At 41.9% G+C, this 205,059-nt stretch overlaps 1 protein-coding gene and 1 non-coding gene across 4 annotated transcripts; both read left to right on the forward strand.

Moving 5' to 3' along the window:
* The first annotated feature begins 65,168 nt into the window (after positions 1-65,168).
* Positions 65,169-203,263, forward strand: RNF130 (ring finger protein 130). 3 transcript variants are annotated; one of them, XM_038551733.1, is made up of 9 exons: positions 65,169-65,451; positions 98,924-99,118; positions 126,358-126,608; positions 151,475-151,546; positions 153,457-153,539; positions 160,459-160,555; positions 162,876-163,080; positions 166,290-166,383; positions 173,193-173,379. In XM_038551733.1, the coding sequence occupies exons 1-9, from the start codon at positions 65,205-65,207 to the stop codon at positions 173,206-173,208; spliced, it is 1,260 nt and encodes a 419-aa protein (XP_038407661.1). In that variant the 5' UTR covers positions 65,169-65,204; the 3' UTR covers positions 173,209-173,379. The 3 variants fall into 3 exon arrangements, with proteins under 3 accessions (XP_038407661.1, XP_038407663.1, XP_038407664.1); XM_038551735.1 differs by lacking the exons at positions 166,290-166,383; positions 173,193-173,379 and adding an exon at positions 201,485-203,263; XM_038551736.1 differs by lacking the exon at positions 166,290-166,383 and having other exon boundaries at positions 173,193-173,381.
* MIR340 (microRNA mir-340) lies at positions 124,522-124,613 on the forward strand. The gene has a single exon (NR_049481.1). It is a non-coding gene; the product is annotated as a microRNA mir-340 (primary transcript).
* Positions 203,264-205,059: the final 1,796 nt, after the last annotated feature.

A 205,059-nucleotide genomic window follows, 5' to 3' on the forward strand; every position in this document is an offset into this window, starting at 1 on the left:
TTATCATAACATCGTGTGGACAAAGCTGAAGAAATAGGCATACCTACCTTGCCGTTTGGGGTGTAAATTGATAACACCCCTACAAAAATGAGCCTGGCAGTTTCCATCAAAATTACGAGTATGTGCACGCTGTGGTGCAGCAATCTGACCACTAGCAGTTGTTCTTCCCATCATGCTTGCATACCACCAAGTGAACAAGCCCGCAAAAGGCTATTCATTGTGGCACTGTGTGACAGCAAAAGATTGGAGAACACCCAAGTGTCAATAAATAGGAAACTGGTGAAGAAATCAAGCACCGCACAGCCCAAGCATAGAACACTGTGCAGCTGTAATGAGGATGCTGCTCATGTATTGATATGAAAAGGACCCATGAGATGATACAGGTAGAATGCACCCTGTAGAGTAGGTTAGCATTTGCATAAAAAGAAATGAGCAGGAAGACATATTTACATTCATTTATGTTACATTAAAAATCTCTTTAAGATAAATAAATAAATAAATAAATAAATAATCTCTTTAAAACTTAACAAACATTTAAAAGTACCCAAAAGGGCACCTGGGTGGTTCAGTGATTGAGCATCTGCCTTTGGTTCAGGGCTTGATTCCAGGGTCCTGGGATCCAGTTCCGCGTCAGCCTCACTGCAGGGAGCCTGCTTCTCCCTCTGCCTGTGTCTCTGCCTTTCTCTGTGTCTCTCATTAATAAATAAATAAAATCTTTAAAAAATAAAAATACCCACAAACTTAATAATAATAGTTAATTGGGTGAACAGAGAGACTTTCTGCTTCGGTGCCATGCATGTATGTTACCTATTCAAGAATGAAATTAATTTTCAAAATTTAACACACATAGTGAGGGAGCCTCTAGCTGAGAATCTGAGGGGAGAGGGCTTCCAATTTCTAGCTATCAGAGATTCCCTGTAGGTAGGATTGCTAGACAGGATCCATAAATTCTCAATTTCACAGAATATAGTAATAGTGGTTTCTAGAATGATGGTACCAGAGTGTGCTCCCACAACAGAGCTCCCCAAATTCTTGCCAACACTTAGCATCATTAGGATATGGTCTGCTACAAAGTACGTGCCCCAAAATGAAGAAATAAATCAAGAAAGATGATGAAGGTCAGCAATCACAGGATCCAATGCAGGGCAAGAACAAGGAAAGTCCTAGGAGACAAAGGGACAGTCTTAAGAGAGCACCCAGGACCCACTGGAGTGAACAGGCGGATCCGGGCTCCAGGAAAAGCCTGGCACTGAAAGAAGGCTGGCAGGGGTGACCAGAGTGCCTCCGTGAGGTGGAAAAAGACTCCCAGGCTCTGGGCTGGGCTGGAGAGCTAAATCCACCTGCTCTTTGCCCCTGCAACAGGACTAACGACTGGTTTCTGTTACAAAGGCTTTAACACTGTGAATTATTTTCAAGTCAAACTTTGATTTTAAATTTTAATTCTAGAAATAATTTCTAAAGCCAAATTATAAAGTCCCATTCAAGCATTTTCAAACAAAGAATCACAGTAATTCACTGTGGGAGGTAGGGTCCGGTTTCCAAATCTGGGATGGCATGTGACCTTGCAAGGGAGTTCTGCCCTCAGACCATGGGGAAGTATAGGAACAGCAAAAGATGGATTTCTCTCCCAAAGGCTATCTCCTTCCAAAAGACTATGATCCCAAACACACAGGGCTACCAGGAGAAACACCTGGGGACATAGGATGGGGAGAGGTGGCTATACAGATGCTCTGCTCCAGGTGGGTACAACCAAAAACACATGGCTCCCTCTCCCCATCCCCTGCCCAGATTAAAGTCAGGAGTTACCATATCTCCTCAAGAGGAGCAAACTGCCTTCCCGCTACATGCTGCAAAAGGTAAGGTTAAGTGAGTGCAGCTGAGTGGTTGGGGTCCACTTTCCTCCACCTGGTCCCTGTCATAAATTGGAAACTCTACGCCAGGTGCTTTCATCAGGGAATACTGGGGCCCTGATCACCCTTACCTAATGTCGTGTGTAGGGTGTTCTACGGTAGGAGAGGCAAGTCAAAAAGACCAGAAGTTACATCCAGTGCTCTGCTCATGAAGCAAGGGTATCACTCTGAGAAAGTGGGCCACTGTCAACTCTGGAGCACGGCTCAGAGGTTTTTTCAGTAGGGAGAGGCAAGCTATAAGAACAGAGAACTCCCAAGCTCTACCCAAAGAAAATTACTTGACGTAAAATAGAGTGTAGGGAAGCTCCAACTTAAGGGGCTCCTAAAAACAAATTTTGGTGGCAAGCAATTCATAGGAGACTGGTAGCTTCTTGAGACCAATCTAAACCGTAAATCAGCTAGTTTATCAGAGAGAATCATGGGAAAGGACAGCCATGAGGAACCCAGTCTTTTCTCGAGAATCCAATAGTAGCAAGGACTTCACTGTCCTTTGGGTGCTGGTGACCATATCTCTTCAAGCCCCTTCAAATTGCCACCACCAACCACTCCCAAAGCCAATGTCACATAGTTCAGGCTTCCACTGAGACAGTGACCCACTTCCAGATACTGACATTTGTTCCAGTTAGCTATTGCTGCATAAGAAACCACCCCAAAATTAGTGCCTTCCTAAAAATGATCACTTTGTTTTATCTCACAATTTTGTTGTTGATGGTAAATTTAGGGGCTCAGCTGAAGATTCTCCTGCTCCATGCAGCATCAACAGAGGTCACTTGGCAGTATTCAACTAATAGATGGGTTGGTCTAAGAGAATCCCACTGTAAAAGAAAACCCAATATTTTTTTCTTCCTATGTAGGGAAAAAAAACAGTTCTTCCCTAATATGAGTTTCTTACATGTGAGCCTCCTTCCCTACTCACACAAAACACTTGACTTCTGACATTTCTGGTCATCAAATGTCTGGAGGTTTTTCTCCCATGATAAACAATTCTCTGTGACACAACCTGGGTGTCCTACAAATTAATCCAGTTCTGACACATCTCTCAGGAGATAGTGCAGGAGATAGTGTCAGGTGACACAGGTTAAGGGCTTGGTCCCATAAGACTGTTCCTACCATCACCATTTGAGGTGCCAAATTACAAGACCAGGTTGTCACCTATGCTCCTGGCCAACCAGATACAGACTGAAGATTCCAGAAACCACCTTCCTTGGGTTCTATTAATTTGCTGGAGTAGTTCATAGAATTCAGAGAAATATTTTCATCTACCAGTTTATTAAAGGATACAATAAAGCATGCAGAAGAACAGCTAGATGAAGAGATACATAGGGTGAATTGGAGGGCCCCGAGCATGGGACCTTCTTCTGCCCCATGAAGTAGGCATGTGTCATCCTCCCAAAGTGGATGCACTCATCAACCTGGAAGCTCTCTGAACTCCTTGATATTAAAATTTTATGCAGTCTTCTTCATGTAAGCATGATCAATTATTACATCCATTTCTACCTCTTCTCCTCTCTGCAGAATAGTGGAAGTGGGGGATGCTGAAAATTCCAAGCTTCTGATCAGGGCTTGGTCTTTCTGGTGAGCAGCCCTGAGCTGGGAGCCATCCAGGAGCCCCTGTAATCATCTAAATAGTACAATAGAGGGATCCCTGGGTGGCGCAGCGGTTTAGCGCCTGCCTTTGGCCCAGGGCACGATCCTGGAGACCCGGGATCAAATCCCACGTCGGGCTCCCGGTGCGTGGAGCCTGCTTCTCCTCTGCCTGTGTCTCCACCTCTCTCTCTCTCTCTCTCTCTCTCTGTGACTATCATAAATAAATAAAAATTAAAAAATAAATAAATAAATAAATAAATAAATAAATAAATAAATAGTACAATAGATGCTCCTAGAGCTCTTATCACTTAGGAATTTACAAGGGTTTTAGAAGCTCCGTGTCAGGGATGGGGTCAAAGGCCAATACTAAAACAAGAGATATTCCCATTATTCTTATTCCTGAGGAAATTACAAATATTTCAGGAGCTTTGTTCCAGGAAACAGAAGTAGAGACCAATATCTATTTTCTGTCATTCATTCATATGACTAGCACATTGGTGCAGGGAATGATGGTAAAGTTGAACTCAGTTGAGACTATTAAGTAAAGCACCTATGGTCGTCCTCTATGTATGATAAGCTCAAAACTTTTCAGACAGGGCAATCTCAGGGTGATCAGGCTTTTTGCATGGTGGCTGGATTGCTCCACAGTGAGAATTCCAAGAGGATAAGTGAAAAGTGCCTGATTTCTTATGACCTAGACCTAGTCCCTGATTATTACTTCCACTGCATTCTCTTGGGTTCTTTTTTTTTAAGATTTTATTTATTTATTCATAGAGACAGAGAGAGAGAGAGAGAGGCAGAGGGAGAAGCAGGCTCCATGCAGGGAGCCTGATGCGGGACTCGATCCCAGGTCTCCAGGATCACACCCCAGGCTGCAGGCGGCGCCAAACTGCTGCGCCACCGGGGCTGCCCGTTCAGTTGGGTTCTAAACCCAGCCCAGATGCAAGAAAGAAAGAGGAATAGATTTTACTTTTTTTTTTTTTTTTGAGAGAGAGAGAGAAGGGGAGTGGGGACACAAGGAGAGGGAGAGAGAGAAAATCTTAAGCAGGCTCCATGCCCAGCACAGAGCCCAATGCAGTGCTGAATTTCACGACCTGAGATCATGACCTGAGCCGAAATCAAGAGCCAAATGCTGAACTGACTGAGCCACCCAGGTGCCCCAGATTTTACTTCTTAATGGAGAAATACCTTAGTATTCAGGGCAGAAAATAATTAATGATGGACATCATGGAGACAAGTCACCACAAATAGAAAATATCCAAATTAAAGTAGAGATTTTTTTTAAAATAAGAGAATATACAGAAAAGAGTGTAAGAGACATGTAGAACACAGGAATGAAAGTAAAACAGGAGAATTGGAGCCCTAGAAAGTGAGAAGAAGAAATTCAGCAGAAGCAATATTTGAAGAGAAAATTGCTGAGAATTTTCTGAAATTAAAGACATCAGAGCACAGATTCAAGTGACAAATTCCAGCAAGATAAATACAAAGAAAACCACACTTAGGCATTTTAGTATAAGAATGTTAAAATCAAAGGGGGGGGGGGGAGTAAAAATCTTAAAAACACCCAAATAAAAAGAATATGCTACCTTCAAAGAAACAAAAATAAGATTAATAACTGACTACTCAGCAGAGATTATGCAAACCAGAGCACAAAGAAACATCTTTAAAGCATTGAAACAAAATAATTATTAACCTAGAATTTTAGAGCCAGCGAAAATATCCTTCAAAAATGGAGGGAAATAAGGGTGCCTGGGTGGCTCAGTCATTTAATCATCCAACTATTGATTTCGGCCCAGGTCATGATCTCAGGTCATGAGATCCAGCCCTGAGACAGGCTCCACACTCAGCAGGGAGTCTTCTTGAGGTTCTCTCTGCTCTCCCCTCTCTCTTCTCTCTCTCTCCCCCAATCAAACAAACAAACAAATTCTTTTTTTTTAATGGAGGGAAATAACAACTTTTCAAACATACAAAACCAGAAAGAATTAATTGTCAGCAAACTTATAAAACCTAAACCTCAAAAAAGTTAAGACAGGAGAAAAATGATTCCAGAGAGAATTACATAATTGAAGAAAGGAATGAAAAGTACAAATAGGGTAAGTATATGGGTTAAAATTAATGAGTACTGATTGAGTAGTGACTATACAAAGCAATAATAGCAATGTCATGTGGCATTTAAAAATACATGTAAAAATAAAACACATACCAACAGTACTGCAAAATCCAGGAAAAGTCTATGTGATGGAAATATTTTGTTTATTTTGTTTTAAATATTTATTTATTTACCTTAAGAGAGAGAAAGATAGTGGGGAGGGGCAGAGGAAGAGAATCTTTCAAGCAGTCTCCCTGCTGAGCAAGGAGGCTGACTCAGGACTCAATCCCATGATTGATGAGAGCATGACCTGAGCCGAAGCCTAGAGTTGTACATAACCAACTAAGTAAGCCACCTGGGCACCCCTGGAATTGAAATGTTTTAAGCATCTAGCATTAATAGGGAAATGGTAAAAGTAGTAATTTGTTGCATTTGTAAGAAGAATATTTGTTATACTCTCTAGGTTAAAAGAATGATAAAAGAAATATAGCAGGGCAGCCCAGGTAGCTCAGTGGCTTAGCGCCACCTTCAGCCCAGGGCATGATCTTGGAGACCCAGGATTGAGTCCTAGGTCAAGTTCCCTGCATGGAGCCTGCTTCTCCCTCTGCCTGTGTCTCTGCCTCTCGCTCTGTGTGTGTGTGTGTGTGTCTCTATGAATGGATAAATAAAATCTTAAAAAAAAAAGAGCTGTCTTTAAAAAAATAAGACCAAACATTCCAGCAGAAAAATGGACAAAGAGTGAACAATTCATATTGGCCCTTAAATATATGAAACAGTGCACATTCTCATTCATGATAAGAAAACTGCAAATTAAAGTCACAACAACATATTTTTCACCCATAATATTGGCAACACACTCTTGACAACTTGTCAAGTTTGCAGGGAATAGCCACTTACAGGTTGCCATAACACAAAAGAAAACAGATTGAGTGGTTTAAACAGTAAAATTTATGTTCTCACAATTCTGGAGGCTAGGAATCTAAAACCAAGGTGCCAGTTGATTCTGTTTTTGGTAGGATTCTATTCTTAGGTTGCAGGCAGACACCTGCCATCTTCCTGTGTTCTCACAGACCTCTTTTTTGTGCACGTGTGAAAAAATAGAAAGCAAGTTCTCTGGCGTCTCTTCTTATAAGGCACTAATTCTATCTGACTAAGGCCTCAGCCTCATAACCTTATCTAACTCTGATTACCTCCCCAGAGTCCCATCTCCAAATACCATCATATTGTGGTTTAGGGCTTCAATATATAACTAGGGAGGGGTGTCACAAAAATTCAGGCCATTATAGCACCCCATTAAGGACAATGTGGTAATAATATACATCAAATTTATATTGCATTTACCCTTTGACCCAGTTATCCCACTGCCGCTGATACAGCAATTGTCACAGGCTGCCTTGTGTCCACCCTTCAAATGCACATGTTAAAGTCCTAACCCCAGGTAACTCAGAATGTGACTATATTTGGAGATAGGACCTCTCAAAAAAGCAGTTGAGATAAAATGAGGTCCGAAGAGTTAAGATGGCCAAGGAGCAAGGGGGCTGTTTGTCTCCACTGTGGAACACATTTAGATGGTTATCAAATCATTCTGAACACCCAAGAAATCACTTGGAGATCTCAGAGAGCCAAACTACAAGTCTACAAGTAAGAAAGCAACCACCTTCTGGAAGATAGGAGGTGCAGGTTGATTTGGGGGAGATATAACTGTGGGTAGTGGGGTGGGAAGGGAGCCTGCTTAAGGAGGCTACCCAGAAGTATTATCATCAGTGGAGTGCAAAACCTGAACTTTTAGAAGTCCACTGCAGTGGGGGTGATGTGCCTGACTTAGAGGTGCTCGGGTGGGAAAGTAAGGCAGAGTCCCAAGAGCAACAGCATCGTCTGAGGATCCTCTGGGTTGCAAGAAGAACAGGTGGCACCAAGGGCTACACTGTTCCTGGCATAGGAGCCGGGATGCCAGCTGAAGGCAATGCATCCTGCTGCAGCTTTCTCCTCTTTTTGGCCATAAACTCTGAATTGCTGTACAGTCGTGTAACCACTTTTCTGAGACAGGCCAGCAAATGGCAAAAGTGTGACAAGACCCTCCCCCAGAGGATCAGCGCATTGTGGGAGCCTCAAAATTTGGAGTACTGAAACTCAGTCACATTCCAGAGATTAAAAAAAAAAAAAAAAAGCTTGGGCACAGGCAGGATGAATGCAGAGTTCTGTTCTGATGGGAACGGGCAACACAAGAGGGCGATTGGTTGCTCCTCTGTGAGGGTTCCCTGAAGAGCAGGAGGCACGGAGGCTACAGAAGGGGAGGGTGGCCTTCATTCTGCCCATCAGCGCTGAAAGCCTTAGGGAGCAAAAGAGCGCCTCCTAGTGGAAAGGGAGTCGCTTACAGCGGAGCCGGCCTCCCCGTGCCCTGGTTGGGCATTTCCACTAGGGCAAGTCCACCTGAGAATCAGCGCAACAGGCCCCTTTCCCAGAAGACCAGCACAAACAACTCCCTTGCACCAAGTCTACTGATCACAGAGTGCTGCAAAACCCCAGCTCCAGGGAAAATGTGATCTAGCTTCCTTTTCACTTTTTTAAAAATTATTTCTTCATTTATTTTCTTATTGTTTTCAATTCCCTTTTAAATTATTTAAAAATTTTGTTTATATATATTTTATGTATTTTCGTTTATTTTCTTTTTTTAAGATTTATTTATTTATTTATTTATTTATTTATTTATGATAGACATAGAGAATGAGAGAGAGGCAGAGACACAGGAGGAGGGAAAAGCAGGCTCCATGCCGGGGCCCGACATGGGACTCGATCCCAGGACTCCAGGATCGCACCCTGGGCCAAAGGCAGGCGCTAAACCGCTGAGCCACCCAGGGATCCCCATTTATTTTCTTTTTAAAAAACTTTTGGATCTAGATTTTTTTAACAAGCCAACCAAAACACATCCAGGATCTAGATTTTTGTTTGCTTTGTTTTTTTGTTTGTTTGTTTGTTTGTTTTTTCTATTCTTTTCTTTTCTGGGCAAAACAATGAAATGGAGAAATTCACCCTAAAAGAAAGAACAGGAAGTAGAATTCAGCCAGTGATTTAATCAGTACAAATATAAGTAAGATGTCTTGAACTAGAATTTAAAACAATTATAGAACACCTGGAGTTTCAGTCAGTTAAGCATCCAACTTTTGATTTTGGCTCGGGTTATGATCTCAGGGTCGTGAGATCAAGCCCTACATCAGGCTCCACACTCAGCACAGAGTTGGACTGAGATTCCCTCCTTCTCCCTCTGCCCCTCCCCCTACTTGTAGTCATGGACGCACTCTCTCCCTTTCAAATAAATAAATAAATGTTTTAAAAAAATAAAACCTAAAACAACGATTATCAGGATACTAACTGGGGCTGAAAAAAGCATAGAAGACACTAGGAAATCCCTTACTACAGAGATAAAAGAACTAAAATTTAGTCAGCCAGAAATTTAAAATGCCATAACCAAGATGTAAACCCAAAGGGAGGCCATAAAAAAGAGGATGGACAAAGCAGAGGAACGAATCAATGATATAGAAGACAAAATGTTGAGAAATAATGAAGCTAAAAAGAAGAGAGAAAGAAAGGTAATGAGTCATGAACATAGACTTAGGGAACTCAGTGACTTATTAAGACACAATAACATTCATACCAGAGGAGTCTTAGAAGATGAAGAGAAAGAAAAGGGGGAAGAAGGTTTATCTGAACACAGCACGACAAATTTAAAACAACAGAAATCATAATGTTTGTTCTCAGACCACAGTGAAACTAAACGAGGAATCAAGAACAAATAAATAGCTAGAAAATCCCCCAAATACTTGGGAGATTAAACAACACACTTCTACTTCTAAATAATGCATAGGTCAAAAAAAATCTCAAGAGAACTTTTAAAATATTTTGAACAAAATGAAAATGAGAACAGACCAAAACTTGTGGGATGCTGCAAAAACTGAGCATAGGGGGAAATTTATAGCATTGGATGTGTAATTAGAAAAGAAGAATATCTAAAATCAATCACCTAAGCTTCTACCTTAAGAAACTAGGAAAAGAAGATCAAATATAATCCAAAGTAAGCAGAAAAAAAGAAACAGTAAAAATCAGAGAAATTAAAAACAGAAAATTGGGACACCTGGGTGGCTTAGCAGTTGAGCGTCTGCTTTTGGCTCAGGGCATGATCCCAGGGTCCAGGATCCAGTCCCACATCAGGCTCCCTGCGGGGAGTCTGCTTCTCCCGCTGCCTATGTCTCTGCCCCTCTCTCTCTGTGTCTCTCATGAATAAATAAATAAATCTTTAAAAAAATAAAAATAGAAATATAAAATCAACAAACTCAACAAAACCAAAATCTGATTCTTTGAAAACAAAATTTAAAAGGTTCTAGTCAGATCAATGATAGAGAGAGAGAGAGAAAGAGAGGACCAACTATTGATATCAGAAATGGAGGACAGGATACCATCAATGCATATCCCATGGACATTAGAAGGATAGCAAAGGAATACTATGAGCAACTCTATGCCTACACAGTTGAGAAGAATCTGGATGAAACAGACCAATTCCTGGAAAGACAATCTCTGAAAACTCACACAAAGAGAAATAGATAATCTGAATAAGCCTATATTTACTTTTAAAATTGAATCAATAATTAATAACTCTCAAAACAGAAAACACCAGGCCCAGATGTGTTTACCGATTAACTCAATTTCTTTAAGGAAGAAATTATACCAATTCTCCACAATATCTTTTAGAAGATTAAAGCCGGGGGAATACTTCCTAACTCATTCTATGAGGCCAGCATTACGCTAACATCACACTTAACGGTGAGAAACTAAAATCTTTTCTGCTAAGGTTAGGAACAAGATAGGTTTCCACTCAAGACTCCCTTTCTTTTTTTTTAAATTTTTTTTTTTATTCATTTATGATAGTCACAGAGAGAGAGCGAGAGAGAGAGGCAGAGAGAGAAGCAGGCTCCATGCACCGGGAGCCTGATGTGGGATTCGATCCCGGATCTCCAGGATCGCGCCCTGGGCCAAAGGCAGGCGCCAAACCGCTGCGCCACCCAGGGATCCCTCAATACTCCCTTTCAACATTTCCCAGAAATTCTAGCTGATGCAATGAGCCAAGAAAAGGAAATAAAATGAGTACAGATGGAAAAGGAGAAACTAAAACTGTCTTCGTTTTTGCAGATGACATGACTAATATGTGAAAAAAAAAACAGAAAAATATCCAAAAACTTCTGAAACTAATAAGTGATCAGAGGAAGGTTGTCCACACCTATTAGAAAGGCCAGCCTCCAGAACACTGACAACATCAAATGCTGACTCGTGACAACAATGTAGAGCAACACGAAGTCTTGTTCATTATTAGTTGGAGTGCGAAATGGTGCAGCTACTTTGGAAGATAGTTTGGTGATTTTATATAAAGTAAACATACTGTTAAATGAATAAATGAACAAACAAAAAGCAGAATCCTATAAATACAGAGAACAAACTATGGTTGCCAGAGGGAAGGGGGGTGTGCAGATGGACAGAATGTGTGAAGAGGAGTGGGAGATATAGGCTTCTAGTTATGGAATGAATGAAGTCACAGGAATTAAAGGTAGAACATAGAAAATACAGTCAATGATATTGTATGGTGACAGATGGTAGCCACACTTAAGGTGAGCACAGCATAATCTATAGAGATATTGAATCACCCTATGTTATACACCTGATACTAATGTAATCTTGTGTGTCAACCTCACTCAAATAAAAAAAATTAAAAAGCAAACAAGAAAAACTAAACATTTTCTTGCCATACAACCTAGCAATTGCTCTCCTTGGTATTTACCCAAAGAAGTTGAAAAGTCCATATAAAAAGCTGCATACGGATGTACACAGTAGCTTTAATTGCCAACACTTGTTATCAACCAAGGTATACTTCAATGCGTAAATGGATGAATATCTGTGGTACATCCAGACACTGGAATACTATTCAGTTCTAAAATACAATGGGCTCTCAAGCCATGAAAAGGCATGGAAGAAACTTAAATGCATATTACTGAACCAAAGAAGACAATCTGAAAGACTACACATTATATGATTTCTACTCTATGACATATTAGATTACATAAAAGTATGGAGATGGTAAAAAGGTCAATAGTTCTCCAGGGATTAGGGTCAGGAAAGGGATGAAAAGGCAGAGCAGAGAGGATTTGGGGGCCAGGGAAACTATACTACAGAGGTAGATATATGTCATTATACATATGTCCAAACTCATAGAATATAGGCTCATCAATTATAACAAATATGCCACTCTGGTGTGGGAAGTTGATACTGCGCTTACATGGGGCAGAAGAGATATGTGAACTCCCTACTTTCTGCTCAGTTTTGCTATGAACCTGAAACCACTCTAAAAAATAAAGTCTAATTTTAAAGGAGAAAAGAAAAGACTTATATCAAGGCTATTTTGCACAGTGCTTGCCCTCCTCCTGCCGTGTAGCTGACAATAAAGAGCAAGAATCTCTTCCATGCCTTGGCAAAGTCTCATACTCCATTCTGAGTCTGGTATCCACTTCTGACATTTTATCCTTTGTGCTTTTAATGTTCCTTTAATGTGAAGCTTTTGGCTGACATCATTTACTCTCTGACATCTTCATCCTTTTGTCCTGACCCCTTTCCACAGGTACTGATTGTGCCTTTACTAAGTAGCTTTAGTTGCATATTTACTCTCACTTTGCCTGCAGATTCAACATTCAGAGGCAGCTATTCTGTAGTGGTTCCTTCATATTCTGTGAGAATTGCATTTCCAAAGAATCGCTTTCTGTTCCCTTGTGACACATGTGCCTTTGTTGTCTCTCACTCCCACTCAAGATTATCCAGTTTTGTGATCTGTGATGTGGATGTTCAAGAGGAGGACAAAGATGCAGCAGAATGACATGTTTGCTGTCTGGGTATCTGTGTGTGAACTGAATAACGTGCACGGGGACCAAGCACTGCCTGACTGAGAAGGAAGTGACGGCTGATCATGACGCACATCTGTTATCTGTATGGTAATTTGAGTTCTGAGGAATTAGCTATGAAGTTTGTACTTCATGTATTTTCTCGCCCTTAATATATGGTGGTAACTAAAATGTGAATTGTGTTGCCCTGGGACCGAGATTATTTAACTAAATAGTGGTAACTGAAATTTGTGCAAAGGTGTGCAATGCAGAGCAAAAACTGCCTGTATAGCATGCATTTGGTAATATTGTAAGAAAAGGATAATGTAGAGGAACGTAAGGTAGGATGAGAAATACTGTTCTTATTATAATGAAGTCTTTGTGAAAGCAAAACATGAAAGTGAGATGTCAGAAAGAACCAGGCAGTGGATTGGACATTGTGTAACTTAAAAAATTCTACATGGCAAAAAGTAATCTAAACAGAGTTACATACAGATACAGTGAAACGCAGGAACACCTGCACCCCAATGTTTATAGCAGCAGTGTCCACAATAGCCAAACTGTGGAAGGAGCCTCGGTGTCCATCGAAGGATGAATGGATGAAGATGAAGATGTGGTCTATGTATACAATAGAATATTACTCAGCCATTAGAAACAACGAATACCCACCATTTGCTTCAACGTGGATGGAACTGGAGGGTATTATGCTGAGTGAAATGAGTCAATCAGAGAAGAACAAACATTATATGGTCTCATTCATTTGGGGAATATAAAAAATAGTGAAAGGGATAAAGGGAAGGGAGAGAAAGTGAGTGAAAATATCAGTGAGGGTGATAGAACATGAGAGACTCCTAACTCTGAGAAATGAACGAGGGGTAGTAGAAGGGGAGGTGAGTGGGGAAGTGGGGGGTGACTAGGTGACCGGCACTGAGGGGGGCACTTGATGGGATGAGCACTGGGTATTATGCTATATGTTGGCAAATTGAAATATATATATATATATATATATATATATATATATATATATATATATATATTGCATTTCTCAACGGATTCAGGTGCTACCTGAAATTAACATTTCAACCAGATTATTATTTCTAGGTCTTACTACCAGCAATTTCTGAAACTTAACTCCCCTCAGTTTCTGCGCACATTCATTTCCTCGTCCTCATTCATTTCTCTTCTGCTTTGAGTTCATGCTTGTCAACTTAGTCCTTTTCCTAAACACAGTTTATGATAAGGCAACACAGCAAAGTGATTAAAGTCTAGATGGTCTGTTTTTGTTTTTTGTTTTTTTTATTTTATTTTGTCTTTTTTTTTTTTTTTTTTTGATGGTCTGGTTTTAAATCCTGGGTTTTGCTACCAACTTACTGTGTGACTTGGACAAGCTATATAACCTTTCTGGTTTCCCCCAAAAAGTGGATATTATGAATAATACCTATAGGGTTGCTATTATGAGGATTAAGTGAGTTAATATTTGCTAAGTACTTGTCATAGTGTAAGCACTACACATATTTTTTTTTTTATGATAGTCACAGAGAGAGAGAGAGAGAGGCAGAGACACAGGCAGAGGGAGAAGCATGCCCCATGCACTGGGAGCCCGACGTGGGATTCGATCCCAGGTCTCCAGGATCGCGCCCTGGGCCAAAGGCAGGCGCCAAACCGCTGAGCCACCCAGGGATCCCTACACATATGTTTGATAACAATGATAAATGCAAAATCCAAGCATATAACTTTCTCAACATTCTGTCATAACTTTTTCAAGGGGAACAGAAAGATATTTCTTTTTTTTAAATAAATTTATTTTTATTGGTGTTCAATTTACCAACATACAGAATAACACCAAGTGCTCATCCCGTCAAGTGCCCCCCTCAGTGCCCGTCACCCATTCACCCCCATCCCCTGCCCTCCTCCCCTTCCACCACCCCGAGTTCATTTCCCAGAGTTAGGAGTCTCTATGTTCTGTCTCCCTTTCCGATATTTCCCACACATTTCTTCTCCCTTCCCTTCTATTCTCTTTCACTATTATTTATATTCCCCAAATGAATGAGAACATATAATGTTTGTCCTTCTCTGATTGACTCATTTCACTCAGCATAATAGCCTCCAGTTCCATTCACGTCGAAGCAAATGGTGAGTATTTGTCGTTTCTAAAGGCTGAGTAATATTCCATTGTATACATAAACCCCATCTTCTCTATCCATTCATCTTTCGATGGACACCGAGGCTCCTTCCACAGTTTGGCTGTTGTGGACATTCTGCTAGAAACATCGGGGTGCAGGTGTCCCGGCATTTCATTGCATCTGTATCTTTGGGGTAAATCCCCAACAGTGCAATTGCTGGGCCGTAGGGCAGGTCTATTTTTAACTCTTTGAGGAACCTCCACACAGTTTTCCAGAGTGGCTGCACCAGTTCACATTCCCACCAACAGTGTAAGAGGGTTTCCCTTTCTCCATGTCCTCTCCAACATTTGTGGTTTCCTGCCTTGTTAACTTGCCCCATTCTAATCGGTGTGAGGTGGTATCTCATTGTGGTTTTGATTTGTATTGCCCTGATGGTCAGTGATGCAGAGCATTTTCTCATGTGCTTGGTGGCCATGTCTATGTCTTCCTCTGTGAGATTTCTCTTCATGTCTTTTGCCCATTTCATGATTGGATTGTTTGTTTCTTTGCTGTTGAGTTTAAGAAGTTCTTTATAGATCTTGGAAACTAGCCCTTTATCTGATACGTCATTTGCAAATATCTTCTCCCATTCTGTAGGTTGTCTTTTAGTTTTGTTGACTGTATCCTTTGCTGTGCAAAAGCTTATCTGGATGAAGTCCCAATAGTTCATTTTAGCTTTTGTTTCTTTTGCCTTCGTGGATGTATCTTGCAAGAAGTTGCTGTGGCCAAGTTCAAAAAGGGTGTTGCCTGTGTTCTCCTCTAGGATTTTGATGGAATCTTGTCTCACATTTAGATCTTTCATCCATTTTGAGTTTATCTTTGTGTATGATGAAAGAGAGTGGTCTAGTTTCATTCTTCTGCATGTGGATGTCCAATTTTCCCAGCACCATTTATTGAAGAGACTGTCTTTCTTCCAATGGATAGTCTTTCCTCCTTTATCGAATATTAGTTGACCATAAAGTTCAGGGTCCACTTCTGGGTTCTCTATTCTGTTCCATTGATCTATGTGTCTGTTTTTGTGCCAGTACCACACTGTCTTGATGACCACAGCTTTGTAGTACAACCTGAAATCTGGCATTGTGATGCCCCCAGATATGGTTTTCTTTTTTAAAATTCCCCTGGCTATTCGGGGTCTTTTCTGATTCCACACAAATCTTAAAATAATTTGTTCCAACTCTCTGAAGAAAGTCCATGGTATTTTGATAGGGATTGCATTAAACGTGTACATTGCCCTGGGTAACGTTGACATTTTCACAATATTAATTCTGCCAATCCATGAGCATGGAATATTTTTCCATCTCTTTGTGTCTTCTTCAATTTCTTTCAGAAGTGTTCTATAGTTTTTAGGGTATAGATCCTTTACCTCTTTGGTTAGGTTTATTCCTAGGTATCTTATGCTTTTGGGTGCAATTGTAAATGGGATTGACTCCTTAATTTCTCTTTCTTCAGTCTCATTGTTAGTGTATAGAAATGCCACTGATTTCTGGGCATTGATTTTGTATCCTGCCACGCTACCAAATTGCTGTATGAGTTCTAGCAATCTTGGGGTGGAGGCGTTTGGTTTTTCTAGGTAGAGTATCATGTCATCGGTGAAGAGGGAGAGTTTGACTTCTTCTTTGCCAATTTGAATGCCTTTAATGTCTTTTTGTTGTCTGATTGCTGAGGCTAGGACTTCCAGTACTATGTTGAATAGCAGTGGTGAGAGTGGACATCCCTGTCTTGTTCCTGATCTTAGGGAAAAGGCTCCCAGTGCTTCCCCATTGAGAATGATATTTGCTGTGGGCTTTTCGTAGATGGCTTTTAAGATGTCGAGGAATGTTCCCTCTATCCCTACACTCTGAAGAGTTTTGATCAGGAATGGATACTGTATTTTGTCAAATGCTTTCTCTGCATCTAATGAGAGGATCATATGGTTCTTGGTTTTTCTCTTGCTGATATGATCAATCACAATGATTGTTTTACGAGTGTTGAACCAGCCTTGTGTCCCGGAGATAAATCCTACTTGGTTATGGTGAATAATTTTCTTAATGTACTTTTGGATCCTAGTGGCTAGTATCTTGTTGAGAATTTTTGCATCCATGTTCATCAGGGATATTGGTCTGTAATTCTCCTCTCTGGTGGGGTCTTTGTCTGGTTTTGGAATTAAGGTGATGCTGGCCTCATAGAACGAATTTGAAAGTACTCCATCTCTTTCTATCTTTCCTAACAGTTTTAGTAGCATAGGTATGATTTCTTCTTTAAACGTTTGATAGAATTCCCCTGGGAAGCCATCTGGCCCTGGACTTTTGTGTCTTGGGAGGTTTTTGATGACTGCTTCAATTTCCTCCCTGGTTATTGGCCTGTTAAGGTTTTCTATTTCTTCCTGTTCCAGTTTTGGTAGTTTGTGGCTTTCCAGGAATGCGTCCATTTCTTCTAGATTGCCTAATTTATTGGCGTATAGCTGTTCATAATATGTTTTTAAAATCGTTTGTATTTCCTTGGTGTTGGTAGTGATCTCTCCTTTCTCATTCATGATTTTATTAATTTGAGTCTTCTCTCTCTTCTTTTTAATAAGGCTGGCTAATGGTTTATCTATCTTGTTAATTCTTTCAAAGAACAAACTCCTGGTTTTGTTGATCTGTTCCACAGTTCTTCTGGTCTCGATTTCGTTGAGTTCTGCTCGAATCTTAATTAACTCTCTTCTTCTGCTGGGCGTGGGGTCCATCTGCTGTTTTTTCTCTAGCTCCTTTATGTGTAAGGTTAGCTTTTGTATTTGAGTTCTTTCCAGTTTTTGAATGGATGCTTGTATTGCGATGTATTTCCCCCTTAGGACTGCTTTTGCTGCATCCCAAAGATTTTGAACAGTTGTATCTTCATTCTCATTAGTTTCCATGAATCTTTTCAATTCTTCCTTAATTTCCTGGGTGACCCTTTCATCTTTTAGCAGGATGGTCCTTAACCTCCACGTGTTTGAGGTCCTTCCAAACTTCTTGTTGTGATTTAGTTCTAATTTCAAGGCATTATGGTCTGAGAATATGCAGGGGACGATCCCAATCTTTTGGTATCGGTTCAGACCCGATTTGTGACCCAGTATGTGGTCTATTCTGGAGAAAGTTCCATGTGCACTTGAGAAGAATGTGTATTCAGTTGAGTTTGGATGTAAAGTTCTGTAGATATCTGTGAAATCCATCTGGTCCAGTGTATCATTTAAAGCTCTCGTTTCTTTGGAGATGTTGTGCTTAGAAGACCTATCGAGTATAGAAAGAGCTAGATTGAAGTCACCAAGTATAAGTGTATTATTATCTAAGTATTTCTTCACTTTGGTTATTAATTGATTTAAATATTTGGCAGTTCCCACATTCGGGGCATATATATTGAGGATTGTTAAGTCCTCTTGTTGGATAGATCCTTTAAGTATGAGATAGTGTCCCTCTTCATCTCTCACTACAGTCTTCGGGGTAAATTTTAGTTTATTTGATATGAGGATGGCTACCCCTGCTTTCTTTTGAGGACCATTTGAATGATAAATGGTTCTCCAACCTTTTGCTTTCAGGCTGTAGGTGTCCTTCTGTCTAAAATGAGTCTCTTGTAGACAGCAAATAGATGGGTCCTGCTTTTTTATCCAGTCTGAAACCCTGCGCCTTTTGATGGGGTCATTAAGCCCGTTCACATTCAGAGTTACTATTGACAGATATGAGTCTAGGGTCATCATGATATCTATTCAGTCCTTGTTTTTGTGGATTGTTCCACTGCACTTCTTCTTACAGGGGAATTTTAAGAGTCCCCCTTAAAATTTCTTGCAGAGCTGGCTTGTTGGTCACATATTCTTTCAGTTCCTGCCTGTCTTGGAAGCTCTTTATCTCTCCTTCCATTTTTTTTTTTAATTTATTTTTTTATTGGTGTTCAATCTCCTTCCATTTTGAATGAGAGCCTTGCGGATAAAGTATTCTTGGCTGCATGGTCTTCTCATTTAGGACCCTGAATATACCCTGCCAGCCCTTCCTGGCCTGCCAGGTCTCTGTGGAGAGGTCTGCTGTTACCCTAATACTCCTCCCCATAAAAGTCAGGAATTTCTTGTCTCTTGCTCCATTAAGGATCTTCTCTTTATCTTTGGAATTCGCAAGCTTAACTATTAAATGTCGAGGTGTTGAACGGTTTTTATTGATTTGGGGGGGGTGGATCTATTTCCTGGATCTGAATGCCTGTTTCCCTTCCCAGATTAGGAAAGTTTTCAGCTAGGATTTGTTCAAATACATATTCTGGCCCTCTGTCCCTTTTGGCACCCTCGGGAACCCCAATTAAACGTAGGTTTTTCTTCCTCAGCCTGTCGTTTATTTCCCTTAATTTAACCTCATGGTCTTTTCATTGCTTTCCTCAGTTTCCCTCTTTGCCATCAAGTTGTCTTCTATGTCACTCACTCGTTCTTCCACCTCGTTAACCCTCGTCGTTAGGACTTCTAGTTTGGATTGCATCTCATTCCATTGATTTTTAATTTCTGCCTGATTAGATCTAAATTCTGCAGTCATGAAGTCTCTTGAGTGCTTTATGCTTTTTTCTAGAGCCACCAGTAGCTGTATAATAGTGCTTCTGAATTGGCTTTCTGACATTGAATTGTAATCCAGATTTTGTAACTCTGTGGGAGAGAGGACTGTTTCTGATTCTTTCTTTTGAGGTGAGGTTTTCCTTCTAGTCATTTTGCTCAGTGCAGAGTGGCCAAAAACAAGTTGTATTGGGAAAAGGAGTAAAAGAGAGGAGAGAAAGAAGGAAAGAAAAGAGAAAAATAAAAAAGAAAAAAGGAAGAAAAAAGGAAAAAAGAAGAAAAAGAGAAAGAAAAAGAAAGAAAGGGAAAAAAAGGGGGGTGGGGGAAGCAAACAAATCAAAAAGCAAAAAAAAAAAAAAAAACACGGGGGAGTATCTTCTGTTTCTGTATACTTTTTTTTTTTTTTAATTTATGATAGTCACACACACAGAGAGAGAGAGAGAGAGGCAGAGACACAGGCAGAGGGAGAAGCAGGCTCTATGCACCGGGAGCCCGATGTGGGATTCGATCCCGGGTCTCCAGGATCGCGCCCTGGGCCAAAGGCAGGCGTTAAATCGCTGCGCCACCCAGGGATCCCCTGTTTCTGTATACTTTAAGTCCCTTGACTTCCCCTGGAACTTGTCCGTCTAGCTGGTCTTCTGGGGGAGGGGCCTGTTGTGCTGATTTTCAGGTGTTAGCACTTGGGGGAGCTGTTCTGCCCCTGCCTGGTGCAGGGCTCAGTGGGGGTTGTTTACCCCGTGAGGCCCCAGGAGGAACAACCCCAGTGGCGGGGCAGCTCTGGAGCCCTGGAGTCAGCTCCCGCAGTAACTCCAGAGCTCTCGGTCTGCAGGGCCTGGAGGCTCCGGGGCGGGGCCGCTGATCTGCTCAGCTCGGGGCAGGAGCGTCCTCGCTGTCCTGGGCCCTCCCGGCTTCTGCCTGTCCCGGGGGAGGCCGGATCCTGGGCTGCGTCCCGGTGCCCTGTGCTCCGGGGCCTGAGCTGTTGGATTCGCGCTCCCGCCCCGCAGCCCCCTCCGCGGAGCCGCCCCCGAGCCCCCCGAGCTGCTCCCGCCCCGCAGCCCCCTCCGCGGAGCCGCCCCCGAGCCCCTCCGAGCTGCTCCGGGTCCCGCCGTGCGCGCTGCAGCCCTTAGGGAGCTCGGCGCACTCTCCCGGGGCGCAGGTGCCTGTTAGTGTCCCGGGGAGCCCGAGGGCATCCCCGCCCTCCTGGGTCCTGCTCCAACTCCCCGCGAGCCCCTTTCCCCCGGGAAGGTCGGTGCATCTCCTGCTCCTCCGGGACGGGGCTCTCCTGTCCTGGGGACACTCGCCCCGGCCTCAGCCCGGCTCCTCGCGGGCCCCTCCCCCTTGGAGGCCTTTTGTTTCTTTATTTCTTTTTCCCCGTCTTCCTACCTGATAGGAGCGCGAACTCTTCTCACTGTAGCATTCCAGCTGTTCTCTCTTTAAATCTCAGGCCGAATTCGTAGATTTTCAGGATGATTTGAAGGTTATCTAGGTAATTTGGTGGGGACAGGTGATTTGGGGACCCTGCTCTTCCGCCATCCTGCCCCTCCTCTCCAGAAAGATATTTCTATCCAGAAAAAAATTTTTGAGTGATTGTCCATGTGGCTAACTTAGGTATTAGCCAGTGTTTCCAAATTTCTGTATGACAGCCTTGGTTAGTCTAATGGAAAACTGGAAACTGAACTTCTGTTTTAAAGCCTTTACCTCAAGGCCCTTCACTGCCATCTCTTTATGCATAAACTTTCATTCGTCCTCCACGTTATGAAAATCTACTTCTAAGTCTCTGATGTCAAGCTCAGCATGGATTTAACAAAAAGACACTACATCAGAGAGAGAGTTTTTCAGGCCTGGTTTTGTCTTGTTTTTTTTTGGTTGCCCTCCTCACACCTGTAGCCTCAGACAAAATCAGGAGATCCACATCATGGCTCTAATTGTTAACACCTGTTTGATTCTGCCAGCCTCAGTTTTCCTAATCTGGAAGGGATATCTTCCAGAGGACAACACGGTCTTGGGACTGCTAAAATGAACATTTCCAGCTCTGTCTCAGGTGAGGTGTGAACTGCTGGTGGGAAGCCTGGTTACATCACATGACCCTGGGATCTTAGCAGTGATTGGGTCAGGAAGGGCCTGCGCAGGCTCATCACACTCAGGTAGTTTCTAGATCTCTAAAATGAATATATCTAGGGCAAGAAGATATGCATACATGAGTCTGAACCACTGAAATTTTTCACAAGCTACCTTTTAGTTCTTGAGAAATATATGTAGGGAAAATGTCCTGCTTATTACTAACTGGAGTTGTAGCCCAACATGCCATATAAAATGTTTAATCTTGTAAAATGTATGGGCCCTTTGGTGAACCCTTACTTAAGGCCCAAATCAGTATTTGGTATAATATGGAAAGTGGACTATTTGGATCATAATTACCTGCAGTGCTGGTTGAAATCAAGATTGTTGTTTCTCCCACAGAACTACAAACTTAGGATAGTAGGGCCAGAATTATGCATTTTTCATAATTAGTGATTAGTGAGCATTTCTGGCCTAGCCTAAAAGCAGTTTGAATGGCCCCTTTGGCTCCGTTTCTCTTAGAATCATGCCTTACTTTGATCATGTGTCTTCCAAACTGAGAAGGGGAGGGGCAAAGGGTTCTAGGAAAGGAAGGGATCTGGCCAAGTGAACACTACTGAGTTTGAAAATAAAATAGTTTAGGGCGCCCGAGTGGCTCAGTCCATGAAGCATCTGCCTTCAGTTCAGATCATGATCTTGGGGTCCTGGGATTGAGCCCCGAACCAGGCTCCTTGCTCAGCAGGGAGCCTTCTTCTCCCTTTCCCTCTACCTACCATGTTCTCTCTCTCTCTGTCAAATAAATAAATCTTAAAAAAAAGAAAAGAAAATTACTAATGAGCAAGTGAGCAGTGCAAGGATTTATAAAAGAGGGAAACAATTCAAATTTTAGGAAAAATTATTTAAAATGTATGAGAAAATAGTAGATGAAATATCAAGCAAACTAAAATAGAGCTTGATTTTAAACAAGGAATGGTAAGTAGGAGTGCTATACTGACAGAGTAGAAAATATAATCCTACCGCATTATTTTCCCCAGGACTAAGCAATACTTAGTCAATACAGGCTGTTGGTTTTCAGCCCTTAGAGCCAAGCTGTGGATAAAACACAGAACACGTTGCTACAATTGTATGGAAACATGTAAATACTAACAGCACAAACAAAAGCAAACATGTTATTGATAGAAAGTGAGTTAAGTGAGTTAGTTATGCAAGGGGAAAGGCAAGGCAGAGGAGCCATGGCACACAGGCTCATGCATAGAGAAAAATCACGAGATTAGGGTGAAGGTAGGTAACACAAGAAATAAATAATTGTTAATATTTCTTGAGCTGTCCTGTGTGTTAGACACTAAAGTCTGCAAATACGTTACTATTTGCATCATCATAAGCAACCCCATAAGGTAGGTTGTGATTCTAATTCAAGTAGCGCATCATCAGAACCACAGCTTTTAGCCCTTTGCTACCCCTTCCTTCACCAATAAACCCAGCGCAGTTACATGAAGGTACAACAGGGAAACAGCAAAATTAATTGAATATGATGTTTGGAAAGGAAGAGGGAGGGAAAATAGTGGGAATGGAATTTATATTCCTCCATCATGTTAGACTGGTAAAAACATTGTCTAAAATGACTATGTCATGATACAGCAGGATAAGCATAACGTTTAGAATTATGGGGGTGACATCAAAGTAGCAAGAAACTGACTCTGGAGAGGGGACCTTGACGGAGAAGGGCTGCATTTCACTATCATTCAAGTTGCTATCAGGTTTATGTATTATTTTCATAAAAATAAAATATCTACTTAGAAATTGCTTCTACTGTGTAAGTGCATCAAAACATGATATTCAAAATCATCTTTACCTCTACCACATATTTGTTAAATATTTTCCTTATTCAGGGTATTGCTTTTAGCTTGAAGGCTTAAAAAAAAAGTCAAGAAGTACAAATTTTTAAAAGTTGTCCCTGGTAACATTAGCAGACAGGGCTGAGAGAGGGTGCAGGACTATTAGAAGCAAACTGGATTTCAACCCTGCTTCTGAGAGGCAGTTCTGACTACAAAGGGTAAGCAGTTTTTTGCAGCCAGGGAACAGGAGCTTTGATCCTCTGGAACTGTAATAAACAACTTAAGAGTAAATGAATCAGGCAGCAGGGTGCCCAGAGGGGTCCAGCAGCCTCTGTGCCTGGTGTTCTTTGTTTTTACAGGGCTGATGTCAGCCCTGTAAAATGGGATCTCCAATTTGAATGGCCTGCTGAAGGCAAGTGCTTAGGCACTACTGGCCTAAGGAGCTCATTAGCATGCATATATATGTATATGCCCTATCTCCATCCTCCCTCTCTCTGTATATCTACTTACTTATCTACCTACCTACCTACCCACCTATCATCTATCCTTATTTATAGAATAACAACATGGTTTATAAGTTACTTCCTTATTTTAGCCTTCCAAAAATCTTGCAATGTTAAATAGGCCACGGAAAAAGCACTGATTCCACGGAGACTCCTGAAGGTTGGTCTACCATTTGTCATCGCACAGCCAATAAATGGTGCAGAGTATTCAGCCCACATCTTCTCTTTCCTCCCTGTGCTGACCCTATGCCAGCCACCCACATTAGTTTGTAACTGCTCCCTGAGGGTATCCGGTACCCTTCTTATGGGTCTTTGCAGTGATTATTCCAATTATTTACAACGCTTTTCCCTCAGATATTTGATTCGTTCCCTCCCTCCAGCCTGTTCAAATCCCACTTTCTAGTGAGGCTTATCCTGTCCACTGTTAAAATTGAAAGCTGTGCTTCCCTCTGCCTACAGCCTCAATGCTCCATATGCTACTTTGTTTTCCACAGGACTCGTAACTGACTAACCCACCAGATAGTTTACAGGTATGTATTTTTCTCCCCTCCAACTAGAATGTAAGCCCCATAAAGTCAGCAATTTTGCCTTTATTAAGTCTAGTGGAGATCCAGAAAAGTTTAGGGTCAGCCAGAACTGGGCACAATTGTAACACAGGTGATTTGATATTTTAGTGATTTAGATCAGAGCTGGGCTGATTATTGAAAAGGATCTGTTCCACTGCGCTTAAGCAGCACAATAAATTCTAAATAAACTGACATTTCTAACACTTACAGAGCAGGCATGTATGTGCCCTTTTTCCATTTGTTTCTCCGGGCTCAAATCTGTCTTCTCTGGGTGAAGTGGGAATGTGTAAGAATGATTGGCCTAAGTCTAAACTAAGAAGGCACCGAAGAAAACATTTAAACATTTTGAGGGTGGTTTCCTTTCACTCATCACGGGTTATTCAACCTCTATTGAGGTCAGAGTCAGGGGAGAGGAGAGCAAAGCACAGAGGGTAGAGGCAAGGATGAGTCACCTCATCTCTCCCTCCTTTGGACCTTCCTTCCTCCTGGATGCCCATCCCTTACACTCAAAATGCAGATTTCAGGGGTCTGTGCGTGCAGCCAGAACCTGTGGCTACTTCCACATTCCAGTCACTGAGACACAGAAAATTTGGCATAAAGTCTGGTTCAACCCACCACCCTCACATAGGTTCATTCTTTCTCTACTGCCGAGACAAAAAGACACACGAGCAAAAGCAGATTAGTAAGAACAAAGTTTTATAGATATATATCTACGTAATCTGGGAAAGATAAGAGCCCATTGAGGCTCTGATACAGCAAAATCCATTTACTATTACATAAAATATGTGGAGGAGTATCTGTTCCATAGATGTTGAGATTCATGACAAAAGGAAGGAACCAGTGGGTGGTGGCTCCTAGACAGGTTATGAAGGTACCTAGCCACGCCCAGAGCACAGAACAGTGGACCAAGAACTTGCACACACAGTGCTGGCTCACCAAAGTCAGAGGGGTGCCCTGACTAGGGGCAGGTCCACGTGTTCCAAGAGCAGAGAGTTCTAAGATGCATGGTGGTATCCCCCATTGCACCACTAGTGCTGTGGCTTGGGGGGGTTCTGTGTGCTCTGTAGGAATGGGAGACCACTATTTTGTCCAGTCACAGTAGGTATGGTGCTGTTCCCCGTAGCACCAGTTGCCTTAGAGACAGGTAGGCCCCCAGGGTTCTGAGGGCAGTTGCTGATACAGAGGGCTTCCATCATAGAGACGATGAGGTTTTCATCTGTGTTTGCATCAGGTGGGCCCCCATTATGCCGACATAAAGCGGGAATTCCAGGTCTTCCAGTCTTGGGAGTGACGTTGTTCCCTTCCTCCGCACCACTTACACGCTGGGCAGGTGGGCCCCAGGTGCCTGGATTTAAAGTCCCTGCAGTGGTAGCAGGGACTGCAGGCCCCACAGACGTCTGTGGGCCTGCAGTGGTAGCAGGGACTGCAAGCCCCACAAAGGTCTGTGGGACAGTAGTGTTAGCCATGAGGGGTGGGCCAATGGGGACTACAGACCACACAAAGGTCTGTGGGACAGTAGTGTTAGCCATGAGGGGTGGGCCAATGGGGACTACAGACCACACAAAGGTCTGTGGGCCTGTAGTGTTTGCCATGAGTGGAGGGCCACTGGGGACCGCAGGCCCCACAAAGGTCTGTGTGCCAGTACTGTTAGCCATGAGTGGTGGGCCACTGGGGACCGCAGGCCCCACAAAGGTCTGTCGGGCTGTAGTATTAGCCAGGAGTGGTGGGCCACTGGGGACCGCAGACCACACAAAGGTCTGTGGGACAGTAGTGTTAGCCATGAGGGGTGGGCCAATGGGGACTACAGACCACACAAAGGTCTGTGGGACAGTAGTGTTAGCCATGAGGGGTGGGCCAATGGGGACTACAGACCACACAAAGGTCTGTGGGCCTGTAGTGTTTGCCATGAGTGGAGGGCCACTGGGGACCGCAGGCCCCACAAAGGTCTGTGTGCCAGTACTGTTAGCCATGAGTGGTGGGCCACTGGGGACCGCAGGCCCCACAAAGGTCTGTCGGGCTGTAGTATTAGCCAGGAGTGGTGGGCCACTGGGGACCGCAGGCCCCACAAAGGTCTGTCGGGCTGTAGTATTAGCCAGGAGTGGTGGGCCACTGGGGACCGCAGACCACACAAAGGTCTGTGGGACAGTAGTGTTAGCCATGAGGGGTGGGCCAATGGGGACTACAGACCACACAAAGGTCTGTGGGCCTGTAGTGTTTGCCATGAGTGGAGGGCCACTGGGGACCGCAGGCCCCACAAAGGTCTGTGTGCCAGTACTGTTAGCCATGAGTGGTGGGCCACTGGGGACCGCAGGCCCCACAAAGGTCTGTGGGCCTGTAGCGTTCACCATGAGGCGTGGGCCACTGGGGACCGCAAGCCCCACCATGGTCTGTGGGTCCGTAGTAGTAGCTGAGAGTGACGAGCTAGTGTTCCCAGTGGGACCTCCAAAGCCAGTCGCGGTAGAATGAGGCGTGTGGAGAATACCTGGCTGGTTACCAAAGGCCGTCTGCTTGTTGACTGTGGGGCCAAAAGGAGAGCCCGTGAAAGCTGCCTGCACCGTGCTGCCTCCGGGTGGGTGAGCTATAGGCGTGGTCAGGCCGACAGCCTGTGGTGGGGCTACTGTTTTTCCCAACAGGTAGGAATTGTTAGGCTGTTGCCCACTGTGACCTCCAGTGTGGGCTGAGAGGCGATTCCTGCGTTAGAACGCTTGGAAACGGGGGTCTGTGTGCTGGCTGGCTTTTGAGGTAAAGTGGTAGAGCCGTGGGCCCAGGCAGTGCTGCCCGTAGGTGGTGTGTTGCCAGAACCAGGAAGTGCCCTGTAAAATGACAAATGGTTCTTCCGCGACCCAGGGGGAACCTGAAAGATGACAGCCCGGGAGGGCGATGTGGTATCCATGGCATCGGGGTCACAGTGAGCGTCGGGGTTTGCAGAGGCGCTGCCTACTGGAGTGCCGGTGGCTCCAGAACTGAGGTTGGGCAAGCCAGTGGCCATAGCAGCACCGGGAAGAGAAGCTGTTGGCTGCCTCCCAGCAAGAGTCCCGTGTGTGGGCTGAGGGGTGGTGTGGAGGCCGAAGAGTAGTTGAAGAAGTGGGGTGGGGCCGGGGCCATCGACGTCGGTGGATTGGTGGATGCTGCGACTTTCGCAGGACATCGCTGCGTCATGCTGCAACGGCCCCGGGCAAACGGAGGACAGCTCATCCCGGAGCGTGGGGGCGTGGAGGTGACAGCCCGCGAGGGAGGCGTCGTGTCCATGTCCACGACAGCAGGATCTGAAATAGGCTTGGAGGTCAAAGTGGATGACTTTGCTGCGATGGTAGAAGAAGTCGGCTTAGAGGTGCCGGGCTGGACGACGACGGAGCTGTCCGTGGAGCCGCCTGGACGCGGGGTTGTTAGGAAAAGCGGGGGAGAATCCACACACACAGGGGTTGGGGATTCTTTTGTGCAGGGGGTGGGGGTAAGGTGTGGGGCGGTCGGGGGTGGGTGCTGCAGCGCGGCCTGGGGGAAGAGGGCCTCCCTGAAGTGGGGTTTCCCCAAAGGGACAGGAACTAGGGGGAGGAAGAGAATCAGCAGGAGCAGCAAGAGGAGGAGATTCAGGAACGACACGTCCTGTTTCCCGACCACCATGTTGTGTTGGGGAAGACGGAGGGACAGAGAGGGTCGGGGACCTGGGCAGCGGGAGCGGCCGCGGCGGGGAGCCTGCAGCCTCCGAGGCAAGTGGGGGCGAGGAAGGGGCAGGCGGGGCGGCCCAGCAGTCGGCCGAGGTGTCTGTTCTGTCCTTCGGGATCTTGTCCCTCGGACGCTCGGCGTCCTGCGAGGTGCCCAGGTTCTTGTCAGGAGCAAGGCGAGGAAGCTTCGGGGTGGGGGCCAGTCCCCCCGATCCCACAGCAGTGGTAGAGGCGGCGGCACTGGCAGGCGGGGGGCAGGCCTAGTTTCCTTCTGTGTGGCCCGCTGCTGGCCGACGCCGGCGGGAGAGGGCTCCGTGGCGAGACGCCCGGGGCCCCCAGCCTGTGTGTCCCTCCTCCCCGCGGCCCGCACGCTCCCGGGCGGATGGTTTTCAGCCGCCGCCCCCTCTGCGGAGGGCCCCTGCGGCCCGGGGCAGCCTGGGCGTGGGCGCGAGAGCACCGCGCGTCCCTGTCGGGGTCCCGAGGACCTCTCCCACGGGACCGCCTGAAGAGGTGGCCACGCGGCCTGCAGAGGACGACATGGGAGACATCTGGGTGCTGGCCCACGAGCCCTCTCCGGAGGGGGCGAGACGTCGGTCCAGGGCTGCAGGGCTGGCTTGGTGGAGGCTGAGAGCGCCGCTGGTGTCCGGGGCTCGGATGTCCACTGCGTGCCCCGCGGCTGTGGGGGCGGCCACTGCCACCACCCGGCCCTTTGGTCTCTCCGAGAGCCTGCGTCTGTCCTCCGGGGTGCTCCGGGACCTCCTCCTCCGTGCCCCGTGGGCTCGAAAGGGGGAGGGGACGGGTCGGTACCTGACCCGCGGCCCTGGCTCCCTGTGCAGGTAGTGAATGCAGGAGCGTGACCTCGCGCCCCGGGGGAGGGATCCTCACAGTCCTCGAGGGCCGGACCAGCGGGCAACTGCGCAGACAGCTCACGCCCCCCGGAGGGCTCCCCCAGCTCCCCGCGGGGAGGAGGCCCAGAGGGGGGCCCGCGGCCTGAGGGAGCGGGAGCCGCCTCCTGGGCTCCCCGTGGCAGCGAGCCGGTACAGGCTCCCCCTCCGCCCCCGCTGGGATGGCCTGCGCCCAGAGCAGGGGGCGGGTGCAGGAGCCGCAGGGTGGTCCGGCCAGGACGGGCGGTGTCACGGGCGGGCGTGGCCAGCGGGCAACTCCGGCGGGGCAGGGGCCGGCGGGGGGGGGCGAAGAAACTTAGAAAATAAACGGCCCATTTAGGGCTAGCTGGGCGCCAGGGTGGGAGGTTGGGGCATAAGGCCTTGGAGAGGGTCTCCACGGCTCTGACTCCTCTCCAGGACCAGCACACCAAGCCTCTGAGCGTGCACCCACGTGCTAAGGCGTCACAAAGCCGCCCACGCGGGCCGTGCAGCCCCGCCCACCAGCGGGGGGAGGGGGGAGGGGGCGGGGCCCACCTTCCAGCTGCTGAGGCCATAGAGCACCTGCATGGTTGCCCCCGCGTGGGGGAGGGGCGGGGCCTGGGACTGCGGAGGGGGGGGGCCTCAGACCCCAGGGTGTGCCTGGCCAGCCCTTCCCCGGGGAAGCCCTGAGGGGGAGCAGGAGCCTCCCGAGGCTTAGAGGGCGAGGGTGGCCTGCTTCGCCGAGGGCCGGCCCTGCTGCCCTGCGAGGCCTGCTGCCCTGCTTCCATGTGAGGCTTCTGCCCTGCTGCCCTGCAAGGCCTACAGTCCTGCTGCCCTGCTACCCTGCAAGGCCTGCAGCTCTGTGGCCCTGACAGGCCTGCTGCCCTGCTTTCCTGCAAGGCCTGCAGCCCTGCTGCCCTGACAGGCTTGCTGCCCTGCTGCCCTGAAACGCCTGCTGCCCTGCTGCCCTGCGAGGCCTGCAGCCCTGCTGCCCTGCAACGCCTGCTGCCCTGCTGCCCTGTGAGGCCTGCAGCCCTGCTGCCCTGAGACGCCTGCTGCCCTGCTGCCCTGCGAGGCCTGCAGCCCTGCTGCCCTGCTGCCCTGCGAGGCCTGGAGCCCTACTGTCCTGCGAGGCCTACAGCCCTGCTGCCCTGCTGCCCTCCTGCCCTGCGAGGCCTGCAGCCCTACTGCCCTGCAAGGCCTACAGCCCTGCTGCCCTGCTGCCCTGCGAGGCCTGGAGCCCTACTGTCCTGCGAGGCCTACAGCCCTGCTGCCCTGCTGCCCTGAGAGGCCTGCTGCACTGCTGCCCTGCGAGGCCTGCAGTCCCGCCACCAGTGTCACCTGCCCAGCCGTTGAGGTTTCTGAGCAGACACTGGACCCTGACCTGACTGGATGCTGCCTCCTGTGACCCCCCCCTCACTGGCTGGCAAGTTCTTTTCTTTATGGGAATTTGCCAAAACAACATTTACAATGTATACCACTCCTTGGGTCATGGACATGGTAGTGGCATAGCCGGGTCGAACCCAGCCTGACTGCTCCCAGAGCTCTTAGGAGTGTGTGTTACCATTTTCTTAAAATTAATTTTTATTTTTCATAGTTCTTAGGGTACTTAGCACGGTGCTATACTTACTCAAGCACTGCCCAATATTAGGTATTCTTTTGTTTGATTCGTAAATTGATCAGAGACCACACTGGGCTCTGATCTTAGAAGACAGAGGTCATGGACCAGCAGTCGTCAGCATAGCATCATCCCACATTCGTAATTCAGCCTTGCAGCTCCGATGTGGTCTTTGGTCTCCTTTGGAGGATCCAAATGTGTAAGATTCTATGTAAAGATTTTATGTAAATCTATAAAGATTATATTGTAGATAAATTGTAATCTACCTGAAAGGAATGCACCAGTGGATTGTTGCATATGGATTAGAAGCTGGTTTCTCTGGCCTCTAGGACTATGTCTAGTAAGGCATCTCGTTCATGTCTAGAAAGCAAATACAGCATTTATTGTAAGTTAATAGTGGAGCAATGTAATGAATGGATTAAAGTAAGATCCTTATCGGTCATTATGAGTATGCCAACCAGGTTCACCCTTCACCTCACATTGTTGGCACCCATATGTAATTCGAGAAATTCTTATGCCCAAGAGAGGAGACATACCCTTGGGCATCTGACAAGGGAAACATGTATTATTGCCTAGGAGCTGGAAGCTTCAGCACGTGAGGAAGATTTTAAAAATCCTGGCCAAACACGTGGCTTTACCTAGTTTGAATCTTGTTTCTTTGGCTTACATCATTGAAGTGTTTTCTCTCTCACGGGGCTGATGTTGCATTTTAGGAATATGACATGCAGAAGTTTCAGAACCAAGAATCCTACCAACCAGTAAGAAGCATATATGTACATTTTAAAATGTCATATATTTATTTTTTATATTTAAAATAGCACTGGACATAATTCATATGTACAAAGTTAGTTTTAGCGTTCTGCTGAACAGATTCCTTTTATGCATGTTAGAGCGAATTTGACTTCCATCCCCAACACATTTTGAGGTTGGTAGGACACAGAAGGTTTCAACCAGACTCACGTTCTGTTTGAAAAAAAGGAGAAATGTTATGAGCCCTTTCTAACCTCTCTAGGAGCAGAAATGATTTACAGCTATGACATTTAGCCATAATTCTTTGATATCATTTGGGAAGAGTTCAATAAGGAACAATTTCTTGGTTTTGTTTGTTTGAACAAAAATAGCAAGCTTGCACAAATTTTGGGCCAAGATTTCTTATAGGAACTCTGAAAAAGGTGATCATGTCAGACGTATGTGAAAACAATAAACTACAGTCATATTATTTCCATTTTTTTTCTCAAGGAGGGAAATTTAAACATATAAGAGTTATTAGTACTTCAGGACAATAAAAGGAAATTTGGACAAGGATATCCCAGAAAAATCTACCTCTTCATTTTTCTTGTCAAATGAGAGAGGAGGGACAAGGTGCTTTGTTGAAATAAAGACCATTCTCTTATATGTCCTTGTAAGTCAAAATAATAGTAGGTGACAAGTGGTAATTCTGAGGTAATTTGGCTTGGCAGAAGCAAACATGTTGAGACAGAATTTGTCAAGGCAAAATATTTTTTTAAATGATTAATTTAGTCATTAATAAAAATATTTTAATAAGAACAGCAATTTATAGTTGCCAGGAAGATTACCTCTCGTCTGACAGTTTATAAAGCACAATCTCTGATTACAGCAAAGGAAGCCATGGGCGGGCAGCCTTGATGGAATTTATAGTAGTGACAGTGAACCATAGCTAACAACCTGTGTTTGACCACGCATCCCCTGTTCCCTTCTCTTCCTCACCAACAATCCATTGTAATTCATACAGAGTTAACACGGAGGGCAGACTGAAGGATCCATGGAGCTCGTTAAATGAACTTTTATTCCCTAAAATACCTTTTGTCCCCTTGTTTACAGCCCCTCTTCTCTCTTCTCTTTATTATAACCAAGGCTCAGCAGAAGCAAACTGGCTTTGTGCAGCCCCTTCTTAGGTGGTCTTTTCTTGATCATTTTATCACTCCTACATTTCACTTTTGCCATCTAGAAATGTATCAAAACCTTTCTGTGGTGGATGACTTCTCCAGTGTCTTGGCGTTGATTGCTTTAATTTTGGAATTTCTACACTTTGTTAAATATGCTGTTAAAAGGAACAGAAAGTAAATATGTTTTTCTGGTCTGCCATCTTGAACTGAAAATATGTGTTGATTTTAGCACTCAGCATTCCCATAGGGGAAAAAAAAACACCTCAGAATTCACAGACGTAACATTCAAGACTTCAACTTTTCTTGAGAAATCACTTAGGATTTAGCATGTAGTAATTTCTTCTTTTTTTTCTTTTTCTTTTTTCTTTTTTTTTTAAAGATTACTTACTCATTCATGAGAGACATAGAAAGAGAGGCAGGGACACAGGCAGTGGGAGGAGAAGCAGGCTCCATGCAAGGAGCCCAATGTGGGACTTGATCCCGGGAATCTGGGATCACGCCCTGAGCCAAAGCCAAACACTCAACTGCTGCGCCACCCAGTCGTCCCAGGATGTAGTAATTTCTAATGAGAAATTACCTGTTTTCATGATAAAATGAGATAATGAACATGAAAATCCTTTGTAAAGTTTAAAGCCCTATAAAAATGTTTTTTATTATTTTTTGCTATTTCACTGTGCCTGATGTTGTTTAGGCGAGAAAATGCCTTCTGGTTTTACCGTTTCAAAAAATAGACCGTATTTTTCAGTAGCTCAATGAAAATGACATTGTTCTTCAAGGGTAGGAGTAAAGACACAAATGTTCCTTGACACGTATCACTTTATAATATTTTCAGCAACTAAGTTACTCATGTATTCCCCCTTCCAGGTTTATTGAGGACCTACCACTAGCCAGATGCTTTATATTAGGTGTTGGAAACATTTTCCAGGTTTTAAATATTTTAGGCTCTTTGGGCCATGTACAGTTTCTGTAGCTTCTTCTCTTTCTTCAACAACTTCTCAAAATTTAAGAACCATTATTATCTCATAGATCCTACAAGAACAGGCTGAGAACCCAGTTTGACCAGGGGACCGTTATTTGCTAACCCCTGCCCTACTGATTAGAAGGCACATCTTTTATTATTATTATTATTATTATTATTATTATTATTATTTATTCATGAGAGACACAGAGAGAGAGGCAGAGACATAGGCAGAGGGATAAGCAGAGGGATACCTCTGCTATCATAACAGAAGTATAAATGCTAAAAGTCAGGCAAACCTCAAATTTTTTTTCTTGTCAAAGAACAAAGATGTTTTAACAGGCAAAAAACATTTATGATTAATATCATTTTTCCCTAGACAAAAGTAAGAAGTCATCAAAAAATAGTCAAACATGGCTATTTACAATGTATTCCTTCTGCTCTCCAAAGGAAAGCATTAGCTTCCATATGGCTCATACGTCAGCCTCAACATGACCAAGAACCAGAGTTTGGAAAATATAGGGCATCATAAATGACACAGTGGCTGAGACACCAGAAGTGGTCATATTTTATTATGGTTCAAAACAACTCCAGTCCCATGCCTTGAAGGGGACAGAGGTTAGAAAAACATTGGCAGTCGTTTTATGATCTTTCCAGCTTTGGAAATGGAGGTCCCTTAGGACAAGCAAAGCCCCTTTATCTGCCTGAATTGAGGACCGACAGTATTTTATCATGGTGCAAGAGGTTGATTCCAGTTGTGTGATAGCATACATCCTCTCTGCTGGAGTTGAACACTGTGGTTCACAAGGGCCAGGATTCCTTCTCCTCCTTTTTCTTTTTTTTTTAAGATTTTATTTATTTTATTTATTCATGAGTGACACACAGAGAGAGAGGCAGAGACATAGGCAGATGGAAAAGCAGGCTCCTTCCGGGGAGTCTGATGCAGGCCTCGATCCCAGGACCCTGGGATCATGACCTGAGCCAAAGGCAGACGCTCAACCACTGTGCCACCCAGGAGCCCCACTCCTTCTCCTTCTTTTTTTTTTTTTCCCTTCTCCTTCTTACCCCGAGCCTGAAGTGGCTCAGTACCTTTCCCTCAAGTGACTGTTCTCTGCAAGCCATAATTCATCGTTTCTTTTTCTCTTAACACTTCATCTTAAAAGCTGCCTAGTGGCGTGTGTGAATCTCTAGCATCAGAATGAAAGGAGCAAGAAGAACCTCAAAGGATCCTAAAGAAGAGATATTACCAAGGAATCAAGACTCCCATAGTAGATTCCCCCACTACCACCACTAGAAATAAGGAGCAGGCCCAGACAAGGAATAAGTATTTCTTACTGGCCACAGGAGTGAGCCTACAAGATTCATAGGAAAGATGGTAAAGAACTTACAGTCCTGGCCTTACAGAGAGAAGAGGCCACAAGGAGCTTGAGAGGTCAAAGGTGATTGGGATCACTCAATGGGCAGCTAGGAGAGTGTTGGTGGCACAGCAGGCCTATGTAGATAGCAGCCGCAGGACATGTTTTACACAGCATCCTGGAGGAGATGGTAGGGAGCAGAACCACACAGTAGAAGCACATAGAATGGCATAAATTGTATGTAAAATAACCTTCCTATGGGGTCTCCCAGAAAGACTGGAAAGGAGAAAGCTAAGGTCCAAGTGAAGGCACCTGCTGAGCCCCCTTGAGCTCGCTGCTGTCTCAGTACTACTGGAGGTGATAGGAAGGACCTATCATCCTTTTGGATCTGAGTTCTATAATTTTTGCACAATGAGCTTTCAGACTTTTTTCAAGTATTCCTTTTTCCAGGCCAGGTCTGACTTAAAAGTTGGACTGTGTCCAGGGTCAGAATGGGTCCAATGTAGAAACCAGGCTGGGTCTGACTTAGAAACCAGATACCAGGTCCAGTGTGAAGCCTTAGGTGAATAAAATTTTGTCATTAGGCTGAACAACGGTTAACCTTACCAAAGATAATCTTAGATTACAATTGGCCACAGTAGAGACAATTTAACCCACCTAAGTTTAGCCCTGTGCAAGAAGCCCTAAAGACAAAGGGGTCTTAGCCAAGTGCTCATCATGAGGGGTAGAGGGAACGTTTTTTTTTCCTCCTCTACAGTTTCTAGTGATAATGATGGGACCTGCTGGGACACCTCACTGTCTCTAGAGCCTACAGGCAGGATTCTGGGAAAACTGGCTGAAGTCAGCAAAGAGTGAGAATTCTTACCAAAATCAGCTCTCCCAGGTCTCTGTGAGTGGTGCCTGGTCAAGAGGGGAAGGTAAAATTTTACTTAGTCCCTTTCTTTCCAAATACAATTGGCAGGCAAAAACATTGGTAAGAGTTACAGCTCTCAAGTGTGCCTTGTGAATTTGCTTTTGGGTACCATTTGTCGTCGATCCATTCTCTCCCGGGACAGCCATGGCCTTCTTATTTGTCACACTTTGTATCCTAAGGACTTGACTTGCCAACCGTCGGGTTGGGGGCTGCAAATATACAGCTGGGCTGAAAGGGGGATTGCATCCCAACTGGGGTTCTACTGACTGTTGCCAGCTAGCGTAACAGAAAATTCACAACCGCCTAACTGCTTCGTTTTCACTAGGAATGAAGGAATTCTAAGGGTTAAAAATTCTGTCTAGTCTATGCAACTGAAACGACGAGAAATAATAAGAGGAATAATCTTTGTCGGGGAAAGAGGACACATTTGGCGAAGAAAAGGTCTGAGCAACAGAGATACATTTTTGCTAAAGGAGATGAAAGTAATTGTGTCCTGAAGTCTGAGTGGTTGTTTCAGAATGGAAAGAGGAGGTAAAGGGCAAACAAATGAGATGCAGGAAGTTGAGCAGGGAGGATGGGGAAGAAAGGCACCCGAGAGAGACAGAATTTCACCTGTGTGGCCAAGTCAGCTAAAAACGCAATGAATTCATGATAGTGGGTTTTTAGTATATGTGCTGCCGAAGCGAGCACTTGATAGTGGGTTTTTAAAATAAGCTTCAATAAATAGTTTACTTATGTGAAACTAAGAATTTCCTTTCATCTGCTTAAAGGACAAAGTTCTCTGGATCTATTGGTCTGCTATTAATAAGACCTATGAAATGTTCTTCTTTACCTTTTAAGTGATCTGTCTAGAAGAGAGATTCTGTGTTTTATCAGAATTCAACTCCTTGGGCTTCTTGTCTTTACCAGATCTTTGATTACTTCATAAAACTCAGTCTTCTCGATATTGAAAGAGTTCAAGTCTCACAACTATGTAACTATTTGTATTTGCCTTTTAAGTTTTTTAATTATTGCTTGGGTTAGGTGGATATTTGGGGGACATACTTCTCAAAAATAAAATTCTAAATCAAGTTTTCTTTTTTTGACTTTGAAGTAACTTTGGGGTTTGCAGAGGGTCCCTGATTCATCTCAAAAGATTTTTTTTTTTTTTTGGTCTCTTCTTATAAAAACAGAGATGTTAAACTATTTGGGTTTGTTTTATACATTAAACTACAGGGGAAACATCATCAAACAAGAAGTAATGCTAAACCTTCTTTAGTTTATAATATATGGATATATGTTACTAAACATAAATATTCCAGAAATTGTATAAAATTCCTGAACATCTAGGATACCTGGGTGACTCAGCGGCTGAGCATCTGCCTTCGGCTCAGGTCGTGATCCTGAGGTCCTGGGATCAAGTCCCGAATTGGGCTCCCCTTGGGGAGCCTGCTTCTCCTTCTGACTGTGTCTCTCATGAATAAATAAAATCTTTTTTAAAAAAATTCCTGAACATCTGATATGTCCTAGTACAATAATGTTTGTAGTTGTAATTCCAGTTATTATCTTAAAACCATGCATGTCAAAGAAATAACCAAATTCCCTTGTCATTGTCATTAGAACAAACTCTCCCCTCAGATTTTTAGCCATGGCCATTTTTAAGTCTTTTGTCTTCTGGACAGTTACCGTTTTACTCTGATGCCTTTGCCAAAGTGCTTCATCTTCAAGAAAACTCATGGAAAGGACTCTGATGAGTACAACTTTGTGCTAACTTTCAGGTCATACTACTGAACAGGGTCAGAATTTCAGAACTTGAACAGAGAAAGTGACGGCTTCACAAAATCGTAACAAAAAAATCAAGATCAGTAAGAATTAATTACATGGGACTCAGTGAACTGATGAGGATGATTGCACTTTTTATGACTTGTGTGGGACCTTTAAAGTTTTGCTTTTCCAGATTTAAGGAAACCGTTTATCTCTTTTCTCTAACTATCAGCGATTTGGAAAATACACTTTTGTGAGCAAGGATGAAACATTTATCTTTTTCTTCCTACCTGATGCCACCGGAATTCAGAAGCCCTCTTCTTAATTTGATGGCAATAATAGTTATTTGCAGAAGTTCAGTAAGAATCCGTTCTTGTAACAGGAAACAATCAGAAACGTTGGTTATACTACCAACATTGGAAAACATTCGAAAAACCCATCCTGGTACCTTACTTACTTACAGAACAAGGAGATGAACAGCAAAAAACAATTCTTCCACAGATTTGACATCATAACTTAAGAGTTTCACATTGGGACAAAAGCAAGAAAATGATCAAAAGCCAGGAATTGTTAATTAAACAAGGAGGTCGTTAGACCGATATAGCTCTAATGCCATGGCAGCCTAATTAAGCAAATCAAAATCTAAGCCTGCAAATACCTCAAGAGCATGAAATCAAGACACTTATAAGAACTAGGGACATCTGGGTGGCTCAATTAAGCATCTGCCTTTGGCTCAGGTCATGCTCTCAGGGTCCTGGAAGCGAGTTCTACATCCGGCTCTCAGCCAGGAGCCTGCCTCTCCCTCTCTCTCTACCCCTCCCCTGCTCATGCTCTCTCTCTCTCTCTCTCTCTCTCTCTCTCACGCACATGCGTGCTTAAATAAATAAATAAAATATTTTAAAAAATGACATTAACAACAACTAATCACAAACAGCCAACCAGGCTTTCACTGTAGCCAATCAAGAGCTTCCTTAGTTTGTTTGGACCTTTTCTCTATGCAAGTGTCTCACCAAGCTCCTGTCGACGGAGCGTTCCTGACCACTTCTGGCTTGGTGCTGCCTGATGTGAATAGATTTTTGCTCAGATAAACTCAGGCTATCTTTTACTAGCATGAACGCTCTGCACAATGTCCTGCGCAATCCCTACCACTCCTACATGTCCTTTAGCAGCTATATTTCATATTTTTGTGCTTCGGTGACATTTGAGCTTGAGGGCCTATCCTATGTAAGTGAGTGCTGGCTGGGTCCAGGGGTAAGTGGTTCAAGCACAGGCCAACTAAGCTCTTAGGCCACTGCTGCTGCTACCTCAGCTCACATATTTAATAACTGGCAATATTATATTTCTGCTTTCCTAGGCTTTCCATTCAGGATGCCAAAGTTCAATTTAAAATTTTTTTTAATGATTTTCTTTATTTATTTGAGAGAAAGGGAACTCATGAGAAGGAGGGAGGGGCAGAGGAAGAAGGAGAAGCAGAATCCTCAGTGAGCAGGGAGCCTGATGGGAGGCTCAATCCCAGGACTCCAGGATCATGACCTGAGCCGAAGGCAGAGGCTTAACCAACTGAGCCACCCAGGTGCCCCAGGATACCAAAGTTCATTACCAGAAGAATACATAGTCATGATACATACTCTTTTCTTCTAGGGTACATACATTCACAGAATCTTTGCTGGTGTGATTCAGAGAATCACAGCACACATACATCTTTTTTGCAATTTATTTGTTTAATTTGAAGTATCTTCCTTCAGTGTAGAACAAAGGATGAAGTAGTATAAATCCTGACACAAAAGTATCTAGTATTTTTCCTTCAGCTTAGCGGTGTACAGTAAAGCAACAAACAGAAGGCATTAAGAGCTGAATTATTTTGAAATTGCTTACACAGAACCCCAAACTACTTGTCAAAGATTTTAAGAAATGGATGTTAGGAAGACAATGCATATATTTACATGAATCTAAGAACATTTTGTAGCCCCCTACAGTTGAAATATACTAGGCCATAATAAGCCTCTAGACAACATTCAGATCATTTCTGTAATTTAAATCTCTTTTGTACTAATTTCATAGAACAGCATAGACATCAAAACATCCAATTTGTGTTGGCACAAAAAGATTCCATTATTCATTCATTCATTCATTCATTCATTCATTCATTTTGAGATTCTTAGTTGCAAACCAAAGAAACTGTTCTAGCTCACTAAAGCATTTATTAAATGACATAAGCCTCAGAATTTCTGGAAAAGTCACAGAGACAGGCTTGATGACCATTCTTCCCAGGAAAACTCTTCAAAATAGGATGCGAATTGGTGCCAGCATCACAGCTAGCATGAGGCACAAGGCCATAGTTTGCACTGGTGATTCCAGGTACCGAAGACAATTTCTGGCGTCTTCTAGACTGTGCCTGTGAAAAGCTGAATGCCACTGTCTGTGCATGGCTACAAAGTAGGATGGCTAGGGAAGGAAGTTTCTGGGCTCTGCCACTGTGAGTCGTGGACTCAGAAAGTGAAGAATCCCCCCAAACAAAAGAAAGGTACAAAGGTGCCAAAAAGTCAAAATAAATAACCAGTGCTTCCAACAAGCAAGAGAGCACTAGACACAAACTGATGAAACAATAAGGTGAAAGAAAACACCTTAAGCAACAAATTGTGCAGCATCTATAGTTTTTTTGGGGGAAGGTAGAATAAAAATCAAGTTATCACATTAATGAAGATACCATCATAAACCCTACAAGTGATGCAAAGGAGAGAGATCCAGGTCTCCGAGAGCTGTTATCAACGGGACCCAACTCGAACTGGGGATCCAGGAGACTTCTTGAGGAAATTATTTTGAACTGAGTCTGAGGAAGGAATGAAGTAAGCAGATGAAAGGAGCTGAAGAACATTCCAGTCAGGGGAAGCACATATGCAGAAGGCCTGTGGTGGAAGGGATCACGGCAAGTTGAGAAGGTGGAACAAGTGTCATTGATTCTAGATTAAGGTTGATGAGGGAGAAGAGTGTTGGAAGTAAGATAGAATTAGGGCAGCCCTGGTGGCCCAGAGGTTTAGCGCCACCTTCCGCCCAGGGTGTGATCCTAGAGACCCAGGATCAAGTCCCACGTCAGGCTCCCTGCGAAGAGCCTGCTTATCCCTCTGCCTGTCTCTCTCTCTCTCTCTTTGTCATAAATAAATAAATTTTAAAAAATTTTAAAAAAGGAAGTAAGATAGAACTAGATGAGGCCATATATCTTTCTTTATTATGAAAGCAAATGTGGAAGTCTTGTGCTGGAGGACTCTAAAATAATCAGATCACCCTGACTGTTGTGTGCCAAATGAGCACTGGGAGGCAGTGGACATTGTGTGGTTCAAGAGAGAGGTGACAGTAGTCTTGTTTCATAGAAGACACAAGGAGAAAGCCCACAGGCCCCGTGGCAGTAGACTACTGTCACGCTCACTTCAACATTTATGCTCCATTTTAATCAGTTTTCCCATATCTGTTATTTTGCAAAAATTTTTCTGAATTTGAGAAGTTTAATGCCATAAATATTCCTTTTTTTTTTTTTGAAACTCCATCTGGGATGACACTACAGAATATCTGCAATTCATAGCCTAATGCATTTGGACAAATTGAGATTCTTTGAAATTCAGAATTTATTATAAAATGCATTATGAAAAAAAAGAAAAAAGAAAAAAATGCATTTTGGTTTCCAAACAGTACTGGGTGACCAAGGAATTAATTACAGTACTTATCACTGCTTTTTAGACTTCACTGGAAAGTTTTCTTACCCTGGTTCTCTTCTTTACTAACTCTTCCCAATTAATTCTTAGCTAATTTCTGCATAAATAGCAATAGAACCCTCTGTAAGAATTCCATTAATTTTTTCTTCGATTTCTTAAATTTCAATTAGGACTAAAGATTTTTTTGCATTAAAACAGCCTAAAGCATTAGATTCTAAAAAGTGGAATTTGGAGCCAAAAGTCCTGACATTAAAATCTGTTTCCATCACTTCCCAGATATTTGGCATCTTGCAAGTTGTTTGGTTTTTCTCGGCCTTTGCCTTCTTAGCTGCAAAAGTACCGTGATAGGGTCTCCAAATGATCCGTAGCAAACACGAATCATTGTTTCATCAAAGTGACTTGTATATTGTAAAACCACAGAAGCATGAGTTGTTACTAAACATGAAGGTAATATACTAAACAGATAGGGGAGGAGATGCAGAAACATTGGAATTCTTGCTAGCAAAGATAATATTCAAATTTTTTGCAGCATTTTAACAACATGTACGAAAGAGATCACAACCATTTTGGTGGTGCATGTGCTCCTTCCTTCTGATTTCTCTTGCTGGTCTCTAACCTCAGACCATGTGAAAACCCCAGATGAGCCCACAGCAGCCTCCCGGGTGGGCTATCCCCCAGAAGGCAATCATGGTGGTAAATTTAAAGAGGCAAGGAGTAGGCAAGTCATAATTCCTCTATAACAATGAACAATGAACACTTAGGATCGATCCTCCGGTACTCTGTTTTTTCTTATTTTTTTGATTTATTCATCAGATATTAATTACACTCCTCAGTTCAAGGCACACTGATCCATATGAGGCTCTCTAGTTTTAATATTTATCTATTCCATTTTATCCCCATCTCCAAAGTAACCATTCTGTTGTGTTTATTCCTTTTTATTTTTAAATGCTTAAAAATTGGATGTGTAATTTTGTTGGCATTTATGTTAAACTATGAAAATCTTTATAGATCTCAATCAGCTTCTATTTTTCTGAATGAAGTTCTTTTTTTTTTTTTTTTAAAGTTCTGATCTTATTTCTATGTACGTATCAGATGTGTTCTTTCTAATGCTTCCTAAGAACCCACGGTGGTATTCTCCAAGTCTGTTCTGTGTACCCTAAGTGCCACCAACTTTAACCACTATAAACAACACTGCAATAAATATCTTTATATTTGTCATGCCATAAATGTTTGAATTTGGGGGGGGCATAAATTCTCAGGAGCAGAATTGCCAGGTCATAGCATATACATATATTTAATTTGCATACATCATGACAGATTGTTCAGAGTGACTGTGCCAGTCTACTTCCCCAGGAAGCTTCCTGTGCACTTGCTTCCCTGACAACACTCAGCATTATCCAGCTTTCTGATTTTTGCCAATTTAATATTGTTCATTTAACCTGCATCTGATTATTATCTCTAGCATGGCTTCTGGTACATGTTGGTTTTGAGAGTTTTCTGTAAATTCCTTGTTTATATCCTTTGCTTCCCTGCTACAGAAACTGACATCAATTTACAGAATCTCTGCTAATTATTCATCCCTTGCCAGTTTTAGATGCTGACAACACCTCCTCCTAGTTAGTCATGGAGTAATCTGGCCCGTGGTAGTCTTCATGAATGGAAAGCTTTAATTTTGATCTACCTATGGTTATCAACCTTTTGCTTTACTTTGTTTTTGAATTTTTTGAACTGTTTCGCTATTCCTAGGTTACAAGACATTCCCTTCTATCAGCTCTATGTTTTTCCCTTTCCAATTTAGATCTTTAATCTACCTGGTGATCAATATTTATTTGGGGTTAGGTAGGGATCCAACTTAATTTTTCTGCATATAGTGAGCCAGCTTTCCAAAAAAAACTTCAACTAAACAACTTTCATTGATTTGTGGTAATTTCTTTAAAGTTTATTAAATTTCCATGGATACATGTGTCTCTTCTGAGTGTATTATTTTCTTCCACTTATCTGTTTATCTGATCTTACACCAATAGCATATTGCTTTTTATCACTTTGGCCCTGTAGTAGGTCTTAATACCTGACAGGGCAAGGTCTCCAACTTTATGACTTCTCTTTAAGTAACAGGCAGCCATGAGCTTTTATTTGCCTCTACAAATTTTACTGCAAAATATTTAACTGTACTTTGGATTGAAATTGGATTGCATTTATATACTGAATTGAAGAAAATCTACATTTTAGTAATATACATTCATCCCATCCAGGAGCATGAAATGTTGCTCCATTTATTTAGATCATCTTTTATATCTTTCACTAGAATCTTTTTTTAAAAAAAATATTATATTTATTTATTCATGTGAGAGAGAGAAAGAGAGAGAGAGAGAGAGAGAGGCAGAGACACAGGCTGAGGGAGAAGCAGGCTCCTTGCAAGGAGCCGGATGGGAGACTCGATCCCAGGTCCCCAGGATCACGCCCTGGATCAAAGGCTGGCGCTGAGCCGCCCGGGCTGCCCTCTTTCACTAGAATCTTAAAGCATCAGGAAATTCATGTGAAACTTGGAAATAAGGCCCAAAAGATGCATGGAACATGCTTTCAATATTCATTTTGAAATATTCAATATTCAATTTCAATATCATTTGGGGATAAATGCCACAAAAGGAAAGGATTGCCATGAAATGTATCTGGTTTATCTCACCATTTACTATTACTGAAAGGTTTCAGACTTAGTGAGGTTACATTTTAATTTCTCGAGTTTCATCCAGTAGATACAAATAATTTTGTGACTGATCAAACAACTCCCAAGATTTAAGGTCGGTGGTACATTTACGTTATAGTCAATTCAATAATTTTATCTTCATATTTCTCTATTAAATTGCCTATAAATCCCTGGCTGCTGCTGCTGCTGCTGCTGCTTCTTCTTCTTGTTAATGAAAATAAGCTGTATTACATCAAGTAATAAATACATACAAAGATGCAAACAGTTTTAGTCATTTTCTTCCAGATGTTTGGATCAACTTACAGGTAAAGCAGAACTGAAATCCACAGAGTCTTAGTAGGAAAATTTTGGTGGGGGAAGGGGAGTTCTTGTTAGGTTAGGTTTGGTAGGTTGCGCTTTCTCCGGTATTTATAGCTTGTGCATTTTGTAAATTGACCTCAAAGCACTAATAGTCATGCAAGCAAATGCTTAATTAAGCTCAAAAGAAGTTACATTAAGCAGAATCCACACCACGTGGCAAACGGATGCACTCAAAACAGAACCCTCAGAGTAGTATTAGCTTATGAAAGAGAATGTAAAACAATCTGAGTAACTTACGTGTACTCCAAAAAGAGGATGAAAGGGGCTGGGATATCTGCTGTGAGATAGGGATCTGTTACGTGCATCTTTTTTTTTTTTTATTAGCAGGCTCCATGCACCGGGAGCCCGACGTGGGATTCGACCCCGAGTCTCCAGCATCGCGCCCTGGGCCAAAGGCAGGCGCCAAACCGCTGCGCCACCCAGGGATCCCTGTTACGTGCATCTTTTAAAAACAGAAAACGAAAAACCGAAAAATAAAAACAAAGAACCCTGGGTAGTTCCTATTTAAAATGTAAATCCTAGTCACCTGCAAAGTATTTCTCAGTCTCAGAGCCTCATGACCCATGGGAGGGACACGGGAAGGAGAAACCAAACCGTTACCATTTTGAAAACGAGAGTTTCATCTGAACAGGGGAGACGAGCTGTGTCTTCTGGTCTTGGGAGAAGACGGAGAACCTCGCACGCTGCTGGGCAGCTAGGACCCGGCGGTCCTTTCCGGCCGAGCCCAGCACTCTGGAGCCAGGCCTCAGTCCCCGGCGGAGGAGGCCTCGGCGCGGCCCCCCGCGGCGCTCTCGCTCCCCGCCTGGGTGGGTCGGATCTCCTCCCCCAGCTCTTCAGCGACGCCCAGCAGCTCAGCAGATTTGCTTTGGGGTACCCGGCTGTTCCCGGCTCCCCGGACTCACGCAGCGGCGGGCGGCACTGGGGGGTGGCCGTACTGGTGGAGGGCGGGGGACGCTCCAGCGGCGCTGAGCGAGGGCCACGGCCGCCTGGGAAGACCAGCCCGCGGGCGGCGGGGGCGCGGGGGGCGCGGGGGGCGCGGGGGGCGCGGGGGCGGGGGCGGGGAGGCGGCCCCTCGCTCCGGTCACTTGCTGCTGACGGCGCGGCCGCACCCTGGCTCCGTAAGGGCTCTTCGACCTGACCCCGACAGGATCAGTTCCCTCATTAATTAACTAATTAAAAACCTTTGACACCGGTCCATTTTCCATTTACGTGGACACCGTGATGTTATCTTTTTGAAGATTTCATTTTGGCAACTTCCTCCACAAAGGTCTTCTATATTCTAGGTTACATTACCTCCTGAATACTGCACAGTTTCATTGCAATTAGAAATGGAATATAACTTTTCTGATTGGTTATTGCTGGCATAGAGAAATGTTTTCTTCATTTGACGGTTAATGGTATATCTAGCAACCCTGCTAAACTCTTGTTGGTTTAGTAGCTTCTGTCTGGATCCTATCAGTTCTTTCAGGCAGGTAATCATACCAGCAGTTAGTGAACAGTTAGATGCTATACATTACTAATTTTTTAAAAGATTTTATTTATTTATTTGAGAGTGAGAGAGGGCACACAAGTGGGCGTAGGGAGGGGCAGAGGGAGAAGCAGACTCTCCCCTGAGCAGGGAGCGCAAGTCAGGGCTGGATCCCAAAAACCCAGGATCATGACCTGAGCTGAAGGCAGATGCTTAACCAACTGAGCCACCCAGGTGCCCCTACACGACTAAATTTTTAAAAGTAGATAAAACAGATAAATTCCTAGAAAATTATTAAATGCCAAAACCAGACCTAAATTTGCACATACCTCTATCCAGTTCAATCCTAATTTTAGCTTCTGACTCTTAACAAAAATGCATATTTATGGTGTGATTGCACACGAATGCCGTTTTCCTATGAGGGAAACATCATGCCCATTATACTCTGAAGAAAATAAGTATATACAGGATAAATGCATTGTGAAAAGTCAAAGCCCTAGTTGTAGTGGATCCTTGTCAATACCTTGCTCTTGTGCTTTGAAATCAGGTGTAATTTCTGCAGCAGATACTCTTATGTGTCCCTCTACTCTCCAGGTCATTTTACTACCTGGGAAGTTCACCGAAAAATAGGGTTGATCACAAAAGCAGTTCTAAGAATTAAGTTTAGAGCTATACAGCTCTACCTCAAGAAGCAGGAAAATTCTCAAGTAGACAACCTAAGTTTACACATAAAGGAGCTAGAAATGGAACAGCAAATGAAGCCTAAATCCAGCAGAAAGAAGACAATAGGATATAGTAGAGCAAAATAAATGAAATAGAAATTACAAAACCAATCATACAGATCATTGAAACCTGGAGGTAGTGCTATATAAGGTCCACAAAATTGATAACCCCTTAGCCATACTCATCAAAGAACAGCCAAATAAAAAAGGCAGGAGGGGAAATCACACAAAAAATATGAGAAATGAAAGAGAAGGAACAGCAAATGACACCACAAGAATACGGAGGATTGTAAGAGAATATTATGAAAAATTAGATTCCAATAAATTGGATAAAGTTCTAGAAACATGTAACTTTTCAAAACTGAAACAGGAATAGAAAATTTGAAGAGATAAATTACCAGCAAGGAAATAAAAAATCAGTAACCAAAAACTCCCAACAAACTGAAGCCTAGGAGCAGACAGCTTCATAGGTGAATTTGAGCAAACATTGAAAGGACAGTTAGTACTTGTTTTTCTCAAATGATTTCAAAAAATGAGAAAGGAAAATTTCCAAACTCATTCTATGAAGCCAGCATTACCCTGTTACCAAAACAAGACAAAGGTGTTATAAAACAAGAGAACTATAAGCCAATATCTCTGATGTAATGCACCTCATCAATAAGAGAAAGGATGATACTGGGGGTATGTGTGTGATGAGAATACTTAATATTTGCTCTCTTAGCAACTATCCAGAATATAATACAGTATCGTGAACTATCATCATCATATTATACATTAGGTCCCTAAAACTTGTTCATCTTATAACTGAAAGTTGTACCCTTTGACCAGCATCTTCCCATTTCTCTCCACCTCTGGTAACCACCATTCTACTGTTTTTATGAGTTCAGCTTTTTGCGACTCCACATATGATTTTTGTGTAACATATGGTTTTTTACTTTCTCTATCTGACTTATTTCACTTAGCACAATGTGTTCAGGGTCCACCCATGTTGTCAAAAAAAAAAAAAAAAAAAACAAGATTGGGGCACCTGGGTGGCTTATTTGTTTAAGTGTCCGACTTTTAATCTCAGCTCAAGTCTTTTTTTTTAATTTTTATTTATTTATGATAGTCACACAGAGAGAGAGAGAGAGAGAGAGGCAGAGAGAGAAGCAGGTTCCATGCACCGGGAGCCCGATGTGGGATTCGATCCCGGGTCTCCAGAATCACACCCTGGGCCAAAGGCAGGCGCCAAACCGCTGCGCCACCCAGGGATCCCCTCAGCTCAAGTCTTGATCTCAGAGTCATGAGTTCAAGCCCCACTAAACAAACAAAAAAGGCAAGATTCCTTTTTGGCTGAATAATATTGTCATATATATATATATTACATAACGTGGTGGTGAGCAATGCAAATATCTCTCCAAGATACTGATTTCAGAAATGGGATTTCTGGATCATATGGTAGTGCTAATTTGGAATTTAATTAAATTTTTTGAAAAACTTCCATACCGTTTTCCATAGTGGCTGAACCAATTCACAGTCCCACCAAACATGCTCCGTATCCTCACCCACACTTATCTCTTGCCTTTTTTTTTTCTTAACAATAGCCATTCTAATAGGTGTGAAGTGAGATCACTTTGTGGTTTTTATTTGCATTTCCCTGATGATTGTAATAGTGAGTACTTTTTCATGTACCTGTTGGTCACTTGTATGTTTTTGGGAAAATGTCTATTCAGGTCCTCTGCCCATTTTAAAATTTGAGTATTTGGGATTTTTTTGTTTTGTTTTTGTTGAGTTATATGAATTACTTATATATTTTGGATATATATTATATATGTGGATATATTTTTAATATCCTTGTTTGCTGTTGAATTGTATGAGTTCCTTGAATATTTTGATATTAACCTCTTATCAAGATGTATGGTTTGCAAATATCTTCTCTCATTCCATAGGATGCATTTTCATTTGTTGAGTGTTCCTTTTGCTGTGCAGAAGCGTTTTAGTTTGATGTAGTCCCACTTACTTATTTTTGCTTTTGTTGTTTATACTTTTGGTGTCATATCCAAAAAACGGTTCTGGAGACCAATGTTGAGAAGGTTTTCCCCTGTTTTCTTCCAGTAGTTGTGCAGTTTCAAGTCTTATAGTTGGGTCCATTTCAAGTTAATTTTTGTAGGTTGTGTAGTACAGGGGTCCAGTTTCATTCTTGCATAGGAATATCCAATTTGCCCAGCACCATTTATCGAAGAGATTATCTTTCCCCATTGAATATAATTGGCTCCCTTATCAAATATTAGTTGACCATGTATGAGGGAGTTTGTTTCTGGATTCTTGATTCTGTTCCATTGGTCTATGTGTCTGTTTTTATGCCACTAACATATTGTTTTGATTACTATAGCTTTGTAATATGGTTTGAAATCAGAAAGTGTGATGCCTCTGGCTTTGTTCTTTCTCAGAAATGCTTTGATTAGTCAGGGTCTTTTGTGGGTCCACACAAATTTTCAGATTGCTTTTCTGTTTCTGTGAAAAAATGCCATTGGAATTTTAATAGGGAATGCATTGAATCTGTAGATGGTCTTGGATAGTATAGACATTTTAGCAATATTAGTTCTTCTAATCCATTAATACAGCATTCAAGATTTACTCCTTATCTTTAGTTTTCATCAGCTTGATTATGATGTATTTGAGCATAGTTTTCTTTGAGTTTTATCCTATTGATATTTGCTGAGCTTCTTGAGTCTGTAAATGTTGCCTTTCATCAAATTCCGGAAATTTTCAGCCATTATTTCTTTAATTTTTTTCTTCCTCTCTTTCTGGGACTCCAACAGCATGAATAATAAACCTTTTGATATTATCCCATGATCCCTCAGGATTCTGTTTTCTTGCATTTTTTACTTCTCTTATTGTTCAAATTGGATCATTTCCAGTGGCCCACCAAGAATGACTATTTCCTCAGTCATCTCTCTTTTGCCACATACCACATTGAGTGAATTTTTAATTCAGATACTGTAATTTTTTCACTCTAAAATTTCCATTTGGCTGCTTTCATTTCTCTTCTGAGAGTATCTATCTTTTTAATTTTTTTCCAAGAGTTTACTTTTACCTCCTGGAGCATAGTTCTAATAGCTGCTTGAACATCTGGGTTATCTGAGGGTTGGCATCTTTCATTGGTTGCCTTTTTACTTGAGAATTGGTCACATTTTTCCTTGCTATAGGTACTTGAACTAATTTTGGATTGTGTTCTGGACATTTTGAATATCATTTTGTTGCAATGCTGGGTTCTATTGAAGTCCTTTAGAGAATGAATTTTGTTACAGTGTTTTAGCAATCAAGCAATCCTGGTTAGATTCAGACCACAAGTTCTGTCTCATCTTCTGTCACTGGTAAATCCAAAGTCACCTTACTTTTCAAAGGCTTTGCTTGGTGGGAATGTGAAATGGTAAAGCTGCTCTGGAAAATAGCTTACTAGTATTTTTTGTTTTGTTTTGTTTTGTTTGTTTTTTGTTTTTGTTTTGTTTTTTTAGCTAACTAGTTTTTTAGAAAACTAAAAATGCCCTTCCCATATGACCCAGTAATTGCACTCTTGGTCATTTATCTAAAGGAAATGAAAACTTATGTTCACACAAAAACCTTTGCATGAATGTTCTTAGCAGCTTTATTTAGAATAGCCCCAAACTGGAAACAATCCAAATGCCTTCCCTCAGGTAAATTTTAAATAAACTCTGGCACAACCATTTGATAGAATATTACTCAATGATAAAAAGAAACAGGCTATTGATACATGACACAACTTGGATGGATCTCATAGGAATTACACTTAGCAGAAAAAGCCAATCTTAGAAGATTCTGTACTCTATGATTCTATTTATACAACATTCTCAAAATGACAAAACTACAAAAACAGAGGCAAGGTTAGTGATTGCCAGAGGACAGGGAAGGAGATGGGGGTGGGCACAACAGTTAAGGAGCAGCAGGAGGAGGTCTGTTTGTGGCAATGGAGCCATTCTGTGTGTTTGTGTGATTTTGGTTTCAGTTACACAAATCTATACATAGGATAAAATTTCATAGAATTACACACAGGGCACGCAAAAGCTGGTGAAATCTGCATAAGGTCTATAGTGTAGTTAATAATATTGTACCAATGTCAATTTTCCAGTTTTGATATTGCACTACAATTATTTAAGATGCTCCATTGTGGGGGGACTGGGTAAAGGGTACACTCTATGAATTTATAATTATTTCAAAATAAAAGCTTAAAAAAAAAAACTTTGCCATACTGCTTTGGATCTGTTCTGTGCAGCTTGGAGGTAACCCTAGGATTTGTGTCAGCTCACCCACAGAATTAGGAATTTTCCTTCCATTTCTCTTCTTTCTGGGATTCACCCCACATTCTCTGGCTCACATGGATTTCCTCTCAGAGTTGTAGGTGTTCATGATGCTGGTACTAGAGTATAGCTCCGCAGCTGTGGCTATCCTTGGGACAGGGGTAAAAGAAGGAAAAAAAGATTAAATAAAGTGAGCTCAAGGATTTTCCCATACACACTTCATCTTGAAGAGGCCTCTATCCCAGTCCTCTGGCTAGAGAGATGGTTTCTCTGCACGTTCTACCCTAGAACTGACCTTTAATCAAAACTGAGAAACCAGAGACAAAAAAAAAGAAACTGGGAGTCTCACCCTCGTGGCAGGTCATTCTTCAAGTTCTGATTCTTCTCTCCAACCTGTGTGCCATCGTTAACAGGTTAGAGTCCTCAGCTGGTTACTTGTTCACTTTGTCTAGAGTGCTTAGTTGTAATCAGAGGAATACGTAGATTGTAGTGGTTTTACTTCATCTTGACCAGCATCAGAACCCAAAAATGTAACTTTCAGCATTCCCAAGAACCAAAATAAACTATCTTTATTTTAAAGATAAAGAACTCAAGGCTTAAAAGATGCATAGCCACCTGCCCAAACCATGTAGCTAATGCTAAGGTGAAATATATACATGATTAAAATTATGTCATGGACAGATGAATGGGTAAAGAAGATGTAGTCCATACATATACAATGAAATATTGCTCAGCCATCAAAAAGAATGAACTCTAGCCATTCACAACAACGTGGACAAACTAGAGGGTATTATGCTAAGTGAAGTAAGTCAGTCAGAGAAAGGCAAATATCAGATAATTTCACTCATGAGGAATTTAAGAAATAAAACAGATGAACATAGAGGAAGGGAAGGAAAAACAAAATAAGACAAAATCAGAGAGGGCAACAAACCATAAGAGACTCTTAACTATAGAAAACAGAGGGTTGCTGGAGGGGAGTTGGGTGGGGAGAAGGGGTAACTGGGTGATGGGCACTAAGGAGGGCATGTGATGTAATGAGCACTGGGTGTTGTGTGCAACTGATGTGTCACTGAATTCTACCTTTATTTTTTAAAAGATTTTTATTTATTTATTCATGAGTGACAGAGAGAGAGAGAGAGAGAGAGAGGCAGAGAAACAGGCAGAGGGAGAAGCAGGCTCCACGCAGGGAGCCCGATGTGGGACTTGATACTAGGACTCCAGGACCACACTCTGGGCTGAAGGCAGGAGCTAAACCGCTGAGCCATCCATGGATCTCCCCTGAATTCTACCTTTAAAACACTATATGCTAACTAACTTGAATTTAATTTTTTTTTATTTTAATTACTTCACGGAACAGGCATGTGGAATAGAGTTGGAAAGCAGGAGAGGGCAAAAGGAAACCGCTGAGCCATCCAGGGATCCCCCCTGAATTCTACCTTTAAAACACTATATGCTAACTAACTTGAATTTAAATTTTTTTAAAAATTTTTAATTACTTCACGGAACAGGCATGTGGAATAGAGTTGGAAAGCAGGAGAGGGCAAAAGGAAAGTTGGAAGTGGAAGAATAGAGTGGTGGAGAGAGAGAGAGGCTGAAGTGGAAGAGAAAAAGAAGAAGAGGCAGAGAAGGAGAGCCTAGAGAAGAGAAGGAGGTCTCTTCCACATGGGTAAGAGAAGTATTACGCAACAGCAGCTCTGCATTGAGAGTACCTAGCCAGAACTCACCCCACCCCTTACAGGCATCCCCTTCTACAAAGTTAGTACAAGCAAATCACCTCTCTAAGAAATAATGTACTCCTACCCCCCTTTCCCTTCAGGGTCCAGGCTTAACCCAATGAGCCTTGGCACTTCCTTGTTAATCTTACTTGTCCAGGTACAATTGGGCAGGTCACCACAATCAGCTGAAGACAAGGATTTTTATTCTACAGTTGAGGGAATGTCTTCTGTCTCCCCACCCAAGATGAATGAGGAAGTATGTTGTTATAAGTATGTTGTTGTACCACTGGCATCCACCTACAGCTGTGAGAGAAGACAGCCTTGGGACAATGCCCATATAGGACAGCCTGCCCGGCACCTCCTTTTCCTCTAGATTTCCTTCTTAAGGGAGCCAGTTTAAGTCAAGGATTTTGTTATTTGCAGCCCAAAGCATCCTAATTGACCCATCCCAGACTGAGCTGTTCTTAGATGGTCTCCAGGAGCCCCCGTCCCTAGGTTAGTGCTGGAGAACTGCTTGACTCTGTGCCTAGGATAAGAGCAAGCCTACTTCTGATCACAGATAAGGAATCCAAGCGCATCTCTATTGTCCCTGTCCAGATCTGTGTCCTGTATGCTTGTAGGTATATCCTTGGGAAACCCCTCTGGTTTGTTTGTTTGCTTGTTTGTTTGTTTCCACACCAATAACCAATTCTTCAACTCTGCACACCAACCAACTCTGACACCCACCGGGTGTCCTGTAGTCCAATTCAATTCTGACACTAACTACCTGGGGTTACATTAGGCTTCACAGGTTGAAGACTCAGTCACATAAGACTGGCCCTACTTCAGATGCCAGTCAGAAGCATCTGCACTTAAGTCACCTGCACTTCAGTCTCATTTAGCTACAAAGTCAGGAGTTCCCACAACACCCCTCTTCAGATTTAATATTTTGTTAGAATGACTCATAGGACTAGGAAAATGGTTTACTTAATATTATCAGTTTATTATAAAGGATATAACTTAGGAATAGCCAAATGGAAAAAATGCATAGAACAAGATATGGGGAAGTGTGCAGAGCTCCCACGTCCTCTCTAGGTGCACTACCCTTCTAATACCTTCATGTGCTCACCCACCAGGGAGCTCTGCAAACTCTGTTGTTTAGGAGTTGAATGGAGGTCCCAATATGTAAGCATGACTGATAGAATCATTAGCCATTGGCGATTAACTCAATATCCTCCCTGGAGTGGGGGGTGAGGCTGAAAGTTCCAACCCTCTAAACATGCCTTGGTCTTTCTGGCAACCAGCTCCCATCCCGAAGCTGTTTAGGGGCCCTCAGCCATCTATTCTCCTTAGCATACAAAAGACACTCTACCTGGGCACTTTGGTGGCACAGTCTGTTAAGTGCCTGACTCTTGTTTTAGGCTCAGGTCATGGTCTCAAGGTGGTGGGATTGAGCCCCGCTTTGGGCTCCATGCTCAGCAGGGAGTCTGCTTGAGATTCTTTCTCCCTCTCCCTCTATCTCCCCCTATGCCACTTCCACTCATTCTCTCTCTCTCTCTCTCTCTCTCTCTCTCTCTCTCTCTCTATATATATATATATATATATATATATATATATAATAAAATAAATCTAAAAAAAGAAAGAGAGAGAAAAGGACACTCTGCAGATGCCAATGGTTTTAGGAGCCAGGAACCAGAGGCAAACACCAAATATTTATTTTCTTATTTTTTTTAAAGATTTTATTCAATTATTCATGACACACACACACAAAGAGAGAGAGAGAGAGAGAGAGAGAGGCAGAGACACAGGCAGAGGGAGAAACAGGCTCCATGCAAGGAGCCCAACATGGGACTTGATCCTGGGACTCCAGGATCACGCCCTGGGCCAAAAGCAGGTGCCAAACCGCTGAGCCACCAAAGGATCCCCTATTTATTTTCTTATTATACCACACCTTCATTCTCAGTCCATGAGGTTGGGTCAAGGAGACTCTATCTGCCTCCAAGGGTGAGCATCCAGTAAGGACTGGCCAGTCAGAGCATTTTACCCCCTTGGTTACAGTGGTCAGCTTAGTGTTGAACTCATAACATAAGGTGGACCAATGAGACTCAGAATATGGAATGGAAAGTCCATTGAGAAAGAAAAGGACTTTCTCTCCTGCTTTGACCTCTTGGGATTCTGTAAGAACAGAATAGAATGTACCCCCTGGTCTCCTGGGAATTATCTTGCATCCATATGGAAAGAACCCACCTGAGAACAAATGAAGGCCAACAGAAAAGAAAACAAGGTTGAGAGGGAGTCAGAAGAATCCCAACTCTGATTACTTGAGCTCCCAGATTCACTTGTGCCTGAGCAACCCCTGGACTTTTCGTTAAGTGACCGTATATAAAATTCTCCTCCACAGTGAGTTAGATTTCTGATATTTGCCACTGAAATGGCCCCAAGTATGGGCACCTGGGTGGCTCAATGGTTGAGCATCTGCCTTTGGCTCAGGTCATAATCTCAGGGTCCTGGGATCGAGTCCCACATTGGGCTCCCTGTAGGGAGCCTACTTCTGCCTCTGCCTGTGTCTCTGCCTCTCTCTCTCTCTCTCTTTCTCTGTCTCTCATGAATAAATAAATGAAATCTTTTTAAAAAATAAAAATAAAAAAAAATAAAAATAGGGGATCCCTGGGTGGCTCAGCGGTTTGGCGCCTGCCTTTGGCCCAGGGCGCGATCCTGGAGTCCCGGGATCGAGTCCCACGTCGGGCTCCTGGCGTGGAGCCTGCTTCTCTCTCCTCCTGTGTCTCTGCCTCTCTCTCTCTCTCTCTCTCTCTCTGTCTATCATAGATAAATAAATAAATCTTTAAAAAAATTTTTTTTAAATAAAAATAAAAATAAGATGGCCCCAAGTAGTACATACTGTCCAGTGATTACAGGGCCACCTGCCTGCAGCAAGACCCTCTTCAAACTTCCCTCTTCACTCATACCGCAAATCCCAAGCTCCTTCTTCATTCTTAGAGTTTGTTCCCTCAGTCAGGATAAGCTCCTTTCTCTAGGAAAGGCTTAGTCTGAGAATCTTTTAAGATGAAATGTATGGGGGATATTTCAGAACACCAAGACATCCAGAGCCCAGGAATAGTGTTTTTCTGTCCTTCTCCTTCTCCTTCTCCTTCTCCTTCTCCTTCTTCTTCGTCTTCTTTTTCTTCTTCTTCTTTTCTCTCTCTCCTTCTGTCTCTATCAGTTAGGGCTGCATTCAGATGCAAATAATGGGAAATCTTTCACATGGCAGTTTAAACAAAGAAATGCAGAAGACAGAGGACACAGACCCACACTCCCTCACCCTTGCTTCTCCACCACCCTTGGTGTGTGGCTTCCATGCTTATGATCCCACGTGGGCAGGAGGAAGGGGATGATGTGGCAAAAGCAACCTTTCATCCCAGCTCACTGGCCAGAAAAGCATCTTGGCTGAAATATACCCTGAGGGTGGGGATCTTGAATTGTTTGCTTAGGTATTTCAAGTGCCTAGAACTGCTGCCCAAATAAATATGCTAAATGAATGACTGGATGGATGGATGGATGGATGGATGGATGGATGGATGGATGGATAGGTGGATAGGTGGATAGGTGGATAGGTGGATAGGTGGATAGGTGGATGGGTGAATGAGTGGATGGGTGGATGAGTGGATGGGTAGATGGGTGATTGGGTGGATGAGTGGGTGGTAGATGAATGGATGGATGGGTGAATGAGTAGATGGATGAGTGGGTAGATGGGTGGATGGATAGGTGGATAGATAGGTAGATGAGTGAATGAGTGGATGGATAGGTGGATAGATGGATGGATGAGTGGATGGTTGATGGATGATTGGGTGGATGGGTGTGTAGTTCGATGAATGGATTCCCATATGGGAAAATTGAGTTTTTATCTCCTTCTGGTCCCACCATGGAATCAAGCAAGGAAGAAGGGACTGGAATGGCCACTGAGTGATCCCTCACATCATCTGACCCCCATTCCCCACACTAGCACACAGTATCCAGGAGGATGGGCCTTCACCCTCCACAGGTGGGATCTCTTATAAGAATTCTTTTTTTCGTATATCTGAGCCAGATATGGTTACCCCCACCCCAATCTTAGGAGATTTTTATCCATCATGGAGCATATGCTTCATTGGGGAGATGTGTTCCTCACCTTTTGTAACTTCTCTTGGGGCAAAAATGATGACAGGAATGAGATCCAACTGTGACTCCAGGGAATGTAACAGGCTGGCCCCTTCTGCTTTCAGTAACAACAAACTGGCACCATTTTTGAATAAGGACTTCTTATAGGAACATTGCCATCATACATATCCCATGTGCTGCAATAATGTGAGATTTCTTTTTAGCAATGGTGCAGCCAGTCAATAGGTCAAATTAATGTCTATTTTTTTCCCTAAGGGATAGGGACAGAATCATTAAATGTATAGAGGGTATTAGGCCTGTAAAGCAGAATTTGACTGAGGGCCACCAGGAGCCACCTTCCCCAATTCTGCCAACCTGACCTCCCCTTAATACTAAATCTCCCTATCCTTGGCTCCAGCTACCACTGTTCTACTACCTCAAATAGGTTCCTTAATGATCTCCTGATGGATCACTAGAAAGAGCTTCACTATATTTGCAAAAAGAACACATCTGGGGAGGGGGGGAGGGAAAGTAAAAACAGACACCCATAATCCTCCCAAATAAACCAAATTCTTTTCATTTTGCTAGTTCCATTCTTGGCCTTGTTCACATATGTGGACTTATTTTACAGAGTGACAGCCAGAGATTTATTTTCTATCCTGTGTCTATGCTCAACAGTACATCATAATAAGTGCTCTTCACATTGCTACAGCTTGTTTGATATATTAATAGCAGCATAATCATCCTTAAATTTGTTGTACCATAATTGCTTAACAAATAAATGAGTTTACTTCCAACTTTATGCCTCTGTAGCTAATGTTGCGATAAACATCCTTGGGCACATAGTTTTCTCTTCCTAGTGTGGAATTTTGGTTGAAAAGCAGCATGGAGGCTGGTGTCAGCTCCGGGCCGGCAGCTTGAGCTGCCTTACTCCACCTGAAACTTCAGGCTGCTGGCCAGAGAAAAGCTGCTGAGTCTCCAATTTTGGTCTCTTGGTCAACCACCAATGAACTGGCAGCAGCACAGTCCCCCTACTGGATGGCATGTCTGAAGAGAGAGGTTTGGGATCCCACCCTTACTTGCAAAAGACACCAGTGAGGTTCACCTGGCAGGAAGGGGGATCAAGCAGCCTGTGTGGTTTCCCCACAGCAGACCGAGTTGCCCTAACCTCCCATGCTCACTAGGCTAGGTCAGCTCGTGGTTGCTATTCTCCTCTATCAGACGCTTCTTAGGCAGGCTGACAGTCAAGACGTTCTGTGTTTCTAGGATCAAGATGTGGGCATCTGACTCAACTAGACAGGTCAGATGCTTTCTTCCTGGAGGAAAGCAACACTGATTTAGCCCAATAGCCAGGCCCTGGTGAAGCCACTCTCCTCAGGTCCAGATCCCTAGAACCTCCTGGGTGCTGTCCATTCTGAACCTAGTCCTATTCCCTGGCCTTCACCCCGCAGCCTTCCAGAAGAGTCTCCTTCTGTACATATCTCTGTTAACAGAACGCCCTCCCAGACAGAGCCAGGCCCCCTGGCAGAGGAGTCCTGGAGACACAAGGGACCACCACTCCAGGTCAGCCTGAGGGTCAGTAGTCAGACATGCAGGCCGGCATGCCCAGACCAGCTCAGCCCAGCTAGCATCTCCTCTCTCGGATCTCTGACTCAGTAATTTATCACTCTGACCAAACAAAAATTGACAAAGGACAAAGTGATGCCTTCGATCCTGCTAAAAGGCAGCCACGCCAGTAGCCTGCACCCACTCAGCATTGGCCCGAAGACCCACCCGAATTCCTGGACAGAGACTTTGGCTCTCCAGGCTGGCTAAGTACCAAGAAACTGAGACATTATCAGAATCCTGAGCCTGGGGCCAAGTAGCTAGGGAGAGATAAGTGAGGAGCCTGAAGCCGGTGAGGACTGGGCTTCTACCCCAGCACCACCACTCACTCTCCATTAGCTGGAGCAAGGTCACTGGGCAAAGAGTTCACTCCTGAACTGCAGGTTCCTCATCTGCAAAATGGGTGCAATAATCCCCATGCCCGGGAGTCCCCAGGGAGAATTATATTCCAGCTTCCAGACCACTACAGGTTCAGAATCCGAACTGATTTGTCTCTCCTTGTACCTCCTCTGTCGACAGGGATTTTCACAGTGCCTCTTGCTGGACCCCAAGCCCCCTCTCACCTAGGTGACCTCAGGCTAGAGGACTGCCAACACCATCGCCCTGCACTCCCCCTAACACTTCCACGACTTCCCTAATGCCATGCCACCAGAAAGAGCAGGGAGGGCATCTGCTTCCTTCCTCTAGTGGGCCCAGAGTGGAGAGGAAGCTGGGCTGCTGTCATTTTTGAGGTTCCCAGTGTATTAAAAATGAGGAAAGTGGGACGCCTGGGGTCTCAGTGGTTGAGCATCTGCCTTTGGCTCAGGGCATGATCCCGGATTGGGCTCCTCACAGGGAGCCTGCTTCTCCCACTGTCTGTGTCTCTGCCTCTCTCTGTCTCTCATGAAAACATAAATAAAACCTTTTACAAAAATAAAAATTTTGTATACACAACAAAAATATGATACAATATATTTATGTGATTGACAAGATAATGGCAGAACTCAATACATTTTCTGGTGAACGACTTTAGTGGTACAGTCTGCATAGGACACAAAGTCATCTGATGGCTATTTACTTCTTATAATCTGCTGGAGTTGGGGCTGTACCCTCAAAGTCTGAGTTTCTAGAAAAAAACAACCAAATCCAAGGCAGAATCTTCATTGGTTCCCATTTGAAAAAAGAAATCAGTAGGGGTGGGGGGACATTTTTAGATGTTTGAAAACATATGAATAGAGTAGGATATGGGATTGTTTTACAGAGTTACAGTACATTGTCTCATTTGTGGTCATACAGGAGAACAGCCCAAAGAGTCATAAAATGGTTTGGAAAAAAATTGTTGAAATAAACCAATAGACAGGTAAAGGATTTATGACCAAATGTGAACCCCAACTGAACTCAGATGGTGGGGTACATGCACTTCATTATACCATTCTTCCAACTTTTTCTCGTACTTGAAGCTTTTCATTAAGAAAGATGAAAAGTTTGGGTACCTGGGTGGCTCAGTCAGTTAAGCATCTGCCTTAGGCTCAGTTCTAATCTCGGGATCTTGGGATTGAGTCCCACATCAGGCTCCCTGCTCAGTGGGGAGTCTACTTCTCCTTCTGCTTCTGTGCTCTCCCTCTCTCTCTCAAATAAATAAATAAAAATCTTTTTAAAAAAAGATGAGGGTTAAAGAAAAACAAAAGGTTTAAACTGTCGATTCAAATGTTTTGTACATTTTTCTAAATACGATGGTATTATGTGGTGTCCCTACTGGCTGTGAGGTACCTCCTGGTGTCTGGGTGTGTAGGATGCTGGCCAGCCTGGGCATCCAGTGGGGGGTGCACTGCAGTCCCCTCAAACCCTTCACAGGTTCCTATGCCTGTGACAAGTCATAGGGAAAGGAGGAGTGACAGTGGTAGCTACAGCTTCCAGGCACCCATCATCTAATTTGCATGTCAGAGCTATAGAGAGTGAGGCTAAAAGGTCCACTTCACAGAGGAAAACTGACCCCAGAGGGAGAGGAGTTTGGAGAGGTCACCCACTTGACATGTATCGAAGCAGGGACTTAAGCCAGGGCCATTCTGGTAAACCACCCTCTGAAAAATAGGAAAAGGAGACAGACAGAGAGAGGGGAAGGGAGGTATAAATATTACCTACCACCATGGTCAATTTCAAGAGATCCATGGCTTAACAAATGGCTTGCAAAATTCCTGAATATTAACAATCAGCACCACGGACTTGAACCCAATCTTGGGCATCTCTGCCAGCATTTGCTACACCTTGCTCATTTGCACACCACTTTTACAATTTTGCCACATCTGTGTTCCACTTGAGTATTATTAAATATTTTTCCCTAAGACACCTCACTTTAAAAAAAAAGATTATTTATTTACTTACTTGCTTATTATTTGTAAGACAGAGAGAAGGAGCACAAGGAGGAGGAGGGGAGAGGGAGAGGGAGAAGCAGACTCCCTGAGCAGGAAGCCCAACTCAGTGCTGGATTCCAGGACCCTGAGATCATGACCTAAGCCAAAGGCAGACGTTTAACTGACTGAGACACCCAGGTGCCCCAACACCTTACTTTTTAAAGATGGTTGACATTACTATTGCTGAAAAGCAAAATCACTTGCTATAAAGAATAAGCAATAAGTAATATTAAAACAAACATTAAATTACTAAAATAAACATATTTTTTGCACTTCCTAAAATACCCTTTCCATGTGCTGGCCTGCGTGACTTGGAGGCTACATTCTGGGGACCTGGGGCCCATCCTTCTGCTGGCTTCCATAACAGTCACCATATGAAAGGGCTATGGCATATGTCACTGTGTCCTTCAAAAGGAGGAGACAGCAAATATGATATGAATGTGAAAATGCTCAGCCAGTGTTTAGACTTGTGTCTTAGAGAGTCTTGATGTCCCTAAAGGTTTCCATAATCATTTCTCTTGCCACCACAGTTCGGTGGGTGGGAGGGATAGGGTGTTGATCAGCAGCAGCAATGGAGGGGGCAGCCAGTATGGACCAGGACCTCCAAGGGACAAAGCCCGAGGGAGGAAGCAAAAACACAGGCTCATGCAGAAGGCAGCTAGTGCAGTGCTAGTATCCATTAAAGCTAAATACGTGCCTACCCTACAATGCAGCCATTCCACTACAGAATATATCCTCTCAGAGAGGCATACACATGTCCACCAAAGACACATGGAGTCTTCATAACAGTGCTGCTCATAACAGCCCCAAATGGAAACCAATACAAATACCCACCAACAGTAAAACGGACAAATCAACTGTGGAATACTATACAGAAAAGAAAAAGAGCAACCTCATATTACCACATGCAAGGAAAGAAAGAATATCACAGACATAATGTCAAGAAAAAGAAACCAGACCTCAAAGAGTATGTGTTGTGTGATTTTATTTCTATCAAGTCCCAAAACAGGCAAACTAAGCTACAGTAAGAGAAATCAGAATGTGAGGTGCTAATGACTGAGAGGCCCAGGAAAGCCTCAGGGGTGCCAGTTAAGGTTGCCCACCTCAGTCTAGATAGTGGTTACGTAAAGTTATGTTCACTTACTAAACATCTGTTGAGCCATATACATAAGACTTTTTTGTACTATAGTACAGCTATGTGCTATTTCAATATAAAATTTAAAAACTAAATATAAGAAAAAGGTATACCAAATACCCACATAGTGCTAGATGAAGAGAGTGAGAAACAGAATGGCATCTATAACCAATACCATTGAACAATTAAGAAACATATGTGTACTAAGGGATACCACACATTCTGGGAGAACACAGAAGATATGCATTAAATGCATTCATATGGTTGCCTGTGGGGAGGGAATGGAGCAAGAAGTAGTGATAAAAAGGAAATCATAAATAATAAGATCGAGGCCTTACTAGGGCCAAAAGGGGATCCTGTGCCATTATTTTTAAATATTTTATTTATTTATTCATGAGAGACACAGAGAGAGGGGCAGAGACACAGGCAGAGGGAGAAGCAAGCTGTCTGTGGGGAGCCCGATGTGGGACTCAATCACCGAACCCTGGGATCATGACCTGAGGCAAAGGCAGATGTCAACCACTGAACCACCCAGGTGCCCCTCCTATGCCATTTAATAAAGAAAGAGAAGAAGAAGAGGGGAGGGGGGTAGGGGAGGAGGAGAAATTAAATTCTCTGAGGAGAAGGGGGATTGTAGATGGGGCTCACAGGTGACCTGGATTTCTTAGGAGGTGGGATATAGGAGCAGAGGTAAGGGAAAGTCATGTGTGGTGGAGTCAAAAGAAAAAGCCCTATAGAGGGCACAGCCTGGAGACTGGACCCAGATCTCACTCCCAGCCCTCAACACGCATCCTTCATGAGCTCTATCATAGCCAAGTAGATCTGTGCTGTTATTAGTACTTTTAATCAACTTTTTTTAATGTATTTATTTATTTTATGATAGGCACACAGTGAGAGAGAAAGAGGCAGAGACACAGACAGAGGGAGAAGCAGGCTCCATGTACCGGGAGCCCGACGTGGGATTCGATCTCGGGTCTCCAGGATCACGCCCTGGGCCAAAGGCAGGCGCCAAACCGCTGCGCCACCCAGGGATCCCTCAACTTTTTTTTTTTAACTTAAATACTTTAGAAGGTAGTTTTGTCCAAAGTGTTGATGTGGATATGGAGAAATGTAAATGGTGTAGCCATTGTGGAAAATGGTATGGCAGTTCCTCAAGAAATTAAACATAGGTCTACACTATGATCCAGCAATCCCACTTCTGGGTATTCATGCAAAAGAACTGAATAGGGATCTTGAAAAGATTTTTATGCACCCATATTTACAGTAGCCAAAAGGTGGAAGCAATTCAAGCATCCATCAATGGTTGGATAAACAAAATGTGGTATATACATACAATGGAATATTCTTCATCTCTAAAAAGGAAAGAAATTCTGAGACATGCTACAACATGGATGAACCCAGAGGACATTATGCTGAATAAAATAACCCATCACAAAAGGTCAAATACTAAAAATAAAACCAAACCAACAAAACCCCAAAAGGTTAAATACTGTGTGTCTCCACATATGTATATATATAAATGTCTATATGTATATACTTGGAGTAGAGAAATTCATTGCAACAGAAAGTAGAATCGTGGTGACAATGGGCTGGGGGAGGGTGGTGGGGAAAGTCATTATGTAATAGATACAGAAATTCAGTTTTACAAGATGAAGAATTGTAGAGATGGATAGTGGTGATGGTTGCACAACAGTGTGAATATATCAAATACCACTGAACACTTAAAAATGGTTATGATAAATTTTATTTTGTGTATTTAAAAAAATACTTTATTTGAGAGAGAGAGAAAGAGCACAGATGGAGAGGAAGAAGCAGGCTCCCTGTTGAGCAGAAAGCCTGATGCAGGGCTCCATCTCAAGACCCTGAGATCATGACCTGAGCCAAAGGCAGAAGCTCAGTCGACTGAGCCACTCAGGTGCCCCTGTTTTGTTTATTTTCTGGCAATTCTTAAAAGGCGGTATGTATTATTACTGTAAATGAAAATCTCTTGCCCTAAAGGACTCTTGTCCATAAAATTAAGAACAATCACACTTCCAAATGAAAGTGGTTTAACATTGCTCTAGATGCTGGCATTTGCTGAGGCTACGCATGGAGACCTTATCCCTCTCTGTATCCCATGCTTTGAAAGACCCTTGTAAGGACAAAGCAGTAGGAGGCATGAACATGTCAGGTGGAGGCAGACCAGGGCATACCAAGTAAGAGGAGCAGAGCAGAGAGATCCCCACCGGACCCCGGGTTGTCTGGGCAGGGAATTCCAGGTCTCAGGTGCCAGAACATGGGTTCCTTAGTCCAAAGAATCCTTGCTCTGTGATGAGGGTGGCAGCTGCAGAAGGGCCAGAGTAGCTCCTACTAAGCCTAAGCGCTAGGCCCAGGGAGAGGACCTGGTTATTTTGGTCTGGGGACTGTACTTCCTGGAGGCATGTAAATAAAATACAATCCAGCGTCGATATGGCCAGGAAGTAGACAGGTGATGGCACTGAGGGTGAAGGGGAGAAATTGTGAAGGCTGTTGCTAAAGAGTCACCCAGGGACATCTGCTATTTTAGCCAGCACTGCATCCAGACCGTTTACCTGGAAACAGTGCCTCGGTTTTCCTTTGTGAAGCTTCCTCTTTCTGGGATATTCAGTACATTTGGTTGGGCAAGGTTGACTCCACCCCTTTCCTCTATAAGATTCAGAGGATCCGGGCCTGGCCAGTCGGGAGATGCTGTTTCCTTCTACCTCAGAGTAGGAAGGACCACACTGCCCAGTGGTCTATAAGCTCCTGGATTCAGCTACACCTGACGCAAGACCCATCCCTCCCCTTCGTTTATGCTTTAAAAGGGCACACAGCTTAACTGACAATGTGTGTGTGTGTGCTGGGAGCTGGTTGGGTCTCACCGGTCTCCTCCTCGTCCAGTGATTTTGGAAGTTTAGTCTAGTCAACCTTGTCAACAAGAGATCCTTGTCAACCACACAGGTGCCCTGGCAATTCTGGGTGTTGCGGGCCCCCACGTCTCCTTGCCGAGAGGCGCGTCCTCTCCTCTGCCCTGCATCACGTCAATGATAGGACTAGCAGCTGAGCTGCTAAAATGTGAAATCTCGTATGAATTTATTTTTTTTAGTTAAGGTTTTAACCGTTTTTTCTTTTGCATTCTCGTTGCAAACTTTCCCACGGCTTTGGGAAAGCTCTCGGGCTCCAGCCCCGCGCCCCTCACGCAGGACGCACGGCCCCGGCCGGCGGCTGGGACCCTCGTGCAGGCGGGCGGGAGCGGGCAGGGCCTAGCGCGCAGGCGCGCGGGGGCGGGGCAGCGCCGCAGGCCTGCGCGGTGCCGCTCGGCCGCCGGCTGGGGCGGGGGGGAGGGGGCGGGGGGGGAGGGGGCGGGGCGGGGCGGGGCGGGCGAGCGCGCGGGGGCGGCAGTCCGGCCCGCGCCGTGTGTGCTCCACAGGCGCTCGGTGGGGCGCGCCTCCCGGAGCCGCCCGCCTGACCCCAGCCGCCTCCAAGCAGGGCGCCCCCGACGCGGCGGGACCAGCCCCGGGGGATGGAGTGGGCCCGTCCGCACGGCCCAAGGTGGGCCCCGAGGAGAAGACCCCGCGCGGCCTGACGCGCGCCCTCGCCCAGGGGCTCATGGGCGCGTCCCCGCCGGCGGGCCGCGGACGTGAGGGCGGCGAGCGGCGGGGCCCCGGCGCCGAGGAGGGCCGTGCTCGTGCCCGGCTCCGCGCAGGCCGCGCGCGCGCGCTCCCGCCGCAGCGCCGGCCGCGCCCGCCCCGCCTCTCGGCGCCGGCCCCGGAGCCCGGTCCGCGAGCGGCGGCGGCGGCGGCGGCGGCGGCGGCGGCCGGAGGGACGATGAGCGGCGCGGCGCGGGCGGGCCCGGCCCGGCTCGCCGCGCTCGCTCTGCTGACCTGCAGCCTGTGGCCGGCGCGGGCCGACAACGCGAGCCAGGAGTACTACACGGCGCTCATCAACGTGACGGTGCAGGAGCCCGGCCGCGGCGCGCCCCTCACGTTCCGCATCGACCGCGGGCGCTACGGGCTCGACTCGCCCAAGGCCGAGGTCCGCGGCCAGGTGCTGGCGCCGCTGCCCATCCACGGGGGTGAGTGCGAGGCCGCGGAGGGGACGCGGCGGCGGCGGCGGCGGCGGGGGCGGGGGCGGGGGCGGCCCGGAGAGCCGGGACGCGGGGGCGGCGGAGACTGCGGCCCCCTCCGCGCGGGGCCCGGGGTGCCGGTCCTGTGCAGCCCGGCCTCCCGGCGGCTGGCGCTGAGGTCCCGACGCGTCTGGGGGCTTTCCTCTCCTTTGAGGAAGACTCGAAAGCGTTCTTTGTCGTCGAGGCCGCTTGTTCGCGGGGGCATCGGGCTGCGAGTTTGCGGGGACCGGCCAGACAAAGGAGGGGGCGGAGGAGCGCACAACTCGTTCCCGGGGGACGGGGTCCCGACCTGCCTTTCGGAGCCGGCAGGCTCGTCCCGGAGATCCCAGACTTCACGCTGCACTGGATCTGCAAGGATAAGGCCCTTTTCTAACGCAAAAACGTGCCGTTTTTGTTAAGTGGCAAGTGGGAGGAGGGTGAGGAGGAATGGGCATCTTCCCTGTTGCTTTTGGCTCCTGTCCCGCCCCAGGAGTCTTACTGTAATTTGACGCCTGAAAATCTCACGTTATGAAGAATCTGATACCGGTGGGGACCAGTAGCCAAGTCTTCGGGGCACGGGTGCAGACCATAGTGGAAATAGATAACATTTTCAAGAATTGTCTTTGAAGCCCTTTGGCTTATCCTCATGACTTCCTAAAACACGCAGGGTCTGTTTAATGATTTGGTATAAAACGTATATTTGTGTAAATTGTTGGCCATGTTTTCAAGGACCCTTTCTTCCTTTGGATATTTTCTGTGGGCTGTTTTTTTGTTGTATTTGGTTGTTTTCGTTTTTTTGCGGGTTTTTTTTTGTTTTGTTTTGTTTTCCACTGCGAACTTTTTGGGAAATGCCTGCTATCTTCTCCACCCCCACACTCATCCTGAGAATGCTGAGGGGACTTTTTTTTTTTTTTTTGAGCTGCTATTCATGTTAAGATGACCTAAACAAGGCAGCCTAAATAAGGTAATGGTGTTTGTTTTTGTACTCACAATATTAAAACATCGTGCCTCTCCTGAGATGTGCATTTGTGTGCTGAACCGGTGAGCTGTTTTATACTGACTGAAGAAAAAGAATCCTACGAGGCTTTCTTTCCCTGTAGCTTGCTTACCCCCCCCCCCCCCCCCATTTAGACCTGCCCTCTCAAAGTTCATTTTTACGCCAACAGTCTGGGGCTTCATGTGCATATCCTCATCTCCACTTTGTTAGAAATGGCTGTTAGGGTCCCAGCTTGCCTGCAGAAACAACTTTGGTCTTTCGTTCATTTAGTAAATATTTGTGTGCCTGTTCTGTGCCAGTCACTGTGGTTGGATCACAGAATGTTGCCAAACTATGGCACTAACAATGGTAGCCTATTTTCTGGTGCTGAGAACCATGAGGGTCACGTGGTAGGGGAGGAAGAGGAAGAGAGCGAGGCAAGCTGTTCTGAAGCAAGAGCTGGCCCTGTGTGGTGTTTTGTAATCTGTGGTTTTTCTTTGGGGCTGGGTTCCTTCTGGCACCCTAAATCCATGATCCTCACTTTAGATTCTTGCCTACAGAGTGTGCCATGTTTAAAGACTACTTGTTGCTTGCTTGTCAACCCCAAATGAAAGCCCTGTCTTTGAGAAAGCTTGTTTTAGGTGTTGGAATAGAAGGGTATTGGGTGCTAACATGCAACCAATGTGTGGATGAAGGTGAGTCCTGTCCCTTATCCCTGGGGAGGTAGCATCACTGTCGGATTAAAAGTTCTGACCCTGTTGTACATATACTTAGCATGTGACACCGGGAAAGTAAATTGGCTGCGTAACCTCAGTTTCATCAGCAAAACATAATGATGACGTATTTGCCTCAGTAAGGTTCTTGAGTGGTATATATGGTTTCCTTTTTTTTTTTTTTTTTTTTTTTTTTTTAAGCTGCACATGGGGACGCTTGGGTAGCTCAGCAGTTGAGTGTCTGCCTTTGACTCAGGGTGTGATCCTTGGGTCCTGGGATCGAGTCCCATATATGGCTCCTGCGAGGAGCCTGCTTCTCCCTCTGCCAGTGAATCTGCCTCTTTCTCTCTCTGTCTTTCATGAATAAATAAATAAAATCTTTAAAAAAAAAAAAAAAAAAAAACTGGGCATGGAGCCCAACAGGGGACTTGAACTTACAACTCTGAGATCAAGACTTGAGCCGAGATCCAGTCAGGTGCTTAACCGACTGAGCCATCCAAGCACCCCATAGTTTCTCCATTCTTAAAGAGACTGAACTTGTTAACCTAAATGAAAGTCTAAATTGGTGAGGTTTTAGACATCCCATCGAAGTGAACACATTAGGGCAGTGTGTAAAGGCTGAGTCTGGGGTCCGTTTCCTTAAGTGTGTCTTCCCTTTCTCCATTCTCATACGTGAGACTGTTCTTCGTTTTCTCAGGGTGTGAGTGGTGATTTGGATCTGACTTCCTACCAAGGGGTTCTGCGCACGTAGGTGCTTTCAGTCTAGCAAATATTAATTGAAATCCTTTGTGGGGCAGCCTGGGTGGCTCAGTGGTTTAGCACCGCCTTCGGCCCAGGGCCTGATCTGGAGCCCCGGGATCGTGTCCTACTTCGGGCTCCTGCATGGAGCCTGCTCCTCCCTCTGCCTGTGTCTCTCTCTCTCTGTGTCTCTCATGAATGAATAAATAAAATCTTAAAAAAAAAAAAAAAAGAAATCCTTTGTGCCCCTGGGGAGATGAACAAAATAGATAAAAATCTCTCTTCCTGAAGTGTTAGTAAGGGCCTTTATAAATCAGTTTACCTGTAAATCATGAAATCCAAGACATTTTCATGCTTTGGCAGCAGGAACTTAGGAATATATCTTAAAAACAACAATGGTGATATAAACCTGTTAAAATTACTCCTGTTTAAGAAATAACTTCATCGATTATACCTCGGTAAAAAAGCGAGAAAGAAAGTGGCTATTCTTGATTTAGTGAGCTTCAAAATTTTATATTTTAAGAGAAAATATTGCAATTCTAATTATCTTTATGCTCTTAAAATTTTGAATTGAAGAGAGCTCTTAGCATGTTGAGGATTTACTCTATATTGACAGTAAATAAAGTGATATTTAGATTACAAAAAAAAATGTTATGAATAGAATTTCTGGCAAAAGCAGCTGTGAGTTGAGATGTGAATCAATTCCTTTCCTTTCCTTTCCTTTCCTTTCCTTTCCTTTCCTTTCCTTTCCTTTCCTTTCTCTTTTCTTTTTTCTTTTTTCTTTTTTCTTTTTTCTTTCTTTTCTTCTTTTTTCTCGCTCTACACCCAACGTGGGGCTTGAATTCACCACCCTGAGATCAAGAGTCACATATTCTACCCACTGAACCAGCCTGAGGCCCTTAGATGTGACATTAATGAAAATGCATTTTGAGGATAAGTGTTTGGCAGTAATGAACATAAAGACAAAATAACTTCACATTTTCCTAGAGCTTAACATGATTCATTTTAAATCTATGCCTTGATTTGTGAAATATTGTTTTGTGAAACCTTTCTTATTTTGTAGTGCTACTATCAATTACGCATGTATGAATTACTGAGCAAAATTTATTTGTCCTACATCCTTAAAGGATAAATAGGCAACTTTTTGTTTAGATGCTTTGGTATTTTTTTTTTTAAGATTTATTTATTTATTTATTCATGATAGAGAGGCTGAGACACAGGAGGAGGGAGAAGCAGGCTCCATGCCGGGAGCCTGACGTGGGACTCATCCTGGGACTTCAGGATCGATCCCTGGGCCAAAGGCAGGCGCTAAACCCCTGAGCCACCCAGGGATCCCCAAGATGCTTTGGTATTTTAATAGTACATTTTGGAAAGTGTAAAACTTTATAAAATAAGTGTTCTACTTTGAAAACATTCTTTGTCATTAAATAGAATTCACTTGTAAATGAAGATCCATTTGTTTAGTGCTACCACATTTCATATTTTAATTGATAAGGAATTCATTTTTAGAAATGGGCCTTTGGAGAAACAGGTCTTGTATTTATTTGCAGATTACAGTTGCTTTCTTATTACTGATCTATTCAAAGGGTGAGCTTAGAACCAGAAACAAAGGTAAACTAGCTAGTACCTGCTATGGAGCAGACATTGTAAATGTGATCTGTGTGTGTGCACACTAACTTTTTGTCTGAGCCTGGGGTGAGGGGTTGGGAAGGAAAAGGCCCTGTGTTGATGATGTCATTGTGTATGCAGATGTGCGGTGGGAAGAATCTGGTATCAGCCTTTTGCTTTGCATAGAAATTTTGAGTATTAGATGTTACAGCCTTGGAGAACAATTTTACCAAATGATCAACTTTTCGGGGGAGGGACCATCTTGCTGACTGTACGGATACGATAGTTTTTTTTTTTTTTTTAATTTTAAGCTTAAGAAAGCAATTTTATTGGATGAATCCATTAAACCTGAATATGGTTTTTAAAATTCTGGTAAAGAGTGAAGGAGATTGATGTTGGAAATAAGACCTTGTATGAAAGTGGTCACATAATGTTGAAATTCATAACGGCAAAGGCAGGGGCTACTGGAGATAGGGATTTCAAAATATTCAGAGAAAAAATAGGTATGTTCCTGGAAGCAGGGACTCTGATAGGAAAAAGAATTCAAAAGGAGGTGGAGATTCTAAAAACCAGATTTTAATATAAATTAAATAGCCAAGCAAGCAGATAAAAGAGATAGATACAATAAATTCTATTTATACTGAGTTTTACAATTTTTTAAAGATTTTATTTATGACATCCACATGCAGAAGAATGAAACTAGACCACTCTCTTTCACCATACACAAAGATAAACTCAAAATGGATGAAAGATCTAAATGTGAGACAAGATTCCATCAAAATCCTAGAGAAGAACACAGGCAACACCCTTTTTGAACTCGGCCACAGTAACTTCTTGCAAGATACATCCACGAAGGCAAAAGAAACAAAAGCAAAAATGAACTATTGGGACTTCATCAAGATAAGAAGCTTTTGCACAGCAAAGGATACAGTCAACAAAACTCAAAGACAACCTACAGAATGGGAGAAGATATTTGCAAATGACATATCAGATAAAGGGCTAGTTTCCAAGATCTAGAAAGAACTTATTAAACTCAACACCAAAGAAACAAACAATCCAATCATGAAATGGGCAAAAGACATGAAGAGAAATCTCACAGAGGAAGACATAGACATGGCCAACATGCATATGAGAAAATGCTCTGCATCACTTGCCATCAGGGAAATACAAATCAAAACCACAATGAGATACCACCTCACACCGGTGAGAATGGGGCAAATTAACAAGGCAGGAAACAACAAATGTTGGAGGGGATGCGGAGAAAAGGGAACCCTCATACACTGTTGGTGGGAATGTGAACTGGTGCAACCACTCTGGAAAACTGTGTGGAGGTTCCTCAAAGAGTTAAAAATAGACCTGCCCTATGACCCAGCAATTGCACTGTTGGGGATTTACCCCAAAGATACAGATGCAGTGAAACGCCGGGACACCTGCACCCCGATGTTTATAGCAGCAATGGCCACGATAGCCAAACTGTGGAAGGAGCCTCGGTGTCCATCGAAAGATGAATGGATAAAGAAGATGTGGTTTATGTATACAATGGAATATTACTCAGCCATTAGAAATGACAAATACCCACCATTTGCTTCAACGTGGATGGAACTGGAGGGTATTATGCTGAGTGAAGTAAGTCAGTCGGAGAAGGACAAACATTAATAGTGAAAGGGAATATAAGGGAAGGGAGAAGAAATGTGTGGGAGATATCAGAAAGGGAGACAGAACGTAAAGACTGCTAACTCTGGGAAACGAACTAGGGGTGGTAGAAGGGGAGGAGGGCGGGGGGTGGGAGTGAATGGGTGACGGGCACTGGGGGTTATTCTGTATGTTAGTAAATTGAACACCAATAAAAAATAAATTAAAAAATTTTTTTTAATTTTATTTATTTATTCATGATAGTCACAGAGAGAGAGAGAGAGAGGCAGAGACACAGGCAGAGGGAGAAGCAGGCTCCATGCACCGGGAGCCCGACGTGGGATTCGATCCCGGGTCTCCAGGATCGCGCCCTGGGCCAAAGGCAGGCGCCAAACCGCTGCGCCACCCAGGGATCCCCAATAAAAAATAAATTAAAAAAAAAGATTTTATTTATTTGAGGGAGAGCAGGAGCCGGGGGTGGAGGGCGGGGGGTATGGGAGGACAGAGGGAAAAGCAGGCTCTCTGCTGAGCAGGGACCCCAGGATCATGACCTTAGCCAAACGAAGGCAGACGCTTAACTGACTGAGCCACTCAGGGCTATATTGAATTTTGCAATTTAGAAAATGTTTAACATAAATGTTTAACATACTGTGTTTTCCTTCACTTTTGGATGATCCATGGCATATAAGTACTTGAATATTTAAAAAAAAAAAAGTTTGGCCAAATAACCATCCTGCTACCATCCTATTTCTGTTTCTTTAAATGGCAGAGCTTCTCATAAGTGTTGTCCGTATTTGCTGCCTTCAGTTTTTCCTCTGACTGTTCTTCACATTCTAAGACTTTGATTGCTGTGCCAGTGATTTTGATAAGAACATGGCATTTTATTTTATTTTATTTTTTTTAAATATTTTATTTATTTATTCATGATAGTCAGAGAGAGAGAGAGGCAGAGACACAGGCAGAGAGAGAAGCAGGCTCCATGCACCGGGAGCCCGACGTGGGATTCGATCCCGGGTCTCCAGGATCGCGCCCTGGGCCAAAGGCAGGCGCCAAACCGCTGCGCCACCCAGGGATCCCAGAACATGGCATTTTAAATGATATATTGGCCTACAGAATCCCTAGGATCTCAATGTGTGGAATGGTGCGTTGAAACTAAGAAAAAAGTTAATTCAATAAATAAATATTCTTGAATTCCAGTTTTTTTAAAAAAAAAAAAATCTGCATTAAAGGGAGTTGAAAGAAGATAAAGTTAACTGCCTTTTGCAGGACAGGCCCTCTCCAGCCTTCATATATCTGGGTGTCTAGATCCTGGCCAACACTGGACCACTCATAGAGGCCAAGCCACCTCTAGTTCATGTGTAGTTCTGCATATGAGTTTTAAAAAATGGATGAACTACAGAGCATTGTTTTGAATGTTATAAAAGAGTAACCCTTCATTTGAAGGAAGGTCAGATTAAATGACGTCTAAGATTCTTCCACCTTGATCGAAGTGTGACTGTAAAGTGGTAAGACAAATCTTTTTGAACAGACCTGTCAGAATGCACCTATAAAGAAGAGTGATTCTTTTCAAACCAGTCACATGACTTCATGTGTATACATATGTATATGCATACATACACACACATACTGTGTAGCAAGGAAAACATACATTGAAATACTTGTAGAATTTGTTTTGTAAGATTATTTTTGATTGAGCAATTTAAAAATGGTGTGCAATATGTCAAATCCTTGTCTTTCTTAGATAGATTTGAATTTTGACAATTGAAAGTTATTTTGAGTCCATGCTTTTTTATGTGCTTGTGAATTCTCTCTTTAGATAATTCTCAAGAGAGGAAGTCTAGTGTTTGAGGCCATGTCAGCCGCATCTGTGGGATGAATGGATAGTCCCCAGAGCTGATTCTTTTTTTTTTTTTTAATATATTTTTTAATTTTTATTTATTTATGATAGTCACACAGAGAGAGAGAGAGGCAGAGACACAGGCAGAGGGAGAAGCAGGCTCCATGCACCGGGAGCCTGACGTGGGATTCGATCCCGGGTCTCCAGGATCGTGCCCTGGGCCAAAGGCAGAGGCCAAACCGCTGCGCCACCCAGGGATCCCTGATTCTTTTGAGTATTTAAGTATAGCAGTCTTGACTTATTTACAAAATGAAACTGTTTTTCAGGACCATCAACATTTGTTTGTTTTATCATCCTTAGAGTATTTTATGCACTAGACATTATTTTCTGTAAATTGTAGTAAGTGTAGCTTTCTTTACTGTTGGAAGCAGTTCTGGGTAAAACAAAGGAGCTCTTCAAATGCAAAATGGCATCAATACAAAAGTACTTAAGAAGTACCTACTCTAGGGAGGCCTGGGTGGCTCAGTGGTTGAGCATCTGCCTTTGGCTCTGGACATCATCCTGGGTTCAAGTCCCACGTCGGGTTTCCTGCATGGAGCCTCCTTCTCCCTCCGCCTGTGTCTCTGCCTCTCTCTCACACTCTGTGTTTCTCATGAACAAATAAATAAAATCTTTAAAAAAAAACCAAAAAGTACCTACTCTGCGCTTGTGTTATATAAGTCCTATAGTGTGTGCAGAAGGCACTTCCTGCCTGGGAGAGTTTAGCCTTCTTGTTGAGATCAGCCTTGTATACATTGTGAAAGATGATGTGGTTGTCTTCACCAATTGGTGGATGTTTTTCTAAAGCAGGGGTCTGCAGACTACAGCCAGGGGCCAGCCACCTGTTACTGTAAACAGTTTATCGAAGACTGCTGTGGCCATCTGTTCGCTTGTCTTTGGCTGCTTTTGAATTGGGTGGTTGTGACAGGAGTCTATGTGGCCTGCAAGTCTAAACTACTTCCTCTCTGGCCCTTTAAGAGAACGTTTGACAGTCTGTATCCTAAGAGTTCATTTATACCTTAGTTTTTCCCATTAAAAACTATGTTGTGGTTGTATGGATGAAAGTTTGATTCCTAAACTGCCACAGACTTTGAGCTCCTGGCCGTTAGGGACAACATTGTCTTTGTTTCAGTCCAGCACCTAGGACTGTGCCTGGCACTAGCAAGCCACTGGAATATATGATTGCATTTAATCCTGTGGTGTTTGGTCTGGTGGTGAAACTGATGGCAGGCTTTGTAGGCAGGTGGGGAGAGGGGGATAGATGGACAGAGGATACTGTAGGGCCTCTGTTAGGGTGCTGCATTGTAAATGGAACGAAGACCAGAAAAACAAAACATGATCTGGACTTGTAGTCTGGAAAGGCTTCGTTAAAAATGTGGAATTTGAAATCTACCTTGATGAGTTCTTTTTCCAGCCATATGGAGTCAAAGGGACCAGGTTTACTTCCCCCCTTAAAATGACTAGAAAACCCGACAAAGTTATGAAACAACAGTTTTAGAAATAGATCAACAAAGAGTATGATATAGTGATCCTTGAGAGAAAGGGAATAAACTGGAGCCAGATGACTGCCCCAGCATACAGCTTGAGTGTTTGCATGTTGCCATGCAAGGAGGGGGAATCCAGAAGGAACCTGGTGGTTTCCTTGAGTTGCTCAGACAGAGTTCAGAGCTCAGGGAGGTCAAGGCAGTTGGAATGGGCCTGGACATGCAAGGAGATAAAGTACCAGAGGAGAGAGCTGCACAGAGGGTGGGCTCTGGGGAGCTGCAGCTGGCCCCTCAAGTCTTTGGTTGAGGACTGATCTGTACGTTTTGTGAAGAACTGTCAGAAATTTGCAGGTGAAAGAACTCCTGAAGTTCCCATGATGCTGAGAATAGTTCATATTCTCATTCATCAGTGTAAGGAGACCCCCTAATGCACAGGGCATAGAGCAGGGCCATGTCAGCCCTAAGTAAAAATCTGTTCTGGACCCCACCTAACAAAGCTTAGAAGCATACTTTAAAAGGATAGAACTGATTCAGAGTAACTGGTCCAGAACAAAGCCCAACAGTATTTAAAGGGATGCAATGACTTCTGGGTCCCAAGGACATAAAATCCAAGACCAATATCCAGTCAAAAATCACCACGCATGCTAAGAAACAGGAAAATCTGACCTATAGCCAGACAAAAACAATCAGTAGCAATCAGAAAGGGAACAAGTTATTGAGTTGCAGATAAGGATGTTAAAATGGCTATTATAGATCTACCCCATTTGTTCAAGGAGATAAAAGAAAATACGAGCATGATGAGAGAAATGAATACAGAAAAGACCCATATCAGACTTCTAGCCATTAACTCAACTTGAAAAAGGGTTGAATTTATATTGATAGAGAATAGAAGAGAAATGAGTTTACCAAGAGGATGTTTGCTGCTCTGGTGCTCTCAGTGTATCTCAGGCAGTTATATAGTTAACACATACTGTGGATTGAGGATGGTGCCAGTACTATACATGGATGGTCCTTTAATAACAGCCATAGGTAGTTATGGGAATTCAGGGTTCTCCAGGTTCTCACTGAGTGTCTTTTTTCCTTAGGGCACTGTACAGGATTGGAAATTATATTTCCAGTTTGTTTTGTCTCTGAGGGCAGAGATGCAGTTTCTGTGTCCACTCTTGTATACTCAGTGTGCAGTGTGGTACCTGGAACATAGTAGGGTGACACTAGGTAATTAGCGTGGGATGGATTAAAGCAGATGAGGGAACATGCCATCCGTGTGACTGTAGGGATTCAGCAGAGCTGGAATGTGATATAGCTCTGTCTGATTGCAGCATCTATACTTTAACCACTTCTTTGTATTGCTTCCCAAATGGGTTTAATAAATTATGATATATCCACTCAGTGGAATGTTATGCAGCCATTAAAGGGGATTATGAAAGCTGCCTATATCCTACAAAAATGAATATACAGTGATTGAACTGTGACTATGTTAAATTTGTTTACAGCAGACAAGGACTCAAAGTAATGTGCAAAAATAAAACTAGATGTGTTATATTGATTTGATTGTGGGTGACATTCCTCATTTTCTTCTCTTTTTTTCTCTCTCTCGCTTTCTCTCACTCGAAATTGTTAATTTTCAGTACAGAACATTCATAGGGGAAAAGTCCTATTTCCCGAAGGGAACAAGTCCGCATCAACAGGTTGTTCTTTTGTTTGTGTATTCCCTAGATTTAAGAAGCATGGAATGAATTCCAAGCCATGGTCAGAAAGAGTAAGAAACTAGAAGATACCAGACATATATTGAAAAGGGCATATTTTTCCCTAGTAAGAAAAAAAAAAAAAGGAACTCTAAGACCAAGAATACTTGATCCAAATATGAAACAAAAGTAAAATGTGGCATGATTTTGAGCAGTTAGCGGGTCCTAGAAAGGGAAATGGAATCATAGCACAGGGCTCAGCTGCTCTGTAACATTTCTATAATGATATTAATGCTTTAGTGGTTTCGTTGGTTTTCACTGTTTAAAAATCAATCTGTAGTTAAAGTATGGGAGGCTCTATTAGTTGTAGAACAGAAAGTAAACATTACCAACCTTAAGAATATATCACTATAAATAGATGACAAAGATAGAGAAATGGGAGAGAGAAAAGACACGTCAGGAACTAGTGAGGGCCAGTGTCTTCATCTCTGCACACAAGGTAAGCATTCAGGAGGGTGTGTGTAGTTCAAATGCTGGGAAGGTTTAACTGCAGAGGAAAATAAGGAAGTAAATCGGGAGAGAGGGAAGATGGAGAAAACTCAGTAAGCACGATCTTGATTTGTGAACTTGTAAATACAAAGATAGTGTCTAACATTGAAATAATGGCTGTAAGCCTTTTTGGAACTGGATGGTGACCACCAGAACAACTAAAAATAGATGTTAAAAGTGATTGCCTTTTGGACTTGGGACAACAGGGTGAATGGGGCAGGTGCACTTCACTGTATGCCATTGGATAAATTTGTCTTTTCTGTGTATGGGCAGTAAGATCCCCACTTTTTCCCCTTTCCACACTACAAATGAATTCTGCTCCTACCCCTTTTTTTCCTTTCCTGAAGCTCCCTGCTTTCCCAACATCTGCAGTCTTTTCCAGCTCCAGGGCTGCATTAGTACGTAGGGTTCTGCAGAAACTAAGCACTGTGTCTAGAGCATTCCTACTTAGTAGGCACTGACAGACTCTGAAATCAGGAAATGCTACCAGTGAATTAACTGATTTTATCTTATAAACAGATCTACATCTATAGACAAACAACAAATAATTATTGTTGTAGCTGCTACATTGGCTCATAGTGTTTTCCTTTTCTCTGGCAACTACCTTCCACCCCAGTCTGTTGTGATAAGGCCTCAGCATTGACTGAGCATAGGATGACCCCAACCCTTGGCCTCCTTTGGTGCTCTTTCAGCTTCCTCAGGGCTTCTCACTTATTTCCCTGTTTGATGTAGATTCCATGATTCTTCATGATAATCACCCCTTTTTTCTCTGTATCAGACTCTTTTGGCAAAATCTCAATCCTGGGTGAACCACGTATCATGCATCGTCTCTGCACCTCCTGTCACCACGCAGCTGAATGTTGCTGGAGAAAATCAGAACAACCCACCTGGCAAAATTTATGTTAACATAAAATTTAAGCAAAAACAAGTGGATACTTAACAATGTTCAGTAATCCAAAAATATATTTTTTTAATTTTTTATTTAAGTAATCTCTACAGTCAACATGGGGCTCACTCATGATCAGGAGTTAGTTGCACACTCTTCTGACTAAGCCAGCCACCAAAAATACTTTTTTCCAGAGAAGTGGGACAGCTCTCTGAGGCAACAATTTTCTCTCTCCCCAATGTCTGCTATTGTCTCTTCAGATTACCTTCAGCCTCATCTTACCTTCTGGGCCTTGGAGTCACACATTCAACTCTGCCTGCTTGGTATCTTCAACCTAAACGTCCCAAGGACATCTCTGGGTTAATGGGCCTCAGATGGAGCTTTTGATGTATTTTTTGCCTTCCTGTCTGCTCCCCCTGCTCCCCGGTCTTCCCCATTTCAGCAAATGACATCACTGTCTACTCTTACTATTTAAACAAATTTAGGAGTTGTCCTTGCTTCCTTTCCTCACATTCCACATTCAGTTTTTGCTCCACAGTTAACCTGCAGGATACACATACCAGTCTGTTGCTTGCCCTTCTTTCTTCTGCTATCACAGTATGGGCAGCTCTCACCTCCTGCCCGTTCCTGGTCTCTGCTTCTCTTAACTCCCGTTAATCTTTTCTCCCTACAGTAGCCAGAATAACCTTGAAGATTCTGCATGGAGTCATAACACTCATTGCTTAACCCTTTCATTGTCTTCTTATCATCCTTAGACTGGAAATCTGAACTCCTTCCTATGGTGTACCCCCTTCACTCCTGCCAGTCCACTCACCCCTGCTCATGCTGAAGCTGTTCTGATATTTTTTACTTCATAGGGCTTCTGAGGTTTTTTTTCACAATGTGTACCTTCTGGCTGCCCACTTCCTACTCCCCTGTATGGTGTGTGCTGTGCTAATGGAGCTTTACAGTGCATGGTTCTGTATGATGGCCAACTAAAGGGGCAGACAGAGACAAGGGAAGAGAATTACAGAATGTCAGAACTTGGTGGTCATCGGTGATGAGAATCTCGAGTCTAGCCACCCATATGAAGCTTCAGCATTCCTGTCTGGTGATTGTACAGCCCAAGCTTGAACAAACCAGTGACAGAAATCTACCACACTCATCTCTGGAAGATAGTGTTAGAAAAAAAAAATTGGTTCAAATCTTCGTAAGCAGTAGTTAATTTCCTTGTTTGATTCAAGCCCTCTAACCCTTCGGCTTTATAGCCCTATTTCTTTTGACCATTCTTAAGAATATTGGTTTTCTAAACTTCAGAATGTGTTTGCCGTTGGCATTCCACTTAAAGGATGCTGTGGGTTGAATAGTGTCCCATAAAAGTTCATGTCCACCTGGAATCTCAGAAGGTGACCTTATTTGGAAATGGGATCTTGACAGATGTAAGTGGTTAAGGATCAAAATAAGATCGTGATAGTTTAAGAGTGGGCCCAAAAATCCAACCTGGGTGTCCTTGTGAGGAGAGGAGCGGATTCAGAGAGGTACAGAGTGAAAAAGGAAAGGTACAGAGTGAAGATAGAGGGGAAAAAAGAGAGGTACAGAGTGAAGATAGAGGGAAACAGAGGTCAAGGTTATGCTGCCACAGCCAGCAAACACCAGGGATTGCTGACGACTCCCAGAAGCTAGGAGAGAGGCGTGGTACAATTTCTCCTTCAGAGCCTCCAGAAGGAGCCAACCCTGCTGACACTCTGATTTCAACTTCTGGCCTCCCTAGAACTGCTAGACAATACATTTCTGTTGTTTCAAGCCACCAAGTTTGTGGTCATTTGTTACGGCAGCCCTAGGAAATGAATACAAAGGAAACCCAAAACTGGACAGAGTGATGCATTTGATTTTACCAAAGCAGGAGAGAGTAGAACTGCTTTTTTCCATAGTGCTGGACACCTGTCTAGAGTCCTCTAAGTTATTTCAGTATCCCTAATCACTGATTCGAACTGAGCTTACTGTTGATTAAACCTTCTGAGTCTTTTTCAGTGGCTCCCCTAAGCTCTGTGATTTTATCTTTACTGGATACAGCCTGTCCATTCAGCCTTTCACGATACTGTTTGAATCCTGATGTGTCACCCACAGTCTTTGCTCTTTCCAGCAGCTTAGTGTCAACAGTGAATGCAATGAGCATACCTTTTATATCTTCATCTAAATCAGGTCTTAACCTTGTGAGCCTCTAGATCCTCTTAAGACTAATGAAAGCCATGGAGCTTTCTGCCAAAAAATACATATTTAGATAATACACAAAACTTCAGTAAGGTTTAGAGACCTCTTAAAGCTCCAAGTGGTCCACAAACCCAAAGTTAAGAATCTCTGCTTTGAGTAATGGTAAAAGTATTGAATGTGACAGACCCTCATAGTGTGTTGCTCAGAATCTTCTAAGACAATTGACAGTGTTCCATTCGTCAGCACTTTTGGGGCATGGGCACTCCACAGAGTTTTCCAATTTACTTCGTTGACTCCACATTTGGTTCCTATTTCTTAGTCTTACGATATCTTAAAAGACATAATCAAGTGTTTTTATGGAAAGAACAAAGATATTTTGGGATCCCTGGGTGGCGCAGCGGTTTAGCGCCTGCCTTTGGCCCAGGGCACGATCCTGGAGACCCAGGATCGAATCCCACGTCGGGCTCCCGGTGCATGGAGCCTGCTTCTCCCTCTGCCTATGTCTCTGCCTCTCTCTCTCTCTCTCTGTGTGTGACTATCATAAATAAATAAAAAATTAAAAAAAAAAAAAAAGGAACAAAGATATTTTACTCTCTTCCTGATTTGCTAGGTCAGGAGCTTTGGAAAAGAGCTCTTTCATGGCTCAGCTGTAGTGTGTTTGTTTCCTATTGCCACTGGAACTAATTACTACAATCTAGGTGGCTTAAAACAACACAGATTTATTGCCCTAAGTTCTGGAAGTGAGAAGCCCAAAATAGGTCTCACTGGGCTAAAATCAAGGCATTGGCAATCCTGTATTTCTCCCGAAGTCTCTAAGGGAGAATCCATTCTCCATTCTCACCTTTTCCAGCTTCTAGAGGCCACCTGCATTCCTTGGCTCATGTCCCTTCTGTCTTCAGAACTCATGGTGAGACATCTATCTGAACTCCTACCCCTTTCTCACATATTTAAAAGACCCTGTGATTACCTTAGACCCACCCACACAGTCCAGGATGTAATCTCTTTATTTTAAAGTAGCCGAATAGTAACCTTAATTCCCTTGTGCTTATAACCCAAGGTATTCACAGGTCCCAGGGATTAGGTTGGGGTCAGGGAGGGAGGGCATTATTCTGCCTTTCATAGGTAATGAATTTGTGCTAGGATCCCATGATTACAGCTTTCTCTTCTCAGGGTCTACAGTTACTCTTTTAATAATTTCTGAAATTTTGCCAAGGATCAGTGGTTCCCTAACAGATCCATAATTTTGCACACATTCATCACTTTGTAAACATTAGAGTGCTGTTTACAGGTTACTTTTCTGATGGCACTCTTCTGGGATTCACCAGATTGTGATTCATCTGGATCAGAAATCCTAAACTCAAATGGGCAACTGCTTCAAATGCTCATTCAGCACATACTCATTAAGTACCTACTGTGTGGCAGACAGGACAAGAAGTTCTTGCATGCTTCTGGGCAGGGAGGCAAGGGGAGTCAACACCTGTTAATTATCTCATGGTGAAAACAGACATTGAACAGATGATAACACAAGTAACTTTATTTTTTTTTTAATTTTTTTAGTTTTACAAGTAGCTTTATTAATAATTCTTGGGGAAAACACCAGGATGCCAGGAGGGCATAAATGAGAGAGCTAGCCCAGTCTAGGATGGTCAGGGAAGGCTTCTCTGATTAAATGTTAATGCAGGGACAAAAGCATGAGCAGATGTTAAACTAAGAGGGACACAGAAAGGAAGACCATTCCAAGGCCAGGGGACCTGTACGAAGACCAAAAGGTACAAAAAAACCATTTGTGTGTGCTGGAGGAAATAAGTGAATCATTTAGAGTAAAGGAGACAGCGATATACAGTAGAGGTGGAAAGGTAGGTCAGTACTTTCTGGGCTGTTAGGATTTTTTACTTTATGTCAAGAACAGAAGACTTTTGAAGGGTTTGCTGGTTGGTTTGAATTTTTAGTTGTGGTAAAATACATGGAATACAAAACTTACCATCTTAACCAATTTTAAATGTTCGGTTCAGTAGTGTTACGTGTATTCACATTGTTGTACAAACAGTCTCTAAAACTCTTTTATCTTGCAAAACTGAAACTCCCCATATCCCCCTCCACCAGCCCCTGGCAACCACCCTCCTTCTTTCTGTCTCGAAATTTTGACTGCTCTAGGAGTCTCATATAAGTGGAATCATACAGTGTGTGTCATTTTGCAACTGACTTATTTTACTTAAGCATAATGTCCATCCATGATCCATCCATGTCATAGCATGTATCTGAATACAGTTGAAGGGTTTAACCTGAGGAGTGAGATAAGCAGATTTTTTTTTGAATTAACATTTTCAGTCGCAGCATACACAGAAAAATACCCCATCATAAGTCTGCAGCTTGCTGAGTTACTGTAGTGTACACACTGATGTAACCCCAAACCTAGTCATGGAAGTGAGCACCACCAGCCCCATGGGGTTCCCCAGAAGCCCCCTTTCTGTCATGACACCTCCCCCTTCCTAAACTTTGAACACCACAGGTGGTACCTGTCATTTAACTTGATGCACATAGATCTTGATAGGCCTTCTTTTGTATTCTTGTGACTAGTTTCTTTTGTTTCCATCACTAATATGTGAGGTGAACTTGTTACTCTGTAGTTTTGCCAGTGGTCCAGAACATGAGTAGATCACAGTTTATCTGTTCCTCTGTTGATGGGCATGTGGGTTGCCTGCTTTGTGGCTGTCCTGCACACTGTGTCCACATCTAGTTACACAGAGGGAGTGTTGTACAGGGATGCGCTTAGGGGACTATTCTCTCCCTCTCCATTTTCTTTCAGGCCCAATATGTCCAGGACAATTCATCGTCTTCCACCAGAACTCCGTTCATCCTCCACTGTGTGCCATGTCAGCCAACAGCACCACCTTCTACCCAGTGTGTTATGCCAGAAACTGAGACACCCCCGTCAGCCTCCATATCTCATTGCTTACCAAGTCTTGTTGATCCAGATTCCTAAAGGTCTCTAAAATGTGTTCATTTGCCCCATCTACTGCAGCCTACTCTCATCTCTTATCCAGACCGTGGCCTCCTAACAGCTTCCTTATGTTCACTGTTAGCCACTCTGACCCATTCCCTGGAGTATGAGAACACAAACTTTTCTGGCTGTGCATACACAAATATCCCCAGTGTATGCATTATACTTAGGAATGTTATTCCATGTTCTTGGTGTTCTTAGACATTGCATCTTAAGGCCCAGCACTTAAGTCAACAGCTGTAATAAATCTGTATTTCTAATAGTCTTCATGTTAGGTTGGATATGGGGTTGGGGGGGTTGATTTATTTTTGTTTTGCCCTTTCATGGTGACTAGAAAGGGCTTGTACAGCAGTAGAAATGTCAATTTTGCCAATATTTATTTATTTATTTATTTATTTATTTATTTATTTATTGCTTTACTGTTCAGGGTTTTATTTACGGCATTTGTCTAATGAAATCTAAAAGTAGAAGGTCTCATCTGTAAACCCACATAACTCAGCTATTTTGCAATAAAGTGAAACACATGTGTGAGGGAGTCACTACTATCCTTTTCACATTTGTGGGATCCCACTTAGGATACCTCAGATACCATAGGAGACACAACAACTAGACACGGATTGAGAAAAGCAGGCAGTGTTACTCCATAATGAAACATCAGTAAAGCTGAATCTCTTATTACCTATAACGGAATGGTTTTTTTTTTTTTAACTCGAGTAAACTTAGAAAAGTCAGTGGATGTAAGATCAATACAAATACAAAAGAGAATTGTGCTTCTATATGCCAGAAACAAGCAATTAGAAAATAAATTTTTAAAAATACCATTTAAAACGGCATTGGGATCAAAAACTACAAAACATTGTCACAAGAAATTAAAGATCTAAATAAGTGGAGAGTCATCCCATATTCACAAATCCAGAGATCTGCTATGGTTAATATGGCAGATTGACCTGCAGGTTCAACATAATCCTAGGAAAATACCAACTGGGTCTTTGCAGGGATTGACAAGCTGATTCCAAAATTCACTTGGACCCTGAGTAGACAAAACAATTTTGAAAAAGAAGAACAAGATCAAAGGGTTCACATTTCCTGTTTTCAAAACTTAACTACAAGACAGTGTGGTTCTGGCACAGACCAATACATCAATGGACTAGAAGTGGGATCTCACAAACCTATTTTTTTTTAATATTTTTTTCTTTATTTATTTATGATAGTCACAGAGAGAGAGAGAGGCAGAGACACAGGCAGAGAGAGAAGCAGGCTCCATGCACCGGGAGCCCAACGTGGGACTCGATCCCGGGTCTCCAGGATCGCACCCTGGGCCAAAGGCAGGCGCCAAACCGCTGCGCCACCCAGGGATCCCCTAGGGATCTCACAAACCTTGCATTTATGATCAGTTGATTGTTGACAAGGATGCCAAGACAAGTCAGTGGGGAAAATAAGTCTTTTCAACAGAAGGTGCTGGGAAGACTGGATAGCCAGGGGGACTGGGAGGAGAGAGAGAGAAGGCCAAAGAAATGTGTACTGTCTCAAAATTAAGTGGCTAGCCCCTGCTGACGCTATTGAGGATGTTTGCCCAGGTCTGGGAAATTTCCTTTGCATTTGGTGATGGAGAGCAAAGGGACTAGAAATTTGGAAGAAAGCAACTATGTTATTTCTAAGTTTGCCAATCCCAGGGAAAAGAACGCTGGAAAATTACATAGATCATCTTAAAGGAATGAGACTTCTTGAAGAAACCAGCGTGAATCCACAAGATACAGCAGTTCTACTGAGATGAGAGTGTATCAGAGAGAATCTGTATATCTGCTAACAGTCTCCGCACCCAGTTTCAGTGTCCTTTATCCATCCTGCTACTGTCTCCATTCTCAGGTTATTCTCCTTGTTAGAGGAAACAAAAGCAAAACAAGGTTCTGAGAAATGTTTTCGTCCACTGCTTTGTTGACTGTGAGCAGTAGACCTATTTCTTTCCTGTTTTTCTTGCTCTGAAAAAAACTTAAAAAAAAATCTTTGGGGAAGGTGAGAGAGAAGCTGTTTTGCCTGTTCCTGTCATTATTTGCAATCTTTAACTCTTCCTGGGCTTTTTAAGTTTTGAAAAAAAAAATTATAAGTCTGTACTGTCATCCTGCATTTGCCTTTACAGCTTTTGTGTGAGTCTTTCTTAAAGTTTAATTTGTCTTGTGCATTCCTGCTGGTTTCTTCATTTTCTTCCTCATCAGGATAATTTGTAATTACTCAGCTATCTTTGCCTTGGGTTTTGCATACTCTGTAATGATGGGTTGCTTTCTTCCAAGTTACTAGTTGTTTTGTGTCCTGGATGTGTGTTGGGTTCTGGTAGCAGTTTCCTCTGGTTATCCCTAGCCATTATCTTGTTGGATATGAATGATGGTGAAGCAAATCACGAACTTGTTAGACACCCTGCGTTTAGCTGAACAAGATTTTCACAGTTCTCTAGATACCCATCAGTACTCTTGTCTACCAGCTCTGTGAAAATATTAAGAGCTTTCATATCTACTTTCTTTGGCCGGTTGACATAGGTATATTGCTCCCATCAAAGTTTCATTTCTGTTTCTTAGGTTCTTGAGTTCTGTTCACTTAGATTTCTCTAAAGGATGTCTATTATCTTGATATAAAATATCTTTTTTCCTCTCTGAATAATAGTTCCTTAGATAGACTTCTCCATCATTATAGACTAATCTCAAGACCTACTTCAACAAGTCTTGATGATTAGTTGTTATTTAAGGTGATCTAAAAGTTTTTCTTATTACTTATAAATATCAGTTTATGGACATCTCAAAGCTTTAAACCTCCTGTTCTCATTCGTTCATGTGAGTAGTCTCTTACAGTGGGGTTTTTCCCTAATTGTCCTCCACAGGGACTGACTTCATGATTTTTTTTCATGTTCTCTTATCCTTCCTCAGCAGTTAGCTATTCCTAGCCCATCATTTTTTCTTTTTTTTTCTCCTCTGAGGATGAGTCATTTCTTTTAACTCACATATTATCTATTCAAAGGTTAACAACAGTATCACACACTTTTAGCTAGCATCTCTCAAATGTAAGGAATGGTAGAGAACTGTGTGGATATTGCATAAAACAAGGACCCCAATGTGAAGAAATGTTCTTGCTATATGAGTTCTTTATATATTTTGCATATTAGCTCCTTAGCAGATATATGAATTACAAATATTTTTCTCTTATTCAGTAGGTTGCCTCTTCATTTTGTCGATGTTTCCTTAGCTGTGCAGCAGCTTTTTATTTTGATGGAGTCCTACTTGTGCATTTTGCTTTTCTTGCCTTTACTTTGTACTTAAATTTTAAAAATCATCGCCAAATCAGGGAAATTCCTGCCTATGTTTTGTTCGAGGAGTTTTATGATTTCAGGTTTTACGTTGAAGTCTTTAATACATTTTGAGTTGATTTTTGTGTATGGTATAAGATAGTGGTCCAAAAAAAAAAAAAAAAAAAGAAAGATAGTGGTCCAGCTTCATTCTTTTGCATGTTGCTGTCTGTTTTTCCCAAAACACCATTTATTGAAGAGACCATCCCTTCCTTGTTGTGCATTATTGGCTCTATTGTTATAAATTAATTGACCAAATATGTGTGGATTTTTGGGCTCTCTATTCTGTTCCTTTGATCTATGTGTCTTTTTTTTGTTTTGGAGGAGGGTGTAGGAAGAGAGGCAGAGGGAGAGAGAGACTTAAAAGGCTCCACACCCAGCATGAAACCAGACATGGGACGGGGTTCAGTCTCAAGACCCTGAGATCATGACCTAAGTTGAAATCATGAGTGGGACACTTAACCAGCTGAGTCACTCAGACACCCCTGTGTATCTGTTTTTATATACAGTTTTGATTAGTTTTGTAATATAGTTTGAAATAAGAAAGCATGATCTCTCTAGCTTTGTCTTTCTCAAGATTGCTTTAGCTGTTCAGGCCCTTTTGTGGTTCAATGCAAATTTTAGAATTATTTATTCTATTTCTGTGAAAACTGCCATTGGAATTTTGATAGGGATTGCATTGAATTTGTAAATTGCTTTGGGTAGTATGGGCATTTTAACAGTATTAATTCTTCCAATCAGAATAGCTTTCCACTTACTGTTGTTTTTTTTTTTTTTAATTTCTTTCATCGATGTTTTATAAGTTTCAGTAAACAGCTCTTTCACCTCCTTGGTTAAATTTATTCCTAAATATTTCATTCTTTTTGATGCAATTATGAATGGGATTCTTAACTTTTCTTTCTAGTAATTCATTATTAGTGTCTAGAAATGCATATTTATTGATTTTGTATCCTGCAACTTTACTGAATTTGTTTATAAGTTGTAACAGCTTTTTAGTGGACTCCTTAGGGTTTTCTATATATAATATCATCTACAAATAGAGACAGTTTTTCTTTCTCCTTTCAGATTTGGATGCCTCTCCCCTCCGCCCTTTGACTAATTGCTCTGGCTAGGACTTCCAGTGCTATGTTGAATAGAAGTAGTGAGAGTGGACATCCTTGTCTTGTTCCTGATCTTAGAGTAAAAAGTTTTAGCTTCTCATTAATGGAATATGATGTTAGCTGTGGGCCTGTCTTATATGGCCTTCATTATGTTGAGGTACATTCCCTTTATACCTTTCCTGTTGAGAGTTTTTGTCATATATAGATGTTCAATTTTGTCAAATGCTTTTTGTACATCTATTGAGATGATTACATGGTCCTCCATTTTTTTTTAAGATTTATTTATTTATTTATGATAGACATAGAGAGAGAGAGAGGCAGAGATACAGGCAGAGGGAGAAGCAGGCTCCATGCCGGGAGCCTGATGTGGGACTTGATCCCGGGACTTCAGGATCGTGCCCTGGGCCAAAGGCAGGCGCTAAACCGCTGAGCCACCCAGGGATCCCCGGTCCTACATTTTGTTAATGTAGAGCATCACATTCAGTTGTGGAGATTGAACCATCATTTCATCCCTGGAACAAATCCCCTACTTGATATGGTGTGTGACCCTTTAATTTAGTTAAGTATTGTTGAAGCCATCATTCTTATGTTTGAAATTATGTTCCAGGGGATCCCTGGGTGGCGCAGCGGTTTGGCACCTGCCTTTGGCCCAGGGCGCGATCCTGGAGACCCGGGATCAAATCCCATATCAGGCTCCCGGTGCATGGAGCCTGCTTCTCCCTCTGCCTGTGTCTCTGCCTCTCTCTCTCTCTCTGTGACTATCATAAATAAATAAAAATTTAAAAAAATGAAATTATGTTCCAGATAGCCCAGTTTTTGTTAACATTGTCACTGTGTCCAAGTCATTGGTACTGGAAGTACTAGTACCAGAAGAATGAAGTAATAAATAAAACAGAAATGCTCCCACGTTCCTTACTTTTCTGCCCAAGAATTGATAGTACCTTCCGGTGTTGCCAGCTTTCAAGTATAAGATGAAATAAGTTCTGGCGATCTTATATACAGCATGTTGACATATTTGTATTTGCTAAGAGACTAGATCTTAAGTGTTTTCACCAAATACAAAAAAAAAAAAGTAAGTGAAGTGATGTATATATGAATTCACTTGATTGTGATAATCATTTCACAATGCGTATCAAATCATCACATCGTACACTTTAAATATATGTAGTTTTTGTTGTTTTATATGTAGTTTTTATTTGCTAATTATACCTCAGTAAAACTGGGATGGGAGAAAGGAATAATGCCTTCAAAGACTCTCCTGTCCAATGGTATCCTTACCTCCTTCCGTGTACCAGCAGTGTTGAGGTATAGTCAGTGGCTTTCTTCTGCGTTGGTGGGGTTTTGGTGGCAAAGAAAACTGGACATTCTATTTAGTCTTGTTTCTTAATTGTCACTTCCTTGTTTTTCAACAGGGATTTCAGTTTTATGTGTTTATGTTTAGGTAAATGATGATGCTGGCAGTCAGGAATTCCACATTGGGAAGATCACATTTGAGGGGGGAAGATAATGAGTTTGAGATACTCAGTATTCATGGAGAACTATCTAGCAAACAGTTGAAAATTACAGAATAAGGCACAAGAGAGAGATTTAGATTTAGTTAGACATTACATACAGAGGGTGATCGTTGAGACCATGGGAGGGATTGAGGTTGCCCACTGAAAAAAGAGGGCCCAGGGCAGATGCTTAGTGAAACACTTCCAGCAAAGAGGCTAGCAACAGAAGGATGAGCAAGAGTATGCAGAGAGTTGAGAACAAAGTGTGGTGGACAGGAGTCCACAGAATAGAGAGCTACAGAAAGACTTGTACTCAGTGCTGTAATGCTTTTGTGGAATGGACAGTGTGGTGGATTAAATAACATACTTCTGCTGCACCATGATACCAGTTTGTCTAAGAACCTAGCATGATTTTTAGTTCTTTTGATTGTAGCATCTGTCGTGCATGAAGATGTTGTGTCAATTGTAATAGAAATTATTTTTGAGCATAACTTTTTAGATGAAGTGATTGGTATTAGCCATCATTTAAGATTACTCTTAAGATGCTTTTTATTATGTCATGGAGAATATCCAGCAGATATATTTAAGTTGTAAGGATATGAAAAATAATCAAAATCCATTTGTGATACATAGTAACTAAGTATAGAAGATGAAAGATAATGGATAGCTATTGACAATTATACTTGCTGACAGTTCAGTTAGTATGACCCTACTTGCAATGTAGTCTGATACATCTAGCACTCCAGGTGTACAGAAGATGTCTTCATGTTGCCTTCTTGTTAAAAACTCTATACAGAAAGACAATGACTTGTAAAAATTTGTTTCTTTAGAATATAACCAAAGAAGGTAAAATTTGCCAATTAGGAGAAAAATAAGGGACACATTTATTTTACTTTTTAAGGATACTAGATTCAAAAATGAAAAATTAGATACAATAACATTTGAGAGCTCACACAATTAAAATGTTTTCTTTAGCTATTCTCATCATAAGAAGCAGAAGACAATGGAATATCTTCAAAGTGCTGAGAGAAAAGTAACTCTCTGGAAATTTTTACCTAATTAGGTAATTAATTAAGCGGTCATTCAAGAGTGGGATCATTTGAAGGATGTTTTCAGATATAAAAAGACAAGTTTACTCAAAAACCTGACTTTACCCTGAACAGATCCTCATTTGAAAGAACATCAAAGGGATGTTCTTATTCTTCTTAAACAGAAGGAGAAAACGAAACACAAAAGGAAAAAGTGAGATGTGAAGAGGATAGTGATGGTTAATTTTTTTTTTTTTGAGACTTATTTATTTGAGAAAGTGTGTGTACACACATGAGTGGGCAGAGGGGCAGAGAGAATCTTCAAGCAGACTCCCTCCTGAGCTCGGAGCCTGACACAGGGGTTGATCTCAAGACCCTGAGATCGTGACCTAAGCGGAAATTGAGTTGGAAGCTTAGCGTACACTACCACCCAGGCATCCCTGTGATGGTTAATTTTAAGTGTCCCCACAGGGTGTCCAGATAATTTGGTCAGACATTCTGGGTGTTTCTGTGAGGGTATTTTTAGTGAGATTAACATTTAAGTTGGTAGATTAAATAAAGTAGGTCAAAGCAGATTGCCATCCCCAGTTATGGTGGGCCTCATCCAATCAGTTGAAAGCCAGAATGAAACAAAGAGCTGATTTTCCTTCCAATAAGAGAGAATTCCTCTTGCCTGACTGCTTTCAAACTAGGACCTTTGCTTTTTCCTGCCTTCAGACTCAAACTGAAACATTAGCTCTTCCTTGGTCTCAAGCTGCTAGGCTTTGGACTAACCACACCATTGATTCTCCAGCTTGCTGACTTACCCTGCAGATCTTGGAACTTGTCAGCCTCCATAATCACATAAGCTAATTCCTTATAAGGAATTTCTTTATACACACACATATTTTACTGGTCTGTTTCTCTGTAGATCCCATACTGACATAAGGACTGACAAGTATCTGTAGGTAACGTTTAACAAGCATTGACTGTATGAAACATTAAATATTAGGGATGGAATAATTAAAGCAAGATGGAACTGAATACGGGTCATTACACATAAGATGAAAGGGGATGGTTGGAGCTGTATTCAGCAGTAGGTTGAATGTTGGCCTCCCAGAAGATGTGTCCATGTCCTAACCCCCAGAACCCATGAATGTGGAAATGTTATTTAGAAAAAGTTATATTTGCAGATGTAATTAAATTAAGATCTTGAGATGAGAGCATACTACATTACCCAGGTGGGCCTTAAATCCAACAGTAAGTATCCTCAGAGACAAGTGAAGACATAGACACAGTAGAGAAGGCCATGTGCAGATAGAGGCAGAGGTTGGAATGATGCAGCCAGAAGCCAGGGTCACCTGAAGCTGGGAAAGACAAGGAAGGGGGCAGCCCCAGTGGCTCAGCGGTTTAGTGCCACCTTCAGCCCAGGGTAGGATCCTGGAGACCCAGGATCGAGTACCATGTCAGGCTCCCTGCATGGGGCCTGTGTCTCTGCTTCTCTCTCTCTCTCTCTCATGAATAAATAAATAAAATAAATAAGATCTTAAAAAAAAAAAAAAAAGACAAGGAAGGGTTTGCCACTGAAGCCTTCAAGGGAGTGGGACCCTGCCAGCACCCTGATATCAGACTGCTGTCCTTCACCACTATGAGAGAATAAATTTCTGTTGGGTAAGCCAGCAGGTGTGTGGTGTTTTGTTGGGATAGCCCTATGAAACTAATACATAGTTTAAGAGCCTGCGCTATTCAGGAAGGAACTAGAGACATTGATTAAATATAAACTCTTTATCAGGTATGCATGTTAACATTTTAAGAGTAATCTCTAAAGTAGAACTTGAATATATAAATGGAGGAAAAGTGGGGAATGGAGAAAATGTGATCAGTGCTTTCAGAAGTAGAGAAGGATGGGAGGGGGAGTATAAAGAAGCTTAGGAATAACAGGATACATGAGAACAAAGTAAAGTAATAGAAACAGATCCAAGTATACCCTGTGAGTAATACACATTCACAGACCTGGTGGTTGAGCCTCCTTTGGCAGTCTGGTGGAAGGGAAACGCTTAGGCTGCTTTTAGAGTAGTAGTACATGTAGAAGTAAATAAGATTAAAGCAAACCAAGTCTCCTGAAATACTCAGTATCAGTATTTAAAATAATTGTGCTTCCTAATCATGCTAAGTAACAAGATCTAGCAGTGGGTCCAGTCATTTTGATTACCAGTGTTGGGTCTATGAAGTGAATCTCCAGTATGTTTTCATGTTTTTGCCATATCTGCAGTAACTAATGTAATTGTTGTTAGTTACAGATTCAGGTGTTTTGTTGTTTACCTTCAGAGATTAAGAAAACGGTAGATTTCATTTAATGTGGTGAAAATAAAGATGGTTTTCCCTCATTCATATTTCACCAACCTTTTGGGTTCTGCCCCATCTCAAGAGTCCTTGCTCTAGATGTTAGTCTTTCTGCAACTCTCCTCTCCCAGATAGCTACCATGTCCCTTGAGTGAGGGAAGGAGGCAAAGGATTGACATTCTGTGTCAGTGGATGCGTGGCTGTCTCCCTGTGTCAAAGGACTTTCCCCAAGGAAGCTTTCTCCTTAGATTTGGCCGCCTTCTTGGTGGGCTTGAGTAGACATGCTTGGATCCTGGTGGACTAAGAAAGCGCCTCAGCAGGAGTAAAACCCTGATCTCAAGATCTCAACCATTGCTGCTTGACTCGCACAAGAAGCTTGAATGCTCCAAGTCACAAATCCCTACTTATATTGCTTAACAGTGCTCTGTGTCAGAACTGGAAGCTCAAAGCTAGGGCCACTTTCAGGGTTCAGGAATTCAAAACTTAGCAGAGTTACTAGGGGTCTTGTTCCTTTTGTTCTCTCCGTTTGCCATCCTAGCTTTAACTTCATCCTAAGATTGTTTCCTCTTTATCACAGAATGGCTGCCAGCAGCAACTATAGCCCCATGTTTCCTTATTCACTTCCCTGTGGGAAATAGAGGAAAGGCCTCTTCTCAAATGTAGTTTAAGTTCTTCACTTCCCTGTGGCTCTTCTTAGACTGTATGTCTACCTCCCTCCCCCTGGAGCTGGCACTCATACAGTTGTCACTGAAAGCATATGCAGGGTAGGTAGATGCCCAAATTAAAAAGGTTTCTGTTTTTGTTTATGTTTTGTTTATGTTTTGGGGGGGTAACTAACAGAATCTACTTCAGACCTCAGAGTGACCCTATGGTCCTGCCTGGAAAGGGGGGAAGAGTAACCTGGAAATAAATCAGGGTGACAGTCTGTCCACCATGCTTCCTCCCTCCATATGAACCAGTGGAAACATTCAGGAATGCCTGCCGGCTTGTCAAGGGTAAGACCAGTTTCTGCTTGGAAGGGGATAGAATGGATCCCTTCCTTGTGTATACTTTTCCATATTCCTCTCCTGATTCTTAGCATGCTGTTAACCTGATTTAGTTGTATATACTGGAAACTATGGGTTTATGTAAGTAAAAAGTGAAAAGTAGTTTCTCGGGAAAGAAGAGCTGATTGGCACAAGATGTTAGTAAACGTCCTCATTGCAGTAAGAAAAAGGTACCATCAGTATAGAGGGACATGCTAGTCCTGGAGAGTCCTAGACCTACATCCAAGTGGTCCTGAAGGTTCAGGTGTAGGGAGGGGAGTCAGAAAAGAAGACAAGGAAGGAGGGCTGTGGAGGAGGAGGAGGAGGAAGGGAGGAGGAACGCCAGGAGGATGAGAGCATTGAGAGCCAAGAGAGGAGAGTGCTCAGCTTAGATATTACTGAGAGTCAGGTTTGGAGGAGGACACAGTGTCCCAGGGCTTAGCAATGCTGAGGTTATTGGTGCTTTTTAGCCAGAGCACTTTTCTGGAGTGGCTAGATGTGAAGATTAAAACGTGTGATGAGGAATGAGTGGACATAAAGGAGGTGGGACAGCAGGAACAGGCAGCTTTTGACAACAGTGGCTGCAAATGCAAGCCTTTTGAGAGATCTTTTGTCCTTCTTTGTTTTTAAGATGTAAGGGACCTGCAGGTTAAATTGAAAGGAAAAAGACAAAGAGGGAATGATCATTAATAGAAGGTTCCTGAAAAATCAAGAAAGGCCAAGGTCCAGATCATTTTTCCTGGCCATTATAGCAACAAATCCAGAAAAGAATAAACATTAACAGAAGTTGGGAAGGGGTGGGAGGAGGGGCTCAGAACAAAGTAGATACAAGGTTAAGAGAAAAATCGAACTTACAAATAAGGAGAAATTAAGACAAAAGGAGAGCAAAACATTTCAACAACATTAAACACTGAAGACAAGTCATAAAAAGGTGCTAGATTTAAGTGAAAGTATTAGAAATCGTAAGCAAATAAGTTATCCGTGAAAGTGGATGAAGGAATGAAAGCTAGATATTTAAATCCAGGAGCTGAACATTAAAAGTTAAGAAACGAGAAACACAAAGAATTATATTTTGTCCTTTGAATCATAAAGTTGGAATTTAACAGAGGAAAAATAGGGAAAGTCAGGATAAGAAGCAGGAAATCTCAAGATCAAAGAGATGATAATCTAATGTGTAAATAGAAAGCAAATAAACAGAACATACCTGACCATGAAAAAAACATCTAGATCTAGGGTAACTAGTCAGGCTTATTTTTATTTTTACTTTTTTTGTTGGACGTAGCCAGTAGAACCTCCGAATGCTCCCACATGAAACTGTGGTCTGTAGCACAGACCCTTTTCTTTGTGTCAGTTCTGGCTCAGTCTCTCTGTGTCATTCTTCCATTTCTTCCTTTACCTAGGAGGTTAAGTGCCTACTGTGTGCCACACATACTGGAGGAGATGCTAAGTCTCATAATCGAGTAGAAGAGACTTGGAATAAGCAGCCAGTGGCTAGTACATTATGATAAATGCTAAAGTGGGTGTCATCTCAGAATGCCATGGAAACACAAAGCACCCAGCTTGGCCTCAGGAGGTCAGGGAGGGCGTCCTGGAGGAGAGATTTTAGAATCCTGAGGTTTAGGAGGTGATCAGCAAGGAAGCAATTGGCATCTCAGACAGAGGAGACAGACCACGCAGGTTCTGAAGGCGTGAGGTGCACTGGGGAGCTGTGCTTTGCACCTTCCACCCCATGTCCCAGCTCCCTCTGCAGCAGATGGGTGGTTCTCAGACGTGGGAGGAGACCTGACCCACACGAATGTGGTGACTGCTATGTACTAGATGGGACAAGGTCTAAGTCAAGTGAACCAATGTGGAGTTTCGGGCTGCTTGGGGAGAAGAGATTTTATTTATTTATTTACCTCTTCCCTCACAGAACCCTTTAAATATTTACACACTCTGCACCAGAATATTATTCCTGTTTGTTGCAGATGGGATCATCTTTTCAGAACTTGATTATCCTAAATTTGTATAGTGTTGTAGCTTCAGTTATGAAAATCTTACTTGATTTTCATGAGAGTTCAAAGAAGGGCTTCGTCTTTATTCTGTGTTCTTGTGTGAGTCACTTCTGCATCCCCTCCTCTTTGCCTTGCAGTTTTCCAGCATTCCATTGGGGTTCCAGCACCCATTAGACCTCTACCATCATGTTCTTTTCCTTTTCCTAGATTTCTAAGCACCTTTCATGTTGGTACTTTATACTACCAACCAGTATTGCTGAGATTTCATTTCTGTGCCAGGCTTGCCTTCTCAGTACATTTAGAGATTCCTTAAGATTCAAGACCAGGGTTTTGGTTGTTGCTGACCTTCTGTGTTCGTTGAGGTGAGGATTCTATAATTCTTGTTGGTAATCTTTTGGGTCTTCTCAAGGAATAAATAAAATTCTCATTACTGTTTCTGGATTCAACAGGATAGTACACACAGAAAAAAATTGAAGTTCAGTCTGCAATACATTTTTTTCAGGTTTATCGAAGATATAATTCACAAAATTTTAAGATCCTGTAGTACAATATTCTATATCTGTAATTTCACATTTTCATGATAACTTCCAAAAAGTTTTTCCTGACACTATAACTAATAAATGCAAAGAAGTCAGAGGTGTAGTCCTCCTCTAGATATGGCAGGTTAAAAAAAAAAAGGGGGGGGGAAGTAAAATGATTTTGAGTTTGAGCAAAATTGCTATTGATAAATTTTAATAGCTTCTAAACGCATTGTTATTAATTACAGGAAGGAATAAATAGATAATAAAATAAACATGCTGCAACATTAAGTGGCTATGAAAACCTCTTTTCTTTTTCTAAATAATGAACATTCCTTCCTTGAACAGGAACGTGAATATCTTATTCTTATTATTGCATATTCTTACTGATATAAATGTTTTCAGAGACATTTTATGGATGATGATTTGGGTGAATTTTGGGAACAAAGACATTCTTTTGCTCAGTCTGTTGGAATTTGTTTGGATCGTACAGTTGGAAGAATCTGTTCTTGGTGGGGATTCCTTAAGAGAATTTTAAAGCTCTCCTTCAGTATTTTTGATAGATTTGCCTGTGTGGTTGCATCCTTTCCTGTGTTTTTTTCAGTCTTGGAAATTATGACTGTTACTGAACTGCTGGCCTTCTAAGTGGACAGTGACACTGTGCAGTAGGGAGAGAGAATGAGACCAGAGTAGTAGCTCTTAGGAACTGGGGATGTGGGGCAGACATGTGCTGTATGCTGTGGGTGGATTTCACACACTTTGGTGCAGAAAATCCTCACGGCACCAAACTGGAACACTAGGACCAGATAGACTGACACCCATAAAACTAAAGGAATTTTTAAAAGATTATTTATTTATTTATATATTAATTATAGGGCAAGGGGCAGAGGGAGAGGGAAAAGCAGGCTGCCTGCTAAGAGATCAGGACTTGAGCCAAAGGCAGACACTTAACTGACTGAACCACCCAGGCATCCCAAGGGAATTAATTTTTTTTTTTTTTTTATTGGTGTTCAATTTACTAACATACAGAATAACACCCAGTGCCCGTCACCCATTCACTCCCACCCCCCGCCCTCCTCCCCTTCTACCACCCCTAGTTCGTTTCCCAGAGTTAGCAGTCTTTACGTTCTGTCTCCCTTTATGATATTTCCCACACATTTCTTCTCCCTTCCCTTATTTTCCCTTTCACTATTATTTATGGGAATTAATTTTTTTAAGTGCTGAAGAGTGGAGGAATAATTAGAGCCTTTTTCATATACATGACTCTTATGAAATAAGAATTTTTTTTAACTCAATCTTTGTAAGTAAAAATTGAAGTTGAGCATTGAACCCAGGCAGTTGCTCAGCTAGTGCATAGTTCATCTAGAATGTGGACCCCAGTCTTGCTAATTCCATGACTGTCTTGTTTCCTCCTTACTGCAGTGTGATATGTGTGAAATCATAGACCACACAGAGCAAGTGACAGAAAAATGAGTATTGTGCTGAAGATAAGTTTTCTTAGGTATTCTTGTTTCTGCATTTTCTTCCAGGTTTTGTGTAGCAGTGTGTTTTGAAAAATAACAAGTGAAACACTTAAAACCAACTCTTTGATTGCTCTGTATATACAATATTGGAAGTTTTTCCAAGACAGGTTATCACAACACATTACCTAAACGCTTATATTTCAAAGCAGTATAATTATCTGGGAAACAGCACTGCAAGTAAACAGTTTCAGGATTTTAGAGTTTCACAATGCCTTGAATGTATCTTTCAATAAATAGTTGACTACTAAAATTGTAATAAAGGCTTTTTTCCATCCATTTAATTTGATTGAGAAAGGACTAAAGTTTCGGAGTGCAGAAATTGTTTAAGGAAAATGGTGATAGTTGTCAACAATATAATCATGATGTTGTGAAAGCATTTATGTCTCAGTGTGTGTTAGGAGGCCCCGGGTAGCAAATACGCTCTTGTTACAGTCCTTCACCACAATAAGAAGAGAATTTGGGGGAAGAGACCACGTAAGTGGGAAGGATAGATGTACCTTTCTCTGAATTTAGTTGGCATCTTTACATTGTAGCATAAACACTTCATTTCTTTTGCTAAGTAGTATGCTTCTGGGGTGTGGAAAGTATATATTTCCCATCTTTTGGTACAGTTTATTATTGATTAACACTGATTTAGTATTTTTATTGTTTATTTGCTTTTAGTGTTACCCTTTTGTCCTCTCCATCACCTCCCCCGCCCCTCTACTCACACTGGTGCAGAGCCTAGGGCCTGCTGTCCTCTGGCACTGCATATGGTGGCCTTTGGGCTTCACCTCTGTGACTTCTTTCCTTCTTCTGGACCACCCTTCCCTTTCACTTTAACCAGCTGGAATCGTGAGGACAGGGAGGGGAAGAGTAGCCTGGGGTGGCTTCTTAAGATTTGCAGAGGGTGGCAGAGCTATGATGATCATATGTGTAGACTCAGAAATTGCAGAGCCTGCCTTAACAGTGTACTGTTACGGTGTACTTACGGGTATCTGAAACAGATTCTCCCCCCAAATCCATATAGTGGCCATGTAATAATTAGTGTCCTAAAGGGAGTGTCCTAGGGTCTTCATGTATCTTTTCAGACAGGTGCATATAGTAAAGTTAATACATATATCTTAATATGGAATTGTATTTTTTTTTACCAATAAAGGTAAATTAAAGGAATAATCTATTTCAGTTTCTAATCTCATGTTATTTTAACTATTTGAACTTCCAATACAAACCAAAGCTTACCTTTCTCATTTCCTTAGACACTTATTAGGAAATTTGTTGAAACAAGCTTGAGTTTCAACAAACCACTTGGTAACTGAAGTAAAGGTTAGTTTGACTGCCTCATTTACAATCTCAAGCAAAATCAGTCCCTTTCTGCCTTTCTGTGAGGATGGGGTAAGGAGGGTGGAAGTAGAGGAAGGGTGTGGAGAAAAGTTGAATGCAAAGGAGGAAGCAGAAGTCAGGGGTAGATCAGTCACCTGGGTGTTAGAGGTATCAATCTGTTTTACCTTTAACATTCTGTGAAATTAAACAGGATTTTTTCACAGCTTTAATTTGCATCACAGGTAACATTTTAATGGAGCCTCTCTCCCTGTACAGATACAGATTGATTTTCACCGTATTGTCCTTCTTGGGTATATTCATAGGTCTGTTGGCAGTGAGCTCCTTGAAGTGCTTTGGATATACATAGAGTATTCAGGGAACAGTTGAACACTTTCATAAAGACTTGATTAATTTTATTTATCTTTATTTGAGAAAAAAATTAATAGTTTTTTTTTCTTTTCTGTTTAGTTGCTGATCATCTGGGCTGTGATCCTCAAACACGGTTCTTTGTCCCTCCTAATATCAAACAGTGGATTGCCTTGCTGCAGAGGGGAAATTGCACGTTTAAAGAGAAAATATCACGGGCTGCTTTCCACAATGCAGTTGCCGTAGTCATCTACAATAATAAATCCAAAGAGGAGCCCGTCACCATGACTCATCCAGGTAAACACAACATGGGGGGGGGGTTGTAAATTTTGTTTCTCCTTCTAGAAATTAGTGCATTTTAGGTAAGCATTTTGCCACCACTGAACCACATCATTTACAACATAATTCTATTATATTTGTTTTTTATATTCATTTTTGATATTACCATTTGTTTATTGAGATGCATGTCTTTTTCCTTTGGTTGAATTTGTTTCTTAAATAGTGACCATAAGCATCTGTAAAACTTGTACTTAATAAATGACTGACCTTGACCAAATCTTTAGTCATTTTGCATTTCTGCGTTTCACTTGATAACTTTGAAAAATAATGTGTTTCATTTAAAATCATTTGTCTAGGTTATGTCATGGACTCTCAAGGATTATCTCTTCAAGGAGGTTGCTTTTGCTTTTTATCTTATCAGGATAAATGTTGAAGCCAGCTCAGTAGTAACTATTTCTTCATTTCTCGTGGGAGCATTTGAGGATATTTTTAATTTAACTGCTTTAATAACAATAGTAGCAATTTATTGAGCACTTACTATATATATATAAATATATATATATATATTTGCCAGGCACGGGACTATGAGGTTTTTAGGGGAGGTTGTTTTTTAACAAACTTTATTCTTTAGAGCAGTTTTATGTTCCCAGGAAAACTGTGTGGAAAGTACAGAGATTTCCCATACAGCCCCACACATGCAGAGCCTCACTCACTACCCACATCCCCCTCCAGAGCAGTAAGTTCCTTACAGTTGGTGAAACTGCAGTGACTTATTATAATCACCCACTGGCCATAGTTTAATTTGGGGGTCAGTACTACTGTTGTACATTCTGTGGGTTTGGACAGATATGACATGTACTCACCATGATGGTATCACACAGAGTATTTTCACTGCCCTAAAGATCCTGTCTATTCATCCCTTTCACCATTAACCACTGATTGATTAATTGATTTACACTATTTCCATAGTTTTGCCTTTTCCAATGTCCTGTAGTTGGAATCATACAGTGTCCAGCCTTTGCAGACTGGCTTCTTTCACTTAGTAAACATACATTTAGGTTTCCTCCATGTCTATTCGTAGCTTGATAGTACATTTCTTTTGAGTGCTGAATAATATTCCATTTTTTAGATATACCACAGTGTACCTGTTCACTTACTGAAGGACATCTTGATTGCTTCCAGGTTTTGGCAATTATGAATTAAGCTGCTGTAAACATTCGTGTGCAGGGTTTTGTGTGGATTTAAGTTTTCAGATCCTTTAGGTAGATACGGGAAAGCGTGATGGCTGAGTTGTATGATAAAAGCATGTTTTGTTTTATAAACTGCTAAACTGTCCTCCCCAGTGGCCAAACCATTTTGCACATTCACCAGCAATAAATGAGAGTTTGTCACCGTTTGCTGGATTTTTACCTAGAATTCTAATAAGTTGTCTTGATATGTTTCCCTACTGATATGATGTAGCACTTTTTAATACATATTTTCATAGTCCTCCCCATAGCTGTGCATGGTGTAGGTGCTCTCCTATCTTGTTGACCAGGAAAGCACAGCAGGGGTCAGGCCAGCAGGTTTGCTAATGGTCTCTCACTTCTTAAAGTTGCAACCTAGATAATGTTAAGTTCTGCATTCATAATGATTTCAAATTACTTATTTAAAGAATTTTTTATTTATGAATTTGAAGAATTTTAATAATTTTGACTTATTTAAATATAAATTATTTAATAACTTATTTAAAGAATTTTAATCATATAATTTTGATATAATCCATTTTAGACACTAAATTGCAAAGGCCTCCACACCCTAATTGAGGGTCACCTTTTGTGTCTATTTTAGTAGAATAATGAGGTGGATTTAAGTTTTATTGTTCTGTGACTTGTTTTCTTCCTTTCATATTAAGCATTTTAGAGCTAAACTATATTCCAAAAGTAACACATGCTCAGTGTAGAAAAACTGAAACTATAGGAAAACACAAAGAATAAAATGGAGTGAGTGACTTTCACTGTCCAGAAATCCCTGAAGTTCTATAGCTTTTAATTTCTTCAGGGAAACCAAAAGGAGATTAAGGGACAGGCCATCTACGGGAGAACACTGGATTAGAGACCATGGCTTTTCTACTTTAGGTCTCAGAGCAGGTGCCAGTTTGTTATCCTCAGCTGTTGTAGTAGTGTGAAGAGAAACTATTTGAAATTTTGGACCTGATTATTCCATACTGATTTCTTCTTACTGAAGACATGAAGAAAAAATGAAGAGAGAGAAATTCATTTGAGCACATGTATTTTTCTTTCCTACTGGTGATATTTACATAAAACTGCAAAGAAGTAGCTAGAATGAGTCTTTTAAATATGAGAAGATCTGGGGATTGTAAGAGAGGAAATTGATGTCTTTTTTTTTAATGGTTTTTGTTTAAAAAGGAGGGAAGCCTCTATAAATTATTGCAGATTTCCCATCTGTGTTCCTTGAAATATTATTCAGATATGTTCATAGATGACGCATGGCAGAAAAAAGATAAGTGGTAAAATAAGTTTAGGAAAATGCTTGAAAGATATGGTCCACTTTTAGAGGCTCCTCGTAGACATACTGAGGTCTTTTAGAGTTAAAAGCTTGTTCTAGGGGATCCCTGGGTGGCTCAGCGGTTTAGTGCCTGCCTTTGGCCCACGGCATGATCCTGGAGTCCCCGGATCGAATACCACATCAGGCTTCCTGCATGGAACCTGCTTCTCCCTCTGCCTCTGTGTCTCTGCCTCTCTCTCTGTCTGTGTCTCTCATGAATGAATGAATGAATGAATAAATAAATCTATCTTAAATAAAATTTTTAAAAAATTAAATAAAAACTTGTTCTACACAGATTAACCTGTGGCTTCCCAAATTTATTTGACTGTGTATCCCTCTTTTCACAGTTTAGTGTGGAACCGCACAAGTAAGGAAATTTCAGGCTAGAGTTTGAGGAGATAGTGTTAGGAAGTGGAACTTTGGTGAGGCAAATAGAATGAAAGCAGAGGTAAGAGTTATGAGAAATGGCTTTATGTTGTCATTAGACACATAAACAATCAATGTACTCTGGGAAACTAAATTGAGACATACTTTGGAGAGAGATTTGGCATCATGGGATCTTGTTAAAGAGTTCATTCATTGTGATCCAGTAATTTCATGCCTGTATACATCCTCCAGAGTACTTTTCAGACTTCAGCGTGCATACAGGTCACCTGGACATTTTGTTAAAATGCAGATTCTAGTCAGCATATCTGGGGTACACTCGGAGATTCTGTATTTTTAACAAATGTCCAGGTGATGCTAATGCCTCAGAGATAGAGTACTTGCAGAAGCAACCCAGGCAGGATTGGAAGTGGCCACAACATTGAACACTGTTCTCTCCCTACACCCAGATCCGTTAGCAGATGATATAAGCCTTACTCGTCCACAGCTCTTGCTTTGAGACACGAGGAAGTAAATACAGGAAACCTAGGTTTTAGTCCCGGATTTTCCACTGACTTGCTCAGGAACATCAGAAAGTTGCCTTCTGTCTGGGAAGGCTTCTTGTGACTCTATACCTAGATTCTGTGGAAGGTCTTGAATCCCTGTTGTAGAGGACAGCCACTCTTTGCCTGTCTTATGAGATCTACTTTCTGCCTCCAGCCATGTGGGAATCAATGGGAGATTTCATGTATTTACACCAGCATTTATGGCCCTCTCTGTCATCCTCTAGACCCTTGTTATTCTTGCACATGTGCACGGGAAACACACACAATGGTATTCGTGGGAGCATTGTAACAACAAATTACTGGACGTACCCAGATGTCCATCACAGAAGAAGGGAGTGATTGTGGCATATTTATACAGCAGTTAACTGTCTGTGAATTAAAGCCACACATAATTACATGAATAAATCCCAATAATAAAGCCACACATAATTACATGAATAAATCCCAATAACATAATAATGAGCATAGAAAAGTTGTAGAAGAGTATGTACAAATAGCATTTGAATGAAGTTAAAAATGCAAAACAGTAGCTGCCATGTAAGCATGTATGTGTGTGTGTGTGTGTGTGTGTATATATATATAATAACAAAAGCATATATTAGATTAACAAATACCAAATTTGGGGATAATGGGTCTTTCTGGAGAGGGGAATTTGAGCAGGGGGCAGGAAGAGGGGAATTTAAATAGGATCGGAGAGAAGTAAATGAGGTTTGGACAGGTCTGTAATGTGTCTCTTCTTAAGCTCAAGGTCGAGTACATAGATGTTCATTATATTCTCTGTAATTCTTGGGCTTTGAAATATTTCAAAGTAAAAATCAATAGTAAAACTCTGTGAAGGATTAAAAAGTAAATAGAAGAGTGGCACTTCTGGCTCTGACCAAGCAGATCACCAAATTCTCTTCTCAAAAGAAAGCAACTATAAAAGTGGACAAAACTGACAAAGCAACCACTTCAGTGTTTGGAAATAGACCAGAGGCATACAACGATCTGAGGCTCATTTATGTTTTGAAAAACTGCCAGACTTTGGGTAAGAACAATGGGAAACTGTGGGGTTTGGCCAGGGGCTGCTTCCCACATTCAAGTTCTGTTGTATGGAGTTTCTGCCAGGGCAGGGTGGGTGGCAAGGACTGATGGCTTGCCTGGCCATGACAGAAAGGTGGGTGACACCCGTGCCCGACATTGTTGTCTGTGGAAGTGACTTCATGGGGGCAGGAAGGTGGAGAAAGGGCTAGTATCTGTCTCTCCTAGCCCAATATTGCAGCCAAGTATGTTCTTGTTTGAGAGACCACATGCTCCGTGGTAACCACTGAGCTGAAGCTGTTTACACTCCTGGATGGCCCTGAGGCTGTGCATGTAGGTGAGAGATAAGGGACTTGCAGAAGCAACCCAGGGAGGTTTGGAAGTGGCCACAACGTTGAACACTGTTCTCTCCCCACACCCAGATCCAGATCTGTTAGCAGATGATACAACTCTTACTGATTTGAAATGTTGGAGCACCCATGTCCAGCAACTGGCTCACAGCTAGTCTTGAAAGAATATTAAAAAAATAAGAAACTGGGCAGAGATATCAGTGGCTGCACACCACATCAGAAGCAGATTTCACAGGTCTAACCTGGCCATCCTACTAAACAAAACAGGCAAACGAGGCAACAGAATAAAACTTAAGGGGAAAAAAAGATCAGAATGCAGCAGAGTTGTGACATTTTATTGTCTGAAATGTCTGGTTTTCAACAAAAGATGAGAAGCTATGCAAAGAAATATGAAAGTGCGACTCATACTCAGAAAAAGTCTGCAGGGGCACCTGTATGGCTCAGTTGGTTAAATATCCGACTTTTGATATTCACTCAGGTCTTGATCTCACAACCATGTGCTTGGGCTCCTTATTGGGCTCCACACTGGGCATGGAGCCTATTTAGAAAAAAAAAGTCTGCAGAAGCTACCTCTGTGTATTCCCAGATGCTGAATTTAGCAGAGAAAGACCTCAAAGGAATTAATGCATGTTTAAATAACTAAAGGAAATGATATTTAAAGAATTAAGAAGGAAAATAATGACAACAGTAAATGGCACCAACAAGCCAGCATATAGAGATTCTCAATAAAGGATATAAAAATTATCAAAAAGAGCCACATGGAAATCATGGAACTGAAAAGTATGGTATTGGAAATGAAAAATATTGAGGCCTTGGACAGTGGATTCAAAATACAAAGAATCCATGAGTTTGAACCTAGAGCAATAGAAATTATCCACTCTGAAGAACAAATTTTAAAAAACTAAAGAAAAGGAACAGAGTCTACGGCCATACCACCCTGAACGCGCCCGATCTTGTCTGATCTCAGAAGCTAAGCAGGGCCAGGCCTGGTTAGTACTTGGATGGGAGAAAAGGAACAGAGGTTCAAAGGCCCATGGGACATTGTCACATCCCGGAGGAGAGGAGAGAAAGTGGCAGAAAAAATATTTCAAGAAATAACTGCTGAAAACTTCCCAAATATGATGTTTGGTAGAAATTGATAAGGTAATCCTAAAATTCAGAGTAACTCGGATAGCCCATATAATATTGAAAAAGAACAATGTTGAAAGACTTCGTGCTACTTGATTGCAAAACTTCAGTAATCAGAGCATTGTGGCATTGGCATAAGTTAAGGATGGTGCATAGACTGATGGATCAGAATTGAGAGTCTAAAAACACCTGGGTGGCTCAGCGGTTGAGCATCTGCCTTCAGCCTAGGAGGTGATCCTGGGGTCTCCAGATCGAGCCCCATGTTGGGATCCCTGTGTGGATCCTGCTTCTCTCTCTCTATGTCTCTCATGAATAAATAAATAAAATCTAAAAAAAAAAAAAAAGAGAGAGAGAGTCTAGAAATAAATCCTTTTAAACTCAGTTGATTTTTGGCAAAGTGCTGTGACATTTCAGTGGGGGAAAGATTGTCTTTTCAACAAGCGGTACTAGAACAGTTGTTCTCCAGATACAAAAGAAAAGAAGTAAGACCCTTACCTTACAATGTATAAAAATGACCTCACAATAGATATTTAGACAAAATGTAAGAAGTAAAACTACATAAACTTCTAGAAGAAACTGTAGGAGAAGGTCTTTGTAATTTGGGAAAGTTCTAACTCCGAAAGCACTATCTATAAAAGACAACAGTGTCAGTCTTCGGAAGTAAAATACTTTGTTCAGAAAAGACCATGAAGAAAATGAGAAGACAAATCCACAAACTGGCAGAAAAATAGGTCCAGCTCATAGATCTGAACTCTTATAAATCAGGAATAAGACAAGCAACCTAATTTTACAATGGGCAGAGGATTTAATGATTTAATATTTCATCAATTATTAGAAAACAATCAAAACAGCAGGAGATTATTCCACAGCCAGTAGAATGACTACAGTAAACAGGTATGACCATGTTTTGTGGAGGGAGTGGGTAAACTGAAACCCTCCTTCTTTGTTGGTAGAAATGTGAAACAGTACAAGCAGTTTGGAAAATGGTGAGGCAGGTTTTCTTTAAATGAAGCATAAATTTACCATATGACTCACCAGCCCTGCTCTTGATAATCTACCTAAGAGAAATGAAAACAATGAAACATCCCCACAGAACTTGTACATGAATACTCATTGCATTATATACAGTAGTCCCAATAGTGGAAACAAGTGTCCATCAGCCAGTGACTGGAGAAACAATTCCACAGAGCCACAGAATGGACTATAGTTCAGCAATGAAATAGAATTAACCACTGATAGCTGCAACAACATGGATAAACCTCTAGAGTATTACACCAAGTAAAAGGAGGCAGCTAGAAACATCTGCATGTGGCATGATTTCTTTTATGTGGAATGTCCTAGAGACACAAGGCACATTAGTGGATATGCAGGCTGGGGGCTGGGTGTGCAGATCACCTGTGGGCAGGCACATGGGTATTTTGGGGGGTAATGGGAACATCTGAAATGTGACTTGTGGTGGTTGCACAAAATCATTGAATTTACACTTAAAAAAAGTGAATGTTACAGCATATAAATTACACTTCATTACACTGTTGTTCAAAAGTGTGATGCAGGGGCACCCAACTGTGTCAGTCGATGGAGAGTGTGACTAATGAGTTTGAGCCCCTCTTTGGGTGTAGAGATTGCTTTTAGAAAAGGTATAACGTGAGTGTAAGGTTCAGAAGCAACATAAAAATTCTTAAACTGGAAGCTTTGAGTTGTATGCCCTTAAATATTCTTACTTTGAGAGACTTAGAGCAGGTACTCATGAGATGATCTTATGTGACTTTGGTTCTCATTTTAAGTATTCAGGGTAGGATGTTAAAGACCATATAAGGATAGAATGATTTTAAAATGTGAGCAAGAAAATGTAAAAATGAAGACAGTCCCTTTACAGTGAGTGGAGACATGTTAAATGCCCATGTGTGTGTAAGATGGAAAGATTAACTCTCAAGTCATGATCTAAACACAGAGGTTAAATATTTGAGTTATGAAGTCTTTGGCTAAACCAGACTGCTCTAGGTGGTTGCAGTTTATTTAACCTGTAAAGTTACACATATTATTTTAAATGAGAGCATGGATGTATATTGCTAACAAAAGCAATGGAAGTAAATCCATTCGTTGAAAAGATTTCTGAAACACAATTTTATTTTTAATTTTTACTTTTAACTAGAGAAAAATTAAAATGCCATTTTTGGGAATTTGGGGGTTATGAGCAAACAAGCTCATTTTAGGGTCTGAAAAGGTCTGACTGGTGTCTGGATAGGGAGAACTTTTGCCCTTCCTCTTTTGAATCCCTAAGCTGTTGTTCATCTCCCATTTGCCCAGCAGAATTCAGTCTTCGTTTCAGTCCGTTCTCTGTGGTGGTGCATCTGTTAACACAGTCCTCGCCCTGGAAAAGCGCTGGGGAGTATTTTGTCTGGTTCACAGATCTCTGCTTCTGTAGTGACTTCACTCCCCTACTCTCATCTTTCAGAGGCGTATTTAAGGGATTGTCACTGACCTGTAATTTGCCACAGCATTCTGCATCATCTTTTTCATCATAAAAACAAAATTAAATCTCTGTCCAATAAGAGATCACCTCTAAAATAGTGAAAAGAGTTTGGCATTGACAGTCACGAGACTGGAATTGGAATGCTAGGCTCAGTGATGACTAGCCTTGGGGCTGTAGGTGAATGAGTCTTTAAACCATTGTCCTCATTTGTAAAACAGTGAGAGCATCTGCCTAATCACCAAACAGGATGATTGTATCTTTATTGAGAGAATGAATTTGTTAAATTGTACAGTTGTTATTTGTTTTTCTTGTGCCTTGAATGAGCACCACCTCTTTTATCACTATGAAATCAATCTACTTATTTCTTTAAGACTAGTACTTCTTTTTTTAATTTCCAAGTATACTTTTTCTTTGTTCTTCTGGTCTTCCAGGTGACAATTGTTTCAGATGTATTTAGTGTAAAATAGTTAATCAACAGGTATTAAGTTACATTTGCTCTAGGCCATGCATTCTGTGACAGACCCTGTAGGGATCTGCAGAAATGTATGCAAGTTCTTGTCCTTAAGGAACATTTGCTCCTATAGGGAGACAAACATGCATGAAATATTTGGGGGCCCACTGCATGCTGACTTAGCACAGCAGGCCTTAGTATTGTTACCAAGGAAGAGTTCTTGGTTCTTATGGCTGGAAGGAACTTATGAGAGGATTTCATAGAGGTGCTTTCATTCTGCGGAGCCTTCCATGGTTGTCAGGATTTGACCAGAGGAGACCCTGTCAGTGGGGGAACCACATGAGTCAGTGGTTCCACCCCTGGAGGGGCAGGAGCCTAAGGATGATGGCAGGGAATGAGGCTGGGTGGGTTGACAGCAAGCAGAGGGATTTGGGTTCCATATGCTAATTCATGAACAGATATTTTTTGAGCTGCTGTCAGATCTCCAGATGTAAACAAGACCCACATGATAACTGCTTTCATGGAGTTATAATTAAGCAGAGAAGATAAACATTGAATCAGAAATGATAATTATGAAAAGTCTTTATGAAGCAGAACTAGTTCCACCGAGTCAGAGAGGGCTGCCTTGAGGGCTGCCCTGAGGAGATGATCTCTGAACAGGAATTCACTAGTTGAGAAGAATCTTCTAGGCAAAAGAATCCTCAGGTCTGAAGACTCTGAGATGCGGAAAAAGCAATGTGAAAGCATTTGAAATACCAGGAGGAAGGTTTTGCTGAAGGGGGGTGGGTAGGGTAATAGTAAATTAAACTTAAAGGCCTCTTCAGAGTAGACCTGTGCCCAAGGCAAGGACTTAGTTATTAGTCACAGTGAGGATTTTGAAAGACGTGGGAGATGTAGTTCTTGGCCAGTGAGGCCAATGCCACCTAACTTGATTGCCCCCTCGGTCGGTCCCGGCACTGTGCTAGGGGCTCTGTAGCTGTGGGGGTCACACACCTGCCACAGCACAGAGCAGCTCTGCTCCATTGGTGGCTGCTGTCTTAAGCAGCTGGAAAGTTGTATCTGGCTTCTCTGCCATCCAAGTGTGGGCTTGGGAAACCCAGCAGGAAGCAGTGGACGGGGGTGTGGAAGGAACGAGCGGTGGCAAATCGAGCTCCACACAGTGTGTCCCTGCACAACCCCACACCCCCTACACACACCCCTGGCCAGTCCCTCAGGTGAAAAACCTGGAAGCAGGAAGGCCCTGGGACATTGGATGCCTGGCTGAATTCCAATGATGTCCACATTCAGGGTCAGTGAGATGGTAGTTTATAGGAAGATCCTGTTTCAGCCCAGCCAAGTGACACTAAATGGAGGTCTGTCCTGTTACCCTCTGGGAATGGGGTAAGCTTAAACGGCACAGGCTCAGCACACACATCATCTCAGGCCTTCTCAGGCCTCCATCTTTTCAACAGCAGTCCTCTATGTGCCCTAGCGCTTTGCTCTTCTGTTCCTGCTTATACTCCATAGAGAAGCCTTATGCGCTGAGAAGCGCTTGCTATCCTGCCTCATTTGTGTGCTACTGCTCCCTCTCCCTGCACAGATACCCTGCTCTCCCTGTAGGGCAACACTGTCCACATGAGGCTCGAGGGCCCTTGCATCAGAGTCACTGGGTATTCCCCTCCCAACCTACAGCTCCTCATTCAAGGAGTGGACCCAAAGATCCATGTCTTAGCCCTCCCCTGCTCACCTGTCAATTCTGCCCACCCTTCATTTTAGTCAGGAAACCTTAGATTAGCACCTCTCTGTGCTGTGCATTGTGATATGAACTGATATGAATTGGTAAGAGTCTAAGAAAAAAAAGACCTGGATGCGTCCTCAGTTAGTTTCCAACCCGGGGCCTCTGTGATCTCCAGAGCGCCTTCTTGTACCTCCCTGACGGTATTGTCCTTTTCCTGTTATGTTATTATTTGCATACTTGCCAACTTACTTTATGTGAAAGTGTGTGTCTTATCTTTCTGTTCTCTGCAGTGGGTCAGCAGAACGCTTTGACCAAAATAAATGTGTACAGCACTGGAATGATTTCATTAAGATGCTTAGTTTTATCGAGCTTTCCTTCCATTTGAGGATAGGATTTATAACTGACTTAAAAAATTACACATTGTTAAGTATTTCATTTTCTTGCTTTGTTAACGATGTTCTAAGAGCTTGCCTGTGTTTGTTCTACTGAATGTCCTTCGCTTAGTGCCTGAAGGACATCTTTCCCAGTGCAGTGTCCATGACATCATTGACAGGAAAGACAGCTCAATTTGTGGTTTGATTTGTTACCTCTAGTTAGCTGAATGAGTTCTTTGTAATGTAGTTAGCGGATGTGTGGTAGTATAAAAGGGAAGTTATGGGCTCTTGGGTAGTTCAAAATAATATACATTTGTCTGAAAGTTAAGGATTTATCTTCTTGGACTTTAAAAATTTATATAGGCTTTACTGTTATTATTTACCAGTCTTAAATTGTGTCAGACCATTGTCAAGTTGGGAATCTCTTACAGTTTTATCTGTGTGTCTGTAAGAATCTGTGGACATTCTTTCCATTGTTAGTAGGAAAATGTAATTTAGATAAGGATGCTACCAAACAATAATGTTATGTTGCTTTTCAGTCTTGGTATCAATCAGCAGTATCAAATGCTTCTCACTGTTCCTTTGGCTGGTTGAACAGAATTAGTTGAATGGCCCTTTACCTTCTTTTTTCCATCATATTTTCTTAAAAAAAAAAACAAAACTTACATACCTCTATATTTATTATCAAGCAATAAATAGAAAACATCACACTTTGTACAATATAAAAAATTCACCTTGTGAATATAAAAAATGACTTTATGAAAGCAAATAAAGATTAATCATAAACATATTGAGAAATATCTTTAAATATCAATAATTTGGGCCACATTGTGTCAATTTGGTGTCTTTATCCTAAAAACTCATCAAGAAAATAGGCATACTATTGTTTAGTGTTTAAAGTTTTTTGGTTCTAATTGAATATGGATTTAATTACTGTAGATGAAAAGATGAAGCCTGTAGTTTAAATGAACTGCTATGACAGAAAGTCAGAGTTTAAGTTGTATGTATCTTTTTGCCTGAGTTACAAATATTTCTCCTGTATCTCCCATGTGATGATCCATACACTTTTTTTAATAAATTTATTTTTTATTGGTGTTCAATTTACCAACATACAGAATAACACCCAGTGCTCATCCCGTCAAGTGCCCCCCTCAGTGCCCGTCACCCATTCACCCCCACCCTCCTCCCCTTCCACCACCCCTAGTTCGTTTCCCAGAGTTAGGAGTCTTTATGTTCTGTCTCCCTTTCTGATATTTCCCACACATTTCTTCTCCCTTCCCTTATATTCCTTTTCACTATTATTTATATTCCCCAAATAAATGAGAACGTATAATGTTTGTCCTTCTCCGATTGACTTACTTCATTCAGCATAATACCCTCCAGTTCCATCCACGTTGAAGCAAATGGTGGGTATTTGTCATTTCTAATGGCTGAGTGATATTCCATTGTATACATAAACCACATCTTTATCCATTCATCTTTCGATGAACACCGAGGCTCCTTCCACAGTTTGGCTATTGTGGCCATTGCTGCTATAAACATTGGGGTGCAGGTGTCCCGGCGTTTCATTGCATCTGTATCTTTGGGACAAATCCCCAACAGTGCAATTGCTGGGTCGTAGGGCAGGTCTATTTTTAACTCTTTGAGGAACCTCCACACAGTTTTCCAGAGTGGCTGCACCAGTTCACATTCCCACCAACAGTGTAAGAGGGTCCCCTTTTCTCCACATCCTCTCCAACATTTGTGGTTTCCTGCCTTGTTAATTTTCCCCATTCTCACTGGTGTGAGGTGGTATCTCATTGTGGTTTTGATTTGTATTTCCCTGATGGCAAGTGATGCAGAGCCTTTTCTCATGTGCATGTTGGCCATGTCTATGTCTTCCTCTGTGAGATTTCTCTTCATGTCTTTTGCCCATTTCATGATTGGATTGTTTGTTTCTTTGGTATTGAGTTTAAGAAGTTCTTTATAGATCTTGGAAACTAGCCCATTATCTGATATGTCATTTGCAAATATCTTCTCCCATTCTGTAGGTTGTCTTTTAGTTTTGTTGACTGTGTCCTTTACTGTGCAGAAGCTTCTTATCTTGATGAAGTCCCAATAGTTCATTTTTGCTTTTGTTTCTTTTGCCTTCGTGGATGTATCTTGCAAAAAGTTACTGTGGCTGAGTTCAAAAAGGGACATTAAAGGCATTCAAATTGGCAAAGAAGAAGTCAAACTCTCCCTCTTCGCAGATGACATGATACTCTACATAGAAAACCCAAAAGCCTCCACCCCAAGATTGCTAGAACTCATACAGCAATTTGGCAGCGTGGCAGGATACAAAATCAATGCCCAGAAATCAGTGGCATTTCTATACACTAACAATGAGACTGAAGAAAGAGAAATTAAGGAGTCAATCCCATTTACAATTGCACCCAAAAGCATAAGACACCTAGGAATAAACCTAACCAAAGAGGTAAAGGATCTATACCCTAAAAACTATAGAACACTTCTGAAAGAAATTGAGGAAGACACAAAGAGATGGAAAAATAGTCCATGCTCATGGATTGGCAGAATTAATATTGTGAAAATGTCAATGTTACCCAGGGCAATATACACGTTTAATGCAATCCCTATCAAAATACCATGGACTTTCTTCAGAGAGTTAGAACAAATTATTTTAAGATTTGTGTGGAATCAGAAAAGACCCCGAATAGCTAGGGAAATTTTATTTTTTTTATTTTTTTTTAATTTATGATAGTCACAGAGAGAGAGAGAGGCGCAGAGACACAGGCAGAGGGAGAAGCAGGCTCCATGCACCGGGAGCCCGATATGGGATTCGATCCCGGGTCTCCAGGATCGCGCCCTGGGCCAAAGGCAGGCGCCAAACCGCTGCGCCACCCAGGGATCCCCCAGGGGAATTTTAAAAAAGAAAACCGTATCTGGGGGCATCACAATGCCAGATGTCAGGTTGTACTACAAAGCTGTGGTCATCAAGACAGTGTGCTACTGGCACAAAAACAGACACATAGATCCATGGAACAGAATAGAGAACCCAGAAGTGGACCCTGAACTTTATGGTCAACTAATATTCGATAAAGGAGGAAAGACTATCCACTGGAAGAAAGTCTCTTCAATAAATGGTGCTGTAAAAATTGGACATCCACATGATCCATACAGTTTTAAGAAAATTCAGAAGTATCAAAAAAAAATCTAAAACTGAAACACTTAATGGAACAGAATAGGAAACCCAGAAATAAACCCACAACTATATGATCAATTAATCTGACAAAACAGAAGACTACCCAATGGGAAAAGTCTCTTCAACAATTGGTATTGGGAAAACTGGACCACTCTCCTATACCATACACAAAAATAAATTCAAAATAGATACAGAAGACCTAAATGTGAGACCTGAAACCCTAAAAATCCTAGAAGAGGATACAGGCAGTAACTTCTTTAACATTGGCTGTAGCAACTTTTTTCTAGGTAGGTCTCCTGAGGCAAGGGAAACAAAAGAAAAATAAACTATTGGGAGTTCATCAAAATAAAAAACTTCTGCACAGCAACAGAGACAATAGAGAAAACTAAAAGGCAACCTACTTAGTGGGAGAACATATTTGCAAATGACATATCAGATAAAGAGCCAGTATCCAAAATATGTAAAGGACTCATAAAACTCAACACCTGAAAAAAAAATAATCTAATTTAAAAATGAACAAAAGACATTAATAGCCATTTCTCTAGAAAAGACCTACATACAGATGGCTAACAGATACATGAAAAAATGCTCAACATCATTCATCATCGGGACATGTAAATCAAAACTACAAGGCATCACCTCACACCTGTTAGAATGGCTAAACATGACAACTTAAGAAACAACAGGTGTTTGTGAGGATACGGAGAAAGGGGAACCCTCCTACATGGTTAGTGGGAATGTAAACTGGTGCAGCTAGTCTGGAAAACAGTAAGGGAGTTCCTCAAAAACTTAAAAATAGAGCTACCTTATGATCCCACAGTCACACTACTGGGTGTTTACCCAAAGAATGTAAGAACACTAATTATAAGGGATACATGTCGCCTTGTTTATAGCAGGGCTATTTATAATACCCACTCTATGGGAACAGCCTAAGTGTCCGTCGACTAATGAATGGATAAAGAAGAGTTGGTATATACATACAATGGAATATTAATCATTAAAAAGAATGAAATCTTGCCATTTGCAATGACATGGATCAAGCTGAGAATATGATGCTAAGTGAAATGAATCAGAAAAAGACAAATACCATGTGATTTCACTCATATTGGAATTTAAGAAACAAAGGAGCAAAGGGGGGAGGAAGAGACAAACCAAGAAACAAACTCTTAACTACAGAGAACACGTTGATGGTCATGGGACCGGGGCTGGGGGGGTGGGGCGCAGGGAGTAGGGGATGGGGTTAAAGAGAGCACTTATGATGAGCACCTGGTGTTGTATGGAATTCTTCAGTTCCTACCTGAAATTAATATAACATCATATGTTTACTGGAATTAAAAACTGGAAAAAAAAAAACATTTAAGCCATAGCTTTTTATTTATTTATTTTTATTTTTTTTAAGCCATAGCTTTTTAAAAATAAAAGTTGCTTATAAAAAATCACTGCTGATGGTTCTGTTCAAAAACCACTCCAAAAGGTTTTCCTCTGTGTGTCTGAATCTTAATTGAAGTGTAAGTGAAGAGCCTATCCATCTGCCAGAGGCCTGAGACAGTTTGTCCCCTCGCCTTCCTGTCCAACTCCTACCTTGCAGGCTCTGGCTCCTGAGAGGGTGGCTTCAGCTCCTCACTTGGTTTGCCATATCTTCCGTGTGCTTATCTTTCCTCACCAACAGCCGAAGAGAGGAGGAAGCCAAAAGAATGTAAAGGATCAGCAGAGGTGTAGAATACTGGCTTTGAAACCAAGTCCGTAGTTTACAGGATGAGAGACATGGTTTTACCTGATGGCTGTCCCCTTGCTGGTGGTCAGGATGTGCTGGAGCCCTCCCGGAGTGGGCCACACAGGCAGAGCTGCCAGGGCAGGTGCCGCGGCCTGGCCAGTGGCATGCCCCAGGGTGCTCTGCACTTTGTGTTTGTCAGAATGAAGCAGGAGTAAGAGATATTTGAGGCAGAAGAATCCTTTGTTCTGCAGGACTGTCGTCTGCATTACATAACATCCAGCCTCCCCGCCCTGTGCCTACGAAATGCCAATGACAGCTCTCCATGTGTGCAGCAGCAAATAGTCCTTCCCCAAAGTTTGTGATCAGCACTCCCCGAGAGGCTTTTTCTGCCCCCACATTGAGACCCACTGTCACCTTCCAGGTCTCTGGTACCTGTAGAGGAGGAATGGGAGAATGATAAAGGAAAGGCAGGGGAACTTGTATGTTTACCCACAGAGTAGTGCTTCCAGGGCTCTTAGGTCCTCCTGCTATTTCTATGTCCCACCTGCCGTCCTTTCCCTGTCAACATAAGTCAACTTTATCATGAGTTCTCTCATCACTCACTTATTCTGAAAATGTCTTTTTCTGCTGCCATTTTTCAAGGACATAGACACAAATTTCTGAGCTGACGGCACTTGGCTTTCAGCACTTTAAAAAGTATTATTATTTTGTTTTCTAGCCTCCATTCTTCCTAATGAAAGAGTGTTCTCTTTTATGTAATGTCTTTTTTTTTAGGTAAATTGTATTTTTTTAGAATAGCTTTACAGAAAAATTGCAAAGACAGTACAAAGAATGCTGCTGGTTTCCCTTACTGACATCTTACATTAGTATGTCACACGTGTGATAATTAATGACCAAATCAGCCTACATACATTGTCATTAAAGACTTCCTTAGTTTTTACATAATATCCTTTTTCTTTGCCAGTATCCCATCTGGGAGGGGGTGTCATTGGGTCTCCTTTGTCTCTGGCTGTGAGAGTTGCATAGACTTCCCTTGTTTTTGACATTTTTGAGGCCTACTGGTCAGATATTCTGTAGCATGTCCTTCAACTGGAATTTGATGCCTTTCTAATTATTAGACTAAGGTTATGGGACTTTAAGAGGAAGATGACAGGGACTCTGAGAGGAAGATCACAGGAGTGCAGCATCACTCTCAGTATCTTATCCAGGATACATACTATCAACATGTACTACATGTACTATCAACAACAGGTTGACTGTTGTTGTAGACCTTGATCACCTGGCTGATTGTTGAGTGTTTTTCAGGCTTCTCCCCTGCAAGCTTGTTTCTCTTCCATACAGTAATCTTTAGAAGGAAATCACTGTGCACAGACCACATATGAAGAGTATTACTTATTTGGAATTACTTTGCATGGATGATTTGGGTTTTCTCCACTTACTAATTTATTCAGTCATTTATTTATATCAGTATGGACTTGTGGATATTTATTTTATACTCTGTTATAATACCGTACTACTTGGTTTATTTTTGTTCCTCAGACTATTCCATCCTTGGCAATTGGGAGCGCTTTCACTTGGCTTCTCTGTCCCTTGACATGCACCCATTACCAAGGACATTGATTTTTTGTTTTTGAGCACTTTCTTCCTTTGTGGTGCTATGAGATACTCTAGGCTCATCTTGTATGTACTTCCTGTCCCGGTCCTAGAATCAGCCATTTTCTCCCAGGAACCCTGGTTTCTGTTGATGAGAAAATGGTATTAGAAACCAAGCTCTGGGTGTTAGATGTGCTTGTTACTATTGCAGTTTTGTTTCCCCTGGGCCCTCCCAGCTGACAGAGCAAGGGAATACATGCGTGTATACCACATGTATCCAGAAATACTTCTGTATGTAGTTCTCTGTATCTGTATTAAGCTAAGAGTGAATCCATACCCATGCCTCCAACTCTAATCCATGACCACATGGATTGTTCTAGCCTCCTCCGCTTGCTTGCCTGTAAACTCCCACTCCAACTGTGAGAAACCTGGCTCCCACCACCCACCGTCCATTTTCTCAGTGAATTCACTGAGCTCTCAGACATCCAGATTCTTAGATGTAAAGAACAGGTCTGCAGGCTTTTAGAGCACTGGTGCTTGGTGCATATCTTCTCTGGGCAGAATGCCTCCTTCCTCCCGTTTAAAATGCTTCTATCAAAAATTTGTAAGGAAACATAAATGTAAGCATCTTAACTTGAAAATGACATGAAACTAGGTAGATCTTGGAATACATAGAACAATAAAAAGAAGCTATTCGTTAAGTTAACCTGCAGATGGGTTCAAAAAATAACAAGAGTTGTGGAGACTTGGCTTAAGTAACAGGTCAGGCAGAGGATCCCTGGGAACCTTCTATCCTGTAAGCCCTGCATGCACTAATGTGTCCCATGGTTGCCAAAAAATATATTGAAAGCCTGGGCTGTATCTCGTGAACATAATATTCAGATATAGGGAGAGGTTAGCTTCATGCTGCTCTTGGTATTGGATGTGTTGTATTCATTTTTAGCATTTTATTTTTAATAAAGACATTGAGGGGCGCCTGAGTGGCTCAGTCAGTTAAGCAGCTGCCTTTGGCTCAGGTCAGGATCTCAGGGTCCTGGGATCAAGTCCTTCATTAAGCTGCTTGCTCAGTGGGGAGCCTGCTTCTCCCTCAAACTCTCCCTCTGCCTGCCACGTGTGTGTGTGTATGCTCACATACTCTCTCTCTCTCAAATAAATAAAATATATTTTAAAAATAAAGACATTGAAAAACTGATGTCCACAAAAGAACAGGATTGAAAAAATCTGTAACCCCTGTTTTACCATTTGGAATTTGAGCATGAAAATGAATAATGACAGTAATGATTTCAATAGCCCATTAAATAATACAGGAAACATGAGTTCATAGTAATCTAAAAAGTAAAAGAATATATTGAAATTTTGATGAGGAATGAAGTATTTACCAAGTCTCAGAGTACCTCCCCCATAGAATACATGCTAATGACAAAGGGGAAAGAGTGACTTGGCAGTGGAGATGCCTGCAAAACATCCCTTTTACAAACCACATGATCAGAATGAGCTTCCTCAGCACTGGGATGTATCCTGACTGTGCGCCACCCATTAGCACGCAGTGAAACAGCACAGCGTCCCTTCTTTGGGTGTTGCTGCCAGAAGTGCATGACCTAAATCTAGCCCCGAGGAAACACCAGAGAAATCCGGAAGGAGGGGCATTCTACGCAGTAACCAGGCTGTATGTAATCTTCTAAGTGTCAAGGTCATGGACATCCAGACTGGCAGAGACTGAAGGCATGACGACTGAGGGCAGCGCATGTGGCTCCGATCCGGATCTGCCCTGAGGGATATTGTTGGCAGGCTGGGGACACTTGGATGGTCTCAGATGAGGCAGTAGTAATGCATCAGTGTTCATTTCCCAGGTTGAGAGTCTGTACTCTGTTTATAAATGGTGTGTGTTTGTAGGAGAATACACATTAAATGTTTGGAGGGGATGACACATTGTGCCAGTAACTTAGTCTTCAGTGGTTTGGGGAAAAGAGGTTTTTATATAATACTTCAGCTTTTCTGTGTTAGGTTCTTTAAAGGTATTTTTAAATGAATGATTTGGGGCTCTGGGAGTAGTGAACGTGAAGACAAGTCCAGGTGGAGTACAGAGAAGATGTCTTTGACTATCTTAACAAAGGACTGTTGCATAGAGAAGGATTTTCCTCCATTCTGGGACCTACAGCTTGAAGTCAGGGTGTTTCTCATATTTGACGACATCTGATAGTTTGTTTCTGTCATGATACATGCAAGTAATGATGCACCTGATGCCTGTGTTATTGTGCACCATCGATAAGAGAAATATAGTTTATATATTTGGTGGTGCTTCTTGAGTGAAGAGAACAAAGAGCTATGAATGGGCATTTAGAAATCAAGATTTTAAAAAAAAAAAAAAAAAAAAAAAGAAATCAAGATTTTTGGGATCCCTGGGTGGCTCAGCTGTTTAGCGCCTGCCTTTGGCCCAGGGCGTGATCCTGGGGTCCCAGGATCAAGTCCCGCGTCGGGCTCCCTGCATGGGGCCTGCTTCTCCCTCTGCCTGTGTCTCTGTCTCTCTCTCTCTCTCTATGTCTATCATGAATACATAAATAAATAAATAAAATAAAATAAAATAAAATAAATCAAGATTTTTATTCTAAGGAAGACCTTCCTAATTCTTAAAACTACCTGTGGATAGAATTAGCTGCCTAAAAATGGTCAGGAAGTTACTTGTATTGTGTTCAGGATGACCCCCAAGAACTCTCTTAGCTGAAAGATTGTGTGGTCTCTGCTGACTGGTATGGTCTCTCTGGGTGTCCCCCTCCCTCCCTCTCTGCCCACTTTTGAGTAGCTCAGGAATCATCATGTGACTTGGGAGTCTCTGTGGCTCACCCGAATGTAGGCCTTGGGCAGGACATGGAGGTTCACCTTCAGCACTCTTACAAGCTGATCAGCAATGTGCTGACTGGGGATGCAGCTGGATGCCATGCTGCTAGTGTTTTCTTGATTCAGTACAGCAGCTTCATTCTTGTGCTACATACACACTTCCCTGCCTATCACTTCCCCATGCTCATTGGAGGCCTGGACTCCTGGCTCACTTACCTACACGCAGCCCTGCATTATCCCAACCAGCCTCAGGATCCACCTAAAACCCATGCTCAGGTATCTTCCCAGATTCAGTGCATCTCTGGTCTCATGTCCAGTGTCTTGGTCTCTGACCATTGCTTCCTCCCTTGCTTTCCTCTCAGAGATCTCCTCCTGACTTTTGTTTTTGTTGAAGCTTCCAGGTCCTTGAGCTCTCGATCCATTCTCTTCCAGGTCTCCTCCTCCAGGCGTCATGCTTCCATTCCAGTTGGATTGGATGAGCCACTGTTTCAGTCAGTGTGACCAACAGCTTCATTTGGGCAGCGAAGAGTGTCTCCTGTCACATGACTGTTACCTTTAGGCCCATTTGGCTCCCAAAATGCTTTGAACGTCAGGTTAAGAAATTTGGACTTTATTTCGTTGACCTAAGGGATGAAGGCTTTTTCTTTCTTTCTTTTTTTCTTTTTTTTAAATTTGATGTTGAAGTATGGTTGACATACAGCCTTATCTTAGTTTTGGGTGTACAACATGATGATCTGACAATTCTATACATGACTCTATGCTCACCACAAGTATAGTTGTCATCTATCACCACACAGAGTTACTACAGCGTTCTGGGTGTGTTCCCTATGTATGCCATACTTCTCATCTCTATGACCTCCCTTATTTTATCACTGGAACTTGTACAGCTCAATCCCCTTCACCTATTTCACCCATCCCACCTCCACCCCTTTGTATTTAAGAGTCTAGTGTGTGTTTGCTCATTTGTTTTTTTAAATTCCACATATGAGTGAAATCATGTGGCATTTGTCTCTCTCTGCCTGACTGATTTCACTTAGCATACCACCCTCTGGGCCCATTCATGTTGTCTCAAATATCAGAGGCTTTGAACAGAGTGAGATGACAAATTAGGTTTTAGAAAAACACTGACAGGTCTCAGCAGGAGGTTGTAGTTGATACAACCTGTCATCTACATCTGTCAGAATTAAAGCTGTACTCATTTCATAAAAGAACATAGCATATCTTTTCTTTTCCCCCTTGAGTTATTTAAGGGGGGTCAAAGAAGAGAAGAGTGAGTACTGGATTTGCAGAAGGGAGAGTATTACAGACAGACATTTGAGGAGGACTGGAGGCCACGGGAGGGAGAGTCGAGAGGGCCTCGGGCCATTCATGAGCAGACTCACTGAGGCCCAGCCACTCAGGGTGCAGTTCATCTGTACAGCCTGATGGAGAGTTACAAAAAATCCCTGGGGGAAAAAAAAAAAATCCCTGGGTACTACCCACCTGTTCCCCCCACCCCCCCACAGCAGCCATTCTAGAACTTGAAAGCAATTTTAATTCTTTCATCTAAAGTTTGTAGTATTCTGTTTTACATATAAAAATAGGCCATTGAATTCTATAGGAATAAATCTGACACCATTGATAGTAACCTACCAGAAGTTATGAAAATATCGCCACAGATGCTTAATGTGGGAATACAGCATCTCTCTGAACTTTTTTTTATGGGAGATTTACTAAGATCATCTAAGAGCTTGAAAGGTGATTTGAACTTAACGAACACCTTCATCTGTTAAGGACTAAAACCTCTGCAAAATGGGATTTTGTACAGAGATGTTGTTTTCTTTCTTTTTTTTTTTTTTTAAAGATTTTATTTATTTATTTATGATAGTCACACAGAGAGAGAGAGAGAGGCAGAGACACAGTCAGAGGGAGAAGCAGGCTCCATGCAGGGAGCCCGACGTGGGACTCGATCCCGGGTCTCCAGGATCGTGCCCCGGGCCAAAGGCAGGCGCCAAACCGCTGCGCCACCCAGGGATCCCTGTTGTTTTCTTTAAAAAAAAAAAAAAAAAAAAAAAGGATGGTAAGCTTACAGTAAAAAGGTAAAGCAGCATACAGTAAAAGCACCTCTCTCCACTTGTGGCTGGTGCCTCAGACAGCTTATTTGTTTTCTTCCTGGATCTGCCTCTCTAGGGTAAAAGTATCCACTGCCCAGCTGCACAGGGCTTGCCCTGAGATTCCACCTCAGGAGCCAGGAAAAAGGCGAGTATTGGTTTCTAACACCTTCTTGCTGGGAGGACTCGCTGAGCTAAAGTACTTGTCCTTGTGAAAGCCGGGAGGCCTATGTTGGTCAGCAGGTGCATGCTTCCCGTGGTGGTCTGGAGGAATTCATGAGAGGGAGTTCTAGAATTCTGTTACAACAGTTCTGTATCAGATTTCAGTTTCCTGAATGTTATACATGAATTGTGTCCTTGTGATTAGGTGATAATGATGAAGTATTTAGGGAGGAAATGACATAACTTGTAACTGTTCTGGGGGTTTGGAAATTCTCAAAAGAAAAAGGAATTTTTTAAAGAAAGGCAGAGGTGGGAGAGGAGAACAGAATTGTTGAATAAAGTAGCCAGACTCAAGCGGTGAGAACAGATTCACGTTAAAGAGAAGTGGAGAAAGTTTTAAGAAAATAAGTGAAAGTAGGGATTGTAGTAGATTTTTATTTATTTGTCATCTCTGATAAATTAATCCTGGCTGCTGGGCATGTTGAAATGTGTGAGATTCTGAGGCCATGTCTGACTTATTAGCAGTGTTGGCCAAGGGGTTAGGATTCAGGTTGGTGGTGGTGGATGCTCCAAATATTATTTGTCATCTCTCCTTGAGTGTTTACATCATGATAGTCTAATAAGTCTTTAATTCTTACCGGTCACTACCTGACCTAACCCTGTTTTTATCCTGAAGCTTGTACTTTCTCTGGCATTACTATCCCCCAACCTCCCACCCCCAGAAGCGGGGCCAGGGCTTCTTAGATCTTTAAAAGTCAAGTGGTAGGGGCATCCTTAAATCAGGGTCTGTGAACCCAGATCAGCTTTAGGAGTGTGAGGAGACCCATGAACATCCCCTGAAATTAGCAGAATAGGGACTTTTCTTGTAGGAGGGCTCTCCTGTCATCAGATTCTCTAACTGATTTGCAGGCAGAAATGGTTAAAAACCTAGTGGCTTGAGTAGTATTCTGACAGCCTTCTTCATTCTGCTTGAAGAGCAGTGCTTGAGCCTCCTTTCCTGTCCTGCTGGCAGTCTCTTCCTCTGCACCAGCCTGCTGAGGCTACCTGCATGGGCTCCTCTCTCCAACCCCTTCACGCTTCTCCTTTGGCTCAGGGCGCCTGGCTAGCTCAGTCTGTTGAGCGTCCGACTCTTGTTCTCAGCCCAGGTCAGGACCTCAGGGTTGTGAGTTCAAGCACCATGTTGGTTTCCATGCTCAACATGGAGCCTACTTAAAAAAAAAAAAAATTCTCCTTTGCTCTTTCTTTAAAAATGGATGTACCTTTTATTCATTACTTTGTTTAGCCTTTTTTTCTAATTGAATTGTATTTGGATTCTCCTTTGCTTTTTGAGGGTAAATGCAGTTTTCACATAATCAAGAACAAGTATAAAGAGGAAAAAACCCTCTTGTGTGTCTCCTGTACTATTCATACACAATGGTTCTGTGATACTTCTGGTCACCAAGGCCCACCATATGTGGGCCTTTCCCCTATTTGAAGCAATTCTCAGCCATACCAGCTGAGTGTCCTAGAATTCAGTTGAATTCCAACCCTGTCTACCTGGAGTTCACATCAGATCCCACAAGCTAATGGCTCAGTCCCAGGAGGCTGCCTCCTCCCCACTCCACTTCAAAGCCAACCAAAAGTCCCAGGTTGTCACCTGTACTTCTGACTGACCAGCCAGTCAAGGTTCCCACAACCCCCTCATAGTGTCCAAAACATTGTTAGAATGGCTCACAGAACTCAAGGAAACACATTTACTGGTTTATTATAAAGGTTATAATAAAGTATACAGGTGAATGGCCAGCCAAAGATGCATGGGGTAAGATATGTGCAAAGAGGCTCTCTGGCTTGCCACCGTCCCAGCACCTGCATGTGTTCACCAACACATAAGTTCTCCAGACCCCACTCTTATAGGTTTTTATGGAGAATTCATCACATAGACATGATCCTATTAACTCAACGTCCAACTCCTCTCCCTTCCCCAGAGAATGGAGTGGATGGGCTTAAAGTTCTAGACTTTTCCTCATGGCCCTCCAAGAGTCACCTCATTAGAACAGAAGACTCTCCTGTCACCCAGGAAGTTCAAGGAATTATTTGGGAGCTCAGTGTCAGGATCCAAGACCAGATATCAGAACAAAAGATGCTTCTAATGCTCTTACCACTTAGGAAATTGCCGAGGGTTTTTAGGAGCTTTGTGCTAGGAACCGGGCCAGACCAATAATATCTGTTTTCTCTTATTTCACAGCAAGTAAATTTTCTGACTTTCAAAAGTGAACATTAGAGTAAGGGGTGCCTGGCTGGCTCAGTCGGTAGAGCAGGTGACTCTTAATCTCGGGGTTATGAGTTCGAGCCCCACATTGGGTGTAGCACTTACTTAAGAATGAAATCTTTAAAAACAAAAAAAGGTGGGGATCCCTGGGTGGCGCAGCAGTTTGGCGCCTGCCTTTGGCCCAGGGCGCGATCCTGGAGACCCGGAATAGAATCCCACGTCGGGCTCCCGGTGCATGGAGCCTGCTTCTCCCTCTGCCTGTGTCTCTGCCTCCCTCTCTCTCTCTCTCTCTCTCTCTGTGTGTGACTATCATAAATAAAATTCAAAAAAAATTAAAAAAAATAATTAAAAAACAAAAAAAGGTGAACATTAGATCATCTTTGATCATAGTACGTGCTCAATAAATACCATTGAGTGGATGGTTGAAATAATTAAATGCTTCTTTTCCCAAACAGCTTTCCAGTTGAAATTAGGTGGTATTCACTTAATGTTCTTTGAACAAGTGATATTGTGTGCATCGGTTTCCCCTGGCTACCTGTGCAGCTTGCCCTGCTCCTCTTCCAGCTCGAGTCTTCAAGAGGAAGCCTCAGAACTGGTTTCTAAAACTCTTTGTACCTGATGCGATTATAAAGCAATGAGACTGATTGTCATGTGTCGGTTGTGGGATCCGTCTCAGTTACTTTATAGCCGTGCCTGGTACCTAACACCGCACACCACTGCCTGTTGAACAGCATTTTAAAAGCACAGACCTAAGATTTCTGAATGGCAAATTTTAAATGATTTTGCATTATTTTATGATTTTCTGTAACTTACTGACCAGAACTTTTACTTCAGAAAGGTAAACAAGATGTTAATTTTGTTGCTTGCTTTAATTTTGCAGTTTTCTTTTTGTTTTTAGGATTTTTTTTGAATCTGTATTCTGATAAAATGTCTGGGACAATTTTGAATAAGGTAATATAAAAGGTGTATGTTCCATTGGGTTAAATGCTTCATGAAACTTAATTATTAAATTTCTTTTCAGTTACCTGAGGCCTTTTGACTGCATGGGAGAACAAGGGTGGTTCTTTTTAGTTAAATATGTAAACATGTAAACCAGATCCTTAGTAGTATTACTCATTGAAAAAGCCTTTGAAAAGGCAGGTTGTGGGTATTTGTTTGTTTGGCTTTGGGGGTTTACATTAATGTGCAGACCTTATTCAAATTTGAATAAATAGTTTTAATTTTCTCTTTCCTGAAATAAAATGTTTATTCTCCTTCCTCCAACCCGCAGAGTCTTATTAGTCTTTGCTTTGAAGTGTGCTAGAAGTTGCACGTTGCCACCAGCCTCAGCTTAGAAAGGAGGATCCTTAGAAAGGAGGATCGTTGGCAGCTTGATTGGAGTAAGACAGCTGCCCTTTTTCCTGTAAAGGAAATGGAAAATGACTTCCCTTTGTGGAGGAGGAAAGGAATAGTAATTTTGTGCTCCACAGAACAGAGAGTAACTGTATTACTCCTCTTGGAAATCACATAAGTGAAAGTAGTAGATGACTCAAAGAGCAACTTAACATCCTGATAATTACCTTAAATATTAAATAGTCTGTGGCTGTGGCAGAATGTCTGGACAGCTATTAGAAGCTGGAAGGGTTTTGATGCCCAGCTAGCCCAGAGTGTGGAAGCTTGGATTTGTCTCAGGGAGGGTTGAATATCCGGAAGGGTTCTGGGGTAAACAAGAAAGGAACCTTCCTCTCATCAGGTCTAGACAGAAGACCAAACTTAGTCTCCACTGTTATTAACAGAGGTTACAAAAAAAAAAAAAAAAAAAAACAGAGGTTACCACCAGCAGGCATTTGGCTTTTGCAGCTCTGTTACCAGGTTTGTGTCACATCAGTGATATTATAATATCCTATACTTCTTTCTCTTCCCTATACTAGTTCTATATACACAATAGGTGCTCCATAAATATTTCTAAAAACGAGTGAGTAGTACCAAAAGTACCAATTTTTGTACTATAAATACTAGTGCTTTTTGAACTATTTTTTTGTTCTATAAATACTTAGCGCTGTTCTTTTCTTATGGAGCTGAGACTTTCTAAGGAGCATTTCAAGATGGAAAAGGTTTTACTAAAGACCTGCCATTATTTTATCACATTATGTTGTTGTATAATATGTTTTATACTATCTGTTGCCACATTTGGCTGATACAATAATCAATTTTTTAAATTTAGTTGTATGCCTAGTTATATGGCTCTTGCCATTGCAATCCTTTTACATTTTGTCTGTATCTTAAGTAATATACTACAGATTCTTGTTTCTACTTGGTGCCAGCATACCCAACTGCAGACTCATCGCATTGAAAAGTCGAATCTGCAGACCCATGCCATTAGCAAAACTTGTAGCGGTTTATATGTTTGATGTTCCTATAAATTTTAAAGGTCACTTGAGTGTCTGTGTTTATTTTACATTACAGGCACTGGAGATATTATTGCTGTCATGATTACAGAATTGAGGGGTAAGGATATTTTGAGTTATCTGGAGAAAAACATCTCTGTACAAATGACAATAGCTGTTGGAACACGAATGCCGCCAAAGAACTTCAGCCGTGGCTCTCTAGTCTTCGTGTCAATATCCTTTATTGTTCTGATGATTATTTCTTCCGCGTGGCTCATATTCTACTTCATTCAGAAGATCAGGTACACGAACGCACGCGACAGGAACCAGGTGAGCTCCTAGCACTCTCTAATGATCCATGCTTACCAACCATAATTCGGAGATGTCTATTGTCATAAATAATGCAGTTTTTCACTTAAGAAGAAAGTGGTGGGGCAGCCTGGGTGGCTCAGCGGTTTAGCACCGCCTTCAGTCCAGGGCATGATCCGGAGACCTGGGATCGAGTCCCATGTCAGGCTCTCTGCATGGAGACTGCTTCTCCCTCTGCCTGTATCTCTGCCCGCCCCCGCCCCCCCACCCCGTGTCTCACATGAATAAATAAATAAAATCTTTAAAAGAAGAAGAAGAAGAAGGGGAAGGAGAAGGGGAGGAGGAGGAGGAAGAAGAAGAAGAAGAAAGAAGAAGAAAGAAGAAGAAGAAGAAAGAAAGAAGAAAGAAGAAAAGAAGGAAGAAGGGGATCCCTGGGTGGCGCAGCGGTTTAGCGCCTGCCTTTGGCCCAGGGCACGATCCTGGAGACCCGGGATCTAATCCCACGTCAGGCTCCCAGTGCATGGAGCCTACTTCTCCCTCTGCCTATGTCTCTGCCTCTCTCTCTCTCTGTGACTATCATAAATAAATGAAAAAAAAAATTAAAGAAGAAGAAGAGAAAGAAAGAGAAAGAAAGAAAGAAAGAAGAAAGAAGAAGAAGAAAGCGGTGACCCTCAGTCATGTCAGTAGGTTGAAAATCTACTTATTCATGTTATTTTCAGGATTTTTTTAAATGCCTAAACTTAGAATTTAAATTTACAATGATCACTTGGGAATATCCGAGGTAAATGGTCAGCTTAGTATCACAGTACAATCTAGCTAATGCTAGTGCCTTGGATAAATATCATGGAGTTGCATTTTTGAGCTGAAGCATTCATTGTCCGTGGGGAGGGGAGCTGGGAAGTGGAGGGAGGGAAACTTCAAGTACTTTTGTCCCATGTGTATTATCTATTCAGAAAAAATAATTCAATTAAAAACCACCTACCCTGTTTAACCCTGGCCATGGGGTGATGGTGAGGTGTGGAGGAGGACCTATAGGAGAAAGTTATCTGGTTGTCCTAGAACTTCCATTGATGAGCGCAGACTGAATGTTCAGTGGATTTCAGATCAGTGAATAAAGACCAAGGAAAGACAAGACGGTGTGCTGCCCTATAGTGGAGGGCCTGCAGGCGGTAATCTTATCAGTTTGTTTGACATGCTCTAGACAAAGTGCACCTGGGGGACAGGGTTGAAGCTGTGAGGTCCCAGTCCCAGTCCAAGGTTTCTCTGGTAGGAAACTAGCAAGGGAACTGCTTAGAGAGTGGCTTGAAGCCAGTCTTTATGCAATGCCATCCTCTCCTTATAAACAGAGTACATCAAGACACCTGTGGGAGAGTCAAAATTTTCAGCCTTCCTCATTCTAGTGAAAGCACAGATGCTGCTGTGGAACAGATCTAAGTTCAAATCCTGACCTTATCACCAGTTTGCCATAGTCTTTCTTAGACCATTTATTTCATTTCTTAACCTGTTTCTTCATCTGATAAAAGGTATAAAATATCTGAAAACTGTAGTTTATTGCACATTTATGTGCCACACTCTGTGCAGTATTCTGTATACCTTTAAATTTTTATGACAATTTTTATTATTTATAATTTTCTAGAGAAGCTGTGAGAATAGTATAAAGTATTCCCTTACCTAGATTCTTCAACTGTTAACTTTTCTATGTATATATACTTTTTTTAACCATTTGAGAGTAAATTTGTGATATGCCCCTTTAAATACCTTATTGTGTATTTTTAAAAAGCAACAGAAGAACATTTCTTACATAATCACAGTATGATTTTCAAAATCAGAAAGTTAACACTGATAACAATAACTGATCTATAGACCTTTTCTAAGTTTCGTAAAATTGTCTTAATAATAGGGGCACCTTGGCTGGCTCAGTTGGGAGAGCTTGCAGGTCTTGATGTCAGGGTCATGAGTTCAAACCCCTCATTGGGCATTGAGCCTACTAAATTAAAAAAAAAAAAAATTGTCTTAATAATGTCCTCTATAGCAAAGCAAACCCTGGATTGATCCAAACATTGTTCGTTGCATTCAGTCGCCTTGTCTTTTCTTTTTTCTTTTTCTTTTTTTTTAAACAAGTTCTGCACCCAACATGGGACTTGAATTCACAACCCTAAGATAAAGAGTTGCTTGTGCTACCGACTGAGCTAGCCAGGTACCCCTGTCATGTGTCTTTTAATCTGTTTCATGGCGTTGACATTTTTGAAGAATCCAAACTAATAGTTTTGTATTTGAGTTTCTCTGATATCCAATGTTCCTTCACTCTTAGATCCAGGCTATATGCATCTTTTCAGGAATACCAGCCCTTTACATTTGTTAAACTTTTTATTTTGAGATAATTGTACATTCATGTGCATTTGTAAGAAATAACAAGGAGATCCCAGATCCCCTTTATGCATTTTCCACCAGGGGTAAAGCCTTACTTAACTATAGTATATATTACAAGCCGGATATTGACTTGGATACAAGCTACTGATCTTTTTCAGATTTCTCCAGTTTGATCTGTACTTGTGCAGGCATGTGTGTAGTTCTATACAGTGTTAGGTCACCACAGTCAAGACACAGAGCAGTTCCCCACCAGGATCCTTTGTACTGTTCTTCTGTCCTAGGCACCTTCCTTCTACCGCCTGCCTAGCTCCTGTCACCACTGATCTGTTCCCCACTCTACAGTTCTGTCATTTCAGGAAAGCTGTTGAAATGGAATTATATAGTACTTGACCTCTAGAGTTTGGGTGTCTTCGCCTAACACAACTCCCTTGAGAGCCTTCCAAGTTGTATGTATTGGTAGCTCATTCGTTTTTAGTGCTGAGTAGAATTCTGTAGCTTGGTGGTTCCACAGTTTTGTGAACCAGATTGTTTCAATGTTTTGGCTGTTTTAAAGTGGCTATGAACATTTGTTAAAGATGTTTGTGTTAACCTGAGTTTGCATTTGCCTTTGGTAAAAGTTCAAGAATGAAATAGATATTTCTATTATTACGGTAAGCATATATAAAAGTCTGTAAGAAACTGCCATACCTTTTCCCCAAGTGGCTGTAGTATTCCACATTTGCATTAGATACATATTCCTGACCCAGTTCCTCTGCATCCTTGATGGCATGTGTTATCGTCAATATTTTTTTATATTTTAGGTGTGTAGTCACATCTCTTCTGTGGTTTTCATTTGCATTCCTCTCATGGCTGCTGATGTGGAACATCTTTTCATGTGCTTTTTTGCCATCTGTATATCCTCTTAGTGAAATGTCCGTTCATGGCTTTTACTCATTTCCTACCTGGGTTGTTTTTGGGTTTTTTTGTTTTTTTTAATCATTGAGTTTTAAGAGTTGTTACATTCCAGATGCAAGCCTTTGTCAGAATTGTGGTCTGCAAATATTTTTTCCCAGTTTGTATCTAGTCTTTTCAACCTCTTAACAGGGTCTTTGAAGAGCAAACATTTTTAATTTTGATGAGGTCTTTCAACTTTACTTTTGCTGCAACTCTAAAAACATTTTTGCCTAGCCCTATATTCCAAAGACCTTTTTTTTTCCTAGAAGTTATATACTTCTACCTCTTATGTTGAAGTCCATAATCCATTTTGAGTTAATTTTTGTATAAATGAGATATTTGGGTTAAGATTCTTTTTTCTTTTTCTTTCTTTTTCTTTTCTCCCCCCCCCCCCCCCAAATTGGGCATTTTTCTATGGCTCTGTTTCTGGGTTTTCTGTTCCATTCCACTGAAGTATGGTTTTATCCCTCTGCCCATCCCTCACTGCTTTGATGACTGTAACCACACTATTGGGTAGAGTGATTCCTCCTATTTGATTCTTATGTTTCAAGATTCTTTTATCTATTCTAGGTCCTAGAGTCTTTCCATGTAAATTTTAGAATAAGTTTGCCTGTATCTCTACCAAAAAAGAAAAAAAAAACACCACACAAAACCCTGCTGGGATTTTTATATGAACACATTAAACTATAGATCAGGGATGCCTGGAAGGCTCAGCAGTTGAGCGTCTGCCTTCAGCTCAGGGTATGTTCTTGGGTCTGGGGATTGAGTCCCACATTGGGCTCCCTGCATGGAGCTTGCCTCTCCCTATACTTGTGTCTCTGCCTCTCTGTGTTTCTTATGAATAAATAAAATCTTTTAAAAAATAAATAAACTATAGATCCGTTTGGGGAGAACTGATATATTTACTGTGTTGAATCTTCCAGTCCATGAACTTGTAATATTTTTCAACTTATTTGGGTCATTCCTTTCATCAACATTTTATAGTTTTTAGCATACAGATCCTGTACACATTGGAGTGACTGTGAGTGATAATATAATGTAAATGGACTGCAAATGTGTTTTTAGTTTCTTCAAGTTCCATATGTCCACTGTTAGTAGATCAAAATGTGATTCAGTATTGTATGCTGACTTTTTATTTTGCAGTCTTGATAAACTCTCTGTAGACTGCTTGGGATTTTCTGTATAGACAATCATGTTATCTGCAAATAGGAACTTCTTTCCAGTCTCACTGCCCTTGTTTTTGTTTTGTTTGTTTTGCCTTAATTGTAGTGGCTAGATTTTCAGTGCTGTGTTGAATGGGCGGGCATGAGAGTTCAGTGGTGAGAGTGGGCATCCTTGCTGGTACCCGGTCTTAGAGGAAAGAATTTCATCATTAAATATGTTTTAGCTGTCATGTTTTGTAGATGTTTCTTACCAACTTAAGGAAGGTCTTCTGTGTTTCTAGTTCAATTTTGTTACGTTTCTTGTGTCAGTTGACATGATCATATGATTTTTTTTGTTTTCTTCTTTATCCTGTTGCCATGGTAGATTTTTAAAAATATTTTATTTATTTATTCATGAGAGACACACACACAGAGAGGCAGAGACACAGGCAGAGGGAGAAGCAGGCTCCATGCAGGGAGCCTGATGTGGGATTCGATCCCGGGTCTCCAGGATCCCACCCTGGGCTGAAGGCGGCACTAAACCGCTGGGCCACCAGGGCTGCCCACTATGGTAGATTGCAGTCATGGATTTTTCTAGTGTTGAACCAGACCCACGTGCCTGTAATAAATCCCAGTTTGTTGTGGTATATAATTTTTTGTACATTGCTGTATTTGGCTGATTAATTTTGTTTAGGACCTTTGTGTCTAATTTTGTGAGAGAGACGGAATTTGGTAATTTGTGGTTTCTGAGCAATTGGCTCATTTTTTAAATTTTTTTATTTTTTTAATTGGCTCGTTTTTTAGGTGTCAAATCTATGAGCATTAAGTTGTTCTTGTAATGCTACAGTGTGGTGATATTCCTGTTTCTGATTTTAATGATTTATATCTTTTTTTTTATTTTTGTCAGTCTTGCTAGAAACTTCTCCATTTTACTGATATTTTTCGAAGAACCATTTTTTTATTTCATTTTTTAAAAGATTTTATTTATTTATTTGAGAGAGAGACAGAAATAGTGACAGATAAGGAGAGAGGACACAAGCAGAGAGGAGGGGGAGAAGCAGATTCCCCACTGTGTGGGGAGCCCAACATGGGGCTTGATCCCAGGACCCTGAGATCATGACCTGAGCTTAAGGCAGATGCTTAACAGACTAAGCCACCCAGGTGCCTCTTTTATTTCTTTTTTTATTTTTTAAGATTTTATTTATTTATTCATGAGACACGCACAGAGAGAGGCAGAGACATAGGCAGAGGAAGAAGCGGGCTCCCCACAGGGAGCCCAATGCAGAACTCGATCCCAGAACCCCAGGATCATGACCCGAGCCAAAGGCAGATGCTCAACCGCTGAGCCACCCAGGCATCCCCTTTTATTTCATTTTTAAAGATGGGAACTTAGATTTATCTATTTGACACCTTTCTTCTTTCTGACGTAAGCCTTTAGTGCTCTGAGTTTCTTAGGACTATGTTAACTGTGTCCCATATACTTTGATATCCTGTATTTTCATTTTTGTTCAGTTTTATGTAATTTTTTCTTTTGAAACTTCCTCTTTGACCCATGTGTTCACTTTCCAGGAGTTTGGAGATTCTGCAGTTATCTTAGTATTCCTGATTTCTATTTTGGTTCCATTATCATTAGAAAAATACTCTGTATGATTTCAGTTCTTTTAGATGTGTTGAGGCTTGTTTTATTACCTAGCATGTCATCTGTCTTGGTGAATATAATATGGGCAGTTGGACAAAATGCACAATCTGTTGTTGGGCAGGATATTCTGTAGATGTCAATTAGATCGGTACATGGAGCTTGCTTCTGCAAGAAGGTGGGGTGGAAAGATCACCTTTCTGCTGGGCCCCTTTGAAGCCACCATGGAAAAAGGGATGCAGCTAGAGTAGGATGGGTACAGGCATTCCACCCTGCATTCCTCCAGTCTCGAAGTCCCTGAGGAGGGCGTCCACCTTTCAGACTCATGTGCTTGTCACAGATCCGGAGGGAGGGTTGGGCAGGAGGGGCTTCTCTTGTCAGAATGGACAGTCCGCATAGCATGTCCCACACTGGGGTGGGCACATAGGTGGTGGCAATAAGGGACTAGCAGGTGGAAGTGTTAGCTGATCTAAAATGTGCCTGTTCTAGAAAAGATTAGACATAATGTGTGAAATCACATTTACAGCCTTCAAATAGAAGGCACCAGTTTTGTGAGGTCTTTGACAAAATGAATAGATGTGAAATCCAGTTTTGATGAAATGAGGAAGAGTCACACCAGCACCAACAAAGTGACAACATTTGTGTATTTATCATTGAAGTCCTGTCTGATGATGTCTGGGGAAAATAGATGTCAACTGAAGTTTTTGAGCTTCTTGGAGGACTGTGGCACAGCACTGAAGTAGTTTTTAATAGCCCACTTTCCTCAGTGATGGAACTTTCATTTGTAAATTTAAATGTTTCACCGATACAATGTATGAACAGGATTCTTAAAAATAAATAGCACCACAAGGCTTGGTTCCTTGCCCAGTCATTTCCTAATTCTTGTTTCCTGGAGACAAGTAACCTCTTTCAACTCTTTTATCTGTTCCTTCTGTTATTAACTCTGTATTAACATGTGGCATGCCCTATTCATTTTCTTAAAATGAAGACACTTCTTAAATATGTTGCCATTACGAAACACTGCAAGTAAAATGATCAAGAGTTGCTCTGAAATGGTGTTTCTAACACGAGAACCCTGTAATGGTGGGGTGAATATAGCACATCCCAAGGACTTTTGGAAAAGAGCATACAGTTGGGCCCAGGAGCCTGGTGCTTGATGGTAGCACTTTAATTGGCACCCAGTGTGGGGCCCGTGTGTGATGAAGGTGACGGCACACCCACCATCTGGTGCAGCCCAGGGCCCCCTGGCTCCCCAGCACTTGTAGTGCAGCTGGCTGCATACAGGCTTCCACAACCTTTTCCAGATGCTGCCAGAGCAGAAAGACATGTTCTATCTGACCTTTCTTTCCTCCTTCCGTCTTTTCCTAAGGGTTGAGAAACACTTGATGAAATTTTTATGTGGCTTAAAAAGCTTAGCTTATTAAAGTTTAATAAGAAGATGGCAGCAGCTCAACTGGTTGAAACCTTTGGCTATTTTAAACGAGAAGCCAGAAGTTTTGGCAAAGGAGAAAGGGTGACTTTAGGGAGAGGCTCATTTTCTCCCAGACTATCATCAGGAAGCAGTGCTCTGTATAGAATATGCTACTAAGGAAGACAATGTATCATAAATAACTTTCTAAGCACAATATAATGTACACAGTTGACACCATTTTACATGTACAGAAAGAACTAGAACTAATCGTTACTGTTAAACATCCATCGGTGGTCTGCTTTTCCTGAAAAACTGTCCAAGTGCATCTAAATACAGTGTTTAGGCACAGACAGCTCAGGATGGCTGATGGTAGACGCAAATGTGTTGCCTGCTGGTAAGTCAGTGATCAATCCTTCACATGAAGATCTATGTTTGGTGTGTTTCTATCGAGAGGGAGCCTCAGGGTAAACTTCTTCACAGTTAAGGTTAATGTTGCATCTTTAATCCTAAAGTCAGGTTTGATTCCCACAATAGAAAAAATAATTTTTTATTTTACGGTTGAGGAATAATAAGGCAGATATAAAGAAGTTCCACAAGCTAAACCTGAGTTTAGAGTGACTTTTTAATGAAAATTCCCTGTGAAAATGCATATTTCTAAGTTTCTAAGGTATTTAAAACTTGCCAAAGCTCCTTGCCAAAATATATATACATAATTCTTAGACTTTAAATATCTTGAGGTTACTGAAATGAAGCAGGCATTTATTGCCCATTTTATCTTGGAAGGTAGCTAATTGGAGAGCACACTTGCATGTAAGTGTGAGGAAGAAAACCGAATGTTCTTCAGAGGAGGGGTAATGCTTGGCTTAAACACAGTTGGTCTTTGAAATACGGTGGGCTCGGGCAGCCCGGGTGGCTCAGGGGTTTGGCGCCCCATTCAGCTCAGGGTGTTATCCTGGAGACCCGGGATCAAGTCCCACGTCAGGCTCCCTGCAAGGAGCCTGCTTCTCCCTCTGCCTGTGTCTCTGCCTCTCTCTCTCTCTCTCTCTCTCTCTCTCTCTCTCTCCCTCCCTCTCCCCCTCCCTCCCTCCCTCTCCCTCTGTGTGTGTGTGTATGTGTCTCATGAATAAATAAATTAAATCTTTAAAAAAAATACAGTGGGCTCAATGGCTTCCTTCCTAATTGGAGGGGAGGGAATACTGTGCATACTATCAAGATTTTTCCCCTAGGAAAAGATTATGTGTCAAAAAGACAGACTTCTTTTGTATTGTTGGATTGTACATTGAATTTTGTCTATTATGTTTATTAAAGATTAATAATTCTAGAAAAACTGGGGGGGGGTGTTTCAGCTATGTATGTATTACTTCATCATTTTTCTAATATACCTCAAATGGTGTTACTTTCTTTTTCATGTCCTATTACGATCAGTTTACATAAATAAATACCACTGTCTATATAAAGAAAGTGCATGCCTTCTAAAAGTTATACACACATCAAGAGCTTAAGATTTTTTTCTAGCACAGAATATGCTGTTGAGATCCAGGTGTTAGTGAGACATTCATTTCTGCCTCCTCAGGGTTTTGCATGGGGCCTGGCACATCACACTGACTCAGTGAATTAAAGAATGAGCTTACGTTTTATGAGGAAGGCAGACGGGTGTAATCAAAATACTGTGTGCTATGAGTTCTTTTGGGGGCAGAATGATATTACTCTAGGTGAGTCAGGGTACTTCACAGCAGATGTAGTGACATTTGAGCTGAATTTTAAAGGATGAATAAGACTTCATCAAATAGGGAGTAGGAGGAAAGTTAGGCAAAGAGATCATTTTCCACAGAACCATGGAGGGATGAAAGGAGGGATGGGAGGGTGGAGTGACATCAGGATTCGTGGGGAGGAGACCTAAGCCTATGAGCTGATCTGGGTGCATGTTGACACAAGAAGATGAAGGGCTGGAATCACACACTGAAGCATTTAGACTTTATTCTCTATGCCAGAAGGAGCCATAAAGTGATGGTTTTAGCAGTGGAGCAATGGAATATTTTTTTCTGATGGGAAAAGTTTAGGGGGAAAGAGCTCTTAGGGAAAGATTGAAGAGCCAAAGAAAGTAATATTCATAAAGCAAGGTCATGTAGAGGGCAGGGGAGGGGTCGACACGAGCATGTTGTACTTGTTTTAGACAAAAGGGACAAAAAGTGGTAGCGATAGAGATAGACAGACGGCAGATGACCAGGCGGTTTGGGTCAAGAAGAAGTACAGTCCCAGCACCTGGATCTCACTGTGATTGGGAGAGAACCCTGCTCCATTTTGATGCAGACCTGCTGTGGGTCTGTGGAAGAGTTCTGATGACCAGAAAATCTGGACTGAGTGTCATTCTAGTGACCTGTCCTCCATACGCTATGAACCAGCTGGCTTTAAATGAGGTATTCCCGTTTGGTGAAGCCGGAGTTGTTTTCTGCCCATTTAAAACCCATGGGTGCTTTGCATCCACATCCAGAAGAGTGTTCACATTGGTACCATCGGTGCCTTTAGCAAAGTGAAACAAGATCGCGTGGCCCCTGACCATCAGTGGCCCTTTGTATTTTGTCTTATGGAGAGTCATTGCAGCATTTAGAGTGGAAACAGGAATGGAAGTCAGGAGCCTCTAGTCCTAGCAATTGTGCTGCCATCACATACATCACCCCAGCTGTGTCTGGTTGGGCTTTCTCCTCTGCAGCCTGACATGTCCCTGTGGTTTGCTCCATTCCACTGCTCTGTGTGCGCCGAGGTGGAAGCTTGAGTAATGTTATTACCTATGAATAAAGCACAGTCAGAAATATGGAGAATATGAGGAGTGGGTGGAGTACTCCAGGAAATGCTTTGGAGAGAGGGTTGGGAGTGCCCTAAACTTAGTTTAGGGCATCTCAAACTTCAGTGTGTAAGGAATCATGTGGGGGCAGGAGGAGGTGCACTTTAAAACTGCAACTTCTTTTTTTTTTTTTTTTTTAATTTTTACTTATTTATTCATGAGAGAGAGAGAGAGACAGAGGGAGAGACAGAGGGAGAAGCAGGCTCCATGCCGGGAGCCCGACGTGGGACTCAATCCTGGGACTCCAGGATCGTGCCCTGGGCCAAAGGCAGGCGTTAAACCGCTGAGCCACCCAGGGATCCCCTCAAAACTGCAACTTCTTAAGACACCCCCCACCCCCCAGGCTGAGGCCAGAAGTCTAGATTTGGATTACCAGCTTGGATTTGGGCAAGTTACCTCTCCCTGTGCCTCAGTTTCCTCTTCTGTAAGATGGGAATAATGTGGTTCCTTTCTCACAAAATGATGAGGATTATGTGAGTCCATATGAAAGACTTAGAACAGTCAGTACCTAGCATGTGGTATATACTGAATAAATCTTAGTTACTATAAATATCATTGTTTCATATTATTATTAAGCACCAAAGGTAAATTTCAAGCATCTGCCCCACTGACTACACCTTGAAAACAGTGACTTCATAGCATGGTGGTCAGGTATAGACAAGGAACTTGAATAAAAAATGATCTTAGCAAAGGGAATTTGTGCTTCATCTTAGATTTTGAGAGTCAGCAGAACACAAATAGTATTAAAGCAGTGGGTTTTAGATTCAAATAAGGGCCAAAATCATGGCTGAGGTGTGTCTTTCCTTGGAGGTGTGATTGGAGTGATCGGAGATGGTGAGGGGTCCACAAGAAGGAAGTACCACGGCCAACTCCAGTGAAAAATACTACAGTGAAGATACTTGACATTAATATCAAATACAGAGAGAAGGTTGTTTTGTTTTGTTTTGTTTTCCCTTTTGCCCCAGATTTTGGAAGTCGAGAAGTGGAAGGGGTGATTTACCCAAATATTTTCAGGCACTCTAATCAGATACCCTGCATGCGTTGATACTAGCTTGCCAATGGCTGAGCACCACCAGCACCTGCAATTCCTTCCAGAAGTGCCACAGCCACATGGCCAGTCATCTTGATCCCCTGCCCCTCTTAGGCCCCCACGCCTGTCAGTCATTTGGTTCTGCCACGTTTACCTTTGAAGCCTGGCAGGGTTCTGTCCTCCCGTTGTTCCCTGCTACACTTGCCTCCTTCTCTCTTGGAGGCCCTGACCCTTCCAGGTCTCACTGCCCCCAGTCTTCCCTGTGTCACATACCTTTTTCTCAGGAGGCCAGGCCTCAATCCTCCCAACACTCAGATCTCATCAGGGAACCCTTTTGTGTAAAATTCTTCAGCAGAATTCTGAGCTGAACAAGATGGAAGTCGTAGGGTATCTTTTTTTTTTTTTTTTTTTAATTTCCCTAAATGCCTTTAAAACAGTAAACAACGGAGAACAGGTAGGATAATAAAAGGAAAAATCCTCAGCATCTTTGATGATCTGAAGCCACAGGGTGCCTCCAAGAACTCCAGAAAAAGCCATGGTCAGGCCAGACTGCCAGCAGCAGCAAGACCTGCCCTATAACCCTAGAGAAGGTAGCCCACAGAAGAAAAGGGGTAGTTCCTGTGGTCCAAAGAACCAGAAACCCAGAAATCAGAAAAAGAGGGCTTCGCCCTGAGGCAAAAACCTCAGCAAAGCCATCTTAGAACAGCTGCTGAAACCACAGGCTCTGATTTGGAAGGCTGTTAAGGAGCTTTAGGGAGCCCAAGAGGTGATGGGGTGCCTCGGCTCTGAGGCATCCAGGAGCACACACCTGCACACCCTCAGCCTGAAAGCCCCACATCTTACTAGGCAGATAAACATGAAGACATTTCACCTCTAGTCAGGACGAAGCAGAGCTGCTCTTTTTTAACGTCATGCTGCAGGTACTGACCCAAGCAGTTAGGTAAGAGCAAGCAGTAAGAGGAATAAGGCTCACAGAAGTTTCTCTATATCCAGTTGATAAGAATGTCTATGTGAAAAATCCCAAAAGGGCCAATGGAACCATACTAAAACAGGGAAACAACTTAATAAAGGAACAGGATATAAAATTAACATCTGGAGGGGCACCTGGGTGGCTCAGGCAGTCAAGCATCCAATGCTTAGTTTTGTCTCAGGTCATGGGATTGAGCCCAACCTGGGCTGTATACTGGGCAAGGAGTCTGCTTGTCTCTCTCCTTCTGCCCTTCCCCCCTCCACCCTCCTCACACAAGTGTACCCACACTCTCCCTTTCTCTGTAAAATACATATTTTTAAAAAAACTAACATAGAAAAAAATCAAAAGATAAAATGGGATGGAAGGCAACATTTACAACTGGATGGGTGGATGGGTGTGTGGCTCAATCCTGGTATGAACTTCACAAATACTGTGTAAACCTACACGAGGAAGACCACACAACACTCCTGACATACCTGGTTCCTGTGGGAATATAAATGTTCAATACAATGGAGATGGCAGTTCTCCCAAAGTTCACTCATAAATTTAACTTAATCCAAGCAAAATTGCCTTCAGGTATTTTGGGGGGTTAGATAAGGTAATTATAAAAATCATATGGCAAAATAAGTAATTAAGAATAGTCAGAAAAAAAAGACTTAAAAAGAGGAGCAGTGGTGGTTGGCTAGCCACACCAAGTTTTATAATACATAAATGAAGCCTCTTATTTAAAAGAATGTTAAAAGTTAGCCCGTGAATGAAAAGACCAATAGAACAAAAAGCAAAATCCAAAAATAAACACAACTGCATGTAGAAATTTAAGTACAGTATATAATAAAAAACATCTCAAATCAGTGGGGAAGGGTGAACTTTTTAATAAATGGTGGTGGGACAACTGGAAAAGGACAAAATTAGATCTATTCCTTACATTGCACACCAGGATAAATTTCAGATGAATCAGAGATCTAATTATGAACAGTAAAACTACAAATATTAAAAGAAAATGTGGGCTAAATTTTCCTTTATAATAGAGAAACTTGGAAAACCTTGAATTATGGCTCCAAGTATTGGAGAATAAAAAATGACTGCACATGAGCTGGAGAGAGAGGGAGCAGGAGAGAAAATCTGAACACAACTCTGTACTGAGTGTACAGCCAAAATGGGGCTCGAACTCAGGGCAGTGAGATTATGACCTGCGCTGAAACCAAGAATCAGCTGCTTAACCAACTGCACCACCCAGGAACCCCTATACAGAATAGTTTTAGTGCACTAGTGTATTGTAACAAAGAGGAGGACTGTGAAAATTCACCCACGAAAATGGATGTACATAGTACATATGCACACACTATACCTGTGAGCTTGTATTTCCAAAAGGAAACAATATAACGTTAAACCAGGATTCTCTTAAAGAGTTCTTTAAGGGAAGGAGAACAGGGTGGAGGAACTAGGGATAGAAGTGAGACTTCCCTGTACCTGGTAATTTTTACTCTGGAGCCACGTGACCATTGTAGATAATTTAAAGAAAAGAAGAAATCATCAAAATCAAAAATACATGAAAACAAGTGAACATAAATGTATTTCAAGATGGTGGCATACATGCACATAAAGAAAGGAATTATTAAGCCACTTTTTTTGTTTTTTGTTTTTAGGGCACTTTTTTTGGACAATACATTTCTACTGGGATGTAGTCTAAGGATTAAAAACAAAATCAGGCTGCATTTAATCTTATTGTTAGTGATATTGTTATTTGAAACAATTATATGCATATTGTATGCATACTGCAGGATAAAGCAAATAAGTAATTGTTTTTTTTAACTAATTGTGTTAATAATATTAGAAACCAAGATTTTCACTGTAAAAGACATTAGGTGATAATACTATGATCTTACTTTTGAATTGGAAATTGTGTGAACTCCTGGTTTCCTTTTTCTAAAATAATACAGAGCTCCTCTGCCCATGCTAGTAACAACCCAATAACAAAAAATACCCCTGTTCATAGAAAAATTCCAGCTAATAAATGCAGAAGGAATGGCAAAATTACCATTTTACATCCTTAATTAAAATAATGAAGCTCTGTACCATTCCTTTCCACACCCAGGCTGCTCTAGCATTATCTTTAAATGCCATTTCCCACTCAAAGGAGCCAGGGATCCTTGGAAAAATGGCTTATCGTATAGGTTTAGGGCAGCACATATATAAGGTGGCTGATTGAAGACTACTGAGGTGTGATATCTAAAGGAACTCTCCATATTTGAAAGTGAGACAAAAGCACCAAGGAATAAATACAGCAGTTGATGGAAACCAGAAGCTATTAAAGAACCAACCTGCTCTTCTGAAAACCAAGTTTTAAAAACTATTCATCTTGGGGCGCCTGGGTGGCTCAGACGGTTAAGCGTCCAACTCTTGATCTGAGCTCAGGTTTTGATCTCAGGGTCATGAGCCCCATGTTGGGCTCCCTGCTGGGTATGGAGTCTACAAGAAAGAAAGAAGGGGGGATCCTTGGGTGGCACAGCGGTTTGGCGCCTGCCTTTGGCCCAGGGCGCGATCCTGGAGATCCGGGATCGAATCCCACGTCAGGCTCCCGGTGCATGGAGCCTGCTTCTCCCTCTGCCTGTGTCTCTGCCTCTCTCTCTCTCACCGTGTGCCTATCACGAATAAATAAAAATTAAAAAAAAAAAAGAAAGAAGGGAGGGAGGGAGGAGAGAGAAAGAGAAAGACCTTAAAAATGATTCATCTTAAAAAAAAAAAAAAAGATTCATCTTGTGTCTTCTGTACACATTGTATTATTGTATAGTAACCAACTAGTTGGTGAGGAAAAGCTCCTTATGCAAGAATTCCAGGGCAGCCTGGGTGGCTCAGCGGTTTAGCAGCGCCTTCAGCCCAGGGCATGATCCTGGAGACCTGGGATCGAGTCCCACATCAGGTTCCCTGTATGGAGCCTTCGTCTCCCTCTGCCTGTGTCTCTGCCTCTGTCTGTCTGTCTGTCTCTCTCTCTCTGTCTCTCATGAATAAATAAATTCTTTTAAAAAAAAAGAATTCCAACTAATCAGTGAATTATGCCTTATGTAATGATCACCAGTGGATACTATAATCAGCTGAAAGACTTAGGGAGCTTTATAATGAATGAGCTGACAAAGCTTGAATCTATTGATGTTGCTTGAAATCGAAAAGCTGAACACTGCATCCTCATGTTGGGGTGTATTAGGAAGTACATAGCACCACCTAGGATGTACTCTCACCAAAGCAGGTGAACCTAAATCTAACTACTGTTTCATAAGAACTGGACCAAGTAAAATGACAGTAGGAGGAAACAAGCCGCCAAATTTAGAATGTGGGATATTCTGTTAGACAAATAACCCAATTTTGTCGTTTTAAAATGGCATTTGAAAAAAGTATGGTGGAGACTTCTGGTTTTGACCAAAATGGAAGAGTTTCCTCTAGTGTCTTGAATCTTCCCTCTCATTTACAACACCCCTCCCTCCCGCCCCATCAGGGTTCCTGCCCTGTTCAGTCCTAGGTCTTGTTTTCCTCAGGGAGGGAGGGCTCTTTCCTTGGGGGTTGTAGTGGATGTTTCAGATCCTCAGGGGAGTGGGCTGCCCTAAATCATCTGATCTTCCTTCACCTGTTCGTGGATTCCTGTGGGTTATGTTGTGTTGGCTCATCTATGAAGTGGAGCCTGAGAAATCTCTGGTTGTACCTCAACATCACCTGCTGAGGCCTTTGTTCGGTGGGCAGTCTCTCTCGGGGGTGTGGGAGGTATTCTGTGGTGGTTTCTGGGTTCCCTGGCTCCAGGGACTCAGAACCCCTCTTCTCTTCTCTTTACAGCCTCAGCACAGCTGCTGGCCTACACCCCTTTAGAATATCACTACTACTGGTGGTCTGACCTGCCTATCCCTAGTCTGAGGTTTGTGGGAGACCCACCTGCCTTTGCTAAACTTGGTCTGGGCCTTTTCATGAGGCAATTCAGTAATATTTAAAAATTACCCTGCTCCCACTGTCCTGTCCCAGTGAAAGTCCCCTTCCCACAGGTTTTCCTTCCATCTTTCCACTGAGTGACTTCCATCAAGGCTGCATGACCTGTTGGCCGGCTGCAATAGTCAGTTCTCAGTGCTCAGTATGCTTGACCTAAGACATCCTATATCCCACCCTGCTCTTCCTGCATCTTTCCCCTGTCATAAAGTGGTAATTTTACTCTCTGAGCTGCACAGCCAAAACAATCTTGAATAAGAACTAAGAACTAAGTTGGAACTCTCAGATTTCCTGATTTAGTAACTTACTACAAAGCTACAGTAATCAAAGCAGTGTGGTATTGGCATAAAGACAGACCAATGAAATAGAGAGCCCAGAAATAAACCCTCATATGTATGGTCAAATGATTTTTGACAAGGACACCAAGACCGTTTAGTGGGGAAAGGACAGTCTTTTCCACAAATGGTTCTGGGAAAAATGGATATCCACATGACAAAAAATGAAAATGGGCCCTTACCTTACACCATACACAAAAATTAACTCAAAATGGATCAGAGACCTAAACATAAGAGCTAAAACTATAACTTTTAGAACAAAACATAGGGAGAAAACTTCATAACATTGGATTTGGCAGTGTTTCTTGGATATAACAGCTATCCCACAAGTAATTTAAAAAACAGGTAAACTGGACTACATCAAAATTAAAAATTTCTGTACATCAAAGGACATAATCAAGAGAATGAATAGGCAACCCACAGAATGGGAGAAAATAATTGCAAATCGTGTCTCTGATAAGGGGTTAATAGCCAGAATATTAAAGAACCAAAAACTTAACAGGTTAACAACCCATATAAAAAAAAACAAAGGACACAAAGAGACATTTCTCCAAAGATACACGAATGGCCAATTGGCACATGAAAAGATGCTCCACATCACTAATCACTAGGGAAATGAAAATCAAAACTACAGTGAGATAGCACTCATGCCCATTAGGATGGTTACTATATATTAAAAAAAAAAACAAAAAAAAAAAACAACCAGGAAATAAAAAATAGACTCTTGGGATGCCTGGGTGGCTCAGCTCAGTTGAGCATCTGTCTTTGGCTCAGAGCATGATCCCAGGGTTCTGGAATCGAGTCCCGAGTCAGGCTCCCTCTTGGGAGCCTGCTTCTCCCTCTGCCTGTGTCTCTGTCTCTCTTTCATGTCTTTCATGAATAAATAAAATATTTAAAAAAGAAATAGACTCTTAACTCCAGAGAACACACTGATGGTTACCAGAGGGAAGAGAGGGGGAAACAAGTGATGGGAATTAAGGAGAGCACCTGTGATGAACACCAGGTTTTGTATGGAAGTATTGAATCACTAAATTGTACTCCTGAAACTAATATTACACTCTACATTAACTAACTGGAATTTAAATGAAAACTTTAAAAAAATGAAACAATAAATGTTGGCAAGGATATAGAGAAATTTGAGCCCTTGCATGCTGCTGCTGGGAATTTAAAATGGTACTACAACTATGGAAAGAAGTATGGAGGTTCCTAAAAAAAAAAGAAAGTAGAATTACCACATGACTTAGCATTCCACTTCTCAGTATACCCAAAGGAATGAAAACAGAATCTCAAAGAAATATTTGTACACCCATGTGTACAAAAATAATGTTGATAGCATTATTCACAGTAGCTGAAACATGGAAGCAACCCAGGTGTCCACTGACAGATGAATGGATAAGCAAAATGTGATGTGTGCATACAATAGAATATCATTAGCCTTAAAAAGGAAGAAGATTCTGCAATACACTGTAACATTGATGAACCTTGAAAGACGTATGCTAAGTGAAATAAGCCAGTTACAGAAAGACAAATAACAAATGGCTCCACTAACATGTGGTACTCAGCATAGTCAAAATCATAAAAGACCGAAAATAGAACGGTTTTTGTTCCCAGGGGACTTCCTGGGTGGCTCAGTCAGCTGAACGTTACTTGTTAATCATAAATTAATTGATTGATTGATTGATTGATTGATTGATTAATAAGAAGACCTGGCACCTAAACATTTATGCTTCTAATAAGAAAACTCCAAAATAATGCGAAATGAAAACTAACAGCGTGCTGCAGAGAGAAGTAGGCAGCCCCATAGTTACAGTGCAAGATTTCAGTACCCCACTCTCAACAATTAAAAGAATAGACAGAAAATCAGTGAGTATGTAAAAGCTTCAAACCAACGTAATTAACTTGACCTGATTGATATTTAAAGAAAACTCTAATCTCTTAATGTGTACTCTAAACCATAAAATAGATCTCAATGGATTTTATGGGATTTGAGTCTTACAAAATATGTTCTCTGACCACTTGGAATTAAATCAGAAATAGGGACTCCTGGATGGCTCAGTCAGTTGAGGGTCTGCCTTTGGCTCAGGTCATGATCCCAGAGTCTTGGGATCAAGCCCCAAAGTCCAGCTCCCCTTCCAGCAAGGAGTCAGCTTCTCCCTCTCCCTCAGCACCTCCCCCTGCTCATGCTCTCCCTCTCTCTGAAATAATTTTTTTAAAAAAAAATCAGAAATCAATAACAAAAATCTTTGGAAAACTCAAATATTTAGAAACTAACTTTTAAATAAGCCATCAGATAAAGATAAAAGGGAAATAAGAGACTCATTTGAACTGAATGAAAATGAAAACACAATATCAAAATTTTCAAAATTCCACTAAAGTAGTGCCTGTATTAGAAAAGACAAAAGTTCTGAAATTAATACTCAGTTTATGCCTTAAGAAACTGGGGAAGAAGAGCAAATTAAATCCAGAGTACACAGAAGAAAGGAAAATGAACTAGAAAAAAGAAAAACAGTGGTTCTAAGAGAAAATTAATAAAATTGAAAAGCATCTGACCAAACTGATTAGGAGGAAGAGAGAAGGCACAAATTAACAATATCAAAAATGAAAGCAATGATGTGACTACCGATTATAAGGATAATGAGTGAATATTATGAACAATTCTTTGGCACCTAATATGAAATGGACAAACTCCATAAAAGACCCTTAATGTTCAGAGTACATTCAAGAAGAAAAGGTAAACAGCCATTATCTCCCAGGAAAATTGTATTTGTAGTGTAAAACCTTCCGCCAAAAAAGAAAACTCAAGGCAGATGATTTCTTTTGAGTTCTATCAAACATTTAAGGGAGAATCTACAAACTCCAGAAAATTGAAAAGGCAAGAATACCTCCCATTTTGTCCTATAAAGCCAGCAACATCCCTGATACCAAAACTAGACAAAAAATATTACAAAACAGAAAACTACAGACCAGAATCCCTCTTGAACAAAACTGTAAAAACTCTAAAGAAAATTTTAGCAAATCATACCCAACAATATATAAGAAGGATATTTCATCATGACCAGGGGGTGTTGATCCCAGGAATGCAAGGCTGTTTTAACACTGAGAAATTAATGTAATTTTATCATATTAGCAGACCAAAAAAGGAAAATCATATGTCTCAGTAGATGGAGGGAAAAACACTTCCTAAAATCCAACATCTCTTCCTGATTTTAAAATTTTTTGCAGGGGATCCCTGGGTGGCTCAGCAGTTTAGCATCTGCCTGCAGCCCAGGGCATGATCCTGGGGTCTCGGGATCGAGTCCCGCATCGGGCTCCCTGCATGGAGCCTGCTTCTCCCTCTGCCTGTGTCTTTGCCTCTCTCTCTCCTTCTCTCTCTCTCATGAATAAATAAATAAAAGTCTTTAAAAAAAAAACTTTTTGCAAACTAGGCATAAAAGATAACTTCCTTAAACTGATGAGGGGCCTCAGTAGAAAGCTAACAGCCATACCATCATACCAAATGGTGAAAGATTAAATGCTTCTTTTTAATATTAGGAACAATAGAAGGATCTGTGCTCTGATGACCAAGTTCTAACGAGCACAACAAGGAATAAAGAAAATAAATAGAAGGTACCCATATCAGAAATGAGTAGGGATGCTTGGGGGCTCTGTCAGTTAAGAGTCCCATTCTTGGGATCCCTGGGTGGCGCAGCGGTTTAGCGCCTGCCTTTGGCCCAGGGCGCGATCCTGGAGACCCGGGATCGAGTCCCACGTCGGGCTCCCGGTGCATGGAGCCTGCTTCTCCCTCTGCCTATGTCTCTGCGCCTCTCTCTCTCTCTCTCTCTCTCTCTGTGACTATCATAAATAAATAAAAATTAAAAAAAAAAAAGAGTCCCATTCTTGATTTCAGTTCAGGTCATGATCTCTCTCAGTCGTGAGATCCAGTCCCACATTGGGCTTGGAATGGAACCTGCTTGAGATTCTTTCTCTCCCTGTCCCCTGCTCGCTCACATTTGCTTTCTCTTTAAAAAAGAAAAGAATTAAAAAAAAAAAAAAAGAACAAAAAAAAAATAAAAAGAAAAGAATAAGTAAAGCTGTCTTCATTCACAAAGGATATTAACATCTGTATCAAAAATTTGATGGAGTCTATAAAAAGGCTGCTGGAGCTAATGGGTTTAGCAAGGTGAGAGATATAATAATATACAAAAATAAATTTTATTTCTGTACAAGCAATGAGAATTGAATTTTTAAGTATCATTTCCATTAGCATCAAATGTAAAATAGAATAAATAATAAATAGAAATTATTAGAGATCTGACAAAAAGATTTGTAAGACCTGTACATTGAAAACTATAAAATATTGCTGAGAGAAATTAGATAAGAACTAAATAGATGGAGAGATATACAGTGTTCAAGGGAAGACTCAGTACTATTAAGATATCACTTCTCCCCAAATTGATCTGTGCATTCAGTGCAATCAATCCTAATGTAAACCCTAGATAATTTTTTTTATGGAAATTGACAAGCTTGACCTAAAATTCTTATGGGAACACACTGGATGGATCAAAAACAACCAAAAGGAGGATGGAAAAGAAGAGAAAAAAAGTTGGAAGTGTAATACTATCTGATTTCAGATTTGTTTTTATAAAGCACTACAAGAAATTAATAAGTGTGATATTTGCTTAATGATAGATATATGATATAAAATAGTGTTCAGACACGCCCACACATTTACGGGCAAGTGATTTTTGCCAGATATACAAAGGCAATTTGTGGAGAAAGAGTGCCTTTTCAACAAATAGTGCCAGCACCATTGTATATCATATACCAAAAAACGTGTGTGATCAATACTTCACACCATATACAAAATGACCTCAATATGGACCAGAGGCCTATGTGAAACCTAAAATAACTTCAAGAAAGGAAAATGGAAGAAAATCTTGTAACCTTGGGATAGGCAAAAATTACTTAGATATGACACCAGAGTACAGTCCACAAGTGAAAAATTGATAAATTGACCATCAAAATTAAAAACTAATGCCACAGAAGGAGAGAAACAGTATGCAAAAAGAATTGTATTTCGAAGTGTAACATAGGGCTCATTCTGGTTGAGCTTCTGACTCTTGATTTCAGCTTAAGTCATTATCTGGGGGTCTTGAGATCAAGCCTTCCGTCAGGCTCCCCACTCAGCAGGGAGTCTGCTTCAGATTCTCTCTCCCTCTGACTCTCCCCACTAAAATAAGTGAATATATCTTTAAAAAAATATATGTAACATACTGTCAAGTCAATAATAAGAGAACAAACAAACTCCGTAGAAAAATGGATAAAAGATCCAGATACTTCACCAGAGAAGATCTGCAGATGGCAAACAAGTTCATGAAAAAATGCTCACCGTCCTTAGTCATTAGGGAAATGCAAATTTAAACCACAGGGACATATCACTACACCCCTCTTAGAGTGATTACAGTCAAATGAAAGGAACTGAACAAGTGTTGGTGAGGATGTGGAGGAACTGGGATTTTCATACACTGCTTATGGGAATGTAAAATGGCCCACTCAATGTTGGAAAACACTTGGGCAGTCTCTTAAAAAGTCACACCACAATATTGTCGGTCTTCCCCACTCTGTAAGTATTTACCCCAGAGAAAAGAAGGCACATGTCTTTACAAAGACTTGTACCAATAAATAAGGTGGTTTTCAGCTTTATTCATTGCAGTCAAAAGCTGCATTGCAGTCAAAACAATACAAAAGTTCCATCAACAGGTTAAAAGAGAATACCATAGCATAAGAAAGCAGTGAATTAGTGATACATGCAGCATCATGGATCAATCTTAAGATAATTATGATGAGTGAAAGAAACCATATACAGAATAGTACACAGTGTATCTTTTTTATATAAAACTCTGAAAAATACAAAGTACAGTAGCAGAAAGTAGGCGATGGGTGGAGGGGTAGCACGAAGAAAGGATTAGGAAGAGGCACAAGGAAATTGGGGAGTGATAGATAAATTGTCTTGATGGTAATGATGGTTTTGTGGGCCATGTCCAAATACCAATTGTACACTTTCTACACAGTTTGAGTCCATTCTATTTCCACAGGCTACAGATACATATACAATAGAGGGGACTCTCACAGATCAAGAGAAACTTGAAAGGGAACAGCAACCAAATGCTGTGCTTGGACTTTGTATCCTGAGTCAAACAAGCCAACTATATAAAAAGACATTCTGGGGCACCTGGGAGGCTTGGTTGGTTGAATGGCCAACTCTTGATTTCAGCTCAGGCCATGTTCTCAGGGTCCTGAGATCCAGCCCCACTTTAGGCTCCACGCTCAGGAAGGAGTGTGCTTGGGGACTCTGCCCCTCCCCCTGCTCACATGTTTGCTCGCTCGCTCGCTCTCAAATCTTTTTCAGAAAACATTTTGGAGAGAACTAGAGAAATTGCAGTATAATCTGTGTATTTATTAATGTTGATTACTTATTGTTAATTTTGCTAGATGAGACAGTAGCCCCAAACAAAAGCCCCTATCTCTGGGACATAGTGACGATTTTATGGGTGGGTGAAATGCTACCGTGCTTGTGATATGCTTGAAATCCTATAGCACAATAGAGAAGGGGACAGATGAAAACACAGGTAAAATACTGATCATTGAAGTTGGATGATGGATATATAGAAGTTCATCAACTTATTTTCTTTTATGTGTTTTGTTTTTTTTTTTTTTTAATTTTTTTATTTATTTATGATAGTCACAGAGAGAGAGAGAGAGGCAGAGACACAGGCAGAGGGAGAAGCAGGCTCCATGCACTGGGAGCCCGATGTGGGATTTGATCCCGGGTCTCCAGGATCGCGCCCTGGGCCAAAGGCAGGCGCTAAACCGCTGCGCCACCCAGGGATCCCTCTTTTATGTGTTTTTAAATTCCCCCTAAGCAGCCCGGGTGGCTCAGTGGTTTAAGCGCCACCTTCAGCCCAGGGCCTGATCCTGGAGATCCAGAATCAAGTCCCATGTTGGGCTCCCTTCATTGAGCCTGCTTCTCCCTCTGCCTGTGTCTCTGCCTCTGTGTGTGTGTGTGTGTCTCATGAATAAATAAAATCTTTAAAAAATAATAAAAATAAATTCCCCCTAAAATTTTTATATTGTTATGATTTTTTTTAATCTGCAAGGTATAAAATCCAGGGTCTCCCCTTTTAGCCCCCACCATCACCCTTCAGCCTCACCTCTGCCTCTTGCCACAATTCAAGATTTGCTTGTGTGTCAAGTGGCTACCTGTCCATGTGCCTGTTTGCACCCACTGTCCCATGTAATTATTAATAGGGCCCTCTGTCTCTGAAAACATTGTATTTGCACAATAACATGTATGTTCATTCTAATGACACCGAATAATTTCCCTCATATTCCTGTGCTTTGTACCTCTTTATTAGAATATTCCTTTGTTCACATGTCCCCTCCTCCTGCCCGTTGCTTTTCCTTATCAAATTCCTTCCCACTAGTGTCCCAAAGCTCAGCTCAGCCATCGTTTCCTCAGCCTTCCCTAACAGCCCCACCCACCCACATTAGGCTGCCCCTTGGTGCTGCCATACACCCCTGTGGTCTGTTCCCCAATTCATTTGGCCTTTCAAGATTAAGGGGCACTGTCTTTTCACCTGTGGGTCCTTGGTATATATAGCAAGACTGGCAGTGTCTGCCAGTATCTTGGATAAATCCAGCTTTAGAAAGTCTATGACCTAACTCTTTTGGACAGCCCAACCCTGGAAAGATAAATGCACCTTCCTAAGATCATGGAGGATTGTATTGGCAAAGACAGAAGGAGAGCTTATGACTGCGTCTCTTTTGCCACACTTGGCACCATGATAAGCAGTTTTGGGGGCATTGGAGGTTCCTGTTACTAAGATAGAGCTTATACATCTCATCATCCTTGGAGTAGAATAGGAAAGCTGTTAGTACATTGGCAGTAGCTCAGACATGTACAAGAAGACTTCAGTAATACTGTAGTATTTCAAAAGTTTATTAAATACAGGAATGCAGTAGTGGTTATGACACCTGAATTTTTCACTACATGCACTTTTTAATTATTCAACCAGAATAATTCAATTCAGAATGCTGAATCTATGGGAAAACTGCCAGGTTTTCTAATATTTTTAATTGCTTTTTTAGAATCCTTTCATGATATGACATGAGAATGTTGTAGGATAACAGGGGCTTCATACATTTAATTATTTTAAAGTAAAGGACATCAGAGATTTTGCATTAATGTCTGTTTTTCTTTATAATTGTCATAGCGTCGTCTTGGAGATGCTGCCAAGAAAGCCATCAGCAAATTGACCACCAGAACAGTAAAAAAGGGTGATAAGGTATGGTAGTGAAATAACTTTAACCCTATAAAAATAATTAAGTAGTTTTGTTTTTTATTTGGTGGGAGAGAGCACAACCTAATCATTTGTGTCTCATTTGTTTGGTGACTCTTTTTCTCCAGGTATATGATCTAAATGCTTCATTTTAAACTAGCCTCCCTCTGAGCTCTTACCCTTAGCTCACCTCATTTGGAGGCCCTCCATACAGTGTCTGACTTTCCTGGACTCCCAGTGCCCCTGCCATTATTAGATGCACTCGTCTACTTACAGCTCCCCTAGCCATGGTGTTCCACAGAGCTTTCTACCACTGCAGCCAAGGATGCCTTCGAGAAGAACACTGATGGGTCGGTTGGTGCACTCGGAGGCCAGGAATGTACGTTCACTCCCTGTGTTTCTTGAGAAACATGGCCACATCTCCTTCATGTTTTAATCTGTCACCAGCTCACCAGAGAGCTGGAGACCTGCATCTCGAGGGAGTGTCATTTGCAAGGTGCTTTCTGTATAGTGGGCCAGACAGTTTGAGGGCAGCGCCTCGTGTGTCACGGCTGGACCCTCGGCTTGGGGGGACCAAGTGAGAAACCCGGTGACCAGTGACCACACCAGAGCTCCCCAGTTGGGTCTCACGTTACTTGGAGCCCACTTCTGGTCCATGAGGACAAAGCAACTTGATATGAGACCCAACATTCGATAGATTCAGTTATCTAGAAAAGTTACACCTCTAAAGGTATAAAACCAAAACTGTTTTCTGCCCCACACCCAGTTCTAGCATTTTGACTAGCAGCTCTAAGAGGATAATTTCAGACAATCCTTCATCCTCCTTAGTTTCGCCACTTTCTTGACTTCACCCATTTTTGTTCCCACCACCTTGACACCATCACATCAGGGTTTTTTTGACACAGCTCTGGAAGGTGGAGGCATTTTCAGCGAACTTCAGTGTATACTAAGGAAAGAAAAAAGTAAAAACATTTGCAGAAATAAAAGCAGCATCAAAACAGCTGCCCCTGGAAAAAAAAAAAAAAAAAAACAGCTGCCCCTTAACTCCAGAGGAGAGGTCACCACCCTCTTGGCCTGGCAGCCTTCAGCTACCACATTAATTGAAATTCCCCAGAGCTGGTGTAACCTGCCCATCCTACTTTGTCCTTCAGGCTAACACCAGACCATCTTTTCTTGATCATACCAACACCTCTTCCTAGTTTGTACCTACCAAGAGTTGTCCCGCTGAGTTTCAGTACAGTGGCCTTGACATAGCAAATAGTCACACCTTCCTGGCTTAGGTTCCCGGCAGTGCTCTATTTTATGACAACTCAGGGGCATCCCTTCCCAGCATAGACGAGAATGGAAGCCAGTTAGTCTAGATGACCAAATACCTGGCTGACTCTTCCTGACCCTTGACAAAGACCCACTATTGGGTTGGACCATGACTGTTCTCTACCCCAAACCTGTGACTAGCTCCCATCCTTGGGACTTGGTCTCTTGGGGGCTCACCATCTTTTCTGCCTATACTTAGATATTGTCAGACGACCACCCACACTATGGAGGGTGTGCAGTGAAACCCACTAAACCAGAATAGTAATGATGCAGTGGTGGGAGGGAGATGAGGATGTCCGCAGTGATGGTGGATTTGAATCTTAGGGAAAAAAAAGCATTCTGACTCCTCAGACATTTCACAAATAGACTTAGTTTGTTGCAACATAGTTTAAAAACAAGATAGAAAAAAAAAGAGATAGAATGGTTTTGATATCATTTGGATCAATACAGCTAAACACATTAAAACTGTTCATAACTTTTCACTTTATAGTCACTTGCTTACCGTAGTTGCCACAGGAGGGTTCTTAGCTGGATTAGCTCCTCCATTTATGTCTATCTTTAATTTTAGAATGTGACTCTTATGCCTGTGCTTTTCCTTGCAGGAAACAGACCCTGACTTTGATCATTGCGCCGTCTGCATTGAGAGCTATAAGCAGAATGATGTTGTCCGGATTCTCCCCTGCAAGTATGTCAGGTTTCTTTGTCTAAAACAGAATGACATTAGTATGGCATGTATGTCTCCCTTTCAGAGTGGGTATTCCACTTGCTTTCGAGAGCCACCTTACGCACAGCTCTCATGGCAGGCAGAGGCCCAACAGCACATTACATATAGTGGAAGTGGCAGCTGGCAGCGAGCCATGCTGCCTCAGCACAGACTGGTTGCAGAGCCTCCTCAGCTTGTAAGAAACACATGGAGAAAATCCTGTGGACACATCGTAACCTAAAACCACTAAGGTCAAGAATTTTCAATTCTGTGACTTATGGGTTTCCAAACGAGCCACTTGTTCCTCTCCCTGTTAAATCTGAGTACATCATGAGGCCTTCTGGTGAAGGCTCAGTGGTGCTCACTTGTCACCAGGAACGGAAACTCCAGGAGTTGGGTTAATCCTTCTGAACCTGTATTATTCAGAGTGGCTGCTGGGTGCTGCGTGCCTGTTCCGGGCCAGGCCCTGTGCTCTGTATGCTTGACAGTTAATAGTGCTTTCCTCCCCTGGTAGGTGCCAGGTCACACAATCCAGAAATGGCAGAGTCAAAGTAAAGATCTGCCTTGAATGTTGGTGCTCCTTACATAGGACCATGAAGCTCCCTCCAGAAAGAAGGTGTATACCTGTATGTGGTGCTCGGAAAAGAGCACATGTTCTTTAGAAGCATGTTGATCGGGAAAATATGAAAGCACCTACTGAGAAGCCTGAACTCAAAGACATTTCCTCCTCTTTCTCCCTCCGTTAAAACACATCCATACCACTCTGCCCATCTAATAACACAGAACATGTGAACAAACAAAATAATTGTCAGTAGTTGTCTCTATGAGGCTAATAGTGCTGTTCTCAAAGTCATGTATTTTGAACCTAGAAAGATCTTTGAGGGTTTTTTTTTTTAACCATAGAAATTAAGAATAATTCCAAATGCTGAAACAGAAAACAGTTTCTAGAAGTCAAGTCAATCTAGTTTACATATAAAGGAAAATCTACAAAACTGTAAGCCATCCTGTAGAAAATTGCTAATTACCAGATTTCCTTCAGCAGCAGTCATTTATGGTTTAAAACATGGAGCTATGGGGATCCCTGGGTGGCTCAGCAGTTTGGCACCTGCCTTTGGCCCAGGGTGTGATCCTGGAGTCCCAGCATCCGAGTCCCACATCGGGCTCCCTGCATGGAGCCTGCTTCTCCCTCTACCTGTGTCTCTGCCTCTCTCTCTCTCTCTCTCTCTCTCTCTCTCTGTATGTGTCTCTCATGAACAAATAAATAAAATCTTTAAAAACAAAAACAAAAAACAAAAAAAAATGGAGCTGAAGGAAATACACATCCAAATACAAACCAGGAAGATCAGGTACATTATAGAGCGTTATCAAAAAAAAAAACGTTATCAACTCTTAGCTGCTATCTAAACATATTTTCACCTGTACAGATTTCCTCTGACCCTAGAATCACCAGGCATAATAAGCCAAGTCTTCCCAAATTCTGTCTTCCTATTTCAGGCCAGGGTCCCCCATCCAGAGGGACCATCTGGACTTGAGAACAAAGGACTCTGAAGCCATTTGTGGTTATTACTGACATGAGAGTGTCTTCCTCAGGGGAGCTTCAGCCAAAAATAGATTACTCTGGAAGCTTGTTCCCCATCCTCCCCACCCCCTGGGCACTGGCTTTTACAGAGTTTGATTCTTAGTTCTCTTTTTTCTTAACTTACTCTAGTGTTTTCCAAACCTGACAGTGTGTCAGAATTAGTGGGGATCGTTCAGAAACACATCCCCAACCCCTCGGGCATGTGGCTTTTAATAGTCACCTAAGCAACACTGACACAGCCTGCCCCCTCCATCAGAGTCCTAGCCTTTCTGTTGGCTGCACCTGCCAACCAAGAACTGGTTCTCACTTTTGTACTTGTGGTCTGCTTCTGAGTATTAGAACTTGGGCAAACTTAGTGGCAGGTCTCTGTGTCGGCAGTTAGGGTGCTACACCCTCAGTGGGTTGTGTTGCATTACTGGGTCCTTGTCTGAGTTAACATGCCATGCCTGTATATCAGAGTTCCCCTTTTGCTTTGGAGCAGGGTGGTATCTGTTAGATGTACTCCTTCAGCCTTAAGTTGTAGCTTTCTCTGAGGTGTATCACACAACCTGCTCAGCAAAACCAGTCACTTCACTGAAATGGTACCGATGGCACTCAGCTATAGTAAAAATTAGTGCGTTGGGCAATATTTTTATGGGACCAGGATCGACAACTTGTCAATAATACCAAGGTTTCTGAGCCTTGGTATTATTGACATTTGGGACCAGATCATTCTTTGTTGGGGCCAGAGGAGGGGGGAGGCTGTCCTGTGCATTGCAGGATAGTTAGCATTATCCCTGAGTCCACCCCCTAAATACAAGTATGCAGCTGAGAACCACTGACCTAGAGGACAGCTTCGCACTTCAGATCTTCCACACGCCTCTGGTTTCCATGGCACTCCTATAGAGTCCTTTCCAATTAATTCTGGCCTCGTACTGCTGCCTATTTTGTTCCCTCTGCCTGGGACACCCTGCCCTTCCTCTTTCGTCTGCAGGTCTTTGGAACCAAGGAGACTGTGACTCCATTCCCTCTCCCTCCTATTTTTTTTTTTTTTTTTTTAAGATTTATTTAGTAATGAAAGACAGACTGAGAGAGAGAGAGAGAGAGAGAGGCACAGGCAGAGAGAGAAGCAGGCTCCATGCAGGGAGCCTGACGTGGGACTCAATCCCGGGTCTCCAGGATCACGCCCTGGGCCGAAAGCAGCGCTAAACCGCTGAGCCACCAGGGCTGCCCTCCCTCAAGCTCCTGCTGCCAGGCACTGCTGGGGCCTCCTGCCTCCCCTCCCCTAAGCTGGGCCTAGAGTGCTGCTCACAGCCCTTCTCTTTCACTTGTTCATTCTCCCTTAAACACCTCAGCTCATCTGCTTGCTCCTTGCTCTGGCTGGACAGCTTCCCCATCAGCTTCATGGAGAAGGTGTGGCTGTTTGACCCTAAAATTCCCTTTACTACCTGACCACAATATTTCAGGTGTGCCTGCATCCCCACCCAGCCTTGCAGCCTCCCCTCCATCTGTCCCCATGTGCTCCTCCCACCTCAGCCTCTACATGCCAACTCCTTCCCTCCTCCCGGACCTCCCTCTGTTAGCATGTGCCCCTACCAGTTTGTGTTGCTTCTGCAGCTCTGTTGCTGCATCACATTCAAGCACCTTCTGTGCCAGCTTCATAAGCCCTCTCTGACTACCACCCTCGGCTCCTCCCTACACAGCCAGACTTTGGGAAGGAGCTATGCTCACCATCCTTCTTTCTCTGAGGAAGGGACCAAGGAAAGCCCCAGTGCCTTTGTTTCTCTCTGTCCTTAATTTTAACAAGCCTATCTGGAGACTGAACTAAGACTTTTTATCTGTAGACAGCAGAGCTCTCCTGGATTGCTGGCTTTTTGTTGCATGACCTTTACTTTGCCTCTTCTGTCACATTAATTTACTTTGGACAGATGGCACTTGGCATTGCTCTGGGGCCTCCTACATGTGTCATTTGATTACAGCTGATCATCCTTGGATGTCAGCCAGTGCATCTTAGAAACTATCACCTTATTTAGACTTCTTATTTAAAGGTCAGCCACAAAATTTTTTAGTAGTTAAGAATACTTTTCAGAAGTAGAGTGCCACTGCTCAGATAAACTATGTCCAGGATGCCATTTGGGGAGCCCAGGAGGGCTCCATCCTCTGGCTGCTGCCGGGCTGGCCAGGGAAAGACTTCTGTCTCTGACCTTTAAGGATCCTAGGTACTTGTATTTGCGCCAGGTTCTTGCACAACACCAAGAGGCTTCAGGGCTGTGAAAACCACTCACCTTCAGTGTGGCCCCCTCACCCCACCCCGGCCATTGCTCTGCTCTATTTTGTGACTGGTGCAGGGGGTACACCTGTTAGTTAGTCAGGAGTCACTGGTGCTGGGTATGCTGGCGCTGGAGGCCCGCACAATATGTTCTGACCATTTATTGGGTTATCCTGTGAAACATTAACGTTACTTCACCTGATGTGGGTTTAATAGTACCTTTCATTTGCACACTGTGCTTTTCTAAGTATTCTGCAACAGCTCATCACTGATAGAGACTCACAAGGGAGTTTGCACCTTCGCCGCTCCTCTGCCTGGCAGCTTGCGGGTGACACAGCCAGGAGGCAGGCTCAGACTCCACAACTGCAGGAATGTGCCTGCGGGGGAAGGAGATGGGTGAGGAGGACAAGAAGGAGCACAGGGTAGTTACCCACCAAGATCCCAGCAGCAACCCCAGGGAGGCTGGGGGTCTGTGTCAGAGGGCCCGTAGGTGAACAGGAAAGCTGCCGGGCTATTTTCAGACGAGAGGGGCATGCAAGGGAGCTAGGTTGACAACTTCCCACCTCCCCTCAGGTGAGGTGCAGGAACCAGGCTGTTGGGGAATCTGTCAAAGGAGAGGCAGGTGGCCAACTGGGGTGGGGTCAACAGTAGGAGAGCTGGGGGTGGACAAATATTCAAAAGGAAAAGTTGGCTTTTTAAAGAAAAGTTTGTTTTCCTTTTTCTTTTTTTTTTTTTTTTTTCCTTTTTTTTTCCTTTTTTTTTTCCTTTTTTTTTCCTTTTTTTTTCAGATTTTGGGTTGGCCAGGGAAAGGGGCCATTCTCAGTTTGTCCCTGGAGACTTGGCCAGTCCTTGTCCATTACAGTACCCCAAGAGGGATGGAGGGACACTGTCTTTTATTTCAACAAACCTATAAGGAAATAGTTTAAAAGCTCAACGTAGGAAAAATCCATTTATAACTAAAGGAACAGATGAGCAGAGAACATTCAACTCACGTAGCTTTAAAAATTAAATATGAGATTATACCATTTTCTTCTTTCTGAACAACCAGTAATCAAAAAGAAAGGCAGTAGACTAAGAAAAACAGAAAGCAAAAACACAAGTGGAGGGAGTGGGGAGAGCGAACCACTGTTTGCCCCAGGCCACTGCTGCTTGTAGAAACCAGGGTTTCCACAAACAGCTGGCTAATGGCAGCAGCTCCATCAGAGGTCACACAGCCTCCTCTCTCCTGTCACCTGCCAACTGCACAAAGTCCATCATCTGCCCCACATAAAACTGGCCTCAAGCACCTCTCCCAACCACTCACCCCCCACCGAACACTAACCAAACCCTCAGAGATCTACAGGCCAGAGATTAGGCAGGTGTAAGGGGGAGGATCCTGTCAGTTAGTTGACCTAAAGGGGTCTGTGTCTCCAGAAAGATTAGAAGCCTTGTTCTAATCTTTGACAGACTATAGTGAACACTGGCACAGCTGACAGCTGCTTGGGTGTAAACCCTGGCTCTGAAAACACCCGCGCAGTGGAGCCCTGCATATAGGGAGCCCTTCATCCCCCTGTCAGAGCACTGTCATATGAGGATACAAGTGACAAGCAGACATGACAGTGCCTTGTGTATACTAAATTTTGGTCTTGTTGCCTATGGTTTGGTGACTCCTTTGCCCCTTAAGTAAAAACCTGCAGTTTTAAATATTTTAAATAAAAGCCTTCTGGGATGAGGAGGTTCCAGTTCATTGCACTGATAAACTCAGTCTTCAAGATATTTATTCTTATCCATATAAATGAGTACAAGGTCACCAAGTGGCAGTAGGTGGGTGCATAGGCATTGTTAAAGTTGAAGCTGTAAGTAAGCATGAATGTTTCTTCCAGATCCCAGTTGGAGCAGTGAGTTTAGACTCTTAATTTCTTTTTTTGACTACTCTTACTTTTTTTTTTATCAAACCTGCATTTTTAACCAGCTAAAGTTAACCATTTAACTAAGCCACGTGTAAATTATAAATTAACGAAGTTTTAAGGGCATACCATGTTTCAATTTTTTATCTTTCTTACATTTTTTTTTCTTAAAATTTATTTTATCCTAAGACTCCCAAGTTTAGTTCCTCCAAAGGTTCCCAGAATGTATGTTCTCTTTCCCTGTGTGGCCAGGACTCTGGGCTTCCATGTGGCTTCATTTTAGCTTCTAAATGCTGCCTTGAGGAGTACTTGAACTTGAGAAATTATTTCCACATGGAGAGCTCTCCATGACTGACTTCTTTTCCATTACAAGGATGTGACTTTCCGCTCTCCTGAATTAAAAAAAAAAAAAAAAAAAAAATCACCCATCCTTTTCTCTCCTTTTAATGTTTCCACTGAAAAATGTTGGCTCAGTGTTGCCTGATTCTTAGGCACAGCTCATCTCTAAAAATACTGCCAACCACCCTGTAACTTTCACAAACATGTAACATAGATTGCTTAGAAGTTGTTTTATTTTATTTTATTTTTAAGATTTTATTTTATTTATTCATAGAGACAGAGAGAGAGAGAGAGGCAGAGACACAGGCAGAGGGAGAAGCAGGCACCACACAGAGAGCCTGACATGGGACTCGATCCCGGGTCTCCAGGATCACGCCCTGGGCTGCAGGCGGCGCTAAATCCCTGCGCCACTGGGGCTGCCCTAGAAGTTGTTTTAAATAATGTTTTAAATAACGTTTAAACCAAGTTCCACTAAACCAATTAGTACTTTTGTGGAAAACTCTACCCTTCATATCTTTTTGAATCTCCCTTCTTTTACTCTAGCTATTGTAGAAAGGATAACTGACTGTTAAATTATAGTTTGTTTCATTCCTAATCAATATCCTAAGTTTCTTCAGATGCTAGAATAAAAAAACCTGCTAAATAGTGTTACAGCCAAATATCTGTTCTCATCATACAGATTGGGGGCAGATTTTCTGCCAGCTGTATTTTAATGCATCCCTAGTATTTGTCTCTTAGGACTTGCCAGTATGTCCAAAAGCCACTAAAAGACACTAAAACTTCCATTTCTTTGGGTTTAATAGTTACTCAGTATATAATCTGTGATACGACTCTCCGTTTTTTTTATAGGCATGTTTTCCACAAGTCCTGCGTGGATCCCTGGCTTAGTGAACATTGTACCTGTCCAATGTGCAAACTTAATATTTTGAAGGCCCTGGGAATTGTGGTATGTTTCCTATTTTGTCACTACTTTTGTGTGGTATTGTCTCCGCGTGTAAGCTAACGTCATGTGAGCGGGTGGTTTTAAGCCTCTTTGCCGCACAGCCTTGTGAGTCCAGGGGTCCCTTCTAGAGTCCTTAAAGGCCAGCCCATTTTGGGGAACTCCCAGAAGAGAAGATAGAGAACTGAACTAGTCCACTTGGAAGCGTGCTTCTATCAGGTGGTGGAAACGTGGTGAAGAATGGCAGTGGAAAGAGGGGTGGGGGTTTTCTTCCATTCTGGTTTTGTTGTTTTTGTTGTGTTTTGTTTTGTTTAAGACTAGAATTAGAATATAGACTTTTGACTTTGATCCAATAGTAGATTTTTTTCTTTCTGTATTTAGCATCATATAAAACTATGTCCTCACTTTTGTTCCTTCCTCTTGAATCTGGCTTTGCTCTCCAGGGCGTTTGTCAGGTGCAAGCAGCAAAGGTGGACAGTGCCAGCCTGGCAGCCTTTGGTCAGGTGCCACTCAGAGGACTTCATTCAGCAATGGCCAGGCAGCTCTGCCCTGACTAACTAACCCAGGACCTGGGAGACTTCTTACAGTTCTTCCTTACCAGAAGTGTATATCCAAAATTAACGCTTCTTAGAGGAAAGTCAGGTCTCAGAAAAGAGTGGGTGAATGATTTCTTTATGGAACTGAAAGTTTAATTTGATCCAACAGATGAATTGCTCATTTTAGCTTTGCAACCCAAAGCACATCCAGGTAGTCCTATTTGAAATATGCTTAGCAGTCCAGTTAGGCAGGATTGTTCCTCCTGTCTCCAGAGATCATGTCATTGACATAGTTTAACACAGGGTTACTCTACTTCAGCACCACTGACACTGTAGATCAGATCATTCCACCGGGGCGGGGGGTGGGGTGCACATCCTGTACACTAGAAAGTGTCTCGCACATCCCTGGCTGCTCCTAACTGCCAGTAGCAGGACACAACAGTCACACAATCAGAATGCCTCCAGACATTGCTGTGTCTCCCTTGGGGAACCATCACCCCTGCTTGAAGGGCTTAACGTAGAGCATCTGCTGTAATATCTGGCATATGACAGATGCTTCGGGAAGTATTAACTTAGCCTTTTTTGTTGCCTCCAATCTTGGTGGTTGTTTGGTTTGGGGTTTTTTTGACTCCTATTCTCTGAAGTACTGACACTTCTGCCTTTTGTTTTTAGTAAACATCCTTCTTTTTTTTTTTTTTTTTAAGATTTTATTTATTCATGAGAGAGACACAGAGAGAGAGAGAGAGAGACAGAGACAGAGACAGAGACACAGGTGGAGGGAGAAGCAGGCTCCACGCAGAGAGCCCGATGTGGGACTCGATCCAGGGTCTCCAGGATCATGCCCTGGGCTGCAGGCGGCGCTAAACCGCTGTGCCACCAGTGCTGCCCAATAAACATCCTTCTAAAATCTATTACAAGCTGTTGTGGTTTTAACTATAAAAACTGTAATAAACCTTTTCTGACTGGGTATCATTATAAGCATTTTCACTTGGACCGTGGGGCAATCTAGAACACTTCTGACAGGAAGCCATTGTTCTGGGTCTGGCTGGCTGTCACTTCTCCATCCTTGAGCTTCTCTCAGCCATCCTTCCCAGCTCTGCTTCCAACCTGCTGTCTGCTAAAAGAACTGAAGGTTGCCAGGGAAACCAAATATCCATCTTGTTACCTCAGAGCACTTTCATACCCGTTTATTTTTTTAGTTGGTAGATATTGGCCCCAGGGCAGCTCTATACCTCTCCTTCTGGGTTAGATGCTTTGATTTTGAAACAGATGGTATACTCACAGTTCAAAGGTCTTTTCAATGTTGATCCACTCTTGGTCGTGTGCTATCCTCGTGTCAAAAGGTAAAAACTGACCGCCAGATAAATGGGGCATTACAGCGAAGTTAATAGGATAAAAGCAGTATTTTATGTTATCTGCTCTCCCTCAACATTAATGGAAGAGCCAGTGTAATTACATTTTCCTGTTGGTCAGCTTTAGAATAATGACAATGAATCCCTTTGCCCGTGAGCCATGTCCTCCAAAGGTGGTTGTTTCTTCATGAAGATGAATGATCCAGTTTTCTCATCAACTCTGCAGTGGATTTGGGGGGTTTTGTATCATTTTTTTGGAAGAGATCATCTCGTAAAGGAAAACTCTTGGGTGAAAAAGGGTAAATGGGGAAAGAAATGAGAGGAAATCACATGGAAAAAAATTTGAGATCTTTTCAACAACATGTCAGACGTTTAGAATTTTATTTTTAAAAATTTTGTTATTCTTATAAGTACTCTTAATCTGGAAATATTTTGCAGCCAAATTTGCCATGTACTGATAACGTAGCATTTGACATGGAAAGGCTCACCAGAACCCAAGCAGTTAACCGAAGATCAGCCCTAGGTGACCTCGCCAGTGAAAACTCCCTTGGCCTTGAGCCGCTTCGAACTTCGGGAATCTCGCCTCTTGCGCAGGATGGGGAGCTCACTCCCAGAACGGGAGAGATCAACATTGCAGTAACAAGTAAGTGGGACCCTGTACCTAGGCGCAGAGCAGATTTGCTGCTGCTGCTTGGTGTGTGTTGACTGCTCCAGAGGACAGTTGAGGCAGTCACCCAGGACAGGGAGATAGTAGTCTGTAAGGGACAAGGTGACAGGTAGTTTTGTTAAAACAGGTATTTGGGAAGACAGAACTGTCCTTATAATAAGGAGCTTGTGTATTTGTGTATAATAAATAGGAATAGCTGCCATCTGACAAGTAGTTGTTCAGAGATTTGTCTTAGGAGCTGTTTATAAACCTGTTTTGATGACTGCCTTGCAGACGGACATTTTAAGAGTCACGTTGGGATGTGACACAGGGCATCATGTGTTATGTAACCAGCCATGAGCACTGGGCTGCAGGCAACTTAGTGAAAAACCAGGGCCGAATTTGAACAAATGAACAAACAACTCTAGGGGGGAGTTGAGATGGCCTGTTGCTGCTCATTTCATTTTACACTTTTTTGAAGTCTGGTGTCTTGGTATCACTGTGCACAGGGTGGACCAAGAGCCATTGGGTGATGTGCCTTTAAAAACGCTCTCACTGGTTTTGAATATCTTGATTGGTGAGGTGTTGACACGAAGAAAAGCGGTGCTCCGATTATATCGAGTGTGTGTGTGTCAATGGGCAGGCCGAAGTACAGTATGCGTGGGCTGGCAGGCGTGTGTGTGTCTGTAGGCCTGTGGGCATTCACCCTGCAACAAGCCAGCTGTCTCCTTCAGCTCCATCCCCTACATGGTCTTTCCATCTAACAGCCTCTCTTCATCCTCCCTGTCACCACTGTGGTGCTTCCTTCCCCAGTGTGTGCTGTCGCTTGCCTGTAGCTTCGAGCTCTAAACCCGATGGACCTCCGCCTCACCCTATGAGTCAGTGGCATGGATAAAGCCATCACAGGAGTTTTCCTCCACATAGTAAGGCTCGTGTGGTCTGTTCAACTGAAGTGTACATGTTTTTCACTGACCAAAAATCAGTAGTAATAAACAGTTTCCCAGGTTTTGTTCTATCATTTGTCTAAACTCAAGGAGACTTCATTCATTCACAAAAGCAGGAAAAGTATTCTTCCATGCAGTTTGACTCATTTCCTATCATATCCTGGCGATTTAACAGCTTTTCATGGTTTCAGGTTTTAGAGTGGAGATTTTTTAAAACTGACCTAGTAACAATAAAGGAAACAAAGGTTATTTGCTTATCACTGAGTTTTTGTAGGCTCTTCATTGATTGACATTTATTGAGCACCTCCTACTACATTAAGTTCTGGTCCTGTTATAAATTTTATGCAGGAATGTCCCTTCAAAATCTTACGTTTTGATGATAAAAAAATATTACTTCATGTATCAAATTAATCACCTTTAGCCAAATTAATGCATGTTAATCAATAACTTCACATGGTTAAATTAAACCAAAGCTACCTCTCCTTTCCCCTCAAAGCTCTGTAGTGCTATAGCAACTACAGTGCATTTGCCCAGCATCCACTGTGCAAGACACTGTGCTAAATACACACTGGGGTGGACAGAGGTGATCAGGGACCCAGCTGCAGCCGACTGCTGCCCAAATACCCCAGGGCCCCTGTGGAGATCATTGCAATGGCGTTTGTTTCTTTTTGGTCACTAGTTTTTATCATTGAAATGCCATACACCTATGGATGGTATATTCAGAATGCAGAAACACACATGTAATAGAAGTTCTAAAAGTTAGTCTTATCACCTTATCACATATAAAGGTCTCTGAGAAGAAAAAAATGAAGAACACTGAGTTCGAAGCTTCTTGATACCGATGACCAGTCATCTCTTAATTTTTTTTAAATGCCAGTGTACATTTTTCCTAACTTAAAATATCTCCAGGTAAAAATGGTGGATTTTGCGTGGGTTCTTAAATGTTCGTTTTGACATAAATTCAAACCTTATAAATTCACTGAATGATGAGGAATTTGTAATCCAGGAAGCACTTGGCAGCTACCAAGAAGAAAGAGTTTGCTAAGCATTTTAATAATAAATATCAAGATGGCCAAGAAATGCTCATAGAACAAACTCATCATCCTGGAATCCTGAAGAACAAAGTCTTAACCTTTTGAAGATCACCACCTTTAAAGTCCAGTGAAATTATAAAAACCTTTTTCTGGACAAATTCCTAGACATACATAATTTTGCATATTTATGGGATTCATGGAAACCAGATTGAGAAACACTCGTTACACACTTTGCATAGAAACATTTGACATTCCAAGTAGAAATGTCTTCCCACTGCCTTACTGCAGATATAGAAGGGACTTGACTGTGTAGCACTGTGTTAAACCAGCCCCAGTTAGTGTACACTCTACGAAATATTTTCTAGTTAAGACTTTTTAGGAAGTCAGATCAGTTCACAGGTTATTTTTGAGGTTCTCAGTAAATAGTGTTTTTGGAATGTTACCTTGACAACACAGACTTTGAAAAGAAAGAAGAATATTCACTGACTTCCTGGATCTAGAGAGAGACTAGCTAAAAACTTTGGGTACCAGAGATTTTCAGCTCTCTAATGGGCCGTGTACCTGGTGAACTACCTGCTCGACGCAACCAGAGCAGCCCAGTGCCGCTCCCCACTGGGGAGGTGGGGGTGTGAAGCGTAGGCCTTTCCAGGAGTCACCAATGAAATGTCCTATTTAAGTAAAGACTGTAAGTCTCTAAAAGAAAAGAAAGTAGAGCTGCATGCCACGGAAGGCCAGCCTGCGGACTGCGTGGAGTACCCACAAGACCTCTGGGACCCCTACTCTATATTTGTAAGCCTGTCTCTAAGACTGAGTAACACAACCATGCAGAAGTGACAAAGTGAAGAAGGAAAGATTATATAAGTATGGCCAGTCTATTTTACTGTCATCTAAAGTAGTAATTTAAAAATCTCTGTCCACGTGCAATTTTATACACATATTTCTACTGCACGCTTTTTGGTGGCCACACTCCTCCACAAACCTCAAGACCTTAACTGGAAGAAATGTTTGGGCCATGCTTTCCTTTCTCCCTTGCAGCTTTCACCACTACTTCCACTAACCTTCTCCAGTTAGTAGCTCTCTGGCAAACCTCCTCCTGCTGCACTTCCTTGGGCCAGTCTTGGCTTACAACTCCGTTGACGTCTGCTTCGTTGCATTTGAGGGAAATGTTGACATCGATTTGACTTAAGCTTCTCCCCAGAGTGATTTCCTCCCTTTCCTTTGTCAACAGAAGAATGGTTTATTATTGCCAGTTTTGGCCTCCTCAGTGCTCTCACACTCTGCTACATGATCATCAGAGCCACAGCTAGCTTGAATGCTAATGAGTAAGTAACAAATTATTTTTTGGATTGCATGTGCCACATGACCCCAAGAAAACTTGTAGAGTAATTTTCATAGATACGGTGAAAATTGGCCTCCACCAGTTTCATACTGATCCTAGCAAAATAATGAATTTCGTGACCATATATTTGCAGTCAGTACACAGATCGGGGAGGTCACCTTGCTCAGCAACAACAGCTCACTTGAAAAAGACCTAGGGGCTCCCGTTAGCCACAAGCTTAAAGTACAAGAGCAGTGTGATGCAGATGCCAAAGGGATCCAGTACAGTCATAGCATATAAAGAAGGCCCGTGTCCGGATCACTGGCAGGAATAGTCCCACTCCTATGTGCCCACCAGACTTCACCTGAATTCTTACATACTTAGCTTTTGATGGAACACTGGTACCCTGGCCTGTGGTCAGGGGACAGTGACTTCGATGTTTAGCCTATAAGAAAGAAGCAATTGGGAAGACCCGCTGTTTCCAAATATTGGGAGGACTGTCAGGGGAAAACAAAATAAGTATAAACTGTATTCCTATGGGGCAAGATGAGGACCAGTGGGCAGATGACAGGAAGGTGAATTTCATCTCAGTGAAAGGAAGAACATCTGTCAGTGAGGCTCCTTGCGAGTGAACTGGTTTGCCGTGGGGAGTGCTCAGGACCAGAAGTGCAGGCAAAAGCTGCATGTTACTTGTCTGGACTGTTGTAGGTCAGAGATTTTTCGGAGTAGGCAAAACTGAGCTAGCTGACTGTTAAGGTCCATTTGATCCAGTGATTTTCTAGGATAGCTTTCCACAGGGGTAAGATGCAGGAAAGGTTTTTGGTTCTGTTAGTTAGTTTGTTTTAAATTCAAGGCATTTAACTGTAAGGTATTACTGAGTCCTTTTCTTTTCTTTTCTTTTTTTTTTTTTTTTTTTTTTTTTTTTTTTATTGAGTCCTTTTCTTTACCAGTATTCATGAAAGCTAGTTTGAGGTGAACTTATCCCTGGGACACAGCCCAGATAGGAACCTAAATTGGCACAGGTGGAATTCCTGTGCTCTCCACACTCACTTATGCTCTGGCATTTTAACTTATTAATAATAACCAGCCAAGCTCCTGTAATTGATTTAATGGAACACTCATTGTCCAGCTATGGAAACAAATGGGCAAGTAACCTCCGCTTATAATGACCTGATTTTATTATCTCTAACCTGATCTAGATACTTGTAAGAAGTGCCCTTTGGCATCCCTGGCCTAGCACAGGTTGGGAGGATGCCATGGTCACTTGGCATCTTTAGCCTGCTGGCGCGTAGTCTCAGCTGCTCCATCCAGCACGTCAACCTACCCGATGCAGGTTTACATCAACATAGCAAGTATTAATTGCTCAGGCTCTAGAGTCAGACGTAGCCTGGGTTTGACTCCCTGCTCTTCCATTTTCTACTTGGGAGACCTGGGCAGCTGTATTTCTCAGAAGCTCATTTTAGTCATGCAGAAAACAGGAATAACGGCAGGAGTACATCATAGGTTGTACGAAGTAGCATATACAGTGCTTAGCACAGTGCCTGGTACATAATAAGTGCTCAATAAATGTTAGCTGAACAGTTCCAATGAGATTCTTCCAGTCCTGTGAACAAGATGACCATAGCTGCCTTTATCATTTGGTAAATCAATTTCATTTTCTTCCATGAAATAATACAGAATCACAGGAACTCTGTGAGTCCTGTGATTCAGACCTCAGTTTGTAGAGAAATGGTGATTTCACCTGCAATCACCTCATTTGCTTACTCTCACAGTGACCACATCAAACTAGATGATGATGTAACCCACTCCTTAAATTTTTCACAAATGAGTGAAAACCAATCACAGCAAGTAGGGGCACTCTGGGCACTTATAGAAAACTGTTCAGTGATGTAATGATCACCTTGCTGCCACCAAAGATCTGCCAGATATCAGGTCATGCATCAGATAGTTTAAAGAAGGCTCTATAGACGTTACCTTTTAGAAATCAGGGTCCCTGGGCCATAATATTTCAGTTCCACGCATAAATGCCTGCATGACTCAATCTAAACATTGATCTTAGATCCATGTCTTAGGCCAACCCTTCTCCCATGAGCCTTTGTAAAGGATTGATACTGCAGTTGTTCATCCTGATAATATTTCTGTGCCTCCAATCAGAACTTCTCTGAAGGATTTTCATGATCCCATTGAGAGAGAGAGAGTGTGTGTGTGTGTGTGTGTGTGTGGACATAGTGCATGAAAGAATGGTCACCAAAATATTAATGGTGATTACCCTAATTTAGTAGAATTTGGGGTGATGTTTTTCGCTCCTATTGTGCTTTTATATGTTGATTTTCAATAAAACATGAATTACTTAATATTTTAAAGGCCATTTTAATTGTGGAGGATGAAAAATAATAGTCACTCTTACTCAGTGTCTCCTTCCCAAGAATTTGATGAAAAATTCCTATGAGGTTTTAATTCCAGAGGAAAGTTTCTATTAGTACATAAATCTAATTATTCTTCATCAATGAATTCTTTGAAATCTATCTTACTTCCTTTTTTGCCTTTACCAAAAACTGCAGCCAAAATGAGATTGCCTTTTCAATTTAATTGCTACTTTAGTTTTCTAGGTAACCTCATTCATGTGTGAGATAGTCTTCTATATAAGTAGATTCCATCTTTTCACATGTTAACAATTTGGAAGTTGATAGTAAAATTCACCTCCCCACATATTACCTACTATTATAGTTTACTCTTCTGCTGGTGTTACACTGAACTTGTATATTGTGATTTTAGCAAGACCTTGACCCAGTCTAGTTGCGGGTGAAACCCTGTAGGCAAAAGGAAGCAGTGTGGGCCACATGTCAGGGCTGGCATGTGGTGGAACCCAGGCGGCCCCAAGCCTGGCTGCAGTGCGTGGATGGCTGCCCTGCTAGGGCTAAATGCACGCCCTCCGCCCTCACCACACTGCACAATTATCCACGGCTTGAGGCTATTTCCGATCTGAAGTCAATCAAGTCCATGAATCTGAGGTCACTCCCCTTCTATTGTGTCAAAATATTATTTAAATACTCAACCGTGACTAATTGTGCTTTAATTTTTAACACTGCAAACAAATCTAGTGAATGTTGAGGCTTTGCAATTATAAAGAGTCAAAGCAGCAAATAACATCCAAGGTAAATATATTTATATATATAATTTTCCATACTCCCAATTTCTTAGTACCTAAGTAAGCAATGTTAGTAAACTTCAGCTCCCAAAGGAGGTTTGCTGCTCTACTTCATCATTCCAAAAAACTCATTAAATCTCAGTGTTCACCAGCTTATGTTTGTATCAGTCTATTTTTCCCTCAACATGAGAACAGTAAGTATTTTCATTGTTTTCATTTGAGGCACGAGTTGCGTTGTGAGGTCAGACAATGATGCAGACGGATTTTGAGCGGAATGGGAGGTTCAGCTAGGTATCCTCCAGTGTTCTTTCTCAGTTCCTAGATTCGACTTCATAGAACTCATGCCCAAGGATCTGCCCAGGAGTATAATAACCCAGACATTCAAGTTTCAAAACCATCTCAGCAGAAGGAAATGAACCCTGCTGTGGTTAATGTGCAGTAACTGTAGCAAATATAAACTCCTGTGGCATAACCCGAGGCCAGGAAGCCCTAGCTCTGCAGCAGGTCAGAGTCAACCCCGCCAGTATTCTTGCTGAGCTAGCTCCTGAGGCATAGTGACGGAAAGTTAGGAGCCTGATCAAAGGAATGAGTGCTGCTATTTGACTCTGTCTTCAGTAGTTCTGAATTGTTCTGCTCATGGTTGTTGTTTTTTTGTTTTTTTAAAGATTGATTTTAGAGAGAGAGCATGAGAACAAGCAGGGGAAGGGCAAAGGGAGGGGGAGAGAGAGAATTTCACACAGACTTCACAATGAGCACAGAGCCAGATGCCGGGCTGGACCTCACAACCCTGTGATCTGACTTGAGTTGAAATCGAGTCATACCCTCAACCTACTGAACCACCAAGGCGCCCTGTTCTGCTCACACTCTTAAGAGGAACATTAACTTGTTTCAGTGTAAAAGGATTTGAAAGTGTAATCATTTTTGATGCCTTGGGGATGCTTGGCTTAAAGAGCAAAGTTGAGGGTGATGTGAAGGAGGTCTCCAAGTATTTGAAGGGCTCGCAAAGATGAAAACAGCAATGGTTTGCCAAGTACTTCCCAACAGCCTATTCCTGTCAGGCTCTGGGTCTGCCCCAGTTACCCTGTGTGACACTCATCACAGTCCCATGGGGACTGACCAGTGCACACACAGGGGGAGCTTACTGTGTAGTGGGGAGCTCTCAAGATATCCACAGGAAGGTAGAGCACCACTGAGTACAAGGAAGAGCTTTGTGCTGGTTGGCAGTATCCGTCTCTGACATGGGATGCTTTGCAAGCCAGGGAGCTGCAGACAGAAATGAGCTACAAGGCTAGCACTGTTTGGAGGCAGACCCTGAGTGGGAGGAGGCCAGAGGTTCCCTGTAGTTCTGAGAGCCCCTCTTCACTTGTCTGTCCTCAATGGTCCTTTTCTGGGGCAAGTCAGAGCCTGAGAAGAGGGCTTGCATGCCCTGCTGGCTGGCTGCCCCTTTTAGAACCTTAAATATTAAGCAATGATTTGAAAACTTTTTTACCACCTACCACTGTAAGAACTACATTTTACATTGTGACATTCCCAGTGTGTAACTGACAAAGTTTACAGTTGTCTTCCTCCCTACACACAGTATTCACCGATCCTCCTTTACACTTTGTTGTTAATGCTGGTTGGGAATTCTGCATGGCTTTTTCAGTCCATTAATAGGAGACCGCTTGCAGTTTGAGAAAACACAGAACTAAAAATTTTCAATTTCTGGTTCTCAGTCGAGTACCTTTTGGTTACACTGGCACCCATCAAGGATTGCTTATTTTTCCAAGACAGCCTTCCTTGTCATAACACCAGCAAAGATTCAACATGCCCCCAATTTTATAACGAATCCTCTTCTTTCTGCTAGTGTTTACTTCTCCTTTTAGCCACTCTGAGCCTAAGATACATACACAGAATAACCTGAGGCCCAAAGGGGCTGGGGGATTCCCTGAGAAATGCCATAGGAAGAAGGGCCTGGAATTCAACCTCGATGTTTCTGGGTCTACCTCCTCCCTTTGCATTGCTCATCTTTGACTACTCCAGAGAGCCATCCCAGGGCTCTGGATAATGTGGTAGAAGAAGACTGTTGGCTTTCTAGAAATGTGATGACACAGAGAAGATCAAAGGCAATGAGGACCTTGGATTGGACTTCTGCACTGTCTCTGTAGTGGTCATTTTTGGTTTTCACAAGTCCCTTTAATCTTGTGGCTGCAGCGATTTTACCTTAGAAGAGCAGCCCAAATAAAGTCAGCTTAAAAATCTTGATTTGCCCATTGAAAGTTGTTATATCTAACATCTGATTTATCTGGGAAAATTTTGTAAAATCAGTGTGTTATGTTCAGCAGGGCTGCAGTAACCAGTCAAGTCCAGAGCTCTGTGTGAAGTTGTGAATGGCCTCGCCCTGCAGGGGTGCTGTGGGAATGGGGCTGCTTTGCGCAGCGCTCAGGCTTATGGCCAGGCTTATGGCGCCTGCTGAAGTGATGGGAGAGCTTGTGGGCCCTGCTCACGCCCTGGGAAGTTAACAGAGGCTTCCTGGATGGGGTGCTCATGGAACAGGACCAGAGAGTTGTGAGTTGGTTGTGTCTGCTGGAAGTGGTGGCGGCAGTAGGCCAGCTGCAGAATTTGGACTGTGTTCTTGGAAACAGCGACTAATATGTAAGGCTTTTCAGCAAAAAGAGGATTCCTGTGGCCGAAAAGTTGCTCTAGCGTAGAGACTGCAGGCAGGATGATGGGTGAGGTGAGAGTATGTATCTAAGGGAGGAAGTCATGGGGAAGAGAGGACATGAAGTAGTGCTGGAGCAATGTGTGATTAGAGATTGAGAGGCAAGGAACGTGGCTCTGGAACTGAGCAGAGAGAAGAGGAAGCAGCACTAAAGACACAAATGGGGAGCCAAGGAAGTGAGCCAGCCGTACAGGGCTTCAGTGAGCTAGAGCAGCCCCACAGTGCCAGGCTGCAGAGGCCCCAGGTACTGTCAGGCACCTGCTATAGGGACAGATGTGTGTGCATACAGTCTGGGGAAGTCCCATGAGAGTCATAAGCCCTGGAGGGCTGGGTTCTGCAAATTTTATTTCAAAGTAAAGATTGACCTTCTTGCATGAGATATAAAGGGGGATCCTATTATAAAGAAACAACTACAGATTCCAGGACACACGGCCCTGAGAACATACATTCAAACCAGGAAAAGTTGTGAACCAGCAACCAGTATAGTTGCCCCTGCATTTTTATTTATTTTTAAAGATTTTACTGATTTATTCACGAGAGACAGAGAGGCAGAGACATAGGCAGAGGGAGAAGCAGGCTCCCCGTGGGGAGCCTATGTGGGACTCGATCCCGGAACTCTGGGATCACACCCTGAGCCAAAAGCAGGTACTCTGCCACTGAGCCACCCAGGTGCCCCGTCCCTGAATTTTTAAACGAGATGCTATTAGCCTGGGCTTTTGTCCATGTTCCTGGTGGGAGGACACACACACTTCCAAGGTGACTGAGCCACTTGATCACAGATCTGAAGCTGCTAAGTTCAGGAAGATGCCAGTGGCTTCCTGGCTTTACCAGACAGGGCTGGGAAGTAGTTGGGGACAGCGCCAGGCCACCCCTCAGTGAGGATCACTTTCTCTGTTATTTTAAAATATTGGCAATTCCCCTTTAACTGATTCTTGACTTCTTTTTTTTCCCTTTCATTCCACAGGGTAGAGTGGTTTTGAAGAAGAAAAAACTGCTTTCTGACTGATTGCCTTCAAGGAAAAAAGAACCTATTTTTGTGCATCATTTACCAATCATGCCATACAAGCGTTTATTTTTAGTACATTTTATTTTTTCATAAAATTGCTAATGCCAAAGCTTTGTATTAAAATAAATAAATAATAAAATAAGAAGACCGTGCTATTGAGTATCATTGACCCACTTGTGTTCGGAAGGCCGACTTGGAGATCACATACCCAAATCTCACATGTGTGTTTCGGAGACAGAATGTGCTCATGAATCCCCACAGGAGGAACAGTGACGCTGCTCCTGTTGGCGTTCTCACAGTGGCTCCTCCCATGCCAACGTAGTCCAGAGCAGAGGCACTGCCTGCTCAGGCACTCCGTGGAGTTCCTCTGTTTTACTTTCTTTAGGGTCTCCGTGCTCTCTGATCATCTCTTACTGCTTTGTGGTTGACCTACTACCTTCACCAGAGCATTAGCCCCACAGCAGCAGAAACGTTTAGCTGTGTTGCTGGCCACTGTATCCCCAGCCTTGTAAAGTGGTTTTCACATAGTAAGGACTCTAAATATTTGTGGGATGAAGGAATGAGTATATGGAAAATTTTCCAAACTACGCACTGATGAGTAATGAATTGCATCTACCCATGATGATTTTCTACCTGATTTGTACAGTACTCTTTAAAAATGGCAAATTCTAAAAAGTTGGGAGAGAGCAATTTTATGTGTAAATGAAATATTTTTTGCTGTTTTGATGAGGAAAATGTTGAAATATTTTATGTTATATTGAATTCTATGCTTGAAGGATTATCAGTGTGTATAAACCTTTTGAGCAGTGAATTTTCAGCCTTTTACTTCAGCATCCCTAAGGGATGAGAACTTAACTCCCACTACAGTAAACCAATAAAAGTAGTAAATTCTCAAATTGGTAGGTTGAAGATTTTTATCTTTTCAATTGAGATATAATTCACATACCATAAAAATTTAACCTTTTGAAGGATAAGTCAATTCCGTGGTTTTTAGTATAGTTGTGACTATACTAGGTTGTACAACCATCACAACTGCCTAATCCAGAACATTTACATCACCCCCAAAGAAGCCCTATACTCATGAACAGTAACCTCTCACCCCTGCCCTCCCCCTGCCATCCTGGAAACTACTAATCTCTCTGTCTCTGTGGATCCACCCATTCTGAACATTTCACGTAAATGGAATCCTAGAATACGTAGCCTTTTGCATCTGGCTTCTTTCATGTAGTGTAACATTTTCAAGTTCTTCCATGTTATACCTTTAATCAGTACTCATCCTTTTTTGTGGCTGAATAATATACCACTGTATGGGTGTGTACCACGTTTTGTTCGTCTGCTTGTCCAGCGATGGACATTTGTTGTTTCCACCTTTCAGCTATCACAAATACGCTGCTGTGAACGTTGGCGTACAAGTTTATGAACTTATCTCCAGCTCACTTGGGTCTGTCCCTCGGAGTGGAATTGCTGGGTCATGTGGTAGCTCTGACTTGAAAAACTGCCAAAATGTTATACAGAGCAGTTGCAGTTTCTTACTCCTACCAGCAGTGTTCAGGGGTTCCAGTTCCTCCACATCCTCACTAGCACTTAGTATTTTCCTTTTTAAAACCATCTCCTTATGCTCTTGATTTGCATTTCCCTAATGACTAATGATGTTGAGCAACTTTTCAAGTGCTTATTAGCCACTTGAATGTCTTTAGAGAAAAATCTGAGTCCTTTGCCAATTTTTTTTTAATTGGGTGGTCTTTTTGTTGTTGAGTTGTAAGAGTTCTTTATACTTCCAGATTACTAGGCCCTTATCATATATATGATATACAAATATTTTATCCTGTTCTTTAAGTTGTTCACTTTCTTGAGAGTATCTTTCACAGTATGAGTTTTTCATTTTGATGGAGTCCAGTTTATCTGCTTTTTTCTTTGGTTTGTGTTTTAGGTATCATATCTAAGAAACCATTGCCTAATTGAGGGTGACAAAACCTTCCGACAATTTTACAGTTCTTTTTTTTTTTTAAGACTTTATTAATGAGACACACAGAGAGAGAGAGAGAGAGGCAGAGACACAGGCAGAGGGAGAAGCAGGCAGGGAGGGAGCCCAGCCTGGGACTCCAGGATCAGGCCCTGGACTGAAGGCGGCACTAAACCGCTGAGCCACCCAGGCTGCCCTTTTACAGTTCTTATATTCAGATCTTTGACCTATTTTAAGCTAGTATTTGCATATGGTGTCAAATAGGGGTCAAACTTCATTCTTCTGCATGTGGCTATACATTTGTCCCAGTACCATTTGTTGGACAAATTATTCTCCTCCCCGCCCCCCCCCCCCATTGAGTGGTCTTGGTACCCTTGTCAAAAGTCAGTTAAGCATAATATATGAGTTTATTTCTGGACTCTCAATTCTATTCCACTGGTCTCCCTTTCTGTCCTCGTGCCAGTATCCCATGATATTGATTACTATTGCTTTGTAGTAAGTTTTAAAATAGGGAAGTGTGAGTCCTCCCAACTTTGTTCTTTTTCAAGATAGTTTTGGCTATAGAGGGTCCCTTGTGTTTCCATATAAACTCTAAGATCAATTTTTCAATGTGCAAAAATGCCAGCTGGCATTTTGATAGGGATTATGCTGAATCTGCAGATTGCTTTAGAATAATATTCAGTCTTTGGGGTGCCTAGGAAGCTCGGTTAAGAATCCATGTCTTGATCTCAGCTCAAGTCTTGATCTCAGGGTTGAGTTCAAGCCCCACGTTGGGCTCCATACTGGACATGAAGCCCACTTTTTAAAAATTTTTTTTAATTAAAAAAACATATTATATTGGGACACCTGGGTGGCTCAGTTAAGCATCTGACTTTGGGTCATGATCTCATGATCCTGGGATCAAGCTACTTGCTCAGCAGGGAGTCTGCTTCTCCCTCTCTTCTGTCCCTCACCCCACACGTGGTCTCTCTGTCTCTCTCAAATAAATTATTTTAAAAATAATTAAAATTTTAAAATAGGAAGTCTTTCAGTCCTTGAAGAGAGGATACCTTCTCCATTTAATTTTTGTAGAAATATGATTAATTTTTGTACATTGATCTTTTATCCTTGCAACCTTGCTGAGCTCCTTTACTAGGTCTAATAGTCTTTTAGTGGATACCTTAAAATTTCCTATATAAAAGGTCATCTCATGAGCAAATAGGGGTAGTTTAACATCTTTCCAATCTAGAGTCCTGTTGTTTTCTTGCTTAATTGTCCCTGGCTAGACCCCCCATTAATGTAATGTTGAACAGAAGTGCAAACAGATATCCATGTGTTGTTTCTGATCTTGAGGAGAAAGCTTTCAGACTATCACCATTGTGTATGATGTTAGCTATGGGATTTCCATAGATGCCCTTTATCAGATTGAAAAAGTTCCCTTCTATTTCAAGCTTATTGAGTGTTTTTATCATGAATTTTGGATTTTGCAAGGGCTTTTTCTATGCCTATTATAATGATTGTGTGGGTTTTGTCCTCTATATGTTGCAAAATTCAGGTTGCTACTATTTGCTAGTATTTTTTTTTGTATTTTTTTTTAGATGGTCTCAACTCTTGTATTTATCTAAATATTTCCAAAATACAATTTTTTTTTGAGAGTACAGGCCACATATCTTGTAAAATCCCATCACACTGCGCTCAAAGGACTGAGGGTTCTCTGCGGAGAGGATCACCCTCTCCCTTTCCATCACGGAGGCCATCTGCCATTCCAGGCGGGAATCCACCTGAATCCAGCCCCATCCCTTCCCTCCCCTACCCGGCAGCCCAGGGGGATTTATGCATCTACATTCATACAAGGTATTGATCTGTAATTTTCTTGTGATGTCTTTCTCTGGCTTAATGTCAATGTAATGCTGGCCTCATATAATGAATTATGAAGTAATTCTTCTTTGCTGGTTTTTAAAAGAGTTTGAAAAGGATTGGCATTAATTCTTACACAATTATTTGGTAGAATTTACCAGTGAAGCCATCTGGCCTGGACTTTTCCTTGTGGGGAGTTTTTTGTATACTGTCTTTACTTATTATAGATCTATTCATGTTTTCTATTACTTAAGTTAGTTTCTATAGTTTGTATCTCTTTAGTGATTTGTCCATTTCATCAAGGTTGTCTTGCTCATTGGCATACAATTGTAAGATTCCCTTATAATCCTTTTTTATTCTTGCAGTGTTGGTAGTAATGCCCTCTTTCATTTCATAGTAACTTGAGTCTTCTTTTTGCCTAGTCAGTATAGCTAAAGGTTTGTAAATTTTTATCTATTCAAAGAACTAACTTTTGGTTTCACTGATTTGCCTATTTTTCTATTCTCTGTTTCATTTGTTTTTGCTCAGATCTTTGTTACTTTCTTCCTCTGCTTTGGGTCTAGTTTTGTTTTGTTTGTTTTGTTTCCTAAAGGTAGAAAATTAGATTATTAACTTCAGATCTTTCTTACAAGCATTTACAACTATAAATTTTCACCTAAGCATGATTTTGCCTATCCATAAGCTTTGGTATATTGTGGGTTTTACATCATTTATCCTAGAGTATTTTCTACTTTCCTTTGTGATTTCTCTTTGGATCCATATTTTATTTAAACCCCACATATTGGGTCGCTTGGGTAGCTCAGTCAGTTAAGTAAATAACTCTTGATTTCAGCTCAGGTCATGATCTCAGGTTTGTGAGATTGGGCCCCTCATCTGGCTCCATACAGTGGAGTCTGCTTGTCCCTCTCCCTCTGCTCCCTCCACTTGCACTCATTCTTTCACTCTCCCTCAAATAAATTAAATCTTAAAAAAAAATCTTAAAAATATGTTTGTGAATAGCACCTGGGTGGCTCAGTGGTTGAGCATCTGCCTTCGATTTAGGGCATAATCCCAGGGTCCTGGGATTGAGTCCCGCATCGGGCTCCCTGCATGGAGCCTGCTTCTCCCTCTGCCTGTGAGTGTCTCTGCCTCTCTCTCTCTCTCTCTCTCTGTCTCTCATGGATAAATAAATAAAATCTTTAAAAAGTTTGTGAATTTCCAAAATATCCTTCTCTTAAAGATTTCTAATTTCATTACCTTATGGTTGGAGAACATATTTTATATGATTTCAATCATTTTAAATACATTTAGGCTTGTTTTGTGGCCTAACATATCGTCTATCTTGGAGAATGTTCCATGTGCACTTGAGAAAAATATATATTCTGCTATCAAATAGAGAAATTTTTGCCTTATGTATTCTGGGGTTCTGTTGTTAGGTGCATATGGGGTTAAAGAATTTCTAGAAGCTGCAGAGGTTATTCAGTGTATCTTTTTCACTTGAGATTGACTGGTTCAGTGGCTCTCCTGACATTTCCAGCTAACTGTATGCTAGAGAGTTCAGCTGAGTGTTTGACTTTATTCCTAGAGTGGGCTGTGTTGAAGTTCGCTTCTTCCTCAATACCTACAAAATTTTTCTCTTCGAGCAGATTTTCACAAATTAGTAGAATAGTTTCTCCCCACCTTACTTTATTCCAGTGAAAATTACCCAAATTGGTTCTCTTTGCTGTGCCTTCCCATTTATGACAAGTTGTTATTTTCCTTCAATAGGCAGGAGATGTAAGACTGTTTAATGACAATGCACTGTTAGCGTACTTTCACCCTTTTCACATTATTTCAAGCCCTAGCAGAGAATAAGACTTTTTCAAACAATAGGTCCCATGTGGGGCCAAATATAGAACTTTTATAAGAGCTAAGAAATGAAATGAGTGAACTAATAGAATAGAGCTTTCCATCAATCTTACAGATGATTTATGAGCCATTGAAATTTGAACCTGCCGTTTTGTGGCTTTGAGATTAAACTGGCATCATTAAGTTTTTATGTTTCAATTAGTCATGGTCTCAGCTAAGAACGTGATGTGTCGTGTGTGTGCACACATGTTATCTTTTAAGTGGGTGTTTGGGTTCCTTAGAACCAGAATTCAAAGTTTCATCAAAATGCGTTTGCTTATTCATAGTCACAGTGCTACCAACTAAGAAGTCAGCTTTATGAATAGAAGCAATGTAGGAAGTTGAGTAATTTCTTGTTTACGTATTTTAAAAAATAGAAAACAACAAGTCTGGAACAGATTGATATTTCGGTTTTAAGCCCTTCTTGGAAAAACTTTGTAATCTTCAAAACATAGGTTGTTCTTGTCTTTTGTTTTCTACACATACCCAAAAAAACGTACTGAGACTGCTTTTGCTGGTTCTTGTCCTTAAGGAATTTATGGATTCAGGGGGAAAACAGGACCATGAATGGAGGGAACTATTTGGGATGAGCTAGCACATGCATGCACATTCTCTTTCTGTATATCTGTGTGTGTTTGTATTTTTTAAGTGAATTATTGATTATCATAACAGCTTACTATGTGGTAGGCACTCTTTTAAGCATTTCACACATTAACTCATTTAATCCTCACAACATCTTATTATTAACCACCACTTGACAGGTAAGGAAACAAGTTTAGGGAAATCCAGTAACTTGCCAATGCTGTGTCCTAAACCCCATTCTGTTTTGCCTTAGAGAAGCTTGCCAAGTAGAAGAGCAGATCATGGGTTGTCCTAGCCATGGGCCCTGTGTGCACAAACCTTGGTGGTAGGAAAGGTTGAGAAGTGTGATTGGCTTGGGTTTAGGACAAAAGCATGGTTGGGGAGAGAGGTGTCCTGGTGTTGTCATAAGACCACAGCTTTCCCAGTGGGGAGCCGAAAGTAGGCTCGTGCACTGTGGAAAGTGTGAATTAGATGCAGACAACAAATTAAAATAACGGGGTCGGTACAGAAAATATATAGAGGTGCTGGCTTAGAACATCCCAGCTAAGAAGATGCCCCTTAACAAGCCTGCAGGCAAGAAATAGAATGGAAACAGTAGGGCCAATGAAGAGGAGAAGATCCTAAAAACCCATGGGTAAGGAGACCTCTAGGGAGAATCCACCCAGCACAGGAGAGCTACATCCATGCATTTGTATCTACTCAGTAGACAGCTCCAGGGGTGGTGCGGGGAGCACAGTCTGAGGAGTTGAAAAGGCAGGTAGAAATCACAGGTGTCCTGGAAAAGTCTTTGAATTTTTATTTTTTTTTAATTTTTTTTATTTATTTATGATAGTCACACAGAGAGAGAGAGGCAGAGACACAGGCAGAGGGAGAAGCAGGCTCCATGCACCGGGAGCCCGACGTGGGATTCGATCCTGGGTCTCCAGGATCGCGCCCTGGGCCAAAGGCAGGCGCCAAACCGCTGCGCCACCCAGGGATCCCAAGTCTTTGAATTTTAATTGAATTTTTATTACCTTAGAAAAATTATACCTTCTCATTTACTGTAGCCATTTATTTTACAGCATAGAAAACTCTTAATAACAGTGTTGCATCTAGGGAGCTTAAATTGTATTAATTATATCAACTAAATTTCATTGTTAAATTTTTTTGCAGTTTGTTCATAACTACAATCCAAGTTATTTATGTGTTAAAAGTAAAAAACTGAAAGATACCAGTTTGCTTTGGATTCAGCTTTACCTAGGCTCTACCTCTAGCTTTATGATTTTGAGTCAGTATTTCATCTCTCTGTGAAATAAGTAAGAATAACACATCTATCTTGCATGGTGGTTGTGAAATTATATAGAAATTTTAAGTTTCTCCCCCTTCGATCCTTTTTCTTGTATTTAGAAAACATCTTAAATTATTTTCCTGAATAACATGCTAATGGTTGAAAAAACAAAAAGTCAAAATAGTACAAAAGGGCATACATAAGGTGAAAGTACATGTCCCTCCCACCCTGATGCCTTTCCTGGGCTTCTCCCAGCATCTCTGTTGCCTAGGTATGGTGTGTGCATTTGCAGAGAGATTTTGTGCATATGTGAGCATATTCTTTCTTACATACCTTTATAATTATTAGCACACTATACACATTATCCTTCCCCAACAAAATCTCTTCTGCACATAGGTTTAGAACAAGTTATTGATTGGTCACCGATCTATTAAATTTCCTTTAGCCCAAAAGTAAAAAAACAAAAACAAAAAAATGACATTTTTCAGGCTTTCTACCAAGCAAAAGGATCCCTACCTCATATCCACAGAAGAGGGCCACAGATGACAGTAGGAATCTGGTTATCCATAGAAACAAATTAGCACAGGGTATTTTAAGAATAAATGTAACATCATTGAAGAAAACTTTATACTATTTAAGTCCAGAAATCTCAGAAAGGGACTTCACAAATACTGTCACAAGATGCTCTAATGGTTACATTTGTAAGCAGGTAGGACTTGTACTTTTATGAATGCTTCCTGTCTTCACCTTAACCTTACAAAATTCTCCTAAGTGGCTCTATTCTACAAAATTCTGTTGCCTTTTTGTGTCTGCATCAACAATTCCCTTAATTTTATCTAAAATTTCTTCTCACAAAGGCTTGCAATTTCAAGGCATAGCCAGGCTTCCGTTTGTTCTTTGCTAGAAGTGAATAAGAAAATAAGTACTTGGGATCCCTGGGTGGCTCAGTGGTTTAGCGCCTGCCTTCCGCTGGAGGTGTGATCCTGGAGTCCCGGAATCAGTTCCCACATCAGGCTCCCTGCATGGAGCCTGCTTCTCCCTCTGCCTGTGTCTCTGCCTCTCTCTCTCTCTCTCTCTCTCTCTCAAATAAAATCTTTTAAGAAAAAAAGTACTTAACACAATTTGAGACCAAGAATATAGAAGCAGTAGGTTTGCAAAAAAGAATTGTTTTTCTTCTTGCCCAGTTTTTGGAGGTATTCTACATCAGTGCATATGGATCTATTTGCCTCTTTCTCTTTAATATTGATAAATGCATTGTATATTGAATCAGTTCCTAGTTGATGGACATTTCAGTTGTTTTAAATCATTTATAATCTTTACAAAGGCTGTATAACTACCAGAACCAGTGATACACAGAAGTAGCAAATGATGGTTAATTTCTAGCTACTTGTCTGTTTCTTTTTTTTTAAGTTTGTTTACTTTTTTTTAGTAATCTGTACATCCGATGTAGGGCTCAAATGGCTTTGAGATCAAAAGCCACATGCTTTTCCAGCTAAGCCAGCCAGGCACCCCTCTGTCTGTTTCTTAGTGCAAAAACCCATTTTATTTCCTGTCAGGAGAGTTCCAAGTTAAAACTATCTAGACACAATTTAGTGATGTGATTGGGATAGTATGCATCCTACTCAATTCAGTTCTATGGAGTATTTGCTGACATAATGTGAAAAGACAGAGATAAAATATATCTGAGTTGTACCCATAAATTTATGGTCTAATTGAGGGAAGAAAGACATAAAAGAGCACATATAATCAAGTACTTATATTTTTCAGAGAATTACAAAGTCCCTATTTTTTTTTTAATTGCATTCATCAATTTCAGGATTCTGAAGTCTAGAAAAACTTTAAGCCATATGAACGGGAGCTCTAAGCCACTGATAAGTTAATCACATTTCTGTTTCTCGTAGTGTCATCCTAACTTGTTATAGTTCAAACATCATACCATGCACAACCAGAGAATATGGAAAAGCATTTTTTGTTGTTCTATCTTAAGGCATTGAAGAGCTATCAATGTGATGAGGACCTGAGAAGCCAAGAGCCCAGAGGAAAGGGAAGTGAAGTGATATGAACCCAATGTTCAACACTGCCTTTCTTTTAGAGGCATTTGCCAATTCACAGACAGTGGCTGAGAAGTGGCCAGAATATGGGGGCTTGAATGATTGATGAGGAGAGCTCAGGCAGCCTTCCTGAACTTGTGAGACACACCCTGGAGTCCAGAGCTCACCCAGAACAATGAGCCCTCATATGCTGGGATCCTCAAAGGGCTATACCCTGGAACTAGATAGAGGCTGAACCAGAATTTGACTAACCCTCTCAGAGTGAAGCCTAACTCTGAATCTGCGTTAATTTCTAACTGGATTGAAGGATATGTCCATAGCCTAAAAGTAATATGTGGAAATCCTCCAGAGGGAGATAACACCAGCAGCAGCTTCAGATGATCTCTACAGTTTTCATATGTACTGTCTAAAAAACCGTCAAAAATACCAGGCATACAAGAAGACCAAACAACTTTTAAAAAGGGAGGGAAAATAGATCCACAGAAAAACAAATATCAGAATTATGAAGCATAGAGTTTAAAATAACTTTAAGTATGTCCAAGAAACTGATAACAAGATGGATAATTTCAGAAATAAATGGAAACAGCAAAAAAAGTAAATGGAATGTGAGGACTGAAACCCATAGAAGGTTTAACTTAAACATCACTGAAGAAAGGATTTGTGAACTGGAATACAGGTCAGGAGAAAGTATTCAACCTGAAGCACAAACGGAAAAAGGGAAGGGAAATACAAAAAATGGTCACAAGAGAATTTAGATCATGATGAACAAGATCTAACATACATGTAATTCAGTTTGGGTAGTAGAAGGAAAGAAGATCAGTTAAAGCAGAAGCAGTATTTGAAGAGAAAATGTTTTTAATTTTCCCAAACTGACAAAAGACATCAAATCACAGATTCAAGAAAAATACACCAAGATAAATCATAGGAGAACTTTAAAAGAGGGGAAGGGAGCAAAGAGAAACTTTAAAGCAATTAGAGAAAAAAGATACACCACATCTTTTTAATTGAGAAGAAATTCACATAACATAAAATTAACCACTTTAAAGTGCTAAATGGTTTTATCAAAATGTTCACAGTATTGTATGACCACCACCTCTATCCAGTTCTAAGTTTTTATCACCCCAGAAAGCAAACTCCTCCGCATGAAGTAAGTTGCTTCTCATTCCACCCTCCCCTCCAGTCCTTGGAAGATCTCTGTGTTCTGTCTGTGGATATCCCTATTCTAGATATTTCATATAAATGGAATCATATAAGTTATGTGATCTTTTGGCCTGTGTTCTCTCACTTAGCATAATGCTTTCAGGGATGATCCATATTGTAACATGTATCAATACTTCATCCCTTTTTATGGCTAATAGTCCAGTGTGTGTGTGTGTGTGTGTGTGTATACACCACAATTTGTTCATCCATTCATTCATTGATGGACATTTGAGCTGCTTCCACCTTTTGGCTATTGTGAATAACACTGCTATGAATTGCTGTACAAGAATCTTTGCATCTCTCTTTTCATTTCTTTTAGGTATATAACTAGGTATGGAATTGCTGGGTCCTATGGTAACTTTGTGTTTAAAACTTTTGGAGGAACCTCCCAAATGTTACTCATGGTGACTTAACTTAACCATCTTACATTCCTGCCAGCAGTGTACAAGGGTCCCAGTTTCTCTATATGCTCACCAACACTTACTATTTTCCTTTTTTTAAAAAATTATAGCCATTTTTAGTGAATGTGAAATGATACCTCATGTGGTTTTAATTTGTATTTCCCTAGTGACTAATGATTTCGAGCAGCTTTTCATGTACTTACTTACCACTTATATGCCTTCTTTAGAGAAATATCCAAGTTTTTTGTCTATTTTTTAATTAGCAACTTGTTTGGTTTTTTTATTGAGTTGTAAGAACTCTTTATATATTCCAGATACTAGGCACTTATCAGATATATGATTTGCAAATATTTTCTACCATTTTCTATGTTATCTATTCACTTTCTTGATAGTATCCTTCAAAGGACAAGTTTTTAATTTTGATGGAGTCCAGTTTGTGTTTTCTTTGGTAGTTTGTGCTTTAGGTGTCATATCTAAGAAATTGTTACCTAATTCAAGGTCACAAAAACTTCTAAGAGTTTTGTAGTTCTAGTTCCTATATTTAGGTCTTTGATCCATTTTGAGTTAATATTTGTGTATTAGTGTGAGATATGGGTCCAACTTCATCCTTTTGCATTTAGATGTCCCACTTGTCCCAGTACAGTTTGTTGAAGAGATTGAATTGAATGGTCTTGGCACCCTTGTTGAAAATCAGTTAAACATAATATATAAGTTTATTTGTACGCTCTCAATTATATTTCATTGATCTATCCATCTTTATGCTAATAGCACCCTATATTTATTATCATACTTTTGTAGTTGTTTTGCGATCAGGAAGTATGAGTCACCAGCTTTGTTTTTCCTTCTTCAATATGAGATGTGTTACTTTTAAATAATAATAGAAGACTGACAGTTGATATCTTGAACAAAACAATGAAAACCAGAAAATAGTAAAGTGTTGGGTAAGTGGGGAACCTGCCAACTTAAATAGCCTAGGAAAAAATTCATCCAAAATAAATATATATAAAATAATTAATTCACAGGGATGAAAAATACAACATAGGGAATATAGTCAATAATATTGTAATAACTGTGTGTTAACGAATGGTAACTACACTTATTTTGGTGAGCATAGCATAATGTATAGAATTGCTGATTGTATACATGTTGAATCACGTGTTATACACCTGAAACTAGGATAACATTGTATGTCAGCTATACTTCAATAAAAAGTAAAATAAACGAAAAGCCTCATTCCAGAAATAACAAATAAGACATTTTCCAATGAACAGAAATACTGAGAGGGAAATCTTCAAGCAGAAGGACAGTTATCCCAGACAGGAACGTGGAGATGCAGGAAGACTAAAGAGCCACAAAAAGGGAAGATATGCAGGTTAACCTAAATGGCAGTTGATGTATAAAACTTTAATAGTAATGTCCTATGGAGATTACCTGACATCAGTTGCACAAAAGGTAGAAGAGGATAAAAGTGCTTTTGAGATATTTGCATTGCCCAAGAATAAGTAAAAATACTGATTTGTATTAGAATTTAATAAATCAAAGATGCAGCTCCAGGGTCACTCAATTTGTTTTTTTTGTTTTGTTTTGTTGTTTTTTTATTTATGATAGTCACAGAGAGAGAGAGAGGCAGAGACACAGGCAGAGGGAGAAGCAGGCTCCATGCACTGGGAGCCCGATGTGGGATTCGATCCCGGGTCTCCAGGATCACGCCCTGGGCCAAAGGCAGGCGCTAAACCGCTGCACCACCCAGGGATCCCCTAGGGTCACTCAATTTGTTGAGCATCTGACTCTTGATTTCTGCTGAGGTCATGATCTTAGGGTCATAAAACCTGAGCCCCATGTGGGGCTCCACAATCAGCAGGAAATCTGCTTAAGATTCTCTCTCTCCCTCTCCCTCTGTCCCTCCCCCACCCCTCTCTCTTTCAAAATAAAATCTTTTGGGGACAGCTGGGTGGCTTAGCGGTTAAGCACCTGCCTTCAGCCCAGGGTGTGATCCTGGAGTCCCAGGATCAAGTCCTACATTGGGCTCCCTGCATGGAGCCTGCTTCTCTCCCTGCCTGTGTCTCTGCCTCTTTCTGTATATGTGTCTCATGAAAAAATAAATAAAATCTTTTTTTAAAATCTTTAAAAAAATAAAATAGGGGCACATGGGTGGCTCAGTTGGTTAAGCATCTGCCTTCAGCTCAGGTCATGATCCCAGGGTCCTAGGATTGAGCCCCACATAGGGCTCCCCGCTCATCAGGGAGTCTGCTTCTCCCTCTCCCTTTGCCCCTCCCCCCAACTCATGCTCTCTCCGTCTCTCAAATAAATAAGTAAATCTTTTAAAAAACAATTAATTAAATAGATCAAAGATACATGATGTGATCAAGGTAACAACTAAAAAGTGGTAAAATAGTCTCTAGGCTAGCATAGCCATTAAAAGAACAGAAAAAAGTAACATAAACTTATAAAAGAAAAAATAGACTAATAAAGTGATTCAAAAGAAGAAATGTTATTTTTAAAAAGAGGAAAGGAACATGGGAAAGGACAGACAAATAGAAACATTAAATATCATAAATTTAAGTCCCTGTATATCAGTAATGAATATAAAATTATTAAATATTCAAATATAAAGATAGATTATTTAAAATTTATAAATACACATATACATCTATGTATATGTGACACTTCTTTAATATAAGGAGACAGGGGGCACCTGGGTGGCTCAGTTGGTTAAGTGTCTTTCTTTGGCTCAGGTTATGATCCAGAGTCCAGGGAGCAAGCCCTGCATTGGGCTCCTTGTTCACTGGGGAGTCTGCTTTTCCCTCTGCCTCTCACCCTGTTCATCTCTCTCTCTCACACTTGCTCTCTCTCCCTCTCAAATAAATAAATCTTTAAATATATGTATGATATATATATGATATATATCATATATATATATATACCACATAAACACTAACCAAAAGAAAATCATTGTTGTATAAATATCAGACAAAATATGCTTTAAGACAAAGAGGGACATTTCATAATGATGAAAAAGTTAATCTATCATGAAGAAAACAATTCTAAATTCTGTGTACCTAATATATTCTCAAAACATATGAAGCAAAAATTAACAGATCTAAAAGGACAAATAATTCCAACATCATAGTGGGAAATTTAAACACACCTCTTTTTACAAGTGCACAAATACTCATCAAGGATCTAGATTTGAACAACATGATTAACAAAGATGTGATTGACACATAAATATAGCATTCATTGACTACAGTTCATATATTATTTTCAAGTGCGTACAAATCACTTACTAAAATAGACCATATGTTGGGTGATAAAGCAAATTTCAACAAATATATAAGGATTGAAGTTATACAGAGTATGTTTTCTGACCAGTGGAATTAAGTTAGAAATCAATAGTGAAAAGGTAATTAAAATGATCTCTAAATGTTTGGAGTCAATAATATACTTATTTTTTATTTTTAAGATTTATTTTTTTAAGTAATCTCTGCACCAAAACCCTGAGATCAAGAGTCACATTCTCCACTGACTGAGCCAGCCAGGCACTCCTGAGGTAATATATTTTAAAAAGCTTATAAGACAGGGGCAACTGGATGGTTCATTTGGTAGAGCATCCAATCTTGATCTCAACGTTGTGAATTCAAGCCCCACATTGGGCATAGAATCTACTTTAAGAAAAAAAGAAAGAAAAAACCTATTTTAAGGGGAAAAAAAGCTCATAAGACAGAGAAGAAATTGCAGTGGAAATTATTAAAACTTGTGTGATGCAGGTAATGCCATTTAGAGGAAAGTCGGTGACCTCAAATATATATATTAGAAAAGAAAAAAAGGCTAGAAGTCAATCTTCTAAGCATTCCTCCCAAATAAAGACCAAACTAAATCAAATGAAGGAAATAATAAAAGATCATAAATGAATTCAGTGGAAACAAACATAAAATAGAAAAAACATCCAAAAAAAGAAAAAAAAAATCCAACCAAGCACAAAGTTGTTTCTTGAAAAAGACTATTACTAAAGGTAACAAATTTCTGCTATCAAGGAAAAAGACCCAAATGACCAATATTAGGGATGAAAAGGGGGCATCACTATAGCACCTACACACATTAAAAGAAATAATAATAAAGTTTATAAAAATAGAAAGTAGAATGATCATTATTACCAGGGGCTGGTGAAAGGGGAGAGAAGGAAGTTGCTCAGTAGGTATAGAGTTTCAGATTTGCAAGATTAAAAAGACCTGGAAATGTATTTCACAACAGTGTGAATATACTCAGTACTACTGAACTATTCACTTAAAAATGGTAAAGATGGGGAGGGACGCCTTGGTGGCTCAGGGTTTGAGTGTCTGCCTTTGGCTCAGGACGTGATCCCGGGATCTGGGATCAAGTCCCACATTGGGCTTCTTGCATGGAGCCTGCTTCTTCCTCTGCCTGTGTCTCTGCCTGTGTGTGTGTGTGTGTGTGTGTGTGTGTGTGTGTGTGTGTTTCTCATGAATAAATAAATATTTTTTAAATTTTTTTAATAAATAAATATTTTTAAAAATTGGTTAAGATGGCAACTTTCATGTTCTGTGTTTTTTACAACAAAAATTATAAAAGGATATTATGACAACTTTGTTAGTAAATTCTGATATTTAAATGAAATAGGCAAATCCCTTGAAAAATGCAAAGTACCAAAATTGGCACAAGAAGGAATAGGAACTAGGAATTTTACATCTAGGCAATAAATTAAATCAAAAGCTTAAAATCTTCTCTCGGGGCTCAGTGGAGCGTCTGCTTGAAGATTTGCTCCCTCTACATCTCCTTCTACTTGCGCTCACTCGCGTTCTCTCTAACATAAATAAGTAAATCTTTTTTTAAAATAAAAATATAGGGCAGCCCAGGTGGCTCGGCGGTTTAGCGCCACCTTTGGCCCAGAGCATGATCCTGGAGACCTGGGATTGACTTGTCGGGCTCCCTGCACGGAGCCTGCTTCTCCTTCTGCCTGTGTCTCTGCCTCTCTATCTGTGTCTCTAATGAATAAATAAAATATTTTTTAAAAAATAAAATAAAATAATAAAATAAAATAAAATAAAATCTTCCCTCAGAAAAAAGCTCTAGGCTTAGATGATTTTATAACATTTAAGGAAGAAATGACACCAATCTTATACAAATTTATTCAGAGAACAGAAAAAGAGGAAAACTTCCCAATTCTTTGAATGAGACTAGCATTATAACAAAGGTATTACAAAAAAGGAAAATTATAGGTTAATTTCTTTTATGATCACGGATGTATATACAGTAAATATTATCTCAATGAATCTGACAATATATAAATAGGAAAAAATTACAATCCAGTTGGATTTATTAAAAACTGTGAGGTTGAAAATCAGTGTGATTCAACACATTAACAGAATAAAAGTGGAAAATCATGTTTAATGGGTACAGAAAAAGCACTTGTTAAAATTCAACATCCATTCCTGATTTTAAAAAACATTCAGGGCTGGCTCAGTCAGAAAAGCATGTGACTCTTGATCTCAGGGTTGTGAGTTCAAGCCCCACATTGGGTGTGGAGATTACTTAAAATCACAAATCTAAGGAAGGGACGGGGGAGGGGGAGAAGGACATTCAGCAAACTAGAAAAAGAAGAACACTTCCTTAACCTAATAATGGGTGTTTTCAAAACTATAGCAAATATCATACTTAATAATGAAATATTAAAAATTTTCCCTAAGGTTAGAAATCAGGATACCTGTTGTGACTGTCTCTTTCAACATTATATTGGCAGTCTTAGCCATTATGATAAGGCAAGAAAAAGAAATAAAAGGTCTGAGCAGCCCAGCTGGCTCAGCGGTTTAGCACCGCCTTCAGCCCAGGACCTGATCCTGGAGACCTGGGATCGAGTCCCACGTCAGGCTCCCTGCATGGAGTCTCTCTCTCTCTCTCATAAATAAATAAAATCTTTTAAAAGAAATAAAATATCTAAGGATTGGAGGGACGCCTGGATGGCTCAGTGGTTGGGTGTCTGCCCTTGGCTTAGGGCATGATCCCTCAGTCCCAGGATCAAGTCCCACATCAGGCTCCCTGCATGGAGTCTGCTTCCCTCTGCCTCTATCTCTGCCTCTCTCTCTCTCTGTCTCTCATGAATAAATAAATAAAATCTAAAAAAAAAAGTAAGGATTGGAAAGGAAGAAATAAAACTGTCACTAACAAAGACAACACAGTGGTATATATAGATAATCCAAAAGATTCTAAAAATAAGCTCTTAAAATCAATAAGTAATTTAGCAGGGTTAATTTTATCAATAAGAAATTAAAATGAAATTTTCAAAAAGATAGCATGTACCAAAGCATCAAGTAAACATCAAATATTGATGAGTAAATCTAAAAGAAAATATGCAAGGCTTCTACACAGAAAGATATTAAGCATTATAGAGAGAAATTAAAGATGACTTAAATAAATGAATATACCAGGTTCATAGTTTGTAAGACCTCATATTGTAAAAGTGTTACTTCTCCCCAAATTGATCTATAGATTTACTGCAATTTCAGTCAAATCCCAGGAGTGGGGTGTGTGTGTGTGTGTAGCTTGACAAGTTGGTGTATAAAATTTATGTGGAAATGAAAGAACCAACAGTAACAAGACAATCTTAAAAAATAATAAAGTGGGAGAATTTATGGAACTGTATTGACTTTTATAAAGGTACCATAGTTAAGATTGAGTTATGGACCTCAAGGATGGACATATAACTTAGTAGAACAGAATATAGTCCCAGACAACCATGCATTTATGGACGCTTAATTCATGTCAAAGGTAGCATTGTATAGTAGTGGAGGTAAGAATGGTCTTTTCAATAAATGCTGCTGGATCACCTGAATAGCTATAAAGAAAAAAATCTTGATTCCTACTTAACACAACATTCAAAATTAATTTGAAATGGAGCATACATCTCAATGTGAAAGGTAAAAACAATGAAGCTTCTAAAAGATAAAATAAAATCTCTTCAAAACCTTAAGATAGGCAAGTTTTCTTAAACAGGACTCAAAAAGCCATAAAATAAAAGGTAGATAAATTGGTCCACACTAAAATTAAGACATTCTGTGGGGCACCTGGGTAGCTCAGTTGTGAGCATCTGCCTTCGGCTCAGGTCATGATCCCAGGGTCCTGGGATCGAGTCCTGCATCAGGTTCCCTGCATGGAGCCTGCTTCTCCCTCTGCCTGTGTCTCTGCCTCTCTCTGTGTCTCTCACAAATAAATTCATAAAATAATTTTTTTAAAAAAGAAATTCTGGGGCAGCCCCGGTAGCTCAGCGGTTTAGTGCTGCCTTCAGCCTGGGGTGTGATCCTGGAGACCCGGGGTCGAGTCCCACGTCAGGCTCCCTGCATGGAGCCTGCTTCTCCCTCTGCCTGTGTCTCTGCCTCTCTGTGTCTCTCATGAATAAATAAATAAAATCTTTTTTAAAAATTCTGTTTATCAGAATACACTATTTTAGAAGATACCCACGATGCTTATATCTGACAAAGAATTTCTTTTCAGAATAAAGAAAAAAAAGCCTGACTGATGGGAAAATGAGCAAAATAAATAAACAGGCATTTTGCAGCGAAGGAAAACATCAACAAAATGAAAAGACTACCTACTAGAGATCTCAGGAAGATGGTAGAGGAGGAGGATCCTGAGCTCACCTCCTCCACAAACACGTCAGGCAGAACAGCTCTTCTACAGATAAAGATATAAGGAGATCCCATTAAGGAGGGTAGGGGGGTTAGAGACCAGGTAGGGAACCAAACTCCCAGCACAACAAACCACAAGCAGGAGGGCTTAACAGACACAGAGGTCCCCCTGAAAAGTGAGGGGATCAAGCCCCACATCTGGCACCACTGGATCTGGGGACCTACACTAGGAGGACAAGCCCCCATAACATCAGGCTATGAAAATCAGTGGAGCTTAACTCCAGGACAACTGGAGGGCCATAGAAAATTGAGTCCCTGCTCTAAAGGGCCAGCATGCTGTATCCCTCAGTCCAAGACCCAGCACAGAAGCAGCAGTTTGAAAAGCATCTGGGGTATACATGAGAATTTATTGACTGATTTGAGTGCATGTACCAGAGGGACAGGGATCTGCAGGAACTTTCTTTCAGAACAGAAATGCTGATGGGCACCATTTTTCATGCACTCCTTCAGCTTAAGTAGCCAGACACTTGTGAGAACTAGTTCTGACATTCCATCTACCTTGCTAGCACTACTCACCCTACCAAGTTTCCACCTGGGGACCTGCACCTTCCTCCTCTCTTGCCCCAGCAGGGGCCACTCCAAAGCAGATCTCACCCTGCCACACTTGGCAGGCAGCATCTGTTTGGACCATGGTCCTCCCAAGGTGACCACCACCACACCACATCTAGCAAGAACTAGTGCCCCCCACCAAAGCAACTCCTGCTCCAAGAAGGGAAAAAGCCAGCTCTACCCACCACTTTCACAGCAGTTGTGGCTGGGCCTGTCAGCCAACTGCACTGGGAGCTAACCACATCCACTAGCACAGCCACAGCACCTACCATTGGTCTTTCAGCCAGCTACCCTGGGAGCCAGTCCTGCCCAGCAATGTGCCCTCAGTAGTTGCAACAAGTCATTGCAGACAGCTGGACTGAGGGCCAGCCCTGCCCACCAGTGCACTTGCAGCAACTGCAGCAAGCTCACCCATCAGCCCACCCACACAAGCTACCCTGTTGTGCACACAGCTAGCACAGGATATACTGCTGGAGTGCCTGGTTTTGTTGACCAGAGGAGATTGTACTACTGGGCACAACAGGATGCCTTCAACATGAGACTACTTCCAAGACCAGGAGACTTTGGCTGGCCTACCTAATACATAGAAATAAACAATAAAAAAAAAAAAAAAAACGAGACAGGGAATACGCTCCCCCAAAAAAGACAAAATCTCAGAAAAAGAACTAAATGAAATAGAGCTAAGCAATCTACCTGAAAAAAGTTCGGAGAAATGGTCATAAAGGAATATACCAAATTTGAGAGATGAGTTGATGAACTCAGTGAGAACTTCAACAAAGATATAGCATACTAAGGTCCACATTACAAGGATCCCAGAAGGAGAGGGTAGTGGCAGAAAACCTATTTAAAGAAATAATAGCTGGAAACCTTCTTAACTTAGGGAAGGAAACAGACATCCAGGTCCAGAAATCAGAGAACCCTCAATAAACTGAAGCAATGGAGGTCCATGCCAAGACATACAATAATTGAAATCTCAAAGATTAAGGATAGAGGATTTTTTATTTTTTTATAAATTTATTTTTTATTGGTGTTCAAATTGCCAACATATAGAATAACACCCAGTGCTCATCCCGTCAAGTGCCCCCCTCAATGCCCGTCACCCAGTCACCCCCACCCCCCACCCACCTCCCCTTCCACCACCCCTAGTTCGTTTCCCAGAGTTAGGAGTCTTTCATGTTCTGTCTGGATAGAGGATTTTTTTTAATTTTTTATTTATTTATTTATGATAGTCACACAGAGAGAGAAAGAGAGAGAGGCAGAGACATAGGCAGAGGGAGAAGCAGGCTTCATGCACCGGGAGCCCGACGTGGGATTCGATCCCGGGTCTCCAGGATCGCGCCCTGGGCCAAAGGCAGGCGCTAAACCGCTGCGCCACCCAGGGACCCCATGGATAGAGGATTTTTTAAATGGCAAGAGAAAAACAAAAGTTATGTACAAGGGAAACCCCATACAACTATCAGCTGATTTTTCAGCAGATAAATCTTTGCAGCCAGAAGGAATGGCATGATATATCCAAAGTTCTGAAAGAAAAAAACCTACAACTAAGAGTACTCTACTCGGCAAAGTTATCATTAAGACTTGGAGGAGATATGAAAAGTTTCCCAAAGAAACAAAAGTGAAAGGAGTTTATTACTACAATGCTGGCCTTACAAGAAATGTTACATGTAAAAAAATAAATAAATAAAAATAAAAAAATAAATGTTACATGTTAAAAATGTAAATGGACAGGGTACCTGCGTGGCTCAGTGGGTTAAACATCTGCCTTTGGCTCGGTTCATGATCCTGGGGTCCTGGGATCAAGCCCCATGTCAGGCTCCCTGCTTAGTGGGGAGTCTGCTTCTGCCTCTGCCCCTTACCTCCACTCATGCTGTCTTTCTCTGGTTCTCTCTCTCTCAAATAAATAAATACTTAAAACATAATAATGAATGCAAATGGACTAAATAACCCACTCAAAAGATGTAGGGTGACTAAATGGATAAAAAAACAAGACTCTCTATATGCTGCCTATAAGAGACTCACTTTAGATCTAAAAAGACGTATAATTATACCAATGGATAGATCATCCAAACAGAAAATCAATAAGGAAACAGTGGCTTTGAATGATACATTACAAGAAAAAACCACTGGAAGAAATACAAGCATGTGAAGCCTAAACATACTACGAAGCTATAGTAAGCAAAACAGTATGGTCTTGGCATTAAAATAGATACAGATCAATGGAACAGAATAGAGCCCAGAAGTAAGTCCATGTTTATATGATTAATTAGTCTATGACAAGGGAAGCAAGAATATACAATGGAGAAAATATAGTTCTTCAATAAATAGGGTTGGGAAAACTAGACAGCTCCCTGCAAGAGAATGAAACTGGGCCAATTTCTTAAACCACACACAAAAATAAACCCAAAATGGATTAAAGACCTAAATCTAAGACATGACACCATAAAACTAAGAGAAATCCTAGTAATCTCTTAGATCTTAGCCTTATTAGCAACATTTTTCTAGATATGTCTTCTCAGGCAAGGGAAACAAAAGCAAAAGTAAACAATTGGGACTTCATCAAACTGAAAAGCTTTTGCCCAGTGAAGGAAACCATCAACAAAACAAAAAGGCAACCTCTTGAATGGGAAAAGATAGTTGCAAATCATATATCTGATAAGAGGTTAACATTCAAAATATATAAACAGCTCATACAACTTAATATCAAGAAAATAATCCAATTGAAAATGAGCAGAGGAAGTGAATAAACATTTTCCCAAAGAAGACATACAGATGGCTAAAAGACATGAAAAAATGCTCAACATCACTCATCATCAGGGAAATACAAATCAAAACCACAATGAGATATCACCTCCTACTAGTCGGAATGGCTAAAATCAACAACACAAGAAATAACAGGTTTTGATGGGTGTGAAGAAAGGGGAAACTTTAAAAAAAAAAGGATTTTATTTATATATTTGAGAAAGAGAGAGACGAGTGGGGAGAGGGGCAGAGCGAGAGGGTGAAGCAGATTCTCCACTGAGCAGGGAGCCCAACATGGGGCTTAATCCCAGGATCCCAAGATCATGACCTGAGCTGAAGCAGATGCTTAATTGAGCCATCCAGGTTCCCCAAATGGGGAACCTTCTTATACTGTTGGTGGGATACAAGCTGGTACAGCCACCATGGAAAACAGTTTGGAATTTCCTCAAAAACTTAAAACTAGAGCTACCATAAGACCCAGCAATTCCATTCCTGGTTACTTATCTGAGAAAAACAAAACCCCTACCTCTAAAAGAACATGTACCCCTATGTTCATCACAGCATTATTTACAATAGCCAAGATATGGAAACAACCTAAGTGTCCACTGATGGATGAATGGATAAAGAAGATGTGGTGTGCATATGTGTGTGTGTGCTCACACGTGTGCCCGTGTGTTATTCAGACATAAACAAGGAAGGAAATCCTGCTGTTTGCAACAATGTGGGTGGATCTTGAGGGCATTATAGTAAGTGAAATAAGTCAGAAAAAGACAAATACCATATGATCTCACTTACATGTGGAATTTAAAAACAAAAACCAAAACCAAGTTCACAGATACAGAGAACAGATTGGTGATTGCCAGAGGTGGGGTGGTTAGGGGTGGGTGATATGAGTGGAAGGGGTCAAAACATACAAACTTCTTTTAAAGATTTTATTTATGTATTCATGAGAGACACACAGAGAGAGGCAGAGACATAAACAGAGGGAGAAGCAGGCTTCCTGCGGGGAACCCATGCGGGACTCAATCCCAGGCCCGAAGAATCACCTGAGCCGAAGCCAGACGCTCAACCACTGAGCCACCCAGGTGTCCCAAATAAATAAAATCTTGAAAGAAAAAGAAAGAAAGAAAGAAAGAAAGAAAGAAAGAAAGAAAGAAAGAAAGAAAGAAAGAAAGAAAGAAAGAAAGAAAGAGAAAGAAAGAAAGAAAGAAAGAAAGAAAGAAAGAAAGAAAGAAAGAAAGAAAGAAAGAAAGAAAGAAAGAAAGAAAGAAAGAAAGAGAAAGAAAGAAAGAAAGGAAGGAGTAAGTTGCTAAGAGAGTAGACACTAAAAGTTCTCATCACAAGAAAAAGAATTTTGGGGATAAAGCCTATAAGGCCTTTGGCCCAGGGCGTGATCCTGGAGACTCTAAGGATTGGAGGGACGCCTGGGTGGCTCAGTGGTTGGGTGTCTGCCCTTGGTTTAGGGCATGATCCCTCGGTCCCAGGATCGAGTCCCACATTGGGCTCCCTGCATGGAGACTGCTGCTTTCTCTGACTCTCTCTCTCTCTCTCTCTCTTTCTCTCTCATGAATAAACAAATAAAATCATCTTAAAAAGAATTTTGTAACTACGTGTGGTGATGGATGTTAACTGGGCTTACTGTGATCATTTCATGATATACAAAAATATCGAACCATTATGTTGTACACCTAAAACTAATATAACATTATATGTCAGTTATACCACAACTTTTTTTTCACAACTTTTAAATAAATAAATAAACAGACTTTTCAGGATGAACAGGGTGTACAAATAGCCTAAAAATATATGAAAAAAAAATATGAAAAAGTGCTCATTGTTTTTTGGCATCAGATGAATGAAAATTAAAACCACTATGAAATACCATTATATACCCACCAGAAGTGCTAAAATGAAAAATACAGAAAATATCAAGTATCAGCACAGATATAAGCAATTGGAATTCTCATCTACTGGTGGAGGTAAAAATTGGGCCATCCACTTTGAAAAACTGCCAGTATGAGCAGCAACTGGACATATACAGACCCCAAGATCCAACAAATCCAAGACAACTGCGTGTGCATGTGTACAAAAGATACACAAAAGACTGTTTCTTTTTTTTTTAAAGATTTTTATTTATTTATTTATTCATGAGAGACACAGAGAGAGAGACGGAGATACAGGCAGAGAGAGAAGCAGGCTCCATGCAGGAAACCCGATGTGGGACTCAATCCCAGGACTCTAGGATCATGCCCTGGGCCGAAGGCAGATGCTCAACCGCTGAGCCACCTGGGCATCCCCACAAGACTGTTTCTAATAGCAATATTCATAGGAGCTCCAAAATGGAAACAATTCAAATGTGCATCAGGAGAAGATCAGATATATAAATGGTGAGATAGTCATACAATGGAATGGCATGGCACAGTGAAAACAAACCAGTCCCTGATCTATTTCATGACATGGATAAATGTCACAACATAATATTGTCTGAAAGAATCAAGATACAAAAGAATAGTGTTTCCATTAAAGGGACACAACTGAATCATGATGTGGGAAGTCTGGACTGTGGTTTCCTTTGGGAGAGAAGAGAGGGTCTGGTGATTAGGATTGATAGAGGGACTTATAGGGTGCTAGGGGTTGTATTTCTTGATCCAATGATGATTTCAGGGGTAGGTCCTCTCTGTGAAGAGTCATTGACCTATATACTTAGGATTTATGCACATACCTGTTTACAGGTTATACCTCAATTAAGAGCTAATTATGTATTTCATTATGTGGCTAATAATGAAAACAATCATCATCATCATTTGATCAGTAAATAGGGTGTGTTTTCAGGTGTCAAAAAATATGCTTTGTTTCCTAGACAAAGCCGGCATCATGTCTTTCTCTGAAATTCAGCTGCTGTGGATTCTTCTTTTAATGCTATTTTTTTTTTTTCAGGTACACTAGTTAACAGGTGGGTAGACTACTGATGACATTTCTGAGCCATGTTTTATTGGCAAGGGTTTGGTCTGAGCTGATCATTTCCTCTTTTGTTGGCTTCAGTTCTATCCACAGGGCAGAACACCTCATTTCTTCCTGTTTTGTTTGGTTTTTAAATCTTTAGCCCTTGAGCCCTGTTGGAGTATGCAGATTCCTGTGGTGGCTGAGACACAGCTGTCAGTTCAAACATCCCATGTTTCACCTGGCACCTCTCAGAGGGCTGCTTTGTACAGATAGCAAGCATCTTTGACTATGTCCTCTTTTTTTTTTTGTCCTCTTTTTTAATGCAAAAGGTTTTTAATATAGGAAAGTCAAACAAGGGATCCCTGGGTGGCGCAGCGGTTTGGCGCCTGCCTTTGGCCCAGGGCGCGATCCTGGAGACCCGGGATCGAATCCCACATCGGGCTCCCGGTGCATGGAGCCTGCTTCTTCCTCTGCCTGTGTCTCTGCCTCTCTCTCTCTCTCTGTGACTATCATAAATAAATAAATAAATAAATAAAAAAAAAAGGAAAGTCAAACAAGAAAATGGAAGTGGCCCTACCATGCATACCAGTGCATGAAATGTTTTCATTTAATACTTGTCTGTCCTCTTTGCAACAGCCTTTCTCTCCCCCCGCCCCATCATACCACTCAAAAAATAAGAACAAAGTTGCAGAATCCAATATACCTGACCGGGATCTGTAAAGCTGTGAGTAATCCAGAGAGTGTAGTATTAGTGTGAAGACAGATGGATTGCTGGAACAGAATCGTGCCCAGAAAAAGACCAGGTATGCACAATTAACAGATTTTCAACCAAGTTGCCACAGCAGTGCAGTGAGAAAGGTAATCTATTAAACTATGCTGAGAAAATCAGATATCCATACGAAAAAAAAAAAAAAAAAGAGCTTTAACCTTTATTTCCCACCATATGCAAAAATTTACTTGAAGTCATCATCTAAATGTAAGCACTAACTATAAAGCTTCTGGCTAAATACATAGGAAAAAACCTTAATGACCTTGGGTTTGGCAAAGATTTCTTTATTCTGACACAAAAAGCACAAAACTATATAAAGGAAAATCAATAAATTGGATTCTATCAAAAAATTTTTAAGACTTTTGCTCTTCAAAGGACCTTGTTCTGAAAATAAAAAGGCAAGTCATCGGGATCCCTGGGTGGCACAGCGGTTTGGTGCCTGCCTTTGGCCCAGGGTGCGATCCTGGAGACCTGGGATCGAGTCCCACGTCGGGCTCCCGGTGCATGGAGCCTGCTTCTCCCTCTGCCTGTGTCTCTGCCTCTCTGTGTGTGTGTGTGTGTGTGTGTGACTATCATAAATAAATAAAAAAGGCAAGTCATCTGGGTGAAAATATTTGCAGACCATGTCTGACAGAGGAGTTGTTTCTAGAATATATATTAAATATATATATGTATACATATATATATATTTAAATTCTTACAGCTCAATGATATGAAGACAACCCAATTTTTTAAATGAGCAAGAGATTTTACCAAAACACTTCATAAAAGAAGATAGACAGTTGGCTAATAGGTACTTGAGAGGATGCCCAAGTTCAGGGAAATATATATTTGAAGTACAATGAGATATTCCTGTGCTGGTACTTGAACATCCAAAGTGTCAAAGATTGGCCATCTAAGTACTGGTGAGGATGTGGAGGAACCAGGTCTCCCATACGCTGATTGGGGAACATTTGATGGGTCAAGTATTCTAGAAAAGTAAACATATTCACACAGGCACTCAGGTCCTAGGTATCTACCAAAAAAAAGGAAGCACATGTCCTCACTCAGATTTGTACACAGATTTTCATAGCAGTTCTATTTACAAGAGCAATAGATAATGATATGAGTCTACTTATATAAAATTCTAGAAAGATGCAGCCTCACCTGTGTTTACCTGAGGGTAGAGGTAGTGCAAGAAAAAGAAAAGAACTCCCAGAGAAACCAGGAAACTTTTTGAGGGGCAATGGAGATGTTCACCATCTTGAATCTGGTCATGGTTTGAAATACATACATCTTGAAATACATGTGTTTTGTTGTATGTCAGTTATATGTCAGGAAATCTGTGCAAACAAAGCAGTTGTTCAGAAAAGGAAATGTAAGCACGGCTTTGCTTAGGAGAGCAGAAATAGTCAAATAATGTCAATGCTGAAATTTTTATCAAAATATAATTAGAGTGGGGAATGGAAAGTAGGGGTAGATGTGGCACAGAAGAAGAGTAGGGGAAAGTCTTCATCTTCCATAGTATTAACTCAGCAGATAAAGTCTAACACTCAAAAAAAAAACAAAAAATTAGGAAGGACCAGCTCAGGCATATTGTTTAGAGGTATGGAGGCAGGTACCACAAGAATCAGGTTAAAGTGGCTGTCTTGGGGGGAGGGCCACTGGAGGTTACTGGTCTCAGTTACACGTGTGGAATTAACTATCTAAACCATGTGAGGGGCACCTGGATATCTCAGTCTGTTAAATAACTGACTCTTGGTTTTGGCTCAGGTTATGATCTCGAGGTCCTGGGATCGAGCCCCACGTCAGGCTCCTTGATCAGTACAGAGTCTGCAGGAGATTATCTCCATCTCTCTCTACCCCTGCTTGCATGTACTTTCTATCTTTCTCTCAAATAAAGAGATAAAATATTTTTTAAAATTTTTTTTAAAAACCATGTGAAGGTATAACTCTAATATAAGTAAAAACATTTTAATGCATTATCAGAGCCTCAAAGCCACAACCCCCAATCTGCCCAACGTGCGTGCACACGGTCCGCCCACAGCAGGTATTCAGGAGGGAGGTGGGCAAGGAGGCTCCACAGATTGTGCAGCCCTTAGCAAAAACCTTCACATTTGTAAGTGCAGTCTTTTCAAGGGCACCAGGCAGCTTTTCCTTTGAAAAGCTCCAGTGGTTAGTCTCTTGGGAACACAAACATTGAGATTTACAAGCTTATACTATGCTTAAATTGAGGGATGCCTCCATTCTTTCCATTTGTCTCGTGATAAGAGCCTAAAATGGAGATATTTGAGAAAATGTGATGCCTTGAAGATAACCCGTGTTCTCTCCTCCAAGCTGTGTGGGAAGTGGAGGCATGAGGACTTATTAATTCTGTTTTTTTTTTTTCCTTTCCCCTTTTCCAGGTGGTCACTTCTTTCATCGAAACTCCTTGTCTCCTCGGAGCCTGGTGTATGAAAGTGAATTCTCCACAATCGAACCTTCTTTGGACATGTATGATGAGAACAAAACCTGATTTTTTTCTAAATGGGCTCTGGGGGGTCACCTCTTTTGTGATTTGATTTACAATCACCTTTCTTATTTTGTATTCTTCTGTCAGCGTCCATTTTGGAAGAATGGCAGGGTTTTCCAAGCGCGAGTTGGGGCTCAGGGTTAAATTGCAGGGTTCCCCCAAGGTGAGGCTCTGAGGACAGTGTTATTGCCCAGGCAGCCTCGTAGTACTGCAAACCCTCCCAACACTGACACAAGAACATGGGGCCCCAACGACCTGGCTGTTCCCAGAGCCGAGCAGGGGCCCCAGGGGTTAATGTTGTGTTGCAAACATGTCTCTGAATATTTACATGCTATTCTGTATCAGGGTGATGTTGGGGTTTTTAAAATACCTTTATGCTTCCCACTCACAATGCATACTAAAGCTTACAGGTGCCGCTTCTTACTAATGTGAGGCACAAGCTGCTGCAACATGGCCAGCTCTGTGTTTTTCTGTCTCTTATTCTACTTTCTGTTAAAGAGGATCTTTCTAAAGGTCCCAGAGAGAAAAGTTTGCCTTTTGTCCCTCCTCTGAGACTGACCACCCAGAGCACCGCAGTAGGGCCACAGGCTACACAGGATGGGTGGTCCTTCCCATTGCCACTTCCAGCCTCCCTCCTAGAGCATGATACAGGGGGTGCCGAGTGCTCATGTGACCACAGAAACACTGAAGGCCCCAATCCTGAGGCCTGTAGACTCGTCTGCATGGCATCTGCTGAGGGGTGTGGAGAAGCCGTCCCCGGGAGGCCAGCCTCCTGGTCTTCTCTGGGTCCAGCAATCTCGGGATGATGGCCAGTGGGTGTCAAAATCAGAATGATTCTGAGTACTTTCTTGAGAAGATCAAACCACAGTGTGACTGTTAGAGACCAGATGAGCACCCCTCTGCAGGCTTCCTGATCCAACCCAGTCCCCTCCTACCAGCCTCAGTATTGGCACAAGGAAGGCATGGGAGCTTCCAGAAAAACACATGGTAGCCTGCATGGTGGGCATCAGGGACACACACACTCTTCCCACACACCTGGGATGACATCACGTTAATATCACGAGAAAACATGTACCTGAAGAGTGTAATCCCGACACAGAACCACTATGCGCAAATTCATAAAACAAATGGGCTCACCCTTCTTGCTCAAGGACACACCATAGTTCAGCCTGTTCCTCCTGGCCATAGAAGCTATGAAGAAATGTAGATGCATTCAGGTCCTCAGATCCTTGTTATGAGGATGGAAATGCCGGCCTCCATATTCTAGAGTCAGACCTGGCAGCAAACATGCGGACCTGTGGCCCCCGCCCCCCACCCTGTGGTTTTTATTGACTGTAAAACAGAAGTTGGAGGCTAACACTTACCATATTCCCGTGTGGCTGGCTTCTTGTCTTTAAGTGTCCATTCTCCTTATGTGTTGCTAAGATGCCTCAAACACACTTGTGCCCCTGAGCAAAACTCCTCAAAGAACCATGGTGGTGACAGCCACAGAATGTCGCCTCAGAGTGACCAGCAGCGTTGAATCTATGATCACAGAGGCTGGAGCAGTGCAGAACTTGTAAAGTCTTAGCAGCTTTTTCTCTTTACCTTTAACCAAGGGCTTCTGTTTGGTCCCCCCCCCCCTTTTATTGTCTTTATACTATAAAAATATTTTTGATAAATAGTTTCAAGAGAACAGTGTCCAGAAAGACAGATTTGCCCTGCTGGCTTTGTGATGAGGGGAAAGCATCTCAAGGAGATGAGAACTCCGTGTGCCAGATGTTCCAGACACACACCCAAGCTTTGTTTGGTTTGGCTCATCCAACAGGGAAGACGGCTCAGCTCTGACCACGTTGTCCGTACCACGAGCTTGTTTTCCCACACCAGGGCTGAGATCTCACTTAGAACATTTTCTCCTGGTTTGTACACTTTTGGAAGAGCATATGCATTACATTTCATTCAAGGCAGTCCTTTACTGAAGAGAAATGAAATTGCATGAGAAGAAATTATAGATTCAGGCCCTTAAAAATCCACCTATTAATTTAAGATCTGGATTTCTGGGTAATCTAGGGCACACCTTCACTGTCAAATAACCAAGGAGGCATTTCGTATAAGGGAATTCACTCAGAATTAACGCCCCAGGTCCCAAACTCAACACCTTTTTCCCTAAAAATTGAGGCCACTTTCCTGCTCAGCTGCTTTGTCAGAAGGGACAGTAACTTCTGTGTGGAGGTCATATTCTCCATGAGTAGCAATATTTGCCCCAAATAACCACCTCTTTGCTGGCAGTGGTGCTGGAAACTGCTCTGGGGAGCTTCACCAAGGGCCCTGGATAGTGGGGAAGCTGAGTGAGATCAAAGTTCTCATTCAGTACCCCTGCCTCTGAGAGAAGTTCAGGATTTGGGAGCAGTTCATTGGTCTGGTTGGGATTATGGAGAGACACTTCTTCTCCACCATATGAGCATCTCAGTTGTTGCAAGTCTTAACAGCCAGGAAGTATAGATAAGTTCTGATATGGGAGGGGGGGTTGGGGGTCAGGTTACTATCTGAAGGACAGAAGGGGCAGAGAAACAAGCTGCTTATACCATAAACCCTCTATCCCTCTTGTGGACTGCCCGAGCTGGGCCTGGCTCTAGCCTCTTCCTCCTGCCATGGCCTCCACCCTGTTCTCAGCCAAGCTGGGTGCAGATCTCTCAGCATGCACCACAGAATACCTGTGGATGAGGTCTGGAGCCAAAATAACCATCACCCAATCCACTAGAAAGTGGGTTAAATTGGGTTAAAATGCCAACACTTAAAGTTTGGTTATTTTTAACTTCCTACATGAAGAACTGCCCATCACCCTCCTTTGCTGATCTGTCAGGAAGAGGGAAGAAGCTCCTGGCCAGTAAAACAATAGGAAGGCCAGGCACAGAGTAACCCGGTGGTGGTGGTGGTGGTAGTGGTGGTGGTGGTAGGTGCACTAGGCAGCGTGTCTGTTTAGGGCTGCCTGCCCCTGTCCCCCACCACAGGACAAGACAAGCTCTAGACACCTCAGCAAGTCTCATGAGCTGAGCCTTGCTTTTGAAGGAAGGCTCCATCTTCCTGGCCCCTCCTGAGGCCTGGATCAGAGGAACTTCCAAGAGGCACTGCCCTGAGCACCCATTTGTACCCACAGCTGAGCCTGCACTGCCGGCCACCCTGATGCACCCAGCAACCCAGCTTCTAAAACCTGAGGCTGCAGAGGGTTTAAACAAAATAAGATTACTGATTTTGACTGGCCTAATTTTTCCTATGGGCCTTAGGAACTCTTCTTGTATTTTTGTGACCCCTCACACCCAGAGCTTTCCATAAGCGAAATGGGCTTTCATTGAGGGAAAACCAAAATGCTGTCTCACTGTTAACCTTTATTACTTAGGCTCTGGTTTGGCTACAGGAAAACAAGGTGGTGTTACTGTCAGGTCACCTTGTCAAGCTGTGGCTATTCATAAATGCCATGCCACAAAAAAA

The sequence above is a fragment of the Canis lupus genome, chromosome 11 (assembly GCF_011100685.1).
Source record: "Canis lupus familiaris isolate Mischka breed German Shepherd chromosome 11, alternate assembly UU_Cfam_GSD_1.0, whole genome shotgun sequence".
NCBI classification, from domain to species: Eukaryota; Metazoa; Chordata; class Mammalia; order Carnivora; family Canidae; genus Canis; species Canis lupus.

What these genes read in the sequence shown, in the direction of transcription:
- RNF130 (XM_038551735.1), top strand. Translation starts at nt 65,205, where the DNA reads ATGAGCGGCGCGGCGCGGGCGGGCCCGGCCCGGCTCGCCGCGCTCGCT. An exon ending in GCCGCTGCCCATCCACGGGG is followed by an intron (nt 65,452 to 98,923) that starts GTGAGTGCGAGG and finishes TTTTCTGTTTAG; the next exon opens with TTGCTGATCATCTGGGCTGT. An exon ending in CAGTAAAAAAGGGTGATAAG is followed by an intron (nt 151,547 to 153,456) that starts GTATGGTAGTGA and finishes TTTTCCTTGCAG; the next exon opens with GAAACAGACCCTGACTTTGA.